A 238,996-nucleotide genomic window follows, 5' to 3' on the forward strand; every position below is an offset into this window, starting at 1 on the left:
ATATTTTATCGATGTAGTAAAATACATTTTATGCAGTAAATTGCTGGTTCTAACATGACTATTCCTTCGTTGTAACAACACTTGTCATATTATTCAACAGCTTACAGTTTACAGATGACTGCCATCTCAGTCGAATTTGTGAGGATCCAATTATATTTATAAGCTAAAAATATTGACATTTCATCGAATATTCTTTTGAATCATTCTTTTTGATCCACTGCTTAAAAATAATAAACAATTTGTTCTGGAATGTTCTTGCTTTTTCCTAGAATTAGATCTGTATATACTGTCATTTTTTGAGCCCAGAAAACTGATGCCAATAACGTTTGACTTAATTTCAGAAGAGATTTTTATCTAAGGGCAGGACAATCATTCAAAAAGTCGAAGTAAATAGCTGAATATGAAACGTATACAAATTACGGCACAACAGCATCATTTGATCTCATAAATATAGATTTTATATTTTTTGACATATTACAACCAAAGGTATAATATACATTATACGCAGGTTTTCGCTTAGGACCATTACATCTTGCTTTGAAGTTCTTTATAAGAAATAAATGGAAATTTAAAACAATTTCATTTACAAGTACAAAACTGCAAGTATTAATTATTACATTAATAAATTGCAAAACGGTAAAGAGAAGGTGTAACATATATAAATAACTTTCTATTTCAATATGTTACATAAATATTACTACCATATAAAGTATTTTACTAAAGTATACATATATGTATAAATTATACCTACATTTTCAAGACTTTATATTGTGATATTTCTATCCATTTCTATCCATTCTATCCATTCACTTGTTTTAGCATCCAAAATGTGTTAATACCACATTTAATTCAAAAACACTTACTTGTGCTTTAAATTCAACACTTTTATTTTTTTCCTTCTTAATCTACTATTTACGGAGGAAATTGGGGAAATCGGAAATTCAGAAAATTATGAAACTGTATACAAGCAGAGTAAATCATTTATTTTGTGTTTAAAGTCACCTCTTGAAAAAAATCTAAAATTTTCTCTTGCGTCAAAAATGTAGAGAAGAAGTTTAGACGAAGTTGTACCGTACTTTTGTTTATAAAAATATGTAAAAATAATTTGCGAAAATCCATATTTCTTAACTAACCCCACCTTTAATTCTGAACAAAAAAATTAGACATTTATATTATGTATGTCGGAGATAAAAGGAAAGCCGAAGCCTTTCCTTGGAAATTTTGGGAACATCCTCTAGTACTCTAGCCTAGATTTTATCATAGCTGTAATTGTTCAAGATTTGTGATAGCGAGATTGAGTTCGAGGTGATAATTGGTCGCCGAACGTAGCCACGGTCACGGGATGGACGTTTTGCCTAACTGAGGTTTGGAGTGGTTGTATGGGTTTTCCGAGAAATGTGGTTATGGCGGCATGCGGCCTCGGGAGCAGGCCTAGCCACGTGTGAGGTTGCCTCGGAGGTGCCGATACAATGGGACATACATTGTATTAATAATCCAACTCCAGGCAGAAATTCAGTTCGCTGTGGAGTGCCGAAGCGTGCAGACGTGTCTCTAGTGCCCAGTGTAGTCCGAAAACAACACGTGTCGCCCAATCGTCGAAAGTGAACACAGCCAAGTGTTTCCTACCCTTTAGGGAGAAGAAAATCCCACGCACCTAACTCCAACCCGAATACTAGCCTCATAGCTTCACGACTAGTTATTCACTTTGAATTAACTAGCTCAATGATGGCCCAGCAATCGCGACCAGGCTCTCCGAAGCAGACTCGCAACTACCCCGCGCTACCTCCTCCATGGCAGAACTGTAGCAGAACTCTCCGCACCAACGACGCTAATATTACAAAGAAACGGAAAATAGAAACATCAAAACCAGACACGATCGACACCCGGAACGAACAATCAACGATACAAATAAGCACCCACAATAGGTTCGCCGTATTGCAATCCACCAATGACGCCATGGAAATCGCAGACCCGCCGCCAAACCAACAATCACGGAGAATCCCCCCTCCCCCACCTTTGTGGATGACGTCATCGACATACAAACAATGATCAAGTCCTTAGAGAGAGATATCTCCAAGGACGACTACAACCTGAAGATTAACAACAACAAAGTAAAAATTCTGCCGACAACCCCCGACGCATACAGAAAAATCACCAAACTGCTTAAGACATTGAACTCCAACTTTCACACGTACCAACTCAAGCAAGAAAGACCTTTCCGAGTGGTTCTACGCAACATCCACCACTCAGCAGACATAGACGAACTCAAATACGAACTCTCAAAACTCGGCCACGAAGTCATCAACGTAAGTAATATAAGGCATAGAGTCTGGAGAGACCCGTTATCCTTATTTTTCATAGACATAAAACAAAAGCCTAACAATAAGGAAATTTACAATATCAGTCGCCTAATGAACGCAATAATAAAATTCGAACCACCGCTTGTGAAAAAAGAAATAGTGCAATGCAAAAGGTGCCAAAGGTACGGTCACACGCAGAAATACTGCAACCATACCTTCCGCTGCGTTAAATGTGCAGGCACTCATTTCACTGACCAGTGCGCTAAATCACCGGAAACCCCAGCGAAATGCATCCACTGTCAAGGTGACCATCCTGCCAACTATAAAGGCTGCTCAGCCTATAAAACCCTATACACAAACAGGTACCCTAAACTCAGAGCAAAAGAGGTAACCAACCAAACACCCAACCCGCCGAAATTCACGACTACCCCAATCCCCTCAACCAACCAAACACCCAGTCCTACCAAATTCATCACCACCTCAACCTCCTATGCCCAAACAGTACAAGGCATCCAAAATAACCCGAATAGTCAAAGGGATCTTTCCCAAAATAGTGTCCCCAACTCACCTAACACAGACAACTTCTCTAGGCTTGAAAAGCTAATACAGAAACAATCAGAGCAAATAAATAATTTGCTATCGCTACTAACACTCATCATGGATAAATTAATACGCCCCGACGCAAAATAAAACCAAGGCGCATAACTCTCTGGAACGCCAACGGTCTAGCGCAACACAAACTTGAACTAGAACTCTTCTTAAAACACCAGTAAATCGACGTAATGCTCGTATCGGAAACCCACTTCGCCGACAAAAACTACCTGAAAATAAATGGTTACAAATTCTACCATACCCAACACCCCAGAAACAACATTCAACAGTAGAGCAAATCCATCGCATAACCCATACGATCAGCCAAACCCTCGAAAAGAAAAAATATTGCTGAGCGGTTTTCCTAGACATCCAACAGGCATTCGACAAAGTATGGCATGAAGGGCTACTTTACAAGCTTAAAAAGATCCTACCTCACCCCTACTACTCCATCCTAAAATCCTACCTAACCAATAGACAATTCATGGTTAAATGCCTAGACGCCACTTCCGCAACATTCCCAATAGAATCCGGCATACCCCAAGGTTGTGTCCTCGGACCCCTACTGTACTCCATCTACACTGCCGACTTACTTATATCAAACGAGATAACAATAGCGACATTTGCAGACGACACAGCTCTATTAGCTACCCACGCAGACCCGGTAATTGCCTCATCCACTCTCCAGCGATGTCTCGACTCCATGAAAAAGTTGTTTCATAAATGGGGCTTCAAAATCAACGAAAAAAAATCCACACATGTAACCGTCACGCTCCGAAAACAAACCTGGCCCCAGGTCACCATTAACAACACAATAATTCCTAGCAAGGACTCAGTCAAATACCTGGGCATGACCCTGGACAGGAGGCTAACATGGAAAAACCACATCATAGACAAAACAAAGCAACTCAAGGACAAACTCAAGAAACTCTATTGGCTCACTGGCCGACGCTCCAACCTAAGCACACAGAACAAAATTAGCCTCCACAAGACCGTAATAATACCTGTCTGGACCTACGGAATCCAACTATGAGCAACAGCAAGTAACTCCAACATTGAAATACTCCAATGCTTCCAATCGAAAACGCTAAGATCCCTAATTGATGCACCCTGGTATGTAACCAATGAAACAATACACCGCGACCTCAAATTACCCACAGTCAAAGAGGAAATAGCAAAATATAGCGACAGATATAGCAAAAGAGTCAACAAACACCGAAACCCCCTAATCACTGGTCTACTTGATACGACGGACCAGATTCACAGGCTGAAGAGGCACTATCCGCTAGACCTAAACGCTAGATTCAATTAGTTATCTAAATCAAATAATATTCACTTATTTATAACACTTACTTATAAATTATACTTATCTATAATAAGTATTAACTTATTATAAATAATCAGCCATGTCACTGCGCCATGCCAGAAAAATTACTGAAAATTCTCAACGCGAGAGTTGATTGTAATTTTAATAAATAAATAAAAAAAAGAGAGAAGAACAAGTAGAAGAGACTTCCAGAGGCAAGATAGACGAGGAGATGTTACAAAAATTAATAGAACTCATAATGGAGAAAAGATAGAAAACAGAATAAAGGAGCATGTAGGAGATCGAATAATGAGACTACCAATATGTGTAATCGTTAATGTATTTAAAACAGATCTTGTTGCGAAACGGTATGTATACAGTCGTTTAGTCACAGTTTATACTGAATCGTTTGCGATCACGTTCGTTTATTCATAATCGTCAGGAGAAGGTCAAAAGATTCAAATTCGTCTTGTTTTACGGTTACATGTAGCGGCGGCATTGTTTTGCTCGGAGTTCATAACTCCTTACAATACCTGTGACCTAACGGTCTTGATACTCCGAAGCACAACAACATGATTTGAATCAAATTCTAACTCTTGTGCCGCTGCAAGCATATTAAAAAAAGAAAGGAACAGGGAAGAAATACCTCCTACCAAGCCTGGATGAGGGCTGGAATGTCGTACACAACAACGAATTTGAAATATTCATTACGGACAAAGTTAAATCAAAAGTGGCGAGGGAAAGAAAAGAAGAAATAAAAGGAATAAAAAAAAACATAAAGTCAGACAGTTGAAAGAGCGTTCAAAAACCCTGGCATTCGAATCAGAACTTAAGGACTTCGAGAACAAATAGGAGGAAACAAAGAACCAGACGAAAGATTTGGATAATATATCAACATCTAAAAATGAGAATGTTGAAGAAGTTGTAGAACTTATCGAAGAAGAATTATAAATTAACGAAAACAGAAAATGCAGAAACAGACCAGACATCCTAAGGTACAAAGACAACTAATTTAATTTAACTAATAAAAAGCAACAATTCAAACTGTTTCTTCGACCATTCGCGGAGAGACGCAATCGCGAGAAAGCACGTCAATGGGAGTCATAAATTCCCGTTACGATTAGATAATCGACGCCACGAACTGATCGATCCCCTGATTTATGTTATGATAATAGGGGTTCAATTGAGGTTACACTGAATTAACAGGTATAAATTAATGTTTATTCCAACAACTTTGTAAAGAAGATAATTACACTGATACATATGTATAAGTTAAATAAGTGATTGATTTAAGGATAGAAACCCGATAATGACATGTTGACTATTCTAACGATGAAGAATAAGTAAGGTAAAGTGACGATGCTGTGTCGGAGGGAAGCTAGTGATGGACGTGTCTAACGCAAGGGACCATCGGATTTGTTGATGACAATTTTGGTTAGGAAAGTGAAGGCAGTAGACATTGCTCATGATTGGATAAACGAAGGTTGGTGGACTAGGAAGGGTCTTAGCCGCCCTCGATGGAAAGTTGCTAGTGTGAAGTATCATACGTGAGAAAAACTAACTTTTCCGTGTCTTCCCGTAGTAAACAATAAGCTTTAGAAACGATTCAGTAAAAAGAGATGTTTGTTCAGTCTGAAGGACCTTAGCTAGCAAATTCCTGAGATTTATGATGGTTCCTTAAGACTATTGAGGGTACGCAGTAAGGATGAGCGGACATCCGGTTCCCATCTTGCCCGCGGTATGTGGCCTGGTCTAGGTAGAGTGTCGCCCGGTCTAGGTAGAGTGTCGCCCGACGTAACACAAACAATATGGTATGTCACTAACCTACCATTACGAAACAAAACATAACCTCAAATTACAAACATAACCAATGAACTCATTCGATAAAACAGCGGAATTTAATTTAATTGAATTTAATTTACTAAAGTAAAATAACGGAATTTAAGAACTACATAAATAATATTGATATATTGCGAGTTACTGAAACTTGACTCAGGGAAACGGATAGAATAAACTTTAACAATCACATAAAAGTAAGGAAAGATAAGTCTACCTCTAAGATCCGCAGAGGAAGAGACCTATGATTTATAATAAGGAATAGGAAAGTCAGGCTCACTGAAAACATATAAGGGAAACATATAATCGGAAAGAAAATAGTAACTAAGAATAGCAAAACAAGGTACAACACACGATACCTGAAAAAATACAACAGATATATAAGACAAAAAAATATGCAAATTAATATCAAAAAGATGTACACGCACTCATGTAGAAACATACGTAAATTAGAATGCGAGAATAAGTGAAAATAAATAAACCAAATAAATAATAGCATACAAAAAATAATACGAATACAATCAACATAAGACGACATGATATTGAACCAAACATAATAGATATATATGATTAAGCAATTTGATAAGAGTGAGTGCTCTAACAAAGAGAGTAAGAAATGTGAATAGGAAAGAAGATTATTAGTAGTGGTACAAGTACCCAATGTGATAAATGTTATCTGTAGAAATAAAAGTTCATAGCTTTTGTATTTTATATATAAGTTAAGGAAAATCTATATATATACATGTTCTATATATACATGTTCTATATATACATGTTCTACATACATTTTTATATTTCGGTACATTTATGATTATATATTCTTAAAAAGTTATTTAATAAGAGAAAAGCTGGACATGAAAAGTATGAAATTATAGAATTAGTTATTTCTATAACTGTTATTGGCAATTGATAGTTTATGATAATGTAAATAGCTAAAATAGATATAATAATAGGAATAGAAAGCATGAGAAGGAAATGTGATACAATTTGTCCTTAAATAAAATGTAGAATAAGAGACAGAGGTATTTCATAAAAGCAACAATAATACTATAAATTTGAACCGAAAAACAAAATAATAAAAATGAATACAAAAATAGAGAAAAGAAAGAATGAAACTGCTGAAAGGTCAACTACTCCGACTTCGATGACTTTTGGATATATTGTAAAACTCAACATTCTGAATACCTTTTTCTATAACATTTTCTTTTTTTCTATACAAATAAGGACTAGTCTCGCTTAGTTTACAAGTTCGCGAAAAGCTGCTGGTACCATTACAGTGAATTCTGTCTCTAGATGGCGTTTGTGGCGACGTACGTATGCTTCATTAGTGGTAGCGAGCTGTCGATCGCTTATCTTCTGTTTATAAATGTGATTGTGCGAGTTTAGAGCTCTCATGGACGATGTGTATATGCGAAGCTGCCAGAGATATCTTATAATTCACCTAAAAATGACTATTGTCAATGTATTAGGTTTACGTTTTAGTTAGTTTTTTGAATCCGACCGCCGCAAGGTGACCGGAAACATTTGCTTAAAATAATATTATCCTTTCCACAAAATATTATCAATTATTTATTCTCCTACTATTTTTACGATTAATTTTTTACTGTTTCATGCAAACGTTGCTAGCTGCCATGCGACAGCCGAATTGAGATATCTAACCCAATACATTGATGATATTCACTCTTACTTGAATTATAAGTTATAATAGATATTTCTTGCATCCTTGCATATGCACATTGCGCACGAGGTCTTTAAGCTCGCTCGATCTTGTTTATAAACAGAAGATAAGCGGCCGGCAATCAATACTGACGCATATGTTACTACAGTCATGCAACTACAAGCAGAATTTGCTGCAATGGTAATGATAGTTCTTAGCAAATATCTTGAAAAGTAAGCGAGCTCACCCTCGTGTATAGGAAGAAGTTATCCAAAATATTAATTTCTATAATATATTCAAAAATTATCGAAGTTGCAAAATAGTCAGCCTTTCTACAGTTTCAGCAAAGAAAGTTCGTGAACAGGAAATGGCTAATGCAGCGAATGTTTTACATTGGACAAAATATAAACAGATAATCTCTGAAAACACCATTTTTTGAACATAAGTTCGTAATCCAAGAGAAAAAGTAAACTCGAACTCGAACTATCAAATAAATTCTGTCTGCAAAACACCCGCTAAACGCGATGGCAGATGACTATGATTTTATTGTCAAATTCTGTCAACTCTGCTACCAATCTGCAGACATGTGATTTTGCAAAATGTACTTTCTTGTATGATGTAAAAGTAAATTGTAATAGAAATATTGTACTAGTACAGCTTCTCGAAAATTATAAGTTAGTTAATAGTTAAAAATAAGTTATAATAAATATAGTTATAATAATAACAACTAAGCAGTACCTGTAAATCTAATGAAGACATTTTAGATATCTTATTCATTTATAACATTGGAAAATTTATGACATTCTAACATACATATTATAATATTGGATGTATCTTTTTGATACATTTATAATTTTGTTGCATGTTTTTAAAACATCCTTAATTTAATGTTTTACAATTAGACAAGTAATCTACATAATATAGAATTTAATATTTGATTAAATACTTATCTTATTTCATTTATTGCATTGTTCTTATAAGAAAATATTTATAAACAAATACAAACCAACTTTTGGTATATAAATAATTTATTTTATTTGATTTTATTAACATTTTTATATAATTAACTTATTTTAACTTATTTTGAAATTAAACAAAATAAATAATTTTGCAAAATTCATATATCTAGTTACAGAGATTTGTCAAAATAATAATTACATTAATTTAATTTAATTCGAGGAATATAAAGTAACTTTCTGCGATCAACAATGTCATCCAAAGAATTTAAGTCTGGTAAAACTGCTGGAAGTTCAAGATGAGTAGTTGACCGCACTGTTTGAGTAGACCATTCTTTTAGGTTTTGCGTAGAAGTATAATAAGGTTGTGTTGTTGTTGAGAATTTTGGATAATATGGATCATATTCTAGTTCGCTTGGTATTAAAGGTTTTAAAGACAATGTTAAAGCATACACAGGTATTTCTGTAGTAGATAGTGTCATACTTGCTGTTGTACTATGAACTGTAGTAGAAATCATTTTTGTATTCTTTTGTATAGATTTCAAAGTTTCTAAATATGGATAATTCCTATAATTTATAGATGATAATTTTAAAAAGTCAATAGGATTCTTTGTCGATTGATAGTTTTTTACATTATTCTCCTGAGTTTGATTACTTCCAGAAAATGTATTTGAAGGTAATTTTAGAAAATTGTATAAAGCATCACTTACTTTTTGATATAAATAACCTTTTTGATTCATTCTTATTAGTTTTTCATTAAGTTTATCCTTCTCATGGAAGCTTTGACTGGGAGTAGAAAAATTTTCATTTTGTCTTAATCCATTTTCATTATATTGACTAATTATACGCATAGATTGTGTATTTATAGAATGATCAATAGGAATATTTGTAGTATAATTAATATAACTTAATGGATAAAATGAGCTTATTATATCCCTTCCAGTTGTTTCTGCCTCATTAAAATTCTTAAAAATTTGTCTTGAATTAAATACAAATCCGTGTCTTTCTTTATTACTTGTGTTTGTTGGTTGTGTTGTGTAAAAAGAATGAGAAAGGGATTGATCGTTATGTATTGAGTGTTTTGTATCAGAACTATTGTCCTTTTCTTCTTTAATATATTCTTTTGTACTAGAAATAATACTTCCTTGGCATTGCACAAGATGAGCATGATCACATATCAGAGCATCTTGTCGAAAAGCAGTTTCCTCAGGACAATGATAAGTGAATTTATTTCCATATTCATCACAAGTGTGATATATCTTACAACCAGCATTAATATCTGCGTAAAAACCAGCAGTTCGGTTTAAACATGAAAATATTGTTTTCATAGACCTCTCCGTATTCTGAAAAACATAAAAATCAGATTTTTCATCAAATTTTAATTAATATCTGTTACTGAAATACTTAACAAATATTACTATAATGCTTAAAACTACTATTCTTTTTTATCATATGTTTTATTTTTTTATAAAATTTATTTATTTCTTAATAATGAACCAAACTTTGCAAATAAATTAGGTATATATAAACAATCATATTAAAAATCTTAATATTTTATTTTTTACGATTTTATAAGTACCTATATTGAATTTCAATAGATTCTTATTTTAAAGATAATGAAAATTGTTTTGTATCCATTTACTGTAATTGGTATTTTTATTTCAAATTAATGTTATAAATATAATTCATCTCCTTAGTGTAGTGATTAACAATAAGCATAGTACATACATATATGTATGTATATGAAAACTTAATAACCTATTTTATTTTTAAAAGCAATATATAACATGTACAAATAATAGACCAGGTGTGTATGTGTATGTGTATGTGCGCGCATGGGCATACATTTGATACATACATATACATATACATATTTACGTATGTATAAAATCAAGTGATAATTCTTATAATCACTTAATCTTTATTTATCTTATTTCAAATATCGAGTTATATTGATTTACCTACATATGTTTAAAATAAGATTCAATTTTTCAATGACCTAATATTAATGCTTGTTAATATCTTTATCTTTAATACGTCATAATACCATGAATCTTGGGAAAAAATTATCATTATATCTATCCTTTTATCTATCCTTTTATTTATCAAGAGGTTTATCTTATTTTATTATTGTTATATTTCCTTATTGTCTTTCTATTGTACACTTACTTATTATTATTAGATTAGATTAGATTACTAATTAATCTATTTATACCAATTATTTTGAATCAACATTTTGGTTTAAATATTGTATCAAATATTTAAATACTGTAAAATATTGTTCATAATCAATTCAACTGTGTCAGACTAAAATAATTTTCATTAATGCATTTGAAACATATTAATTAGTGTATGTATTTCAACAATTTCATTCATCGAAATATTTGTCGTTTCTTACGAATCTCAAAAAATCTTTTTTGAATACACAAGCTTAGTTTAATTTCATTTAATTTTAACAATTTAAATACATATCTTTATTTGAATACAAAAAGTTACGGTTTCATTAATATTTTTTAAACAACACCAAATAAAATATTTACGTATGTAAAAAAGAATAACTTCAACTTTTATAGATCTAACAAAACTTATGTTACACAACCTAACATTTAATTACTTACAACTATCTCAGGCTGAGTGTGCAGAATAAGCATCATATACTGGATAATAATTTTCCAAATCCAGTTAAACTGGATCATTGTCATAATTTCAAAATGAAATTAAAAATACTTTTTTACGAAAATTATAAACTCACTGATATAATGCTACTATTGCTGGTACCTCTGGTTCACAACAATACTGGTAATGTGAAAGTGAAAACGTCACGTTTAGAATGTAGGATTGACCTATGGTATTCTTCTTACAATCTCTCTCTCCTTCGTGTGTATCCCTAACAGGACCTCTTTTCCTTTACGAAATATACACAGTGTAACTATAAAATTCAAGAATTGATTAAATTAAAATCGCATAATAAACATTACAAAGTTTATTATATATTTTCATTAAAAATAGTGTCTTTTCGAATTGCATTAATTGCAAATTTTGTTTGAAACTAATAACAGAAGTTATGTTTATTAAAATTACAATCTAAATATTCTTTTCAAAAACTGTATATTCATCCTTACAATTAATGAAGTTTACGAAACATATAAATTTATATGGTAAACTTATAGAAATGTTACATTCTTTCCGATTTCGATGATTTTAAAATATGTTATAGAAAGTAACATTTTGAATAATTTTTTCATATAACCGATAATAAACCTTAGTTTCCGAGATATTTGCAAAGAACTATTAGTACGAAGGATTCTATGTAGAATCGAGTGACCACATAAAATCACTTGTTCGAAATTATTCGTTTATATATACAAACGAAGATGGGACGAGCTTGGATATCCGAAATGAAGGTTCGTACACAACGTGCATATGCGCGGCTATAAGAGATCTCTGTTATAACTCAATAAAAAATGAATATCATCATGTATTAAGTTTATATTGTTCAAATTAATATTTTCAATCATGCCACCGCCAGGCGGTCGGCAACGCTTACATAAACTGATAAGAATTATTATTCTTTTGGTAAAATAATGTAGTATCGTGGACGAAAGGCCTAAGAAATATCGGGCGAACTATGAACAATGTCGCGAGAGCCGAGGCGCCGTCGGGCCCATCAATGTGTCATCGGTCTTTTCAAGTGCATAGTTTCGTGGAAAAGACCTACGTGACCCTGGCCACGAGCGCTTGCAGAACACGTGTGCGGTGGGCCTAGGAAAAAGACAACGGAATGCGGCAACGGCCAGAGCGTTAGTCGAAAAGCAGAGTGCGAGTCGAGCGGAGACAGAGGTTGCGAGTGGCGTTGCCGAGAGAGTGTGGATTGCGCTGTTTTCTGTGCGTTTGGCGTGAATAGTTCAGGTTGAACAACAATCGTCTTTTTCTGTCTGATTAACATCTCTATTGTCCACTCTTTGTAAACACATTATATCACGATATTACAATAATGTCAATTATTTACTCGCCTCCTATAGTTATAATTAATTTTCTATTATTTTATGCAAGCGTAACCAGCCGCCTCGCGGCAACCGGATTGAAAAATCTAACCCAATGCATTGGATTATATCCTCTTCTAATCCTCTAAATCTCGTTATATATTATAACAGACATTTCTTACAGCCTCGCATATGCACTTCAGTTCACACAACCCTCGTCTATAAACGGAAGATAAGCGGCCGGGAGCAGGCAGCCAATATTGACGCATACGTTGCCACACACGCACAACTATGGGAAGAAGTACACTATAGTGGCATTGGTAGTCTTTTGTGAATATCTCAAAGCTAAGCCCAACCGTCGATTATATACAAGGTGTTCGGCTACAGGTATACACAAACTTAAGGGGTTATTCTTGAAGCCGAAATGGGGTAACAATAAGGAATACAAAATTTGCGTTTTCGGCTGTGTTTTTTAGTAGTTATTGACAATTAAAAATCAACCAAAATATTCCTGCACGCCTTACATGAGCGAAAGTAGGTCAGCCTAAGGTGCGGGGTGCATAGGGATCGTCAAATCGAACGATACATGGCAGCAGCTTGACTTAGATATCTAAAGAAGAAGATTATGACATTTAAAGACGTAAACCATTCTGCACAACGTTTTATAAGAAAAATCATAGATTTAAACATTATAGCTGCCTACTCATTAAAATCCATAACAGCATATCGACAATCGCGACATGGAATATTTGAGTAGACGGAGTTACTGCTTATAGCGAATTTAGATATAAACTTGCAAAAATAGCTTGCAAAGCCCATGAATTGTCGTATCTGTTTCACGTTGCAGAGGACGGCGCCTTCCCTGTTCCAGGTCTAATACTCTCAGTCGATATCCCCCTTCCCAAATATTCGATTTAGTTTTTAAAAAAAACATATTTTTTAACATTTGGTAAGAACCCCACTATATCGAGTGCATGCAAAACCTGCTTTAAATACTCGTATTTTTTCTCTATTGTTTCTGGCGGGATTAGCATATCGTCTAAATATACTAAAGCTATCTTACTTTTTAGATTTCCTAAGGCGGTGTTGATCGCTCGTTGAAATACAGCCAGTATGTTAGTAAGACCGTAGGTCATGCACAAGAATTCATAGACGTTACAAATACGATCTCTGTTCGGAGAATCTAACTAGTATCGGGGAAGAATCGACATAAATTCCTTTTATGTCGTCGACTTATCTGTTTATTCTATTTTCAGCGGGCTTTCGCGTTTTTGTTACTTACTGTCGGTCGGCGAACTCGTGCCTAAGCAGTTTTTGCACTACCTCAGTTTTGCACGGTTTAGGCTTGAACATACAAACGCACTCATACAGATGTATATGATAACATCTGTTTTCGCCAACCGGCCAAATATCATCAAACAATTTTAGAGCTATAAGTGCAAGTAGGAACACCTTTCGTTGCAGGCGCCGAATGTTACCTTTGAGGACTAGGTTTCTGTGGATTGCGACCTCGATCATCGCGTCGCCTTTTCGAGCATGGCTCATTGTATGCGCCGTCATCGCATATGTAACATTGCTTCCATTCTTGTTGCAGTCGTGCCTTTTCCGTCTGGCGATTGTCTTCGTTCTGCATACTAACTTTCTTCAATTCGACGATTCTGATTAAGAGCTCTGCCGTCAACTTTTAATATTTTTAATTATCACTAATTCTGTTATTTTTGCTTCTGTAAAGGTGACTTTGGTCTGCTTCAAATATTCGGGTTTCATACGGATACAATTAACGTAGCTCCTCGCAGTATCATTAGTACACTGTAGTGCATGCATCATTCGATGGTGCAACTTCTTTTCCGACTGTTTTCTTTTATCGTGCAAAGGTCCTCCCGAAATTTCTCCCAAGTACAAAGACGGTCTTGCCACCCGCGATATCACTTTTTACGGAGCCTGAAAGCACATGGGTACGTGCGCATTCCAAGCATTGATGCGGTACGCTTCCCGTTAATTTCTGGATCGAATCGCATCACGTATTCGAGATATCGCCAATATCCTCCTCGTTGAATTCTGGCAACGCAACCACAGGTGACAAAGCCGCGATGGTTAATACAGCCCTCGAGTACTCTGCTGCTGCGCTATTCCCAATGCAATCCAGGATACGACACACCAGATCCTCGACTTGGATACGTAATTTTCCATTTCGATTTGTTTAACACAAGTACACGATAAATGAATCCACGGAATGAATTAAATCACAGCACACAATCTGAAGCATTAGTGTACTGTCACGAGTATCGCAAGTTTGCACGTTAGGCTCACTAATCCCGTGTTTGATGTTATAAAGATAGTCATATTTTTAGAATACACGAGATCTATAATTCGCCAAGGTACTAGGGTAAGTGTCGTGCAGTCTTTCACAGTTCGCTTATCAAAGGACATCACTGCCTTTCCTGTTCCGCGGCTAGCCTATTTTCGAATAATGTCTCTATCCTTTAGCAATGCAAAGTCGGGTCGTTTGTCATGGGTAAGCTATCTCACGCATCCTCTAAACAGTCACATGATCGATATCTCATAACTCGGCGACTTTGAGCCGTCGGCTATTAACTTACCAAATATTCACTCTAGCAGCCTGCTGAGGTTCATACAGAGCTCTCAGTTCAGTCATAATTTATGGTGAGGCTAAACTACCTGTCATTATATCTTCTCGAAAATTGCCACTAACATATGTATACGATAATCTGAAAAATAATAATAAAAATTTTAATGACGCGTTATATTTAATGTGTATTTTTTATTGATTATTTGGCCAAATGTATTTATTGTAGAGGTAGAAACGACGTGAAACATAAATTTAACATTCAATTTTCCTAATTGAAATGAATTTGTGTTCATTATAATTTCAACAATTATTACTTATTGTTACAGACGAGACAATTAAGTTGGATAGCTGGAACTATCCTGACGAGAAAAAGACAAGGAAAGTTTCTTTATTAACAATTTTTGACACTCTATCAAACGCTCCGGACATAATAATAATCGCGATAAGCACGGAAGCTATAATAGCTGAATCTGGGAGGTGGTGTAGCGGTAAAACGATTATAATTAGCGAGGGACAAAGACGATAAGCGTGTCACGACCGGCATACTTCAAATCCGACGGACTGACGATAGAGATAAAGATGTGGCGGCACTCGGCGACAATGTATATCGCTGAAGTGCCTAATGAACCATCAACATCCCAACGGTCCTTCCACCGAAGGTTCTAGAAGAAAGAGCACGTGGCAACGATCGCGGACGCCTAGCAAATGCATGGACGGTGGGGATGTTGAGGGATGACAAAAGAAAGTAATCGGATCCGATCGAAAGTAAAATCATAAGAGTCAGTCTTAGAAAGTCACGCCTAGAGTTCGGAAGTAGATTGTAAAGTGTATTGATGTTAGAAAAAAAATAAAGTTTTCTTTTTTTATTTTTTACCTCAAATTCCTTTTTTTATTTTGTTATTTTACGTGACATTTTGGCGATCCTGCCAGGATAGTGAAAAGTGTTTGTTCGGAAACCAAAAGACATTCATCATCTACGGAAGATCGAATTATTTGGGACTACGGTCATCCGCAACAACAAAGTAACTATCACGAACCAAGTGAAGTAACAATAAAAGGTAAACTGAATTCCTTTGTACGTTACCGTGAAAGAAAATTTAGCTTCAGTAGCCAAGACTCGTCTTCGTCTGAAAATTATAAATCAGCGCAATAATGTCTAAGGCAAACGAATCTCAAACTTCAACCTCAACTGACCCAATGTTGCGAGCAATATGGGACAGTATTCAAAAACAGAACGAGAACATTACCCTTTTACGAGAGGAAATGTTACGTTTGTCTATGCAAAATGACGAAGAGAACAGACACAGGGCAGCAGAAATCGAGAATCTCGGGAAAACCGTCGCAGCGCTACGGACTGGGTTCGGATCCCCTGCGACCGATGAATTTGCTTCCATTATCACCGAAGACAATGAAAGTGCGTCGACAGCAATCAATCGCACCGTGAATATGGCAAAAGCACGCAAACTGTCAGGGTTAGCAGCTCCAGACACCTCACCTGTCCACCTCGACATCGAACAACCCGAGGTGGAAGAAAGAGGTTATTTTCCGCCCGCTCCTCCCACTCTACGAGCTAAGGATGCAATACGCTACATCCCAACGCTCAACGGAGATGATGATGTAGGAGTTGAAGACTTCATCAAGGAAGTGAGAAGTATAAAGGATCGCTGTATGGAGCAAGATCTATTGCTAAAAGCAATAAAAGTGGAAAAAATCGTGGGGAAAGCAGCCCAAAGTGTTCGCAACATTCCTATTGAGTGTTACGGTGATCTGTACGACGCACTGAGAAATAACTTAGCAGCACAAGTGACTTCGGATGAGTACCAAGAACAATTACGAGAGTTGAGACAGGGACGCGAAGAATCAGTGCAAAGTTTTAATATTCGGTTTAGAAGAATACTCAACCGTTTGCTGTACGCAGTAACCAATGAGTACCCACAACCACTAACACGTAAAATTATGACTGAAGAAATCACGAAGAAGACTGTTCGTGTGTACCTAAAGGGACTCAGACGCGACATAGGGCGAATACTATTAAGCAGTGAACCCTTGAATCTTCCGGAAGCTGAAAAAAGGCAGCCGATGTAGAACGCTACTTGCGAGAAGAACGACAACCTAATTGGTCATGTAATCGCTTACCTTCGGTTAGTAATCGCCCCGACAACCAGCATATGCAGGTAAGACGATCTAATGTACCATCAAGATCGCCTAACACGCCAGTAGCTCAGAAACCTGCTACATTTAACCAAGTAGAAAATAGATCACCTGCTGAACGCGCGCAGATGAAGTGCTTCAAGTGCGGAAAGTTGGAACACATTGCCAACAAGTGTCAAAATTTTCTACCACCGAGCCAGCGCGATCGACCACCCGCAAGGATTCAGGCAGTCCAGGAATGGGACGAAATACAAGAAACAACATCGAACCAGGAGATGGACGAACCGTACGAGACATACGAGTCAACATCGCCACGGGAAGATTACTCGCAATACCTTTGTCAACCCGAACCGAAGAGCGAGTATTTCTGGTCGACACAGGAGCAGGGATAAACCTGGTGAAACGTAACAAAACTGTCAACGCGATACAAATAGGGCCTAAACAAAAATTTTCTATGGGACGAGACAAATACGAAACTAACGAATACGTAACGAAACGAATTTTTGGACAAAATCACATTTTTCACATAGTACCGAACAATTTCCCTATTATCGAAGACGGAATCATTGGGCTACCATGTTTAGAGAAGTATAACTATTCAATATCCAATGACAAAATCCGATTAAACGACAAAACCATTTTATTTCAGAACATTTGACTCCTGGAGAAAGCAGAGTTCAAACAATCTATTTGGAAGGCAAACCAACTAAAGTATGTTTTATCAACACTGGTGAGTAAAACGTTGAAATTTCTAGCAATATTCAAAATTCTCATGACTTTTCCAACGTATCAAAACTAAAAAGCCTAGTGAGAACAGATCACATTGAAAAACCAATCCGTGAATCCATCGAAAAGATTATCCTTCATTATATTGACATCTTTAATTTAGAAACCGACCTTTTACCCTGTACTAATTTAACTCAGCACACAATTTCGTTAACCAAAGACAAAATTATTAACACACGATCGTATAGACCACCGGAATGTCGCCGTGACGAGATTTCGCGACAAATAGGAGACATGTTGAAGAAAAATATTATAGAAGAATCCGAATCTCCTTATAACTCTCCGGTATGGATAGTTCGAAAAAATTAAACGCCTCAGGAAAACAGAAATGGAGGATAGTTATCGATTTCAGGAAACTAAATGAACTCACAGAACAAGACGCTTACCCTTTACCTGATATAGACGACATTTTAACACAACTAGGAAACGCAAAATTCTTTTCGGCGCTTGATTTATCCTCAGGATTCCATCAAATTCCAATGAACGAGAAATCTAAAAAATATACCGCTTTTTCGACACCGCAAGGGCATTTTCATTTCAATCGAATGCCATTCGGACTTAAAAACGCACCCGCTACCTTTCAAAGATTAATGGACAGAGCCTTAGCTGGACTTGTAGGAAAATACTGCTTTGTTTATTTGGATGACATAGTGATATTCGGAAAAACGATTCAAGAACATAACGAAAACCTCGCGATAGTATTTCAGAGACTCAGAGAATTAGGACTTAAATTGCAACCGGACAAATGTGAATTCGTAAAACCGGAATTAGAATACTTAGGCCATGTAGTTTCATCCGAAGGAGTCAAACCAAACCCCAAGAAATTAGACGCTGTAAAAAACTTTCGATTACCCCGCAATGCCACGGACGTGAAATCATTCTTAGGTTTAGCAGGTTATTACCGCAAATTTATTCGAAACTTTTCCAAAATCGCGAAAAGCCTTACAGACTTAACAAAAAAGGACACACCATTCCATTAGACTGACAAACACCAGATTAGCTTTGATACTTTAAAAGACAAACTCTGTAATTTCCCAATATTAGCTTATCCAGACTTTAACAAAACCTTTACCTTAACTACCGACGCAAGTAACGAAGGACTAGGAGCAATACTGTCGCAAGACGGTCATCCTTGTTGTTACATTTCAAGAACACTGAATCCACCCGAACGAAACTATACCACGACAGAAAAGGAACTCTTAGCCATCGTATGGGCCGTGAAAAGATTAAGACAATATTTGTTAGGACGACGCTTCATTATTCGAACCGACCACCAAGCTCTTAAGTGGCTACACAATTGCAAAGACCCTTCTAGCAGACTGATTCGTTGGAGACTTAGACTCGAAGAATATGACTATGAAATCGAATATACAAAGGGTAAAGATAACACAGCTGCAGACGCTTTATCTAGAGTTCACGCAGTAACTCGCGACGAAGTAGTTAACCTCGACCTAGTAATTGATCACACTAATTCATTCAACGCATGGAAAGACAACAACGAGAATCCGAAACTCTTAGAAATTAAACCAAATGACCAAACATTTTACCAATTAACTCGAAACGACTTAGGAGAATACGACGAGACACTTTGGATCAGAAGACTTTACAAAATTCTTAAAGATACAACAAAAATCGGCATAGGAAATAGCGATTTCACTGAATTAGAGAAAACACAGATTAAACTCATGCTAATATATTTTAACGACACGTACAAGAAAATTACTTATGCACCTAATCCCATCTTAAAACTAGACGAAAACGAAATAATATAAGCAATAAAGGAAAACCATAACGACACCGTAGGACATTTAGGGATACAGAAAACGTATCAACGGATCAAGGATAAATTCAAAATTTCCGGACTTTTAGAAAGAGTAGAAAACTTTGTGAAAACATGCGACACATGTCAAAAGGAGAAACTAACACGTATCAGACCCAAAGAATCCCCACAAATCTCAGACACGCCACTTAACCCTAACGACAAAATCGCTATGGACATCATAGGACCGATGACGAAAACCAAACGCGGAAACCAATACATACTTTCAATACACGATGAACTTACGAAATATCTGATACTAGTTCCCCTTAAAACGCAACGAACTGAATCCATAATTAACGCGCTCATTGAACACTGTATTTACATATTTTCGGCACCAAAAACGATCCTAACAGATCAGGGACAAAATTTTGTTAGTGATTTAATGACGAAATTTGAAGAAGCTTTTAAAATCAAACACATCAAAACAACTTCATTTCACCCACAAAGTAACGGATCCCTCGAAAGAACGCATGCCTCAGTTAAAGATTTAATTCGTACTGCATTACACGACAATGACAAAGAATGGGATGAAGTACTTAATTTCATTTGTTTAGGGTACAACACCGCGAAACATGAAGGAACAGGATTCTCTCCCTTTGAATTGACCTTTGGGCGAAAAGCTAACTTACCTTCCGCAATATCCAAATTTCCCACACTTACCTATGATGATATGTACTCACTTTGGCAAAAACAGTTGAATAAATATTGGGAAACAGCTCACAAAACACTTATTCAGAATAAGCAACGATACAAGCGAGACCAAGAAAGAAAGATTGTTAAAACTCAGACTGTGTTTAGGAAAGGAGACTTTGTTTTAATTCACAACGACCATAAAAGAGATAAGTTGGACATTGAATGGTTAGGACCCTACAGGATTAACAATGTGAAAACTCCTTATTACATTATTTCTATCGACAATGCTAAGAAAAAGATACATGGTAACCGATTGAAACCGTACTTTTTTCAGGATAATGCTGACCCTAGCACTAGTAACAATACCCTTAATTAGTTGCCTTAAATTCACGGGATAGGAATTACGCTTTGTAAACAAACCCAACCACTTCACGATCGAAAACTACAACATGATTACGCCTCTGAAATTATTAGCTTCTCGAACACTAACAAATATTGTAAAATTGCTATATTTAAGATTAACGAAATAACTTTTGTACCATCACATGCAGAAAATCAATTCATAGCGATCCCTGAAAAAAAAAAGCGTAAACATATCCTTTGATCTACATTTAAATAATTCCATTCTACTACGATCTTAGAGGACCAAGATCAATCTAACCAGGGGGGTATGTCACGACCGGCATACTTCAAATCCGACGGACTGACGATAGAGATAAAGATGTGGCGGCACTCGGCGACAATGTATATCGCTGAAGTGCCTAATGAACCATCAACATCCCAACGGTCCTTCCACCGAAGGTTCTAGAAGAAAGAGCACGTGGCAACGATCGCGGACGCCTAGCAAATGCATGGACGGTGGGGATGTTGAGGGATGACAAAAGAAAGTAATCGGATCCGATCGAAAGTAAAATCATAAGAGTCAGTCTTAGAAAGTCACGCCTAGAGTTCGGAAGTAGATTGTAAAGTGTATTGATGTTAGAAAAAAATAAAGTTTTCTTTTTTTATTTTTTACCTCAAATTCCTTTTTTTATTTTGTTATTTTACGTGACAAGCGCGTGTTGCTTGCTCGACGACTCGAAAGAAAAGAAGGAAAAGAAAGAGAAAAAACAAAAGAAGATCGAAGGAAGGATCGCCTAACAATCGCAATGATCAACAGCGGCTACGTTGTTACGCACTCGAGACCACAATCCGTGCGATTCGAGCACAAGTCGGATTTTGTTTCAATTCCTTAACGCTTATGAATCTTAATAAATATATTAGCTAACAAAAGGCATCAATGAAAAGGCAATCAATATTATCCCCATCTAGAAAAAATAGTACTTGTTTTTAAATAGCACAAGAGATATAATAAAAAAATGTCTTAATTGACAGTTATAAGACGCATGAGAAACATGACTCAATACGAACGAGGAAGTAGAAAATATCCGATGACTGAACAAAAATTTCATTTGAATATATCTTTGCGAAAATACAATACGTAATCTTAAATAATAATTACTGTAATCTTACTTTATTTATATAACTCATCAAGCTGTGAAATATGATGTGCTGTGACTATCGAGACGAATAACTGAAGTATTATATGTATCACTTAGTGACAAATAATAGTAACAATATCGGAAATATTTCTGCAATTTTGTTTAAAGGTTATGATCTCGTAATAGAAAAGAAATTAAAAATATAATAACTTTCAATTGAAAAACAGTTACATAAAATATAAAAAACACTACTATTAACATCTTTTTCCAAACATTTATAAGTTTTTAATAACTTGTAATTTTTTACTTTTTGTAGCAATTGCAAACTTGTTTTCGATCTTAATACAATTATTATGTTACGGCAAGTTCGTAGCATGGATTTTCTTGATTAAACCAGTCAGGATACTTTCTCACAAGTGTACGCTTCTACAATTTCACCTAAATACATAGGATGGAACTTCCCTCGCCCTCCTTCCCACGAACTTTGAAATGATTATGTTCCACAGAATGCTGATTGCAAAGACCTGTTATTAATTCAAAATGAGGGAATTTATCATATAATTGAACTAAACTTTTGCAGTTAAATAAATTCCGAGAAAACAAGGGAGCTGTTTGGTATGACCTCTTATATGCGGAACCCACTTACAGGTCTCACAAATATGTAAGTAAAAATATAATTTTAAAAAGTCAAAAATAAAAAGTTTCACTTTTAAATTAGTACCTAGATACATTGTCTCAACGATATCTGACACTGAATTATGTTACAGCACTCAATCGCGGCGGTCCGTTGAGCTTCTCAGTGCGTCAGCAGAAATTTTTTTTTTATATTTTACGTGGAGGAAATCCGCACGGACGCCAGGCGGCTTCTGGGGAAAGCGGCGTAGTAGTGTCGGACTCCAACAGACTAAAACCTCCATGATAACCGTCCCGGCTGCGATCGAGAGAGGCCCGGGAACCGCTGTGAGCGTCGCAACGGGGCCTCCCCCGCGCGCCTAATATCACCGCTGATGGAGCGGTGTGTGACCATTGTCACACCGCGCCTCGTCGCCGGAGCCGCCGTGCCAGGCAGCCCGGTTCCCCTACTGGACTGCTTGACGGCCCCGAGGCGCTGAGCCGTCAAGCGCCCAAGCTCGAAACCCACGGGGGGCGCGGCGGGCCCAGCACGCTTCGTCAACGCCACACGGAGTCCCAGGCGATCACCCATGCGTTAGGGGAACCTAATCCCTTCGTAATAGTGACGACTGCACGAGTGTGCAATTATGCAAAGAATCTTTTCAAACAATTATATAATGTTTCCTGAATTTGATAAATGGAAGCAAGATTTTGCGTCTGGGAATTACGGTTTGAAATCCAGGAATCCATTGCATTGATTTAAAAATTGTGCATTGTTAAAGTTTGGTATTTTTTATTAAATTCGTCGACTTATTCCGCATTATTCTTTTTGTTTTATATGTTGTTCATCTTTGTTAATACTAGGAAAGTAACTGGATATCGTCTTATAAAGATAGAAAAGTATAACTAATATTGGTTGAACAACGTATATAATCTTTATTCAAAATGTTATTTGACAAATCCAATCATATATCGATAATAAAGCGAGATTCCATAAACCAGCGTACTGAGGAAAAACAATATGAATTTCATGCGACAGTGAGAAAATATTCATGTCAGTACAATTGACATGCCAATTACCAAGAATTAGTTTTAGATCTAAATGAAAAAATATTAAAATTATTGCATCATTCCACTAAGCCATAATCGTTTGAAAGGGAATCTTCCCTTTTTCTCTCTAAAAAAAATATATTAAGCAATTAATTTCTCTATCTTAGATAACTTATAATTAGTTTCATTATTGTGCGATTTTGTCATTCTCACACTTGTCTATATCGAATAGAAAAATAGATATGAACTTTTCCGTAGAACCGTACAATTAAATAGATTCTTGTAGCGTAGAACTCAATACGTTCTTATCTATGTGTAACCAAATAGGGCAGATCCCTAACTTTAAGCTTAAATACGTATATGCTAAACTCCCACCAAACAGGGCAGATCCTTAATTTTATAAGTTCTTATATATGCCAATGTTAGTTAAACTCAGCATTTTGTTAGTTAAACTGAAAACTATGGGCGTGAACACTCATTTCTTCTCCGGTAATATCGAGTCACCTAGCCCCTGCAAACGCCATCTCTTGACAACAAGAGAGAACATAGACATAAACAGAACATAAATCACTACGTACGCATAAGATTTAAACTGCTGGATTCCTAAAACCAAAACTTGCATTTTTAGATCTAACGCATTGAAAATCATTAAATTCCAATAGAGAACGGCAATAATTTTATGTCCACTAAACCGAAGTTCTGCCAAAAATTCCGTTACTTACTTAACTGTTTAGGTTCTGAATACTTCTATTGGACACAATTTATTTAAAAATTTAAAAAATCACGTATTGTAACAAAATCCTTTCGATAATCATTTCTATCAATATCATAGATATATTAAAATAAGATTGTCGTATTGCCAAAGGAAGTATCGATAATTCAGCAAGAATGTGAACTATATTCAATAAACTAGTTTTATTTAACGTTTGAAGAAATTTTGTTATGAAAATTATTGATAATGCATTCTACTCTTACTATGCAGAAGATATTAACAATTGCACAATTTACTAAAAAATGAATTGAATGAAAATGAAATGAAAAAATTAACATTTTACGATAAAATTTTTCATACCCATAGATTTCATAAACCATTTATAATTACAAACAAATTAAAGTGAGATATGAATTTTGAATTTCTTAAAATTTTACGCATTTATGTTCGAACCAATAACTAATACGACCCCAAATTACCACATGACCATCTTCCCCGCTTCCTGGAGGTGATCCCCCCCCCCCCCTTCCTTCGCCAAAAGTAAAGGTTTATGCTCGGCTTTATCACGGTTATACATCGTGATCGTGGGTTAGACTGTGCAAAATTGTATACATAGATTTTTAAAAGAGAAATGAATAACTAACTATAAGATGTTATATAATTTATGCAAGTTTCTATAAAAAATATTTTTACTTAGCAAAATATTCGATGCTTGGCTTTTTTTATAAAAAGATATACAAGTGTATTGTACACCATTTAACTTGCCATTTTTAGTATTTAAATATAAAACGTTAAGGAACATCTATAGCATTCAACATTCTTTTTGACATTAAATATTTAGGTATAGATATAAACAGTATTTGAATTCTTCTGTCTTATTCTGTTGTTCGTTACATGTAATGTGATCTGCTTTGATGCCTTATATTGTACTTTAAATTTTTATTCTAAATGTATGATTAAAGCCGTTAACACAAACAATTAACAATTATGGCTACAAATAAAAACGTCATAGTACTTGTGCCAAATGGTCGTCGACAAAATGTTGGAGTAACTCCAAATACAACAATACTACAAGTAAGCAGTAAAAATATTAAAAAATTATTTTGATAAATATTTTGTTATGTTAATGTTAAGTAAAATATTTTTCTCATAGATTCTGGAAGAGGTGTGTCAAAAGCATGGATACAATGTAGATTCTTATGACCTTAAGTAGGTATTATCATAAAAAGAAGTCATTGTATGTTATAAAAATATATACTCTAATTGAATGTATTTCATTTTTACAGACATTTTAATCATGTATTAGACCCTAATGCTATATTACGATTTACCGGATTAGCAAATAATGCACAATTAGAAATGGTACCTTGTACAAAAATACGTTCCGTTTCCAATGTCACAATAGGTATACAGTTAGAAAATGGGGAAAGATTAATGAGCGAATTTACATCTAATGTAACATTAGCTGAAATTTTAAAGCATGTAAATTTTAATGAAGATTTGGAAAAAATTATTTTAATTTACATGCATCGTGAGGTATGAGTATATTATTTTATTGTTAATATTATTATTTTAATAATAAATTTTATGTTAAACAGTAATTAGAAATGTTTCTACATATATATAAATATATTATTTATCTAAATTTATTTTTATGTTACAATGATCTTTACATATTAAGAAGCACATTGATTTTAATGTTAGTGAACTTTGTTATTGTATTTACAATTATTTAAATAAGCAATTCATGTACATATATCAACTTTTCTGAAATAGTTTGTTGTTCTGTAAGGACTCAGATTTAGATTTAGAATTTATTGAATTCGTTGCTTAAAATGGGAGTTCTACATAAAATTAGCATTTTTTCTATTACTTAATAAAAAATCTAATCTACTACTAAATATATATTTTATCAAAACCTGTGTGGATTTATTCATTATTTGTATACATTATGGAAAACAAAATTAAATAAATTGTACATTTATATAAATTTTTTAATATGTAATCCATAGCATTTTACTTTATTGTTTATGCTCTATAATATTAAATGTGTAATAATATTACAGAAAATATTGTAGAATATCAGAGTCTATTAAGAAGTTCTATGCAATTATGAAATTGAGATAAAATTTAAGATGTATAAAATCCGTTTTATATTATGCTATGATTTTTACAGATTTCTGGAGTAGAAGCTTTAAAAAATACTACTCTGAAGTCATTAGGACTCGTCAATGGTAAAGCTGTATTACGATTAATACAAAAACGACCTCAAAGCATAGGTAATATTTCTTTGACAACATCAAAAACAGTTAAGATTGCTGAAAACTTCAATATACATAAAAGAGATTCTGGAAATGAATATTCATTAATTGCAGATACTAATGAAACATCAGAATGTATGACTTCTACAGGAAAGCAAACACAGAAACTAGGAGAATTAAAAACATGTTCTCAGAACGAAGAGAGAAAAATAATGAAAAGAGAATATGAAAATAATATAATACCATCCACTAGTACAGATAACTATACTGGAAACCAAATTTTATTGCAGCCATGCAACAAACATGAAACAGATGATTTAAATAATATAGAATTCGTAAGATTTATGTATACTAAAATTTAAGTACTTGTGTAAAACATACAACCTCTCTCTCTCTCTTTTCTTATTGCAGTTAGGTGAAAGAAATGCTTTGGTATTCGATCAAACTACAATTCAACGAAAATTTAGAGATGAATTACCAGATGATTTTTATGATCTAACAGTTGATGATGCAAAAATATTATTAAGAGATGCTAAACGTTATAGAAAAGAATTAGAAGAAGCACCTCTCCTAACAAATATTCAACGACAATCCAATCAAGAAAAGCGAATATTAAATCAATTAAATAAATATCATTATACAATTATCCGTATACAATTTCCAGATCAATTTGTTCTGCAGGGTTTATTTCAACCAATGGAAACTGTTCAAGCAATCAAAGATTTTATAAAATGCTATTTGATTGATGCAAATAGTGACTTCATAATTTGTAAGTAAAAGCAATTTCAAAAGCATATAAATTTATCTTTTTATTACATATTTTTATATATCTTTTGTTTTATAAAAATTAAAAAAGAAAAAATTTTTAGAAAAGCCCTAGACTTAACGTAATATTTTACAAAAAAATTTTGTTTATGAATTCAGAAGAACTTAGTTCACAGTAATTTTTAAATTCATCTTATTATAAGTACAATAATCTTATTATAGATTTACATTATGTAACATATTATACATCCCGAAAGTATATGTTTATTATAGATAGTAATACATATTTTTCTTATTGAATAGTTACTACGCCACCGAAACGTAGTTTGAACCCTAATTCTCGCTTAGTTAATGAAAATTTAGTTCCTTGTGCTATCGTTTATTATTCTGGGTCATCAGCTCTTAAATTGGATGTAAAGGAAAAGTTTACAGATCCTAAGAAAGTTGAACTGCAAGTAGCTAATGTTAGGTAAGTGACGTTTATAAGTACTGACTCCTTGTCATAATTCTACATGTATAAATACTGTTTAATATACTATATTATTGTTTTAGGAAATCAATGCTAAATAAAAATGAGAATATAAATAATGATACAAATACTAGATCGACATTTAATACACCAACAAATAATGAATCCGTAACTGAAAAAGGAAGTAAAATTCCAAAGTGGTTAAATCCATCATTTAAATAATTAATGACCTTTGTTATAGTCTGGCAGACTTTGGAATATTTTAGAGTAAAGTATAATGATATTTTAATATGTACATACATGACACACATAGATATATACATTCATGTATTTCATTTAATATTGTAATTAAACATACTTTTGTATAATAAAGACTGAAAAAAAACGAAAAGTCATGTATAAAATATACATATTTTATAACAGTTGAAAAAATATTTAAAAAATTGTGAGTTTGTAATACTACATCTATGTATAAAGTTACTTTCTTGTTGTCAACGATAAACGTGCTATTGATCTTAAATTTCATCTGCTTTCAAAATAATAAATACATATTTTGCATAAAATGGCTAGCAGGAATTTCAATCTATTAACAATCATTAACATGTTTAACTAAATATTAATATTTAGATAAAATTATTAACTTTGTAAATCAGGAGGTACTGTAGTGGGTGATTGTAATTGTAAGTGCAGAAGTTGTCGAGCAGGTCTACCTATTATATTTCCAGTTGGACCTGAACCACCTGCTTCTTCTGTAATACTTTTTAATAAATTATCTTCTATAACATCAGAGCTTTTATTTGTCTCAGAGTCTTCATCTTTTTCTATTTGAGACTGTATTTCTGAATTTAACAATCGCATATATTTGTCCATTTCATTTCTTTTATCTTCATCATCTTCACCCAAGGATCCCTCTGAACTTCCTTCAAATTCTCCTTCATTTCCTGGAACAGCTAAATCTAATATTCCTCGTAATGTACTATCAAATATGTCTGCATCGAATTCAACTTTTCCATTGTCCTCTGGATCATACATTCCATCAACTTCTGTTGAAAGATCTCTGAAAACAAAGAAATATATAGATTACACATACACACTTTGTAATATTATTAAAATTTTAACAAGTGTAACATACTCTAAAAATTGTACACCATCAATATCACTATTTTGATTTAAGAACATCTGTACTTTTTCTTTAAGACTTAATGATTCTTGTTTATGTTTCTTGCTTTTAGTATTTCCCCACTTTTCGTTCAAAAATGTTTCTAACTGTATTGGATCTACATTTAACCAACTATCACTATCTGCAGGACTTAATGCAGCTTCATCTTGTGCTATGTATTAAGTATAATATGAAGTAATAATTAAATACTGAGTAATAAATGAAATATTAATTTCAAAAAATTACCATGTAATTCAACATCATTGGACTGTATGTTTTCCCATGCTTCTAAAACCTTTTCAGCATCACTTTTATTAATGTCGGTAATAGAATTATATAGATTAAAGTATTTGAAGTAATAATCTTTTGCTGCATTCAAGAGCTTTTCATATTCTTCGCTACCTTTTAAAAGATTTTTAAAATAGCCATTAACTTCTAAACGGCTTAAATATGTATTTAAAACATCTTCATTTGCTTTTAATTTCTCAGAATTATTAACTGATCTTTTTTCTCTTCTTCTAAGTTCTTCATTTGCACGAGCAATTAACATTTCTAAACCACATGCTATTTTAATTCCAAGTATGTGTGCATTATACTTTGAATAAGTTATTGGGGGTATATTCCAGCCTGTCCTTGGGTCTCCAGTATATCGACAATGATTTGCCATTGCATACAAACATTTAGTCATTTTTACATTAACCATAATACGTTGTTCAGGAGGAAAATATTTCATAGCACGACAAACCTACAATACATAAAAATTTATGAAATAAACCAAATTATAGTTGTACACAAGTTTATATAATATTAAACTTTTACTTTTCTTTCAAGTGGATCAGAGTGGCAAATTGTTCGAATAATTAATGCAATTAGTCTTGGTTCTTGTCGAAGTATTGAAACTGCTTTCTCAGGTAAAAAGACTCGAGCCTTGTGATGTCTTTTTTCAATCTCACTAGGATAAATATTAATTCGTCTTTTTAAGACATCTTGTACTTTCTCCGAAGCTCTGTAAAAATATGGCTTCTCCCAAAGATTATTTAACAAATCCAACCATGTTTTATGTTTTTCGCGAATAATGTGCAATTCACCATTATATACAAATACATGGTTTTCACATGTTTCAGGATTAGCCCATGGGGGCAAAACATTTGCAGCTTCAATTAAAAGAAATTCACCGTCAGAATCTATAACTTTAGCAATTAATCCATTAAAAGCCTGGGTAAGTTTAAATATCAGAAAGACCACAAACCATTCATCACTTATATCTTCATCAAAACGTAAGCGTATATAAATGTGAGGCAATATATTACATTCTGCAAGAATGAAAAATGAACGATATACATTTATTATAATCATGAACATTTATTATAATAATCATATATTTTAAATGAGTTATTAAAACGTTTTACCTCCTACAGTTGTAGAATTTTCAATAAGCTTTTCCAATAATAATGCTTCTTTTGTTCTAGGATGAAAAATTAAATTATCATTATGCCAAATATAACCTTCAATATACGGTGCAATTACTTCATTGAACTTTGTAATTTCTTGTAAGAGAATTTCCTCTGTTATAGTTATTGAAGGTTTTGTATAACAAATTTTTGGATAAAGGAAACATTCAAGCACATCATCTTCTTTAACTTTAGATATTTTTGTATAAGCCATGGTTATGGTTTCATCTGTTACGTTACCGCGTGAACTCGTTGTTAGTATAATTGTATAAAGTTGGTTTCAACGATTTTATTCATAAAGATACATATAAAGATAAAGTACACGAGTCATATGTTATGAAGTAAGTAAATGCGATATAAGAATAGAAACAGTACGCTGCATAGAAGCTCCTTCAGTTCTTGTCTAATTAGGCATGCACACTGTCGCCATTCATTGATCGGTGTTTCATTTTGTACTTTACTTCCTACTTGTCCACCAGAGGACCATCGGTATGACTTCATGCAAGAGCTTCTCGCAAGTGGCCCGTCTTGGAACACTTCTTATAAATACATATATACGTATATATACATATATATATATATAGATATGTATGATGTATGTATGTATGTAAGTTTAAACGTTCTATTTTACCCTAATGTCTAAGGCGGATCTGCTATGTGTTAGGTTAATTGTTAAATCTTATTTCAAGAAAATATTCGAAGATGATTCGTCTCAGGTTCAGTACTCTGAGAAATTGCCAAAAAATGTATTTTCAGAATTATAAGTTCATAAGAGAGTATAAGTCTGACTTTGCGTCACTAAATCAGAGTTTACTATTATTTTAGTAAATGTGGCTTATAACTATATCGAGAACATCTTTTATGAAATTTCCCCTATTTAATACTAAACAATCATAAATTGTCGGTTCTCGAAATTGACTCATACCTAGAAGAAATCAATAAACACATCCGTGTTGTTATTGAAATTTCTACCCTAAAGATTATTAATGAAACATATAATTCTATAGATAAATATGTAATTTCTAAAATAAAAACATATTCGTAAGGATCATATATCAGAGGATCAGAATCATTCTAATCACCTTTTACAGATCTGTAATCATTGTCTACATATCCTCCCAAAAATAGTCAAAAAATTTAACAAATCAATCAACTCCTACTGGTACAACAGAATAATAGATATAAGTACTAGTAACCCCCGAGAAGATATTCCAAGAGATACACTCGTCACCTTTGACAAATGAACATAATCTTCTTATTAAGTGCAGCAACCGTGATTTACAAATTAGTTCAGACCACATGATTCTAAATTCAGTTGTAAGATTCCCATATTCATGACTGGCATAGTAACTGCCCCACTCCAATCGATTAATTCCCAGGTATACCAGTTGCCTGATAAACCATATGTATAAAAGCACCATGGAAATCAATAAAGAGTTTTAATTGTCATTCAATATTCGATCAAGTGTGTAATTATTACCTCCTTGCTCCTTATTATCCTGTAAATAAACTTATTACAAAGTTATAAATTTTAATGTCTTCGTTTACTGTTTTAAACACTTTGTGACATACTTTAATCCTGGCTATTTATAAAGATAACAGAATTGTAGTGGAAGAAAATTTAAGAGAAATCAAAGTATTATGGAAAAAATTGACTCATGAGTTTGAGATGAATATTGAAAAACCAACCAGCTTTCTGAGGATGGAGATCCAGAAAACAGGGAAAAGAAATAAGACTTACAAAAGAACTACGCGAAGAAGGTATTGAAACTTACGGAATGCAAAATGCAAAACTAACGACTACGCCGATGCAGGTGAATGAATCATTATATCTGACAATAAGATAGGACTTTTCAATTTTCTGGAAGCAATAGAGAGTCTTCTATGTTTGGCCAACAAAATACGATACGATATGAATTATGCCATAGATTTAATAGTAGGTGTACGGAGAAATCACTGAATGGAGACAACGAATGTTAAAAAAACGTTTAGGTGTTCGCAGGGTACAAAGAAAAAATATATATTACTTATATATTTATGGCTTCCTGTGCTGCAAATTATACAGGGGATCCGGTGACGGAGAAAGGTACGTCCGAATATGTAATAAAATTCTGTGGGGGCACCATAAGTCGATACTTGAGGAAGCAGTCGGTAGCAGCGTTGTCTAGTACGGAAGCCAAGTTAATAGCTTGTACTAGTAATTAGTAAGTACTAGTAGTTGTAGCTAGTACTACATATAAAATATATAATTGAGGAAGCCAAACTGGTGATAAAGTTACATGTTGATAATCAAAATGCATGATATTTTGACCAGTTTTCGGATAGCTCTGTAGTTTCGGACCGATTCGAGGGATTCTCTCTCTTTCTCTCCTTCTCCCCCACTCCCCCCTCTTCCTCTCATTAGCTCAATCGTATTAGTTTCCAAAACACTCACAATCGGGGAAGTTGTAAGTGGTAATTTTTTTCACAGAATAGTTCAGAAGGTCATTAGAAATGAAATATGCTTTTATTATTTTTATTTTGCCTACCTTCTGATTTAGATGATTTTTGGATATGTGTAGAAGTTCATATTTTGGGCAACTTTTTCACATACATAGAATGAGTGGACTCGCTTGGTTTTCGAGATATTCGTGAAAAAACTGCCGGTACCGTTATAGTGGGTTCTGGCTATAGTTGTGTGTTGTAATAGCGCATATGTTAGTATTGGTTACCAGTCGCCGGCAGCTTATCTTCTGCATACTAACGACGGTTGGGCGAACTTAAAGGTCCCCTGCACAATTATATATGTGAGGTTGCAAGAAATGTCCGTTATAATTCAATTAAAAGTAAATATCATCAATATGTTGGATTTAAAATTGGGTTAGGTTTATCTTGCGTGTTGTGAATTATTTTTTGTTGAATTAAAAAGTGTACCAGTCGATCGTAATTATTACATAAATTTAGAATTCATATATTTCATTATGGTTACATTTCTTAACTGTTTGTAAGTTTGAAGTATAATATTCTTACAGCCTCGCGTATGCAGTTGTGAATAAAGTTTTCGTAGCTATTTATTGAGATTCGCAAACTATGGTATAAAAATAAGCAGATCGATGGTTGATGGGTGTAAACAAATCACCGAGTGGCAGGCAAAGTAGTGATCGTGTCGGCTATATTTGCGACTGTGTCACACATCAGCACATAGATACACATGTATGTGCGGGATTCAATGTCTAATAAGGACAGCTCTTTTTTACGAATATGTAGAAATATCTAGGACCGAGCGGCGTTTATACGCATCTAAAGGAAAAAATTATTGTTTTGAAAAATTGTCCTTGATGACATATTCAGAAATCATCGAAATTGGAGATGAAGACTAGCTAATTACCAAAAACTAATCACGTCAAATTATGTTCTCCTTGAAACCATTCAATTTTTATCAGGAATATTTTTCATTAAATTCGTTATTTATGCAGTAATCTAAGTAGTTCTAATTACGTGTTCCACACCACATATTTGAACTTCTTCTTTTCATCAAATCTTCATAATATTATTGATGCTTTATGGTTTATATTACATACACAACTATTATGGTTATATGGATAAATAAAGATCGTTTTGGCCAGATTGTGTTTAAATAAAGTATAAAAAAGATTTCAGAAATTGATAAAATTTTCGTTGTTATGTTGCAGCAGAAAATATAAGTTGATAAATTCATTTTTAATTGATGGATAATTGAGCTTATGTTATGCTAAAACGCAATGTACTACATGCGTATTACATATATCATTTCTAGTTTAACGTGTAACCATGTATATATATGTATATATAATGTTTATTGCCCAAGAAAAATATAAATTACATATGTGTATTCACAATAAACAATGAATTTCTGTTTGAAAGTGGTTTTGGCAAAAGTACCGTTACGCGACGGTACGATGTAGCCATACCATATTTTGTGTTGGGTTTATTTTTTTAACATTACAGTTTGTAATTTAATTCAAAAGCGGTACTTTTATACGATATTGTCTTCTCTTCTTTTTTCTGTCCCGAAAACTTGGTCGCAAAACAGGACAGATTGGTAGCCTACTTTTGGTTCCTTTGGGGCTAAGGGGCTGAGGGAACGGTGGGGGTAGGGGATGGGGAGGGTAAGGGGGATATCATTTAGATTTATTTACAATGTTTACAATACTTACACTTATTTTACAAGGAGAGAAATTGAACGCTACTGACGTTTTGCGGTTCTCTCTCTGTTTCTTTTTTTTTTATTTCGATATCCAGCAATACTTTTTTATGTTTTTTCTGTGTTTGCTTTTTGTGTCTTTCTACGGGAGAGCCATATTGTATCTCCACCTAGTATCTATGTCTGTCCATTTTAATTTTCTTAGTAAAGTATTATTTTAATTCCTATTTCTCTTTTTATGTGGTAAATTATGGGTATATTGTTTTGATCTTGGAGGTAATTTCTTTTCATCTAGGTATAAGAACGCTTCTGGGGGGGGGGGGGGGGGCCTGCTTTGAGTGTATTATTATGGTATAGTTCGTTTGGAAGTAGACAACTGAAAATTAAGCTATTTTCTTTTATCTTTGCAGCTTGAGTGAAGTGATTTCTTCTTAGTTTTAGGATATGACAATCGATGCGGTGTATGGTGGCTAAATCGTAGATTTTTAGTTTTTAACGTATTTTTTGAAGTCACTATGTTTGGAGCTGTATTTACTCAGACAAGCCCTGATGCATTTTCTTTCAAATACCCGGATTTTTTTTTCATTAATGACGCTGATATGTTATACCAGAGTGGACAACCATAGGTTATGATCGGTCTAATTAGTATTTGATAACAGAGGATTTTTACACTGCTGTTCAGATGTTTGGAGCAGAATAATCTTTTTGCTTTCCACAACGCTTTGCTTGCTTTGGCAAGTTGAATTTCGATGTGCTGTTTGAAGATTAATTTGTCATCTATATTTGCGCCTAAGCATTTTTCACAATTTTTGTGGGGTATGTGTTCCCCTTCATTTGTTTTTTCTCTTAATTGAAATTTTTTATAATGTTCTCTTTCAGTAGAGTCGAGTTCACTTAATTTGGGTCTAAACAGTATGGTTTTACATTTTCTTATTATTTTGGTTTTGCGACCTGTTGCGTAGATAATTAAATCATCGGCGAAAGCTATAGAGCGTTTATGGGTGGATGTATTGAGATTAAAGAGATTTAGTAAGTCGCTATTTTAAATATTGAAAAATGGCGGAGAGTTTACATTCCTTGTTGTAAGCCGTTTTCTATAAAAAATTATTTGCTTGATGTGTGCGAACCATCGGTCATTACAAAGGATTTATTAGTTATCATGTTCCAGACTATTTTGATTAGGTATTTCGGAAAGTTGTTCTTAATTATTTTGTATATAAGACCTAAGATCCATATTATGTCGAATGCTTTTACGCGGTCTATTAAGCAGGTGACTACTCATTGCTTTGCGTTGAGAGCCCAATAGATGTTGGACGTTAATTATTTATTTATTGCGTAGAGTGTGGAATGTTTGTGTCGGAAGCCGAATTGATTTTCTGGAATTACGTGACTTTTTGTGCGAAAGGAGACTAGGGGATTGTTTATGACTATTTCGAATACTTTGCTTATGTTGAGTAAAAGACTTATAGGTCGTAGGTTTGAGGATGAGGAGCCGTCTTTATCTTTTTTTATGATGGCTATTAATTTACTTTTTTCCATTTTCTGGGAAAGTACGTGTTATTTAGTGCATTATTAAAGCGTGTAACCATGTGTAATCTATCAGATATGATGACTTTAGGACACTTGTCCGCAACTTTACCAATTTTATTAGTTGAATTGAATATAATTTCTACACACACCGCTGTAAATCCTAGGGGGCGTAAGAAACACTAATTTTTTATAGGATCAATGTTTCAGAAAATGGGGCATGAAGTCTATAAGATGCAAGATCTATGCTGTATACTCATCTATTCTATACATTGTCTGTGATTACGTCTATTCTATATACCGTCTGTGGCGCCACTACGATACCAAATCGATAACATCGCATGCGATACGAAAATAGTATGGGCAGATCAGATGACTCTCAAAACGTTGAACTCGTAAAAGCATTGAATGTCATATATTACGTCTATTCTGTACGTTGTCGATGGCATAAGTAACTCTTCAACGTCAGTTTAGGAGTTGGAAATATAACAGTATAACAATTGGACGTAACCTGAACAATAGAAACAGATTGTATTTGTGATATTTTAATTGTTATATTATACTCTATTTTAATTATTATTATACTACTCTACATTATACCATATCACATTATATTTTATTGTATTATACTGTATTATAATTCATTATATCATAAGGTAGTATTTAAGATAAACACGAGTAATACGATACACAACACACACCACAGAAACAATTAGAGATTAACTATCCAGTGCCACGCTACATATTCGGTAATCATTATAATTTGAGGCAAAAAACTTTACCATAATCTATCTGCGTAACAACAAGTGTAATAAATATAAAAAATTTACAGCCAGTCTCATTAATATTCCGACACTCCTTAAAACAGAACAACTTTTTTTTTAATTCGACCATGCGACGTTTTTTTTTTTTTTTGGAAGTTAGAAGAGTTAGTTTACTAGATCATGTATGAAAAAAAGCTTTTTAAAGATGCAATTGATCAGTATTATGAAAAAATAGTGAAAGTCACTTCTTACATATTCTTATGTGACTCTGTAATGAAAATTTAAAATATTAAAATATTAAAATTAAATATCAGGCGTATCGACGTTTTGTAGATTTATGTCGGTGAAAAGGTACCAATCCTAGTAAACTAATTCTTCCAACTTCTGAAAAAAGTTCGTCGTTTGCTCCAATTTGAAAAAAGATTGTAAAGAGTATCCGAATTAATGAGAATAATTGTACAGTGTACAGTATATTGACATCGTCAAAACTACCCGCGTTTTGGATTAGAGCCATTAGTCTAGTTGTTAGAACTGTATTTCGTGTTAAACTTTTGATCGTTTTTAGTTTATTATATTCTTCTGCAAATATTATACTGTTTTTATTATGGTACAGTAAACGATTGTTACAAAAAATAAAGAATGAAGCGGTCAAAGCATTCGACTGCAGAATCTCTGTGAATCATCTTGTTGTAAGTTCACGCGCTACTTTCTTTAATATTTTTAACTACATGGCAATAAACGATCATCATTAAAAATATTATAAAGTATCTTAGAAATATTTTGTCATAAAATATACAAGTCGACACGAATGACTATAAAATTCGCAGAAATAATGTAAAGATACTCGGCGAAAATAAATAAAAACTAAGTAAATAACAAAATAAAATAAGAGACAATTGAGAAGTAGTAAAATGGATAACGAAATAAATGAATGAATAAACATAAATAAATAAATGAAAATCGTAAGTTAAAGACATAAAATTAATGGAACGAAAAAATTAAAACATCGTGCCCAGACCATTGCAAAGTTATAATTAATGTAGGTTTGGGTTAGGATCGCTTTGTTTCATATTACGTGTACCTAATGTTATTTCCCGCGTTATGAAAAAGATGGGAAGCGGAGATTTGTTAATACCTATTAATAATAATATAATATTAAATCCTCATTTCCTATCGCAACCGACCCTTCGTTTACTGTTTGCTATTGCGCGGAACAAATTCAAACATATTATGACGCAATGCGCGGTTATCATGCGCGTTAATGATCTACTCTAGGCAACGGTTGTGAGGTGGTGTCCTCTCGAGGTCGAAACGGTCCGATGACAGCTAGCATCGGCGTTCGTTTCGAACGAGTAGCTATGGTGTATACGATTCGAATTGTTGCGCTGCGCTGAGTTGTCGTTGCCGCGTCGTGAATATCAGGAGCTTTACCGAGTCTTCAATAGATAACCTTGATTGTATAAACGTTTCACCAATTTTGTACAGTAATATAATTTCACTTTAATACTTCATCAATAGGTAAACGAAGTGAAATAATTGTTAACCAGCCGTGAAATTCATTTGTTCGACTGTAATACCTCGGTTGTGTTGCATTGCTGAATATTAAATAGTACGTATGTACAAATATGCAAGTATGTGCGCGTATATACGGTGAAAGTACGAGTTACAACGAGAACTATGGCGGTGGTGCGTTGTATCGTTTAGAAGTGCGCCCACGTTCGCCGTCCAAGATCGATAAACGGTCGAGTGTTACCTGAAACGAGCATTCGCTTGCGCACAACGAATGAAATACTGAACGTTCGGAAAAGAAAACGGTGCCAATGACGAAAGCAACGACGCAACGCTAACTAGGATCGTGACGAAAACATCGACAGTGACGACGACAGTACGGTTAACACGACCATCGTCGTCGTCGACGAGTGTCAATACCGGTGTTTAGTGTAACATATAATAATGAAATAATAATACTTATATATATGTAATATAAATATATATATATATAACATAATAATGACCGGTGATAATGCTTGAACTAATCGTTCCCACGAACGAGTGAAATACCAAGGCATGAAAACTCCGAGCTGCACGCAGAAAGGTTTTTGCTGCTTGTCGCTGCTATGGAATAAAGGAGATATCGAATGATTCTAATTACACGCGCTCGTTCGCATGTTTGTTCATTCGTTCGTTCACTTTTTCATTGCTACCGATTCAGCTTTTCCTATTACATAATTCGTAGTACGTCGAATAATTTTCGATTGATGAGACAAAACACCAGGAAAACAACGGTTTAAACGGATAGAGTGCATCGATTTCAATTTTACGAATAATTTTCACTTCTCATTCTTCTTTTTATTTCCTTTCCGTTTACAATGTTGAATAAAATTCAATCAATATTCGCTTGCATCACAATTACAAATCGTGATGAGTCGGTTATGTGCGATTGACCGACTGATTTTGTTTATCGCCTAACGTGTCGTCGAATTAACAAATTTACAGAAACGGAACAATAGTCGTCTCTAGAAAAGTATGGCGTGGCTGCTCGATGATACTTAATTAATTAAGAGGATCGGGTTATCAATCGTATCGGGTAATCGATTATGCATAGTATTATATCGAAATACATCAGGAGTCTGGAGCTGAAACTGCAATTGGAATTTAACTTGAGAAGACAAAAGTAATACTGTTGCGTCCAGGACGCGCAACATGGTAATTATTGATGGAAAAAGTCGAAATATAACGTTGTAACGCACACCTGTGGACGACAGATAGAGAAAGGAATACTGCGCGGGTATAGACATTGAAAAGAGATATATAGTGAGCATATAGGGGGGGAAGAAAGAAGCCCCAATAATGAAGGAGCACGGAAGCAAACTTCCGGCAGAGCAGCCTGCGAAAATTCTCAAGTCCTTGTTAAAAAAACCTGGTCAATCTAAAACACGATCGCAGAAAAATCGGGTTGTAATCAACGAAAAATTGAACGAGTTTTTTGCAGCTGATTATATAATATTGATAAAAGAAGAATGTTGTGCCGATTATGAAGAAGACTGTGATTGTTGTTGCCAGGAACATGAATTGATGCGTTTGGGAAACTGTAAAGAATGTCGAGCCGAGTTGAATCTCCATTTCGGTGTTTCGGATAACAATCGATACCATGATATAGAAAGAGATGGAGAAATGATACACGAAAACACGTTCAGAGAAGAAAATTGTACTCGCGAAGGATTCGAATGTGTTGAGTTACATGTAGAAGATGAAGATGATGAAGAATATGAAATAGAAGTGGAAGGAGATGAAGAAGAAATCGAAGAAGGCGAGGAAGAGGAAGAGGAGGAATTAATGGTAGAGGAGGCAATTAAAGATGACATAATAAGAAGAAAGGAGCATGTAGTACAAAAAGGAATCCAAGTGCCAAAGACCATAGCGGAAACGGAGGAGAGAAGATCGAATGTAGGGGAAGAAGTAGTGAGAGAAGTAAGAAACTCAGCAGATCTACGAGACAAAAGCAAAAGTCGCGAAAAAGTTAATGGAGCAAAGAATGTCGAGAGTTACAGACGAATTCTGACTGAATTTGTTTCGCCGCCATTGACGATCACATCGTCTACGTTGTCTTCACCGTCACCACCTCCACCGCCGCCACTACCACCGCCGCCACCACCACCACCTCCACCACCACCACCGCCAGCACCATCGCAACCATTGATAGAAAGATCATCGCCACCGTTACTTGCAAGTCAAGATCATCAACAAGAAACATTAAGTCCACCCGAAGGTTACAAAGATGTTTATTCTAATGGAGAACTGTCTAACGTAGCAGAATGTTGCTTACGATCATCATTAAATTATCTTCACTGTCAACGAACGGCAGGTGAGTTTCATTCTAATGTGAGAGGTAAAGGGAAAACAACGAGAAACGTCCATTTCTCGTGATTTTCCATTTTATAACATATTTTCTCTTTTTTTTTTTTTTTTGTAACTGAGACTGTAAAAGTATCAAATAGCAATGATTATAACGATCAAAATGTCTCCATAAGATAGCGTTGAAGATTTGATAGTTTGATTAATAACAGGGAATGCCCACATGTACTGAAACAAAACACGAAATTTCCCTATCCGTTTTATGACATGTTGCGTCATACACAACAAATACGTGAGAAGAAAGTGACTATTTGTGAAATAGGTGTTTTCTTTTATTTTTAGTGATAGTAGAAGTAGAAATGTCTTAATTTGTTTCATTATTAAATGCTCAAATTAGAACAAAATTGCAATTACTGTAAAATACTTAATATTTCATTAGTCATTCTTTTTTATGATGTCTTAATAAGATATAAGCTTCATTTTCTTAGTAATATGGTTAAACTTAATGAATGTTCTTCTTGTTTTTTTTTTGATAGATTTGAATATTAAAGTTTAATTTTCTTAACAAAGCTATTTTGTGACATTCCTTGTTTTTTTTTTTTTGCTATACTCTTTATGAATATATGTGTGTATATATATAATATATGTATATAATATACGTGTATATATATATATTAAGAACCGAACTTTCTTCTCTTACTTCCCAATAATATCCAACCAAGCTTGAATCAAAGGGGAGTATTAATACAAACCAACATAAAGAAGCTAGGTATTATATTTTTGTACAATATTCACAGGCGTTCTCACACCATTTCTCTCCATAATGTGAAATGTATTGTCATGAATAATACATACCTCCTAATTCGAGCAAGGAATAAGTTTCTTTATTTTTTCCTATATAGATTATTTTATTTCTGCGATAGACCCACTATGTGAAATTTCACAGTTTCGTGTAATGCAAATTTTGTTCTTAACGTTTCTTACTTTTCTATTCAATGACAAAACCGTATCGAATAAATTCCATACATATAATAGCAAAGTTCTTTCCAATGAAAAGGGGAACAGAGGAGGAAAAAAAGAAAGGAAAGAGGAGAAAATCGTTTACGGAACGAATACGTAAATAATAATTGCGCACTTATTCATGTTCGTGAACGTTGATTGTACGGGTTGTCAGCAGCCGCCGGAAGTACAGTGTACCGTGACTCCGGCATTTTCGTGCTATGCGGGGAAAAAAGAATGTGTACATTCTTAACTAAAACTGCTCGTCGACGTACTATAAAATCTGTCACGTACTTGTTGATATTCGCGTCAATTCTACACTTGGCTACGTTCCGACGGTCATTGAACATCGAAGTAACCAATAAGATGGCGTATCGTATTTTTACAGGTGCAGAGGTCGAAGGAGAATCCAGATGCAACCACGAGGTAATGGATAGTAATAACGGGCATGTACAGAAAATGGACGAGAATCTACCAAAAGCAACTACTAGTGGTATATTTATACGTTTCTTAATTTTTCAATGCAAATATGCATTATGATTAACGTTTTCTGATGGCAAACATTCGCAAAAGCATTTTTCGTTTCTAGAATCTCGCCATCGGTATCTCGTGGAAACCATAACTATGACAACTGTCACCGAAAGACGTATTGTACGCGAAATTAGCGAGGAAGAAGATATCGACTTGCAACATGGAAAGAAAACCAGCCAAAAGAACGTTTCTGAAAAGAATGTTGCTTCCCATGACACAGAAATAGCAGTTAATCGGACGACGAATAATCATACTACAACCGATGAGAACGATTCGATCGAATGTATCGTACGTAACGAAGAAATTTGTTGTCGCAATGCTAACGATGATCATGATACGCAGCCAAATTTGCCTAACAAAATAAGCGATACGGAAGAACAGGACAACGAAAATCGACTTGCCGTAAACCAAACACCATCGGATATAAAAGAGCTCTCCCTTATATTTAAACTGGGTAGTTCTTCTTTAACGGGCAACAGTCTTAAACCAAATTCTGCGGTTAGACAGTTATTTCCTAACCCGAGATTCGTTTCGCCGCCTCCGGCTCCTCTTGGTAAATTGATTTCTTCGGCGCATACTCTTGACGAGTCACAGGATAGCCCGACATTTCTCGTTACCGCGGAGAACTTACGTTTTCTCGATGTCGCAAAGAGGTCAAAAATTGGCGAAAATCAGACCAGTTCTCTTAATAACGACTCAATGAACCCAATTAAGAGAACGATCGAGAGGAATACTCTTCGAAGAAGTCTTCTCGATAAATATCGCACGAGTTCTCGAAAGAAAGTTCTTCCTTCGAAAAACTTGTCGCTAGAGGAACGAATACGTCAACTTACTTGCGTGGACCAAGAGGAAGACAATGTTTGTGAAAATTCAACCAAGGGTGTTACAGATTTGTTCACAAGTACGGAAATCGATACCGAATTACCAATACATGATCCGTCATTGAGACACGATGCCGACATGTCGTCGATGGCAGCAAAGTTACCAACAACACTACATGTCGCTACAAAACTCACCGCATTCTCCGATGCAGCACTCACGACGACCATCGCCACCAACACTGCCGCTACGATAACAACTACGGCAATGGCAACGACGATACTTACGTCGTCGAGCTTGTCGTCAGTGATAACCACGGCAATGGCAACCACAACTATGACCACAATGGTTACAGGCTCCAATTATTATAAGCAAAATCCTTCCACTACCAGTACTGCAACTGCCGATGGCATACATCAGTCGACATATAAGAAATTGACCGATTTGTTTGTACACAAAAAAAGCATTCATTCTAACTTGCCAGATCTTGGTCTTGGAAGCAACGGAAAAAACAATAACGTCAAAGACTGTCAGCAATCGAAAAACTCCTTAAAAACGAATAATTCCGATGGCCGTAGACAATTCCTAGCTAGTCTGGCACCATTGTCCTGTGTAACTGTTAATAATACGGATACTCAAGAAGATTATTATCGGTATAATTCTAGAATAATGGTGAACGAAAATCGTGCTTCGACTGTAGGCTACAACGCGTTTTCGCCTTACAGTTTAGAAGATATCGAAGCGGCGCTGTGCGAAGATGGTCGAAATTACGTAGGTCCACCGGACGTTACCAAAGGCACACCGACGAGTATCAACAACAGACCCGATATAGGAGATAGTACAACCGATGAATTGCTAGCATTTGTAGAACAAGACAAATTCAGAACCGAAAGAATAAAGCGACGTTACAACGAAGTCGAAAATCAATATCAGCCGGTAATGAATGTTACTAACACTAACAATAGTTACAACGTTGAGGATAAAATTGATAGAATCGTTGATGGAAAGAACGAGGGTAATGATAATCGACACCAACTTTGTTTTCCATCCAATGAGAATGTCAATCATGAACGTGGTGGTGGTGTTGGTGGTAATGGTGGTAGTGATGGTAGTGCTGGTGGTAATAGTGGTAGCAGCGGTGGTGGTGGTGGTGGTAGTGGTGGTGGTGGTGGCGGTAGCAGTAGTGAGATAGAACGCATAGTTAGTCGCTGTTACAATAACAACAATAATAACAGCAACAACAACAGCGGTAACGGCAGTAATGACGGTGGAAATAAAGACATTGGTAATATTGACAACGACGATGACGAATTAAACGATTACGGATTTAATCGTAGACCATCTGTAACCGGTATTAAACGACAACAGCAAGATAACATGGATGAAAATGTTTCGTTTCATCAACGGACAATTCTGGAAAATGATAACACAAATGTTCTCAAAACGAATTTTCATTCCTCGTTACCGACGTATTACGAGAACAATTGCGTTAAAGTTGATAGTCGGATTGCCTTGTATGATGAAATGATCGACGTTTCTACACCGAACTCGTTCGTTAGTACTTTGATTGCTGACGAACAAGACGCGAACACGATTAACAGAATAAATACGATGCAGAAGCAAATTGACGATATCTATCAGACTATTGTAGAGAATACCAACGTGACTGGCCAAAATTCGTTAGAACGTGAGCCCTACACGGACGACCTGTTCACGCGACAACATTCTCGATTACCGGCAAACGATAGTACCTTTCGTTTTTACCAAGATCCAAGGAGTAACGATCAACAGTATTTTCAAGAACAATTAAATGTTGCGAATATGCACAGTACGCGAGGTATCGCAATCGGAGCCGAACAGACTGATATAAACAACATCGCTCCCGTTGGTATTGGTAGAAGTTGTACGAGCGGCGGTCCTTCCATAAAAACTCGACGAAGGGAATCTATTGCAACGACTCCTACCAATTATCGATGCAACATAGTGCCTACCACCGTATATGCCGGACTTCCTGCTAATGGCAAGTGTTACCGTACCATGTATTTCGTTCCGTACAACGGATTATCCGATCCAACTTACCAGAATATCCAACGAATCTTGCCATCGCATCCTTCTCCTAGTTACGCGAATCACATCGAGAGGTATCCGTATCCTCGAACTAATAAGAACGATCATCGATTGCAAACGCAAATACAAACGCAACCACAACCGCAACCACCACCAGCGCCACAACAATTTAGATATTTCCATTTAGGGAATCGTTCGGTATCGCCGATATCGAATCTTACTCAAAACCTTGATCAAGCTTCGCCACTTTCCTCCGGTTCGGTCAGTCATCCTATACCTCCTGGTTCCTCTCCTCTTTTTGATTCTCGGTTCACATCAATCTCGTCCACTAATCCAATCGCGTTACAGCCTACCCAACAAACCTTGCACCTTCATTTGCATCATCATCAGCAACCAGATGACTTTCGAATTTCCGGTGTCACTTTTTCCTCAGTTCCTCATACCGCGAATCATTCGTTACAAATTCATCATCACGCACAACATCAGCATCATCCCTATCATCGACACAATCATCAACCTACTTTTTATTGTTTACCATCCACTATATCCGCCTCATCCGCAGCATCTTCCTCCTCGTCCTCTTATACTGTAATAGCGCCATCGAGATGCGCTGCGTTCAATGGTAGCGGAATAGCAACCACCGAAGGATCTTATCGATTCTACCAATTGCATTTGGGACATACAGTTCTCACACCTTCGTCCGATCTTCAATCGGCTCAAACAATTTTGTCCTCATCCGCTTCTATCTCGATACCTTCTAATTCTACCTCGTTCTCTCCTTCATTGCCACAACCGTCTTCGTGCTCGTCATCCTCTTCTCTACCAACTGTTACACCCGTAACACCTCTACAGACCTCGAATTTTACTCTTCCGAATCACATTTCCGATACTCTAAATTGCAGCAGTGCCAACTTCGACGCCGTATGTCGCGCAGGAACCATTCAGTCCATTTCTAACAATGTTGTAACTTCAACACCGTCCACAGTTACCGTTTTCTCATCCTCGACTTCCTGCGCCTTGTCCTCCTCGTTGTTGTCGTCGTCATCGTCCTCATCGTCCCCGGCCTCGTCTTCTTCTGCTTCGTCCTCCTCTTCCTCCTCCTCCTCCTCTTCATCTTGTTCCTTCTCTTCCTCTTCATCCTCCTCTTCGTCGTCTTGTTCTTCGTCATCATCCTTACAAATCCCTTGTTCGCCTTCAAAATTACACCAACAGCAGATAATTGGCAACTACACAACAATGGAACGCGGAGTTCCCGAAGGAGCAGCCAGCGCGCCATCCCACGACGTTACGCAATCTGGAATTCTACTTACAACAAATTCTTATGTTGCGCATAATTCAAATGGTGTCCAGGCTCTACCAACACATGCGCAAAATTCAATATACTATGCCATGAATGTTTAAACCTATCTACTGTGAAAAGTTTGCACGTGTCTGAATATCCTACACGCACACGCAGCAGCAGGACATAAACCAATCGTTATATTTAATACACAGCCACATCTTTGTGAATATTTGCGCGAGATTTTCCCAAAATGATGAACGAATTTTCAAATTCGTGTTTGAAATACGCGTTTCAATACCAAAACATAGGTGTTCATCTTCCTTGAATAATTTTTGATCGACTTATTATGCATCTATTATCAAAAATATTCACGTAGGACGATAAGGTACGCAAGTGAAGACGAACTGCCCTTTCTCGCCACATTTGCAACTGAATCGAAATCGAATCTAATGCGACCTATAGCAGGAACAAGAAATAAAAAGATCAACTCAGGGCCTCTGTAATTTCGAAAGATAAATTATGTTTTATCGCTTCTCACGAGGCAAAATTGTACGTACGTTGTAATCGATTCTAGTCACGGCGAAATACTTACAGGGATATCGATAAACATAAACCAAAGGGAAGGACGTTTACGGCGTCTATGATGTATACTACATGTAAGTATAGCTGACGCTAATTATTTTCAACAAATTGAATTCAATTTTTGCGGTGGAATTGATAAATTAATTAGAAATTTTACAATAAAGAAGAAAAGGTGCGAAACATGCAAATAGAAACGCCACAGTTAGTACACTTGAGCTAACTTAATATTTAACGTGCTACGTTGTTTCATCATTATTTCTTTTAAATACATATCGGTATTTTAGACCGATAAAAATAAAATCATAACAGTAAAAACGATGATGAAATTTATAAATGATCGAATGCATTTGACTTTCTATTGTTAAACATCGGTTTTCATAAATTACGTTCGTATCGTATTCGTTACTCCGTTTCTTTCGACCTAGTGTTTTGATCCGTTTTATATTTACGAAAGAAAGACTAAATCCACGAGAAGAACTTATCACTGTCAAAAGTGATACAACGAAAATAACTTTGAAATCATAGATTACACTTTACTAGTAAAGATTTCTGTACTTTGTATTGTTTGTACCATAATAAAAAATACTAGTGTTCAAAAAAATGACCAAAAGTAAGTAATGATCATATGAACACGTTCTGCGTAAAATATTACTTTTCTGTCTTTCTTTCTTTTTCTGAAACTCAAGCCAACCATAAGTACGTTACACGACTACACATAACAGGCATGCCGCACCTTTTGTGATATCCTTTCCGTGAGCGTAATGCATTGATTTTTTAAATGGCAAACGGTAACAGAGACAAAGAAATGAATCTTATTTCATAAAACGTATGATAAACCTTTTGTCGACAAATGTTAGTGTGCGTATATCAAAATACACGTATGATGACAGCATAACGCAGTCAACATCATAGCGACCTAATAGAGATTAAGTAATCATGATAGAATAGAAAATAAGATAACATTCGAATTCGAATGTAATCAATTTTAACCCAAAGTTAGATACCAAACTTTTATGGTAAATGGCCAAGCTTAGAAACAGGTTTTACATGTAATATAGTTTACTTAATTATTCTTACTTACTACTTAATTATTCCATGATATATTATCGTGAAAAAATGTATGTAAATAAAGCTTTAACCACAGGTCAAAGGTTTTATCATTTTGAAAGTATCGAAAACTGAGATAAAAGGAGGCACCCCGAGCACTATTGTTAAGAGAAAATAGTTAAATCATTAAAGAACGTAAAAGTGACGTAAAGGTAAACAAAAAATTATGAAAGTTGTACTCGTATGTTTCAATCATAATCTTTTTTTAAACTGATTTATTAAAAAATTCACACTACTAAGTTATCAATAAAAACGTCTTACATATTAAATAGAAGAATGTTTTACAAGTATTTTTTATACGAAATTCGTGTAGATGTTCACAGTTGTCAATAATTACATTGTTCCTTCCACGCGATTGCCAAGAAGCATCGATGTTCGCTCGCTGCTTCGAATTGGTTGAAGCAAAAAACCAACCGTAGATTATCTTTTTTCGATGAACCAGTCGACGAAAGGATAAATATTGGTATGGGTGTGTCTGCCTCTGTGTGTGTGTGTGGGGGGGGTCTGTGCACGCGCGTTCAGTGCATATGTATGCATGAATACGTGTGTGTGTGTGTGTGTGTGTGTGTGTGTGTGTACACGCGCGCGCGTGCACATGTACGCACATAATATACATGTATATGTGTGGATATTTCTTATACATAAAATGCTTGTCTTCACCTTTTTTGGATCGAATTTTTTCTTCGAATCGAGCGTACGTCGAATGATTTGAAAACGAAAGATAGATCGCACAGATAATCAGACGAACTATCATTAGTCGAAAGTATTCTCGTATGCACTGTATGACAAACTCATACAGCAGTCATCGCCCGAACAGTGCTAATAGGTTTTAAAAACGATATTAGTTGCTCTCTACAAAACGATACATCGTCTTCTCCTAACTGGTTCCGGAGGCTCTAATGCTGCTAGAATAGCTTCGTCGAACACGTTTTTCAAACCTTTCTAAACATTCGAGGAAACGATATGTTAAGAATCGAGGAAACGTCATCAACTATAAGGGTAAATATACTATAAACAATATCATACCTGTGTAAGAGCACTGCATTCCACATACTTTACTGCTTTCAGTTCTTTGGCAAGTTTCTCACCTTGTTCCGCAGATATAGGCTTTTGTTTATTTTTTGCAAGTTTTTCTATAGTCGCTGCATCGTCTCGTAAATCGATCTGAGTACCCACCAGTAAGAATGGAGTTTTTTGACAATGATGAGTAATTTCTGGAACCCACTGATACAAGAATTCTAACTAAGCTGGGAAATCGCTTTTCTAAATACAATTAACGATATTATAAATATGAAATCCACATATATACCTTCTCTTTAACGTTTTCAAATGACGATGGTGACACAACCGAAAAACAAACAAGAAACACATCAGTTTGAGGATAACTTAAGGGACGTAGCCGGTCATTTAAATCAAAGATTAAGAATCAATAAATTATTTCACATATAGTTAACAAAACAGATGAAAGAAAAACAAATATATTTTAATATATATGTAGAGCAAACTAATAATTACCTGCTGTATCGAACAATCCTAAGGTATACGGTTCACCGCCAATCATAACAGTCACAGCATAATTATCAAACACTGTTGGGACATATTCGGATGGAAACTTATTCGTGGTGTATGAAATCAACAGACAAGTTTTACCTACTGCACCATCCCCAACTACAACGCATTTAATTGTCTGCATTTTTCCTCTTTCCCTGGGAAATCTCTATGTACAAAAGAAACGTGTAAACGTTATTAGTGGTAATGTATACGTTTACATATACCGAGTTCTCTTACACGAGGTTATCGTCGAAAGTAACATAAAGTTTCGTCTCGTTCGGTTTTGCAATGTCTGGTCTAGTCCAGTCCTACTCAATTCTGTCGGTTTTCGTCACGTTTCATTACATCCCGTCACGTCCAATTATGTCCCCTAACGTTCTATTGTATACTTTACTAGGTAAAAGGAAATATATGTTGAACGTTCCAAACGTTACTTCAAAGATATTCGTTTCCGTCAAGCGAATAGAAAGAAATATTATGCAGAAATGACGGAAAGGTGCACGTTTGCCAATTCTCAACGAGTCGATCCAATTATACGTAGATGTTGTATGAAATAATTGTTTTTTCAGATCGCCATTTTTGGTATTTTGTCAAATCTATCGACTTCTACTTTAAAAAATTATCATTCGAATATATGCTCAAATATATGCAGTGACATTTTTCACTATTTAACCCATAGCAAAATGCAAATCGCATTAAGAAAAGAAATACACAAAATTTAGCCGAAACACTCACGAGTAACTGGGCGTCGACAACACACTTTACTGTCACAAATTTTTCGAACGAATATAGAAAGCCAACGATACAGTAATTCAAGAATACAGTATGCAACCGCCATCTATAGTAACGTTTTACCCGTCTATAACACCCTTGTCTGCTTTCGCAGCATGATTTGTTATAATAATGAATTAATAATATCGAACAAGTTATTAGAGAGAATTGTAATGCTAAAAATTGTATCACACATTGATAACAGATTGTTTTATCGAAATTATAACGAATATAAAGGATGTGCGTTTATATTTACCAAATGGCCCATATTATAATATATACATATAGAAGATAAGTATACAATAGTATGCATAAAAAACGAATGATCTCAATTATGATCATATATAATATATGTATATATATTATTCGTAATATCAGATAATATCTATTAAAACATAAAACGATTTAAATAAACAAATATGTAAAACAATTAGCTTGCAAACCTCCGGGAGGCAGCGAAGTTTTTACATACATAAGTTACTCTTTTATTATTGGAATAAAAAATATTTATCCTCTCCAAATTTATAAATTCTTGATGACTAATTGATGAATGTTTTAAATATACATGTTTAAGGCACGTTCTAGACTTGAATTTTAAATTAGGTTTTGAGGGTTTGCGACAACAAAAAATTATATATTTAAAGGAGATCTGTGGTAAGCAAAAGATTAAGAACCGCTGATGTATAGAATATATCTACATATCATAAATATAACTGATTTATGTTTAGGCTGGTCACATCTGGTACAGTGTGACAATGAAGATGTCGTGTCGATCATACTTTAATCATATATATTTCTAAGCGAAAGAAACTAACCTAGTTATTTTTGCTAAACGATTTTGTTTGATTCAGTTATTTCTTAAATAAATTAAAGTAGCATAAGTTGAATTACAAAATAACGTATACTTAATTATTGTTGCTCATTATATGTCACCTGCGTTGTGAAAAAGTAAAGTACGTTTTGCAAATATCGTTATGGTTTTGCCACGAGTATATTTTGATGTAGCCGCTGATGATAAACCATTGGGTCGTATCGTGATGGAATTACGAACAGATGTAGTCCCAAAGACAGCAGAAAATTTTCGCGCTCTTTGTACAGGAGAGAAAGGTTTCGGATATAAAGGAAGTACCTTCCACCGAATAATTCCTAAATTTATGTGCCAAGGTGGTGATTTCACTAATCACAATGGTACAGGAGGAAAATCTATTTATGGGGAAAAGTTTGAAGATGAAAATTTTGAATTGAAACACACTGGACCAGGCATATTGTCTATGGCAAATTCTGGGTCTAACACCAACGGTTCACAATTTTTTCTAACTACTATAAAGACTACTTGGTTGGATAATAAGCACGTAGTTTTTGGTTCTGTAGTTGATGGTATGGGTGTAGTAAAAAAAATTGAAAGTTATGGCTCACAAAGTGGGAAAACACACCAGAAAGTTGTAATTACCAATTGCGGTCAACTTTAAAGCATTGTATTTTACACCTTTATAATATGTCATACATATGTATTTTCTTTTTCTTGATAGGCAAATTCTTGTAAAATGAATAATGTAGTGTAAAAATATACAAATATCAAATGAAATAATGCGTCTGTTTGGATGACATAAATAATTGTGTTCTTTTTCTTTCTCTGACATATTCGTACAGCTATACATTTCCATCGAAACTTACTTTGTAATGAGATACATTATATGTTACGTATATCAGAGGACTATAAAAATCTCTGTAATTTTCTTTCGTATCTTGGCTAAACTACAAGTACAGTACTTCAGAAATTTATTTGAAAAACACTTATGCTAAATATAAATGGTTTGTAAATCGTTGAAATAGCTATATAAATATCATATATACATACATACATAGGCATTCATATATTACACTCATTAAATTTATATGTGCACAAATTCATAAGTACATATGCGTCACAAAATAATACACTAGAATGCACACAAACATTCAGGAAAATATAATGAACTGATTAAAAGTTGAATTATTTGCGACAAGCACGATACATTCATTGTGAAACCAATGTTCAATTGATGTTTCAACGATTCGTGGTGCGTATCAAAATATCGAAAGGAGATAAAAGGAGAGCCTGATTCAAAGTTCCGAATCCTTTTGTAAAACTTAGTAAGTAAAGATAGATTGTCAGTGGATTAACAAACATATGTATAAAGTATCAGTGAATACATATTGGTAAATTAACCACAAAGAACAAATTGAGTTCGAGGATGGAAGCAAATACCAAGAAAATTACATACATAATGAGGCAAACTATTCCAATGGATCGAGTCAATTTAAATTTGCCAATTAGAAGAGACAAATAAAGTACGGTGAGAGTAGAAAATAACGATATGGAATTGTAAACCAGACCTTGTGAATTAATCGTTACATAATGATCGCCAGGTGTTTTCGGAAAAAGTGCTGCTTTCAGGAACCAAGGTAATCCGAGACAAAGTAACACGTCGAATACGTTTGAACCGATCGAATTACTTATGCCCATGGCTCCGTGCCCTAAAATCATATTTTGAATCAACAATACCAAATAAGAAAGAAAGATTAGGAAAAAACAAAGGAAAAGAAATCGTGAAATATCGGTACTTTATGAATGCTAGTCGTGAAGAAAAAGTAAAAATATTTATAATACTGTAAATACATAATGAAACGACGTGGTTTGTAACTGATTATAAAGCGATTCTAAGATGAGGCAGATTTGATAATAACGTCGTGATAATATCACGCGGTGCGTTATCGTAACCTAACCGTCTCACGATAACTATGTTATCGTGATATTTCACGATAGCTACGTTATCGTGACCGCTATTCGCTAGCTACATATATATTATTTCTTGATCGATGTACCGATTACCACAAGAAAATCACTCCAAAGGTTAATCGGTTACTTTGGAGGTGCGTTTAAATGAAAATTCGTTTTAACCGGTTGATTCTTCTATTAGCAAAGTATCGGCGAGTGAAAGCGCAAAATGAAGAAAATTACCTTGATTCGCAACGATAACACTAGAAACAGCCTCCGGTACACTCATTCCTGCCGCAAGAAACGTCAATCCCATTATGGAATCAGGAATCCTAAATGTATCACCTGAAATAAGGATCATTTTAAATCGATATCGAGAATAAAACGAGTGCATTTATATATCTGGGAACGATAACAACAATTGTTGCAAGGATACGTACCAATTACAGTGATGACCCATCCAACTATGTACGAAGTAGTTGCTATCCATATTATACACATGATAAAAGTAAGGGGGTACCAAGATTTCAATGTGTTTCTTCTACAGTCAGGAATCGTAATGAGAAGCACAAAATTTATAGGCCAAGTAATCAACCACCAAATCCGTTCGCACGTCGAATTTGGCCAATTCTTCATATTCACGATATCAACTAAAATAATATATGTATATATACACATAAGCAGATATTTATTGGGATTAAGGCTTCTCAAAGGATTCTTGTACATATTTTCATGCAATCTATGTTACTTACGCGATTCATCTTCACCGCTCGATTCCAACAAAATAATATCCGTGCTTTTAACCAGGTCTGACAGAACAAACGGATGACGTGTGTTTTTAAATGAAACTCAACGATGTATAATTCAGAGAATTGAATTGAATAAAAAATTAATCGATATAAACAATACCATTAGAAAGTAGGGGAGTTGATTCGGAAAGATTCTTATACTTCTTTCTTGTATTTGTTATCGATTGAACAAACTGATGTATCTTCCGATCGAAACACATTGCTAGAACGATAAACATTTCCGTTTCATTTAATTAGAGATACAAGCAGTCTGTGTGGAAATTATAAAGTAGCAATGAAGATTAGTAAAAATGGAACGAAATATTTATTTAGTTTCTCAACTTAAAAGGTTTTATCACTTATCGATGGAAAGAATCAAGCAACGATGGGGAATTACCTGAATAAACTTACCTAAAATGTACAAAACATACAAGAGAACGAGAATCAATCCCTCGTACCATTCGATACGACCGTCTCGTAAAGTTAAAATAAGTAAGAGAACTGTGAATGCGTATGCGATAGTATCTCGCGTGACAGGCCACCCTTCCAGATTCAATACCTGAACAAAGATTTGCTTTATTCGTGTTTATTTCTTGGTTTCCTTTTTCATGTACTTGATTTTATTTTCGATTCATACATAATCGATAGTGTGTTCCGTCTGTGTAAGACGCAAGGATAAGATCTCACCTGATTTGCAAATAAACCACAACAAGCAGGCACAGCTAATATATTGAAAACAGCAGAACCAACAATCGTGCCGACGCCCAAATCTCCTTCCGTGACAAAAGTACCCACGATATTGATAAACAGCTCTGGGCTAGAGCTAGCTGCTGCCATAATTGTTGCTCCTGCGACATCTTCTGTTACGTTAATCTCTGAAAATCAAATCCATGTAATAGTTCCAACGTTTTAACTGTATTAGCTATATGAAAAATTATCTTAGATCTTGACGATAGCCTTTCTTGAAATAAAAATAAGGTGGAAATGAATTAAAGCTGCTATACTGAACTTACTGTGGCAAATTTTTTTAATCGACGGCACAAAAAAGTCATCACAAACGATAGCGAGTAACAGAAACATGTAAATGGCTATCACGAAATGTATAGCTATAAAACCCGATTGTCTTTGCTGTCGAGTAAGGCCATCCGATGGAAATTCTTTTATCGCCGGAGGAGTGCAGTTTACTTCATTTTCTCCAGCTTCGATAGCGCTTGGTCCAATTTGCAATAACTTGCGAAGTCCTTAAAGAGATAGAATATGTACGTACTCGTAATGATATATAATAGTAACTATACGCGTAAATTCCAATGATAACGAAGGAACTATGTTACATTATAAATGGAAAGTAAGGAGAACAAGCGTAGAGGTAAAAGGTGAAAGTTTTATATGTATATATAAAATATACTATATATAGATCGTATTTATAATGCGAACATATTACGTAATGATTCATTCTAAATTTTAGTATCTCGATATCTCCACCATCTTTTTCGTTCAACGTAGCGGCATGCGTCCGTGTATACGCATTCGTTAGTCGTCGAATGCTTCATCATAATTGCCCTTTATTACTTATCGCTTGTTATTAGTTGTTCCTTTACTCTTTGAGAGAACGCAACTAATCGTGCATGTCGCAATAAGGGACAAATGTATGTTTAAGAAAACAAAAGTCATGGACTTTTGTTTACTTATGACAATAATATGATACGATATGAATTACTTGATATGTATAAGACACATATAACGTAAGAGGAAGGAAGAGGAAGAATTGAGAATACGGAGAATTCAGAAAACGAGACTTACGCGTATCCGTAGGGTTATTCGCACTTGCTGCATTGTTTGGAAGAAATATTGCTAACGTATTAACGAAGATCAAATACATCGTTGGAACGACGATCATACAGAATATTTTGTAGCCTATCATTTGTCTATGTTTCCGCGTCATTTTGTAGTTGCTGTTTCAATTAATCAGCGATAAGTTTCAGTGATCGAGCTAACGGTGCGAGTTGCCGTTCCGTATGATACTAATTTTGATTCGCCAAGTCGAGCTGACCGCATCGATGTTTTTCGTTTACGAGCATTATCGGTTTTAACTTTACACAGATAAGATACTATACAAAACGAATAAAGACATCCCTTTACTGATAATCCAACAACAGGAGTATCCCTGCTACTGGAGCATTTAAATTGTCAATTACATATCTATCGATAACGGGTGAATGCTCTGAAATGTTGTATACCATAAACTTATATGTTTATGGTTACGTTTACTGGTATTTATCCTTATATATGTGATTATCTATTGTGAGACATTAAATTCATATTTACGTGTGTACAGTGTACAAATGTACATACGCATTTCTTGAAACGCATTTTTTGAAACAGCATCTCAGTTAAAGATTTAAAAGAAGGGGCATGAATCAATTTGTTTCTTCATTCATTTCCATTTTTCTAGTTCTACTTACTTGTCCGTTGCATTTTTTCGAATGAAACCGTACACACTGAATCGTAGTTACAGTTGACTGACAGTCAACTTATTTACAATTGACAGTGCTAATTGTTCTCTTTGCGCGCATCATACAGAGAGAACGACATTACATTTTTACTGCTGCAAGTTGCTTCTACTGTAACCCATCGCATCGTATCCCGTCACACAGTTTACCGTGTTTAAAAGCTTTTCTATCAATCCGTTTGTTAGTTAGTTTATTTCCCAGAATATCGTAATGCTGCTTTTAAAATAATCAATGAGAAAAGAATCGACGCGTGCGAGTGTGTGTATGCGACGTGTGCGACTGGAGGAATAAATTTGAAGGGAATAAGTAATGCAAAATGCTTGATTGTGTCGGAATAGAATATATACGGTACGACGTTCAATTTTCAAGGAAGCCATAACGACGATTAGTGCGATGACGATTTCGCATTTTGACCGCGGCACGATTCAGCGGGCGCGATGCGCGAGAGATGAGAAGAGAAGAGTTAGAGGGAGGGGCGATTCCAACAAACGCTGCCGGACTTCGGAGTAGTTGTTAATGTAGTATATGTGTGACAACGGGATTGACAACATGGATACGTCTGACTTAGGAGGAGGTTCGTTCAAATATATTTTGAATATTATCGGGAACGGATGCTTTTTTATGGTATATGTTCGATCGATACAAGAATGGTTAGGGGGGTGTGCTTTGATAGCGGTGAAAGATAGAACGGAATGATATTAAAAAATCGGAATTAAAGTATCGAACAAGGTGGAGGAGACGTAGGAAGAGAAGGAACAGGAGGAGGTGGAGGAAGACGAGGAGAAGGAGGAGGAAGAGAAGGAAGTGGAGGGACAGCAGGATGGCTAACATCAGCATTAGCAGCAGCAATAACAACAGAGGGAAGAGTAGAAGAATAGTATACATCATAAGGAAAAGGAAGATGAAGGAGAATGAGTATGGGGTAGAAAATGAGGCAGACAAATGGAAGAAGGAAGAAGACTGAGAAAAGAGGAAAGGGACAACGATGCAAGATCAACTAAAAATAGAAGCCAAAAATAGAAAATCGTTCCAAACATTTGGTGCATTTTCAACTGAATTCAATTAAACGTACAGGTGTGTCGTGCGGTGCTGCGTATCGCGCATCAATACTTGTGATTTAGTTTCCGATGATCGATTGGTCTAAAAGACTACGAATAAGACAAGATATTCGAAACTAATCTTGCGCAGAAGGGCGCTTGTCAAAGCACAACGTACGCGTAAAGTAAAATGTTTGTTCATATGAGACGTATGAATTATTCATTATCTCTTTCTCTTTATAAATCGCAAGAGTTCTGTGATTTTTATTTCTACAAGAGATCGTGTGCAGGCTAGAGACATGTTTATTCCAAAATTTATAGAATGAATTGAATCTCGTTGCTCTCTTTTCTCTGTTCGATCACCTTCGCTCTCCTTTCTCTCCTCCTCTCTCTCACTCTCTTTTCTCTCCTCCTCTCTCTCTCTCCTCTCTCTCTCTCTCCTCTCTCTCTCTCTCCTCTCTCTCTCTCTTTTTTCTCCTCCTCACTCTTTCTCTCTCACACACACTCTCTCTTGCTCTCTCGCTCTTTGCTCTCTACCTCTCGACCGTTTTTCTTCCTTTCTACTCCCTTTACTTATTTTTATTTCATCCCAGTTTCACATCGCATGTCGTTCTTCTGTATGCAGGTTAATTGAAACCTTGTTTAAACAACTTGATAAGTTATTGGGTATAACGATCCGTGTCAAAAGATTTAGTTTGTGTTACGGTTAGTGATAATGAAACTTGTTCAAACTCATGGACATATATTATTATGTACCTATGTATTCACACGATTCGTTACTCGTAACGAATGCTACGTTTAACAGATGCTTAAACATGTTAATTAACATTCGTTGTTATTTGTGGTCTTTGTGTTGATAAATTATTGCTATTTTTTTATTTAAGATTAATACGATGCCCGTTAACGTACGTACAATCATGAGACACGTTGGTATTTTAATTTTTATAAAGGAATCATAAAATGAATCGGCGCAACTGTATGTATGTATATATATATATATATATATATATATATATGCATATATATATACATATATATATATATATATATATATATATATCAATTTCAATAGATAGTCGTGTAATGGAGCAAAGTGAGACGAAGAGGTGAACAGCACTAGTAATATAGTACTGCTTATGATTTAGGATTGAGATTCTGAGAAATGTTCCGTCTGGATGTATTTGAACTGCAAAAGTTTATATGATGATAAAAATATTGCCTCCGCTCTCGCACATTGTTCTTTTTGAATAAATATCGAAATGCGAAGAAACGCAAAAATATAAATGAAAAATCCTGTGCATCGTACACGATAGATCTTATCGGCGGTCGAAACACAGAAGAAATAATAAAGTTTTGAGTTCTTTCAAAATTGCGACGATGTGATGAAAGAAAAATCAACAGATTGCTAATTGAGAATCAACGTTTAATGATCGGCGATCAAGCCGATGGTCATCGTTTGTTTCCAACGAGACGAAACCGTTCGACACCGAATGGTCAAGCCACGTTATATCTAGTTTATACGACGTACATTAGACATGAATGGCATCTCCTCTGCCAACTTGAATGAGAGCAATTTAACTTCTTTAGGTTGCTTAATCGGTAGGAAGTCACATCAACTATACAGCTGTGTAACCTGTACAAGACACCAATACGTGCATCGTTTGCTTCATTACGTCGATTGTAACAGGTTATAGGAGAAGAATTATCAAGATCTAAGAACGGAGGTGAAGAAACAAAGTTGTTAATTTGAACCTAGACAGGACTTTTCTTTCACACATGTACACCAACAATGGGATATCACTTTCAAATTGATCTTTATTTCCAACGATCGTCATTAATGTATATACAATATACATGTACCATATGTGTGTGTGTGTGTGTGTGTGTGTATATATATATACACATGCAGATATGTATACGATGTAGAGAAACGTTTAACGATGGAAACTTTAAAATGGGATGAGAGAAAATCACATGGAAAATGTGAGTGACGTTGAATAGCTCCGCAAACGAAGGTAGGAATGTGCGCAAAGAGTCCTCGTAAGAAAAACAATATATAATGGAAAAATGGGCGACTTCGCCGATTTCAAAGTCCTTGAAATATATTAACCAGATCAATATTCTAAACCACTATTTCCTACACATACATATAATCATCGCTTGGCGTTACTTTTCAAGATATTCGCAAAAAACTTGAATCAAATTTAGATTATGATTACACTCCATACTGGAATAAGCGACCGTATTTTTATATAGCCCAACCTAAACTTAACGCATTGATGAAAGGAAACCATTTGTAATATTATATAAATAGAAAAGGAAAATCAATGTGTTATAGGTTGGGTCAGAGTAGTATCCGGCCGCCATTAGACGTGAAATAATCCTCGATGAATTGATTGATATACAGAATGTTGCACTTATTTCAGAATTTTCGATTGGTTAAAAATGTAGTAAATATTTCAATATAACATACGTATCTAAAATAAGTTGTTAAATAATGCATATAGTATTAAAAATAAATTGCTTTATACATAACCTGAAAACTAAAGCCGAACAGCGCAACGGTTATATGTGTAGGAAAAAGTTCTCCAGAATGTTCACCTTGACAACATATTTGAAGGTCATTGAAATTCGTAAACTCGCTCTTATTTCCAATATTTATTGAAAAAGAACATTTTTTCCTTTCGTTATACAACCATTGTTATGAAATACCGTTGTCGCATGCATCGCATATTTTAATGAAATTTACGAGAAAAGATCGATGAAAGGGAATATAAAACTTTCAATTTGCCTGCCATTTCATTTATTCGGAATGTGTTGGGATATGATAAGGAACAATGATATACAAGTGCAACTTTGTTATAGAGAGATTATTATGCTGTAAAAATATTGTTAGGTACACTTAAGGTTAAATGAGTTTTGTATCGAAACTTGAGAAATGAATGTGCGAAATGAATCAAACAGAATAGGCAAATCAACATCGAATTATCGGGAAAATCAAAGTTTAACAAACTACGGCCAATAACTATAACATGTTGAAAAGACGCTAGATGAAAACCGAGAAATGCGATAAAATTTAGTGAAGCATCAGACATTTCTCACGATTTACTTATATAACGAAAAATTTTGTAGCGAGAAACATTTATTAGCCCTTGTACATAATATCCGTCAAAACTAATGCTCATCGATATTTCATTTACTTATAGTTATTGATAAACTGGAGCATTAAACGAATCTATCGTTGAAAGTAGAAATAGTTTTCCACAATTTTCTTATTTCTGCTACTTTCGTCCACTCATCCGTAATGAAAAATGTGCATATGCATGTGTTTGTTTCCGTCTATTTACGTACATGTGTACCTGCATAAATGTCGTAGTAAAAGTTGAAAAGAAGACACCAAATAAATGACAAAGATACGATTCGATGATAAAGCTAAAGAGTCGCGAGTGAACAATTGTAGCGATCATTTCTGATCTGTCATATCCAAGAGAGTTATTTGTCTTTGAGTGCGCGTGGGAATGGTTTTCATCGAGTAACTTATGAAACCGAGCAAGCAAATGCCACGTAAACTATGATACGAACGGTTATTTGAAATTTGTGTACTATTCTTTGTTCCAGCTTACTTTTAAATATATATAGATTAATACGTGTCTACGATAAAATGTTGCATCGTATCATTCGTCACAATTATTTACGTGTTTATATATTACATATGTATGTTTTGCCTTCGAACTTATTTGCCAGTTTAGAATATAAGTTATGAAAATGAATTCGAATGTTGCAATTAGTACGTATGTATCCAAAATCGGCAGGCGTGTCGCTTATTTATTTTCGAATAGTATATTGGAAACCGCGTCGTTACGATGATGATTGTCGCCACTAGGTCATGGTTAGATGATTATGAATGAAATTGAATTTTTAAGTAAGACATCTTTCCGGGAAAAGAGATTCAACGGGTGAACATCGAAGGTCAATGAACCGATTATATTTGTGATCATCGTGGCTAGAACGAATGCAAACCAATTATCTGGGTTCGTAATCACATTTGTGGAGCGTGTATTTGACGTTTCTATCCAAGTATGCAAGGTCGTCGCTACTTATGTAATAGATTAACCAAAATCGAATGCCAATAGAATGTAAGCAAACACGATCGTTTTACTGTATACACATACATCCGGTATCTTTAAACAATGAAGATTTATTAAGAGATCGAAAAGATCGACGAGAAACATAATGGACGTGAAATAAATATAATGGGATTAAGAGCAAGAAATGGCAAGCAAGAATTCTATGATAACGCCACGTCGCTCTTCTTTCTTATGATGCGGCTATTTCCTCCTTCAATATGATACAACAAATATAGGTGAAAATAGGATAAACATCAATGAAAAAGAAAAAATAGAAAAGAAAAAATTGACAATTCGTTCGAATTAGATGCGTTTTTTCGCTTGACCATCGTTCCATCGCCAAATATCAAACTGTTACATTAACTACCTGTTACTATGAAATAAATCGTCCGTATCGGTATCCGGGAACAAATCTTTTCTTTGACGCGTTGGACATAGAATTAAACACATGAAAATAAAAAGATATTATGTTCTAGGTATAAATTGTACACCTCCAGCGATAGAAGACTTTCCACACGACCTTTTCGACGAGAAACAGAGGCAGGGCGGAGCTGTCGTCGTGCACGTAATCGTTTCGCTTTACCTGTTTATCGCGTTAGCGGTAGTGTGTGATAAATTCTTCGTTCCCGCAGTAGAAAAGATATGTCACGGTAAGGAACATTTCGCAGTTATTTCTAAATATATTATTTTCTAGGAGGCTACGATTGGTGTCGACTTATAGATATAGATATTTTCGTTTGTGTTCGTCTACCTGATGAATAAATTTATTGAATGATTCGCGGGTGAAACAGCTGGTTTGTACATAGAAGGAAGTAGAAGAAGAACGAAGTCAAGTGTGAAATGAACCAAAGCGATACGAATTTCTTGATTTGTTTTTGAATGTTTTTAAATTTCAATTTCAGCACTTTCAATGTCCAAGGACGTGGCAGGTGCTACCTTTATGGCCGCAGCAACGTCGGCGCCGGAACTGTTCGTAAACGCAATCGGCACGTTCATCACCGAAGGTGACATCGGTGTCGGAACAATAGTAGGCTCGGCTGTATTCAATATTCTCGCGGTACCGGCTTGCTGCGGTATAGGTGCTGGGATGGTAAGTTTTTGTGATCTACATAACTTGGTGCACATAGAGTATTGGACAAGTTTTTATTATCGTTTTATTAGTTGACTGCGTGCAATTAAGAAACCTATCGATATTTCCTGTATGTATATTATGTATTATGCAACTCAAACGGTCTACGTACGTTAATCGAATACGTACAGGTAGTTCCTCTTGACTGGTGGCCAGTTAGCAGAGACTGCCTCGCCTACGGCGTTACGGTTGCCATTCTGATATGTATCATACACGACGAACGAGTAGAATGGTACGAAGCGTTAACGCTAGTGTTATTGTACATCGTATACATCGCCGTCATGTATTGGGACAAATCGTTTCAGCGATGCACGCGATTCCGTACGCATAATGCTGATCGATCGTCAACGGATGATCACCGACACGCGACAGGTAAGAGAACAAGCACTAAACACTTTACTCTGCTCAGATAGACTCGAATAACGATAACGATCTGGATATCGTAGTCTTTTTCTTTGACATCGTAGATATGATCATCTTATATACATACGCATGTGCGAATACATATCCATGTTCTTACTTACGTTTGTGTACGAATGAATAGTACATTCAATATCGTTGCAAATATAGTTGTGTACCGATTTATTTACAACGTTTCTTACAATATACAGGGTGGTTGGTAACTGGTGGTACAAGCGGAAAGGGGGTGATTCTACGCGAAAAAAGAAGTCGAAAATATAGAATACAAATTTTTCGTTTGAGGCTTTGTTTTCGAGAAAATCGACTTTGAATTTTTGCTCGGTACGCGTGCGGTACGATATAACGGATCTCACTGTAGATCGTTGTCTCGATGGAAAAATTAAAAAAAAAAAATTTTTTTTTAAATTATTATTCTATATTTTCGACTTCTTTTTTCGCGTAGAATCATTCCCTTTCCGCTTGTACCACCAGTTACCAACCACCCTGTATATACTTACCCCGAACATTTGTATATTTGTCCATTTAAAAAAAGTTAAACACAAAGTGTCGTTTCTTTAGAAGGCAGCACGGAAATTCACATGGCAAGATCCGACAAAGTACAATCGGCCGTTGAACAAACTGAACATATAGATCTACCATTGCAAAATGGAGGAACGAAACCTCAAGAAGAGAATCCCGACCCTAGTAAGTAGTATAGAAATTTCGCTGGGCAAAATTTAGTATTATCCATTTCGGAAACAGGTAAAAAGAAAAATCACTTCCTTCCGAACGTTTCTTCAAATTTTAAACTAATAATGGTGAGGGTGCAAGGAGCAGGGAGAGAAAGAGAGAAAGAGAGAGAGAGAGAGAGATAGAGAGAGTGATGCGTGTTGGCGGAAAGCGTAGAAAGGGAAGGAGGGGTGGGGGGAGGAGGAGGAGAAAAAGAGGGAAAATAAAAGCGTTGCATACTTTTACGTTGAACAGATTATGAATACGAATTATTGGTTTGGCCGACACGAGCTGGGTGGATAAGAAAAACAGCATGGATTATGACTTGGCCGATTCATTTAGTTTTCATGTGTACTATTCCGGATTGTGAAAAGCCACGATTCAAGAATTGGTTTCCAATAACGTTCCTTATGTGCATCATTTGGATTGGATCGTTGAGCTATGTGGTCGCATGGATGATCACTATAATTGGTAATGAAAGTGATAGCAAGTAAAAAAAAAAGCGAAAGAACAGATAGAACTGAAATCGTATAAGAAAAAAGAACAAAAAACAGGATGAGGCAAACGTGATTACTTTCTTTTCAGGAGACACTCTGAAAATACCGGATTCCGTGATGGGCATTACTTTCCTGGCTGCTGGTACCAGCGTACCAGAGGCTGTATCAAGCGTAATAGTAGCAAAGCAAGGTAAGCTGATATGCGAATATAACGTATGAAAAATTAGATGAATAATGAATTAATTGGGTACTAGTGAGGAACAATTATTAATTTGTGAATAATATTTGAAATGGACGGCGCGATAGTTTCTATGTTAAATCTTTCGATCGATTTATTTTGTACCAGGACACGGCTCGATGGGTATTAGCAACTCGATCGGATCAAACACTTTCGACATATTGTTGTGTTTGGGTCTACCGTGGCTAATTAAATCTTCGTTTTCACCGACACAACCAGGAAAACATTACATCAGTATAAATTCTGGTGGGCTCGAGTACAGTGCCATATCGCTGTTATCGACACTAATGTTACTCTACATTGCTTTTGCTTCGAATAAGTTTCAGCTTGATAGAAAAGTTGGTCGAGCCTGTTTATGTATGTATGCGGTATTTTTGATATTAGCCTCGTTGATAGAACTCAATGTATTCTTCAGGGTAAACTTGCCCACGTGCCAGAGGACGGTCAAGTGATCCGAAATCGAAAGTAGAGTTGCTTAATGATATTTCATACGGTGTTTACTCTGATCCTCGTACGTTCTCCCGAACTTACGAAAAACATTGTGAACCGAAGAACGCTGTTTTACATTATACGAAACTATTTCTTCTCCCGTCTCGTTTTTCGACGAGATCGTCCTTCACCCCGAGGCTCCGTTACTCCATGGCATTCTTTCCTTCGTAATCCATCCACAATGCCTTCTCCCCCATTTCTCTCTCTTTCCCATCCCTCTCTCTTTTTCTCTCTTTTTCTTTTTCGCCCTTTTTCTGTCCTTTTTTTCACATCAAATCATTACATACTCGATCACCCTTTGTCTTCTCTATTGCGATCAAATTTTATCGTTTCCATCTCTCCAACTCTTTCTCTCGCGCTATCGTCTAATTATTCCGCTTACTACGAACAACATGTAATTTCTAACGTGATTTAGGGATATAAACAGTAAACGGAAAAAAGAAGAAAACAAGGAAATTTCGTCCTCTGGTAAAAGAATAAGAAAGAGTTTGTCATTTATGCGAGTGCAGGATCTGAACGTTGAAGCGTACTCACGTATTCGTAATGATAGAAAATGTTGGTAACAATGATTAAACGAGTAAATGGAATTAGGAAACAAAATATTGTTAAAATAATAAATAATAATAAGGTCGTAATAAGATGTCGGTGAAAAGAATTGGATTACAAAGAAAAGCGAAAGAAGCTAGAGACAAACGAAGATTAAGAAATCAACAAAAGTACGAAGTATACATAACGAACACGTATGTAACATCGTATATATGTATATTCATATATATACACACATATATACATATATATATATGAATGAAGTATGCATATGTTCGTGCATGCGTGCGTGCGTGCGCGCGTGTGTGTGTGTGTGAGTGTGTAATGTATGTATGTATGTATGTATATAATATATGTATATACAGTAGACCGATAGCGTAGAAAAGACTGCCGCTTTTATAAATGTTTCATTTCGAGAAATACAGCACATACATCAAACGAATATGAATACGTATATTGGGTAGCTAGTACGTCCGATTAAATAAAGTTTCGATAATCGGTTATCATTGCGGAACACCATGACAATCGGTTATCGGAACGGGGGAATTACGAAAGTTTCGATAATTGCGCGCCAAGATTGACATCACGTTTATTTGATAAAATACATTGACATGTACTGAAATTCGCCGCAGGGTGTATATTTAAGTAATCTAAGAACTTAACGAGATTAATAAAGTACTGTAATAAGTTATTAAAAAGAGATTGTTGGTAATTTCGTTTTAATCCTATCGCGAAACACACTGAACAACTGCTCGGTTCCTTCTTACCGATTTTTCGATTGACAATGGTTCGGCTAGCGAATGCATCGTATCGATAATTGAAAAGTTACACGTTGCGTTACGATTCTCTCTGCGACTATAACGTATCCGTGTGTCGGCGATTGTAATCAATGTCTCCGAGACCTTTGGCACGATTTCAACGAAAGAGTCGATCTGCGAATCCGAGAAGAGCAGACAGCCGTCACGCGGCGCAGATTCGCTTCAGCAAGGAGCAGAAACGCGTCGGAACACGTTGCAGAATTTTAACAGGTAAGTAGAACAATAAAGATCGCTTTGTGCTTTTTGAAAGATCGGACTACTCTCATTGCTTGGAATGAGATTCGAACAAAGTTTAGGCGATACGCAACGTTTACATGTTTCTAGCATTTCGAGTTTAGCGTGTTGATCACCCTTTCTCGAATACATAATCTACGTATACAAAAACTAATTGAGAACTGTACTATGAGGTTCAGTGAATCATGTAGAGAGCAATACGATATTCCATTTATACGATGTGTATTTATGCAAGCGCACGCATGCAATCGCAGCGCGACGTGTGTACCAAACACGTGAAACAGTAGGTAAAACGCATTCAAGTAAGTAAGTATGTATGTACTAAGCAGTGGATCCATGCTGTATTGGATGGCAGTAGGTCGAGCGCGTATTAGGTCGGTAGGTCGAACAACGTGGGCGACCATAAACGGTTCAGGAAGGGGTCAGCTGCACGTCACCACGCCGGATCTGCAATGCGGCGTTGTCGCAGAGACAGTTATCGCTACATTTTATACCGGTGAATTCTTGTACCCTTAATAATTGACCGAACAATTAATGCTACCGATCATTTGAGCATTTCATGCACAGTTTCGATTTACCTATTTATATTCGCATACGATATTTGTACATGTGTACATATCTATGTACCCATATACGTTTCGTGTTGTATCGATAAAAACGAAAACGTAAAACGAGATCATAGTCAGTGCGTCTGACAAGGATTTAGTGATAACGAATTCAACTTATTCGAAAGAGAGAAAGAAAGGGAGATAGAGAGAGTGAGAAAGGGAAGGAGAAGGAAAGGATAAATCGATTGATTTGCGAATGAACTCAAGAAGAGAAAAAAGAAAGACGGAAGGATGAAACTAGGAAAAGAAGATGACTTAAAGAAGAAGAATAGAGCAAGCGATTAGATGATCCTAGTTCGGAGCATGAGACAAAGGGTGGACGGGCGAGAAATACAATTTCAGGAGAGGCTCGATGCGGCAAATGCGGCGAATGCGCTGAATGCGTTGAATGCGACGACGGTAACGTCATGCGCTCTGAAAACAACCGCAACCCCCTGTGAGAAGAGACGAGGAAGAACGGTAGGGATTAGGTGTACGCGGCGTGGTAGGAAACACGGTGCGCGAGCGCGGGCACGCGCGCACACGCGCATTAAACCACCAAGATACCCGTAGTGGAAGAGAGACGGGACAGCACGCACGCTCGTAGGTTCTGCTGTAAAGGAGGGAGCACAGTGCATCGAAGTTATGCAGTGTTGCTTACCACGTAGAAGGCATAACACTCGCCGTTTCTACAATAGGATCCTAACATTTTCATAAATTTTTTGTTCTACGTTTCGGTGTTTTCAGTTTTCCAACGTTCTCCTCTTTATTGCTCTTCTTAACAAATGTTTCGTCAGTCTCACCGTAAATCGCAACGCAAAATCGATTATCCAGAGACGGGTATTTCGACAGAAACATCGCGGAAAGCAAGTCCTATTTGAAAGAGAAATCGGAACGAGGATCATAAGGATAGTTAGCGCCGAATGTTTTTACCTACACGCGACTGACAACGAAGATTAATCTGGAATTGGCGCACAACTTTTAAATGAGAGGAAGAAAGAGAGAGAGAGAGTTGAGATCAAAAATTGGATCGAGAGTAAAATCAAGATCAAGACTCGAATTTGACAACAAACGTCACGGAAGTTCAAGTCTGAATTGGAAAAGAAAGCAGAGTCCGAAGCAATATAGCACAGAATTACATTATGATAGAGAATGAGTTTGGAATCGCTGAATGAGATTTCGTCGTATTAACCTTGTATCAGCTTGATATATTACAAAGTTACCAGTTGGACCAGTGGATAATCCGCAAAAAGTGGATTTTTAGTGTCCGGCGTTGTTAGTGTCCGGTCTGGAGTTTAATAATCATCGCGCCCTACCTCTCTCACCGCGCCACGCCAGCAATCGTACCACATATCGATACTCATATCGACCACCGTTCGTTTTTACGTAATTACGTGTAGTTTTTAAAATAAATATTCCGTGTCATAGTGTTTGAACAATATTCTGATCGAACCAGGTAAAACCAAAAAAGGATTTTGCAGAACATTTCGATATCACGTGACTAGTTGCGAACAGTACTTCCTTATGTTCTTTACTGTGGTGCCTAAATAACTTAAGTAAAGAAAAACTAGTGCCTATATAACGTATATGCGCAATAAATACATATATCAAATGCTGTGACTTGAAAATATAGAACGATTCGTCAAATCGATTGGGATCGTTTGATGAACCAAATCATGGATCAGTGATACAGTGATACTCGAGATATTCGCGACTTATCTCGATTTCATTCTGTTAGAATTTCAATCGAATCTGTCACATTTACAATAAGAATATTATTCTTTATTTCCGAAGCGAAATTTGCAATCATCGCACTAGAACTAGGATTAGGAACAGAAAATAATGTGAATGAAAATCGTCGAAAGAAAATTAATATCGAATTTGAAATGCGAATGAAATTATTATGAAGTTACTCACATTTTTCTCGGGGCTCAAATGAACAAGCACACTCGTATTTGTCTGATCTAGATTTAATCTTACCGCCTTCTCTTTGCATCTCTTCGCAATTTCCGTTCTCTTGAAACATCTTTCGCTTCTATCATACATACATATATACATATATATCGAAGATATACAACAATGTCTCGTTTAATGTTGTGTAATCTCGGCAATACATCCACGGCGGGAAATGATACAAATAACAATGCAAATACGAATAGTAGTATGGAGGATGATGACTACTATCCACTGCCAACTATTTATCGGTGAGTGAATTCTTGATCGATGATGTACCATTCCTTCTCGTCCTTTTCTCCTGTTTCCATCCGCGTCACGTTCGATTCTTCTTCGTATTCTCCTGCTATTTTCACCACGCCGCGTCGAATCTGTATGCGTACCTGCACATGCAAATTTCATATTACCAAATTCAACAAGATTAAGATAAACGAATAGTATAACAAACTAACAACGACTGCTATAACAAAACATCTCGACAAACATTATCTTGCTTCTATCATATTTGTTGTTGTATACTTGTTTCTATATCATATTTTCCGCGTTTCTACACACGTTCATATAAGGACACACGCGATAATGATCGAATGTTTTCAAAGTATTTCTTTTGCTCTTCGGTACCAGAAACATGTTACCAAGAGAAAGATACATCGCAACATGTGCGACGAAAAATTTCTTACATAATCGAAGTGGCAAAATCAGTTACATAGCTAATATGTAATCGACTCGTGGCAATGATATAGCTGCTTAACAACACAGTGAAACGTGATATATACACTATCTGGAATGTTTTTCCAATTTTCCGCAGTCCGCTAATTTTGAATTTTAAGTAAATAACAAGCGAGTAATGTTTCACATAGACTGGCATGTTACGAATTCCTAGTTGTAAATGTTTATGTGGTTGTATCGAACATTCGATCGATCGTGTCCTATTAATACTTACTCTGTACCTATACTTTATACGCGCAGCTGCCGTGCACCTATAGCGAGTTTGGATTGCATGGAAGAGTTCAACGGCGGCGGTGGCGGCGGTGGCGGCGGTGGCAATGCTGTGGACTCTGGTGTACATTGCAGTAATACCACTGGAACGAAGGAACAGCTACTGACTAACTGCATTGCCGCACAAGCGCAGCGCTTACAGCATCCTTCGCCAGGTATTCGCTACCGCAACTTGGGCAAAAGCGGTCTACGTGTTTCCAATGTTGGATTAGGTACGCTGAATGTTTTCCCAACTTTCGTAGAAACGAACAGAATCGCGGTTACCCACCCGTTTTATTCCATCTCAATGTATGCTTTACTATACTCCTTTTTCAGATAGCTTGTCAGTAGTATTATGTTGGCTATATTTTTTTAGACTATAGGTATTGTACAGTAAACGATGAAAACTATATCTTTTCTCAATCCATAGACAGTGCCACTCGCCGTTCCTTTTGTCTATTCCACACATTTGTAGTTATTATTCTTGTTTCTTTTGCTTCGCCTAGTAAATCTTGTCGATGCAATCTTTATATCCACCAACGTGAGCATGCACGCTTTTCACGTACGTTTTTCTAGTAAGATGCAATGTAAATAATTAGTGAACAAAGTAATATAGGAAGACGCGTAATATAACAATAATATCCATATCCAGATAACTTCTTATATTTATTGCTGTTTTTGTTGTGACAATTGTGCTTGTCGTGTTCATTGTCATCGTGATCGTCATTGTGGTCGTCGTGGTTGGAGTCGTCGTCGTTGTAATTGGAAATATTTCCCAAAATTATAAATGTTTTTGGAGAGATTTGATCGAAGATATTTCTATAAATTATTATATTCAGACTGCGTAAGTGTTTCTGAGGTTATGAGCTATCAAAATCTCAGGCGGATGAACAAAGAAAAAAGGGAATGAAAAAGAATGAAGAGAAAAGGAAAAATTGCCGCGTGTGAGAGCCAATGATTCGGAACGATGATGATGATAATGATGTCGGTGGTGGTAGGAGGGAAAAAGATAAATAGGTATACGTGATGCGTAATAAAGGTTTAGGGATCGATTGTCGGACCATATATTGCGGTTCTTAAATAAAAATAACGATAGATGTAAAGGTGGAAATGTTGCAGCATTTGTCCATTGAAAACGGTGAAAAAATTAAATTAATATGCACCTAATCGAGACAAGTGAGTTAACAAAATTGCTTTATACACGTAGGTACATGGACAACTTTCGGAATAGGAGGTTGCAGTAATGAGGAAACAGCTGAAGCTGTAGTTGCCCTCGCCTATGACAGTGGAATAAATGTGTTCGATCTGAGCGAAGCTCATAGCGGTCATAGAGCAGAAATTCAATTTGGACGAATTTTATTACGACGTGCTTGGAATCGTTCAAGTTACGTCGTTACCACTAAAATATATTGGAACACGAAGTGAGTATCGATCGAATTGATCTAACTTCTAAGTGCATAATAAAAATGATAAATACTGGTTCGGGAGAATTGCTACGTTTCAAAAAATGGTGATCAAAATTGATAAATTAGAAATAGAAAAATTGGCAAACAGTACGACGTAGATATGTAAATCGGATGTATGACGTTATGAAATTTGATCATCGCAGGGCAGAGGGACGTGGATTGTCACGAAAACACATAATCGAATCGGTGCAAGCATCTTTAGTCAGGTTACAATTATCGTACATCGATATTGTAATGATTCACAAAGTAGATCCTATGTGTCCTATGGAAGGTTCGTTTCTTGCTTCTCTGGTACAATTAAAATACGCTATTAAAAATAACTGAAACGATCGACACTTACGATCACGTTCTTATTCGCTTCTTATTTTCTTCTTTCAGAAATAGTACGTGCAATGAACTACGTGATAAGTAAAGGATGGGTAATGTATTGGGGAACGTCTCGTTGGACCCCTGTCGAAATTATGGAAGCTTACACGAATTGCCGTCAATTTAATTGTGTCACACCAATCGTGGAACAAGCCGAATATCATCTATTTTATAGAGAAAAACCAGAACTTTATATGCCAGAGTTATACAATAAAATCGGTATTTAATCGCGAAACGTCCAATTTACTCGACATAGTATACTGTATGCATATTCCTTAACAACATTCAAAAAAGTCGTTTGTAAATCGTAGGTGTTGGTCTGATGGCGTGGTCCACGGTTACGATCGGCATGGTTTCTTCGAAACCAGACGACTGTGGTGTATCTTTTTTATCGAGATCTTCGTATAAGGTAATATTATGCGGAAAGAAAATTTTCGTTATATTTCATAGAATATATAGAATTATTGATAAAATAATTGAGGAAGCTGGTAGCTGTCGGCCTCAAAATATCTGTAGCGCTAGCAAAATAATAATGCTTGCAATGTTTACCTTTTCATTTCAGAATAAATATTCGTCATTCAGTTGGACCGAAGACGAAACGCAATCTTTGTATAAAGAAGTACGTAGTCGAATTCGCATATCGTGATAGGCTATGCCGTATTTCCACGCACATAAGCATACGTAAAAGTTAAGGGAATAAACGAACGTTATGTGTGAATGTACGTTACGTTATCGTGTTCTTTTCTGCCTTTGTTTCAGCAGGAATATGGCTGGAAGGAAAAGTCAGCCGATGACGAAACGCGAAAATATTCGGATAAACTGCGAGATGTGTGTGCACTCGCCGAACGACTCGGTTGCTCTTTCGGACAGTTGGCCATCGCGTGGTCTTTAAAGAATGAAAGTGTTCAGTGCCTTCTACTCGGTGCATCAAACATAGATCAACTGTACGAGAGTCTTCAAAGTTTACAGGTAATTATTTCTTATTGGTGAAATTAAACATTCGTTTCGATAGTCGCGAACGAAACGAGCGGGTGATTATTATAAACGATGCGTGATTTCAGCTAATTCCAAAATTGAACGCCAATATAATGAACGAAATTGAAAGAATTCTTGATAACAAACCGTCGCGACCTCCGATGATTTCGACATTGGCGCTCAGATGACAATCAATTTGCCCCCACGGAAATGGTGGGGGCTCCTTAGAAGATGGAGGCAGCCCAAAAAGCGAAGGTGCTAATAGCCAAGATCAAGAGCAGACGAAAGAGTTAACCGGCAAGCTACCATTCTGCGAAATACAATGAAGTCACATTAGTACGTGTACGTAAATTTATGCACAGCCTGATCTTGGCCGGGTAAAATTGGATCGATTAAAACCGAATTCTAAGATGAACTAAAATGAATGAAATGATGCCAAGCGAGATCACACAAGATTAAACGAGAAAGAAACATTCGAATAGGGCATCTGCTGCACGTTCTAGGTGTCCGGCACGAATATATTCACGTGAAAATGAATCGACGACAATACTATTACGGTTACGGTTACGGTTACGGTTACGGTTACGGTTACGGTTACGGTTACGGTTACGGTTACGGTTACGGTTACAGTCACAGTCACGGTTACAAATACCATTACGATTGCGATTGCGATTACGATCGCGGTTACGTTCGATATTTCACGATAAATGTTCACGAATAAATTACAGACACGGTTTTCACACATCTTTGATGCAGTTGTACGATTACCCTCTTTGCAATCTTCTTGGAATAGAGACATTTAAATGCGGAAAAGAGAGGTTGAAGATAACTGGAAAACTTTTTTGCGTACACTTCTTTCGTTTCGAAAAAAAGCGGTCGAATACAAGTTTTCTATAAATGTACGACTTGAATCTCTACCCATGATTCACTATGCCAGGTGTTCATTCGTAAATTAGATAGAATATCATAATGTCTTTATTACAGCTGTGTAAGATGACAAGATGGATGCTTGTGGTTACTTTTTTCAGCTTCAAAGAATTTCTTTTCTTCGTTTGCCATATTTTTCCTACAATTTATCTGAGAATATTTAATAAAGCATTGTAGCCGTTGGGATTGACAGTAAGCGAATAGTCATCTCTATTGAAATCGCAAACTGTCAATATTGAATCGTTTCTCATCCTTCCACGGCTTTATTCCTTTATCCGTGTATACAAGGCAAACCAATATAAGAAAATACAATGTGAAACTGGTCGGAATTCACACGCATATACATATACAGCTACGCACGTACGTTCTCATGCTATAATATCTACGTTCGTGCGAGATAATTTTCGTGTGGTTGATTATACGATTGATTTAATTCTCGAACGTGCGTATACCATTCGTAATCACAGGTGGACAGCTAGCTCCGGTCAGCTAACTAGTCATTCTGCTAGTTAACTACCCCAAACCATAGCCAAGTAGCTATGTAGGATAGGTAAATGACATAGACGGGTAGTCTATAAGTAAGTAGTCGTAGATAGTTAAGGTAAATAGTTAGATAAGTATGTATATACTTAGATAGATAGGGGTATGAAAGGACGAAAGCGGGCAAGCGCGATAAGTGAAATTATGTGATATAGAACGAAAAAAGAGAATGCGTGTGACGCGAGGAAAAAGGTTTCAATGGGTTTATAGATACGCGCAGAAAAATCACGGTACAAGAATATTTCCGCTATACGCTTATTTCGTTGGATTCGTTCGACTATCTGCTATCTCCTGCAAGAATGTTAGAGCAATATTCTTTTCTTGCATTTAGTTTTCCGAATAAAAACCGTCCTAATGGCGCGACAGGCGCAAAGCCTCGTAGAACTAGTAAGATCATTTGCAAATAATATCGGTCACGCACCGACCAATGTTGAATATTCCTGAAGACGAACGATCCATGTGTATTTACCTTACCATTCCGCATATACCATTTCGTGTATATGGGCAGAAAATAACTGTGAGAATATCATTAAATAAACAGCGGAAGCGAAACATGACATGACAAGGAGAGAGAGGAGAGAAGATTAGATACAGTTCAATGAAATTCCAATGAAATTCGAATAAGTGATCAAACTTCGGGACAAATATAGGGACGGTGATATTACAGAAATTATCAACCGTTGCCGATTGTATATATGTAAATCATAATTAACTGTTACGACTACGTTGCTATTTAGTGACTCTTTGATCCCTGGTGTGCATTCGAATATATAATAAGTAGGTATATAAGTATATTCGAATATAAGTACTTATATTATACATTCGGATAACAGGGAATAAGACAGCAAACTCGTTGATGGGGTCGGTTAGGTAGCTGCGCGATTAGCTATCGGTAATTAAAATGATAATGATCGAACACCGATCGCAGTGCTGGCTACGCTTTTGCCGATTACGCTAATTATTTAGCGATTTTTCATCCAGGTTACGATCTATATTTTCCACGAAAGTTTTTATCGAAGCGTAATATATTGTTATATAATATATATATATATATATATATATATATATATATATAATAACTCGATAATACGAACAAATGTGTACAGAAGCGTGCAAGTATGTACATATATTTGATTCGCCGTGATCTCGAAGACACGGCATCTAGGCAAACTAAAACGCGGTTACGCGACTTTTTGGGACAATTCAAAAAGTTGGAAAAACTTGAGTCGATAGGAAGATATCAAACTGCCAAAACGTCGAGCGTTTTGTCGTGAATCAAATGACGAGCCATGATACGAATGATCGTTAAAATATATGAAATGCCTCAACTGTGTTCCGCGCGAACAAAACAATCCTCCGTATAATCGATGATAGTCGATATGATTTGAAGAGAGAGCAGGTCGATTAGCAATGAGAGAACGATTAGGTATGGACAGGGCTGGGAGGCAAAGAAAGTAGGGGAAGAGAAGAAAAAGGAAGGATAGGTAAAGAAAGAGGTCGGAGAGTAGAAGCGATACAGAAACGGCGATGATACGATTAATTACGAGTCAAATGGAAAATGTTCAATGAATAGACAATCTTGATCCTTTGCGGATGTTTTTCATCGCTTGATCGCGTTACGTTCGAATCAAGATTGTTCGTTCGTTACTTCGTTCGTTCATTGAACGAATTAAGAGAGATTGTGTCCGAGATTGTTACTCGTTTAAAATGTAAGATTTTAAAAATTTTATTCGCGCGCCTTGTAGATAGATAGGTAGGAAATGTGTACGAGAAATCGGTAGGACAATTACGATACCGTCATTATCATTGACCCGTTATCGACGATCAAAGATGCGAATATTCGAAACGAATTTCATGCGCATGATTGTCATATATATACTTGCATGTATACACTATATAGTGTACATAGTCGGTCATTGGTTATCTTATCCAGTCAAATAGTATACACGTTATCGAATTATCTTCGTTTACGCGGCTAATTGTTATTGTTTAATCAGAAATCGCGAAAGCATAAAGAATTGTATTAATCCCAACGAAAAATCGATCGGACTGTGATTAAATCGATTGGTCTTCCATTTACTATTATGGATGGAGTTCGTAAGTTGATTTAATCGACGATCAGTAAGAATGGCCACGAATACATAATCGAATCGAATCGCATCAAATTGAATCGAACCCGACTACGTACATAGAATCGCGACAGTCGATTAAACAATCGAAGCTGAATAGGACACGTGTATATGTAGGCAATATTCGTATAACTGTGTCATGTGCGTGTTGCATAATTCTAAGTACTGACACGAAAAAAGAATAACCGCTCTTGCGAAGCTGTAGCATCTTTTTAAATTGTCGATAATACGAGTACGCATCTACCTATCTATATTTCTATATTAATTTATGATACAACCGTCGAAATACAATGAGATCGAATTCGAATAAAAGTGTTCAATACGAACGTACTTTTTGGTCAACTATTTTGTCAATAAAGAAATAATATGCACGAAAATTTCATCTAGATGGCATTACCAGTCACATATAATGTATATAACTTGTCCTCCGCGGGTATACATATTTTCTCAACGTATTTCTCAACGACGAAAACCCTAAAATTATAGGGGCCAAAAGGGGTTTGATCATTACTCCGATCACTATCTTGTGATCTTCGATCTACCTTCTATCTTCTTCTACCGACTTCCTTCTTCTTTTCCCGAAACCACGATCGTAAATTTGTGAAATGGAAAAAAACAGCGCGGCGTTTCATTCAATAAATAATTTAATGCTCCAAAAAATGTAAAATACACACACACACACATTTTCATAAGACGGAACATTTTCTCAAAGTCTTTCGAAATCTTATACGAACGTTCTAAGCAATGTATCAAGTATTTAGGGGACTATTTTGAAAGAATTATAAATAAAAGAAACACGTTACCCTATGCATTATTTCATTGCATCCTCCTTTGTCTCGTTACCTTCTTCATCTGCCATGCTACGTTATAATATTCATATAATACAGTAAAGAATAAGAAAACTTGTTAAGTACTTTGTAAAGTAAGTTGGATAAAAAAAAGAGCTGGTCTTGAAAGCGGATAAATCGGATATCGTAGTCTTTAGAAAGAGAGATTAAGCAGTTTAAATACTTAGGATATGTACTTAAAGTCAATGAACGTGTTAGAAATTTCGCAAGGAAGGCTAACATAATCATGAGGCAATTTTGAGGAAAATTGAAGAGAGGCTTTTTAGGGATGATCACAAGAGGAGAATGAAGATATTTAACAGTCTCGTAGTAGGGGTTCTGGCGTATAGGACGGAAGAAACAGAACTTGAAACGATTGGAAAGGAAGGTTTGGACGAAAAGACAGAAAAATACAGGAGAATGTAGCAAAAAGTCTTCCTAAAAAAAAGAAACATCCTTCCTGAAAAAAGGAGGAAGAAAGGAGGTAGTAAAAGACTCAAAGAAAGGTTAGGGCACTTCGAAGAATGCGGGTACAGCGAAGAAGAAGTAGAACAATTATAGAAGAAAGGAATGGACGTAGGAGAGATCCTAAGGAAGAGGAAAAAGGTGTAAAAAGACAAAAACAATGGAACAGAATATAACGATTTACCTAGATACAGTAGGAAATACAGAAGAATAACGACAGGAAGTTTACGAAAATATCTAACGTAGAAAAAGAAGAGGAAACAAAAGATATTGGCAAGAGTAAAGCGCGGCAGCTTGGAGAACTCATGTAGATTTTGATTGAGTTGAAGAAGAAAACAGGTGTTTATTTTGTGAAACCAGCAAATGAGACATTTAAACACTGGAAGATGTACGAAGAAATTCGTAGAACAAACTTGAGAGTGGAAGAAATACTAATTAAATGGCTAAAAAAGGTACAGAGGAGAAAAAAGGAGAAAGAGACGGAGGAGAGATGAGCAAAGGAGGCAGTGCAAAGTGTAAATTGCAAATAGTAGCCAATGAAATAGTTTATGATACCTTTAAGAAACAGAAATACTTTGAGCAAATGAAAGACGGTTTTAGAATAGAAACCAAAGAAATGATTATGTAAGGCAGATTCGATTAAATTAATCCATTGCTTGATTCATTGCATAATTATTTTTTATCATGAAATTAATTTACATACCTCGAGTACAAAAATAAATTATTCTTTATTAAATATATGGTAATTATTTACCTTAAGAAACACCATGCCGATGATCTTGATTTTCATACACGTTGTTAAGGACATGATTCCGAATAACTTTTCTTAATAACTTAATAACTTAATTTCTTAATATTTCTAATTTCTTAATAACTTAAAAACTAACATATTTGCAAAAAGCTGTTGTTACTATTATATTGAATCTTGCCTATACTACATCACGGTGGCCTGCAAACAATCTTTATAACGGGCGAATTTTTTCAAACAACTGATGCTGAGGTTCTCTCAGCTGTAAACAGTAAGTGGAATAGGTTGTTCGAAACGAAAAACAAGCAATGCAAAAAGATCTTTTGAACGCACAAATATCATATGCATTGGCAGCCGCTATTAAAATCTACATCAACCCTTATGCCAGGAAAATGAAGATACATACTGATCAATCCAGCCGTTGTGAAGAAGCTGGTTATTACCCATGTTGTCAGTATAGCATGCATGATGTCAATATATCACATTTGATATACTGACGCATACACTGCTACGGACGTGTAACCAAGATTCAATGAAGTAGTAGTAATAGTTTTTTGTAAATATCTTGGAAACTGTGCGAGGCAGCCGATTAAATTATTAAAAAAAAAGTTACTCAGAATAATTTCTTTAACATATGTGAAGATCAAGATCATAGGCGTGGTATCCATTGAGGTAAACAATTACCAAAAATATTGTACAAAATATAAGTTCCACAATATTCTACATATATATATGTCGAAGATGAAAGGAAAAACCGGAGCCTTCCCTTTGCAATTTTAGGAAAAATCATCTAATGCTTTAGCTTAGATTTTATCATAGCTGTAATTAAGCAATTGTTGTCATTCGATCTGATTGTAATTGTTCGAGATTTGTGATAGCAAAATTGGGTTCGTGGTGACAACTGGTCGCCGAACGTAGCCACGGTCACGGGATAAATGTTTTGCCTGACGAAGGTGTGGAGCGGTTGTATAGTTCTCCCTAGAAATGTGGTTGTGACGGCATACGGCCTCAAGAACGAGCCTGGCCACATAGGATTGTACTTTGGAGATATCGATATAATGGGACACACGTTGTATTAAGAATCAAACTCCAGACGGAAACTGCCTAGCAACGGCGTTTGGAACTTTCTCGATGCTTCCAAAGAGTATACAACAAACTTTTGGCAGAAACCGCCTAGCAACGGCGATTGGAACCTTCTCGATGCTTCCAGCGAGCATATAACAAACAAATGCAGTCGTACAGCGAGAAAGATTTTCATCAGATCATTCATTCGTGTGATCGCCTTGGAAAGTGATACATCGAGCAGTTTACCGAGCGTCTCAGCAATCGTATTTTTGTGTCTAAAATTATTCTACGAATAGTAAAGAATTATCCCGTTGACCGTGGATTCGTTTGAACCCAAGAACATTGTTAATAGCGTTTATTAAATTCATTATTCGTTAAACTTATTATTCGTAAAACCTATTATTCGTTAATCTCATTATTCGTTAAACTTATTATTCGTTAAACTTATTATTCGTTAATCTAACCATTAGTTAAACTTATTGTTTGTTAATCTTATTATTCATTAAACTCAACATTCATAATATTTTGTAAAATTTTGTATATACGCGTAAATATAATCTCTGTTTTGTAAAACGATGGCTAATTCAAACGAAGAATCGCTACGCGCCTTAAATTCTAATGTTAATCCGACATATATATATTTCATAATTATACAATTCAAACTGCGCTACACTGTCGTTAATTCAAGACGCCTGATTACTCTTACGCTAAGATTACACGGGCGTTTTACACGCCGTATGTTGCACATCGCATTTTCTCCATCGAAGTGGGATCTTGGCTTTATGAGTGTTTTACGTATATTTGACACGTTGCACGATACACACTGATACTAAATATTGTGTCGCAATGCCAGCTTGTTTCGTTTTCCGCATGCGACACGCAACAGACAGCGTTTGGCGAGCATGTCAGAACATGTTCCACGTCTGAATAGTCAGTTGCATTTAAACACACAATTCAATCTATGTTGTCCGTTCGCCGTTACGCAGAAGACAACACTTTGTTGCTACCTAATTAGACAACCACCCTTCGTCGTTCTTTGTCCATTATCTTATGATTTTATATTCCACTGGGCGATAGATCCCTCCAGTGAACCAGAAAATGTCCTAAATCTGGAGATTCGAAAAGTTTGGAATAGTTTCTTAAATTCTGTTTTATGCTCTGAATCGATGAAGGCGACAACTCTCCATGATGTAGCTAAACCTTGCTTTAGGGAACAAAAAAAATGGCTTTGACGCTATATTGACTTCTAACCATGATTCGTCCAATGAACAGAGTCGCTGGCTATAGATAGAAGCACGTAGTTGGCGACCATTTTGGAGCTGTGAATCAAATGCTCCTAACCGCATATGTTTTGTATATGTTTAATTTTTCGTCTCAACAATGCTTCAAGTTGCCTGCAGGTAATAGTTATTCCAGTGCATTCGAAGAATTTAGTTACGTTTTTAGAAGCCAGGTTCTTTCTTCAAATTCTTTTTCGTTTCGTTTCGTTTCGTTTCTTCTATCTTGTTTTTCTTTTTTCGCGTTTTTTATTTTGTTTTGCTCTGTTTTTTGTTTCTTCGTGTTTTAACTTTTATTTTATTATGTTTTCTTTAAAAATAATGGCTATAACAAAATAGAATTTATATAGCTTAACCGCCTCAAAAGAAGCAGCTGTCATTTATTTGGTTGCGAGAGAATAGTCCTTTACGTAGCAATAAACAGTGGCGCAAACTTCGAAAGCTGATGATTATTGCTGACATAAATTTATGACTCAGAACCGCAGGGACCGAATAATTTCGATGTCCCATTAACGGCGTCAAATGTAGACAATGTGTAAATATAATACGATTAACCCATTTCTTGATCAAATCTGCTTGCCTTTGGATAAGGCGATCAAGTAAGCGTTGAGTTGGACTTATATATTTTTTGCTTTGGGTAGTTCTTATATACTTCAATTAATACATATAGAAGGAAGCTAAATAGATGGCAGAGAAAGAACTGGATTCGAAGAGAAGGCCGCATTGACAACGATGACTTTGCTATGCCGTCTATGCGAACTTCTGTGGTGGCGATATTACAAAGTGCATCAAATCGATGTCATACAAACATTAATGGAAGCAATTCGCAGGCAATGTGTTTTTCAATAAGGGAAGTAGAAATGGAACACGTTTCGATGCTCACCAGTATCGACCAATCAGAATATGGCTAGAAGCCCGTATGACTTCAAAGTAACCTGTCAAATACGCTAAAAATGCTTGACTTGATATACGTATAACTTTTGAACCAGAGTATTCCACATCTTAAGACTTGATTTTAGGTCAAAATACCTCGAAAACAACAAGATTACAAAAAAGATATCAATAATTTTTGCATCCTATTAGATGTTTAATTTAACAATTTATTTAAGTTTATCCAATTATCACCTTTTTGTGTGTCACTTCATAGTTTTTGGCGTACAGAATCCAAAACTTTAATAGTTTGTGAGGCCGGTTTATTAAAAAATAAACAAGCCTTAATTTTAGAAATTCAGCGGTTCAAAAATTATACGTGCAGAAATTTGACAGTACAATCGTGTATTTCACAGATTACTTTAACTGCATATTGGCTTCTGTCCATGATTCGTCCAGTGAATAGAGTCACTGGTTGTAGACAGAAACACGTGGGTCGCGACCACTTTGCGGCCGAATTTTGAATCGTGGATATTGGATTAGGTTTGAGTTAATCTTTATTCTCAGGACGCCGTAAAGCAACCGGTTACGGTAGTCTGTGCGGTCGTCTGTGCGGATCAATCAGATGATGAATAGTCGTCGACATGGCGTCATACTAATCTGTAAAATACGCTAAAAACGCTCAACTTTGTACACACATAGCTTTTGAACCAGGGTATTCCTAAAGGTAAGACTTGTATTTTTAAATTCTACGCATCAAAGACTATTAGGTCATGATGTTTATGCTTTAAAAACATACAAACGTCTTCTTGCATTGCCTTTTCCACCTCCCCCTCCCCCCGACACCCTCACTTTTCCATTCCAAGCCACGAGTCTAGCTTCCAGTAGTCCCGATCGCAATAGTAATAAGTTCAAAATCCTTTCCAGCGAGAACATTGCCTGCGTCCCAAGCACTTCTTAAATTCCTCCTATAAATCCTATACAATCAAATCCAATTATTGGTACATTTGTAAGCGAACTTCAAGGAAATATAATCTGTAGTTTATATAAATACGCTCCGATTTTTCCAAAGTGCCACGGTTTACTCAGGTTTACGTTTAGAATACGTATAGGGAAATCTTATTCGTTCGTCCGCGTTGACAATTCAACAAAAAATTGCTGGAATATCCTAGACGCCGCAACCGCAAAACCGTTGGGGCCTGCTAATCTACAACACAGTAAGAGAGATTAATTTATAGAACCCTCAATTGTCCTCCGACGAATGACGAAAACCAGGCGAGTGCTCTGTACATTTGAAGCTTTACATCTTTTGCACATCTGCTATGGACGAAGAGGTTTCCGCCAATTCATTTGCTCCTAGCGCGAGCTTCCATGTCTTCCGCCACTGTCGCTAGCGGCTCTTCATTGTCCCCAAACTCTGTTACTTCTGTCAATCTCCACATCTCAAACTTCTTATTTAACATCGTCCAGTTCGAAAAAGGCTCCGACAAGACATTCGTTATCCAATTTCTTGTAAAGGAATTTACACGCCGGGCAGTGTTCCAGCGTGTGCTGCGCTGAATCCACGCTCGCATCGCAGTGGTGGCAGCGCGCGGTCGCCTCCTTCTCGATTCGGTGCAGATACTCACCGAAGCAACCGTGTCCGGTGAGCACCTGCGTCACCCTATAGGTCAGGGGAGGCCCGCCGCCGTCCAACCAAACGTCCCAGTTTGGAAGGACGGCCCCGAGGACCCTTATCCCCGGCGCACCCGCTCTCGTGTCGAGGTTGGCGCGCCATCTGTCAAGCAAAGCCCGCCGAGGCCGAACCCTGACGTCGGCGCCCACCGGGCCCATCCCGCCCGACTGGCCCCGAGTGTGGAGATAAATCTCGTGACACCTCAGGGTCTGCAATTCGAACGGGGGAAACCCGGCCAGCACCGCAGCTGCTGCCGCCGAAATGGTGCGGAAGCCCCTCACTACCTTGATGGCGATCGTCCTGTGCAGCCTCCTGACCGCTAGGAGACTGCAACGGTTGGTCATCAGATCCTCCGCCCAGATCGGAGCTCCGTAGAGGAGCCTCGATCGCACCACGCCGGCGTACATCCGGCGCACTCCGACGTCGGGCTCGGCCAGCCGAGGCAGCAAACGTCCTAAGGCGTTCGCCGCCGCCTCAACAGACGGTGCCAGGCGCTCGAAGTGAGCGCCGAAGGTCCAGTGGCTGTTGAGGGTCAGGCCCAGATATTTCATGCTGGTTCCGACCCTGATCTCAGCCCCCTCCAACCTCAGGCGATAACCCGCTGGAGGCGTCGCGTGATCGGCCTTGCGGCAAAACCACATTGCCTCAGACTTCTCAGGGGACACCCTCAGTCCCAATCCCTTGATCTCGGTGACCACGCAGGCCACCGCCAGCTCCGCCAGGCGGACGATTCTACCCCATGCCGTGCCCCAGACCAGCACCAACGTGTCGTCGGCGTAGCACGCCAGTACCGAGTTCGGAGGCACCGGCGTCCGAAGCATTGCGTTGTACGCGATGTTCCACAGTAACGGACCCAACACCGAACCCTGCGGGACCCCGCAATGTACAGCCCTCTCGGTCACCCCTCCGCCCCGGACGGTGTAGACGATACTCCGGTCCCGGAGGAACGCCCGGATCACACCCCGCAGGTACGCGGGCACCCGATGAAATTCGAGGGCCCGGCATATCCTGTCCCAGTTGACCACGTCCAGCGACACGGCCAGCGCCACGTAACCATGCCGCTCGGCTCCCTCGACAAGGGAGCGCACACGGGCGACAGTGTCGGTCATAGACCGCCCTCTCCGGAAACCGAACTGGCCGTCGTGCAGTCCGGGCACATTCTGGGACAAATGCGACTCCAGGCGGGCAGCCACTACTCTCTCCAGCAGCTTGCCCACCTCGTCTAAAAGGCACACAGGCCGGAAGGCGGAAGGCGAGTCCGAGGAGCACCCCGGCTTCGGCAGCAGGACCATACGCCCCTCCTTCCACGAAGCGGGGAATTCATCTCGAGACTGGCATCCGTCGAACAGACGCATTAGTCTCGGACCCAAGACCCCGGCGACGTCCTTCGGAACCCGGAGCTTTCCGCGCTCCGATCACCCCGACGGCCCCGGCCAGTTCTTCCTCGGTGACCCTCGATTCCGGGCTCCAACTTCCCGCGGTGACACGTGGTTCTTCTTCCGGCGGTTGAGGCTCCTGCTCCTCCTCTTCGGTAAGGCTGCCATCTCCCTCGTTCGCTGCTCCCGGGAACAGGGTGCCGACTACCTCCTCCAGGAACCGAGGGTCCATGCTCTCCGTTAAGGGAGGCGCCCATGGACGGAGTTTGTTCAATACCATCTTATAAGGGCGCCCAAATCCTTCCCTAGGCACACTTCAACTATGTATCTCCGCGCACATCATAAACGGAGGAAACAATTGCATCTACAACGATACTTTCTTCGTGCCAACTAAGTTGCTTGTATCATGATTCTATAAACTTAAAGTCATTCCAATCATCTTATTAACTTCAATAATTACCATGCCACTCCTCATCTTCCCCTTATTATTCACATTCTTTGTTTAAGGTCCATTGATTTTTTGGAATTTTTCCGCTTAAACAATTAATGTATATCGGAGATGGAAGGACATCGGATCCTTCCCTTTGGAACTTCGGGAAAATCCCTTAACACCGTAATCTAGATTCTATCATAGGCGTGATTAAACAATTGTCGTCATTCGATCCGATTTTATTTGTTCGAGATTTGTGATTTGTGATTTGGGCTCGAGGCGACAGCCAGTCGCCGAACATAGCCGCGGTCACGGGATGAACGCTTTGTCTAACAAAGGTACGGAATAATTTTATAGCTCTCCTTAAAAGAAACATTTGTAGAGGCACGCGACCAGTAAACATTCCAACGGTTTCTGTCCCGTGGCTCGCCACACGCAGATCCTATTCTTCGGGTATGATGGTTACCAGATGCCGACGCGTCTCCACAGTACGTGATCAGCTAGCCCGAGGGCTGTTATAAACACTAAGATCTAGTTATCTAAAGTCCTTCAAACAGACAAACAGTCTTTGTCCCAACTACAGGAAAATAGGGGAGATCTATTTTTCATCGAACGACGTCTCCCACTAGCAACTTTCCCTCGAGGGCAGCTAGCATCTTTTTCTAACCACCGATATGGAGATTGGCCAATTATCAGCAACGTTAATTTCCTTTACTTTCCGAACGAAGGTTATCCTCGACGAATCCGATGATCTCGTGTCCTTAGACACACCCCATCATAGTTTTCCTCTGTGGCATCATCGGGACGGAAAGTCATTCTCTCGTGAGGTCGTATTAGCGAGTTATTTAGTGTCTGTACGCTCGGTGGATATTCCACGTTTTAACAAAGAGTCCGACTTAGATATTGTGAGCATGTTCATCTATCATCCCGTTGACCGCGGATTCGTTATTGAACCTAGGATCATTGTCATTAGTTTCTCGAGTATCTAATTACCACGGTTACTTGTCGAATTCTATAATAATCGTATATGCACTAGTCAATGTCTTCTCTATTGCATAACGACAACGTGTAATCCGAACGAAGATTCGTTTCACGCCCCTAACTCTAATTCTAATGCAAACCCGACATATATATAACGTATATATTGTGTATAACTTACATATTGTAACGTCATCTACTTTCGTTGAACGGTAAGCGAGTAGTGGCTCATAAAAACGGCCTGAAGGTGGAGCAGTAGTATTTGTTACGTCGCGTGAGATGGACAGTGCGACGTCCTTCATTGTCTGATCCTCAAGGCCCAAGCACCATTACATAGACCCTCAATAAACCTAAGGCCCCACCATAAACTGACTCTTATTAGTTAGCAGGAACCTTTATTCCTGCAAGTATTTTCGGTTCATGACTGGTACTTGGAACAGTCCTTAGGTTTATTGCACGTTCTTACAAATTACGGAGAAAGCGGATATTTGTCTAACGAAAAAACAGGCTTTTCCCATTAACAATGTCGCCCATGAGCCACGTTGGTAGGAGGCTCTCCTATCTTCATCCCTAACGTTGGTCATAACCAATGGGCATCGCGGATCGTTACCCTCACTTTCCTAACGAAAAGTGTGAGCAACGAATCCGCTTTCTTCATACAACAAAGACACCCACTCCGAGCTTTCTTCAGTAATTACACAAGGACGAACTTCACTTGTTCTCATAACTACAGAGCAGTCACTTCATCTCTATACTTGTTCTCACGACTACAGAACAGTCAACTTGTGCTCTGAACCTCATCTCTATACTTGATCTCTAGACTTGTTCCACAGTAGCATTCAAGTAACAGTTGAAGCTCATCAGTAACAGCTAAAACTAGCTCGAGTTAAAACACAGTTCAAGGAACAGCAAGAGTCAGAAATCAAGTCAAGAGAATCGATAACTCGAAGACAGCCAATCGACAGAAGATACATCATCACAGTCATCAACACGAAACGAGTCTCAGGTCGTACTCATTCGTAGTTTGTCATTCCACATACGTAGCCTTGTATCGCTTGAAGTTATTGGATCGTTGAAAATATACATTAACCTGTTAATATCAGCGTTATATTCATTCAACCACCCTTATTATCTGAACCGAAATAAGGGATCGAACGATTCGTGGCGTCGATTAGTCAAATCGTAACGGGAATTTACGACTCCCGTTTGCGCGCTTCTTCGAGATCGCGTCTCCCCGCGAACGGTCGAAAGTTCAGTATTCGCAACGCTGTTATACAGATTATGTTCGCTGCTCTCCATTTTGCGCTCATCGTAATTTGACGAAAAAAACAAAAACAGAGTCATTCGTTGATTCTCGAAAATATTTTTATCATCACATATAATTGTTATTAATCATTTCCAATTCGTTCGTACAGACCTTCTCTTGTTTTATTCTTTACTGATATTCGTAGCTGCCTGTCGCATCTTCGATTTTTAAGCATCACCACTGACAAATTTCGATCATCTACGTGAATATTGAGAAACATAGAAGGTCATTGATAACCGTGAAAGAAGCCGCACTAGATAATATACAGAAGATACTTCCGGTTTCAGAAAATTATTTGCGTTTCTACATCAACAAGATTAAGGAGATTATCGGGATTGTCGAAATTGTCAAGATTGCTCAAATTAACGAGGTGAATAAGATGATGAACAAATTTAACGATTATAATTTGATAGGACAGAGAATGGGCAAACAAATTATACGAACTGTGCAGAATATGCGAAATCAATCAATATAATTCATCGATATGAGGACACATTGGTAAATTTACAAAAAAGAAAACGTTCAATTCTACGAGAATGGCAAATATTAAAAATATTGTGTATAACACCAGACATATGATTCCTACTTTTTTGTTTAATTTAAAATTGAAACATGCTATAACTGTATAAAGAACTACTATGCAAACAACTGTTGTAAGTACACTGTAGGATATAGCTCCTGATACGATCTCCACGTCTTTTCCTTTCATTAGACAACTTATTGTCCACGGTAAGCCCAAGCAAAGTAAAATGTCGAGAATATTTGCCCCCAACGTATTGCTCATCGCCATATTTCCGTCCCCTAGATGTATATGAAACATTCAATATTTCATATCGCCAATCAGTGATTTGATTCATCAAAGTGTAACAAATGTAACAACAAAATAAACAAGAAATTTTGATACAAAAGAAATAAAAAAAAAATTAATCTTACCTTGTCTGGCTAAAATCACGATGGACGCAAGCTCCGGCATATTTCCACCAGCGGCTAGAAATGTAAGACCCATAATGGAATCCGGGATATCTATTGTATCACCGACAACCGTCGTCATCCAAGAAACCAAATAAGAAGATATTCCGATCCAAATCACGCACATAATGAATGTCAATGGATACCAGCGTTTCAATCGTTCGATCCTGACATCTGGTATCGTTACATATAGCAAAAATTTCAATGGCCAACCAAACATAAACCAACATTTTGCAATCATAGTTCGTTCCCTTGGCCAAGTAAATAAATATTCTGCAAATAAATATACAGAAACGATACATACATACAATATGCTTATGCTTCTCATCCGCTTCGCATATACATATACACAGATACTTATGTACATGCATACCAGAAACAGAACGTTCCAACGATTTGTCCAAATTTTCTAGAACATTTTCGAGATCACGCTGTTGGCTTTCCAATTTTTTAATATCTACGTTCTTGTTAGGATTGACTGCAACAACATCATCTGGAGAGCGCAGTTTGTAGGAGCCATTACGAGGCAACTTCTCTCCAACGTTAGACACTATAATTAATCGCAACGAATTGTTACTTCATATCTCTCTTATTCGACTCGCAATATTTTCTCAAAACGGACAAACAAACAAAGGAAATTAGTTGAGAAAGAGAATGTTACTTACACTTTGCCGCGGATTTAGAATTAAAAGGAGCGATTTTACCGCAACACCGCCAAATACCTTTGCCACAAAAGAGCAAGATTAGGTAAATGCACAACAACATTATCAAAATCATGGCTTCGTACCAATGAATCCGACGATCCCACATTATTGCTACCAATGCTCCAATAGATACCACATACATTGCACAGTCTCGTGACAATATTCGCCATTCTAACGGTATCGCCTGAGTCGAAAAGAATAAAAGACGAATTAGAAATTGCGTTTTTTGAAACAACCGTTTCCTTTCAATCTTCAAACTTCAAGGATAGAGATACACGTGAATAGGAAACAAAAAAGATAATCAGGAAAAAACTAATCGTGTAACGTTAACAAGGTCAATGGAAGATAAGTAAAAGAGATAGGTATTCGATACGATCGATCTAAATATACATACTTAAAGAGAATGCTTATCATCTTTTATCTAAAAGTCTGTATCGTTATAAGAAGATTGAATGGGTGAGATAATTTATTTGCCAATACATTCGCCAAAAATTATTTTCGTATATGTATACGCATATTATATGTATGTATATATATAAGATATAGATATGAGTATAATCGCGTGTAAATTGTGCGATAGATGTTAACATCATATTGGCATCCATATAGCGGATCACTTTACTTTTAATTATCGTTCATTCTCGCAATCATCTAACAACAATTTTCAACTATATGTATATTTTTAAATATGTGCGTGTACTTACGCAAAGAGTCGTTAACGCTCCGCAGGCCGGAGTTGCAAACGTGTCGAATACGGCGCTACCGACAACAGTACCAACACCAAGATCCGACTCGGTTAGGAACGTTCCAATTATATTCACGAATAATTCGGGGAAGGAACTGCTCATAGCAAGAAACGTCGCTCCAGCAACATCGGTGCTTATGTTCATACTGACGCATATGCAGTCGATAGCTGGTAATAGATAATCATGGCAAACGAATGCTGTCAATAGAAAACAATATAATCCGAGAAAGGTATGCAACACTACGGCCCCGTGACGACGTTCTTTGTATGTGAACAAATCCTCGGGAAAATCAAATATAGAACGATCCGTGCAGTTAAATTCTTTCTCTTCTTCCTTTTCTTCGATCCTAAGAGATACGAATGATTCTTGTCCATCGCTTCTTGTTGCTTGCTTCGCAACCACCTTATTTTTAATGGTTAGCATCGGTTGATTTATGTCACGTGCTTCGGCGATTCCATTCGGCAAGTAAGTCGAGAACGTTTCTAAAAGTGAAAAATTTCTTTCTCTTCCTCCAGGTAAAGGATATATTTTAAATGGAAATAACAAACAATATAGTCGTGTAAAATTCTCTGAAAACCTTAATCTAGAATTGATACGCGCATGCCTCTTTGAATATTTGAGCGCGCCAACTTGTGCGTACATCGAGACAATTGATATTTTCAGAAAATTCCTCTCTTCTATCGTTCCCCCTTTGAATTACGCGCTATCCAGTTCCACTGATGATTCGATGTTCGTAAAGAAGGCAAACAGACGAATGTTGCAAAGAAGGCTATTTAAACGTATACTATTATACGCGTATATCGATCAAATTGACAACTATATGTATGCATCAAATTAACTACTCTAATTGTAAATTTACCACTTACCGTTTCCAAGTAGCGCGTAAGAGGCTGGCGACCATATCGATAGCACAGTGATACACGCGTAACTTTTTAACAACCATATATTCATCTCGTCTTTCATGTACTCTTCGAATGTTCTCTTACGATCTATGTATATTGTTTCTCAATACTACTTTTTGAAAAGTAGTCTGCGCATTTATGTTACATTACGTTCAACTGATTACACTCCCTTCCTAAAGCTCATTCAAACGCCGTTATTATCTATTTAGCCATCGTCGACGTTGTCGTCAGTATCGATAACAGTAACGAAATCCGATTTTAAAACCACTTTATACGCTCAGCTATGCGCGAAGTAGTTAGCTTCTTTAATTAAACTAAACATTTTTTAACTAAGATATACTTACCTCGCCATATCGACTTACATATACATATGTAAAGATATGCATATTGCTCTCTATATAAATTGGCAAAAATATTTCAGTCAGAAATGACAGTAAAATGATTAATTATACATACGACTAGGAAGAATAAATATGCTAAATCGTATACCAAATGATTGTATTTGTCCTTTATTTCATAATCGATTTCTTTTTTATCACGTACACTAATAATTACGATACTGATCGTATTTTTCCCCGTAAATGACGTTTACGAATGATATGATTAGTAAAAAGAATTTGTAAAAATTACAAGTAATCGAATGAGATTGATGTAAGGAGATAAAACGAAAGAAATACATACGTGAAACGCTATGCGTGCAAATGCATGCTATTTCGATCGACATAACGCATATGTTCATACGAACCCTAAACATACTGCGCGCATCAAACATACATGTATAATATACATGTCCATAGAAACGAATATATGTGTACATATTCGTAAAGGTATAGTATATCAAAATCTATCGAACGTTCGTTTGAAATATTTCATTCATAAGTACAAAACCGTACAATGAGCGAAACCAGGAAGCCATGATACACACATATTTGTCTACGGTGTAATGTTCCTAAACTCGTATTTCATCATAACATGACGAATATATAAGTCTCAGAATTCGAAATCATTTTCTATTCAAAGAGTCAGGATCTCTCAGATAACGTGCTCGCGTTCGTTTGCTACTTTGTTACATCTTTTCTAGTAGACTTGTCTTTACCATACATAGCATCTAGAAACAATCCCGCAAATACTATAAACGTGCCCAACCATTGCCTAAAGATCAAACTATTACCAAAGATAAGTATTGAACCTAAGACTGTAAAGAATTTTCTAGTTGTAGTTATAATGGAGCATGGCAATGGACCGAATTCCGCAACAGTAAGAAATATAAAGTATTGTCCAAATGCTCCTGCTACAGAAAAGGTAGCAATATGCCATATAATAAAAGGGTATCTATGTAGAAACTGAATAAATTCGACAAGTTCTCCAGAGGCTATGATGACAATGCCGCTAAAGATCGCAGACCAGCCATTCATATTCAACATCATATGACCAGACTTGGAATTGTGTTCAGCTCTCATTCTTTCCTGCACAGCGCTAGTTAGACCATCCATCGTTAATGAAAGTAATAACAGTAATTCTCCAAATGCAGTTTGTCCCTCGGAATGCTTTTTCAATGGATTGACATCCTTGTACATAAACAAAGCTACACCAATGACTACTAAGAACACAAACAAGTACTTTCTAACTGGATATACCTGCAAGATAATGTATTTGATTGTTAGAAATCATGTATAAGATATGTAAATATATGATTGTTAATTGTGAAAAACAAAGTATCACAAAAAACGACAAACAAAAAATCATACATATATATACAATAATACAAGTTCCACAAATCTTTTCCTGAAATAATAATACAAGGTAGACGATTATATATCTATAAACGATACATCAATAAAAAAAAGAAACAAAATACCTTGTTCCCCAGCAGTACACCGAGTATCATTACCGGAATTGGTTTACCAGCTTTTCCAATCACTTGTGTTGGATAACTAACAAATTGTAATGCCATATTACTGCATACCATAGCAAGCAAATACGTGAGGGCAGAGACTGCGTAATAAGTTTTCGGAGTAGTGTCCTCGCCCTGTTTCATGATCGTTAATAAACTAGTCTTAGCAAATAAATAATTAATTAGACACTGGAAGAAAACTAAAGTAAACATATACGTAAATTTTTCACTGTTTTTTTCATCTCCATATTGTCCTCGTGTGATCTTCTCTTGCAACATGCCAAAATGAAAATAACATACAAAAATACCGATAGCGCAAAACAAGAGTTTGAAACGTTTTGAAGAAGCCATTATAGCTATATTAGTATAGCGTCGATATATTGGAATAACTAATTTTGCTATATTGTTACTCTTTCGGTCATTAGCCGATGTCACGATGAACAGAAAAATCTTCGAGACATTCTATACATACATAAATGACAGATAAATAATACGTGGCATTTAACGATAGGTTATGTTCCACGTAAATTACACATATGTAAGCAGAAGGGGAATGGCTATAAAAGTATGAGAGAGATGAGTGCGTATATGAGAACTGCGAGCAGCAACATAGAAATCGGGCGTTCGTTAGACAAAGATAGGGAATCCTCTTCTCAAAGCACCATCTTTTAGAATGGGCTATAAACCTAATAAGCTAGGTTAACTATAATGTGTGCATACCAAAAAAAAATAAATAAATATGTGCCTATCTACGCATTCGCACGTCAATATCGACGTATCGATATCAATTCATCTATGAACAACATTCTAAATCCATTTCTGTATACTAAGCCACGATCATATAAACAAGTCTTGACACTCACTAGGGAAAACCGAAAATTGAATCGTGCCTAATTGTGAAAAATCAACATGGAAATTTAACAAAGACCACGATCTTTCAAGACAAACGAAGATGAGTAAAGTAATCTGTCATTGTCTGAGAGATTTAAAGAATTTCTCGCATGCGCGGAACGTAACTTTTTTGTCTTCCACGTTAATTTTTTACAACTAATCACGACTCAATCTTCAGATGGTTTTCTCCAGGCTTCGGTATATAGAGACATCTATTTATACATAAGATCGTATACTAAACTATTAAAGTTAAACAAAAACTGACCCAGGCCAGCTAGGGATTTTCTGCTGCTTATTGCAGTGTACCTATTTCACGACGACAGAAACTACGATTGCCACATCCTATCATGGACTTATACACACAGTATATATCTTTTATGTTTATTTCTTTACGTTTATTATAGTGGAAATATTTCGTGAAAGATGATGACTTTTGGTCGCAATATTTGTCGAATCTCGAATTTATAGGCATTTGTGTTTTTTACAGTCACAATTAACCAATTTATCGATTTTGCATGCATCAATACCCTAAAGTCATAAAATGAGAAGTTCGATAAGGACAACTTGGCAAAAATCAACGGTGTTGTTTGTTTTCGCAAGCATAATTATTACATTATGTTCTATAGCGGCATGCTTCAAAACAGATAATTCAAATAAAGAATCTCTTCAATGTGGTGGTTGTAGTTTTAGCAGACAAACCATCATAAAAACACAATATAAGAAAGAAACAGAAGATTACTGTCCAGCAACCAATGATCTTCATATTTATGAAAAGACTACTGTCAATCGTATAGATCGTTTAAAAAACATGGCTAAGATAGAGGCGGGCACCTTCACGATTGGTACAAACGAACCTGTGTTTGTCGCAGATGGCGAAGGTCCGAAACAACAAATATATCTACATAGTTTTTATATAGACAAGATGGAAGTGAGTAATCGTGATTTTGCAAAATTTGTCAGCGTAACCAATTATCGGACAGAAGCTGAAAAATTTGGAGATTCGTTCGTATTTGAAGGTCTGTTAGATGAAAAAGTTCGAGCAAACGTAACGCTCGTTGTTGCTCGAGCTCCTTGGTGGTTACAAGTAAAAGATGCAAATTGGCAACAGCCAGAGGGTCCAACCTCTGATATTAAGAGTACGTTTATCTGTTTTTTCGATTGCTCGAAATTATAAGTTGGAGGTAAAAAGAAATAAAATTAAATAATCCAGATAGAATGGATCATCCCGTTGTTCATGTATCATGGAACGACGCTATTGCCTATTGCGAATGGTTAGGAAAAAGATTGCCGACCGAAGCCGAATGGGAAGTTGCTTGTCGGGGCGGACTGTCAGATAAGCTGTACCCATGGGGTAATAACTTGATTCCAAATGGTCGATACAGGTGAATAAAGTGGTATAAAGAATTATTTAAAATTAAAATAATCCATCAAATTAAAATAATCTGCAGAGCAAATACGTGGCAAGGTGATTTTCCAAGTAATAATACTAAAGAAGATAAATACGAAAGCACATCACCTGTTACAGAATTCCCGCCAAATAAGTATGGATTACGTAATATGATAGGAAATGTATGGGAATGGACATTTGATTGGTGGACGACCGAAACCAGAACACGAGGCGGGCCTAATAATCCTGTATATATGAATTATTTACGCCTATCTTTTTTATTTGTTTTTTCTTTATTTTTAAGTATAACCGGCAATTATTTTTATAACGTGAAACATATTTCCAGAGTGGCCCATCTCGTGGCACGGACAAAGTGAAAAAAGGCGGTTCTTATCTCTGTCACAAGAGCTATTGTTTTCGATATAGATGCGCTGCTCGGAGCCAAAATACTCCAGATACAACGGCTGGAAATCTTGGTTTTAGATGTGCATTATCAGCTTAATTTTAATCGAAAAAAGAATTAATCGGTTTTTTTAATAAATGTTATTTAATCATCTCATATTATATCATGTTTTTTCTTTTTTAACTTAATAGAATGTCGTTTAAAAACAGAAGGTAGCTTTTGTAAAAATGGCAAGAAATTATAATACACGTACTATATTTCCAATGCGTGTACAGATAAAATCATTGGAAGACAGTTTGAGAAGGAAGATGTTCCCAGCCGTTTTCGTTATTGCGATTTGCGTACGGTCGTTAAAAGTATCATACGTGTATAGAGATTGTAAATATTTGCAATTTCTTTGTTATATATTATGTCAGAGAAGAATTTCCTCTCTGGTTATAGCAAAAGTCAGTCAATTTGTTTATTCGTATATCCATGATTTGCTTCCTTTTCTATAGAGAAACATGAAAGTTTCTAACCAGTAAAAGTTAAAATAATTGCTCACTCTTCCTGTTTTTCAGTTCTTTCCACAACGTTATAACATAACTCTATTTACTCCGGATCGTTTCGACTATCATCGGCATTCATCGGTTTGTTTCGGTTAAGTTCATTTAAAATTTCGGGCGTCGGCTTGTGATGGACGACGATTATTAAAACTGTGTTGCCTTGTGTTCACTTTTATAACTGAATCGATTGAAACTTTTAACAATTATAATAGTAAGTTATCATCGGAAGAAATTCATATGTATCGAAATAATATTGCAACGAGAAATTGATGATATCATGGAAAACAGTGAAACAAATATTTATAAACTAACCTTCCCTGTTACAGTGTAAAACACGGGGTGTAATTTCAAAACATCGTTTTAAGCATTTATTAGAAATTGTAAGGAAAAGAAACTATCGTATTCACTGTAAAATGAATTACGGAAAAAAATCTCCTAGCATGGGTACACCATCGGTATACTCGCACGTTACTACACGTAGCAGCGCAAATTTAAAATCTTCACGATCAATGCGTAGTGTTAAAACACGTTGGTATCAAAAACCAATTTTAACGCATTCGCATTTACTTAATATTCAAAGAGGCGCCGTGTTTACAGCTATATTTGCATTGGTAGGTATGTAATTCATTGATAATGTTTAAAATTTATATTCTATCATTCATGTAAATGGTGATTTTTTTTTTTAGTGTTTAGCCATTTTTACCATTTGTACGTCTATATTTGATCTTTATTGTCTTTACGAAGCTGCGCCAGGTTCAACCCATTATGGCTACTATGTAATATCCTATGAATTTGTTTATGTGGGCAATCGGCATGGTTAGTAAGATATAGGACATTGAAATTTGATTGTATATATAAGTTCGATAGAAAGGAAAAATATTTATTTATATATATCATTACAGCTTTTTTAAATTTTACCTTGATATTCCATTTCAGTACGTAACGCTCTTGTTGTTTTTGCTTTGTTCTCTATGCTTGGTGGAGTAGTAGTGTTTGCAACATCTGTGATGTTGATAACTGCTTTAAGAAAAGAATATGAAAAGAAGATGGTACCATGGCTCTACAGTTTTGCAGCTTTCACTGTTTTCAGATTTCTTGCTTTTATCTTCTTCAGTATAGTAAATGACATGATATTTGCTTATAATATTACAATGTGTATTTTGTGGATGACATTCATTTGTTTTTCCATTTACGGATGGTTAATAGTATATTCTTTATATGTGGAATTATGCGATCTTACAAGACTAGAAGATTTAGCTCACTTAAGAGTAAGTTTCTTTATTTAAACAGCTGAGAAAGACCTTTTTAATTCCTCTTTCCTGTTACTGTTGATTTGTTATCTTATTGTCATTTATCTAAATTATTTGTTTTTTTTCCGTATGATATCGCCGATTGACAATTTTTATTTTATTTTAGATTGGGACCATGCAATCATTGAATGCATCAACTACGCAGTCCATCGCTGGTTCTCGTCCAACAACACCACATAGCGCGGTATCAGCACTGCCTGTGAATTAAGGCAGGAAAATTTGAATGATCTCTACATTCCATCAAGTTGTGACAGTGTCATTATTTTCGTTTCATCAATATGAATAAACACCTTACATGAAAATGGAAAGGATACGAGATGAGGAAGCTGGATATATGTACACATACATATATGGTGTTAAGATACTTGTTTAGCGCAAAGCGTAATATATATATATATATAAGCGTATATATATACATTAATTCGTCCGATAACATTGGGATTCCGTCCAAAACTATAATAAAGCACGAGTTCTTAAGAGTAGAAACTCGCACGCTTGTATAAATATTAACTTAGTAACTATTTGTAACCATATTTAATTTTTGTTATAATTAACACTTTTTTGCTAATAAAATTTGGATAAACTTTTAAACCCAAATTCATTATTAATCTGTCGTTAGTATATGTTCAATTATTTATTATTATCCATTTATATCGTCAATAATTTATTATCCTTACATAAATCGTTATTTGAGCTTCACTTAAAGGATAAACTAGTTTTTAATCGATTTTATATGTGTATCATATCACAGTTGCTACAGTTTCATGTGTTAATTATATTATTTTTATTATATTACGTCAACAAATAGAGTAAAATGAATTAAAATACGTAGTTACACAAAGAAACGAAAAATTTTTCCCGAATTTTGATCGTCCTTCATTAAAAGTGCAATCGTGATTCCATTGTAATTAATTGTCAGCGGGTGATCGAGCCAATTCAGTTTCAGTATACATACGTAACAACGTATGAAAAAGTGAATATGCAAAGTAAATAGTTCTTCCAAGAAGGTTTAAGAGAAATATACCGATTGCTGTGATTAGCTTCAGAAGTACCCCAAATGTAGCCGTCAATATATACATGGCAATTGCAAGGCACATTTTTTATAAAAGCCATTAATTACTACTACACATATATGTGTGTGTGTGTATATAAATATATATACACATACATGTTATATGTGTTTCTAAAGAATAAAGGAAAAACGGGAAAACCAATATGTATCGAATATAATTAAAAACGAGATTTCGATAATCAATTGTTAACATAGTAATATATATATACATTTCCTGTACAAATTATCAGGTGTATCATATTTAGTATGTTTCTTATCAACATAAAATTTATTTTATTTTAGACTGTGTGTGCACGCGAACATGCATGCGCATGTTGTTTAAATTGGCGTGTACTTTAGCCTGTTACGTGCTATCTGCACTGAAGATTATTGACATTATGTATAGTGCTAAAATATAATGCCAGTTACCCAGATTCAATGTAAAGAATGTAGTCGTCATTTGCGTTTAATAATTTTGATACAGCAATATAATTGGGTAAAAAGAAAATGTTTCATACTAATACCAAAGAGAAAATTTCTCTGCTAATACGTGTAATATATACATACATATGTTTATACTTATTTATGTAGGTGGAAGGAAATTTGTTATTTGATAACAATGTTTCATGAAACTTGCGTTACCAATTCATTTATAATAGAACAAAAATGAACTTAAATGATGATTTGCGAAGATCTAAAACATAACCGTTATACGAAATTATAATTATACAAGTAAGTATGAATTCAAATATGTCGACGTGTGCATGTCTTGATCTTCATGTACTTCATATTTTACATCGATATTTTCCTAGCGAAACTTGAATCTTCCTTTCGAGATGGTAAAGCACCTGATGGTAAAGATGGTAACACAATGTCAAAATACTGTAGTTGATATATGTCAATCGGTTTGTTCTCGATTCTGATTTTTAGTAAATATTGATATTTAAAATATTTATTTAAGCTACTGTTGATATATGTACCCACCTGTGTCTTGATGCGTCAACATAATGTAAACATATTTGTTAATATTATTGTCGTAGTTAATATTTGTATATCATTCTGATGTATCTTTCGATTAGTTTTTCCAGGAATCCTGTATTTTCTATAAATATATCATGTTAATACTGATTTTCCCAATTTTTTATCGGGGATAGGAAGTGGTGAGACAGAGAAAAGAGAAAGGGGAGGCGGGAGAGAAAAAAGATAAGTAAGTGAGGGAGAAGTAAGAAATATGATTGTATGCTCATATGCATGATTGATTCGGTATAACTCGTTTGTAAAAATGATGCGTGTTTTATTATGCATAGATATTTCACTGTCAAATCGTCTATCTTCGTTTGGCTTTTTTCTTACATAGTATTAAAGGTAGATATTAAATTGTGTCAAATAGCGAGACATACATACTTATAGTAGAATACAGACTGTTGGATGGACGTGAAATACATAATATTAACAAGAATGGTCTAGAATTTTTCGGCATGACATTCGGAGCGACGACTCAGGAGAGATAGGTAACTGAAGAGGAGTTAATGATGCAAGAGAAAGAAAGTGGATAAAACAGGTGATTTAGGAAGAAAACATTTCAGAAGTAAATGGTGGAAATAATGGTAAGCAGGAACCAGTTGAGTGATTTAAAGTGAAAAAAACAAAAGTTCCATTTAAGTTCGGATATGTGTATGTACTTATGTATGGTTAAAGGTTGGATATACATTTGTGTGTGTGAGGGGAGGGGCGTGTGTCTGCGGTAGAACTGAAGCGCAATAGTGTTTGGAAATAAAGGAAGAATAAGTGTGAAGTACGAGCTGGAGAATCCTATGCGCGAATTGCATATTTATCGAGTAACGTAAAACGCGATGCGTTTCAAACCGATTACGATTGACTAGTCGTCGCAAGAGGCAAGAGAATAAGTAAATCGAGTCAATTATGATTTTTGATGGAGAGAAAATTGTTGTTTTTATTACAATTGGAAGTTTAAAGTATAGCAACATGTTTTATATATGTATAAAACACGTTTGAAATAGGACGGTGTTTGCCCCAACAAAAAATATATCCTATAAGAACATTCGTGGAAAAAGGAAAAAGAAAAAGAAAAGGAGGGAAAAAGATTGAGAAATGGAAGGAATTATATTGTATTTCATCATTTCCTTACAAACTTCTCGAACGCGGTTCATACATATTAAGTTGGAGTTACTAAGTGGTGGTTTTATGATCATCTCGAATCGAATAAACGCGAATACGCGGCGATAGAACTATATAGTACTTTGGTCAGTTTTCCACTGTGTTCTTCCTTCTTCTCTGCTTCCTTCTCTATTCTTCCGAGCTGTTCAGAAAATCAGCAAGGTAACCTCACTTTCGATCACAAACACGAGACCAAGATCATCTCAATGAACTTGATTCAAGAACGACACTTAATTCTGAACCAACTTCGAACTTCGAACGAAGTCATATTTATGTGTATCTGACGCGCATTACCGCGTGCATTACCGCGCGTTTATTTCCTCTCATCACACACGTAAAGCATATTTGTTACGCAAATTGAGGTATACAATTTCGAAAAAGAAGAGATAAAGTTAACCAACATATTCGCAATAGAGCATAACCGAGGATTAGTTTTACCACTTGATGAGTCCAGTATAATCTGTAAAGCAAACATTCAACAATGATATAATATACATCATCATTAGGATTCAGCAGGAAAAAAGAAGGAACGCGACTGATACATTTGGCTCACCTTTGCCACTTGATACGTGCTTTTGGAAGAGTGTCTAGCGGATCTTTTATCAGATACATACGAATTCCACGTATATATGTCCGAAAATATTGGTCCCAGTCAATATCGGTGATATCGCATGCAAAATTTTCACGGTCTTCCTCTGTCATCTTATTTAGTAACTCCTTAATATTATCATTCGAAAACTTCCATTCGTGGATAGAAAAGTAGTTAAGTACATCCATAAATTTGTGTATCTTTTTATAGATTTTTAACATCCTTTGAGAAAATATTTCAAGATATATATAAATATTAAGTTCATAATAGAAAGAAGAAGAGGATGAATTAGAGTCATAGAATTGAAACAGAAGAGAATAAAAAATCATATGAAAAAAAAGTATAGAAAGAAAGAGAGGGAGGGGGAAGAGAGAGAAATTACCTCGGTTGTTTTCCCAAACAGAGCGTGACGGTGTCGATCAAGAGTGCCGGTAATAAGTGTAACAAGTAAACATACATAAGATGAATTATCCTATGTTTGTTATTTCGGAAACTATAGTACCATATTGCTCTGCTAGTGGGAAACTCAAGCCCGTATTTTTCGGATAAAAGTTTCAATTGATCGTATGTTATAGGATTATCTTTTGAAACATAATTGTAAACGGGTATGTCATTTTCCCTTTCTTTGGTAGTTGCAGATCTGTGCATAAAAAATGTGCGTGAAAAATAAAATAAAAATAAGGCAAAGGTAAAGCATGCGTGAAAAGAAATAGAAATAAGAGAGAAAAGAAACAGGAAAAGATAAAAGTTAAGAGTAAGGATCAAAAAGTGTTGAAAGAGTGGAGAAAGATGCAAGTTTTGACCGGTGAATCTTACTTTCGACGATTCGCGACATCCCACGCGCAAGCTATTAAGGCATTTACTGTTAAATCTCCAGGAACAACATTGGCTTCTATGGATCCATCGCAATGAATCGATCGTAAGACCCCGGTACCAGCCCCAGCTGCAACACCTGTTGGTCCGTACAAGTTGTCGATCCATCCTCGCACCGGTTCTTGGTATGTTGATATCACTGAAAATTCCATCAAATGTCCAATCAAATTAATTTTTATGTACATTTGACCGACATATACCCCTGCCCCAACCCTCTTTCCTTTTTTGCTCTCACACTTTCTCGCTTTCTCTTTTATTTATCATTTTCCAATATGTTTTTATATAGTACGTTGTTGTTTTTGCTTTGTTGCCGTTCTCAAATCAAATTTTTTCACCTGTCCGGTTAATCTCGTGAAACGGGAAATGAGTTGAAAGTCAAATGAGTCAACGAGAAAAGGTTTGATATCGTTAGAATAGATAAGCTATAGAGATAAAATTAGGTAAAGCTATAGAGATTCCTAAGACTTCTACTAACCAATACCGGGACGAAATATTCCAACAGGCAAATCACCGGCCTGTTTCACAATGATACCTTCTGCTACTGCTTTTGTGTATGTGTACGTGTTCGGCCATGCACCTAATAATCTGCAGCAACATAATATAGTCGAGTTATTGGGACAAGAGTAAGCAGAATAGAAATAATTAGACGGAATGTAATTTTGATTGACTTAAATTCGAATTAATTTTGCTGGAAAAAAATTGCTTACCGTGGAGTTATTTCCTCGATCAATTTCTCATCCATATATTCAACGATAGTTGCCAACTTGTCTCCGTCAATCGGTGCTTCGTACACCTTTTCTTCGATATGAGTTCGCGTACAATTGGCATATGCTGTCGATACGTGGATGCACGCCTGAAAGTTCCGTTTATTATTACGGAATAGCTTACTATTAGCGAATTTAAGCAATTATAATTATAATTATAATTATAAGATGCATTTAAGCAATTATAATTATAATTATAATTATAATTACTTAAATTCGTACAATATACGTAAAAGTATACATGTGCATGTACCTTTAAATATGAAATTTCCTTACAAAGATCCATTACATCTTTTGGACTACGAACATTAATGGGTACGGCAAGTTTCATCTTCTCGTCAAATCTGACCGTTGCCGCAACATGAAAGACGATTGAGACTTCTCTCGTAATCGTTTGCCTGTCCGCGGGAGATATCCCAAGACCTGGCTGACCGCAATCTCCGGCTATAGCAACGATTTGATGCCGAAATTTTGGTCGCTTCTCTTTTACTTTGCCAAAGAGCTAAACAAAAAGTAAATTAGTAATCGGATGTGATCAATTGTCATACTAGTTTTAACGTAGAGATTCATTTAGCGGTTGATTTGTAGAGGTTCGCTTCGGTAGCGAGAGGATAATATGGTAGAGGAGATGGAGTAAGTAGGGTAAGGCAGCAAGAAAAAAAAGAAGAGAGTTGCGAGATATCGGTGGTCGACCGAGTGACTCGAGAGCGGCATGTCGAGGGAAAGCGAGTTCGTGTTATGATCGATCCGTAGTGCCGGAAGCAAAAGTAGAGCTAGAGAAAATCGTAGGATCGGAATTTGTTTGCTCGAAAAGAAAAGAGAAAGAAAGAAGAACTTCGACAGAACTCGGAAAAGATTGAAAAAAAGCTGGAGAAAAAATAAGAATTCTTACCGGATCGTCAAAGATTTCCTCGATACGTTGATGCATATCTTTCCCTTTCTTCGGACGTACCAACAAATAGATGAACGAGATCCCAGGACATTCTCGGAGAAGCTTCTCTATTAAAAGTTTGCCGACGAATCCAGTACCGCCAGTGATGAAGATGCTTTGCCCATTGTAGAACTGTTGAATCGGGCTGAGATTCGACTGTTCCAAAATCAAATCGCAACGATCACTTTGAACCAAATGTTCCGTCGGATTGTCGTTCAATTTGCAACCATTATCCAATACTCTCGCTTCTTGGCCACATGGTTCCACCAGAACTTCCACCATCGCGTTGTTCGTGTTCGCTGCGTTTGCTGCGTGACGTTTCCAAGTTAATAGTACAGCAACAACTGAAGAAAACGAAGCAAACAAAGGAGCAAATAAAGTACGGTATACCGCATCAACTACATGCCAATCTGAAATGAATACCGTTCCTCTTTCACACAACTGTTCGTACTTTTGCGATAGTTAGTCAGAGAGAAACTGCGTACATCACCGCGTCATAGAGTGAAAGTTGATCGTGAACTTGGTCGCGGCGTCTTTTACTATGTTCCAAATTCAAATCGAAAGGCTACTATCGACGGTCTGTGCTCGTTGTTCGACTATGAAAGATGCTTTGCTATATATTATATTTACCCTGCTGTTCTACACGTCAGGGAGGAATAGCCAAAAATTTCGTTACAACGACATTTATTTTGTTTGCTTTTTCACTCGATTTTTCGAATCGCTAACGAGTTGGCTTCCAGGATGGATTCCAAAAGAGCCGAAATGGTGATAAAACTTATGAAATTGTCAATATGTTAATATGTTAGCAAATTACCACGCAGAAAGCATAATAGTACGGAAGAACGCGACTACATAGATTCGATATTTGCATAACGGCGGCAAAGTCCTTTTCCTTGTACTTCGAATCTCAGACACACAACCCCCCCCCCTCCCCCCTACCATTTCTACATTTTACGTCTAACCTAACCCCACTCCTAGCTTATCTTCAGCCGGCCAACTCCATCTTACAGGTTAAACGGTGGAAGTCGTCTTTTCGCGAACTACCAAAATTTTGTGTTTGCAAAGATCGCGGCGATCTTCAAATTTCACAAATTTCTCCCGTTCTAATACAAAAAGTGCTACACCCGATGTTTTGCAAATTGTCAACATTATTCGAACGTTGTGTCCAATGTATTACGTAAGTACTAGCGGCACGGATGCTGCGAGAGTAACCTTTATAAAACAGCAGAATCTTCCGTTAAATACACTGTTCGATACAAAGAATTCAAAAAACCACGATTCTTCGTTGCTGTAAAAAGGCGAACTAGTCTGCGTTATTATGGATTCACCGAATTCTTATACGATATTTTCATATGATTAATCGTTACGTCGGACTGTCACAACAACTATGCTACTTGTATAATTTTTTATGCGATATATACATTTGAACGAACGAACAGACACGAGTGACAGAACGCTCGACACGAATTTTAACTGGTGACGAACTCACGGTGAATGTCTGACGAAGAAAGTTGTGGACTGACATAGATCGAAGCCGATTCATTAATTCAAGAAAATTATTTGCTATATTAATACATCGTACACATCTTACACATATCGTGCACACGCGAGTTTCACCCTTTCGCTGTACCCTATTCGCAACTCACCTCTACCTTAACTTCTGTCTCTCTCTTTTAATATTCGAATGGAAATTTACATTAGAAATATATGAAAGTTTGTTCAACGACCGTGTAAAATAAAAATTACATTAATTATATGCATATACACTAATGAAGAATCATTAAAAAGAAAGGAAAAGCCGATTGCAATTTCTACTCGACACACGCGTTTATCGCTACCGCCTATCTGAATGGAATGTAACGATGAATTCGACGAATCTCGTTCGAAAATTCCGTCAACGATACAAATCAAACAATACGAAACATTTTTCAATGAATCAACGATCTGAATAATGTAAATTAATTCTACATTTGTAGTCTACATCATATCGAATTATTCAGATAACTTTTGCACAATTTCACTGACCTTATCTGATGTTCCGTGAGAGAGTAACGTCCACGCAACACTTTTAAGGTATGAAAGAAATCATTAGCCATCAAACGAATATCGTTAATCGTGCAAGGAATAGCCACAAGCGAAGAAAAGAACGAACGAATGTACGAACGAGCGGAAGAACAAACAAACACTAGATATACCTTGGAAACTTTCTCCTAGTCCGAATCTACCGATCCTTCTCCTCTTATGCCACCTCAAGCCTTTTGCAAGCGATACACCTCAGAATTGTCACTCGTGCCGTCGTCAGTCTTACTTTTCCTTTCTTCTCCTTCTACTCTGCTTCGTTCAGTGCCCCTCCTCTTTACCCTTTGGCTCTCTTTCCCCTTCCTTGATCGCTCAATCATACTCGACCCCCCATCAACCACCTCATTTCTATCACATTATTTCGTCCCTCATTTTTCTTAGTTTTCCTTTGGTTCTTTTCTCCTATTAAGTTATTTCTTCGATCTGTGATTTTCTGATTGGTTGTCCTATATTCTCGTCATATGTGCTCTATAATTTAACGAGTTTAATAAAATTCTATTTATGAAATCGGTGGTAAGTAATTTGTCGGTTGTTCTAAATAGCTAAAATCGAAATTGGATAGAACGAGAACTTCAAGCGATGCGAGCAACCTATGTTTCTTGTTAAAAAATCGACGGTAGGAAAAGAGAAAGGCGAGAAAGCAAGAAGATAGATAGATAGAAGAAGAGAATTTCGGTCGTTTCAAGTATTTAAAGCATCTGAAGAAGTATTGGAATCGCGTATCTTGACTTGTTTTAAAATAATTTGGCCGATAATCGAACGGACGTTCGCAAAACTAGACGTTTCGATTACGACACATTCGTCAGCAAACAATCTTTGCAAGTATGGCAAAATTCGTCTGTTCGAATTCTGTGCTTGAACAAATAATATCCCGTTTAAACGTATGCTACCGTTATAAGGTCATGAATCTGCTTTTGAATATATTCGTATACCATTGGCATATTTTTAAACGTATCATTCTCTATTTATGTATATGACTATTTCACGTGAAATAGATGGCGAAAAGCAAACACGTCACAATTTCTTTACGCTTATTGATTTATTGTAATTGTCAGCATGTTTTCTCACATACGACGTATGTTATGGCAACCGGATTTATATGTACGTTTCTGGGAAAAATTAATAACCTCCTATTAGAAGTACTGTTTTTAATGCTAATAATTAATAATTAATAATTAATAATTTATGATTATACAACCTTTATCTGCATATATACGTATGCATATTTATAATCTATTTCTATTTCTGTACAAAAATATATAAGAACGGAAGTACAATTAAAATGTATACATATAAGTATAGAAAAGACGTGAGTTATATAAAAACGATTTGCTTATAACGAACCGCGGAAAGATAAAATTCGTTGTTGCTTGCGGCGAATTGTAGTAGAAGCACGAATCTTTGCGTTACCGTAAGTTTTAAACGAACTTTGTTTCTCAATAAATAAACAAATTAACAATGATGTAAACATTTTTTCAAGTATATCATTTATCATGCTAATTCGAATATACTTATGAAAAAACGCCACTTTTTCTAACACTTATGAGATTGATTTACTAAAATCGCGTATCTTTCCACGCAAGGATGTATGTATAATGCATATAGTTTAAACGTCACATGAACATCAGAAGTAACTTGTTTGCAGCTAGATACGTCAGTGATTAGCACATTTATTATTAATTCTAGGATTTGTATCGATAAAAAGTTGCAGATCATGTAACGTTACCAATGCATGTTGTATTTATATTGAATTCTAATAAATGTCATGAGTTCGTGCAGCACCTTTTTCTTCTCTCCTTTTCTTATAGCAACGTTTATATCAATCACATATAATAACGGAATATTTTAAATATTAATTACTAAAATGTATATAATCTTTTTCAGAATTATATTATTATATGGACGGAATATTGCTTGGGTTTTAATATTAATATTAATGATTTATTATTATTAATATTAATATTAATTTAATATTAATGATTTTTCATAGAAGACATTCGCAAGGTCACTTAAAGCAAGGCACACAAACGTCCATTATGTAAGATTATTCCTATAGGTTTAAAATTTCAGATACGTAGGTACTTACTTTGTGGTTAATGAGTGTGTATGTGCGTGAATGCGCACATCGGATGGAGGGAAAGAAGTATGAGTAAGTAAGCGAGCAAGTGAGAGAGATGGAATCCGAAGGAGATGGTACGCGTGGGTGTAAATGTACGCTCGTGTATGTCTTTAAAAAAATAACAGCAGAGATGGAACAACATAAAAGAGAATGAAAGAGGAATGTGTTTGTGTATGTAATGTACACGGAACAAACAAAACGTCAGCTCGAAGTCGATATTTGCTGAGTATGGATAATCGTAAGAATGTGCTTCGTAAAAAAAAAAAAAGAAAAAAAAGATAAGGAAAAAAGAATGAGTTTAATTTTGTCAATGACAAGGGACAAAACATTTAAGAAATTCGTCTCCAAGACTTCGTATTAAGCAGCAAGAAATGATTTTCATTGTCTTCGTTGGAAACGTTGATCAAATCGTTGATATTGTCACGCTAATATGTAACGTGATGATCGTAGGTAGTAGTCTTCGATGGTATTTGTCGATCGTTTCACAAATGGTATACTTTCGTTTAAAGCATAAGAATATTCAGAATACCAATCACGATGAAAAATATTTTCCAATTGCTGCCTAAGATTTTCCGAAGTCTGATCGCCGATAGTCTCGAATACCGTACCTATACCTAACAAACCAATCGTTAATCACAAATGTATAAAAAGAAAGAAAAAAAGAAAGGAGGAAAAATAAGAGAAACAATTGCCTGCTGTATTTATAAAATAATCGCCAGACCAGTTGCTTGTTCCTATATACGCTGTTACATCGGTCACCATATATTTATTGTGATTTACCCTTGAAAACGGTATTCTGTCGAAATCAGGATTCGTAGGAACTATAAATTTTCTCTAGAAAAACATGTTAGCGTAAATGCGATGTCATGTATGAAAATATAATGAAACTATACAGGACGCAAGCGTGCTTCTTTAAGTCTTTACTGACCACTTCAATTTTCACACCCGCATAACTATCTGTTAGTTCCATGAGCGATTTCAAAAAGAAAACCTCTGATTTCTTCATATGCTTCCACGACGATATCAATAGTCGTATGTGTACTTTACGTTCGATAGCTGCCGTTCTCAGTGCATCGTCTATTATCGGCCAATATCTAAATCATACGAATTATACAAAGTTAAATGTAGAATGAGCAATCCGAACGGGACTACAGAAACACGTAGTAAATATACGCATGCGTGTGAATATAGATAGATTAATGAACGTATTAAGAACACCTAAGTAGATTAATCGATACGTACTTGATTTTAGCTGTATATATAGTCAGTGGAAAATAATCCATCACTGAGATATAAATAAATTTCTCAGCTTTTTCGATACAATAAAGAATAGCATCCACGTCATTCGTCCTACCCTTTGGCGAAAATGGCGGAGGTGAACTCTGAAATATACGATATTATAATACAAATTCTGCTATTTCTTCCTCTCAGCTGGACTTGATATTTTAGATTCGCACAAAACCTGTTTCATATTAAATTTGTATACGCTGGAATGATGTCCTCAAAAAAATATCACACTTACCGCAACAAATGTTTTATACTTATTGTTCATAAATGTAAAGTTTATCGGATTCTTTAAATTAATTCTCGTGTTAAGATACTCCGGCCAAACAGAAGGTATTTTACCATCGTTGCCTATTATCCAATAAACCTACCAAATATATCAAAAAATAGCTTTAGCTTTTAGTTAGCTATTACGTAGTGTCCGTATATGGATTACCAGAAACAATCGACTTACGTCGAATATCTTGGCAAAATCGTTTGCCAAACAACTGCAATTTAAAGCCATTAAACCAAGTTCCTTCACCTGCGAGAGCGACCGCCAATCCATATTCGCAGAACCAATATATAAATGCGTTCTGTCAACGAGCCATAATTTCGAATGAAGTACTCCTCCTCCGAGCAATCCAGCAAAATTTAAACTTTTGACCTACTCACAGTAAATATGACACACGTTCTTCCCTGCGGAATCGTTCAAATTATTGAATTACTTTAAAACAGCATTAAATTACCTTAGCGTTTGCCTTTTTCGTCAACACTTCCGTATCGATGTTCGGTCTTATTTGCGACGGTATATTTTGCGTTATCTTCAGTAAAATATTCCGATCTCTGCCCGCTTGGAGAAGCAAATGGAAAACTTCTTCACCCTGAAACAATCGTTTCGAACTTTCCTGGAACACATAAATTCAGTTACTTACTTACCTGTTTAGCACTATCGTCTGGATAAACATCTTCCCTCCTCATAGTCCAATAAAACGATGCTATTTCTATCTTTTCCCGCGCCAATGAAATCAATTTTATCCAAGAGTCGTAAGTGTTGTCAAGAAAAACGGTGTTATTCGTGTAATTCATGCCGATTGGCAGAGTTTCCACGAAAGATAAATTACAGCTATTCATGCAACTCGTATCGAAATCGAAATTCGTGCCATTCGACGCGTATTTATCCGCTGCATGATCTAATAACGGCAATAAAACAACCAGCACTATCAAAATTAATATGACTGTAATTGGAATGCAGCTTGGTCTGCACCATCCTTGTGTACCTCCCCATCTGTTTCGGTAACATAATATTAACACGACTGATTAATTATCTTATTTTTTGAAGGATAGTCGATCGTATTTCGTTTTTCTGGCCAAAAGAAACACTAACTTCCCATTCGTAATTGGATCGTCAGTATCATTTCTCAACATAAAACCGGAATAATCCCACAATTCGAAATCATCGTCAGGAGCGGTGGTATTACCGTTAGCTGCACTGGTACCAGATCCACCGCCAGAACCACTATTTCTACCACCACTGCCGACATACTTTGATGGGTTCAATTCCAATCTGGCATTCTCAGAAACTGTCTGTGACAAGTAAGGTAAATTTTTGTTTGATGGATAGGACAAAGGCATTCGAAATGGGATAATAAGAAGGAATCCTTACGTAATTGTACATACGGATAATTTGTGCTTAAGAAGAGGCGTTCTGCTCTTACGATGTGGCAATAAAACGACTACATCCTGATCCTTGCTTTGTTCTTTCATGTACTTCGTATAAGACTTAACCGTGGAAGTAGTGGCTTTACTCGTGGAAGAAGCTGTATGACGTATCGAATCTTCGTCATTGCCGGAACATTTCGAATATGCGATATTCCTTACATTATTGTTTCCACCGTACGAAACGTTGTGCGTGTTGTTCACCTTTCGGATCGAATTTCATACGATCAGTAAAATTACTCGCGCACTCGTATCGCAACTCGTATATGTAAAAGTAAAAATGTAAAATCATGGAAATCTTTTCACCTCTTTCCCGTTCTTTCATATTGATTTCAACTTAAAGACTGATTGCTAAAGAAATTAAAAATTTAAAAGAAGCGGAGAAAGAGAAATGCGTACAATTTAAAGGGATATAAGACAGAAATAAAAGTAGAAGTAAATAAACCGCATTTATTCGAGTGTGCAAAACTCGTGAAAGTGACTTAATTCTAGTAAACTTACTTGTACTAATATGTGACAAGCTTGAGATGCAATTTGAAAAAGACCATCTTGTAAATTGCGTCCACCATGTTCGGTATTTTCAGAACGATTGCTCCCTTTCCAAGCGAAAAAAGACATCCTGATGCATTTACTATAATTTAAACAGGGTATTTTTGTAAGAGGAACACTTAGGAAACTATGGAACACCATGCACGTGAAATATAATTAAAACCCTTTGCGGAATGTAAATGAAAAGAAAACACAATAATACGAGTAGTTTAATAACGAAATCCTTTTAAGCATAACTTTAATTATGACAATAATATATTTTGTTGCAATTTGAACAATTCCTTCTCAAAATTATTATTCTCCAAGCGATCAAAACGTGACTGGTCGTAGCGTAGCCAAAGATCTATGCACTATTTCGTAACTTTCTTTGTTAAAAGCGCTGAACCGCTACATATTTTCTTCTGGATCAAAATGAACAAAGAAATAAAAAAGGATGCGGAGAATAAAATATAGGGAGTAAGTGGGAGGTTCGGGATTGAGGAAAAATTGACGAACGTGCGTGTGCATCTACGTGTATATACGTAAAAACAGTTGAATGGAAATGTATCAAGTTCAAGTTGGATAAAAACATACCCTGACGAAAGAAATCTTCGGTAACATTTACACACGTGCGCCGTTCTAAACGTTGCGTCCGTCGACCTACCACCGACGTATTTTACGAAACGAACAATGTCGATCGAAAAGTTGCGTTTGCTTCGCGACGGACTTGCGCTCAAGAGCTTTCTGTGACCTACATATTTCGTCTTCAAAACTTTCAAAACGGTACTTTTCCATATTATTTATGATTATTTCTTTATCTCCGTTAAATTCGTTACAATCTTATTTGGACGACCGATAAATCGCACATACATATGTACGCGTGTGTACATGTATGTTATGTTGTGTCTTTATAGGCGGATATAGAACAATATCGGTATCAAGGAAGGTTCAGAAATGCTATAGATAAAAGAAAACAAAAATGCGCATGCATATGTATCGACTATCCTTGATGCATTTTATGAATGCATGGTATCATACAAAATATCATTGTTTAAGAAGAAATTCATTTCATAGAACGTACTGTAGATGTATCAATATGACTCTTAATTACTTAATCCTTTCGAGCGTCTTTCGAGTTCAGGTCGAGACCAATTAATTAATGCATCTGTTAATGTCAAGTATATTTGAAAATGCATTTAATATCGTTTGTACGTTTTGTGGCAAATTCTAAATTTTAATTTGTTTTCGGAATTATTATTAATTATAAAAGATTTCCTTGAAGTTACGTAAGATATAAATTATATTTTCTGTTCATCAAAAACAATATATGTATAACGATTAAAGTATTCACAAAACCATTGTAAGTGGAATATATCGAACAAAGACCGTTTTAGTGTACATTTCTAAATGACGAAATGTAAATTTTAATTCCTTTTCTTTCTTTAAAGCCATAAACTTCTTATCTTTTATTAAGATGTTTAAGAAAGAGCAGACACACATCTCTTGGAAATGTTGAAAAAATTATTTTATTAGAAACAATCAAAAAATGCTATAGCGTTATCATTCTAGGGTTGAAATTGAAAATATACAAGTATGTACATATGTATGTATATGTGAATATGTAATTAATATAGTAGTATAAGCGGTCAGATTTTCACGCACTCTAGGGTTCATCGTAAACCTCACCAATTTTTGAAATTGGAAATAATATGTATGCATATAAGTTACGCTTGTGTGGGTATCGACATATCACTCACACCTGTTGTTCCTTTTTCGTTCACTTCAATTTCCGAAACAATTTTCTTAATAAGATATCGGACTACGATATTAAACATCAGAGAAAAAAGCTGAATAACAAACGTACTATTTTACTTTTCATAAAAATACTACATAGTCACAAACTCCGTTTCCCTCTGAAATTCGTTGGAACGATTGTTATTTACACAAGATTTTTGTGACTCAAATTAACCGAATGTTTTTCATCACTTATGACAGACTTATTTATCGAGTACATATGACCAATGTTAAACGGAATAGACTATATCGACTATAGTTTGCCCAACGGGACAATGCAGTAGACATAAACAAAACGTGATTGCTGTGACTGCAACTATTGGCTGCAACTATTGGCTGCAACTATTGGCTGCAACTATTGGCTGCAACTATTGGCTGCAGTTATTGGCTGCCTACTAGTGACAATATTGTCACTACGATTTGTTTCGCTTATTTGTTATACACCAAATAATTGTTTTCCCTATAATTCCATATAGAACTTGTAGAACCGATAGAAGTTAATTGTTTCGTCCGCAATCGTATAAACAAGTCTTGACACTCATATACTACAAGACAATGTAGATGTATGCGTTGCGCATGCGCAAAACGTGGCTTTGTTGATCTGTCATGTTGATTTTTCACGACTAGATTGGGGTTGATTCAATTTTCGGACGGCTTTCCCTAGCGAATGCCAAGACTTGTTCTTATTTTAGGTCGATACAGGTGCCTCCACAAAAGTCCCTAGGTTACTAAACTGTGATACGACTTGACAAACCCACAGACGACTGTCCATGTACAAACCATAATCATACATATAAACAGAACAAGAAAAGGTTCTGTTTGAGACATTCATTGTATGGATATGTATATGTGTGTCGCACGTGCACAGACCTAGGCCGTTCTTGTATTCTCATGTTGTTTCTTTATGGTTCAATTTTTGAATACGTTTCTTTTTTATGCTTTTAGTATAAACGTGTCCAAACTTGTTTATATAACTTATATATGTGTCCTGTATCAAAAGTATTGGCAAAACCACAATATACAATAATATAAAGATTTTCGGACGCTCCTCGGGTGATTTGTGATTATTTCCTGGTAGTTCTCTGGCAGCCGGTAGATTGTTATTCTAAATTTTGCTAATAATACTACCACTAAATCTATATTACTACAATCTCATTAACGCGTACATAAATATGGTACGTTGCTGGAAAGAAAACTAGCGAAACAGCAAAGGAGCAAGGGAAATACTGCTTGATATCGTTCATCGTCACACGTTGCTATATTGTTTTGTTTAATATGTGATACTCTCGACCAGCATGCATGCTTATCTTTATGACTGTATTGTGCCTATATGAAATAATCAATCAGACCTGCATTTCTTACGCTAGTCTTTTTTTCAGTAACCACAGATATGCCTTTCTACCAAACTGACAACGATGTCTCTAAACTGTAGCGTCGGTCAGTGGAACTATTCAATAATCATCACAAAACACCGATGGGAGATAGATAGATAGATAGATAGATAGATAGATAGATAGATAGATAGAGAGAGAGAGAAACGCTTATTTTGAGTCGGAAAATATCAAAATGGAGATTAATGGAGAAAAATATCAAAATATGACACGGATGACGAAGAACGTAGGACGGATCCTTTTCTTACTCTCCATCTTGATCTTTTTTTTGCTCAAAAGATGATTGATTTTCCCTAGCGAGTTTCCGGCCAGCTTACATAATCGTAATACAAGTACGATCGTATTCTCTATCTAATATATATCATAAGCATAAATGTGCGTTAGAAATTTTTAGATTTCTATCTAGCATTGAAAAGCATAGTTTTATGTTTTATTTGTTCGTACGGATTTTCATCAATTGAAATTACTGTTTCAGTAACAGAGAACATTTACTATAATATAGAGTTAGTGATTGAACAATCGATGTTCTTCATTCACTTCATCTCCCTAATTTATTCCAAGAAGAAAGATTATGATGAAAGACTCAACAAATAATATACCGTTTCGTAACAATTATTAACATGAGAAAGAAATGGAGATGAAAACAAAGAGGAACAAGGCAAGGGGAAAAAAAGAAAAAGGAAAGGATAAAGACTACGGTTCAAGAAAGCACTAAAATTTTAGTAACATACCATAACACCGATTTTGATTCATAGGCGAGCAGTCTATATATTCAGTGATGCATGCTGGGATGCTGGGGTTCTGCTGGTTCTACAGTGTAGTATCCTAGTGTTGTACTGTACCGTAGAAATAGTTGCAACAGCGCGGCGTTCTGCTCGCTGTTCATAGGCTACCGCCATTGTTTCTAGAAGTGAGCAAATTAACAAACAGACTTTTAAAATTTTAGGGTCGAACATAGTAGTGAATACTGAATTCCATTGCCAATACAAACTATTTGAGGATTAAGAATAATAAAAAGTAGCATATTCCATGTGTTACATTTTCATTTAGTTTCTCGTGTATTCGTATGAAACCAAAAAATTTCAGTGAAAAAATTTCGGAAAAGAGTTTGTGTGATGCATTTACAGGAAGAAAAATCAGTGTTTAATGTAGTTGTTTTCATTGGTGATGCTTTTGTATCAAAGTGGTACCTACGATGATAGTGCTAGTGCTAGTAAAAAGAGTGGTGTGTTGTTCTTCCATGGTAAAATTGACGAAAAACATTCCGTTAATAAAGGAACTGATCGTGTATAACGCGTCTCTTTGATGCAGATTAATTGAATTAATTATTGCGGAAGAAACAGCTAACATTAACAATCAGGAAAAATCGAGTTCCGCGTCCTACAGTAATCCCTCGTCTTCATTTTGCTCTTCTAAAAATAGTTTACATGCTGACAGAGTTCTGTAATTGTAAATTATTTAACAATATTATACTATCTTCCGCTCGAAATATTCTGAAATTTGAAGGAATTGCTTCATGTTCAACAAGATCACTTTATACTTAAATATTGAATTTCGATCATGGAATATCATTAGGTGATTTTTTTTAAACTATTAGTTCTGTCTTCTTCGAATCAGCTTTGCATTTGCGATGCCAGAGATACAAAAAAGGTTAGTGTTCCTTATGACAACCCCAATTCCCAGTAACAATGAATCATGATTATCATCAGATAATCAGTCAATGAATTGTGTATTTCCGTGTGTATTCGATGAGAACGGGTTTCATCTCTCACATCGTGAAATGAATGTCGCGAGTAACGATTAAACTCATGTTGATCGGTGTGAATCGATGTTATAAACGAACAAGTTATGCAATTTGAAGATTCATATCGAAACTAAGTATAGAAAGAAAAGCAGAAATTAGAAGAAATATAAAATACGCTTGTTAATTTCGAGAGACAACAAATATAGGATATGTAATAAACAGGAGAAAAATTGGACGTTTAAGGGTTGTTGCGATGCGCAGATCCGCGCCTATCCGCGCATCCCTCGAATGATAGGGTACGAAGAGGTGCACGCTAGGTTCGCGGTAAAGGGAGAAAACACGTTGAACGAAACCGATCGGGACACGTGTACTTTGCTAAATAATGCATCTTCCTCGGGGGTTTCCTTCGTAGACGCTTTTCGCAATTCCGTCAAACTCTGTACATACGTCCTTTCGTTACCGTCGTACCTCCGTAATCGTAATGAATATTTTCTTCTGTATATTCCATCATTATGGTTTCTCGCATTTTAGAAAACGGACGATACGCTCGAATTGGTACGTGATACATAGAGCTAATTTTACGAAAATGATAAGAATAGTAGATGGCAACAACTTGAAATCGATATTCACTATCAACACTCTATGGTATTCTAATCTCAGACAATGAAATTTCGAATTGAAGTTCTATTTAGAATAGCTTAGAATTTAGATAATGGCATGAGAGAGAAAGAAAAATCGGAAATAATTCGACTATTTTGTGCGACAGCAATAGTTAATTGATAACATAAAGGATTGATAAGAATAGTTTAGATGTAAAAAATCAATTACATCTAATTATTTTTTATATTTCAGGATGCGAGAATTTTCCTTTTCATATGAGGAAAGACATCTTCACTGCTCAGCAACAATGTTAATACTGCTGATGTTATCCCTGGGTGATGTACACATTGTAAATGGTGAATATACATATGTACTCATATAATATACATATGTCATGCAATTGTTAAGTCATGTAGGGGGTCGAATGTAAAATGCACTTTACTGATTCTATTTCGTGTATAATGTATGTGACCCATTGGAGGAATGTAGAGTGATTTCCATCTTTTCCTTTTTCATCGACATTGAAAACATATATGTATTCCTTTTCATTAAGGTAACGTGTAATAATGTTGGAATACTCAGCATTAAATGGTAAATTGTAGAAATCTATAATCAAACTTGTCATTGTAAAATGACGATAATTAAGAACAAGTAAGAAACAAAAACGGATAAACTATTTATCTAGTAATATTATAAAATTGTCACAGGTTCTTGCGAGTTTCCAGTTGCATGGACTGGAGAATGGTATCAATATGGGAAAATCGCACCCATTATCCTAAATACAACGGTTATAGGCGAAAGGACATGCATCGAGCGATCCGAGGACTCGTACATCGTGTAGTAAGTATTTGAAGATGGTTCTTTCCAGAATGCATAATAAAAGAACAACGACTAACCTAGAGCTTGAAGACATAGTAATTCTTGCAATGACATTTCAGTGGTGACAAATGCTATTATTGTATAATTATTAACGATCGGCATGAGAATGTGATTCAATTTCGTGAAGGTTAGTCAAGGAATTTTATCTTTGTTTTGTTGCTTCCTCGCAACTTTTGTGTTTTCAAATACGTAAAACTCGTTTTGTTTCTCTTGCCAGGATGGTGCTATACGGAACAAACCACTTTGGACGAAATGTGTTCGAACATTAAGTCCGATGATACTTTGTATTCCATGTTTCGCATAAATTCCAAGCCGATACCCTGTCCTTTTAGTGGACCATCATTTACGTTTACCTATGATAAGGGTTTTGGTGAATGCGCAATGCCTATTAGCCTTGGGGAGAAATGTACTGACGAAAGTAAATTACTTCTGAAATATCAGGCTTGTCCGGATATCAAACGAAGCGAGAGTAACAGTAAGCTTAAGCAAACAATATTGTTGTCATCTATTCATTTCACGGATAAATGTTGTTTTCATACATATATGCACATATTCTAAAACAATCAATATTGTTACAAATCTCTTGTTTTTCCATTTCAGCGGAAGAGTTACAATGTCTCGCTGTATGGAACGATGGTCGTAACAAATACCTCGTTGGAACATTAAAAGGAAGAAGTATCTCGAGTGCCGAAAAAATGTATAGGTATGCATGATTCGATAGGCTACACATTGAATTTAAAATTTAAACGTTAAACTTGTCTTTGTTTTTATCCTTTCCATGAGCAGATGTTTCCTGTACGAAGAGAAAACACATCATCAGGGAAAGGTGGCCTACTTACTCGCTCAATCAGGTGAACCAACTTGTAACGGCCTAACTACAGTTTCGGAGGGATCACCAACTATAAAGCTTACGAAAGGTATACAAAATTCCTCGATCAATTTCATTTGTCCCAATATTCATTACCTTTGAGACAGTGAGTTTACAAAGACATTGGGCTTTGGATTTGCAGTTGATAAAGAACATAATAGATGCAAATATCCTTCATGGATTACCGAACATCATGACTGGCGTTCTTTAGACGGTACTAAAGTTTATCATTTTACGAATAAAAATGCAACACTCAAAGTTAAAGTACAAAACACCGATGGGGATACGTTTCACGAAGAAAAGATTGTTTGTCATAATCTTGAAAAATTACATCCTACGGAAAATACACAAGGATATAAAGTAAAGTTGATTGCTCACGTTACTAGCGGTTGGTAAGTAACAGTAGTACGTTATATGAGTATATATTACAAATATAGAAGTAATTGTAACATATTATACATATACTACTCTTGTAGTGACATTGGCTACGTTTGCATGATATTTCATAAAAGAGATCACCACATTATAGAGTTACAGCAATCGGGTAAGTATAACTCGACGTTTTATTTCTCGAGTGTTTCGATTATCTTTTTTCATAATTTGGAACATGTAACATGTATAGATGAAAAAGCTATAATGCCAGACGAGGCGTGTTCCCTTGCAGACACATCTACAATGGCATATACCACTCTAATAAGTAAGTGATACTCCGAGTTGATCATTTTAATCGTATAATTCGTGAAACGTATTATGTATGTATATTACCATGTGATTCGTTTCGTAATTGTATAGGCTCTTCATTACGTCAGAGAAGGTGTCCTAATCCTGGACGATATGTTATCTTGGGATTTACTCCATTCAGTGTATCTAATACTTCGTTTCGTCGACAACGTCGTAGCGAGAGACACTCTTCTAGAATTACTAGAAAAAGGACTTGGCACGAGGATATTTCTGAGAAAGAATTGTACGAACAGCAACGACAACACCAACAGCAGCATCACCATCATCATCATCATCAATATGGAGGAGAACAACATCAGCAACAACAAGAACTGCAAAGAGAGGATTGTAAAAGAACCAATGTCGAAATAGGCTGTGCCTCGTCGGATCAGAATGAAATTCTTATTGGAAAAACATGCGATACGGAAGAAATAAGTAAGCATCAAATTTGTTTGTAGTACATTTCATAGTCACGCATCTTCTATGCCCTCTATTTATTTATTATTTATTATATTTATTGTTGTTGCTGTTGCAGCGTATTATTGTCATGGTAGTTGGGAAGAAAAAAATATTTGGTATACGATAGTGTCGTTAAAAACTAATCAACCTTCCCCAAGTTTTGGACAAACTTTTTGTTTTTCTATGCAATTTGACGGTAGTACAGAGAAGACGTCCGTAACCGGAAAAGCAATTAAAACTCAAGTCTCGGAACAGGAACTTTGGTTAACTAAATTGGATCGTGTCTGTAGTAGAGGCCAGATCGAAGAAGAGCGATCCTACACGCTTGTCAGTCAAGGTATTTTAACGAACAAACGTGCATCTATCGTTTTTTACTTTTACCGCTTTATCTCTTCCCTTTACGTTATTACATTATGTTATTACATTACTCTGTATAGCGTTTTATTAAGTATTTATTAAGATTAGATCAAAATCAAATAATACCCACTACTAATGCAATGTTTATGCCGTTATCATACAGCTTATAATCGTTGTAATTATTTTATTTTTATTATTGCAGGAGTTTGCGAAGACATGGAAAAGGCGTATTCTAGCTTGGCACCACTTTTTTCCAAATCTATAATTTTATTTGTCGCAATCATGGGAAATTGTGCCGTAATATTTTTGTTAAGATGATATGCCACTTCCATGTGAAGAATTGTACTCGATGCTTTTAGAGGGATTATTTTTTTTTTCCTCTTCTCGTTCTCTTTTTTTTCTTGTGAACGTCGAGGAAAGTCGACAGGCAGAGAGCAACGGCGAATAAACTCCTCCGATTTTATATTCGCTTTTGTAAGGATCGAGGCCAAGAACGAACAGTTTAATTTAATCGACTTGATTGGACAGCGCTGGCCAACTACCATCTGTTTCTTCGTATTTCTTTCAGACTTTCATCACGTTCGATCTGCGGTCGATGACTCAGATACAATACTCTTTACTCAGAGACTCTTTACTCAGATACGATAGCTTATACTACTATGTAAGTTTCTTTTGTGTTTCTTTTCTTTTTTATTGTGCATTAGACAACATCGCACGATCTTTACTTACATTTTGTTATCCATTCTGACATAGATAAGGATGTACTTAGATTCTAGATTTTAAGTCTTATGCCCGTCCGTTTCATACAATGGTCGAGATTTCTACCCGATTACATCTATTTACATCCTGTAAATCTGTATATTTGCACTTGTATTTTTTATATAAGCATATGTTGAAGAACGAGCAAAAAGTTGGCTCATGTACTGAAAAACCGCGCATTTATTTTCGATTTAAGAGTACGAAAACAACGATACCTCGATCGTTTTTACGTAATTGAGATTTGTAAGGCACGCAGTATATTGTCAATCGACCGACTACTGTGCACCCGCAGCTTTCTTGTAAATATAAGCAGGGTATAACGAGTCAAGACCATGTTCGATTAATCGCGAACGAAATCGATGTAATCCTATAACTGCGAATTTGATTAATTTAACGCGTAACAATTACTTACGATAAGGAAATACTTTTTACCTCTTAATCTGCTACATTTTGTATATAATAATTTAAGCACTGTATAAAGACTGTTTTTAAAGGGTATAGAGTTTTCCACTTATACAATCGCGTTTAATTATCGAGCGCTAGCTTGAAAGTGATTAACTATCGTGTTCCTTTCGTTTTCGTCCATTGTGAGATCTGTATTATCGACGAAAGGGAAAAGATCACAGTGGAAGAGTGGCGTTCGATTAACATATTTCGAAATATGTACGCAAAATAGTGTCCGGTAACGAGGATTAATAACGCATCGTGAACGCCGATGCAATTGCGATCAGAATTCGTTAGAAAAATAAACTGAAATCGCATTTCTTTTTTCTTGATAACATGGTCGCATTGTGCCTAATCAAAACATTATTTCTCCTCGATTTATGACAGATTTTCTTACGACAAAATTATATATGGCTATCTATTACTCTCGTTGTATCCACGATTATTTGTTATAGTTCACATAGAAACGGAATACAATTATACTGAATTCGAGAGTAAACACACGCGCGTATGTAAGTATATACATACATGTGTGTATGTTGTGTGTTTTTATATATATGTATATACACACGTGCGCGCGCGCGCGTACATATTGCACGTACATGTACGTACGTGTGTGTATAGATGTATACATATACGCGTATAAATAATTGAGACTGTTCCGAAATTCGTATAATTAAAATATTCGAGTACGACGATGCGCTGGTTCTAATCCGTAAGATAGACAAATTTTTAATATCAAGATAAATTCTTATTTTTATACGCATAAATCTATCGTTCCCAGCCCGATCCTCGTTCACTCCAGCATTTTTCTATTTATTTCTCCATTGAAAGATTTGTTATCCTGTTTATTTCCTCCCGAAATGGACCCATAGTTTGTTTATACTTGACCAAGTTCCTGATACGTTCCGTACTAGTTTAATAGGCGTAACCACTTTGCGGCGCGCCTTGTCCAACATTAAAATTTATTCGAACCATTTTACGATCGCATCTCAACGTGTCTCAATGATAGTTATTGACTCGATCGTACCCTTTATTACTAATGCATCTAGATAATAACAGACGAAAGAGAGTTATTGTTGTTATTGTTGTTGTTGTGGGATGAGTACTGATATCTTGTGCGAAAGTTTCATCAATCAATATTGATCAAATCGAAATCCAGATATAATTTTTATGTACACCGCAATTTAATCGTAATACTTTTACTGCCTTCTACGTGAAAAATTTAACGTGAACACATAAATGCTAGTATTCAAGATATGAAAACAAAAAGGAGAAAAAAACAAAAATACGAATGATTCAAACGATGAGAGATAACAATTCTTTACAAGGGATTTATTAACGTATGTTGTATGTATGCGCGTGCGATTTTTTACATCGTGTATGTTGATTGAATGTATGTACAAGTTGTAATGTATGTAAAAAACGAGTAAAAGAAGGTTAACGATAAGTATGTATGCTTAAGGTAGCATCGTAATATTTTATCTACCGATGTAATGTCACCGCAACAACGACGATGACGATGACCAGGACGAGGACCAGAACGACGACGACAATGACGATGACTATGACAATGACGACAAAATGACAAGGACGAGGATAATGACAAAAGACGAACATATACGAGATAGAAATACGTTAATTTTAGGATGACTTAAGCATTGCTCGTGTTACGAGCACCGAGGTTATAAAGCGAGCGTGTTTTATTGAAAATGAAACGATTGTATGATGAATGTTGTATAAACAAGATAAACGCAATTGTGACAGTATTTCAAGGCGATATCGTTCGAGATGGTCGTATGTTTGATTGTTTCTTCTCAAGCTAGAAAATCAACGAAGAGACAAAGCAAAGTTAAGATCGAGAAACAATACAATGACGATTCGAAACTGTCGATTTTTCGGGCGAAAGAATGAGTAAAAAAAGATGAAGATTCAAAATTACAATGGTATTTTGTAATCCAAAATGAAGTATCGACGCTTTCGTTTCGCAAGGATTGCTGATCAAAGCCCTGATCTACAACTATTACAAGCTACACTATGTGTAATGTTTACTATTATATTTTGAATATGAGGAAATACACGTACATGTACAGAAGTTATCGTATAGAAAGATGAATGCATATTTCACCGCACATATGATGAGTACATACAAACCTGTATAAATGTACAAACGATCGTAAGTGCGTTGTTGCTGCTGTTGTAAGAAAAGTATCGTTTCGAAGAAACGGATAGAACGAACGATTGTACGTGTATGCAGTACCGTATGTGCCTTCTATATTTTATAATACTTGAAAAAATACATAATCGGCAACAGGATCCTTCAGGCTGCTTATTAAGAACAAATAAAATATGAGAAAAAAAGAAAATCACAAAATGCAGGTATTTAAAAAAGTTTGTCAAAGATCGAACGTTTTCTTCGTAGCTGTAGGAATATTTTCAATGTCGTCGATAATGTACGGCGATAGAAACGAAGAAAGATTTTCCTCTCTGTATTGGATCGTTACTCTTGGTTCACTTTCTACTTTGATTTTTTCTATTTGTTTTTACATGCGAAAAGTAACGCACGAATAAAATGTACGCGAATATACGCGGAAGCCTTGGATCGATAGATGCGGTTGGTGTTTTGACAAAGCGGTCGATCAACTCGCGTGCGCTTCGGGTAAACTTGAGGGCGTGTGTGTAAATCGCGTTAAATCGTTCAGCTACAAAGACCACGCGAGTATCATCGATTTGCAGATTGCTAACGCGTACGTTTTCCTTCCCTCTCTTCCTCTCTCTAATTCTTTTCTTTTTTGTTGCTATCTCACGAAAAGAAGCATATTTCGTTTAGTGTTGTCGACTGTTGTTCTTTTCCAATACTTGCAAGCACGTATCCCGTGCGAAAGAAATACGAAAGATGCAAAGTGGAAAAGTAGAACGGTGGAAGATAAAATGTGGGGCAAAGGTGACTGAGGTGAACGGCACTAGCTCGTAACACGCAGAAAATGGTCGCGCATCTGCGCAGATGTACAGATTTATGAGGTTCAATAATTTGTCAGGAATATGGCAATACTTTGTTCGATAGAAGTTGCTCGATATAGCGTGCATATCTCATTAAGGTTACGAGATCGGATTGACATTAATGAATAGAACCTTTAAATTTACCTTGCTCTCTTTCCGATACTTTCATTCATAGAATTTTCATGTACGATATAGTTAAAACGAAATGATTCAATCGTTTACTATTATTCGTTCGTTTTATTATTTCCTCCGCTTTCTTCAGAAATGAGCTGCGTAAGTATGTTCGATCGATTCATCGAAAAGGCTTTCTAGTCGACTCGAACCGACGATCTTTTCTCATCTCTGGTCTCCCATCGCGTAACGATATTAATATCGATATTTGTAAAAGCTGTACATCCTTTGATCTCCCTGTTTCAAGAGTGATTTGTTCCACGCGTTTGCTTGAAATGGGACGATCGTCGTTGTGTTGGACCTGTTGGGTTAATATCTTTAAAAGTATAGATTTTTGGCCATCTGGAAATATAGATTCTTTCGATTGATTTGAATTGGTGCATTTAATATTGTTACTAGAGGAAAATATGAAGCAAAAATATAAACTGTACAGACAAGAATAGAGGTGAAATAAAGAATGAGAGAATGTAAAATGCAAATTGTTGAAAAGGTCGAATGAAAATGCACAACAAATGCGATTAAAGAAAAAAGGGATAGATTAATACATGTTGCAATGGTAGGAAAAGATAGTATAGGAAGGGAAGAAGAGAAAGAAAAGAGCGAGTGGGGAGTTGGTGCAGATCGGGTGCGACGGTGCTGCTAGTTTAGCAGTTTTCACCCTCTGGAGTAAAAGCGCAAGCGCTAATGTCCTTTCCCGAAGCTCGGTACTACACGCCAGTAATCCGTGGAATGCCAAGGTAGAAGGAGCTATTTTTTCGAAGAGACGCAGCAGGTATTACTGTAAACTTTTCTTGCTATTTTTGATTAGGCGAATTATAGACATATATATGTAATAAATAGACAACGTTATTATCGTATTTTGCTCGATCCATTAGCTGCAGGTTACCTCCTGCACACTCGATCCGCATCTCTTGCTTTCTTTGCACATTTTCTTTTGCACGCAGTATGTTGTTGTTGATCGTTTTCACGGTTAATTATTGGCCTGTTTGCTGTTGAAATTTTGTCCCAGTTACTATATCACTGGCTCCCTTTCCTCGTTCATACACGTACAATCGTGTATTGGTTGTGGCAAATGAGAAGTTGGTTTTCAATCCAATGTGTCTGGATTTTAGTTAAATTTCGTCAAGATCCAAATTTCATAGATCTACGATGTGCGTAAGTTTGCATCCCGTATCGAGAGATACAATTCTGCGTGATCACATAAAACAGAGTGAACTATTCCAGTGATCGAACGAACAAACGGACAAATTAAAGATAGGGATGCAAACGAACTCTGGATCGTGAATAAACTGTTCTATCGTTGTCCAGAAATTGCGAATATATGTATAGAGCATAGAATGCAAGAACGATGGCGTTATAATAGGTATGCATATCTCGCTGGAAATCTAACAATTAAATTGCAACCGACGATACATATTTCCTCTCTCGGTTGTCTCAAATCATCGATAATCGTTGACCCATGTAATTTTCTTGGTCTTTATCGCTGACAAACACTCTCAGACCCTCCCTCTCCCTCTCCCCCCCCTCTCTCTCTCTCTCTCTCTCTCTCTCATTGTCTCCCTTCCCTTCCTTGATTATAAAATGAGTAAGAGTCAACGATCATTCTAGCAGCTCGATATCGATTTGGTCAATGATCGATAAAACAACAAACAGATTTAGTTTCGTTATCGATCCGAAAACATTATCTATCTGGTTGGATATGTAGACCTAAGCTAGCTAGGTTGTGAAAGAGAAGTAAAGCCGTTGAATCAGATGACAATTGGCGTCCAATCGAAAAGGATGTTTTCATTCACAAAACGATTCGTTTCGCGCCATTTCTACGTGCACTTTTCTCATACGCTCGATGAATTTGACATCGCGTTGATCGATCACGTGGCAGGATTTTCAAATACCGATGCTATTACGAGCGGGATTCGAATGATCATATCGTTTCGCGTTACAGAGACGCAGCTCCGAATAGCTTAAGAATCGATGGTCGATCGAAGAAAGGAGATTGCCGTTGAAAGCAAGAACAGAGACGAAGATCGAACAGGATGAAGACGTGGCGCGTCCAAGTATCGACTTCGTATGGACCAACCAGTTACATGGAACGATCGAAGCAAAACTCGCTTAGATCGGTTTAATGTTTTTGCAGATAATACAAATGTCGATTTCCGTATCGCATTCTTTTGAGGATCTGGGCTAGGAGAGAAAGCGAAATAAGATTTTGTGTCATAACGGTCATAAACGTATTGTGATCCGTTTGACTTTCCTCCTCACCGATACTCGACTCGGTTTGTTGGATGAATAGAATAGAAGAGAGAAGTAGGGAATAAAGGAAAAGGAAGCGCCGGGAAATAAGTATCGAAATAAGGCGAACGGGCGGAAAGACGGACGTATAATAGGACAGAAGAAGTGATTAAGAGAAAGTACTGAAGGAGTGAAGAAGAAAACCGTTGGCGGAGAGGTGAGAAAAGTGGGCGGCATTACCAAGATCAAATAAAAGAGCCTCGTGACGGAGGGGCTTCGTACGGCCCTGGCGCGACTGCGGCACTGCACCCCCACAGGGGGTTCTCTGCCAAATACACCGAATCCGCCTTCCACCCCGGAACATAGAAATCACGTGAGTATTGAAAATTGGCAAAATAACGTAAAGAAAGAGAAAAAGAAAATGTGATTGATGTGTTTGATACGATAGGAGGATAGGAGTGTATGGATGGAATGAACGTGCGCGCGCGCGTGTGTGAGGAAGAGAGAGTGGAGACGGAAAAGAAAGAGAAACTGTGAGAGCGATCATCAGTTGGCGTGGTGAATGTTTGATGAAAACAGGGATGTCTGGTGGATGGTCGCGGGTCGAACCGTAAAAACGGTGGCAGCTCAAGGGGTAGCGATGGGACCGATTCGGCAACAGCCGAGTCACAGCAGCAGTCGCAGTCGCAGTCGCAGTCGCAGCCGCAGTCGCAGTCACAATCACAATCACAGTCGCAGTCGCAGTCGCAAACATCGCGTGTTTCTAATGCCAGCGCACATCGTCACAATGGAACGGATAATTCGCGCGAAACCGATTTGTTGTCTCACGCTGCCTCCGCGTTACGAAGACTGCACTTTAAATCCGCAGGCGGAAGTCGCAGTTGTCGCACCGTTCCAAAAGTGGTCGTTATGGGTTCGAGCACCGCTTCCGAGACAACAATCAACACTAGCACCGACAGCGCCAACACGATGCTCACCATGGTAAGGTTATCGAGGGTGTACGGGTTAACCGTGTTAACGCGTATGCGAATGTGCGCGTGAAAGAGGATGAGAAGTTCGAGCGAAAAATGAGTATTTAATCGTAGGTGACGACAACGGACGGAGAGCAACCGGACGACAGTTTCGATTTGATGGATATTCCATCGGAGATGTCACCACCGGCTACTACATCGTTGACCGGTGGTCAGTCACCGGAGCCGATTCTATCGGCTGTAGCTGTAATCTCCTCACCGCTGCCAGTCCACGCTTCGACCTCTTGTCCGATCGAATATTCGACCCCGGACGAGAAGGGACTTAAAACTGGCGCGACTTTGAGATCAGAACTTCCAATCGATTGTTTGGATATTCGAACATCTAGTGTTTCGAATCTTCTCGATGAGACGGAGATTCCTTCGGTCGATGCAACGCCTATTATCATCCACGGTACCGTCAACGAGGTCGGTAAGGTTTCCGTCTCCGGAAGAACCCCGCCTCTTCCAGATCTCCGAGCGACCGATTTTTTCAGGTTTCTATACCATTTTTATCCATTCTCGTTTTCCTCGTACCAATTACGTCACTCGACTTTATTCTTATTTTGCTTGTCCTTCCACACATATACACACGCGCTCGCACACACACACACACACACACACACACATATACAGCACACCAGTAAGGGGTTCGATGGATGCTGGTCAACCAGACCCGGATGGTCTAAATCCGTTGCTAACCTTGCTTGTTGGAAGATCCCGTGGCGAAGATGGGAATCGAGAGAATCGAATAGTAAACAACATCGGTGAGAAGAAATACGGGGAGGGAAAACCGAATGTGAATGTTACGACGAACCCTCTGGACATATCGTTGATAGGAACTTGCACCGATCAAAGTAACAACGATCAGTCGTCCGATGGTCCTGGTAGAACAACCAGTGCCACGAGCAAACCTCGAGGAAAACCCGCCGGTAAGTCGAAATGATGAATTCGACGTTAATATTTAATTAGTATTTAACCGTTTCCCATATTTCTAATTAATCTCGTGTTTCGTTGATGTATTTAACGATAAATAGGTGGATAATTTATGCCGATTCGTTTATGTCGATCGTTGTAAAATGCGGAAAACATAAGAAACTGCTCGCGAGCAAACAAGTAGAAATAGAAAATAATCGAAAGACGAAAGAGCGAACGAAACATCTAGAGACAGGTTTTAAAGCTGTTCTCGTTAAGAATATCAATTGTGTTGTTTTCTTTCAGAATCGCATCCCCTCGTTTCAACCATTCATTCATGGGTCAGGCTCTTTTTCCCGTTTTGCGCAATAGGTATAAAGTTGATTATGACCGAGTTGTGCTTCGAGACTCTTTATTTTCGAAACTGAGAAATCACCGAACCGACTTTACGCATATACCATGTGTAAACTCGTTAAAAAACCGAGTACATAATTGATTTGTTCAAGTCGAAGTCGAGAGCGGCTTGAGCAGGACGATCATGGCACGATAGTCGCCGATCGTCAACGGTTGGTGGTGCCTCGGGTTCGCGCTGATCTTGTCCACCAAACGAATTTCACGGTTCCTTCGATTCCGCCTCTTTTCCTATACCGTTATAGGATCCAAATATGAGCAGTACTAGTATTCTCATGTTTTGATTTAATTATATTTTATTCGCCACATCTCCTTGACATTTCGATTCTATGTTTGCTTCCTAACTCTCATTTTCTGTTTTTCTCTCTTTTTGCTCCTTCTTCGTCTCCTCCTTTCCCCCCTCCTCTCTCCTCGATCAAAAATGATTGAAACGAGCATACATGTATGTATAATGTACATATTTCGTTCGTGTTCGACAAAAGTATTTGCGTGTATCCGACATTTCGTTTAGTAACGGTTGGTATTGCTTGGTCGCGGCACGCTTTTCACGACTAGATTTCATAAAGGAACAACTTAATTTCACGAGAATCAACGTTGATCGACGATAATTGATGTAAAAAGCGGAACGGAGTACTACGATGGCGAACGTTCGAGGGAATGTTTCGAGGAGAGAAGAATCGTCGCTCATTAACATCACACACAGTTTCATTGCATTGCTCTGTATTTTTCGAAGCTTGAAAAGATGTAGTATGCTACGATATCCAAAAGCGCATGTATTGTCGACTTTGCCGGTTAGCTACTATAACTATAAATAGGTAATAACGCCTCGATCGCCATACTGCAAGTGTCGTCGAATTGCCGCCCTGTATCGCGAAAATCTCCATTCGCATTTTCTTTTTAGTGCTCGATCTCTTTTCTTTTTACCTCTGCCGAAATATTGTCTTCCTTCCGTTATCGTACTCTCCACTTTGATCTCGCGTTACTTTAACGTCGTCATTTCTTTCTTTTCTTTTCTGTTCACGTTTTCTCTCGTTTTCGTGAATCGATATCTTCAACGCGCGCGCGCGCGCGCGCGTGTGTGTGTGTGTGTGTAGTATTTCCGCCTATCAATCTGTCTATTCGTTCCTCCGTCTGTCTGTCTCTGTGTAGCAGTCAATTCATAACGTCGGTGTCTAAAGATACAACGAGTTTCCGAAATATCGACGACGAAACGAAGAGAAAAATGAACGCAGACAAAGAGAAAAGAAATCGAGGAACAAATATTGTATATATGCGCAGAATACGGCAGCATAGTCGTCGATGATTGGAAAGACATTCCTTGGTGTAGTTTTAAAAATCATGTTACTATGTGTATGTGTAGATACACGCGATATTCAATGTTCCATCGCGAATTGTGGGCGACAATTCTGCTTGAAAGACGCACGCGTATGTGTTTCACGCGTAAGCTTAACACCTTGAAAAAAGACTCTCCCGGCATCGCACGTTTCTTGGTCGCGAATAATCTGTTTACGCGAAACCACCGTAAAGATGTAGCGGTGAAAATCGAAGTAGACGAGAAAGTACTTAGATCCGATATCGAGGACCGACGAACGGAAACGGAAACAGAAAGAAAGGAAAGTAAAACAGGTGACGATGGTGATGGTGAAAATGAAGGTGAAAGTGAAAGAGGAGATGGAGGTGGAAGAAGAATATATATAGAGGAGAAGGAGGAGGAGGAGATGGAAGAAAAGGCAGGAAGCGTGGAACGTTGAAAAAGGGCAAGATGAATTCCGTGTTCGTTCGTACGATCGGCTCCTCTCGGCCGGTGAATCGCGTATGAAAATGCAAAAACGAGAAAAGGGAAAGACGAGGACGAAGATGGGGGGCGCGGACAGAGTTGGGATGGGAATATGTATACAGCGTTGTGAATCAACTGCGAAAAGGCGATAAGAAAGAAAGGAAAGACAGGTGATGCAAAATGAAATGTAACAGACGAGGAAATGCTCGATATTCGGTGCTCGGAGATCTTTTTATAAGTACCAATGTAAACTGCAGTCAGGATCGAGGAACGAGGATAACGGATGTTTACTTTCTAATGCCGAAAAGGAGGCAACGCGAGTGGAAATAAGAGATCGACGCAAGCGGCAACAATCGTGGTGCAACAACCGTCGCTGTCATTGGATGGATCAGCCGGAGCTGCAACAATATTGCTGCACCCAGAGTTGGACGTTAGACGTCGAGAGGAAAATATGAGACAATTGTTGGATGTGGCCAATACCTTGACCTTGCAAGAAATACACGACTTTGAGATGAGGTTCGCTTATTATTCTTATTGGACGCTGTTACACGCGTGCATTATCATTTTACTCTATTATTCGTTAGACGTAAAACACAACAATGGTTAGGTATTTTCGACAAGTATGAAACAACCGATCTTTCTCTTCGTGGAATGTTTCAGGTACGGTAGTCCGCACCACAGTCGGTCTCAGTCGGTTAAGACTCCCGGAAGTCGTTCATCGGGCAGACCAAACTATCTGTGTCTTCCACAGCAGAGATCAAGAGTCGCGAGCATGCCAAATACCGGCGTTGAAGAAGAGTATTATAGACTTCGACATTTCAGTATAACTGGTAAAGGAGTTGTAAATCGAGGAGACTCGTTGAAAAGTCGGAGATCTCGATCAAACAATAGCGTCGCTTCGAGTAACTCGAGGTGAGATTCCCCTATTTCCAATCCCTTTGTTTTTTCGTTTCTCGACAGGAATAAGCCGGTTATTGCATTAAGCAACAAACTCAAGCGAAATGAGAAAAAATGAGAAAACGAGTGAACGGACCGACGACAATCGGAAGACAGAAGGAGAAGCAGTAGTAGTAGTAATAGTAGTAGTAGAAGTAGTAGTAGTTGTTGTTGCTGTTGTTGTTGTTGTTGTAGGAGGAGGGGAGAAACAAGAAGGAGAAGAAGAAGGTGAAAAAGGAAGAGGAGAAGAAGAAGAAGAAGCAAAAGAAGAGGGCGAAGAGAAAGTGAAAAACGACGACTTTATAGTATAAAGTTCCACACGGCGATTCTACTCTAAATCGAACGCGTGAGTTTACGTGTAGCATTGAGCGTTTGAGCGACGTAGACGCACGTGTTGGACCTTAGAGTAGAATTTCAATGCTGCGCGCAAAGTGTATCACACAAAGACAAACACTTGCATCGCTTCCGATTGTCATCGATTTTTCTAAAATAGACTATTCCGAGCAAAAACGAAGTTGTCGTTAAACAAATACCGGACAGATGACATAATCGATATAAATTACAAGTTACGAATTTCTTTCTTTCCCTATATCACGTGTATGTAAATATCGATTATATACTTGTTTTTTCTCTGTTTTTTTCGCCCTTTTATCGGTTTCTACCATGGCGTGACTACCAACGTGATTTGGCGATGCAGCACGGAACATTTAACAGCTTCGTATCCTGGATCGGCAAGAAATTCTGCAGCGGGATCGTTGGCGAGTTCCCGCGAAAGCAGCGCGTCTCAGGGACCAACGCCGTATCGCGTTCTAATGCTGGGAGCTCCAGCCGTAGGAAAAAGTTCGCTGGTTTCTCAGTTTATGACGTCGGAATATCTTCATGCGTACGATACATCGATTGGTAAGTACTAAATATTAATTAATATTATTATATATTATATATAATATTATATTATAATATATATTAATTATCAGTATTACTTTTACACTGTCCGGTTTGCCTCGAAGCTATTGCACGATATCAAGCCCGATTTGTTTCTTCTTTTTCTTCCTACCTTTTTTCCGTTCCTCTCTTTCCAATCTATCGTCTCTGACTTTTTGTTCCTTCTGCCCTCACGATGCCGTGATAAAACACTATGCTCCCGTCGTTTCTTTACAGACGATGAATCGGGAGAGAAAACCGTCAGCGTTCTTCTAGCTGGAGAAGAATCCGAACTGACTTTTATCGATCACTCTAGCACTGAGATGACGGTACGTTGCGAATTATACGTGTATGCATGCCCATTGTATTGCTGTGTTAACGTACGTAATCGAAAGTGAGGAAAATTTTTTATAGAATTTACCCACGTTTGCTTATTATTAGATGAATTATCGGTTTACCAAGCGTGAACGATATGTCGCCACCGAGCTATGAAATGTACGACATACGCAGATCGGGAATCAGAATCTGAATCGAGAATCTCGAGAATAGATGGAATGGATTAATAAAGGGAGAGAGAAAAGGAAAGAATGTGCGAGCAAACGGGAACGTGAGAAGGAATAGGGTGCGCGGTCGAACGCGCACATGTGGTTAGCAGTAAGCATGTTAGTGTAAAACTCGGTGTGCCATCCTGAAGAGCGATTGACGATCATCGAGCCGTAACTATCGGTCAACCGTAAAACGGTCCAGCGATCGATCGAACCGTCTAACCGCGATATCTTATATATATATAATATATATAATATATATATATAATATATATATGATTCATATATATATTCATATATATATATATATATATATAAGATTCAACAATATATATTTGTGTATATATATATGTACACATATGGCGAGTTGAAAATCATAATGGTGTACGTAAGTCGGTTATTTTTCATAAAACGTTATTTGCGTCCATTACCGTGAAAGATTCGGTAAAAAATCTTATTAATGTTATGATAACGTAAGATCGGTCGAAACGAAAGAGTGGGGAATAATACTTTGAAAAATTGACAAAGCAGCGAAAGTACTGGAGTTAAGAACATATTCGACTTAGCGATACCACAAATCGGTTCGACTCGCCGACCGATACTATTTGATACGACATATTCGTTCTTGTCGACAACGAGTGATTTCTTTTTGCAGCCGGAAACCTGCATCACTACGTACGAACCACATGCTTATTGCGTCGTCTATTCAACGACCGATCGGGCTTCGGTACGCGTGGCGGAAGAAGTTTTGCAAACACTTTGGCGCAGCGACTACGTGTCGGCTCGAGCGGTGATCCTTGTTGGAAACAAAGTCGACCTCGTTCGCAGTCGATTAGTCTCGACCGAAGGTAAGAAGGCGTGTAACTTACCCGACCGTTTCGCGATAGGTCCTTTCATTGTTTCGTATCATTTAGCTAGCTCGTTGATACCTAAGCTATCATTAGATCCCTCCGAAAATTCAAGTATGGGAGATCACTGGAAGATATACAGTATACAATACATACATACAGCATCGATTATCGTTGCCGAACACACAGACGCGGAATCGCCATACCAATATACCTCCATTCCTCCCTTGATTTTTCTTTCTATTCTATTCTATTCTATCCTATTCTATTCTATCCTATCCTATCCTATCCTATTCTATTCTATTCTATTCTATTCTATTCTATTCTATCCATTTTATATATTCTATTCTATTCTATTTTATTCTATTTTCATCTTTTTGATGGATACAATTCTATTTCTATGTTGTAGAGGGGAAATCTATGGCTACATCTTACGACTGTAAATTTATCGAAACATCGGTCGGAATCAATCATAATGTCGACGAACTTCTCGTTGGCTTGCTTACGCAAATTCGACTGAAGCTCGAGAACCCTGAAAGAACAAGGGACCTATTTCGGAAGAGATCGCGAAAGAATCGTAGCAAATCACCTTTAGGATCTTGTTCTGAAAATAATTCACCGAAAAAATATCGCGGTAGTCGTACAAGTACCAGTTTAAAGGTACGAAATTTATTAGGTAAGGTATGGGCAAGAGATAGCAAGTCCAAGAGTTGTGAAAATTTACATGTTCTTTAATCGTTTGGACGAAGAAATGCGACACGACATTCTATTCCTACTCGATCAGAACGTCACTAAAGTTGCTTTCAATCTGCAATTTCTTCGTTTTTTACCTTGGTTTCTTCTCTTCTCATTTCTCTATCGTTCTCTTCTTCCTGGTAGTTGTTTTTATCCCTTTTGCCTTCATTCATTACTTTTCGATCTTTATTTCATTTTTCTACATAACTTCTCGAGCTTCGATTGCTTTGGATTTCGCATCGCGGGGACCAGCATTCATCAGACCACTAGTCAATTCTCTCGTTGTTTCCTATTTTACTCTAATCGTATTGGTGTTGTAAGTTTTAATGGAATCGGTTTATTGAATAAAATACGGTCCATCTAAATACATACACGATCGAATAGCTTGAAAAGCGTTTATAAAGACGTTTTTGCGAAACTTTAACTACGTTTCGACAGTGGAGTGCGTGTCAAGGAGTCACGAATAGATCGAAACCTCGAGTATAAAATAATTCGAACGAGTTTTCTCGGTTTTTCTCTAATTCCTCTCTGAAACCAACTGTTTCAATCTCGAAATTATAAAAAGCCGAAAGCATTGTGTGTCACTTACATATTTCGAGCTCTTTATTTTAGCTTGTTCACCTCTTCTCTCTCAAACTCTTCCTCTTACATCAGTCCTTTTTTGTTGTGGTGCAATCAGTTTTATCGATCTCTTTACTCTTCGCATGTTTGATATACATATGTATATATTACTCCCGTTCTACGATCCAAACGCGAAAAAGTGAACCAATGTTCTTATGTTTTTCAAGCTCGCACGATCGATGCACAGCCATAATCACATTAGGATTATTTTCTTCAAATTTCACTACATACCAGGAGTAAAAACACCATTTACATTATATATCTCTACATTAATATTAAATCGACAATATACATATATATGTATGTAAGCAGTTACTTCGTCTTTCGCAATTCCACAACTTTCCTACATTGGGTTTCGTCGTTACGTTAGTTGTCACGCAAATGTTGATTGAATGGTTGATTGGTTGAACGCAATCGTGAACAAACAGTACAAAAGTTTGTCGCCTTACTTCGTTCGTCACTTAAATGATACAGAGAATAAGATAGAGAAGGAGCGAGGGAAAAAATAAGAGCCGGAAGAAAAATGATAAAACTAAAAAATGGAAAAATAAAAGGTACACGTGCCGATTTTTTATCTCGCAAACCAACGTTGAATTATGTTTCTTATTAATCTGTTACGATATATTATGAAAATTTATAGAATAACAAACGCGTTTTTTCTTGTTTGTTAATCGCGAAGCGAAAAAATTGTAACGAATCGAGTTGTATCGCTCGAGCAAACAGATTAGTTTGCGTTTAAGTACATACGAAGAGAAAGAGGGATTTACTTAATAGAAAAGAGACAGGGAAACATAAAAAGGGGAAAAAAGACAAAATCACACATTTAGAGTACGATAAGTGCATAAATACAAGTTCACATGTGAGATTTTGTTCGTTTACGAGATTTTGCAGATATGACGGATTTTTGGAAGACTGTCCGGTAAATTGTATTACTCTTTAAGTATACAACCAATTTTACCTTAGTCTGTATTGTTACCTTATAATAACCTCCCGTCCATCGACTAGAAAGAAATTTCTACGAGCCATGGCAATCGTTTAAATCGCCATTACTGCATGGAATCGTAACGAACGTATCGGACATTTCGAGTACACGAATGACCATAAATTAGTCGTTAAGAACCGCGCTACTTGTTTCCGCGAAAAGTTTCCATTACTTTTCGTGCCGAAACGAACTGTAATTGTACCGTGCTGTACCGCGCCGTACCATGCCGTGCATCGTACCAAATTTTAACTTTTAACCTTTCAAAGCGCATGTGCGAGACTGATTTTCATTCGATTTCGAATATCGAACGATACCGCTGACGAACGGGCGTTTCGTTTCCTTGAGAAAATTGTTTGCGAAATAAACTACATGTTCCGATAAGAACAAACGTCGTCGATGCGCGCATGCTCTTTTACTTGTACTTTTTTCTCTTTTTCGAGAAAAGATCGTCCTCTGCTCTTCGCTAGGCCGTATTAACGACGAGAGCAGCGACGTTAAACGACAAGGACATGCAAAAGGAAATTGAGAATGAGAGGGCAAACTGTAATCGAAAGGACCAATTTGATAAGAAATAAGATGTGCAAAGAAAAATAAAAAGAAAATATTATGACTTTCATGAGTAGACTACGATGGGATGAGAATGGGGATGATGGGGAGCGTGCGAGCGAGAGAGAGAGAGAGAGAAAGAGAGAGAGAGCGAGCGAGAGAGAGAGAGAAGGGGTAGAAAATGAGGGATTTAGAGAGGGAAGAGTACGATGTTCGCTGATGATTATCCGTCCATCAATGTACACCTTGAAAAAGATATCCTTCGCAAACGACCATGCCGATTTTAATCAAGAGCTGATCGATGTTGACGAGCTTTGTTTGAAGGACCCACACGAACACCGTCTCTTGGAATGTGAGGTGGTGAATCGGTCGCACTGCCCTCTCGATGTGGAGAAAATCTCGAGAAAGACGCAAGCGGACAAATGATATATGTACAATGTACATATAATACGTCTCGATTTTGACGGACACAACACGTGTCGCTTGTTGAATATGTACGTATGTATGTATGTATGTATGTATGTATGTATGCATGCATGCATGCATGTATGTATGTATGTATGTATGTATGTATGTATGTATGTATGTATGTATGTATGTATGTATGTATGTATGTATGTATGTATGCATGCATGATGTGTGTTTGTTGTGCGTGTGTGCGCGCGCACGAGCGCGTGTTGTGTGTATGCATTTATGTATTTATGTATGCACGTATGTGTGTTTGTTGTGCGTGTGTGCGCGCGCACGAGCGCGTGTTGTGTGCATACATTTATGTATATTTATGTATGCACGTATGTATGTATGTACGTATGTATATATGTATCTGTGTATGTATGTACGTATGCATATATGTATGTGTATATGTATGAATATACATATGTACGTATGTACATATTTATGTGCGTATGTATGTATATACGTATGTGCGCATTTATGTATGTATGTATGTACGTATGTATATACGAATGTAATATGTATGTATATGCGATCGAATGCACCGACGAATACCCACATTTTGCGGACCAGAGCCTACCGATTAGGCAATTTCTTCGATCGATGTTATATTATATCCTTGTACCTGTATGCGTAGTAAAGCCGCGCTGATTTTATTGTCTTTTCTTGTTATTAGCGTATCAAACAACGTTGTTAGTATATTGACCGTTGCTATCGAGAATACGATTTTCTAGTGTATGGAAGATCGGGATACAACGAGAAATAGATTCAGATCGAATTTGCGATTCGACGCTAATCTTTACGCTACATGATGTCATGCCGGTGATAGCGATGACAATGACTATGACAACAGAGACGCTGACGACGATCGTTTCGATAATATATTACAAACATTTTTATTTCTATTTATATTTCTATGTCTGTACGTACGTCCAATATATCTGAAATAAGTTATCGTTTCATCCTTGTGTATGTATTTTAAAATCATAGAAATTGATTGTTCAGCGAATTATTATGCTGATGCGTTGATAATAATTCTCGTTTTTTCTTCATACATATGCATGTATATATAGGAACTACAAAATCTCTTGAAAGAAAATACTTCCTGAAGCATCGTGTGATCGCCAATTTAAGCACCCGATAAAAACCAAAGCCATTGTTTTCCAAAATTCCATTTCATCGTATACTAGTGATGAAATATTAATAATGTCCGAGAAAAAAATGCGACACGTAGATAATACGGAATGCATGTAAATCGATAAAATAAAGATATAGCATTTTCTCATTCATCTAATTCGTTTACTACGAGTTGCACATGTTTCTTTTCATAAAAATTTATCTTTTCGTATATTTTTCATGCGCATCCACTAGCATCGCGTGAATACACGTTGGAGTATATACGCATGTATTTCATTTTATACAATGTTACATATAAGCCTCCTTACATAAATTCACAATGAAATTTCATTTCTTAAAAGGAAACTGTTTTTAAGTTGTTTGCTTTTTTATACATGTAATGTACATATAAGCACGACATAATGGGAAGACGAAAAAAAGAGGAAGAAAAGGAAAGGAATCGGAATTTAAAAGACTGTTACATTTTATTCTATCTCTTCTTATACGAAAGAACTAGTTCTTAGAACTAATTTCAATGCATACGTATGCATTTATATACATGTGTACGTACACTTGATAACCTTGTAAGTGGGGACTGAGGACGAGCAATCGCAAGAAACGCATGAAACAGAATATGCGCCACTGTTATGTATGGATTTACTTGTGTATATGTGCATTGGGTATTAATAGCTTGCTGAGATGTCACAGAGCTACAGGCATCTAAAAGAAAGACTAACCTCTTCGTTTCTTATACGATAAATGGTTATATTCAACGCAACCTTGAATAATTTTAGATACTTTTCACACGACAATTCGACAAATATTTATCGAACGTAATCGAACTCAATCACATGCGGAATCACGTGCAAGGAATATCCCGCGATATTGTAAACCAAGGTAAAACGTATGATTAACAGTGAAATGTCATTTGGCGTTTAAGGACAGCAGTATGAAACGTAACTTTCCGTGAGTTGAACAATATCCAAGTGGATATATTTAACGAATATGTTATATAAATTCTTCAACGTTGTATCGTTTAAAATTTTTTAGTGCAAGTAAACTTGGGTTGATGGATAAGAAATTGAAGGAAGACTAGAAAAGTTTCTCTATGCAATGGAGCTATTCCATTAGACTTTTCATGTTTCTCTTTTATATTCTATTTTAGATTCACTTTAAAATACTTATTTTTCTCTCTTTTTTATATTTATATCAAGACCATGTCAAAGCCTGAGACACCAAAATTTGTAACTGCTCTTTTTTCCTTCAAAGGAAAAAACAATGACGAGGTATGTTTCATTTTCTATTTTATTCTCTATTTCTATAGATCGGTTTTGCAATTTCAACACTGCTGCATTTGTGTTTTAGCTGTGTTTTAAAAAGGGAGATGTAATTACGATAACACAGATAGATGAAGGAGGTTGGTGGGAGGGAACATTACATGATAAAACAGGATGGTTTCCATCTAATTACGTCAAAGAGTGCAGGGTTCCAGGTATTGTGCATGTAATGAAACAATCTGTATTTAATCATTTTGATAATTTCTAGATTCTTATGTGCTTACCTTTTATACTGTTACTACATTTACAATATTTTTATTTTGTTTATAGAGAATAGTGTCTCGACTATGAAAGCAACTGAAAAAGTTCTGCAAGAATCTCCCGTGCATCAAAAACTAAATCGTGATATTGTATTGAAAGATTTGGTAGACTCTGAAAGAGTGAATGTAGCAGAATTGCAGGGTTTGATAAATAGTTTTTTACATCCTCTAGAATCTGCTAACATGTAAGTATATGTGATAAATTATTTATTAATTTTGTTGGAATGCATACATTCACATACACCTTTGCAATACTACAAATGAGATGTATTATAAATCTTCAATGTATAGATTGAACAAAGAAGAATACAAGCAACTTCTAGGTAATGTACATGAAGTTTTGGAAGTACATCAACGATTGCTATCCAATTTGGAAGCAGCTATGACACAAGATTCTAGAGTTGGAAATCTCTTTCTAACGCTTGCACCAAAATTAAAGTCCATTCATACAATGTATTGCAGAAATCATCCGAAGGCAGTATGTATTTTAGATCAGTACAGGTATGTATGAAATAAAAAAATTATTTTTATGTTACTTAAGTTTAACTGTAGGAAAAGGATATGAAACTTGAAAGTTATTTTCTTTACAAAATTAAATTCATTTCTTCCTCTAGAGATGAACTGAATGATTTTATGGAACGTAGTGGAGCGATATCACCAGGGATATTAGTATTAACAACTGGTCTAAGTAAACCTTTCCGTAGATTGGATAAATATTCTGCTATGCTTCAAGAATTGGAGAGGTATACGGAAAGAAATCATCCTGATAGAGGTGACACACAACGCAGTATAGCAGTATACAGAGAGATAGCGGTAAGTTGTTTGATTGTATCCTTACGTTGTTCTTTAGTTTAAGCTCCATAAAGATGTTTGGCATTTTTAGCAAAATATGTTACAATTTTTGTTGCATTCTCTTGTAGGATCGATGTGCATCCATACGAAAGCAACGTGAGTTGGCGCTTCAAGTGTTAACCAGTGGTATTAAAGGATGGGAGGGAGAAGAGTTAAGCTCACTCGGGGAAATCCTTTATGTCGGATCTGTCACTTTGGCAAGCGGAACTACTGGTCTAGATCGTCGAGATAGATACTTTGTTCTTTTTCCAACGACTCTTTTAGTCCTCAGTGCTAGTCCAAGGATGAGCTCTTTCGTTTACGAAGTATATTCGACATTTTTTTCTCTATATTTTATATCTTGTTGTATATCTCTCATCTTTACAGAAATGCCTAAATAAATGCTTACATGTTTTCTCCATTCACAGGGAAAACTTCCATTAACAGGTATTACTATTACTCAAGTGGAAGATACAGATGAAATAAGAAATGCTTTTGAAATTACAGGCAAGGAATCCGAATCATTTATTCGTTATGAAATAATATTAATTACCACGCAAATTTACTTGACAAACTTTACTTGACCTATTATCAACAAAATTTCCATTTGATCTTAGGACCAATGATCGAGAGTATACTAGTACTTTGTGGTTCTAAAGAAGATCAGCAGCGATGGATCGAACTTTTAATACAGGAACAAACAACGAATAACAGTCTCGTGAAATCATCAACGACGTCACGCGTGAGTTACAGTTTACCTCCATATGCTCGTCTTTCAAGATATTTTGCAAAATTAGTCAGACAAAAAATTATACGTCCTGAACTTTTGAAAAAGTTGCTTTATTTACAATACGTTCTGCGACCGGATATGAGTAATGTAAAAATGCGAAGGACTAATATAACGACATATGTCCTTCATCCGATGCAAACAAATAGTCAGGATAGTTGTTCATACAACTACTCGACAAGTTTCGAGTCGAATAAGATCGCAACGGGACAACCATTCGTTGGAACGACAATGTTGCGTAAATCTACTTTGACTCTCAATGTAAAATATGCATTACCAGATATTGATCTTAGTACTGTAGGAGTAACAAAGGGCTCATCTTTGACGGAAGTAATATCAACTGAGAATACACGAGGTGATATTAGTAAAAGTTTGCCACTTGTTAGTGTTGGAAGTTCTATTACTGCTGGTTTCGCCAATAATAATAATAATGTAAATACCGTAAGCGTTGTTGACGAACAACTCGCTTGTCGATCACGTTTCACGAATCTTGCTCGTTCGTTTCCAATTGGCTGTAACTTCCATCAAGATACATTTGGTGAAACGAAGAAGCACATAGATGTTGCGGCCGCGATAAAGTGTTGGAAGAGTAAAGAATTCACTGACGAACAATCTATTATGATAAATTCTGTACATCATCCATCCGTTCCTGTGTGTAATTCAAATATTATTGAGAATTGCTGTCAAGCGAATGTAATTAGTGTTGGATCATCAGATTCAGGAATGGCTGAAAGTTATCGATTAAATTCTTCTGAAATAAATTCTTCTTGTAAATCGTGTACGTGCGTTGAAAACAAGTACAGCATAGAACATCCTATAAGGATCTATTCTGATGAAAGTGAGAACGATGAGAATAATTTTGAATATCAGTGCGTTTGTACATCACCTTTTGGTTCAACCCCCAGGGATAGTGCTCACTTATCTGATTCATCGAAACACAATGATAATACATTAGATCCTCCGAACTGCGAAACTGCTAGTACGATAGTTTACAATTCTGACCACGCCTTTGCAACGAATAAAATACAAACAAAAGAAAATGTGCTTTCAAATAAATATGAGCATACAATGCAAAGAAGGTTTACACAACCTATACCGTACACACATCAAAGTATTGTACGAAAAGTTGGAAGGAAAGCAATTCAGCCAACTCGACCTGTCGAAAACGATTATAATGGAGCACATCAAATATACACGTCAGGACTGTATGCCCATTGGTGGTTGAAGAAGTCTATACCATTTTCTGGATGCTCGGATCAAGGCAAGCTTCCATGGCATGGCTGTCTTTTTCTTCCTACTGTTTAATTAGCGTTTTTGCTTGTGTTACTACTAATTGTATCTTCTTACACACGCGCGCGCACGGCACATGCACGCACGCACACACATACAGAGAGAAATGAAACGCGTACACGAGCACACAAGCGTATGCTTTCATTTCACAGCCATGTTGTGTGAAGTAAGCTTTCGCTTTACTAACGTCAGTATGCATTTTAAGAATCTAATTGGAAAAAGAAAATCTGCGTTCACTTGCATATATAGTTGGTTTATTTATGATTTTTCTTTCGTTCATTTAGAACATGGACATGTATAGAGCATGTTTCAAAATTATATATAATTTTTAGTTTAGTTATAATTAGTATAAATAATAAATTGATTTGCACTCTTTACGACTTATTAGATTTGCAGTCAACAAAGCGGGAAACAGCAACAACAACAAACGCAGCAACAGCAACGACAGTCACAACAACACAGATCAATCACGGAACATTGTGTCTCCCTAGGAATTAGAACACCTTGGAGTATCGCTTCGTTACGACCAGCACCTCCTTTCTATAGCTTCAAAGTATTTGGTAAAATTGACATTTGGATTTATCACGCATACAGCCGCCATACGGCATAAATATAAAATTTGAAAAATATATCGTAACATGTATATGCATAACAAGAAACATGTTATCGCTTACAGATGAAAGACAATTTGAAGAGGATGCAATCATATTGAAGGTGATAGAGGCGTACTGCCTTTCTGTTAATGCTAGATTCACCGTGCATTCTGGAGAATCAACTTGTAGGTTGTGGATTACATTTTCGGTTTCTAAGATGTATAGTAGTGAATTTTTGTATAGTAACATTTACATGTCGCATATCATGTTTACATTTTAGCAATGCTGGAATATGATTCGCATAAAATGCGAGACAGAACATCTTTGATGCATAATCGTGGAAATTGGGATTTTTGTAGTAATCGGTAATCATCGTCTAGTTGTTACAATATTTCCCATAATTGTATACAGTATACACAAAGAAAACGCTTCTAACATATCGTTCATTTTGAATAGGACATTATCAGAAACAGTTAGAACATTGAAAAATCAAATGACAGATTTACAATCGCAAATGTCATTATTGACGAAACAATTGGACGAAGAGAGAAGATCGAGACTTTCTTTAGCCGCAACGGTAAAACGTAGCATTGGTGTTGTGGACGGATCGGTACCTTAAATGTTCTTGAGAAAAGATATAATTTCTTGATATAATGATCTGTGTTTTATCATATTTGCGTCTTTTAACCCGATTCAATTTAAGTTTGACATTGGGAATGTTCTCTTTGTAAAATTTTCACACAGTGCCATTGTAATAAAAATAAAAGAATGAGTAACTGAACAACGCGTATAAATTATTTCAACTTTCATTCGTCTTAGATGTGAAATTTATTACTTATTTCGTTTGCATGGAAATCTTTGGCAATGTATATACATCATGAAGTGTGTTAAACGAACATATGTGTATGAATTTGTTACATCGAAAATGATGATTCAGAAAAAGAGCATTCAATGAGTTTATCTTGGTTTATTTTTAATACGCTCTAATTCGTTTACTCTGCTTCGTGCGTGTTCTAACCTGTGCCATGCCATTTGAAGTACTTTTTGACTAGCATACCCAGAGCCTTCATGTGGTTGCCCTAAAAAGGAATAAATTTAATAAGAGAGTAAAGTAAATTAGATATTCGTATAAAAAGACAAGCTGACTTTCAGGTGGTCAAATGATTGTTTACCTGTAGAAACTTGAGTTAGATAATTAATTTGTTCGCTCAATTTTGATTCCACGTGTCCTAGTGTTTTTAGAAATTGCTGAGTTTGCGCTTCAGCTTGTTTCATACTACTTTTCTCTTTACTGAGTTCCACAAAAGCTTGCCCTACATAAAGTAATAAGAATTGTCTTCTAGTTACACGAGAATTATGGTGTTACATGGTGTTTATAAATAAGCGTTTGTTGATTACCTGCACTTTGCAAACACACAATAATATCCTTCTCAATCGTTTCAAGGATTTGTATTCTCTCCATCGGTGGCGTCATTGCGAATTAGTTGTTAGAAGCTACGATTTATACGAAACTGTTGAAAAAATGATTAGAGGAAAAAAAAATGAGAAACATAAAGTATCACGTAGTATGTTCAACGTCGCACTAATGAACGTATCGTAATATGACCGAAGATTACCGAAAATAGTCGGAAATGGTCGAAACGCGACGCTGTCTGGTATATCAATCGGTATTCCCAGAGAGGAAGTTTCCTATCTGACATTCCTTTCTATATATCATCCTTTCTATGTTTCCTTTCTGGTTATACTTACAATTGGAATAAGTACATATTTTGGAGTAAGTACATATTTTAATCAATAGTAGTAACACAGAGGAAGTTTCATGTGTGGTAGTAAATATATTTGTTTATTTAGATTATACTCTTTTGCATTATATATTTATGTTACATTTTATGTTTCATGCGTTTAAAATGTAAGAAATAGGCAATGCGACGAAGGATTTATAAAAGTATGTAAATTTATTTTCGCATAACTAAACAATAAAGAAGATTCTTAATGAAGAAAGCTGACGTGATTAAAAAAACAGTAGTATTACGCATGTAATAAGATATAGTTACTATTAGAAATATTAGTCGAGTAAATCATTTATTAAGGACAATAAAATCAACCAACTAGAATGGTATCGTCATTGAGGAATTGATATTCTGGTATTTCCAAATTAGTAGGTGCTGGTCCTTTACGTATGCGCCCAGACGCATCGAAGTGAGATCCGTGACACGGACAGTAAAATCCACCGCGTATGATACCGGAGTTAGGAATTGGTATGCAACCGAGATGCGTACAAATTCCAATGACGATCAACCATTCCGCTCGTTTGACTCTTTGATCATCTGTCTCAGGATCCCTTAATGTCGCCACATTTATTACTTTCTCTTGTTCTATAATGGATTGGGAGCTGTAATGTATTTGAAAATGTTTGAGCGTTAAAAATAAGATTTGGATAAAGATAAAGTGCAGAGAGTGTAACCATCGGGAATGGATGATATTGGCTGAATAGCTCACCGATGGTAAATGAAGATCGGTTTTCCTCGCCATTTAAATACTGATACCTTTCCCACCGGTATATCTTGCAAATTAATCTCAATTTGCGCTTCTGCTAAAATGTTACGTGCTGGAGCCATACTTTCTATGTAATGTAACAAGTGAGACTTGAACCCATAAAGTCCTGCAACACCGCCCACTAATCGAAAACAAAGAATCACGTTATCTTCATTGTCTTATCGTCTTCGGTCGCGCAAGTCCTTCTATCTCTTCTTTTACTGTATTTGTTTTTATTTTTCATAAACCTCGTACTCGTGGGAACGTACCAAAAGACATTATGTAACTTGATGTTTTTCGCTCATCGATGCTCCGTTTAGTCGACACATTCGAATTCTGAAGAGATTTTCGACGATATTCTTGAAAGCTAGCATTGGGTAAGTCAGTGTGTGCATATCGATTTTTTAAAGAGAATGTTAGTGTGCTCGCGTTCAACCAATTCTCGAAAGGAAATCGAGAATAAATCGATGCGAAAGACGATGACATTTCCTCTCGAAGCTTGTACTGATTACTACCCATTAATATAACATGAAATTCGTTCGAACGTCGCGTTTTTATCTTGGTTGCGATTCGCGATTGTTTTTTGAAATAATTGAAAACGTGAATGCATCTCACAAAAGGAAGAAACGGAACAGAAGGAATAAAGAAACAAATATCGAAAAGTTGTTACTACCATGTTATTGTCAGTAGATTGATACATGTCCATAGTATTGTGATCTTTTATTGGAAAATTTGATCGAGTCGAAAAAAGTTATGCAAGAATAATGTAGTAAATATAGATATCGAAATTAATTCCATTTGTCTTTCTCAAAGTCTCTAGCATATATACCAAAGGTAATAAGATTGTTGATCGGTTCGTCCAAAACCATAGTTAGATTCATTTCGTTTCCACGTACATGTTCAACGTATGACCACTGTCCAAAGGGAATGAGTGAAACGTCAAGTACGCTAGGCATTATCAAAATTTTTGTGTAATCGTTGAATCTTGCTGTGACACTTAAAGCGGAAAATATAGTATCGGATCGGGAAACGAAACCGCAAGAATGGATAGATTCATTAAGACATTGAATCAAGCCACATACACGGACACCGGCTTCTACTTGAGTGCCGTACAAGCGAACACCGTTGTAAACTATCGCGCGGTAATAAATCGAAGACGAATTGGTGATGGTTTCCACATCAGCCTTAAAGTCGCAGCAAAAGTTATGATGACAAACGGTTTCGGTCATCGAATCGTTGTTGAACAGAATAGATTCGAATGATGTAACATTATCGCGTAATAATTTTATCCACTCGGGCGTGACTTCTTCCTTTATTGATTTATCACAAAGCGTTTCATGGCGTGCAATGTTTTTCGCCGTTTCTTGATTTTTCTTTTCTTTGTTCATCGACTTCTGTTTCACTTCTGCTCTTCTGGATTTTATTGTTTTTGGGACTCGGGAGATCAAAAGTTTAGGATAGTCAGCCATGGTTACGTTGGCTATACCGTTACGACCTAACGAAATTGAATCGGAAATTAATTGAGAAATAGAACAAATATCTCAACAAGTATGAAATTGTGAATCTGTATGAACGTGCGATACCTAAATAAATTCCGCTTCCCGAACTTCCGATAGCAGGTTGGTGATATCCAGCTACTAAAAGATTCACATTCTCGGCAAAGGACCATCCAAATTGCGTTTGAATGGCTGGAAGAAAAGTTATAAATGAAAAATGTTGATTGATTGATTGCAAGCTGATACAGAAAATATATAGTATGTTGTAAATAAATGGTACTAATGACATAAGATACCAGTTAAAAATGGCGTTTCCGAGAACCAGGCGGTGGTGTATACGATATTTGAAACTCCTTCTATTCTAGTCAAGGATAAAGGCGGTACCGAAAATAGTATATCAAAGCATATAAAGGTACCAAATCTCACACCGAAATCGGTGTCGAATGTTACAATTTCCGGTATCTCGATCTTATCGAATTCGGCTTCCATATAGAGATTCACTTTGCGATACCTGATTACAAAGAGAAGGAAGAAGAAAGGAATCGTTATAAATCGATCATGAAGATATGATTACGTACCTGGCAATTATCTTTCCTGTTCGGTCGAACACGACATTAGTGTTGTGATAGTGCCATGTTTCGTTCGAGGGGCATGCATCGGTGTAATTGGCCAATCGTTTTTCAGCGATATTTACCACCACGTAGATGCGATTTTCCCTTGCAGCGCATGATAGTCTTCTCAACGTCTACAAGAAATAACAGAAGAAGAGATCTATGGTGTATCGAGTGTGGATACAGAGTACTTACTTCACTGACGTTAACGTCGGTTCCCGTGCAAGGGATATATTCATCGACAGCGGAAGGAATCACTGTTGTCCAGGAATTCATTTGTGATTTGTCAGGCAAATGGATCGATGTCAGTCCATCTTCCGGGAAAACGATAATGTCAGCACCCTGTGTGGCAAATTCTCACATCAGGATTAACATGTTGCGAAAAACAATCAGACCATGAAACTCGATCGAGCTTACCTGTTTACTCGCTTTTTCTATGTACTCGATGTACGCATTCGTGTTTTTTCTTAAAGTTAACACGGCATCATGCCAATGATAAGCCGGTGCAAATTCTACCACAGCTGCGGTATAATAATCCGATGAATTTTGTTCTGTCATCTGTTTTATAGAAATGGATGATAGGAATTAGCGAACGATCATTTGTTAGATTACTCTTATCCTTATTAAACGATGACAAGTTTGGAATCGTGTTTTAGATTTTGGTCTGTTTCGTCTTTGCAAAAATCATCCGATTCTTACCAAATTTATATACACTGTACAGGTTATTATATACAAGGTATTCGGCTACAGGCGTAAAAAGATTTAAGGGGTGATTTTTAAAGCTAAAATAATTGTTTATAATATACAGGGTGGTTGGTAACTGGTGGTATAAGCGGAAAGGGGGTGATTCTACGCGAAAAAAGAAGTCGAAAATATAAAATAAAAATTTTTCGTTTGAGGTTTTGTTTTCGAGAAAATCGACTTTGAATTTTCGCTCGGTACGCGTGCGGTACGTTATAACGGATCTCACTGTAGATCGTTGTCTCGATGGAAAAATTAAAAAAAAAATTTTTTTTTTAATTTGTATTCTATATTTTCGACTTCTTTTTTCGCGTAGAATCACCCCCTTTCCGCTTGTACCACCAGTTACCAACCACCCTGTATATGTTCCGCCCGCAGGTGTCGTATACCTGTTCGTACTATTGAAATTTTAACCTTACCTGATATGAAAGTCGTATGAGGATCAATAAAAATCCAATTTCGTTCAAATTTCCGCGCATGACGATTGCTTAACTCGTCGGTCCTTTAATTTAGTTGCTTTAGAAGAAAAAAAATTAACAACCTGAAAAATGAAATATGTTTACCGTTTTTATAACACCTGATTCGATAGATTTGTACGTTTTTTTTCCCGTTTCGTGTTTTAATGTCTTCGTGTAGTCTTTTTTGTCCTATACATTTCATGAATATGTAATATGCATATATAAAATAGGAGATTCGATTCTGTCACAGGATCAAATACAGGCGCGCATATACGTATACATATAATATACATGTGATGCATGTTATGTACATATATCACATAGAAGATAATCAGTAGACGATTATACATAGTGTAAAAGCAAGGTTTTGCAAACCTAAGCGCGATCTGTCAACAGCTGTTTAATGATAATATAAATTGCAATAATTTGATTTTACCGTTGTCGCGATGACAAGAAATCCGTAATGTAAGATAAATACTAGTCTAGTACTTCTTTGGCATTCCGTATTTATACTCACAATGATGATATTCGCGGTGGGAGGTTTATCTTGTCAGTATGTACGTAGTAAGTACGCGAACGTGTCGTGCAACTTCGATTGTGGGAGAAATTTCAGAACGGCTTCCTCCAATACTATTCTTTGCTTTATCGTTAACGTTCTTATGTACATAATAACAATACATAGTAAGTATGTTCTGATATATATAATGCGTTGCTAGCAAATTGGAAGATAGAAGAAATGTGAGAGGGGTTAATTATTTCTGACAGACTTAATATAAGCTCAACATAACAACAAAGATAAGCACGTGTATAGGCCGAAAATATCATATATGTAAATAAAACAATACAAAAGGTGGTAACTCATGACGATGAGAATCGTTAGTCTTTGACGATGAGTGACAGAGTACAGTATTTTCCTTGCCCATGTGTTGTCCTGAAGTCTTGCGTCTTGACTATTCTTGAGTCCTGATTACCAACTTACCAACAATGCATTACTAGAGGATTTAAAGGCATGGTATTATATACACGATACATATATGTATATGCACATATATACGTCAGGTATACGTCAGGACATACAGAGTGTGAAATTTGTTGCAAAAAACGTGAGGTGTGCAAAGTGACAATTATTATACATAAATAAAAACTATACAAGTTCTTATTATATATATTCAAAACCATATAAATTCAACTCTCTCTGGTTCAATTTACGAGTAGATCTTTATTTTCGCTGTTGCTATCGCTCTTTCTTTAACTTTTATTACTGCTGTTGCCATTGTTGCCTTCATAGTGTCATTATCGACGGCTCTGATAACATCGTGCTACTATCGATTCTATTATCGTGTATAAATTACATATGACTGCATTATTTCGTTACGATACCCAATTAGGTTATATTAGGTTAAGTTGCATTATTTATAATACTTGTAAACTGTTAATTTAACGTTTTGATAGAAACTTGATTTTTACTTTCCTATCCTGTTTACGGAGTATTCGAAAACGTCAAATCGAAAACGATAATTACGTATAAAATTTATGAGCTAATGGGAATTAACGGATCCTACAATTACATAGTACCAGAATTTATTTGCACGTGTATCGTATGTATTTCGCAATACCATATCTACAAATAAAATTTGCAGCGATGATAACTTGTTCCACGATAAGAACATCTCGACAAATGGATCACCAATACGAATGTAGTAATTAACGAAGATACAATATCACAGCTATGATCGTCCTTAAAAAGCAAGCTATCGCACCTTGATCTTTTCCCACTAGATACATTATGTAAAGACGATCTCCTAGTTTCTTTCTAATTAATAAATAATTAAATAAAAATGGCATTCCCTATTAACGTATGAGGCCGAAGGCAGATTTTTGTACTGTAAAATACTTTTAATTAATAATTTTATAATTTATACCAACCTACAGAAATGCACGATAATGTTTACTTTCTAGACTAGTTTATATTAAACTCATATATGTATATAAATTGTCACGTCCCGCGCCCCGCACGATCCGTAGCGCGAAATTAAAATTGGTCATTCCTTTCAAATCAAGGTAATTTAAAACGTTTATTTGAAACCGTGTTTACAGTATTTGAAGTGAAAGGCTGTTAAAACCGCTAAAAGCTATATCTTGCGAAAACTTATCTAACCATGTTTTTATATTTACTTAATTATGTTTTTATAACGATATTAAGAAATTTAAATTATAAACAAAGTCGGAAGTTAAACAAACGTTGGGGATCTTCCCAAACATTTTCAAAAGAAAGACCCCGACGTTTTTTCATCTCCGACAGATATAAATAAATGTAGCGACTCAGAGAAGTCAGTATATTAATTACCGTTCGTCAACCGAATAATTGCCATTCGAAGAGTTAGTTACCATTTTGTCAACCGAAAAATCATCATTTTGTCAAGCGAAGAATTTTATATCCGTCAATCTGTCAGTCAATTGTCAATATCGAAATCGAGTAAGATTTGAATAAATCATGACATATTGTTAATTTATTTTCGAACAATTTTAATCCTCTGCCATGCCAGTATTCCCGCACATAGCAGGTTAGCCGAAAGTGGAACTTATTGCCAGCTGCATTAAACGTCAGTTAACGCTACCTACCTCCTTGTCGGCAACTAAATAGAACGTAACAACATACATAATAACTGTACAATTACATACATTATATGCGGTATGCTCATTGTTGAAGATATTTTATAGGAGATTCTGCTGTTATTTAAAACTTTCACTAAGTAAAATCTCGATACCGTTATCTATGAGAGATTTCTCTGGTTATCGATAACTGTTGCATATACTATATAAGAAAATTGTTCTTTGGTTGCCGATGGGCATCTATGAAGTAATTGTTTTTGTCATCAATAACCATTATTTATAACGAAATTTTTTTGCGTTTCCGATAACCACTATCGATGCAGAATCTTTTTTCTTTATTACTTTCAACCATGCAGGTTTTGTTAACATTACTGATAATGATTAGTATCTAGATAAAAGACATAAAAAAACGGATCTTATATTCGTTTTTTATATACATATACGTTTCAGGTTTGTCGGGTTGGCGCGTTGTGTTTCTTCGTTGGGACAAGCCATTGTAGTTGTACAAAGAGGTTTATATTTACAGTGATATGTACAGGAGTTGTTCAAACAAGGTTTAACTGTATAACGTAATAAGTCACTCTTAAATAAACAATGTTCTTAGGTTCAAACGAATCCACGGTCAACGGGATAACTCTTTGTACAATTGGATATATGTTAAACTCGAAATGACGTTTGCTATGACGTACGGTATCTTTCAGACTGACTGTCTGACGTTGTGAATAAACTCTCCAAGGTGACCATAAGAATAAAAGACTGACACGTTCACATTTGTCAATTGTGTATTGATCAGGGTTATCAACAAAATTCCAGGCGCCGTTACTAGGCAGACTCGCGTAGAGCCGTCATTGCTCCCACCTCGGGACTCGTTTGTTAATACAACGTGTGCTCCTCAACATTAGTATTTCTACTGTGAAGTAAAACGTTTATCCCGTGACCGTGGCTACGTTCGGTGACCAGTTGTGACACTTTCACCCCAAGCCCACTGTTATAATACTATAATGAACAGCTAAAACAAACAGTTTAGCCCAAAGTATTGGGAATCTTCCCAAAATTCTAAAAGAAAGGCCCGTTATCCCTACATCACCGACATATGTAACTGTTTCAACCCCTTAAGTGGTAAGAGTCGGTAAATATATCCGCTCGGTGGGTTGGTTATCGACAACCAAAAGAGAATGCCCTCATCGATATCACTGTTTAACAAATTTTGACCTTTTTCCGATTTTGCAATTTTCAGTGGGTGATTGTTGTACACTTTCGTAAGCCAAACACGAATCTGTAAACCGCTTTTTCTTAGAATTTATAATTAATGTTTTGGGCCCTTAGGTTGAGACGGAATTATTCTATGGATTCTCCCGAATAAAATGATATGTATTGTTATTGAATTATAAGCATTTAAACATGTTTGAATAACGAGCAAGTGAGAGAAGGACATCTAAAGCGCAACATCTTTTACTTACATTTTCCAATTTATTTAAAAAACTAGAGGTGAAATCTTTGATAAAACACGTGTCGGCGACGGCGACAGTGTAGCGTAAAATTAAGATAAAAACAAGGAACTTGTCAATTTCCGAACAGGAGATCGAGTTCTTTTTATTTTTACTCGGTTCGCGATGATACTGTGGCGGCACGGGCCACGGAACTTTCCAACGGCTCTGGATACAAAGGGCGACGCTGTCAAACCGCAACATCGACATGGCCAATGTACCATCGATATCTTCACGCTCTTTCCGCCGAATTCTCGAAAGAGCATACGTGCCAGCCGCGGCGGCACATCTAATGAATGCACGCTAGTGGGGGATATGGATGGGCAACGAAGGGAAGAATCCGTTCGAGCCGGAACAAAAGGGCAGTCAGTCTGTCTTACGCCGTTAAATGTATAACTCCTCAGTATCATTACATAGCAACGCGTCGAATGAACTCTTGGTGTCTATTGTTACTTGTTAATCGTTACCAGTTATTTGTTAATCCTATCTGTTAATTGTTAATTGACTTGACTCTGACTGTTAATTCGTTCTTAATAAACAATTGTTCGTTAAAACATCTGAGTATTCCTTACGCACCTATCGCGACACGCCATCTCAATACACTTTTGATACTTGGGCTGGTTAAAAATTTTTCAGACTGACTGGATGATTTTGAAGGAACATTTATATTCTTTTATTCGTTGGAGTGGGAGAAGGTTTTGCTCGTACTTATTATATACTTCGGTTAACGGCTGGAGTGACCGAATGCTACCCAGGCGTCTGAGAACGGGTGCTGACTGGACTCGGAATTTTGGTTTATCATATGGCTGCTCGAATTTCACCTGTGACAGCAGCATTGGTATTCAATATTGGCGGATGCCTTGCCTGCCGGTATAATCAGAGAGGAAATTTTTCTATTCATCGGAATTGAGAATTATTGCCGCTGTCGAATGTTTTGCCAAACCTTTTCACTTTTCACTTTTACATTGGAATAAAAATATGACTTTTTAGTTTTTCTTGATGCTTTCCTTAACATCCTTAGCAAATGTCTGCTCTATCGCATGCTAGAGTTTGACTTTCTTCTAGACTCTTAATGTTTAAAATATATAAAAAGGTGTGCATTTCAGAAGTCATTTTCAAGGTGATCATTATTTAGACATGTTTAAATGCTTATAATGCCACTATCAATGCATATCATTTGCGGGAATGTTCATAGAATATTTTCATTTCAATAGCAACTCGATAGTTGCAAAAGCACAAAACACCTGTAAAGTTGAAAGTTTGTAATTTTTTTCAAAATTGATTTTTTTGGAAAATGTAGGTTTTATGAAAAAACGGTTTACAGATTGGAGTTCAGCTTACAAAAGTCTACAAGGATCGCCTATTGTAGATTGTAAAATTAGATACGTGTTGGACAGTGTAATGGTTATCGGTAAACAAAAACATGTTGATCGCTTATAGCGGTTGTATATAGCGGGGATTTGGCATTAGCTCTTCCATCACTTGTTTTGCTGTTTCCCGCTTTTACCATTTACTGCTTTCTTTATTGTATATTCACGGCCTTATGCTGCAATTTTTTTTATACTGATTATAACTGTTATGGTCCTTGATTGAATTTAAATATCATGTCAGCCAACTTTAGGCATGTTTATTGAATGTATGTTATTTATATTGCTATCTTATTGCTACATTATATTACTGCTACCTTGCAATTGTTTATACACTGTCACGAGTGCCATTTAACTGATACGCATTTATTTAATCATTTATGAAACATCGTTTTATAATCAAATCAAATAATCTTTTGATGATTCTTGCTCTTTCTCCGTTGGTTACGTAACTTAATTATTATTAGAATTCGCTATCGATAACTTGTATCACGAGGTTTTTAAGTGGAATTTCAATTCGGTTATACCCGTTTTAATATACATAATTGGTTTCACTTACGTGAAATTGCCGATCGTTCTTTATGCAGATTGTCGGTAACCTCGTGGATGACTGCATAGAAATAGTTGATTTGAAATGTGAGTGTCATTAACAATTCAATTCATTCTTTTAAAATCAATAACCGTGATCGCTAGTTATTGGACTTAAAAAATTGCCTTCATAATATCAGTTTCCTCGTGCATAATACTTTCAATTTTCTAACGGTGAACTAATTTTTCATATGTTTAAGACTTGACAGATTCATTACAAATATTTAATAGTGCATACGTTTATTGCAAATACATTCAAATCTTATGAGTGAAATAATACGGTTAAAATGAAACGAGTTGGAAGTGTAACGAAAAATATAACGAAATGGTGATTGAGTTACACTTATCGAAAATTAATTACTCGTTATAATATTTCACAGAACATCATTTGACATTATGCTCGCTTTAAATTTGTTTCAGGAACCATTCTGAGACGAACACGGAAGAAGATACAATATTCTATTCTTTTCCCTTTATTAGATTCAGATTCCTAAATAGATAGAATTTCTCTGTGAGACATGTCTTTAGATTCTTATATAGGTAGAATACCTATATAAAAAATGGGATTTGTGAAATTAAAATTTGTTTTAAAAATCTTTTTAGGACCGGCGAATAAAGACACACGATAGACAAGATAGACACAACAAATTAGATTTACTTTTAAGCAGAATATATATTAATTATTTAATATGTGGTTTAATACACAATTGAGTATTTTTAAATTTATGAATAGATGAAATATTCTTAAATCATCATCTTAACGCTTAAGTAGGCATTTGGTAGGAGAACACCGATTAATACTACTAACTGTAAACGTTAATATGTGCCATTTCTTATATGTGTAAGTAGGTGTACTTAGATAACATATACTGTTAATTGAGTACGTCTATAGTTAAGAATAATATGTATAGTGATAAAGTATACAAAGTAATATAAAGAAAATGCATATGTAAGAAGCTAAGTAAGTAATTAAGGAGGTTTATTATCCCGAAATAGGATACATATGTATATGTAGGAATGTTATATTATGAGTTTATAGAAAACAGTATGATAAATACAATATCGTTGCACTCACGCGAAATCGAATATAAAAACCGCGTTTCGCGTATTCGTTTCTTACTAATTTTACGACACAACAACGCAACGAACTTTACACGACCACGATAAATTCAACTCTGGCAGCATTTTCCATGCACATTTTTCCCCTAACATACCTTGGTAACGCTCACAACTCTCCTTGACAACATTAACATATCTTGACAACGCTAATAAACAATTACCCCTCACGCCACGTCCTTCCTTGACGTCACACTATCTCACATATATATGTATGTATTGTTATATACTACAGAAATACACATATCAATTTGTGACGAAAAGCTTAGAAGCGGTGAGAACACGACGAATAGGCTCCTATATAGTGTCGTAAAGTAATATAAAAAATTGAATTTATAGATTGGCGAAATGAGAGTGCAAAGTACGATGCGTGTCCTGCCGTATTTGATAAAAGCTGATTCAATAAAACTTTTCATTGATTCTCGAAGATTGTTACGTTTTCTAATGTCTAGTGGTAACGTCTCTAACGTGTATTCGATCGAACTTGAAACAAAGGATTGGGTTAGTAACAGACAGAACGCATAATAATCGTTGCGACGATATTCAGTGGCGAAAGGAGATAAGGAGGATGACAGAAGGAAAGGAAGAAAGCTGAAGTGCACATGGTTGTGGTTAGTAGGAATTTGAGAAAGTAACAAAAAAAAGGGAAAAGCGAGTAGACGAGAGGCGTTAAGAAAAGGAAAATACATGTATCAGAAAAGGATGCGAGTCCGCGTATCAGTCGGATAGGGTGCGCGGTTGAGATGTGCCATAGGGAGAATCGAGTTTCGCAAGGTGTGCCGTAGTCGAAAAGGTGGGGTTGATGTGGCGAGCGAGGACGAGATCGAGGGCGCGAGCCCGCGTATGGGTGGAAATTTGCGGCGGGGTCGTGCCGCGGCGGTGAGGTGGGAAGTAGCAGCCGCGGAGCAGCAGTGCGTCGCGACGCTGCCTGTCACGCGGTTGCTGCTTTCCTCCTATCTTAATCTTCTCCTCGCTTTTTAAACACTTCTCTAATCGGTAAATTCTTTCGTTTCGTTCTCATCGTTTCTCCGTTATCCTAATCAGCTTAGTCCACTGCGCATTTTCTTTCGCCTTCCTTTTTTTCCTCCATTTATCTTTTCCTTTTTATTTCGATACTTCCCTCCTTCCCAGCCTCTCCATTCCTTCCTCCCTTTCTTTCTTTCCCTACTTTTCCTTTCATTTTCCCGATTCGATTTAATCTGGCTTGATCTACAAGGTCTCCCTTCTTTCCGAGGAGCTACCTTCCATCGTTATTCGAGCGCTCCTTTCCCTTCGTCGAACTCTTGTTCGTAATTCCATGTCTCCCTTTTCTTTTTCCAATGGATATTGTACCGCCCATTTTTGCATCCTTTGCTTGGTTTGTTAATCTCGTTTGCCGGTTCCACGTGAACTGTTTCCTTACACTTTTGATTCTTTTTATTCTCTTTTGATCTTGTCTGAGAATTCGATTTGCGAAGATCTCCGTGATTCCTATTAGTTTATCATTTTGTCAGTCTCGGTTTCGTGGACGGCGATTTTTCATTATACGCGTATGTAAAGTATACACGTAGGAGCTCTGTTTGGCGATGATTGTCGAGGGAGAAGAACAACGACACTATCGTTATCGTTGACCAACGCAAAAAATTTGAAACACGGATGGTGTCCATTAGTGAACGTAAACGCGTAAAATGAATATCAACGGATATCAATTTCGTTCGTCTAAACAATCGTTTGTTAAGTAGCGTGCCTTTCCGATACCAACGAGACAGGGGATAGCTTCCTCCTCTGTTTTGGTGAGTATTTTATAATTCCATCTCTTCCTCTCTCCTATTTTCTCCCTATTTCATCCTTTCCGTTCTGTTCCATTCATTTTTTACATTCTTTTTTCGTATCTTTCGCATCTTTCGTGACGTAACGAGTATTCAAATATATATTTGTACCTATATACATGTATATGTATATATATGTACGTTTCAGTTAAAATATATATGTACATTTCAATTAAACACACGTCAAAAACAAAGAAAAATTGTTAGATCTTGTCCACAAAATGAAAGGTAGCGAAAGGAAAACGGAAGATTCGCATCGTACAGGATTATTAATACATATATCGCGATGCGCATCCTTGGTCAATACGCTTGATCTTGTAATAGAAAAGTGATTTGAAAAATTCAATACGCGAGTGCAATCGATGTCGCAATATTATTCGTGTTAATTTTAGAATAAAACGAAACGAAACGAAAGGAAATGAAATGAGATGAAATGAAATGAAATGAAATGAAATAAAATAAAATAGAATGAAATGAAATGAAATAAAATAAAACGAAATAAAATGAAATGAAATGAAATGAAATAAATGAAATAAAGTGAAATGAAATGAAATGAACTGAAATCTCTGATTTAGCGATGTTTGTGCGATGGGCCATTAGATTAATTCGCTATTGGGATACCCGAGTATTTTGTAAGGCGAACAAAACGAGACGCGTGCGAGCGTGTTGATCGAAACTTTCTAGCGATATCACATATAGAGCAAACAGCAAACATCAGAAATTCATAATTTAATAGTCTTGTTACGTTCGTGAATTGTATTATCGAATATGGTTGGCGATGAAGAGGAACATAGCTTTCGAGAACGAAATCGGATGACAACGTGATATTGTTTTGCAAAAGTATTAAGACAGGAGTATTCTGATTGGTGACATCTATAGAGCGATAATCTTGATACGGATATGGATCCGTAGTTGCAACGTCTTACTTATATCTGTTATATCTAGCATCGGTCAAGGTTACTACATATTCACCCTGTCGCGTCGTCGCGACGCGTCGCGTCACGGCGTTGGCAACGGGAATGGAAACGAGTCGGCTCCCAGGTCATCTCCGCGAATAACGCACCGAACGTTTCTTTCTTTATTAATGTCTATCGTTCATCTCTAACTGAACTTCTGTCAAGTTAATTACATTCGGAAAATAAATTACACGGTATGATTACGATTGAGCATTTACGATATAACAACACGTGGTGGTCATATGGACATGGACTGATATCGTAAATGCAAGCCACAATAGGATTCCTAATACGTGTTTATCTTTCCGATAAAGTATTTCATTGTAGCGTATCAATTACGACGTTTGCACCGCGGTAGGCGCATAAAACGGATTAAGTCGACGGTTCTTATCGAATAGGGGTAACATAGAAAACTGTTATAACAAGTTTTGATATTTCAAACAGGATACATCTGTTAACCCTTAACCTTAGAAGAAGCATATATATATATATATATATATTACATACAAAAAGCGTAGAATGCTTTCACAAAGAAGAGACGAACGCGATTTGCTATGAAATTCGATACTAATGATAGATTGTCGTGCACGCGCAATCTTGCCCCTTTTTGAACGCACGGAAGAAAAGAAAAGTTTTGCACGACCTAATTTTAAAGCTTTTGAAAGTTCGGTAGAGGGTCAATTATAAATACCGCCTTGCTTAGTGCTTTAGTCGGTTGAATGTTAAAGTTGTCCGGTCTTTCACGCTTTTCACGCTTTTCGAGCATCGTTTGCTCCGTTTCAAGCAAAAAAGCTCGACCAGAGTCTATTATGCATAGAAGAATCTTGGGATCGAGCAGGAGAGTAGTAGAGGTTATCGAAATTACCGTGCGTTAAAGAGACACGCGGTACAACGGTATCGACACACAGTGAAAAGAAAAACAATTACTCAACGATCTACGCGGTAACGTAACTGGAAACGATGGGAACTACCCGTCTGATATTTTCTGCGATTAAACATCCATAAATAGCAATTAGTTTATTGGCGAGTTTGAGACTTTGTAAACTTTGAATGATTCGGTAATGCGTTTATCTTGTCTCGTTCAACCTACTCGCTATATTATTATTATTCATAGCTATAATAATCGATCATTAACCGGATCGGTGAGTTTATACGCGCTTGGTTAAACGTTGATCACGGAGTAAAAAGGTGAACAACTGCGAACCAACATCCGTTACCGTGATCGAGGGGAAAATCTTTTGTTTAGCGAACGTGATTTTAATCACAAGGTTAATAATTAATTAGGTTGTCTGAAATGTTTCGATGAAAGGACCACTTGAAAGCTCGATTATGTGACGCATCATTTAATTTAACATAGACTGATAATGAATCATAAAGAGAAGTGAAACGGTCGAGCGGTATCCGCATTTAGAGTTCTACGAATACGAGGAAAGCCGGGGATTCATTGAAAGGTTAATATGCTATGCTGTACTATGGTTTAACGGGTTGTTTACATGTCAAAGCACGTAACGCCTACGCGCTCGTCCAGTCTCTTATCATGGGAAAAACCAATCTGCTTATGTACGTAACAATTGAGCATTCATGCACTGCACCTCTTTCGCTATGAAAACGGATTATGCATAGCAGAAACAGGGGGGAAGAAGAGAGGCGAAGAGGACAGACTATAAAGAAATTAAATACATAGGATAAAATATGATGGCTATAAATGACCAAAGAAACGAGAAGGAGGTGAAAAATATCATTGGTATTGATTAGTTGGAGAAATATAATCGACAGAGAGCTGGGTAATATGCAATATCGTTGCGGTGTCACCGTGTTATTTATTCTTGGCATGTCCTCGGCAAACACCAACTCCCCTCCTGTGTAGAGCGTAGATAATGGGAAATTTGTGGAAACGAGAGGAGCAAAGGGTAGTTGTATTTTTAATATCGATATCGCACACGATACGCTCTTTCTCGCCTCGTCAATGTATTAATATGATCTCTGTATTCGATTGACAATTTAATATAATTACGAGACTCCTTGATGAATACGAGTGTGATGTGAGAGGTCAAACAGGCAAAAATTGATAAAACGTTTCTCTATTTGAATAAACATCTTTCTTTCAAAGGTAACTTAGCATGGAGCGAAAGGACGTAATTCTAACAGCAGTTTTTGGAACAGTGGGAGGTCTAGCGATATTGGTGGTTTTTGGTATGGCAGCGTGGCTTTATCTTCGAACGAAAAGATCGAAACGGCGGGACAATGATCTCGAACCACAGAGCGAACACGGGGATAGTTTCAACGATAACCGACATGGAAAACCAGCTAAGAGAAATGGTCTTTTAAATCTCAGGACACCTTTAATCAGTACAAAATCTTTCGGGTAAGCTCAAACGTCAATTTGGTTTTACACTCTGTTTGTCCGATCAAATATAACCGTACCTTTCTCGAACGAAAACTGTAAAGATGTATGTAATAATTTGGCAAACGAATAACCGATAATATAATACCGCAGTTATATTCCTAATAAAACTGTGTAAATGGGAAGAGAAACATTAGGAGAAGTGATGGGAGGAGAGAGTAGGAAAGAGAGTACATACATATGTACAAACATATGTACGTATATATTAGTCAATTGAAACATACGAATGAAAATGGATAAACGTTGAAAGTACCGGTTGGTAAAGCAGTATCCAGTTACTTGTTACCGACTGAGAAATAATTTGATTATAGAGACCGACTAGGGACAGGTCATTGTGACCGACGAGACGTCTATGCACAATGTATACTCCTCTGTGACTTGACCATTTGACCGATCAATTGGCCATTGTCGAAAAATGCCGATTTTACCGACAATAGAGAAATTCGCGTTTCGAATATCGTTTTATTACGCGGCTCGGGCACTGGCAAGGTACAGGTATCTTTCGACAGTGGTTCGAGGTCGAGCGATCGATTAATTTTCGTTAACGTACAAAACTAATGCATAAATATATAACAATAATAATAATAATAAAAATAATAATAATCATAATAACAATGATAAAAATAACAACAACGATAATGATAATGATAATAATGTACAAACTTACTTTTTCTTTCCGTGTCTCTGTAATCGATTCTCGGATGTTCCAATATTTTACACAATTATAAGAAGAAGAGCATCTTTGCACGCACACTTATAATGTAATGTCTGTTCGTTCTAGATGATTTTTTTCGTTTTGTATCTTCATTTCCACTATTATAGATGTACATCAAAGGGCATATTGCTCGCTTAAATAAATAAGTAAATAAATAAATAAATAAATAGAACTAAATTATTTCGGTCGCGGCCGAACGTAGATGCGCGTACGTTTCGGCGAATCACTGTATCCACAAAAGCATTATTTCCAACATAAAAATTGCATAAACAATTTGTAAATAAATTTAGTTCACGAACTTGAATTGCATACTACGTCGTGGATATCTTTTCATTTCTGTCAATTGTCTACGAAAAAAGAAAAATGAAAGGGAAAACACTGGATATAAAGTAATGTGTATAAACATGTATCAAGTCGCGATCGAAACTGTTCGTCGAATCGATCGCTTAAATCTCATATTGGTTTGCCATTGTCGCTTGCAGGAACGGTCAAGTGTTTACCTCGAAATCGAGTATCGAAACTCGTGAACTTGATCGGCCGAGGAACTACGAAAAAGTTGCAAACGATGATAAAGTGAAGGAGATAGAGCGCTATAAATTCCGTAATTCCCAACAAGGTGCCAATTGGAAACCTGCCAGGTAGTCTGGTGTTTCGCAGCACTTAAATCGGCGGAATGCAACAGATATGCCACTTGTTACGTTGCATACTTCATACATACATACATAGCTACTGTCTTCTATCGAGATTCGTATAACAATTACAGTTCGTTACGATCTTTACTTATTTGTGCCGATACGTAAGAAAGTTAATCGAACCGCGATACACGTACTTCCGAAATCGTTTGATTCTTATTAAAACATTCCGTTGCACAAAAATCCACGTTACTCGTCGCAATTCCTCGTGATATAAAGCGGATAAAGGAAAATGGAGACCTTGTGCTAGTATTGTTAGTAGTTAAATATTCGGTAACAACATACGACATAGATAAATTAAGATAAGATAAAACTAATTTATGTTGTAACGTTAGAAAACAATTCTATCTTTCGTATCACCTGTTTCAAATCATACTACATAAATACATATATGTACTGGTAAATCTCCGTATTAGTTTAAACGTTTCGAAAGAGATGGCGATTGCTCGTAATCATTGTGTCGAACGGATATATCAATTGCAAACTTTTATCGAAAGAAATGAAATTTTGAAAAGAGGAAAAAGGAGAAACGAAAAATATAAATCGCGACTACTGAATGGCGTAATTGAATCATCGATCGTCGATCGTAGATCGTTAATCATCGATGTAGGAAGTAGGAAAAATAGGATAATGGAGAGGTTATTAGATTTACGAGGGTTTAAGAGAGAAAAGTAAAAGTAAGGTAAAAAATGTAAATCGTAGACGGCATGGAGAGTAGAAGGTAGATGATGAACAAAAGCTATCCGTAGGATGAGATGAGACGAAACGAAAGAAGAACGGCTAACGTGCTTGAAAGGATGATACGAGAAAAGAAGCGCGCGCGACAGTTGGCATGTGGTAGGGACATGGAGAAATAAGCGACGAAGCAAGGACATACGTCGAGTGATGTACATACTGTATGTATATAGCATAGTTTACATAGTATAGCACCGGTCGGTAAAGAATAGTCGGTAGGAGAAGCGGCAGGCAGGGCAGAACAGGATAGGATGGGAGATGCGCCGTGGAAGGAAGCAGTACGATGGAGAGAGGGACAGATAGTAATAGTGATAGTAATGTATATGCACGTAAGTATGTATGTATGTATAAGCGATCCTGGGAAAAGAGTCGGAGGGGAAGCAAAGGTCCAGGAAGAGTCGAGTCTAGGGAGTGTGGATCGTGGTGCGGAAAGGAGGCGGGAAAGATCGGAGTGGGACTTGGGGTGGTAGAAACGAAACGGGTGGAACGAGGGCAGTGGTAGGAATGGGGAAAGGAGGTGAGGGGAGGGGAAGGCATGAAGGACCTAGTGGGGGTTGGTCATAGGGGTAACGGTAGGATTCCGGGGGTTGAAAGCAGCTGAGAGCAGTGTACGAGTAGGTCATACCACAGCGGAGAAAGGTAGTTCGCGTTTAGCAAACGGCTCGTCCGTTTCAGTTGGACGAAACGTATACTAGTCGTTGGACCGGTTCTCTACATTTTTCGTATTCGTATCATCCTTCGAGAATTTCTCGCCTCTGATATCGATTATCATTTATCCTTGTTGGTGTTACTATCGTCGCTATCGACGTTGTCGTGAATATCATCATCGTCGTTGTCGTCGTCGTCGTCGTCGTCGTCCTTGTCCTTGTTATCGTCGTCCTTGTCCTTGTTTCCTGGAGGACGTAATCGAGGATCGAAGGAAATGGATGCTCATATTGAAGAGCAATGGCTGAACATCTTTACAGTATGACGAAAAATCGAGAGTGACTTAATTAAAAGTACGAGTCACAGTGCGTCGATTTTCGCTGGTTTTCAAAACGATCTGGTATTTCGTTAAAAAGGGCGTTAAATCGATTCTTCGTTTTCAAAACAAGAAGTTGCTTGTCGCTCAAATTTTCGAAGAATTTTCTTTCCGTAATTGGCTAATTACGCGAACAATCTTTTTTTCTTTCTACTACCATCCTCTATCCACACCCCCTCCTCTCCTCTTTCTCTTTATTCTTCTCCTCTTTCTCCACCTCCGCCACCTTCTCCTCTTTCCCATATCATCCTGTTGGGTTCGTCGAAAACTAGACGGGTGTATATCGTGCTTTCACCACGCAACCCTTGCATTCGATCGGCCGACTTTCGGTCTAAGTGATCGAATTTATTTAACTCTTTAGATCGGATTGGATCGGATCGGATCGGGTCGTAGTGAAATCAAAGTGGTTGTCACGTCGGACGGCGAACGAATCGACGAACGGAAACATTCGATCGGTGTATTTGCGGATTTTTTTTGAAAACCAGTGAATAAATAGTTTTACGTTCAAACCTTCTTTAATTCGAAAGACAGCGCGAGAAAGAAGAGGAAACGAGCAGCGAAAAGAAGAGAAAGGGAGGAGGATAGAAACAAAAGGGAAAAGCGAAGGAGAAGCAGAGACGAGCATAGAGAAGAAAAGCGGGTGGAGAGAAAAATTAAAAAAAAGAAAATGAGAAAAGTTTGAAAAATTACAAAGTTGTGTTGGCAGAAAGAAAAAGTTTTCTTTTTCGTCTCTTTACGGGCAAACTGATCATATTCCTTGGGCACTTGTAACGCGTTGACTATAACTACAACGTTGTTGAATCGCAAAAGTGACGATCATTAGTCGTTGTATGTATTTATTAATCTATTCGTCGAGCGTTGCCGTTGGACGACACAAAGCGTTTTTCGAATCAGTTCCTAAACTCACGCGAAAAAGGATATCAAGAATATCGAAGAGTTAAAGGTGAATTCTTTGACTACTTCGAATGTGACGCGACGGTTAGTCTTAATCCTACATATCGTGGGTGAATCGGTCGTTGGAAGGGCACGTAGCGCGTCTCGATCAAGTATTCATTTCTATCCGGAACGAACAACGTTTGTACGCGATTTACTCGTAAATTACTAAGAAATTGATTTTCAATTTTCCTGTTTCTTTTTGGGAAAGAACACAAACGATCGTGCTAAAAGATAAAATCGAAAAGAAAAGGAAATAAAAGAGAAGAATCTCGAAAGTTAGTCATTGTTGTCATCGTCGAGAAGTAGAAGACTTTAACTATCGTGACCGTAACGCGTAAAAGGACCGGACACGGCAGTTTTTGACGACTGTCTGACGACGACCGACGACCGACAAACCACGAACGACGACAAATCATCAACGTCTTTTCAGGAAAAGAACCAAAGAAGAAGGGGGACAGGACGAGAGAAAGCGCGGCGGGAGGGGGGTAAACAGAAAGTTGACGAGAAGCGTGTAAGAGAAAGATAAAACGATAAGGAGGAAGAGAAAGAATAAATAGAGGAAGAGAGAGAGAGAGAGAGAGAGAAAGAGAAAGAGAGAGAGAGAGAGCGGTTGGTAAAGGGAGGAGAAGAAAGCGAAAACTGTTTCCATTATACATGAAACTGTTTCGTCGACGAGATTGGTGACGATCGTGTTGGAAAGAAGGGAGATTGAGATACGAGATCGTTGATGAAGAAAAAATTAGGCTCGAATCATGCGACGCTGCGATTCGACGAGAAATACGTTGAAAATTGGATTAATTGGCATCGAGGTAAAAGAGAGGGGTAAAGTAAATAATCAGCGTTCAGTCAGCAAGGAGGACTTGTAACGCTGTTTGCATTTTCTCGCCTCGCCTCGCCTCGTCTTTCGACGATTTGTATGTGTGCTTGGAACAAGATTGACGAAATAGCCTAGTTGTTATTTCGATAGTTCGTATAGCAAACACGACCAGCTTCGAAACACAGAGAATTATAGTGATCGATACGATACGGTGAACGTACAATACGATATCGTGATATTATTATATCAGTCAGCCTCTGAATTGGGATCGAGGGATTTTCGTTGGACGCGTTTCGATTCGACGAATAGGAGGAACACGTTGGTTGGTTGGGACGTCGAAGGAGCTCGTTACTCGATAAATTGGAATCAGTCAAGAACGAACACGGGAAATTGTTTCGCTTCTAGTTTGGTTAAGCGAACGATCGAATATGGAAATCGCAGCCTCTGCAATGTTGGATGGCCTGAAAAACAATCGAATCAGCAAGTTGGCACTGTCGCGGTTCTTGTCGCAGAGTCTGTGAGTAAATTAACTCGGCCGTTCGTCGAGCACGTAATCGATTCGACGTGGTACGAGTAACCAGGATGCTAGAAAGCATCGGCACGTAGCGCGCGCACTAATTAATTGCTTGGCTTTTTTATGCTTCTGTCGCGTTTCATCGCCATCTAGGCAATTAGTATCACACAAACCTACGCATTCAAGTCCGTTTTGGTAGTTTATCGCGCGCGCACTTGCTTGTCGCTGCTTCCATCCGAGATTGTCCGTCCGATTCCTCATTGTCCGATACTGATTATCCACGCTACGCGGTTGAGTCGTTGCCGTTTTCGCGATGGACGCGCGCGGTTATGGCCGATTATGGCCGATTATGGCCGATTATGGCCGATTATGGCCGATTATGGCCGCTTGCACTCACTATCTTCTACTCTTTTCGTCCTTTTCCTTTTTTACCCCTTCTGCTTTCGCAGTCGCGCAAAGTTCGCGCGGTTTTCAAACCGTGTATCCATTTCTCTTTTCATCAACAATTTCTCGAAGCATGCGAATCGTTTCAACGAAACGTACCCCTATAAATATCTATAACTGTGTATATATACTTATAAAGGAACGAATTTCCAACTTCGCTTATCCACGTCAACTTAATAATTCCCTGGGTCTCGAGATCCATGGCCCATACGCGTTTTTCATTCTCGTTCTTTGTACTTTTATCGTTCTTCGTCGGTCTTCGTTTGTCTCATTTACGGGACGTTCCTGTATGCGCGTGTCGCGTACTTGAAATTACGACTACATTGAAAAGTAAGACGCCGATAGGCGCAAGATCCACGGTAAGAGAATCGAGAAGAAGAAACGTTGATCAACGAAGAAAAATTGATAGAAAAAGGGCGAAATATTGGACAGAGGTAGCGAGAGGAAAAACAATAGAAAGAGAAAATGGGAGGGAAGGGACGAAGGAGTAAGAAAGAGAGAGAAAGAGGAGAAATTTATGTAGAGAAGTAATCGATAACGATAGTCGATGTGTAATAATATTTTTCCTATCAAACAAAAGAAAACATCATCAATGTGAAATGCCGGAGAAGAGGAGCTCTCGAGTAAAACTAAAGAGACATTTGAATGTTGTTGTTTCGATTTACAGCTGCTATTGAACGATTTTCAGATTTATCGTAAATTACTTATATGTGTCGATATACAGAGTCGCGTGTCCACGCGTTTTTGTAGATTTTGCCGAGAGACCACTGTACCCACATGTAATACGTATTCGAATCGCTCGAGGCGATGAATCTTGTAAACGGAACAGCCGCGTCTATCATCCGGTAGTAGAGTTCGGTCAGTTAAATGACACGAGAACGCGCCTGCGCACGTGTCTGCAACCCATTTTCGTTTCCTTTATTTCTCATCCGAGTTTTTCCCGACCACCAAGATATATACAAATAATTGAAAGGACACCAGAACTGGCCCACTTTATTTAACGATGCCTCAGGCTTTTTCTAGACAAAGGAGAAACAGGAGCAACTCCCGATCGAACTCGTCGTTTCGACGATTCGTGGGTTTTTCTCGTTCGTATATGAAAAATCGGACAAAATTTCCAGCTATAATTTCTTTCTTTCTCGTCCGATTTTTGCCGATTTAATCGACTTTGGATAAATGGAAAAACAACTTGCATGCAACTGCGAATCAGGGGATTGGACGCGACGCGACGGTTTTAAGATTCATGAGATACGTTGGATAGACAATCTGGAAAGTTCGATATAGATCGTTTGGCGAACAAAATACCAGCGTTCAACGTAATTTTCTGATGCTAACTATCGGATCAAATCAAATTCCAAGGAAATTCGCGACAAAGCAAAGATTTTGAGAGAAGTGATAACGGATCGAAGATGAAGAGAGAAAGGTGGTACGCTTGTATAAGGGTAGAGTGACAGCGGTGATGGTGTGATGGTGGTGTGGTGGTAGTGGTAGGGGAGTGGGGATGGTGGACGGAGGTGGACGGAGGTGGACGGAAGTGGAGGTGTGGTGGTAGTGGTGGTAGTGGTGGTGATGGTAGTGATGGTGGCGGCGGTAGAGATAGAGGTAGTGGTGGCAGCGATAGCGGGGTGTCGGCTGTGGAGGGGATGGGATGATATGGTGGGAGCGATAGCGGTACGGTGGAGATGGTAACAGGTACAGGCGTAGAGGGTAAGGATACGACACGATGGTAGAGCGGCATAACCAGTGTGGAGAGGGTAGGTCTGGGTTAAAAGAGCAGGAAGGGGAGAGCAAACGGATGATAGAAGGGCAAAAAGGGGTGCGCGCGTTTGATCCCTGGTGCGTAGGAGAAGTTTTCTATGGCGTCCGGAACGGTCCTTGGGTGAGCAGCGAGGTGGCGCCAATGTATCGAAGGCTTGAAAGCATCGATGCGAATGCAACCAGGGCTTTTCCACCCAGGAGGAAAGTTTAGTCTGTGATGCGACGCGGTTGCGGGTAGAAGTGGCGATACACGCGCGTTTTTTCGCGCGAAAGCGATCGCGGTACGTTGCCACTTTCTCTTTCGATCGACGTAAAGCGATATTCTCGCGAGGTGTCCTTCTTTACTATTTACGATTTACGATTTACGGCTCACGACTCACAGTTCACGATTCACGACTCACTACTTATGGCTTACGGCTTTCAGCCTACGACTTACAATTTTTTCAATTGATCCTACCAGCTTTTGTTTATTCGTCCCGGCTACGAAGCCATTCGATTCGGATTTTCTATATATCACCTCGCGCATTATTCTACGACACACGTTTTTATTGTTATCGTCCATTCGTCTGACTTTACCGGGGAATGTAAAAGATTCTAGTAAATGCTTGTTATAGACGAGAAAGCCCAGAAAAGAAGGTCTACATAAAAGGTGTGCGATTTTTTCTCGAGGTCAGTGGGAGTAACGTGGGTGAGAAGGAGCCGCGATAAAATTGGAAAAGCGATAAGCGTATATAATATGTCGCGTGCTCGCTTGGCGATCGTTAATGTTCTATCTTGCATTGTTTCGATCTGTGTTCTTCAAATGCGTCAACTACGTAACAGGTGGCTAACGAGTTTCAAGATTGCACACTAGATGAAATCTTTTATTTTCGTCCAAGTAGGACGATGGCGGCGAAAACGAAAGTAGTAATCATCGATCGATTGTAAATTGTTCGTAATTTGATCTTTTAACGATAATCGATTCCTCGAATTAGATTTGTATACTAAAATCGTTTCAAGTTGATGACGAAATTTTTTCGGAAATTGTTTTCTCGAAACTACGTCGAATCCCGCGGACCGTACAAAATACACATATGTAAATATTTGAAAATTCTGAAATAAAATGATGTTTCAGTAACATCGTATGGTTGATATTATAATTTTGTCCGTTGTTCGTGCAAGCAATTTAAAGTAATTCGATAAATGTATGTAGTAGTTGAAGGGACACTACGTGCATCTAAATTTGAACGTAGTAGGTACCTACATAATTCGTCCAAAGTTATGTCGGAAGAGAGTCGTAAATTCTTCGTAAAATTTCGAAAGGATCGGAGTTTGTCAATTTGTTTGTAAAATTCATAGTCCGCGTGTAGTACAACGACTAGAAACCTGTTGCTTGGATATTCTTCGGCATTGACCGAACCGCATCACGGCCAGGAACTCTTACCTTTGTCGTGCGCGTGCGTTTCGATCGATCGTCTCGTTCGTAATTTTCCTTCGTGCTGAAAGCTCGGAGGACTTTTTCCTACCGACATCTACGACCAGAACAAATCTCTCAGAGAAAGGGAAAAATCAACGATATATGATTTGTTCGCTGTGCTAGAACGAAATTATCGTTATTGTAACGATCCTCATTGTTCGGCGCACGGACGTTCCGAACATTATCTGGAGTCTTGAGTTTGACAGAGAACGAGGGCAAGAGATGAGATGGAGAGGAGACGGGAGGTGAAGGGGATGAGATCGATAGGGCTTGCAGATCGATGGATACGTGTAAATTGTAGTACATACAATTGAAAGCCAGTCTTATCAATAGAATTTGGTGATTGGTGTACAAAAATGGTTTAATCGCGTATGGATGTAAGCGTATGCGTGCCCAGCGAGATGCGCGCGCCGTATCTATCGACCTTCGCAGACATCGTTGCCACGTGCACGATATAATATATCCTTGATTGAGTTCGGAATTTGTCGTCCGGTTCTCGAATATCGATAACGTCGGAGGACTTGGCCCCTGGAACAGTGCGCGAATCGATAACGCGTGACTAATTTCGTGAACGCGTCGCATAATCGTCGCATAATCGTGGCGGCACGGCGGTGTCGTGGTGCTGCTGCAACGTCGTGGTAACCACGATTATGGGGTGATAGCGTTGATTGGCAGTAGACACGATACGTAATAAAAGTAGCGGTAGAGAAGATAACAGTGGTGGCGGTGGCGGTGGCGGTGGCGGTGGCGGTGACTGTGGTGGCGGCAGTGACGTCGGCGATGGCGTGAACAGCGTGGCAGCGGTACCGGCGAATGTAGCTAAGATCGATCGTATCCCCTTCTTTCGACCGTCGCGTCCGTTCTACCGACCAACAGACTGACCGACCGACGCGATGGAATATTGGAATATAACCGAACCAATTTCCCAGATTTTTTTCGCGTATACGATCGCCTACTATTATTATCTTTGATCGCCTTTCGGAAATACGGAACTAGGGCTTTCTGCGTCGTTTGACTATCGTTCGTTATTTGTGATACATTTCTGATACATTTGCGAAAACGTTGAATATTCGCGATATAGGTACACGACAGCCGCCATTCTCTTTGAAACATTGTTGTTCGAGAAAACTCAGATTCACGCACCACCGCTAAGCAGTTTCTGAAATGACGTCGTGTAGCGATACGAATTGTTTTATGAATGCGAAATATTCGCTATTAAGAACTACAAATATTCTTACATGCATCGAATTCGATACTTAAACGTATCGAAATGTTACAATTCTGAAATTAAACGTTTTCGTGTGCTGCTTATTGTGTATTTAGACAAAATTTGTCCAAAGTATTGAAGATCGGATCGGATCGGACCGCGCCAGGTTTTGTGATTCGAAGAGAATAATTCGCTCGAGGAAGTGTATTATCGAGTAAAGAGAAAGAAGAAAGAGATTGCAAAGTTTAGAGGCGGCTAGAGGTTGCACACGCGTATAAATAGGAAAGTACGTTCTTCGTTTTTCGTTTTCTTTCAATGGAATAGATCATAAACTCGATAACAGGAATGTGAACTCTGGTTCTCGCAATAATCGTGGTTAAAGACTCTCTCGGAACGATAAAATCATGTGGGCTGCAGTCACGAGGTCGTTGGAAATACTGGTTGCCTTCTTCGAGTATTACACCACCAGGTAAGGAATGTGTATTAAATCGGCAACGTAAATTAGGAATAAAATTAGCATGATAGCGTGTCCCCCTGAGGCGATTAGCGTAAAGCGTCATCGAATAAGCTTGTCTGAACAATGACTCACAACGTGGGACATTATACCTCTCTCTCTCTCTCTTTCTCTCTCTCTCTTTCTTTCTTTCTCTCTTTCTGTATCTCGCACCTTATATTTTTCGATTGGCTAGCCTCTCTTCTCAAGTTTCTTCTTCTTCGGATTCGTTGCTATTGCGAGTGGCACTGATTGCGCCGCGGTTTCAAACGAAACGTGGAACGTTTGGAACACGACAGCGAAGAAAATATTGTGACGAGAAAGTTCCGAGAGTCCATCGAACCAAAACGAATTCCTTGTGATCGTTTGTTTCGTCGTTCTCTCTTCGAATTTGAGATCGAGATTCAAGAATCAAGACACAAGACTCACCAATTCCTGTTTTCGCTTCTTTTGTTTCATGCGTCCTTTCGGGGTTACTATTGGGATCCAGAGCGCAATTGGAGTAAGTATACCACGAGTTGGTAAATAGCAAAAACTTTTAATCTATCTTCTCTCGTACTGCTTCACTTGACTCTTCTATCTTCTCTTTCAATTCTCCTTCCTAATGGAACGAAATGTCTCATTCGCGGATGGGTGCTGCTTTATCTGCGTAAGTAGTTGAATTGAATTCAATTCTTCGATTCTACATTTCCATTTCTCCCGTTTCAAGTTTCGTTCTAAACGTTAGCTTATTTCTCCTTTTTCCCTGATCTTAACATGCGCGATCTCCCAACAATTTTTGCACCGAATTCAACTGCAACAAACTCTGTTACTTTTCTATTCGTAGTATCCTTTCTCAACGCTCGACTCTCCCTGATTTTCCTTTTGAACGAATTTCAAGTGAAACTACCGATTCGGCGTTGTGCAGAGGAAAAGAAAAGAGGGGGAAAGAGAGAAAGAGAGAGAGAGGGAGAGAGAGAGAGAGAGAGAGATTTATAAAACAAGAAAATCAGGGCAAATTTGGCATTGCGCATCCCAATTAATCGAATCGCACGTGCTTTTATGCGTTTTCACGACTGTCGATCAAACTTGAATGTCTAGAGTTTAAAAGACTAGGTCTAGATTCTAGATGGTAGCCCGAATAGCTCGATACATCGAAGGACGAGCATAGACAGCCGTTGCACCATAGCTACGTATACATATACATACGTATGTGTAGGATAATACGTTAGATAGGTAGATAGAACATAGAACCCCTGACTATGAGTCGTCGTTCACCGTAGTTTGTAGTGTGATGATGGTCGCTTTTGACGACGCACAATCTAATCGCGACTGCTTTAGCTACGCCAAAATATGTAGTTGAAACTGTATGCGCTTTAGTTTTGATCCTTGTTAATAAATGCACGTGAAAGGAAATCGGGATGACGCGAGATTTTTGGCGGATGATGAAAGATGAACGAGATCGAAACGTGAACCACGGTAATGATAAGACAATTACGATGACGCAACGAGGACGAGAACGATAAAAATGAGCCAGGCGGGGTACGCGATCGGATGAAATGGTGCGATAGAGATTTGAAAAGAGGGTCGATTGCCGTAGGACAACCGATAGCCCGGCGAACAAACCAACAACATCGACAAGTGGAAGCGGAGCGGCGGGAACTAGCGGTTCGAGCGGTTTGACGACGAGCGGGGCAACCGCGGGAGCTAGCGGATCGGGGTCTGGCGTAGGAGCCGCGTCTGGTATCGGAAATGCGAACGCAGGAACGAGCGGCGCCGGGGCGAACGCGGTTTCCCTCGGCGGCACTAGTAGCGGGTCGGCCGCTGGAACGGCCGAACCTCGCACTCCCACCGCCGGAGTGCAAAACAAACAGCTGCAAAACGTCAAAGGAGATCATCCGTCGGTAGGTCGGATTTCTTCGTCGAATCTCTTTCTTCCGCCGATTTCGCGAGTCCAATCCGTATGTGTAGCTTTGAACACGTTTTCATTTCAGAAAGCGTTTCTGCAGAGCAGATCGATGTCTTTGGTGGACATGTACATCGATAATTCAGAACCCAGCGAGAATGTTGGTCAAATACACTTCAGCTTGGAATATGATTTTCAAAACACTACGCTTATCTTACGTATTATACAGGTCAGTGCTACGATACGCGAATCGTCGATATTCGGTCTACCTCCATCTACCTACCTATCGCGGCCAAAGCTATAAATGACAAATGTTACTCGGTACTTTGACTTTTAGGGTAAAGATTTGCCGGCAAAGGACTTATCCGGGACGTCCGATCCTTACGTCCGCGTAACCCTTCTGCCGGACAAGAAACACCGACTAGAGACGAAGATAAAGAGACGCACGCTAAATCCTCGATGGAACGAAACGTTTTATTTCGAAGGTAAGCATCGATCCGAGATGCGTTCCAGGCAAACTGCACCGCATGCACAGATGCACACTACGATTACACGTTTCAAAAAGGATTACGTCGCGTTATATTACGTTCTTTGCGTAGGTTTCCCGATTCAAAAATTACAAAGCAGAGTGTTGCATTTACACGTGTTCGACTATGATCGATTTTCCAGGGACGATTCTATCGGAGAAATGTTTCTTCCGCTATGTCAGGTAATTTTCATGATCAATCCGTGGTCTTCAGCGATGGTTCGATGGTTTGAGTGGTATCGAGTCGCGATTTAACGATGAACGATTCTCGGTAGGTTGACTTTTCGGACAAACCGTCATTTTGGAAAGCCCTGAAACCACCGGCGAAGGATAAGTGCGGCGAATTATTGTGTTCTTTGTGTTATCATCCGAGCAATTCCGTACTCACTTTGACGCTTTTGAAAGCGAGAAACTTGAAAGCAAAAGATATTAACGGAAAATCAGGTGAGCGATTCGATATTTTGAGATCGCGGTCAGGCTACGACGCTTAATTTTTTCTTTTCCCTTTTCTCCACTCTGCTCTTGCGTTTAGATCCATATGTAAAAGTATGGTTGCAATTCGGCGACAAGAGGATCGAAAAACGGAAGACACCCATATTTAAATGTACTCTGAATCCAGTATTCAACGAAGCATTTTCTTTTAATGTACCATGGGAAAAGATTCGAGAATGTTCGTTGGACGTAATGGTGATGGACTTCGATAACATCGGTCGAAACGAGTTGATCGGACGGATTCAACTTGCAGGTACAGTATTTTTCGATAATTCGCTCAATGCAAGCGCCACTATGTCACTGTCACTGTTACGGTCACAATCGTATCATCACCAGCGTTGCCGGTCTCTTTATGCATCTATGCGCGCGTAGAACTATCGGATAACGTTGTTGTTCGTTGGTAAAATTTCAGGAAAAAACGGCAGTGGAGCGAGCGAAACGAAACACTGGCAAGATATGATTACGAAGCCGCGGCAAACGATCGTACAATGGCATCGACTAAAGCCAGAGTAAAGGTTTGAACGTATCTGGTGCTACTTGTATACGTTACGAGCACATTGGAAATCGTCGATCAAACCTAGACCTGTAACATCGAGAGTATCTTCCGAATTCTCGAGCCCCTTTAACTTTGCCACTATTTCTTTTCTTTACCTTTCTCTTTTTTTCATTTTCCGCTGTCTCTTTGTTTCCTTCTTCTCTTATATATCCCCTTCCCGTTTTTTATTTTCCACTTCGCATAAAATCGATCAAAATCTACCGAGATCTTTGGTGCGATTTCGAGGTGCCTGTTGATTTCGATTCACGCACTTTTTGCAGTTGAGTATCGTGTCGAATCGAAAGTGACAGACATTCTGTCGGCTTACCCATACAAATATAGTTCACTACGTGGCGTTCCGTTTGGTTTCATGCGACGACGTTCTTCTGCATAGAAAAGTACGGAGGAGATCAACGGTGTACTAGCTTCTTTATTTTCCCTCGATTGCTCTATCGGTTGGCTGGAAATGGGAAAGAGAACGGAGGAAAGGTCGAGCGTCCATATCGAGCGAAAGATTCCCCTTTCCCCCAGGATACTTATGAGCAGAAACTGTTTCTGTACGTTGCGTTACGATCGAACCATTTTCTCCGGCGCAACGTCGATATTTCCTGTCGGTTAGTTCTTTGTCCTCCTTTTTCTTCATGCACGACAACGATTCACGACGAATATATATCCGTATTCAACTCCCTCGCGCGAACGATAACGAGCTCGTTCTCACGCGAGATCGTGTGCCGCGATGTTTGAACATACCGATATACGTTTCGAGCGAACGACGAGACGCCCGAAACAGCGACCGATCGATATTACTTTTGCGACTCTATTGACATTTAACATCGAACATTATTTTTATGAGTGTTTTGCACGAGTAAGTACGTACCGAGTACGTAATACCGTTGCTTCGAAATACGTTGATGCGATTCAGCGTCAACCTCGTCCCTGTTTCCCGTATATTCAACCCCGGTGTCTTTCGATTCTACCATCAGATATCAAAGCGTTACGACAAAGAAAAGAAATGTTTGCTCGTCTACCAATCTTCAAAAAATTTCCCTTTATTGCGCGATTTCTGTTTCATCCCTTTGCCTCGATTTCGTGATTTCTCATTTTCGCGTCGGCCGTTAAACTCAATAGATTAGCATCTTGTCCATCGTTGACCGAAGGTAGAACCAAACTCGGTCATCTTCTTTCTCCCTCTTAGGCGCGTTCCCACGATATCCTACGTTTCGACCGTTCCGATTATTTCGAAACCTCTATGTGTCAAAAACAAGGTCGCGCTCTTTTTCTTCCAATCTTTTCTTCTCCCTTCTCATTTCTGTTTCTTTTCCCTTCGTTATATCCGTTGGTTATTTGGTAGCGTGCAATTGCTCATCGCGTACGTGTACGAATGATCGAAACGGGGGAACACCGGAATATAATATTGAATTCTTATAAGTAGAAACCATAAAGCAGCGATATTTTTGACGGAATTTTTGTATCGACCTAGTCGGAAATCTTTTGAAAGCGATAAAAATTGTGATCGGTGTTACACCTTGAATTAATCTTAAGCGTTACATTCGATAGTTTGCTGTTGTTGACGATAACACGTAGAGATATCCCCGAGATAAAATTGGGACGACGATTTGCAGGTTTTGCATACATTATACATACATACATACGTATATTCGCATTCGAAAAGTGTGCGTGTACATGTGCGTTTGCATATACGTGGCGTATCTGTGTGCGCAACTGCGTTCATCTCGGTATATGTGTAGAGTCGAATGTGCAGTGCGTCGTAAAACGAAAGCAAAACACCGACAGTGGTAGTGAATATGTAGTTGTTGGCAAAGCGAGGGGCGTCGCGTAGCGTGTTTAGCGTAGTGCTTTTACGTTACAAGCGTAGATGCGATTTGCGGCTCGAAAACGTCGTACTCGATGTCGCGGCAAACACATGCTCCGAGCAGCGTGGTCGACGAATATTTTTACATTCAGTGGTTTTACAATCTAACGAATAGCTAGATAGTCGAGTGTGAATAAATACCGAGCTGCTTCTTAAACGAGCTACGTACCACGCCAGCGAGATCGAGCGACGATTTTGCACGCGACGCGGGTACATCCGATTCCTCTCTCGCCTACGTGTCAATCTCGTCTAATTTTACATCGATCTTGTTCGATCGCACGCACGCACGAACGTACGTAAGTATGTACGTACTTACGCATGCATGCACGTATACACGCGCGCACGCACTCATGCACGCAGGACCGCATACATATACACGAACGCATACACCTGCATATGAAGTAGGTCGAACATTTGCACGCATACGCATCGCACATGTGTGTACACCTAATTATCGAGTAGCACAAAAACCAGTTAGACTAACGTTTGTATATCGTAGCCTGTGTATTATACCGTTACGCAACCGTTGAAATGCAAAATGCAAAATGCAACACGAAACATTACGATTTCGCATAAACCTGTTAGAAAAAAGAAAAAAGAAAAAAAAAGGAAAGAGAGAAAAGGAAAAAAGTAAGAAAAGAGAGAAATGCGCTAAAACGACTCGTTCGACTCCTGTTCGACTCTTTCGAGTCGGAGTCCGAGCTAACGTTTGCACCAGAGGAGTGTCACATGCACCAGATCCATAGCGTTTAGTCGTTAAGCGAACGCGTTCGCAGCGCGTTTATAAATATTATACGTTCGTATGTCGCTCGATCGCGTTTGGTCGATCGTGATGGAACGCCTGTTGGCGCGATTACGCGCGCTCAGATAGAAAATTAGCCCCATAATCGGAGAAAAAGTGCCAAAAGTAAACGCGAACGACGGATCGAAGGTGTCTCCCAGCCCTCGAGCGTTTCTTCTCCCTATTTTATTTTCCGATTTTCTCGTTTGCTCCAACGCGCCGCGATCGTTCGGAATTTCGAGCGATCCCGGTCGATGGAGCTTTCGCGAAACTCGCGCGACAGCAACAACGATCGGCGGCCGGTGTCAGTGGAAACCGAGTTAGCCGAAGCAACGGACGGATTATCTCTACCGTATACTCTTCTCGCGTGGATGAAGATCATTCACGTGTGGCGCCAGAGATTCGTTGTTCGAGCGATCGATCGTTCATGTTTGGTATTTAATCTGTGTTTTCTCACGCAGATGGAACGCGCGCTAATTCTAAAACCTATTTTAGAGAGTCAAACGAATCGTCGACATACATTGCGTAGTGTATACAAACTAAGTACGCGTTAATTCGAACTGGATGCGAATTGGGCCTTATACCATGGATTACCTCAATCGTAAGCAGCTTGCGAGTCAAGTTCCAGTTTGCGATAACGATAGAACGAGCGTTAATAGGATTTTAGAGCGATCCCGCGCGAGAATGGCTCGCTACTCGATGTCGATCAGCGTAATCCAGTCGATACTTATTCAGGTTCGATCATAGTCGGTATTTTATCGCCTATCCGTATTACCTCTCTGTTCTCGACACGATTCACCCTGCTGTAACTCGCGCGAAGTGGCGAGTCGAGAAGTGCAAGTTGTTGGCCTCTGCGTCGGATCGAGAGCGAGCCGACACGCGGGACTCATTTGACACGGCGTACGACGCACCGCGTCAAACGATATTACTGTCTCGTTTTCTTCTTGGTCTTTCGTTCGATCGGTAACATCGTGAAAAGGGAAGGCAGGTCGCCTCCTCTAGTTGTTTTCTGATTCGCAAATTTATCGAAAGTTGAACTTTACGCATCGACCATTTCATCATCGACTACTACAAGTCTTTAATCTTGAGATTGATAAACGCTCATCGCGTAGTTCAGGCATAACTTGACGAAGAAACAACGTAGTCGGGTGGTCATAATGCAAGTACACCTACTTAAGGGAGAAGCATCGTCGAGCTTGTAAACAAAAAGTTTCGAACGAAGGTAAAAGAAGAAAAGAGGTAATGGAAAAAGTTATGCTGGAATAGCTGGCGAGCCGGATGCTGATGTGTTTGAGAATATAGAAAGGTTAATAAGCAAGTAGGGAACGTCGCAGACGCTAGATTCGCGATCGTCCGAATCGGAATGGAAAAGAAAAGTGGCAAAAAGAGATTATCGTGACAGCGTTATCGTTTGACATATTGCGCGCGACTATGAGTATACATATCGTACGCGTGCAAACGATACATAGGACGAACAGGGTTCCGTCGATCGGTGGAGGAAGAAGTAAGCGCAAACGAACTCAACGGAAGCAAAAGAGGAAAGAGAAGATAAGATGGGTGCGAAAGAGGACGACCGAACGAACAAACGGAGAAACGAACGGACGAAGGAAAGAACGAACGAACGAAGGAACAAAGGAACGAATGGATGAATGAACGGACGAATGAATGGACGAACGACTGAATGAACAGACGAACGAAGGGACGAACGAACGGACAAAGGAATGAATGAACGGACGAACACATGAATACATGAGCGGGCGAATGAACGAAGGGGCGAAAGAAATTTCTGCGATCGATCGTGTTCGGTTGTGTACCGAAGTGAAGACTGCTCGCCACGCGTGTCCGGCCCTCGCAGCGCGCAACACTATACATATATTTTTTAGCTTCCTATTGCGTATGCACGTAATGTTTGTTCTAAAAATCAAGAGAAGAATTAAACTGCAAGTTGGGAAGGTGTATCCATCTGTACAGGTGGGTGGGGTGGAAGGAAACATCGATTCGAAGAAATAAGTTGTATTTTTCGACAAAGACTAGAAAAAGACGGACGAAGGGAAAACGGAACGAACGAGCCCCGTTCGAAAAGTAATAGCGTTTTCGATTGACGATATCGATAGACAAACAAACAAACAAACAAACAAATAAACAAGCAAGCAAGCAAGCACATATACATACACACAAATACACAAACCGTTCGTTGTCGGAAACCTCGACTGACTAGGCCCACGTAGTCAGATCCGCAGTAAAGGACTCTGTCAGTCGTACAGATTTAACGCTTCCTTGTCATATCATTTCCTCGTCGTTGTGTATCGCCTGTTATACACTTTATCGATCTGATCCGTGCGCGCACGCACACTCAACCACCCACCCACCCACACACGCACACGCACACACATTTTGCTCCACATCTTGCCCTTCGTCCCGAGCATTCCAGCAACCGACTCGGTCGCACAATCTCTACCTTACATCATTCTGCTACCTCATTCTCTTTCATTCGACCCTCGACCCAACGACGAAGCGCATCGATTAACTCTTTATCGCTTAACTATAAGCTCGATATCGCTGTGTGTTTCCTTCGAGTCGAAATATCGTTTTACAAACTGATATATCGTTGACAAACTGATCGAACGGAGGCGTTTATTATTTCCTGAATATCGCTTGATGCTCGACATAACGTTGTATATCCGAATAAAGAGAATTTCGTTTGGGAAACGAACTCTCGTCATCCAATCTTATTGCCCTTCTTCCATTTTCGATGCACCGATAGCCAAGTGTCCTTATTTGCAGCTCGATCGAGTTAAGAGGACATGCTGATAACGTTGGTACGTTCGAGAAGTTGAGTAACCGTCGACGCTAATTTATACGACATCTGTTCCGTCAGTAGTCGAGTCTTGATCCCAGCGGTGTTTAACGCCAATTGATAAAGGTCGGCGTAAAACTAAAAAACAAAAGAAAAGAAAGAAGAAAAAGGAGAAGAAAAAGGATCGTTTTTCTTTACCTTGATGTCTTCGACGTCATCGAGTGGTAAGTCGGAGAATTCGGAACTGACCTCGGTACACCGTATGCGCATTGTCCGCGAAGATGTTACCAAGACCGTCAGGTTCGTACGCTAAATGGTAAAGTTCAGTAAAATAAGATTAAGTATATATTTTGAAAATAATTAACCGAAGGCTATTTGTTGGCGCGTTACCTGTTTTGCCACGCAACCGTGTACCTCTTTAAATTGCAAAACTATTTCTCGAAAGCTGCGAGACGCGTTCCATCGTGACCAAGAAAAAATATAGGAGGTAGACAATAGAGCCATGCACTCTCTCAAGTGTTTCTCAGCGATCGGGTGTTTGATCGAGAGTCCTTTTAAATAGCTGGCAGCGTCCCGTTCCGGAAAGAGGTCGCAACCAACTTGTTGCAATCGCTGCAAGTTGCGCTAGTTTACGCTTTACCGCTAGTACTCTTTGTAAACGACTCGAGCATCGCGAAATATGTACAATTTACACGACCGGACAAAAGCAGAGGAACAAAAGGGTAAAAAGTTGAAAGACGAATTACACGTAGTTACCTCGATCAAACATTCCAATTCGAAATATTCACCGATAATTTCCTTAATCGGTGTAGACGCGGCACCGGTAAGTGAGTTCAAACAAACTCGATCTTCCTACGAATGAAAAGGAAACCTAATTATTCGTCAAGAAATAAAAAATCTTTTTTGAATTCTGTATGAATACAGGATCCCAGGTTAAGAAAATGCTATAATACTCGCCCTGACAACGAACTCGGCTTGAATCGTGGCAGCTGTAATGCTGAGAACCACCCCGGCATGTTCTCGTCCGCTTTTTCCCATTTCCGGTTTCAATTCCCAACTTTGAAACGGAAGATTCGCGTATTTGTAGCCAGCTAATCCATGAATTCCTAATCTTCCGGTACGAAACGTGATCGTTTGTTTCTCTTCGTTGAATTTAACATCGTGTACGTGTTTCGTTGACCACATTTCTTTCTCTGGTAACCAATGGGCGACCACCGGTGGTTCGAACCAGAACACCGAATCGGGCAGCCTGTACAGGTGCAACAGCGATGCGAGCAGCAATCAACAGGAAATGAAGAGGGAAATTCAAATCAACAAAAAGGAAAGTAAAATTCGTAAAGAATAAGATTGACGTATTGATGTAAACCGACTTGAGTGTAAGCAAGACGAGCGCATCCATCGCTAGTTCCAGAGCTTTCATTTCAGCTTCGATGACTTCCGGCGTTCTCTCGGACTCCAGTGGTGCCTTAGGTGTCTCGTATGATCTAAGAAACGGTACGAATTTCGGCTCCTTCGGTAATTCAACTGTAACGAAAGTGCTTAATTGATAACTGGACCGGTTTCGGTGGTCGTTTCAATGACGCGATTCGTAATCGAGGTGTTTGCGAACGATAAACACATAATCAATAATGCGAATTATGGCCATCTGGAAGGTAACCCAAATGGTACTCACGAGTAGTTAAATAAGTCTCTTTTCCGAGATCTTTTGGTTGTGGCGGTTGGTAGAGGAGATCTACGCGAAATACTCCACCGAGGATCCTATATTTTCGCAAATTCACTTCTGTATTTTCGCATCGAGTAAAGAGTAACTTTCTGCTTTCCGACATTGCTTCCTCTGTGAAAAAAACATTTCCCGTGCGACACGATATGACATCGACCATTGGAAAATCGGACGACGATTTTACCTTCTCTCTGACCAAGTATCTCGTTCGGGGTCGGCAAATAGGGTAATAGCTCCGTTTTCGAAGGCAACACCGAGGCCAACGTGGATTCGAATTCCGACTGGTAATCTTTCGCCGAATGTGCTTTTTTCTCCTTTTTACCTCGTTTCCTTTTCTTATCCAGCCGCGGTGAAACCGGAGGATATTCCATTCTTTCCAGTATCGCTTTCTTTTCCTCTAGACGTAAACGTCGTCCTTCCGCTTGCTCCTCGCGTAATCGAACCTTTTCTTCGTACTCTCTTGTCGAGTATTCCAGAAGATCTATAAAATAAAACACAATGTAGATGTAGATGTAGAGGATGATGGAATTTGTTGAGGTAGTTGCGCCAAATTCCCGCTCACGAGCGAACGCATCGAAAACTGTGTAGAGAAGCATAACGTACCTAACGATGGATTCCACAGATCGAACAAATTTTCTGGTAGTTGGGGCATGCGATAGGAATGAGCTTCGATCGAGTAATGATCGTAAGCAAGCCAAAGACCTCTAATCGCCATACGATGGCAGTCCAAATCGCTCGGCATCTTAATCGTCAGTTTCATTTCTTCGAATTCTATTTCGATCGACTTTCTGCAATTTGAAACGCGTAACGATCAAACTCGATCAGTATATTATGTTAACGGTACTAGAAGAATGTAATAAAACATATCGGTAGATTGGCGCAGCAAGATCGAAAGGGTACCCGTGTGTGATTAACGACGATCGTTCTATATCCCCTCCTTGTCGTTTCAGTCCTATCGGCAACGGAATAGGAGCCCAAACGCAACACACTGCTTTGTTCGTCGCACGAACGTATCTGGTAGTTTTCATGTCTTCTCTGATCATGTTAGACTCGATGTTACGTAGCAATCGGTAGCACGCGAGATCTATCCACCGTTGAAGTTCCATTCGAAGCTTAGTAGCGATCTGTGGCGTTCGAAAATAAAAGTGACAATCGTTGGAAAAGAAGAGAGATTTCTTCGAGATCCACTCACCGATTCGCATTCGATCACGTATTCCTTCGAGTCGATCGTCGAGAAGCGAATAATCCGATCGATCTTGCTCAACAGCTGAAAGATAAAAGTTAATCATGAAAGTTATCGACCGATTGACCAAATTATTCTCTTTACTTACGTGTGTGATCACTCGACACTTATCCTCTATGGTATTCATACTCGGCTCTTTATCTGTCAACGGCCAGAGAAACAAAAATGTATTCATGTCGGACAACGAACCAGGATCTGGTAGACCATCGCAAGTCATGTACCGTGCCCACTAAAATACATCGATAGAAACGGGAAGAGAGAGAGAGAGAGAGACATCATGAAATGGTGGAAATGAGTGATTTTCAACCAAGTACCAACGTTCTCTTCTTGTTTCAGGTTCAATATGTTATTCGCGTACGCTGTCCAATGTCGAGAAAGTATGACGCGTGTCTGCTTCAGCTGTCTCTGCCGGATCGTCGCTTCTTCCGCTTCCATTTCTGTTCTTCGTTTCGTGTCGTATTGTTCCAAACGAATCTCCTCTTGCATGTCTTTTATCATAAGATCCCTGCGTGATATAGCAAAGGAAAAAAGAAGAGGAGGAAGAAGAAGGGAGAGACGATGACGATGAAGTAAAAAAGTACATATTTACGTACTTCGGTTCCTTCGTCCACGTTACCTGATATCCTCCATCCGACTAATTTTATCTACATCGAAGATTCCTGCTTTCACAGCGGACTCATCTGCTTTTTCTTCCGGCGAAGCTTGGTCTTCTTTCCTTTTTTTCTGATTTTTCAGGGACGTGTCTTTGGATCGCGCTATAATTGCGGCCGCTGCCATTTTCTAAATTAATCGAGATTGAATAGAATCGAGATTGTTCGGTTTCTTTCGGGAAACGGCCACGGCGTTTGCGGCTCAACGCGTTTACTAGATCGGCTGATTTGGAATTCGAAAGTTGGTCGAACCGCGTTACGTCGCTACACCGCAGACATCAACGCGAATCAAATGATCGTCGCTTATCTCGATTTACTTTACAGCGAAATAACCTGCCATTCGCGCCATCTTTCCACCTAGAACATCGAACGTTCAACAGTACCGAATTAGATTATCGCTAACTGAAATACTATGTTTCTTCCTTACCAAGGATAAGACGTGACGTGGTGCGTCGATGGATTTCGCTCGTTGTCTTCGCGCGATGCTTTCTCTTTCTACTTCATCCTCTTCATACTCCACGTACAACTTGGAGTCCGAGTCTGAATCGCGGTCATTTTCTTCGTCGAAGAAATCTTGTATGCTTTTCGTCGTTTGTCGGTTATTATTCGACGATGCTTTGCCCTTCGATCCCCTGCAAAATTCACCATTTCTCTTTTACTTCTTATCTTACTCTATTTCTCCCTCTCCTTTGCGTGTATCATACACAAGCTCGACATAGAGTCGAAATGGGTACTTTTTTGCCGAATCGATACCTGTCCGAGACGATCACCTGGTCCAAGTCGAAGCTCGAACGAGTCAACAACGACGTCGTTTCGCTTTGTCGGGGAAATGACGACATCGATGTATTCAAATGGATTAGCGAGAAACCTCCGTTTCTTGTCAAACGCCGTCATGAATGTCACGATCGACAGTAACACGTCTGACAACTGCCGACTGCCGTAACCAACTACCAACGATATATGTATATGCATATATATACATGTATATACATGTGTAGGGCGCATCCTATACTTTGCTCTACATATAGCAAAAGAAAAGTAAAACGTATAGAAAAGAGACATTGAATAAGCTGCTTTCGTATTAAGCGATTATTCGTGGGAAATAGACAGCAAACGTTTTGTATTCATGATTGAATTATCGGATATTTATAAACATTGGTATGGAAGCTCGTAAGAAAATGGATATGCAGCTGTCCTCACCGCATTAATTTCTGTAATAACGTTTAAGAATTTATCGTGCGAATACTTCTATCTTCGAACGTCGCGGGTATGTAGGGTGTTTTCTGTATTTCAACAAATCAAAATATCTCATAAAGGATTAGTTCCAATAAAAAAAAAAGTTTGAATAGAAGTTGTTTTGTTTGAAAAGGAGCATCATACTGCGCAAATTATTTTTTTGCAGGTCGAATAGTGGAAGAGATTTTGAAGTTCTTTATAATAAATATTAACTCATTTATGTCGAAAAACTATTAGTTTAGCAGATATTTTAACGTAATTTAACGTATGGAAGACAAAGTCAACGTAACCACAAGAATACCACTTTGCATCTTTCCTTGTTTTTCATACGTTAAAATTTCACTGAAATATAACAAACAAGAAACAAAAAAACGTTTACAACTAAAACTAAACTAAATGTATATTAAGAAAACGGATCTTTAATTCCTTAATACACGTTTCATGTGCTATCTTTATTTTAATAGCTACACACTCAAAACCACGGTCTCTAACTTCAATATTCAATTTATTTGAGTCATGACAATTCATCGTTGTTCGGTGTTTTCCGAATGCCGAACTTATAAATACAATTTAACAATGGACATATGCATATGCAAGGATTTGCCCTTTCAACCCGTATAAATTACAATGAAATCACTGTGAGGTCAATTTCAATGTCACCACTTCCTAAGGTTCCTGAGGTTTCACAATAGAATCGGTCAGTCAGTTGATCAGTCGATTGGTTCGCTGGTCAACTGATCGATTTGTAGAATCAAAATAAATGAGAAAGAAATAGAAACGAAGAAGAAGAAGAAGAAGAAGAAGGTGGTGCCGGTAAAAAAGCAAACTGAAGAGAAACTTGGGCAGAAATTTCAACGAGGAAGAAGCAAAGGGAACCGATTCAAGTAGCAGAGCGGAGGAAAATCACTGACACTATGCCTGTAAGTCTTTTTATCGAATAATCCCCCTTGTTTCAAGTGTCTAAATAAGTAAATAAATAACTATAATAAATAAATAAGAAGGAAAGGGTCATACGTTTCGGGGAAAACGATCGGTTTCAGACAGACGTCAATGCTAAGACCAGGTCGAAGGAACGTGCCTCGATTGCCGCGTTTTACGCTGGCCGGAATATTTTCGTGACTGGCGGCACTGGGTTTCTGGGAAAGGTGTTGATCGAGAAGCTGCTGAGATCCTGTCCCGATGTTGGAGAGATATTCATATTGATGCGACCAAAAGCCGGACTGTCGATCGACGATAGATTGAAGAAAATGCTCGAGTTGCCGGTTAGTAAGAAAACGAAACGAGTTGATGTTCGTATTTGATGCGTGCAGTAGTAAGTAATTATATACATATAATGAATATACATGCGTTCGTTGTCTCGACGAGTCTTTTTCGTGTTCGTAGCTGTTCGACAGACTGAGAAAAGAGAGGCCATCCAACTTGAAGAAGTTGATTCCGGTTCGCGGTGACACAAGCGTCGAGGGCTTGGGTTTAGGACCGGTGGAAAGACGAACGATCACCGAACGAGTTTCCGTGATTTTTCACGTAGCCGCGAACGTTCGATTCATCGAAGATCTAAGAAAGGATATATTCTCGAACGTTCGCTCGACCAGAGACGTTTGCATCCTTGCGGGAGCTATGAAAAACTTGGTGGCAAGTAGAAAACATTCTCTTTTTTATCTTAATTTAGGAAATTGTAAGAGCAACCAGCATTCTTAAAATCACTTTCGGTTGCATCAGGCATTAGTGCACGTTAGCACCGCATACGCGCATGTTGACAAGCCGGTAATCGACGAAGTTGTATATCCCGCTTTAACAGACTGGAGAAGCGCTATACGAATGATAGAATCCCTAGATGAACAGACGGTGCAAATATTTACTTCCAAGTGAGTATTTTTCTTCCGTCTTTCTATCGGGATTACATCAACAAGTGAAAATCGTTGGAGCGCAGGTACTTGGGTTCGATGCCAAACACGTACACGTTCACCAAGCGACTGGCAGAACAGGTGATAAGCGATTACTCGAAAGATTTGCCTAGTGTAATTTTTCGACCGTCGATAGGTACGTAGCGAGGTTCGTCTCATAATAAATAATAAATAATAAGTGGTAAATAATAATGCGCTCGGAAATAAAAACAGTGATATCGACGATCGAGGATCCTGTGCCTGGCTGGCTGGACAACTTCAACGGACCCGTGGGTATGATGGTCGGTGGTGGAAAGGGAATATTGCGAGTAGTTCGTTTAGAACCGAACGTAGCCGCCGATTTTCTTCCTATTGATTTAGCCATTAAAGTTATGTTGACAGCCGCGTGGAAACGAGGATTAGAAACGTATGAGAGCTAAATCGTAATTCGATCGATCGCAGTTGCGCTAACGTACACCCTTATATATATACATAAGTCTAAGCTGTCGCGTTAAATTTTGGTAGTAACATTTAGTACTTAGTACAGCTGGTAGTACCAAGTACTAACATTTACTTGAAAACGCTCACGTGCATCCAGGATAACCAAGGATCCGAGCGTTTACGTCTATAACGGCAGCTCCCATCAGATCCATCGCATCACTAGCAAAGAATTGGTCACAATGGGATTGAGGCTAAACGAAGAAACGCCGCTCGAAGGAATCATCTGGTACCCCCGAACCATTTTAACGTCGAATCGTCTTCTTCATTACGTTCTGACATTGTTGACCCACGTGCTGCCAGCCTTGATCATCGACGAAACTCTTAATGCGATGGGTCGTCGACGGATGTAAGCACGTCTATATACTTGCTCTGTTCAGTTTTTCCTTTTTTCCATTTGATCTTATCAATCTTTTCGACGTCTTTTTCACTTCGATTAGGCTAATGAAAATTCACAAGACGATTTACTCCAGCATCACGCAATTGAGTATCTTTTTACACAACGAGTGGTGTTTTCACAACTCCAACATGTTGAATATTTTAACGACACAAGTGCCACCGGCAGAGCGAGAAATCTTCGGCTACGATTATCATCATTTCAACGTGGAACAATACTTTAAGTAAGCGTTAACGCTTTAAGTAACGAGTGGTACGCAAAAATAGTTTTCAATCAATATCGAATAGTTTTGCTTATCTGTGTTGTTGAGCACTATCAGGTATTCTTTTCTAATACATCTCTAATTTACTAATTTACGTTTCATTTTATTAGGAATTGTTTGATCGGAGCGAAACGTTATCTCTTAAAGGAGGATTTGACACGATTAAAACAGGCGAAACGATATTACGACAGGTAACGTTTATGATCGAGAAGACGCGTTAGGTGACTGCCCCGTTTGCCATCGTCTCACCAGCTATCGTATTACTGACGTCTTCCTCTACCTACATACGTATCTACACGTTCCTAAGGTTCGTTTGATCAATCGCGTGTCGATTTCACGTTTCCATCGATACTTACTACTACAAGCAGACGCGATGGTGGCGCCACAACGCGCAACTTTTGATCGCTTTCGTGAAACGAGAAATGGAAAACGGAAAGCAGGTTGCGGATTGCAGGTTGCGGATTGCAGATTGCGGGAAACGGAAAACCCCGTTCAGATAACGTAACCATATCGTCGCGTCAGATTAAATCCCCTCCCCTGCCCTCGCGTGTTCATACATTATGCTAATTTTGCTATTTGCTTGACTAATCTTCGACACTATTCTCTACAGGAAGTTATTTTGAACAATCGGATATTTTTTAGGATGAAGTGGTTCGATAGAATATTCAGCGCTTGGTTAATCGTGATGGCAATATGGATATTTTGCAAAGTCGGAATATTTTCGTACTTCCTTGAATCGATTCACTCTATCGTCTAACCAAGTGTCTGTGGCGAACATGTAATTGTTTCCTCGTAAATTGCAACGAACCTCGTACGATGATGCGATTGACGAAAAGGTGGGATGGAATAAGAAGAAGGAAAAAAGATGTATCGCGATATCGCCGCTTGTATCAACGAAATCAACGACAACGTTCTTGCATGAAATAAAGTAGATTTAGAAAAATATTCCTCTACGATGTTTCTTTCTTTTATAAATAATATATTTCGTTTGACTGACAATGAGTTTCGAACGAGCAGGACGCTGCGATTCTCGCTAAAAGGCGATAAACTTCGGACGTAGGAAATCCGATTACGCGCAAAGCCCGTAAAAAGGCCAATCGCATGCATAATGTAACGAGAATCTCCCCAGTTGTTTTAATTGTCTGGAAACCGCAGTCGTCTCAGGTCCCGCTGCCATAACTAACCACGATTTCGTTCCCCCTCTCCTTAACCGAGATGATTTCGACCGTTTCACGAGTAAATTCCTCCTTTCGTTTCTTTACCGCTTCCACTGCCACTTTCCGTTGTCCTTGTTTACTTCGCGTTCAGTCGCGATCAGTGCACATAGAATACATACGCTTCGAAAAGGAAGAATTGCACGACGCAACGGCTAGAAATTATTTCAAATTTCGGAACAAAGTGATCTATCTTCTATGACGTTTTCTGCAACGATCGTAACGTGAATCGCAATGCAATAACGTAAGTGTCTTGATAACTCTGAGTAAAATTTTGTCTTTGTCTCTTCCTTCGTTCGTTTATTCTTTGGCGACATGCATACTGTCATCTTTGTCTTTTTCGATTAGAATTCGTACGACTATGCCAACTGGATAGTTCCCGTGTGAACCAACATGTATACGCGTCCATATGCAAATGGAGTTGAAACATCGTCATCGTCGTCGATAGTTGCGCATGCGCGTCCGCTATCGCGAAACGGACAGAAGCGTGATCAGTCGGCGGGTCGGCCAACTGGTTTAGCGCGTGTCGGTTTCTCGACGGTCAGGATCGATCGTTACGATTATTATTTCACGAGAGAAGATCGTATGTGAGGAGCGATCGGACGAAAATAGACAGGTGGGCCGACGCGAGACAATCTTTAAATAGGTGGGTAAAGTTGTGTGATTATCCGTAGATCGTGGAGTGACGAAAAGACACGATGATATCTTTCGTGGACACAACAGAGCAGTAACGGCTAAACTTCGCTTCAAGTTACCGCCGAGTGTGCTCTAACGCCCCATGTTATTTATTGAACGCTCGCAGATTTCGTGTAGCTATTTAATCGTTTTGTAATTCAATAACGAACGCAGTGTATGCGGTGAACGCGTGAATCTCTTTTTGCCATGTTAGCCATAAACAGTTGTCATCGTTCTCATTTTTTTACGGGTGACATATTCGCGTTCCGATTCAACGAGGCGACTACACTGAATCGTCGAACCGGTTGCAGAACGATCGATCGATAGTGCACAATCGTGTTCGCGATCCTAGTTTATCTAGCATTTAGCATGAATAATTAGCTTTCTAAGCGATACGTTCAAAACAAATGGTAAATACGATATATTCTACGAACAGCTTTTATTTATTATATCATGAAAAGAGCTCTCTATCTATCGTGATAATAGAAACGCAACAGTGAATATTGCCGTTTTCAGGACTCCCTTGTCAATTTTGTACCCCTTGTTATTGTTTATGCGACTTACCGTATATCGTTTATTCCTTATTTCGCGACTTTATCATATTTTCTTAACTCGTTGGACTTCCAAATAAACTAATTATTCGCGTACACAGATATTATACATTTTTGCTTTTTGCAAGCGAAACAAATACGTAGAATTTTACAAATTATAATATTGCGTTACAAACATTATTTCTCTTTAGGTATAGGAGTAAATTCGCGATTATGATACGTACTGTATATCGAATTTGTTCGCAGGTAAAAGATCATAAGGATATCTTTTCATTGAAAAGGCAAGGATCATCGAACATGACGAATATCAACGCAGTGCCTGTACCTCGGAACCAAAATACCGCATTAAATTCCACTAGTTTTCACTTGTCGAATGGGATCGAAAATGTAATCGACAAGATCGAGAATCTTCGGCTTACTCACGACACGGTCGATCAATCGAATGAAATACGCGATTTCGACGCGTATCGGACGAAACACAGCGTACGAAGAGTCCCCGGCTGTCAAACGTCGAACAATAACGACATCTACGACTGCGATCATAACCATGATAGGGAGAACGATCGAAACGATCTGATTGAACGGGGACCGATTAAATCGCAATTTTGTTCGCTGACTCGCAGTCAACCTTACTGGACGAGCGTTGAACAGCCACGGAATTTTCAAGCAAACGAAACATTTCCAATCGATTACGATAAAACCGCGGAACAAATTCTACGTGATAAAGAATGTAGTGAAAAATTGAACGCTTGTCTCGATCAATTACAAGATTTGGAGAGAACGAGCTGCACTTACGATAGTAACGCTAGAGATGAAGATAAATCGCAAGTCTATAGTTTAAGGAAGGATGTACGTACTTACGTTTGTTTTTTTAATCGGACAGGCTGTTCCTTTTTTCGAATGAAAGTTTTATCAGTTAGGTTTTTCTTTAAAAACGTTTCACATTTCATTTTCAGTTTTCTTCGACTCCATCGACGATCGTCGGGAACGCTTTAAGCGACGACTTGTTATTATTGGAGAATGTGCTATGCGGAGCTTTTCAAGCCGCCCAACACGTAACAAAGAAGAGTTTCCTTCGTTCGCAGGAAACGGTGGAAGCTTTCTTCGATACTTGTTTGACCGATGGTAATACGATCGTTTCCAGTTCTGAGAGCTGTGAATCGAATCGTACTCACTCGCCGACTTTGCCCATTTCTACACAATCTTCGGGAAGATCGCAACCAAAGACGAATCACAGCCCAATCGGCTCTCCTCGGGTAATCGATATAGTATACGTATAAGCGTTTCTTATATGCTTAGAAAATTTCATCTGTGATCAATATTGCGATATATGCATAATCTGTTCGATGCCAATCCTTAGATCACCGTCACATCAACGTGCAGACCGGCGCAGATTTTCTCCTGTTCTTCAAGCTGTTCGCCTTCTTCTTCGAATCAGTCGTACGGTGACACATCAAGTCCGAACAGTTCGTTTACGTATCAGACAACAGCCGGTTCGCGAATCGAGGAACGATTCAAACAGGATTTCGAAAATTTCCAGTTTTGCAGGCTCGATGGCGATACTGTCGTCTCCAACACCGTAGTAAATAATATCGACGATAATGAACTGTGGTCACAAGTGATGGATGAACTAGTGAATAATTTAAACGGAGAAAAAGACAAAGTGGGAGAAACATATTTGCAGGACCCTTCGAAAGTGGAAAACGCCACGAATACGATTATCTTCCAAACCAATAACTTGCAGCAAGTCCGACACTCTTCGAATCGCGATGATATCCCCAACGAAGGTGTAACGGTTGCGAAACCTGTGTCTTGGTCCGACGTATCGTATCCTCTGGTATCACGAGCTAACATTCCTCAGAAAGATACCCAGAAGATCGAAACGACGGACGATGCTATAAATGCGCCTTTGCTTTCAAGTTACACAAAATATGATAAAAGTTACGGTACTCTAGTTAAACAACGTCCGGCAGAAACAATCAGTACGAAGGACGATATCCATCATGAGCGTAATTTCTCCCCGTTGTTTAACTCGTTTGGTGACTCCTCGCCAACCGCGGGCGCGATCATCGCTACCAATTTCAGCTTTGATGATTTTACTACGAAAAGCTTACCAACGAGTCCTAAAGACGATTATCAAATCCCAAAGATGGTTGCTTCGTTCGAAGATCATTCTCAGCAACGCTGGTGAGTCTCGTTGAAGCTTGATAAACCGTTGCATGAGATACGGTGTACCAAGAACGATGCGATGCGAAATTCAATTGTATGTGAAATTGATACTGATGTTCTTTTGTTATGCAGTTTTAGCAATTCCGATCGAAATACGATACCCTGGTCATCGTTAAATTTGCCATCTGTAAAAGCAAGCGAAAAATTGAAAGAAAAATTGGATCCGCAAGAAGTGAAGAAGGCTATGATTAGTCTGCTTAAACGGTCGGCAAAAGAACTAGCCAAACAGGACAAAGATGGAGATACGTAAGTGATTTCAAATCGATCGATTATATACTCGTGAGCTGCTTGATGTAATTGCTTTTCTTCCCACAGAAAACTGATGTGCTTGGTTGGCAACCCGAACGAACTTGTTCAAAAGATGGCCTATTTGGTACCACTCGTAGAACGTATGAGTACAATCACAGGAGCTTTAACGATTATGAACAATCGCGGCGATGATGCGCTTTACTTGGCTGCTCTGAATTGTCCACAATTTCCGTTCGTTGCTGGTTATTTAGCTGCGACTATGTTGGAAAAAGGAATCAACTTCACTCAACGATTGTATCATACTCGAGTATATTACTCTCTCTTCTTTTCTTCCCATCATTCTTATTTCTCTCCGTCATTTTTTTAATATGCAAAATGTTTTTATATAATGCCTTCCTGATTTCTCCGTTTCTTAAAATTGTTGCATCCTTGTTACAGGGGGATACACTGATACATTCGATCGCTTCACAAGGGGATTCTCATGAAGAAACTCTAGCTGAATTGTTGGCTTTGAGAACCATCCAAGGGAACCGGCTATTTGACCTATCGAAACGTAACTATGATGGTTAGTTTGGATTATAGTGTTTCTCTCTCCTTGTGAAAGAAAACAATCAGTCTTACGTTTGTTCGTGTTTCCTCGTACGTAGGTAGAACAGCGCTCCATATTGCGATCGAATCGCATATACCATTTACAAAAGGAATCACGTCATTGGGAACGATAAAACTACTGTTAAAATATGGAGCAGATCCTAGAATCAAAGAAACAAAATATGGAAACAATGCATTACATATGGCGGTTTCTTTGGATTGCGATCCTGTTCTTGTAAAGGTATTGTTTTATTCATTGAGAGTCGGTTTGTTCTACTTTTACCATAGCTATTTCTCATCTTCCCTAATCGATTTGATTTATGCGCAAACGCGCTACCAATAGTTATTACTGGATACTTGGGCTTCTGATTTGGTGAACGCCGTCAATTACAATCACGACACAGCGTTGCACGCGGTAGCAGCTATGTCGACCAACGTTTCCTTCGACAGGCAGAAGGAAGTGTGTTGGCTATTGGTTCAGGCCGGAGGCCACACGAATTTACTGAATCATGAAGGAAAAACACCGTTAGATCTTGTTTCCACGGACAGGAAGGGAGCTATCAGAGAGATTTTTCACAAGAGGTCTTAAGGACGAACGTAGCATCGCAATATTTTAATATTGCAATGTTGCTACACCGCACTCTCTCGTATCGTTTTACATATACGTATATTATCGTTCACGCATCTTATCATTCGAACTGTTTCTCTGCTACAGACCGTCTTTTATACAGTCTCCCAAATATGGATAAGAAAACAAATCAATTTCGATAACAGCAATTAGGTTGTAGAAATATCGTTATACAGATCCATGATACAAATACACAGTTGAGATGTAAGTGCTGTTTTTCTTTCAAAATTTCATAACCATCGGCTATATATATATATATATATATATATATATATATATATATATATATATATATATATATATATATATATATATATATATATATATATATACAGTTTGTATATATACATATGTACATAGTATGGCAAGTTTATCATAAAAATAACGTCGCAATAATGGAAAATATCGCAACCGACATTTTTTTGTACAACCGCATTGCAGAACTAAAGAAAAATGAGAAAAAGAACGAAAGTTATCGAATACGTTGAAACTTTATCGAACTTTTGACGGACTTGTATACACTATATCCTTTCCGGTACAAAATTGAATAGTCGAGTACCATATGTTTCGAGCGAACTGATTCACGCACATTACCCTATCCCAAATTTATTGGATGGGACGTGTTGCCACCGAATTACCCGTATGTCATTCAATATGAAAGCGGCATGAAACAAGTGTCCATCTTAATCCTAACGATCAGCCTCTCGCAAGAGTTTATTCGATGTTCGACCTTTGTAGCGATACCGTGTTATTTTTTTCTACGTTTCTATCATGTAAATTTGCTTTAAGTGCATTATAATTTTCGTTCTTCTGCTAAACTCGTGAATTTTAAGCAATTCAATCCCAGTGAATGTTTTATAAAGAAGGAAAAGAGGAAGGAAGGAAGAATATACATATACATGTACATATATAACGGAATAGAGTCGATCGGAAATACGAGATAAAGTTCAGCCTACAAACGAAATTTACGGAGATAAATCTCTGGAAAATTGTAGGAAATGAAGACAATATCGACAGTGATGAGTAGTTGCGCGCTATTACTGATAACAGCTGCAAGTAATATTAGCGAACAATGCAAAATTCATGAAATGACGACAGTTGATTGCCACTGCATTGGAAATGAGGTATGAGTAATGTGAGTAATTCAAAAAGGATTTCGTTGCAAAATTTCTTTTCCTTTACAGGAATTTTTCCTGCCAGAAGGATACAACTATGAAAATGTGACGACTATACAAATTGCGTCCTGCAACATTGCGAATCTTCATTTTTCCAGTTTAACGGAAGCGAGTCAAATTACGGAAATTATCGTGCAAAATATTAGTGAACGTTTGATCTTTGAATTATTTTTAACATCAAAAAGATTAAAACGACTCAAGTTGTCGAGAATTGGCCGAATACCATTAATTAGTCGTGACACGTTCGTTAGGCTTAAAAGCATTGAAACACTTCGTATCGAAGATACGCGGATTAATAATTTCGCGGAACGATTCACCGACATAGCGATAACCAACTTTTCGATGATCAATGTTACGATCGAACGTATCGATCAGCTTGGTTTCTCGGCAAAGGGTGAAATTCTACACATTAAAAATAGTGAATTTCAAAATGTTACAGGTTCGTTGAATTTCGCTTACTTCTCAACCATAGAGATTCTTCATTCCAAGTTTCAATTGAATAAACCGGGTTATATATTGATCGAAGGTAATATTGTCTATATCGAGGACTGTGTTTTTTCCAATTCGAGCGCAAACGTAGTTGCGGCGGGAAGCATTAAGATAAATGATACTTGCGCAGATGGGAAAAGCTCTATGAGACTCTCATCGAATAATATTAAAAGTGTAAACAATCGATTGCCTACCGAAATCATTTATACCAAGAATAAAAACGAATCAGAGCATTTTTTCAGTCGAAATAATACAGTGTGTATTGCTGGAAATTGCAAATGTCCGAAAAGCAGTGGTCAGAGTCCACAGTTAGTAAGCCTGTTTCTGGCATATACTTTCCAATTTTTCTTACCAATCGTTATTCTGCTATCGATACTACCTTAATTTCGTTTTGGAACAAGAAACGCCTTATCTTTTTCTTTGTTTCTAAACTATTCAAATCATGGAATCCTGTTATTCGATGAAATTATTCTCTATCGTTCTGCATCTTATGACACATGTTTTCTTTTAAATAAAGTACAACTCCATCCCTGAATTATGTATGCAATTAATGCATGACCTGGTTGTTCTTTGTTAAATGATTTTCAAATTTTTGTGAATTTCCAATTTTAATGCTTTCATTCAATTCTAATACTTTTATTTAATGATTGATGTTAACACGTACGTAGATTCTTCTTTCATTGTAAATTTTCTATAGTTTGATGGCCTGAAAACATACAATTTATAAATATAATAGTGGAGTATACTCCTGCTTATGATTGTTTTTTTATGTACATAATATGTGATTACTTTTACCAAAGAAAAAAGTTATAGTATAAAAAAAGATATACGTTGGATGCAGAATACTTGATAATTGTATTGTATTAATACATTGCATTTAACATGATTAATATTATCAAACTTATCTGGTATCTTAGTATTTGCAGTCTGTAATATCGTAGAGTAAGCCAAATTCATTCAAATGTGACAATTTATTCCATAGCTCCATGATCCGTTCCTACAAAATAAAAACATATGTTATATATGCAAATTTGAAGAATTTTTGGGAATATTATACACAAGCTAAATTATACAAAACAAAGCATAATTTAAAATTATAATTCTATATCATGTAAAATTGTTCTAACTGTATTGTTTTCAATCTAGTATCAACTTGAAATGTTTTTCACGTTTTATCTTCAATCACGGTCGTGAACTACAAAAATGAATAAACAGAAAGTGCAAATATATGTATCTTACTCTATTGTTGAAAGATTTCATTAGAGAAAATGCATTTTTTGTAGTATGTGTAGAACACAGTGTAACATCATGCCACATAACCTAAAATATGAACCTTGAAAGAAGGAAGTGATATGTTTGCTGTACCCCCCACAATATAAAACAAGTTTCGAAATACATAATGAATATTCAGTTTTATCAGAGAACTCGATAGTGGACATAAATTTATGAATAAGAATCCTCTTTCATTACATTTACGAAAAAATATGTCAAATCTAGTGGGACGGATTGTCTAGTAACAATTACTATGTAAAATTTCTATATTTTTTCTGATTAATAAACGCAATAAATTTGTAAAAATGTAAAGAAAATAATACAATTTAATCTTATATCAAATTAATCAAGATACCTAATTCTCGGACGCAAATAGGTTGTACCACGATCTATACAGATTTGGAATACAATCTCATTGTAGGAGTAAGGCTCTAGATGTTCAGGCGATGTTAGTCAACTCGTCCGTAGTTGGACGCTTCAATCGAGAAGTTAGGATTCGTTGTGTAAAGCAATCTGTGTAACGCAAATAAAAGAATAGCGCGGTCTCGATTATTTCCGTCACCTTTTCTCTCTCCAATGCATTCACGTACTTGACTCCTGGTGGACCGAATATCAGGGGGATATAAGAAAAAAAAAACAGCATGACAATAATGATAATAGAGACCAAGTTTTGTCTGACATATACGATTACTATGATTATAATATTATTAGTTCGTATCTAACTAATGTCTAACAAATGTTATACAATACAAATATATGTTTCATTATTAGAAACCTCTGTAAACTAAAATTATACTATAATTTTGCTTTTTTAGTAGAAAATTATGGATTATGATTGTTTATTTATAGATATTTATAGATAATGTCAATAGTTACACAATTTTTTAACGTAATAAAAAAAATTAAATAGATGTTTACTTTCCAATATTGGCGTCAAATATTTAAATATATGTGTACATATTTTATTTGGAAGTTGTAATTTCAAGCATTTTTATTGGAGATAATACATATTTAACACTAGGTTTACGGGCGTTTCTTATATACCCATCTCTAAGAGCACCCGTCAAATTGACGGGTAAACGAAAACACGCCTTTTCTTTAAAAAATCGGTTTATTCAAACTAAGTCTGAATTAAACAATATTAGGCTTCACGTTTAAATAAATTATTAATAAGTAAAGTCTCTTTTTAAAAAATGGTTTCTGGAACACGTTTATAATTGTCTTATACCTGTACACCTTATAACAAGCCTGGCTATTACTTATAAATCTGTTCCATATTTCGGATATCAGCGCAAATTTATCTGTTTGTAATCTTTCGGAAGCTTTCAATTATCTTGCTTCATATGCGCCTAGGGCATATAGAATTCTTAGAAAACTACGTAACTCAGCAATTGTGATTGATCAGTCTTTTTTCAAAACTCGATGTGCCTCGGTTTCAATGCAATCTTTTATGTGTCCCATTATGTGTCTGTCAATTGTCAATTCGAAAGCACTAGTTACACAACCCTAGATAATATTTCTCTTAGCATAGCCAGTAGGTCCTGCGATATCCTTGAATATCATAGGAACGGGCGTCCCACCCCTAGATCCGCCTGCTTTCAGTTTTATCCACTGTGTCCCGTCAATTGCAATTTCAATTTCACCCATTACATTTTGGGACGTGTTTGGAATGCTCGTCCTCTCATCCTCGGAGTCAGAACTAGAAAAAATACGCATCCTTTTCTTGTTACGACACACTTTCAAGAAGTTTTCCTTTTCACTATCCGAAGATCCTTTATCCCTCCACTTTCAATGTATTCAGAATTTTCACTGTCAGCTTAGAGTCAACAAACACCGAAACCCCCTAATCACTGAACTACTTGATACGACGGACCAGATTCGCAGGCTGAAGAGACACTACCCGCTAGACCTAAACGCTAGATTCAATTAGTTATCTAAATTAAGTAATATTTACTTATTTATAATACTTACTTATAAATTATACTTATCTATAATAAGTATTAACTTATTATAAATAATCAGCTATGTCACTGCGCCACGCCAGAAAAATTACTGAAAATTCTCAACGCGAGAATTGATTGTAATTTTAATAAATAATAATAAAAACAAAAAAGAAAAACTGTCAGCTTCGCTTTGGCCTAATTCACTCCGATCTTCTTCGGAAGTATCCTCAGAACAATCTTCACTGATGTTAACAATTTTGTTCAATATCTTATTATATCTCCTGGATTTACTTATGATTGCTAGAAAAGGGGGATTGGTTAAAATAAAAAAATACTGTGCCCAAATTCAATTACCTTATTGTAAATACTTACAATAAGCGGGCATTGTCTACAATAACTGAGACTTTTGCATACTGTCTTTGAAAAACGTTCTTACACTGTCACTGCAGCAATCATATTCAAGATCGTTATTATAGTAAAGACTTTTCTTTCATTCTTATATTTATTATTGGAGGAATGGTTTTACGAACGAAGCAAACATATAAGGATTATTCATGAAATCAGCTAGCCCGTCAATTTAACGGGTGTTCAAATTTCAAAAATTAAAAAGCTTAGGAAAAAATAATTGTGTTTATAAATTCTTTGGATGAAATGATTAATATACGATACAAAATGATTAAAATTAATGCTATGGTTTTTGGGGTATTTCATTTCGAAGTTTGAAATTCTTCAAATTGGCGGATCCCGTAAACCTAGTTTTAATAATGATTCATAATTAATATTCATTTAAACAACGTTTTTCTCTATTAAATGAAATACTTATTTTGAATAAATGGAGAAAAGTTATGGGAAGTACATAGTTTAGTCACAGAGAAGATATAAAAATAGACAAATCACCTTATGGACATTTCGCAGCTCAGTGTGATTACCGTACCGACTTAGGGATTCGATTTTAATTTTAACGTCCTTTACTCATGAACAACGGTCACTTAAGAAAGTATTTATTGTAGAAGTGTTAGTGACAGCTAACACACGACTGGAGACGTTTGATAAGCAATTGCAGGCTCAATGTAACGATGGTTTGTATCCTGCGAATTTATAATATACAGGGTGGTTGGTAACTGGTGGTACAAGCGGGAAGGGGGTGATTCTACGCGAAAAAGGAAGTCGAAAATATAGAATAAAAATTTTTTATATATATATAGAAAATATAGAATAAAAATAAAAAAAAATTTTTTTTTAATTCTTCCATCGAGACAACGATCTATAGTGAGATCCGTTATAACGAGATGTGATAAAGTGCACGCGTACCGAGCGAAAATTCAAAGTCGATTTTCTCAAAAACAAAGCCTCAAACGAAAAATTTTTATTCTATATTTTCGACTTTTTTTCGGGTAGAATCACCCCCTTTCCGCTTGTACCGCCAGTTACCAACCACCCTGTATATACGCACATATTTATATGTACGTATGAAGTGATAACGAACAAAACAACGCGTCGCAGCTTTGCGGCGGTTTTTATGATATTATTAAATTAAATACTTTCAAAATGATAAAACATCTTTAAAACTTTCTTCATATATATTTATAAAACTTTTTTTCATATATATGTCGGAGATGGAAGACAGCGGGACTTTCCGTCGGGAATGCTGGGAAAACCTCCCATCACCATAGTCAATATTTTAATGTTTAAGCAATAAAAATAAGGGAAACAATTTTTAATGTTCCAACCTGGCGTTACGACGATGGGTTCAGGTTTAAGGTGACATAACGGGTCACCAGACGTAGCCACGGTCACGGGAGGGCCGCGTACCTGACAGAGTGACGGAATGATTTTATGACTCTTCTTAAAAACAAGGATTGACCCGAGAAGCGGGGACAGGAGTATATAAGGGTAGGTTCATCTGGATTGAGAGAGTTTTTAGTTAGTGAGTCGTTGAGCGAATTGCCGAGTAAGTCACGCTGATACTGGTCATCTCGTGGACCGTGTATTCATTATCGAACCTGGATTCGTTGTCACCATCATCTCGGACATCCTATTGCTGTTACTCATAGCCTCTTGTAGTGCCCATATTCGCACTGATAAATACTAACCACATCCGCGACGGTAAAGTAAGTAAAGGTTCATAGAACGCCCCAAAGTGCCAACCTGACTCCGACATATATATGTCGGAGTTACACTGGGAGTAAGGTTGTGGGCGTCAGATGTATCTTCACGGGAATTAGCCATTAATGCGGTACAACACAGGTGTAGTTTATTACAATAATGGGATTGTTACAGTCTTGACAATTAATCATGGCGATTAGGCACTCGCGACGTTAGTGACAATGGCTTCAGGTTCGTCAACGAATTCACGGTCAACGGGATGACGAATGCGATCTGATTCACGTATGACTCCACGTACAAGTAACTTATCTGCAAGAACTCCAAGCCAAAGAAAGAAGAAGAGCGAAAGAAAAAAATCCAAGTGGGACTGTTCTTATATATTCCTCTCCCCACCTCTCGGGTCCATCTTTGTTTTTAAGGAGAGCCATATAATCATTCTATCCCTTTGTCAGGTACACGTCCCTCCCGTGACCGTGGTTACGTCTAGTGACCCGCTATGTCACCTTGAACCTGAACCCATCGTCATAAAGCCAGGTTGGAACATTAAAACTATTTCTTATTTTTTATTGCTTAAATGTAGCTATAGTAAAAGTCTGGACTAGGGTATTGGGGGTTTTCCCAACATTCCAGACGGAAAGTCCCGCTGTCCTTCCATCTCCGACATATATATGTCGGAGATGAAAGAACACCGGAGTCTTTGGAATTTTGGATAATCCCGCAACATTGTAATCTAGAGTCTACTGTAGCTGTAATTAAACAATTGTAGTTATTCAATCCGATTGTAATTGTTCGCGAGTTGTGATGATGAGCTTGGGCTCGAGGCGACAGCCAGTCGCCGAACGTAGCCGCGGTCACGGGATGAACGCTTTGTCTAACAAAGGTATGGAGTAATTCTATAGCTCTTCTTAAAAGAAATATTTGTGGCGGCACGCGACAGTAAACATTCCAACAGTTTCTGTCCCGTGGCTCGCCACACACAGACCCTATTCTTCGAGCAAGATGATTGCCAGATGTCGATACGTCTCCGGAGTACATGTTCAGCTAGCCTGAGGGCCCGTCATAAATCTTAGAATTTAGTTGACTAAAGTCCTTCAAACAGTCTTTGTCCCAGCTACGGGAAGATAGGAGAGACCTATAGAGAGAACGGCGTCTCCCACTAGCAACTTTCCCTCGAGGGCGGCTAGCATTTTTTTCTAACCACCGATATGGAGATTGACCAATTAGCAGCAACGCCAAATTCCCTCACCTTCTGAACGAAGGCTATCCTCGACGAATCACACCCCATCATAGCTTTCCTCTGCAGCATCATCGCGACGGAGAGTCATTCTCTCGTGAGGTCGTATTAGCGAGTTACTTAGAGTCTGTACGCTCGGTGGATATTCCACGTTTTCGCAAAGAGTCCGACTTAGATTTTTGTGAGCACGTACATCTATCATCCCGTTGACCGCGGATTCGTTATCGAAGCTAAGACCAACATTACTAGTATCGCGAGTGTCCAACCGCCGCGGTTGATTGTCGTGTCGGTAGCATCCATACTCGTATTAACAGACCGTACCTTCGTTATAAAACGACGATGGCCGATTCCAATGAAGATTCATCAAACGCCCACAACCTTATTCCTGACTCTTTTTCGACATATATGTACTTACATGGGTAGGTATATACATATGTATTTATGTATTTGTAATATGTATTATGTAAAATAAAATTCAATGTAGTAAGCCCTGAAAAGATCAAAAATTAAAAAAAAAACGCAAATATGTAAGTACAAATGTATTATAAATATGTATAGCCTAACTCACATTATTAGAAGCTATGTTTAGGTTGGTAGCAGGCATAAAAAATAGATTGTGGATTTTTATGTGGTTATGATAAATACAAATATATGTTGGACAAGCGTCAGGAATAGGGTTGTGGGTGTGGCGGATCGGTATCAACAGGACGCCGACAGGTTGAGGCATCAACGCAACGCAACACCTCCCGGGCGATCCGCGGGTACCAACCGTCAACACCAGAGGGCTACTACGACGACAACGAATCTGTCTATCTTGCTAGCGGTCGAATATACGGGCACACGATACAAATACCGTACCTAGCGAGACTCCTTCTACGTCTAAGGCAGGGACTACCGGGCATAGCCTTACTGATGAGTCCACCGGTAGTCCCCGGACGAAACGCTCCTTATTCCCTTTTCACCTAGCTGCAACTACACCTCCTACATGGGCGTTTGATAAATCTTCATTGGACTTAGCCATCGTCATGGTACAACCAAGGTACGGGTTATTAACACGAGTATGGATACTACAGACTTGACAATCAATCGCGGCGATTAGGCACTCGCGACACTAGTGATAATGGTCTTAGGTTCGATAACGAATCCGCGGTCAACGGGATGATAGATATCCTTGCTCACAAAATCCAACTCCAACGTGTAATACTCACAGATCGTACGGCGCTACTCTCTTCGTCGATGAGATCGCAAGAAAGAATGACTTTTCGTCCCAATGATGCCACAGAGGAAAGCTATGATGGGGTATGTCTAAGGACACGAGATCATCGGATTCGTCGAGTATAGCCCTCGTTCCGAAAGTAAGGGAAATTAACGTCGCTGTTAATTGGTCAATTTGGGACAAAGATTGCCTGTCCGTTTGAAGAACCTTAATTACCAAAAAAACCCAGGTTTCATAGCGGGTCCTCGGGCTAACTGGAACTTGTGCTGTGTAAGTGCCTCAACATCTGGTATTCATTGTGTCCGAAGGAACCGTTGGAATTTTTTACTGTCAAGTACCTCTATGGGTATATCTTTTAATGAGCGTCATACTATCACTCCACACCTTTGTTAGACGAAGCGCCCGTCCCGTTGACCGCGGCTACGTTCGGTAACTGATAGTCGCCTTGAGCCCAAGTTTATTATCACTAATCGCAAACAAGTACGATTGGGTAGAATGACAGCAAATTGTTTAATTACAGCTGTAAACTTTAATTGCAATTTTACGGATTTTCCCGAAGTTCCAGAGGGAAGGCTCCAGTGTCCTTTCATCTCCGACATATGCATAAACGTGCAAAGTGTTACGTCCGGCGACACTTTACCTAGACCAGGCCACACACCGTGGGCAGGATGGCAACCAGATGTCCACACGTCCTTACTGCGTCCCTCAATATTTTTAAGCACTTACCATAAATCTTAGGAATTTCCTAGCTAAGGTCCTTCAGACCTAACAAACATTTCTTCACTAAATCGCTAAATCATCAGTTCGCTGTGGAGTGCCGAAGCGTGCAGACGTGTCTCTAGTGCCCAGCGTAGTTCGAAAACAACACGTGTCGCCCAAACGTCGAAAGAGAACACAGCTAAGTGCCCCTTACCCCCTAGGGAGAAGAAAATCCCACGCACCTAACCCCAACACGAATACTAGCCTCACAGCCTCACGACTAGTTGTTCATTCCGAATTAATTAGCTCGATGATGGCCCAGCAACCGCGACCAGGCTCTCCGGAGCAGACTCGCAGCTACCCCGAGCTACCCCCCCCGTGGCAGAAGTGTAGCAGAACTTTCCGCACTAACGACGCTAACACTACAAAGAAGAGGAAAATAGAACCAGCAACGCAAATAAACACACACAACAGGTTCGCCGTATTGGAATCCTCAAACGACGCCATGGAAATCGTAGAACCGCCATCAAACCAACACTCACAGAGAATCCCCCCTCCCCCACCAATTTTTGTGGACGACGTCATTGACATACAGACAATGACCAAGTCCCTAGAGAGAGATACCAGCAAGGAGGAATATAACCTCAAGATAAGCAACAACAAGGTGAAAATACTACCGACGAACCCAGAAGCTTACAGAAAACTCACCAAGACACTCAGGACCCTGAACGCCAACTTCCACACCTACCAACTTAAACAGGAAAGGCCTTTCCGGGTGGTCCTACGAAACATACACCACTCAGCAGATATCGACGAACTAAAACACGAACTCTCAAAACTCGGCCACGAAGTCGTCAACGTAAGTAATATAAGGCATAGAGTCTCGAAAGACCCGTTATCCTTATTCTTCCTAGACATTAAACAAAAACCGAACAATAAGGAAATATATAACATCAGTCGCCTAATGAACGCGATAGTAAAGATCGAACCACCGCTCGTGAAAAAAGAAATAGTGCAGTGCAAAAGGTGCCAAAGGTACGGTCATACGCAGAAATACTGCAACCATACTTTCCGCTGCGTTAAATGCGCAGGCTCTCATTCCACTGACCAGTGCGCCAAATCACCGGAAACCCCAGCGAAATGCATCCACTGCCAAGGGGACCACCCTGCCAACTACAAAGGCTGCCCAGCATATAAAACGCTATACACGAACAGGTACCCTAAGCCCAGAGCAAAAGAGGTATCCAACCAAACACCCAGCCCGCCGAAATTCACGACTACCCCAACCCCCTCAAGCAACCAAACGCACAGTCCTACCAAATTCATCTCCACCTCAACCTCCTTTGCCCAAGCAGTACAAGGCATCCAAAATAACCCGAACAGCCAAAGGAACCTTCCCCAAAACAGTGACCCCAACCCACCAAACACAGACAACTCCTCAAGGCTTGAAAAGCTAATAGAGAAACAATCTGAGCAAATAAATCACTTGCTATCGCTACTAACACTCATCGTGGAAAAATTAGCACGCCCCGACTCAAAATAAAATCAAGGCGCATAGCACTCTGGAACGCCAACGGTCTAGCGCAACACAAACTTGAACTAGAACTCTTCTTAAAACACCAGCAAATCGACGTAATGCTCGTGTCGGAAACCCACTTCACCGACAAGAGCTACCTGAAAATAAATGGTTACAAATTCTACCATACCCAACACCCCAGCGGAAAGGCCCACGGTGGCACCGGAATAATAATCAAAGCAAGTATTAAGCACTACGAACTCCCATCATTCCAGAAAGACTACCTCCAAGCAACAAACGTGGCAATAGAAGACTGTCATGGCTCAATCACCACCTCAGCAGTATACTGCCCTCCCAGACACTCCATCGCCAAAGAAGACTTTGATAACTTCCTGGACACCCTGGGCAACAGATTCATAGTTGGAGGAGACTATAACGCCAAGCACATCCAATGGGGCAGCAGACTGGTTACAGCAAGAGGCAAAAACCTCTTAAACAGCATAACAAACAACAACCTCAACTACCTCACCACATACGAACCCACATACTGGCCCACTGACACCAACAAAATACCCGACCTTCTCGACTTCTTCATAACTAAAAATATCCCATCAAGACACGTCCAGATCAACTCCTCGGCTGATCTCTCCTCTGATCATTCTCCCGTGATAGCAACAGTCAGTTCAACAATCATCGAGAATACACCTAATGGCACCATTCACAACCAACACACCAACTGGTAGCTCTTTAGAGAAGTCTTTACACACTCAACCTCAGCCTTCACCCCACTAAAAACAAAGGAAGATATCGAAGCAGCCACGGAATACTTAAACACGAGCATAATAAACGCAATCCGCCTCTCCACACCGACAAAGCCATCTAACAGCAAACAAGAATATCCCCATTACATACTAAAAAAAATAGCAGAAAAACGAAGACTAAGAAGAGTATGGCAGACCCATAGAACACCGGAGGACAAACGCAAACTTAACAACGCAACTAGAAAGCTATCCAGAACCCTAAGAAACTATAAAAACGACTGTTTCCATAAATACCTCGCCAGCTTATCCCCCACAGCCGACGCCAACTACTCACTATGGAAGGCCTCCAGGAAACTCACACGCCCCCCACAAATAATCCCACCTATCCGCCGTCCGCAAGGTGGATGGGCGCGAAGCCCCATAGAAAAAGCCGACCTGTTTGCAAATCACTTGTCAAAAGTATTCAAACCCCATTCCCCCAAACCGCCGCGGACGTTACTGAATACCTGCACACCCCCTTCCAAATGTCCCCTCCTATCGAACCCTTCTCCTCTGCTGAGACTCTAGAAACAATCAGTCGCCTAAACCCCAAGAAAGCAGCAGGACACGACCTAATAGGCAATAGAGCAATCAAGGAACTTCCCACAAAAGGGATAGCACTCATCACATCGATTTTTAATGCTATCCTTCGCCTGGAACACTATCCTAAGGCTTGGAAAATCTCATTGATTACCCTCATCCCTAAACCCGGTAAACCGATATACGAAACCTGCTCCTATCGCCCAATCAGTCTTTTACCTACCCTGTCCAAACTATTCGAGAAGATGCTCACGAACCGACTCCTTCCAATCCTGGAGAACTTGAAAACACTCCCAGATCACCAATTCGGCTTCCGAAAACATCATTCTACAGTAGAGCAAATCCACCGCCTAACTCATACGATCAGCCAAACACTCGAAAAGAAAAAATATTGCTCAGCGGTCTTCCTAGACATCCAACAGGCATTCGATAAAGTATGGCATGAAGGGCTACTATACAAACTTAAAAAGATCCTACCCCACCCCTACTACTCCATCCTAAAATCTTACCTAACCAATAGGCAATTCATGGTTAAATACCTAGACGCCACTTCCGCAACATTCCCAATAGAAGCCGGCATACCCCAAGGTAGTGTCCTCGGACCCCTACTGTACTCCATCTACACTGCCGACCTACCTATATCAAATGATATAACAATAGCGACATTTGCAGACGACACAGCGCTATTAGCTTCCCACGCTGACCCGGTAATAGCCTCATCCACTCTCCAGCGAAGTCTCGACTCCATGGAAAAGTGGTTTCACAAATGGGGCTTCAAAGTCAACGAAAAGAAATCCACACATGTAACCTTCACGCTCCGAAAACAAACCTGCCCCCAGGTCACCATCAACAATGCAACAGTTCCTAGCAGGGACACAGTCCGATACCTGGGCATGACCCTGGACAGGAGACTAACGTGGAAGACACACATCTCAGATAAAAGGAAGCAACTAAAGGACAAACTAAAAAAACTCTATTGGCTCACGGGCCGACGCTCCAAACTAAATATACAGAATAAAATTACCCTCTACAAGACCGTAATAAAACCTGTCTGGACCTACGGAATCCAACTATGGGGAACAGCAAGCAACTCCAACATTGAAATACTCCAACGCTTTCAATCGAAAACGCTAAGATCCCTAATTGACGCACCTTGGTATGTAACCAATGAAACAATACACCGCGACCTCAAGATACCCACCGTCAAAGAGGAAATAGCAAAATATAGCAACAGATACAGCAAAAGAATCAACAAACACCAAAACCCCCTAATCACTGGACTACTCCATACGACGGACCAGACTCGCAGGCTGAAGAGGCACTACCCGCTAGATCTAAACGTCAGATTCACTTAATTATCCAAATTAAGCATATGCACTTACTTATAATACTTATAAATTATACCTAGCTATAATAGTATTAACTTATTGTAAATAAATAGCCATGTCACTGCGCCACGCCAGAAAAATTACTGAAAATTCTCAACGCGAGAATTGATTGTAATTTCAACAAATAAATAAAAAAAAAAAAAAAAAAACTAAATCGCTTTCTAAAGGATTATTGTTACTACAGGAAAGTCAGTTTTCTCACATATGATGCTTCCCACTAGCAACTCTCTCTCGGGGGCGGTTAGCACCCTTCCTCGCCAACCAAAGAAATAACCAATTGACAGCGAAGTCCTTCCCTCACTCTCCCAATGAAACCTTGTCCTTGACAAATCAGCTCTTTCTTGTAGATTAGATCCACCCACAACAAGCTTCCTCCGCAGCATCATCTTCACAGAAAGTTATTCTTTACGCAGTTTTTGAACCATCATCGTCTGAGCGTACGTCGCACACTACACATTGTAACTTTAGCTATCAATCGAAACTCAAGTATATCTCTCCAGTCCAGAAGTTGTTGGAATAAACATTAATTTATACCTGTTAACTCGGTGTAACCTCAATTGAACCACCCCTATTATCCTAACCGAAATAGGGGATCGATCATTTCGTGGCGTCGATCATCTAATCGTAACGGGAATTTACGACTCCCGTTGACGTGCTTTCTCGCGATCGCGTCTCTCCGCGAGTGGTCAAAACACAAAGTATGCAAAATATTTAAAGATGTACCAAATATAGAAACAAAGAATTTTATAAAAGTATGATTTTGTAAAAATATCACTGATTTAAAATTCTTCGTTATAATGCGCCATATTACTTCTTCGCCTTCTTCTATTATATTTCGCCATAATACATAAGAGAAACACACACATGTATACATAGAAAAATAATTACAAAATTTCGTAAATTTTATAATCTAGAACTACTATAATGCCTATAAGTAGAGCATCTCAGCTGTTGAGACTTAACCACACTGTGGTTCTTATTTTTTATTTAAGTCCTTACGAATCACGCTGAAATTCCTTACATTTATCAACAAAATAATTAAAATACCCATCACGTTTAGATCTTTCTGTGCTTTTTTTACCGATGTATCCGGCGAGATATTCTATAGCGCATATTACTAAAAAGCGCACTAATGTTGACAATGCTGCTAATTTATTGTCAATTTCTAATTGTATATTTTCACTTTCGGCGTTAATGTTCTTCTTTTTATTTCCTTTAATTGGAACATCGTCTGACATAGAGGTAGTGAATTGGGACAATATTATATTCTCTAACAAAGTTGGATCACAGTCAGGTTGACTGTATCAGAATTACTGTTATAAGAATTACTATTCATATTATATATATGTACATATGAGGTGGATAGGTCGTGATAGGTGCTGAAGAAACACTCGAGTATAATTAACAGTATCTTTATCAACAATAGTCGCTATATACACTTTACGTAGAGCTCGCAATTACACTTAGCGATTCGCACTTCGGGTTATAACTCGACTTCTAGACGATGTGTTACGATAGTATCACGCTCAAGAAGGTCACACGCTCAGAAGCAGTAATAGGATAAACTAAATACCCTGCATGCTACAGCTATCGAAACAATAACCAGATAGTAACGGAATAGCCGCCTCTGATATACACGATATACTACGATAATCCCTCCAGAGGGACTAAAACCTCAGTATAAAAACTCTCCCAAATTAGCGCTCGATGCCTTTTTGTTGTAACACTTTGAACCGTCACTCTGTTGCATTCGCATAATAAATTCTATTATAAAGTTCAATTTCTTCATCTTATTTGTGAAACGTTCGAACTGCGACGCGAGGGGATCACCGGTGGTCTATCATTTTCGTGATTTCTTGTGTCTCCTACGTGACAATAGCGATTGAGCAGAGTGCGCGATACAAGTTAGGATGATGATTGACCGGTGCCATTTCGGCTGCCATTGCGTTCAGGTCCTCCTTGATAGCGGTTCGTATACGCACAAAAACAATTGGCAAAATTTCTACCCAGTTGTTCACATAGTGACATTTGATTGCTGCTTTTAGTTGTCGATGCAAACGCTCTACCATCCCGTTAGACGCTAGGTCATAGACTGTCGTACGTAAATGCTTGATGCCGAGCAACCGGCATAATTTCTCGAATAATTTTGATTAGAATTGATGTCCTTGATCAGATGTTATTTTAAATGGCACGCCGAAACGAAATATTCATGTAGAAAGGAGGTCAACGCGAGAAACGGTCGATACACGTTAAACAATATCGGTAGCCTTGTGAATATTGCATCACGATAATGTCTATGTGTATGTTCGAACCGGTTTGCTAACGCTCCGAATGTTCTGACGGGTGTGAGTACGTGCCTGGTGACCTTACATCGCTGACACGGGATACATTGCCGCGTCCAGTTTCGACAATCCTTGTTTATCGACAGCCATATGAAACGCGTCATCACCAGGTTTTGCGTAGCGCGTATCCCTGGATGGGAAAGTTCGTGTAGCGAATTAAATATGCTGCGTCGCAAAGATTTCGGAATATACGGTCGCACGGTTTCGCTGGATATATCGCAATATATCTCCACGTCTTGGTTGCGAAATCGTATCTGTTTCAGCTGTAACGCGTATGTGCCGGAGTTGACGATTTCGCGTAATTCCGTTCCGTATCGTTCTCTTGCGCGGCTGCTGAAGTTCAGTGATCGATCGATTTCCCTATCGCTTCGATCCGGGATAAAGTGTCGGCTACATTGTTATCTAGCCCCTTTATATACCGGGTATCGGTCGTAAATTGACCAATATAGTCTAGGTGTCGGAATTGTCGTGGTGAACACTTGTCGAGATTTTGATCGAACGCGTATGTAAGGGGTCTATGATCCGTATAAATCGTAAAATCTCCCCCTTCCACGGCGTGTCTAAAGCGTTTAATCGCGGTGTACATCGCGAGTAGTTCGCGATCATAAGCGCTATACTTTCGCTGCGCGGGGGTCAAGGATTTCGTAAGGAATCCTAACGGCTGCCAAATATCGTTGACGCGTTGTTGCAAGACCGCTCCTATCGCGTAATCGGATGCGTCTACCGCGAGGCTGCGCCGGGAGTCGGATGCGCTAGCATCGTGGAGTCAGCGAGGGCGCGTTTCGACTCGCGGAAGCTATCTTCGGTTTATTCCGACCACTTAATGGGCGCGTTGCCCTTTTTTGCATCTTTTAACCAAGTTGAGTGGTTGAAAAACTTTTGCGGCCCCCGGCATGAAACGTTGGTAGAAGTTAGTCATACCGAGGTACCTTCGCAGGTGCTTTCCGGTCGCGGATTGCGGTACTTCGACGATGGCGTCTACGCGTTCGGCTAACGGTTTTATCCAGTCGGCGGTAACGGTGTATCCTAAAAATGTGATTTCGCTCGCGCCGAATTCACATTTCGCGAGGTTTATTACTACGCCGTACTCGTCTAAGCGTTTAAATAAGTTTCGGAAGTGTTCGCGATGTTGTTCTTCGTCTTCCGAAGCTATGAGAAACAAACCAAACAGGGTTGTGACCGCAGATTTTTCGACGTCCTCGGGTGCTATCGTAATTTGATGATACGCGCGGACGAGATCGATTTTCGAGAAGATTCGCTTACCATGTAGTTGTTGCTTCTCAACGCGAGAATTGATTGTAATTTCAACAAATAAATAAAAAAAAAATGTAGTTGCTGCGCGAAATCTTCAATATGGGGCGGCGAATATCTGCCGGGTATGGTACCGGGTTGTAGGCCTCCGTCTTGTTTGGGAACAACGTGCAAGGATGATGCCCATCTCCTCGATGATCTAATCACTCCTTGCTCAATCATCATCTCGAATTCCGCCTTCACCTGTTTAAGCCGATCGGGGGCGAGGGTCGAAGGTTGCTGTAGACGGGGGATCCTGGCGTCGTCTTGATGTGGTGTTCCGCACCGTGCAGAGCTGTACCTCTTCCGAAAACGGGCGGCCTTAAAACCTTTAATATGTTTCTTTGGGTGGAAACTAAAACATTTTTTATTGACATTTACTCAAATAGGAGAACACAATTCCTATGAAAATCATTTAAACTCGCTATCTTAATTCGCAATGCGCCAAATTTTATCATATGCCTGACCAAATCTCAATTACATCAAATCAGCGAACGATTGTGCTACGACTTGGAAGATTAAACCTGGGAGTACCACGCATTTTACAATACATAGAGGACGAAGTGCGATATAGCATTAAACATAATCGTTATTTATCTGTTAAACAACTATTTCGTCCGTCACAAGGAAATAATTATGTCAATATAAACGTCAAAACGAAATTGTGAACTCTATGCACGATTCCATTTTACAGACATACATCACTAATGTTACCTAAAAAGAGTTCTTGACTTACTCTTTTCAGTGCCCCGCATTCACCCGTAATTGCGAATAAAAAACATTAGACTTCTCTTACTATAATTCATTTTCTAGTTTTTAATATTCTCGTATTCTTTAATTTTTGGAATGATTTTGAAATGATTTTCAAATACATCGTTATCATTACTTGAATACAAACAAGGAGTAGCATCTTTCCTTAATTTCAGGGAAGCATAAACATTATTTTTCAGGAAATGTCTATTCCTAAAAAATATATTTATTTTTTAACTCAATGTTTCACATTTCAACCCAGTCATCTAGCTCGCAATTTACTATCTGCATCACAAATCTATTAATACGAATCAAGTAAAAACAATAAGCATACATATTGCGATTAGAAAAATCCCGATTATAATATGGTCACGTCCCGCGCTGCGCACGCGCCGTAACGTAGACTAAAACTACCAATAGCGCGAGTGAGCGTTCCAATTTGAAATTCAAATAAATTTTAACAATTTGTATAGAAACCAAATTCGAGCCTCACAACCCCCACGGAATAACCCGTTACATGACGACCCCTCCACGGTAGACCTAAATATAAATAAGCGTAGCGACAAAGAAGAGAGAGAGATAATTCCTTAGTTCAGAGTAGTTAATTCCTCAGTTCCGTGTGATTAGTTCCCAGTTCTTGTTAGTCTTGTTAATCGACGTGTTTGCATTTGTCAATTTGTAAATTATTGAAAATCTATCAAATTAAAATCTTGTAATTAATAAGAGTGAAAACTTACTAAGAACTAACTAAAACTTAATAAGAGTGATTGTAACTTCGAGTATTTGAAATTTCAACGACAATCCTGTCAATATCCAATTAGAATACGAATAAACATTTTTTGTGAAGAATATTTGTCTAATAACATAATAGGATTAAGCGAACATTTATTTTCACCAACTTTAATCCTCTCCTGTGCCAGTACCCCTGCGCGTAGCAGGTTAGCCGAAACGTGGAGTTTAATTGCCAATCGCATTAAATAACAGACAACACTACAACTTAATCTGAATTCAAAAATTAACGGCAACACAACCAAAACGAGCCAAACAAAACGTAACAACGAACATTTCTTATAACGTTTCCATTTATCTCTTTGATGATCCAGTGTATCTAAAACTAGGTTATATTAACTAACAATTACTGTGAAATAAAACGAAAACAGAAAAAGGAATTAATTAATTAATTATAAGAGAAATAATTAACTAATTATGAGGAAACTAATTGAAAACTATCATAAAATTATTTTTAAGGAGAGAAGATTATTTTAGCAGACTTGATCTGCTTATTTCTATATTTGTGTCTCGCTGTTATCCTGTCATATTATCTTAGATTGCCAATTATTTCATAGATTTTGATCACTTTAAAATTGCTGTCATTCATGTGACCCGATTGGGAATTTATAATTCTTGATCATAATTTGTTTTCATATATCTGTAATGGGGCTCTAGAGTCGCAGGAATTCAGGCTAAAAAATACATTATATGATTGGGCTATTCTTATATCTCGTTTGTGCTAAAGTTCCATTACCATTTTCGCGTCACTCATAACGTTATCAACAAAATGCATAAACATATTGCAACGCTTACTATGGGAAGAATTATAAATTCTATAGCTGGTCACATGAACGACACTCATTTCAAAATGATAAAAATATGTGAAATGATTGGGGTTAGGATCTAAGAATATTTGGCGGGACGACAGCAAGATATATAGGCAAACAGGTAATGAGGTTAGGTCTCGCAAAATTTATATTATTATAAAACTAATTTACTGGCTTCGCAATTAGTTTTCTTATAATTAGTTCATTAATTTGTTTATAACAAATCAGATTATTCTTTCCTATTTGTTCGTTTTATTTTATAGTAGTTGTTAGTTAATTGAATCTAGTGTTAGATATAATGGAACTGAAATCAAAAAGATAAAAGGGAACATTATAAGAAATATTCTTATTATAACAATTACTGAATCTTTTTTCTTAACCAATGGGTCTCACGTAAATTATTAAGCGCTTTGATTTTTCTTTAGACTGCGAGATACAATGTAAATTATAAACATGTGATCAATAAACTTTATTTATTAAAATGCATACATGTATGGCGTATCTGTCAAAGGAACTCTTAAAGATGTTCTGTAAGAAAATGCGAAGTTCGAACACTTGGGACGGCCGTGTTTGCGAGTATTCTTTGTAAAATCGTCGACGTGGGCGAACGTCGAAGTAAAACCACGCCAGTGCGGCATTTCCGAATCAACAGTACGTGGTACTCTATTCAATACATAATCAATTTTTGTCTATTTCTTTATACGAATATGTCTGTAATTCAAGTGTACTATTCAAGTGTTCATACTATTAAAGCATTCAAGAAATAGTATTCGTGCGAAATATATCGTCGCTACATCGAGCCTGAAATTGCCTATCAAGATCAAATGTCTCTACTCTCTATAAGCACACGCATTCATATATGATGCTGTTTGGCTTTCACTGATACTTCTTTAATAAGTATTTTATCAATGACTGTTGTTTATGAGTAGAGCACGCTGAAGTTACTATGGAATTTCTCAGTCGGTATGGCAGTTACGTTGGGCCATGAAGGGTGATTTGTTTATTCGTATATCTCGTTTGTATCCTTACCTCCTCGACTGGAGTTTCTAGACCTGTGTATATACCGTGTGTTGTACGATAGGAGAGATAAAATGAGAATGGTTGGTAAATTGTTTACTATGTTCAATCGATAACGTCGTACGTAACATTATTCCTAGATATCATCCACAGCAAATAGAGATTCCTACTATAAATTTATCAGCAGTTGATTACTGTTTCAGCGCAGAAATTGGAATACCCTTTAAGTACAGACACTTCGAGTTATTTTCAGGAAATCAAAGTAGTATCGATGTATTAATTTTTAACAATCACGTACTCGAGTTAGTAACTTTACATTGTAATTACGAAACTGTTGCTGAATAATTTTCTTTATTACATATTATGTTACTTCTAATGGGTGATCTCGTGTAGATTTGGAAAGTTTAGAACGAATCACGAATATCATCACGAATATCAATAAGACGTAGATTGAAACAGATTAAGCTAGACTATACATAAAACGAGACTTCGTTTGTGAAAGATCATCGTCGATATAAGAAATTCTCATTTTTTTAGTTTGAAACAATTATTAGCTTGAATAATTTTTTAGTTTATATACAAAGTGAAACGAATGTATTGACAGAGGCCGGATCTTCATATAAAATTCTTTGTAAATTTTCTAAAGAATGTGATTCTTCATTTATTCTTTTATAAAATGTAACCCTTGACTTCGAAGTTTAACCATATCATGAATCATAAACTTTAAAAATAATTATAATAAAAAAAAATAAAATATGCATATAAAAATCCGTTTTCAGTGGAACAAAAGTATTGGTGCATATACGATTTTGCAATATAAATTTATTACAACATTTGGTTTAATATCTAGTAAACAATCCTTTTTTTATAATAGCTCTCAGGCGATTAGAAATTGAATGTATTAATATTTTTGTGACTTTTTGATCTACTTGGTGTCATTCCTCCAGCAGTACTTTATTTAGGTCTTGCTTAGACGTAATATAAGATAAAGATACTCAATAAGATTTAGGTTTAAAGATTGTGCTGGAGTCGTTAACGTATGCGATGTATTAAAATGTAATGTCTAACAATGTAGGCTGTATGTTTGATATCATTAACCTGCCGAAAATAATAATCTTGCCCTAAATTCAATTTTAGAATATTGAAATATTTAAATAATCATATTTGTGCTTGGCGTTTTCAACAAAAACAAGTTCTCCTACACTAGAGATGTTCATGCACGCTGATACCATTACTCCACCACTCTCGTGTTTGAAGGTTTGGACAAATTTTTTCATCTGATTCAGTATTCGGTTTTCATCAAATTAAAAACCGTCCATTCCATTGAAAAATATTAAATTTGCTTTTGCCTAAAAACAATACTTTGTCGCAGAAAGTTGTATTTTCGTGTACATAATTAATAGCGAACATCAATAATTTTTTTTATTAATTTTACTAATGTATGTTTTTCTTCTTGCAACTCTTTATTCGTATCCATCAGTTCTGGGTGTTGTTCGAACTGTATTTTCGTGTTAAATTCGTGTTTTACTATTCCAGCTATTTCCAATGATATAGTTTTACGTTCTTTTTTTATTATATCGACTATATTTCTTTCTCGGCTTGTAAGCTCCCAAGGACGGTGTCTTCGTGTGGTATTTCTTAGATCTCATTCTCAAGAAATCATTTAATCACACTTCTCATGGCAAAACGACTTTTGTTAATAACTTTGCTTATTTCCGAATAAGATTTTCCTTGCGCATATAAATTTAATACAATCTTTCTTTCAACCCTTGTTGTCTCTTTTGTTTTATTTTTCATTATCCACGTAATTTATCTTTCTGGAAAATATTCTTACTAACTCTAAAGAATGATCATCAGCTTGAATGGAGGAGCTTCCCGTGATATAACAGATATGCTAACATTGGAAATATTTAGGTATACTACGCGTAATAACAAATTTCTCAAGTATGCTAATACTTTTGTTCCTCTGAAAACAGACTTTTGCGTGCATTTTACCTTTTTTGTTTATTAAAATCATTTTTAAAATGTATGTTTCATGGTATACTTAAACTTTAGAATCGACAGTTATGTTTTACAAAAAGATTAAATAGAGAATCACATTCTTTACAGATTTACAAAGAATTTTATACGAAGACCCGGCCTATGCCGATACTTTTGTTTGGCACCGTACAATAAACAAATTTGGCAATAAACAAATATCAGAGTAGGCTGTATAATTTCGAATTTTGAAAGTGTACTAGTAATTTAAAAATATTACGGCGTATCATATAGACTGCAAAATTGAAATAAAGTTACATACATATAAAAATATAATAGGATTCTGGATCTTCCATTTTCGAAACAAATATATTCTATATCAGAATTTAATTTCATTTGTCTATAATATCAATACTCCCAATCGAACAAGAAATACAATCCCGTTTTTAGATACAAACACGCAATAAAATCTTCTTGTCGGCCAATGCTACGAAGGGGTGGCAAAAACATTTACGACCACGAAAACGTATCGGTATTCAGAGATACTTCAGGGTAATTTGTTTCAAAGTTTCGTGGCAGTTTAGAAAACTGTATTTTCGGACATTTGTAATGTTCTGCGATCGCGATAAGGAACTTTGAAGAATTAATAATTCGCGAATTAATTGAAACTCACATTCCTTCATAGTTTCGCGAACAATGAGAGAACTCAGGGCACTATAAAAATATTTAAACACGGTATTTGATGGCATGCTTGGAATTTCATAGTCCGTCCAGCCGTCGGATTTTGCGGGGCCGAACTTTACGATACGCGAACTTTTTCTTGCGACTTGAAGCTCATTCGTTTCGTAATCTTCTCGACTTTGCGTTCTCGTTAAAAGGGAGGATGAGCAGGCACGTACGATGAAAGGTCGTGTTCTCAGAGGAAAAAGGAACAAAAAAAAAAAGACAGAAGGGAAAAGCAAACGTTTAGGAAAAGTAAGCGAAATGCGAAGACGTGAAAATCGCTCGTCAAGTGTAAGGATAAAGCTTCTGCCTTATCGACTTGATATCTGGTAAGATGTGCTTGCTGATCGAACCTTTCAAACAACAGTATAATATTATTTCTGGAATCGTCGGTATATCATTCTCGTGCGACTATCATCAACCATCGCGATAGATATTCGGCATCGTAAAGTTTGGACGTTAAATTGGCCCTCATAAAACGTTCCACTTCCAAGAATATTCGGAATCGATCAAACTTGCCCGCGTTAGATGTGTCTTTTCTATTCTTGGAATATTCTTTTACGTTTACTACCGAGACTGGGATTTCTATAGCAAACATTTCACGTACGGTGTAAGTGGATAGTGAACGACACTTGTACTTTTTTCCTATGAATACAACTCTTCTATGCGGTATAGAAGGTTTTTCATAGGTAGACTGCTGATATTTATGCAAACTAATATTTCGATGAATACAACTATTAATCAATTGACTGCGGAATTTAGTTTTAGAATCTCTCTTATGGAGTTAGGTCATGGAGTGCGTAAATAAATACAAGCGCATCGAAATAAAGTCTTTGTTTGACGTGTACACTCGTCAAAGATAACACAGTTAACTGGTTAAAATGGAATCTACATAAATATTTGTTTCATCCATTACATGTTATAGCGAGTACTATACTTTGAATATGATTATAAAACCATTCAAAAATTTCCAATTTGTATACATATGTTCATAGTTCGTAGGCATTTTGGACATTTTTCTAATTGTGAATTTCCCATGGATTTATAACTAAAAAGATATTACATAAAGTATAAAGTATCACATCAAGAATACTACGTAAAGTATTTTCACTATTGCAAATAACTTGCACTTTGATTGAACTCTGTAGGCTTGAAACACAACCAGAAGTAGTAAATTGAAGTTTTTAAAATATCTATACAATATGTATTTTCGTAATTATTTGGAAATTTTCAAAGGCACAAAGGGAAATCTGTTTTGAAGTTTCAGTTACGAAGCTAGATACAGTGGCTCACGAAAGTATTCGAACGCTTACACTTACAAATTTCAATTAATAAAATGAGGTGTACTAAACTAATTTGTTAAAATAATTTGGTATTTATAGTAGCGGGAAAGTGTTAAGATTACATCAGTAAAATTTGAAAACGATTCAATAATATAGACAGGAGTTGTGATACATTTATTAGAAACATTCATGTTAAGTGTCTCACAAAAGTATTCGAACGATGTAATAAAATGATAGTTTATTTATTTATTATTGCTTAGTCCGTGCCTTTCGGTTTTGGACGAACTGTCGGTTTTACATCTCATGTTTATTTCTCTTCTTATATGTCTACCTCTCCTCTTTTTCACTCTATTCTATTGCACTATCTTAATTATTCTATTTCTAAAAACTAAAACTAGAAACTACAAATTAGCAACTAATGACTAAAAACCATTGCAACTTTGGTCTTTAGGCCTTCTCTTCTCTATTATTGCTTTCAGTTCTGTTAAATTTTCTCCAATCTTATTTAGCATTTTTCCTATGTCCTTTGGTCCTCCTGTTATTTCACATTCTTCTATTACATGTCTCAGGTCTTCTTCTTTCCTTCTACACAGTCTGCATCTTTTTTCTCCCTCTTCTTTCCAGTATTCCCTTGCTTTGGTCTCGTTTCCACATCTGAATTTTGCCAGTATTCTTCTGTCCCTCCACTTCATCCTCCCTTCTAAGTACTTTGGTAATTTTTCTTTGACTATATTTCTGTAGTATATATTATATTTGGATTCCCTTATCCTTTTCCCCCTCTCTTCTGCTTCTCCCTTTCTTCTTTCTTCTATAATTTGGTCTGCTGTCGTCCTTTCTTGCTCCTCTCCTGCTTTTATCTGCGTCCCTCCCTTTCTCACCTCTTCTAGTGATAAAATGATAGTGTTTCATCTTCCTTCGCACCGAATGTAAACATCATTGCTAAATGAAAATATTCGTACGTTCACTTAATGTTAGAATATCGCTTCAATAACGGTAACGTAAAAGTGTGCACAATAGTATTTAAAATGAATACCAAAAAGTCTTTACTCTTTGAGATTTCTGCTACTACCTTTTGCTGTCGTTGTTCCGACCTCCTTTTCTCTCGATTTGGGAATGGAAGATGCAATGGTGAAACGTCGCTGAAAACGGCTACCAAACGAGCGCTATCTTGATTTGTAGCCCGCTTATTCTGGCTGATCGGCGATTTATTTCTATGTGCTGTGCTCTGCGACTAGTTTAAGTCGGTTTGCTGTTAAAGCGTGCAGAAAAAGGAAGCGATAGTGTTAGGTATATAAATATATGTTTCAAGCATTGTATTTATGTAAGATCTACTTTCCATTTCGATATTTTTAATAGTATTTTGCATTTATTATTCTTTATTGCGCAGAATGGTCCGATAAGAGAATTGGCACTTGAATATTTCCGTTGTTTATAGAGATCTGGGAAAATTTTATTAACAAATGTTGTTCAGTATAAAAGAAGCTATAATATGGCAGTAACAAATTTTTGCAGCTGGAGGAGTTTCGAAGATTTCAAAGTCACCTCTACTTTTTTAAATGGAGTTATATAATTTTGTATACATTAGTTGATTCATACGACATTTTCTATAAAATATGTATTAATCTATCATGTTTTAATAATTACACTCTTGCTTTTCATAACATTTGGCCAACTTATCTGATATTTTAAATACATCTTTAGACCTAAGATTGTTTTCATTTTCAACTATTTTGAAGATGGTATCCCACTGGGGGTAGCCATCCACATGCTATATTGCTATATCACTAAGCTATAATATTTTACCAAATGTCCTACTGGACAAATTGTAAAATGTAAATAAATAAATAATAATAAAAAAAAAATTTTCAACTATGTCATATTAAAATCCTTCTATTTAATCATAAAGTGATATTAAAATTAGAAAATCAACGAGAATGTACTTACCATATCGTGCTCCTGTGGTTTATAGATATACATAAATTTGTATTATTTTTTCTTTTGCTATTTGCCAGTTTTCCTTTACGAATTTCTTTCATCTATTATTCTTCTTTTTCTCATGGCCTAAAACACGCTCGTAAAACTCGTTCCACTTATTCCCTCTATTTTCAACATCCCTCCTCATCGTTAAACAATATACTTATCCATAACATGCCAATCTTCATCCGCGGTGTATCTCCATAACATTCCCATCTTCGATATTCTATACCATTTCGTACGATTTTCTGAAACAAAAGAACAAAAAAAGCTGACAAACAGCTTCCCTTCTGCGCGTACTATTCTTCCACTTTCGTTGATTGCCGTCAAACCGTTCATCTTCCACGCAAGGAATCTCTCTGTCGAATAATCGTTGTTGGATTTCATCTGTTCGTTAAAAAAGATCCCACGCAGAATAAACACACAAGATCCGTTCAGTATCTTCATTTTAGCTTGGAAAAAACTTCAAGGAGAATCGTAAAACGTTAATGAAAGAGAAAATCTTTAAACCACGAGATTTAGACGTAGCTCGTTTGTAAAAACGGAGAATGCTTCACGCGTCTAACAGGCACGGAGACTCGAGCGTTTAGCTTTGCCTCTTTTGTTCGTTCTTCGTGTCTCTTTATTTTGCTAGGATGACGGACAATCGACGAGACTGCGCGGGGATAGGGACGAAAGATAATCTTTCGTTTTCATTTTCGCGCTTTAAAAAGCCTTTGTCGGATTTTTGATATCGAAATGAATCGTTGCGTGACTCACGATAAAAAAGTCGAGGGGATACGACGGAAAAATTCACAAGGGAGAAACGAGTCTCTTTATACATCGATGATCGAATATGAAGCGATAGAGAGGAAGATAATCTGAAATGAAATAGGCTGGATTTCTCGTCCTTCGTTTTCGGCTCGCGTTCTCATTCAATTAACCAAGGGAGATGCAGTTAACGATTGTTCGATTATTAACCATCGATTATTAACTCTTCTTTTTCTCTCTTCTTTTATTCTTTTCTTTCCTTATGATCCTCTTGCAACGTTACGTTTGAGATAACGCGCGTGGTTTATTGTATGTAAATTTACAAAAGCTTAGGTAACCGCTTTGTGGAAAATCGGCGGCGGTAACACGCGGCAGGGATGATTTAATCGCTATTACCATAATAGTGAATAATTTTCTGGCCAGCCACTAATTATTAATTACGCACCAACGATCCGCATGCTATCACCGGGATCGATCTTTGACGTTAACTTGATCCCGCGAAATTTATTGCCGATGAATCGAGATTACCTTTGACATTTTTGTTTCCCGAGTTTATTCGATATTTCCTTTTTTATTACACGGCGAAGTTTTAAGATGAATAAGTTCGCTGGTCGAATGGAAACTTTCCTACTACTGCTTCGTGTTCTGTCCTACGGACTTGCGTCTTTTTCTTAGCAAAGAATGGAAGATAAACCGTCTAAGTAGTCAATTTTGGCTTTTCTTTCAAAATTTTCTCAAGAAGGTCTGTTTCTTCTGATAAAGCACACGAAGAAGTATCCGGAGAATGCGGAGAATTCCAATTAAACGAATACAAAGAGAATGTAAACACATGGTGTCGTAACGTAAACAAGCAAGAGGAGAATCATAAAAGTAAATCAACGAGTCATAAAAGAAAAGAAAGTTGTGTCTTTTTAGTTTCAAGCAATTTTATTTATTTATTTATTTACGACAATAAACGAGCAAAGCTCTTTCAGAACGTACATCGCACGTACAGAAAAACATCGCACGTATAGAACAAAACAAAATCTTTCGCTCAATGAAAATCACAGGTAGATCAAAAAATCACAAGTAGATGATGTGAGTTGTAATTAGTCTAGAACAGGAATAATGTCGTGAAGAAAACACTATATAGAATGTTCAACTTTATCGGTGATGTCAGAGACAAGGTAAAAATGATTATGAAATCCGTTGCAGATTCTATCAATGGTATCAATGTGATCGTATTTAGATATATAAAAGGGCTAATAAAATAGATTTGGATGTGTGACAGTGTGAGGTGTTACATGTAATTTCGCTGGATTAAGAAAAGCGGGACAGTCAATTCTATTATTAACAATGTTGTGCAGAAGCATGATCTCCGCAACAGTACGCCTGTTATACAGAGGATATAAATTAAATCTAAATATTATGCCATAGCATTTGTGGTTATTCCGTTTCATAAGAGTATATCTTAAAAGATAGGAAACAGTTGCAGATAGCAAGAAGTTGTGTTGAATTTTTCAAAGCCGGTCTCGGTGTTTTGCTAAGTGCGGTATCCCATATGGCAAAAGCATATTGCAGATATGGAAGAACCAGGAACAAGGAACTAGAGCTCTGTTGTGTTTTTGTAAAATGAGTTTTATTATGTATGTACTTATATTTCGTGAATGTACAAATTGTTAAGCATATTTGCAATAAGTAAATATAAAGCAGATCCTAGCTACGAGTTTTGATTTTATTATACAGGGTGGTTGGTAACTGGTGGTACAAGCGGAAAGGGGGTGATTCTACGCGAAAAAAGAAGTCGAAAACATAGAATAAACATTTTTCGTTTGAGGCTTTGTTTTCGAGAAAATCGACTTTGAATTTTCGCTCGGTACGCGTGCGGTACGTTATAACGGATCTCACTGTAGATCGTTGTCTCGATGGAAAAATTAAAAAAAAAAAAATTAAAAAAAATTTTTATTCTATATTTTCGACTTCTTTTTTCGCGTAGGATCACCCCCTTTCCGCTTGTACCATCAGTTACCAACCACCCTGTATATAAGCGGCTAAACATACCGATAATATTTTTTTTTTTTATTTGTTTGTTGAAATTACAATCAATTCTCGCGTTGAGAATTTTCAGTAATTTTTCTGGCGTGGCGCAGTGACATGGCTATTTATTTACAATAAGTTAATACTATTATAGCTAGGTATAATTTATAAGTATTATAAGTAAGTGCATATGCTTAATTTGGATAATTAAGTGAATCTGACGTTTAGATCTAGCGGGTAGTGCCTCTTCAGCCTGCGAGTCTGGTCCGTCGTATGGAGTAGTCCAGTGATTAGGGGGTTTTGGTGTTTGTTGATTCTTTTGCTGTATCTGTTGCTATATTTTGCTATTTCCTCTTTGACGGTGGGTATCTTGAGGTCGCGGTGTATTGTTTCATTGGTTACATACCAAGGTGCGTCAATTAGGGATCTTAGCGTTTTCGATTGAAAGCGTTGGAGTATTTCAATGTTGGAGTTACTTGCTGTTCCCCATAGTTGGATTCCGTAGGTCCAGACAGGTTTTATTACGGTCTTGTAGAGGGTAATTTTATTCTGTATATTTAGTTTGGAGCGTCGGCCCGTGAGCCAATAGAGTTTTTTTAGTTTGTCCTTTAGTTGCTTCCTTTTATCTGAGATGTGTGTCTTCCACGTTAGTCTCCTGTCCAGGGTCATGCCCAGGTATCGGACTGTGTCCCTGCTAGGAACTGTTGCATTGTTGATGGTGACCTGGGGGCAGGTTTGTTTTCGGAGCGTGAAGGTTACATGTGTGGATTTCTTTTCGTTGACTTTGAAGCCCCATTTGTGAAACCACTTTTCCATGGAGTCGAGACTTCGCTGGAGAGTGGATGAGGCTATTACCGGGTCAGCGTGGGAAGCTAATAGCGCTGTGTCGTCTGCAAATGTCGCTATTGTTATGTCATTTGATATAGGTAGGTCGGCAGTGTAGATGGAGTACAGTAGGGGTCCGAGGACACTACCTTGGGGTATGCCGGCTTCTATTGGGAATGTTGCGGAAGTGGCGTCTAGGTATTTAACCATGAATTGCCTATTGGTTAGGTAAGATTTTAGGATGGAGTAGTAGGGGTGGGGTAGGATCTTTTTAAGTTTGTATAGTAGCCCTTCATGCCATACTTTATCGAATGCCTGTTGGATGTCTAGGAAGACCGCTGAGCAATATTTTTTCTTTTCGAGTGTTTGGCTGATCGTATGAGTTAGGCGGTGGATTTGCTCTACTGTAGAATGATGTTTTCGGAAGCCGAATTGGTGATCTGGGAGTGTTTTCAAGTTCTCCAGGATTGGAAGGAGTCGGTTCGTGAGCATCTTCTCGAATAGTTTGGACAGGGTAGGTAAAAGACTGATTGGGCGATAGGAGCAGGTTTCGTATATCGGTTTACCGGGTTTGGGGATGAGGGTAATCAATGAGATTTTCCAAGCCTTAGGATAGTGTTCCAGGCGAAGGATAGCATTAAAAATCGATGTGATGAGTGCTATCCCTTTTGTGGGAAGTTCCTTGATTGCTCTATTGCCTATTAGGTCGTGTCCTGCTGCTTTCTTGGGGTTTAGGCGACTGATTGTTTCTAGAGTCTCAGCAGAGGAGAAGGGTTCGATAGGAGGGGACATTTGGAAGGGGGTGTGCAGGTATTCAGTATACCGATAATATAAATAGGTAAAATCCAAATATAAACTAGCAACAGGAGATTATAAAGAAACAAACGATAGACGAATAAGAAAATGACGAAAGAACGAATCGCGTACCGAGAGTAACACTGATGAATAGTGGCGCAAAATTTTTAATGAAATCAGCGGGGGCGTTACAATTTGAGCTCTATATGGAATTACCCTTAATCACGATGAAAATATCCAGAAGAACGGCTGACTAAGCCCGTAATTAACATTGTGCCATCGTTGTCAGATCAATATAATAGGAGAATCGCGAACGATATAGACGTGCACCTTAATTATTGCGCCACAGGCGGGCCTGTGTAACGATGTGCGTTCAATAGCAAAATTTCATCGAGCAGCCGGGTGGAGATATGAAGAAGTGGCAGAGAGATGCAGGTTGAAAACAGCGTATTGGTATAATAAGCTGCTCTTTAAAACCAACCGAGCTTGTTTCGTTCAAAAGCCCGCCACGGAAGCACGCTTACAGGATTTTCGCTGCGATTCACCGTTCCTTATTTCGATCCTCAACGAGAACACGCCCGAGAAACAAATATTCTTGCTACCCGCTGGGCTGCTTTAAATTACACCACCAGCCCGGCTGGAAAAATCTCTCTCTTACTTCGTCTTTTTCACTTCACTTGCGCAACGTAATTATTTTCTTCGGCTAAAATGCTCCGTTTAAAATGTTTTTTGCGTTGTTGCGGAATTTGTTAATTGATTCCCTTTTTATTTGATCGCTTAATTTGCGTGAGATGGTTGCGTTACAATGGTGCAGATTTGATGAGAATGATGAAGGGAAAATTTAGAAAAAGACAGTACGAGTGATAAAAGGATCGAAAAGAAAGTAACAGAAAAAAAAGGCAGGGTACAAATAAAATCCAATGTTCATTTCGGTTCACGAAATTAATTTATGGCGATGCGTTTATTTGACAAGTTTCACATTTATGTCGAACAAATATCTTGGCGAAATTCGAAATGCGACGACATAAACGTTTAATTATCGTTTCGCAAAAGCGGCTGCTGAAATGAAACGCATCCTTCAAAACGATTCAATTTCCATTCCGTTGCGTTTAAATACGCGTAACAGAAGCACGCAGGTTTCTCAATCTTAAAAGGATATGTTCGTTCGAATGGAAGGCCTGGTTCTTCGCAGGCGTTTCAACATCTTTTGTCGACAACGCGTGAATCTTCTAATCGGATCTAATCTTGATAAAACGTGGCTACGTATGCTTCGAAAGGAGCGGAAGTTCAGCAGGGACTTACAGTCGTAAGCGTGGATTAAGGCAGTAAGCATATAACCGGGACGGTATTATTATCTAAAATCTGTTCAGCCCTAGGTCAAGTGATTACATAGACCACGCAGCGGCCGTCCTCTGAGAATTCTTGGTTAATTTCAAAGATGGCTCTTGCTGTATCGTGTCGTGGACGAAGGCGAAAACGTGCTTCACCGTGTTTACTGTTCTTGCTAGAAGCCGAGGACATATAGCGATGTTGAAACTGTCTTGTGTAAACTTGTTTACTTAAAAAGTTAGCCACAAGCAATGGGGCTTGTATTATAGTTCAAAATTTCGATATTAATAGCATACGTTTGAAAGGAAAAGAGACAGACGATGAAGGATAGTAGATGATATATGAATACTTGTTTCGGTCATTTTCGATCCAATTATATTTTTGTAATGTTAAAAAATATCTGTAGTTTGAACAAAATTGAAGCAAGTCTTACTAACACGAAAAATTTTTCTTTACAAAATTTTACGCTGAACTTTTTAAACAATTCGAAAAATTCATTTTGTTTACTAAAAGAGAGTAAGATCGTTAACGAAATATGTATTCTAAGAATATAAAAAATTAACGTATAAAGTACACAAATGACATGAGAATGAGAAATGACAAAAGAGATATAATGCAAAAAAAGAAATGTACAAGCAGTAAATATTTTGGAAGATTTTCCACGTGGCTGTGACTATTGATTCGATATGTGACATAAATATTCCCCAAATTTGAAGTTGAAATTTTTTAAAATTTTGAATCGTTTTTTTTTACATTCCTTACAATTAGCTATAATTTTCTAACTACTTTAATTATAAAATAAAGCGTAACAAAATGTGAGGGATTTGTTTTTCAACTAATTGCACGTCGTTGATTGATTGTATATATCGGAGAGTTATGGCTTTTAGCTTTTTTCATTTCGAATCGCGCGTTTCCGTTTAGACACTTTCCACCGGAGGCCGGAGGGACCGTAAAATAAATTTCTGGGAACGGTTACGAGGGGCGAAACCGCACCGCTGAAATAACCCTTTGAGTGTCGAACGGCGATATATCGTTTTGTTGTGTACCAGCCAAAAATACAGGGGTTACGAACGCGTCGCTGAAACATCGGGAGATTGATGCCTCGGGAAGCTAACTACTGTTCGAAACTAACACGAATAAAACTAAACGCGTATAAATCTGTCGTACGAATAATCATACATCTGTGGCATGCTGTAAATTCAATTTAGGATATGACGCATACAAAAATTTCTTTCCATATAAAATGTATAAAATTTCATAATATTATCAGTTTGCTAGGAGAATGATATAGATAGGAAACGCAAATTCTTCGGAGAATTGGTTTGAAATAGAAAATTATTAATGAATCGGCCATTTATCATCAATCACGATAAATCAATTAAAATATAAGAAGGAGACGTAAAATGAAGAATAACGTCTCGTAGACGGTATCGTGAAAGTAATAAAGCAAACGATTTATGCATTAACTGGCACCTCGAGAGTACATTTTCAATAAAAATCGCGACACGGTAAAGGCGGTACTCCGCGTCACGTGTTACGATTGCGCGCGTGATTTAAATTTTAAATTTTCCGCGCGCGCGCGCGACTCCGTGGACGCCGGATGCAAATTTTAATGCATGCAAACCGTGACGAAAGCGTTTCGCGCGAATTAATATATTTGCCAGTAAGTGGAAGCCATATATCGTCCCTCTTCTGCTTGTTTTTCTTACTTGCGCGTCGATACAATGCGCTCGTATTTCTAAGTTATGTTCCAAGAGACGTTTACGCATGCCGTGACGTAGATCAAAGGAATGTAAAAATGGATTTCAACGAAAGGACTGCGTATCGAGGGGGAAAAATAACTGACAAGCGCCGTACTTGTTATCAACTTTCTAATAAGCTACCACGGAATAATGACACGTGACAAACCTTAACAACACGCAGTTGCTAATAATACATTGCTTGTAAAAATAACGATATACGCCTTTCGCCTCTGTCTACACACTCTTTACTAAAGGTTTTCGATGAATAAGTAAAAAATAGCATTAAAAGAAATATATTTTGAGACACTTTCTTTTATACATACAAGACATTTGTTCAACAATGACAAGTTTGAATGGGGAAAATTGAGCAAAAGTCAACCCCTGACGTGTGATACAGATTTAATAAAATATCATCTAGAATCTATGAGAAATTTTTTGTCGAATTCGCGGGTCGTTGTTTGATACGTTCATGCGAAAACACAGAAAAATCCGTTCTCGGAACCAGCGTAACATCGTGTTCGATCAAACGGTTATATCTTTTTTCCTCTTTTTCTATCGCGATAAAACGGGGGCAAATTAAACTAATCGAGAACCACAAAATCCTAATAGCTGAGGTGATTTTGGTGTAGGATGCCAAAGGAATACTCGGCGGTGCTTAACAGTATATTTGTTAACAATTCTCGCCTTCGACTCTTTACGTACAACTCTCAATTCCAACTCACGATTCTCACTTCTCGGTTAAAACTCGACTGATAAGCAATAAGTTAAGATAGCGATCTAGCAGAGTACGCAATATAAGTTAAGATGGAGACTGGTCAAAAAAACGTAGAGCAACTGAACTTTCTATGACGATGACGAGATAAGCGGATTTGTTAAGGGCAAGTTTTCGTTAGGAAAGTGAGAAAAATGAACGTCGCTGTTAATTGGTTAATCTACCATGTTGATGGTGAGGAAGGATGCTAGCTGCCTCCGAGTGAAAGTTGCTAGCGAGAAGCATCATATGTGAGAAAAAGCAGATTTCCCGTTTCCTTCCGGAGTGGATAATAAATTTAAGGAATGCTACAACTAAAAGATATTTGTTCGGTTTGAAGGATCTTAAGACGTTGATCGTCACGTCACCCATACCTGTGTGACGGGTATGCTTCCGTGGGGACCCGTCGCCCAAATATGGGTGACGTACTTCTTGTTCGAGATAATTAAATATAGGATATTATGTATAGGATATACAACATAAAAATATTAAAAAGACATTATACCATACTTTTTATTAATTTATATTCTGGATAAAATATTGCATTATGCTATATCGCATGGTATTCGTTAAAACATTTCAAACACATTTGGAGTTTTTTTGGACACTTCGAACAATATGTTGTAGTTTATTCTCGCTTCTTGGCGTGCGACAGTTTGCCTCTTCTTCTTGTAACATAGGGCGCACATCCTTCTTATAGGTTTGCCCTGCTGATTCTTACGGATCTCCAAATGGTGGGACACCTTCGTTTTCTCCCGATGGTTGTCGGGCACAGTATTTTCTGAAGACACATCGAGCCATTCGGAAACGAGAATTTCCCGAAATTTTCTTATCGGTATTTTTTTGTTTGTGGCTGTTTGGTACACAATATGAGCATTTGTTATAGTTGTTCCTAAGATTAAATATAGTGCTAATTTCCAATACCACTTGATGCTTTTCCGTATCGTAGTGGCATGTGAGACCATCTGGTCGCTTCTGTCGATACCACTTTTTCCACTATTGTATGCAATTACCGCCAAAGGTTTCTGTTTCGGAGGACGTCCGCGATATGTAGAATTCGAGCTTGAAATCATAATGGGTGCATGTTTTGTTGATAATATTTCAACATCTTGAACATCTCTCCATTTAAGCATCACAATACCGTTCTTATCTTCTCGTGTTATCATTCCACCTGTCTTCAACCGGTACGATATTACGAAATTGGGCATATATTTTTTGTTGTGTCGTACAGTTCCAACGACATGGGTCCTAAAATTTAAAAATTTGACTGCTAACTGATAGCTGGCATAAAAGTTGTCGACGAACAAAGTTTGTCCTTCATTTAGCAATTTATCTGCAAGTTCAATGCAGAAGTTTTCAGCTATGCCAACTTGCTTACTTCCGGTGATATCTCGCTCAGAATATACTTTTGCAGACCATGTGTAACCTTCGATGGAACGCAGTTTGAATAGTTTTATACATACTTATGCGATTTCGTCGGCATGTATTGTCGGAATATTAGTTGTCCCCTCCAAGGAACCATTGTCTCGTCGACTACAATATCTTTACCTGGTGAACAAATTTTTTTGGTAATTGTCTATCAATATGTTCATGAGTGGTAAAACCTTTCCGAGCCCGCTACTCGGTTCTATAGTTTCGTTATTTGCAAAATGCAAGTTTCCTAATAGCAATTCAAAAACGATTACGGGACATTCTGCTGCGTGGAAATGAAAAATTGTAAAAAGGGTGCGTTGACCAATATTTAACAAGCGGTACCTGTACTAGACCCATCCAAACCACTAGTTCGATAAATTTTATAATTTCTTTGGAAGTGGTGGGTTTCCATTTCTGATGTAATTTTTTCTCTGCATATCTATTAGTCTCTGTGACTAAAAAGCTTATCATTTTTTCATCAATGAATAACGAAAACACTTCACTTGCGCTAATGTCAGATGGCAAATCCATCAGAAGTCCGCTTTTTCCCGTGAACGGAAATGTCAGTTCCCCGTTAGCGAATTCGTTCCACTGAATATTGTTCAATGAATCATCAATAGAGTCCAATTCCTCTTCTGCGTCTATAGAAAATTCTTCCAACATGTCTTCAAGATCTTCACTTGCATGTGCTTCCTCAATATCCGAGTCCGAACTCAATGAAATTCTATTTCTAATTTTTTTTCTAAAATTCACCATTTTGTCATCACTACTCTCCTCACTTTCAAATATATTTTCACGCTGTCTACTGAACATTTTGAGGATGAAAAGATCACTGTCGTGTGTCTCACAAGAAGTATGCTTCTCGACTGAATGAAAGATCTGGGATGTCCGCCAGAAGATCCCTCGGAATACTCTAGCCGAAAAGCTTATCGCTTTCTCCAATTTCGGAACTAAATAATTTCTTCTTTACAATGGATAGAAGGCGATACAGCAATGAATTCCCGCTATGGCTCTTTCTGTTTACGTTCTGCGTACGACGGTCGGATTTGGGCCTTGCGAGAAACTTAGTCGAATTACGCTGGGCGACCAACGTGTTAAATAGAGAAATCGTAAGACTCATGGCGGGTCCTTAAGCTTGTTAAATGTATGCAATGAAGATGTTTAGACATCTGGAAACCATCTTGTCCGTGGGATAGAATCCGCTTTGTGTAGCAGGCCACGGAACGAAACAGATATCGATAGTTCATTAGGCTTGTCGGCGCTAACATTTCGGTGATACTTGTACCGAGGAAACCGTTGAAAAGTTTTGTTGTCGAGTGCCACTAAATAGCTATGTGAATGGCGAGAACACGGTATTATGTCTATTCGCATAATTCTATATTCATGAAAAAAAACGACTTCAACCAGGCGGGTGAAGCTTCATTCAAAATATACGTGGCTTAATGGGTTGTTGACTTGGTAATTGCCATCAAAGTACTACGTACTTCAGTCGTCTGTAACGAGGCTGATTAGGAGAACGTGTTACTTCCTCCATTTAACCTTGGTGCTATTCTGGACTGATCTTGATGAGAAATGTGGTAAGAAATATAATACACTTTCCCGATAATGGCTATTTTGTTCCGAGACTCGTTAACAACCTATTAATCACTTGATCTTACGTGACCAGTTCCTTTGGCAACCTACAGGTTCCAAATAAAACTAATTAACCCAAAGTTGTACGAACTTTTGCTCTCTGAGGCCTAATTTTTTTTTTTTTCGAATACCGCCTAATGAAAACGGGCAGATCCGTTCAACCTTTTACTTTCTATAGAAGAAAACGGCCAGTAAAACCCTGGAAACAGGTTACACGTGTTAAATATTTATACGAACTTTTGTTACCTAGGTCGTCATTTTTGCTTTTTTATACTTTCTCCTACCACCCAACCATCCTCCTTCTTTTCTTTCTTTTTGGTTTCTTTTTTAGTATCGCGTCTTTTTTCTATTCGCTTAACGGCTTAACCATACACGACTGACGTAAACTTTATAACGAACGCGACGTAGGTATTTGTCGGTACCCGTCCGGGGCAGTATCCGGTCATTTGTTACAAAAAATGGCTACGCGTTAAAACGGAGGAGGGACGCGATGTATGTTCTTTGCCAGAATTTTTCTGTTGACGAGCTTTCGGGCCCAGCCAGCAATTTTCCCGAAACTTCAGAAAGTTGCAGCGCCGCTGCTTGTTCGATCCTGACCACGCATAGTGATACGTCCAGCACAGTGGTCCGTTCAACGTTTCATCTAGCATTTCGTCCCTCATCATACGATTTTCTGCTCGCTATCCGCCGTGCCGGAAGCCGTTACGGTTCGTGCGAACGTTTCAAAGTTTCGCGACGACAAACGATCGAATTATGTTCGTGCAACCCACTATATTGCTGTGTTCGTTCTTTTCCTTTTCTTTAGCGAAAAATGTTATCCTAGAATGAACGTGCATAGATTACGACAACAAGAAGAATTGATTTTCGATTGGATTCTCGATGAATAGCTCTTCAAAATTTCCAGGCACGTTCGTCTTGCAGGAGAACTAAAATAAATTCCTGTTTTTTAATTATTCGAAGCTTAAATTACATCGGCCCGATACTGTGGAATAATGATTCTTTTCAATACTTTATAGTAAGCGAAGTGCACAGAAATGGAAATAACCTCTTCGTTAACGTATAATGAAATCCTATCCCCCATCGCTTTTACCGTTCGTGTTACATTGAAAACATATAAATTGTCCGATAAAATATTCACGTGTTACAGGATCACTTCGAAGTAGTTCGTTGAATTTATATATTTATTTATAATGGACGAGTATAACACGCGAGAAGGGGGTGAAATTACGACCACAACGTCGAAACTTGGAACGCGTCTTTAAATCACCGCTTTGTTTCACGGGACAAAGTGAAACAAGCTGGTAATTTGTTCCAGCTTCCTTCTATTCATCGGCGTTACGTAACACTTTAATGGACTGCCGCAGATTCCATTGCTTTACTCCTGCACATGCTTCTGATGAATATCTTTGGAGAAATGGACACGACCAAGAATCACTTAAATTTCATTCTTATCTCACATATCCATTCGACATTCGTTCGACCATTATAGTCTGGAATATTCTCCGAAAACAATTAAACGAACAGGCAATCATTTTTAAATCGTTAAAAATACAAGCATATTAATATTGTAACGTGGAAAAAACTTTATACTTGCGCCACGTTTCGTTTTGCGAAGCTTCTGAAATATGTGCATTCTCCCGAGCAAATATTTTATATTTGCATCATTTGCGTTAACATCCACTCGAACCTGTTTTTTCTCACTCCTTTTTTGACTACATTGATTATTTGACGAATCGATCGCCGGAACGAATTCGCCTTTCAATTAGTTCGGTTAGCCAACGAGCGTTCGTTGCTCCTATCAACGAAACACCTCGCATCGTTAGCAATCATGTTCCATTATTCGTCAATTAAATACTTCGCGTCTTGTTGGATTTACGTCACGTCGTGTTTTTAACAGGACAACTTTGTTCATTCCATCGTCGCGTGAAAATTTAAGGAAGTTAATGTAAGTTAGCGCCGTACAGTAAATCGGCTTTTGATAAAAATTTCGTTTATGTTTGATGACGCGAAGCAATTATTTGCAAAATTATTTCACGACAAGCTATCAAACGCTATTATTATCACAGAAAACACTTATTTCACGAAATACTTTCCAGCAGGACGATTTATCATCGTTTCGATAAAATGCAGCAGAATAAAATAAAATAACGAAACTACCGCGTGAAAAAATAGGAATCGAAATATCTTTTCTCTGTAGAATTTGCAGAAAGAATAATACGTATAATATTCTTTTCTGGTATTTTCATTCATCTCGAATTTAACCCAATTCAACTATTTACACGTAGATATTTACAAAAGTTTGTTACAATCGTTATTATTATTTCTTTCTATATTTCATTATAAACTTTAATCACTTAACACATGTATGTATGATACATATATACGAGCATATATTGTTTTCAATTTACCCAATTATTTTATCCACTAAACTTTATGGATTCAAACTACTCTATTTTTTACGAAAATAAATATTTATAGAACGTGTTACAGACGTGTTATGGAACGTGTTACTTGTTTTTTATTTTTAAAAACACAGATACAAAAAATATTCAATTATTTTTATTAGTAAACCGAAAAGGAATTTATATATCAAGGGATAAAGGATTAGAATTCAAACTTAAATTTCCATGTTCTGATCTCGTAAGTACTTATCACTTCGTGAAAAACACCATATTTCCCTCGCATTCACGGTTTGACTTACCATCGGATCGTGGTAAATACATTTACCGGTTTGTTCCGCGGAGCGAAATATGCATGGAAATTACCGCTTCTCGTGGCCCAATGCTCCACTAAATCACATTGTCGGAAGAGTGAAAATTGTCTTGGGAAAGAAGGTAGATAAGTACAGCGTGTGGATATCTTGGGAGGGTGGCGTATCAGCTTTGCCAATCCCACGTCCTTCTGGCTCTGTACGTCTGTGTTGGTACCACGTATCACACTTACATATACGTTCGAAAAGAGTGCCAGAATACTTGGTAGGATGACCTCGGAGATTCACGATGGCAACTATTCGGCGACGAAGGTTTAGCCTCGCTCGTAAGGTTCTTGCAATAACAATTGATGCATTCATGAGAAAATAGTGCGCAATAACTCGAATTGAGTGTACTCGCGACTATTCAACCTGGCCAAGAAAATATTTACCCCCATCAAAATTGCACTTAAGCAAATATTTTTCCATATGTGGACTCACGAATTATAGTAGATCCACAGATAACGCAAGAGTTTGTTTTTTCGAAAACTTAAATGCGATAACCTATTGTTGGAAAACTTATTTCATGATATATATGTTATTATTGTGCTTTAAAATAAAATAAAGTAGAGAAAAGAAAATCTTATTGAAAAAATCAAAAAGGAGCAAGTATATCCTGTGATGAATACAAAAAGGCACTACATGTGAGACTAATGCGATAGATATTTATGGGAATTATATATTCATGGGAAATTTAAAGACGTATACATGTTTGAAATTGTTCATAATATACGAAATTATATAAAATATCCTTTATAATAGTATGAAATCTAATATTCGTTGTAATCTCTGGTAACTAAAACAAATTTCTATTCAGGTTCTATTTCTTTGATTACGTTCATAAAAATGTGAATTTCCATAAACATCTACTTATAATCTTCTGACCTAATGTTTAAAAAAAAACGTACGAATCAAGTTGTATTATCCAAACCCATGTTGTTTGAGAGCCAACTATATTTATAATTGCGCTCATCAAGTTTGCTATAATTAAATGAAGAATTTTATAATTTCGAATTTATTCGCATTGCTTTCGTAAATCTTAAGAATTTATAAGCGTTCTATGAATAGTCTATTTGCGCAGGCTGCTGACAATTCATTACCGTGTTCTCTACTGTAAACGAATATGTACTTTATATTGTAACTAAGTGTCGTGAATGGAGAGTAAAGAAATCTCGTCCAATCATTATTTGAATCGTCGTAACACGAGAGCGAGAACGAAATTTCTGAAACGGGATTCAATTCGCGGAGAAAGGAAAACACTTTCATCGGAAGTTGTCGAATTCGTTACGAAAAACTTTATGACTGAGCAATGAGCAGGAGCTCGTTCAAAGTTATCGAATGAAAGTAATCCGATACAATCGTTAACAGTAATCCTTCAAGAACCGAAATTAGGTCATAATTACGCTAATGATCCGATCGCTTTCGTCAAGAAGAGTATTTGATCAAAGAAAAAAGAAGAAAATAAAAAAGAAAAAACTTCAATGTAGCTCTTATTCAAACACACTATGAAGTTATGAAATCATTTGCCTTTATATTGACATCTACATCTCCCATATAGAAACCTTTATACATACCGCTGTCAGTGTCTGTCACAGAATTTTTGTATAAAATTATACACTTTCTGTTGAAATTATAGTATAGTATAGTATAGTATAGTATAGTATAGTATAGTATAGTATAGTATAGTATAGTATAGTATAGTATAGTATAGTATAGTATAGTATAGTATAGTATAGTATAGTATAGTATAGTATAGTATAGTATAGTATAGTATAGTATAGTATGG

At 37.5% G+C, this 238,996-nt stretch overlaps 25 protein-coding genes, 6 long non-coding RNA genes and 1 pseudogene across 93 annotated transcripts; 17 read left to right on the forward strand and 15 right to left on the reverse strand.

The window, feature by feature from the left end:
• Positions 1-8,746: 8,746 nt before the first annotated feature.
• Positions 8,747-15,462, reverse strand: LOC117238472. Of its 4 annotated transcripts, none has more exons than XM_033503382.1 (3): positions 15,241-15,462; positions 11,265-11,575; positions 8,747-9,989 (listed from the first exon to the last, which is right to left on the reverse strand). In XM_033503382.1, the coding sequence occupies exons 2-3, from the start codon at positions 11,346-11,348 to the stop codon at positions 8,850-8,852; spliced, it is 1,224 nt and encodes a 407-aa protein (XP_033359273.1). In that variant the 5' UTR covers positions 11,349-11,575; positions 15,241-15,462; the 3' UTR covers positions 8,747-8,849. The 4 variants fall into 4 exon arrangements, with proteins under 4 accessions (XP_033359273.1, XP_033359274.1, XP_033359276.1 ...); XM_033503383.1 differs by lacking the exon at positions 15,241-15,462 and adding an exon at positions 13,693-14,038; XM_033503385.1 differs by having other exon boundaries at positions 8,748-9,989; positions 11,399-11,575; positions 15,241-15,461.
• A 9,549-nt stretch (positions 15,463-25,011) lies between these two features.
• LOC117238470 (tether containing UBX domain for GLUT4) lies at positions 25,012-28,344 on the forward strand. 4 transcript variants are annotated; one of them, XM_033503375.1, is made up of 8 exons: positions 25,012-25,072; positions 25,429-25,540; positions 25,620-25,675; positions 25,753-26,002; positions 26,643-27,062; positions 27,139-27,496; positions 27,796-27,961; positions 28,045-28,344. In XM_033503375.1, exons 2-8 carry the CDS (start codon positions 25,454-25,456, stop codon positions 28,181-28,183), a joined length of 1,476 nt encoding a protein of 491 aa, XP_033359266.1. In that variant the 5' UTR covers positions 25,012-25,072; positions 25,429-25,453; the 3' UTR covers positions 28,184-28,344. The 4 variants fall into 4 exon arrangements, with proteins under 4 accessions (XP_033359266.1, XP_033359265.1, XP_033359264.1 ...); XM_033503374.1 differs by lacking the exon at positions 25,012-25,072 and adding an exon at positions 25,087-25,307; XM_033503376.1 differs by lacking the exon at positions 25,012-25,072 and having other exon boundaries at positions 25,317-25,540; positions 26,643-26,745; positions 26,842-27,062.
• Positions 28,345-28,519: 175 nt separating this feature from the next.
• LOC117238468 (protein ecdysoneless) lies at positions 28,520-31,081 on the reverse strand. Its single transcript, XM_033503368.1, has 5 exons — positions 30,530-31,081; positions 29,940-30,433; positions 29,367-29,865; positions 29,094-29,292; positions 28,520-29,018 (listed from the first exon to the last, which is right to left on the reverse strand). The coding sequence occupies exons 1-5, from the start codon at positions 30,783-30,785 to the stop codon at positions 28,598-28,600; spliced, it is 1,869 nt and encodes a 622-aa protein (XP_033359259.1). The 5' UTR covers positions 30,786-31,081; the 3' UTR covers positions 28,520-28,597.
• A 6,507-nt stretch (positions 31,082-37,588) lies between these two features.
• Positions 37,589-48,077, reverse strand: LOC117238477. The gene is made up of 3 exons (XR_004494212.1): positions 47,873-48,077; positions 42,124-42,131; positions 37,589-37,600 (listed from the first exon to the last, which is right to left on the reverse strand). It is a non-coding gene; the product is annotated as an uncharacterized LOC117238477 (long non-coding RNA).
• Positions 38,238-47,612, forward strand: LOC117238467 (probable serine/threonine-protein kinase DDB_G0282963). Its single transcript, XM_033503367.1, has 3 exons — positions 38,238-40,889; positions 42,267-42,371; positions 42,468-47,612. The coding sequence occupies exons 1-3, from the start codon at positions 39,875-39,877 to the stop codon at positions 46,694-46,696; spliced, it is 5,349 nt and encodes a 1,782-aa protein (XP_033359258.1). The 5' UTR covers positions 38,238-39,874; the 3' UTR covers positions 46,697-47,612.
• A 774-nt stretch (positions 48,078-48,851) lies between the features above and the next one.
• Positions 48,852-50,546, reverse strand: LOC117238474 (annotated as a pseudogene).
• A 775-nt stretch (positions 50,547-51,321) lies between these two features.
• Positions 51,322-52,190, forward strand: LOC117238473 (peptidyl-prolyl cis-trans isomerase). The gene has a single exon (XM_033503386.1). The coding sequence runs from the start codon at positions 51,563-51,565 to the stop codon at positions 52,055-52,057; it is 495 nt and encodes a 164-aa protein (XP_033359277.1). The 5' UTR covers positions 51,322-51,562; the 3' UTR covers positions 52,058-52,190.
• Positions 52,191-52,224: 34 nt separating this feature from the next.
• On the reverse strand, positions 52,225-62,247 carry LOC117238469 (sodium/potassium/calcium exchanger 4-like). Of its 3 annotated transcripts, none has more exons than XM_033503372.1 (9): positions 62,176-62,247; positions 55,148-55,375; positions 54,822-55,009; positions 54,546-54,693; positions 54,256-54,357; positions 54,099-54,155; positions 53,787-53,996; positions 53,590-53,691; positions 52,225-53,105 (listed from the first exon to the last, which is right to left on the reverse strand). In XM_033503372.1, exons 2-9 carry the CDS (start codon positions 55,212-55,214, stop codon positions 52,771-52,773), a joined length of 1,209 nt encoding a protein of 402 aa, XP_033359263.1. In that variant the 5' UTR covers positions 55,215-55,375; positions 62,176-62,247; the 3' UTR covers positions 52,225-52,770. The 3 variants fall into 3 exon arrangements, with proteins under 3 accessions (XP_033359263.1, XP_033359262.1, XP_033359261.1); XM_033503371.1 differs by lacking the exon at positions 62,176-62,247 and adding an exon at positions 56,597-56,933; XM_033503370.1 differs by lacking the exon at positions 62,176-62,247 and adding an exon at positions 55,935-56,465.
• Positions 57,076-65,386, forward strand: LOC117238471 (sodium/potassium/calcium exchanger 4). Of its 3 annotated transcripts, none has more exons than XM_033503377.1 (8): positions 57,076-57,218; positions 62,285-62,458; positions 62,711-62,898; positions 63,069-63,309; positions 63,916-64,041; positions 64,321-64,536; positions 64,651-64,752; positions 64,909-65,386. In XM_033503377.1, the coding sequence occupies exons 1-8, from the start codon at positions 57,170-57,172 to the stop codon at positions 65,250-65,252; spliced, it is 1,440 nt and encodes a 479-aa protein (XP_033359268.1). In that variant the 5' UTR covers positions 57,076-57,169; the 3' UTR covers positions 65,253-65,386. The 3 variants fall into 3 exon arrangements, with proteins under 3 accessions (XP_033359268.1, XP_033359272.1, XP_033359269.1); XM_033503381.1 differs by lacking the exon at positions 57,076-57,218 and adding an exon at positions 57,300-57,718; XM_033503378.1 differs by lacking the exon at positions 57,076-57,218 and adding an exon at positions 59,563-59,696.
• Positions 57,725-59,697, forward strand: LOC117238475. The gene is made up of 2 exons (XR_004494211.1): positions 57,725-57,873; positions 58,754-59,697. It is a non-coding gene; the product is annotated as an uncharacterized LOC117238475 (long non-coding RNA).
• Positions 65,387-67,817: 2,431 nt separating the features above from the next.
• On the forward strand, positions 67,818-75,726 carry LOC117238458 (voltage-gated potassium channel subunit beta-2). 3 transcript variants are annotated; one of them, XM_033503360.1, is made up of 9 exons: positions 67,818-69,678; positions 70,397-70,581; positions 71,613-71,826; positions 72,015-72,142; positions 72,250-72,456; positions 72,549-72,646; positions 72,800-72,856; positions 72,997-73,206; positions 73,299-75,726. In XM_033503360.1, exons 1-9 carry the CDS (start codon positions 69,554-69,556, stop codon positions 73,398-73,400), a joined length of 1,326 nt encoding a protein of 441 aa, XP_033359251.1. In that variant the 5' UTR covers positions 67,818-69,553; the 3' UTR covers positions 73,401-75,726. The 3 variants fall into 3 exon arrangements, with proteins under 3 accessions (XP_033359251.1, XP_033359249.1, XP_033359250.1); XM_033503358.1 differs by having other exon boundaries at positions 67,825-69,678; positions 70,397-70,638; XM_033503359.1 differs by having other exon boundaries at positions 67,829-69,678; positions 70,397-70,638; positions 73,000-73,206.
• A 12,552-nt stretch (positions 75,727-88,278) lies between these two features.
• LOC117238489 (sodium/potassium/calcium exchanger 3-like) lies at positions 88,279-91,227 on the reverse strand. 2 transcript variants are annotated; one of them, XM_033503425.1, is made up of 7 exons: positions 91,111-91,227; positions 90,885-90,960; positions 90,203-90,726; positions 89,460-89,682; positions 89,168-89,344; positions 88,759-89,067; positions 88,279-88,626 (listed from the first exon to the last, which is right to left on the reverse strand). In XM_033503425.1, exons 3-7 carry the CDS (start codon positions 90,665-90,667, stop codon positions 88,292-88,294), a joined length of 1,509 nt encoding a protein of 502 aa, XP_033359316.1. In that variant the 5' UTR covers positions 90,668-90,726; positions 90,885-90,960; positions 91,111-91,227; the 3' UTR covers positions 88,279-88,291. The 2 variants fall into 2 exon arrangements, with proteins under 2 accessions (XP_033359316.1, XP_033359315.1); XM_033503424.1 differs by lacking the exon at positions 90,885-90,960 and having other exon boundaries at positions 91,111-91,207.
• Positions 91,228-91,630: 403 nt separating this feature from the next.
• Positions 91,631-93,610, reverse strand: LOC117238492 (solute carrier family 35 member B1). The gene is made up of 2 exons (XM_033503433.1): positions 93,005-93,610; positions 91,631-92,783 (listed from the first exon to the last, which is right to left on the reverse strand). Exons 1-2 carry the CDS (start codon positions 93,389-93,391, stop codon positions 92,205-92,207), a joined length of 966 nt encoding a protein of 321 aa, XP_033359324.1. The 5' UTR covers positions 93,392-93,610; the 3' UTR covers positions 91,631-92,204.
• An 800-nt stretch (positions 93,611-94,410) lies between these two features.
• Positions 94,411-95,882, forward strand: LOC117238491 (formylglycine-generating enzyme). The gene is made up of 4 exons (XM_033503432.1): positions 94,411-95,067; positions 95,142-95,313; positions 95,380-95,566; positions 95,665-95,882. Exons 1-4 carry the CDS (start codon positions 94,473-94,475, stop codon positions 95,818-95,820), a joined length of 1,110 nt encoding a protein of 369 aa, XP_033359323.1. The 5' UTR covers positions 94,411-94,472; the 3' UTR covers positions 95,821-95,882.
• A 164-nt stretch (positions 95,883-96,046) lies between these two features.
• LOC117238493 lies at positions 96,047-99,318 on the forward strand. The gene is made up of 5 exons (XM_033503434.1): positions 96,047-96,877; positions 96,953-97,082; positions 97,203-97,534; positions 97,683-99,123; positions 99,219-99,318. The coding sequence occupies exons 1-4, from the start codon at positions 96,680-96,682 to the stop codon at positions 97,782-97,784; spliced, it is 762 nt and encodes a 253-aa protein (XP_033359325.1). The 5' UTR covers positions 96,047-96,679; the 3' UTR covers positions 97,785-99,123; positions 99,219-99,318.
• Positions 99,319-100,740: 1,422 nt separating this feature from the next.
• LOC117238490 (fatty acyl-CoA reductase wat) lies at positions 100,741-106,545 on the reverse strand. Of its 5 annotated transcripts, XM_033503428.1 has the most exons (10): positions 106,158-106,545; positions 105,988-106,027; positions 103,924-104,306; positions 103,285-103,533; positions 102,975-103,120; positions 102,743-102,852; positions 102,211-102,406; positions 101,777-102,034; positions 101,359-101,616; positions 100,741-101,265 (listed from the first exon to the last, which is right to left on the reverse strand). In XM_033503428.1, exons 3-10 carry the CDS (start codon positions 104,242-104,244, stop codon positions 101,154-101,156), a joined length of 1,650 nt encoding a protein of 549 aa, XP_033359319.1. In that variant the 5' UTR covers positions 104,245-104,306; positions 105,988-106,027; positions 106,158-106,545; the 3' UTR covers positions 100,741-101,153. The 5 variants fall into 5 exon arrangements, with proteins under 5 accessions (XP_033359319.1, XP_033359321.1, XP_033359317.1 ...); XM_033503430.1 differs by lacking the exon at positions 105,988-106,027 and having other exon boundaries at positions 103,924-104,270; XM_033503426.1 differs by lacking the exon at positions 105,988-106,027 and having other exon boundaries at positions 106,158-106,544.
• Positions 106,546-108,439: 1,894 nt separating this feature from the next.
• LOC117238488 (phospholipase D3-like) lies at positions 108,440-113,738 on the reverse strand. 5 transcript variants are annotated; one of them, XM_033503420.1, is made up of 12 exons: positions 113,535-113,738; positions 111,644-111,773; positions 111,104-111,346; positions 110,811-111,010; positions 110,363-110,711; positions 110,173-110,307; positions 109,899-110,090; positions 109,683-109,811; positions 109,403-109,542; positions 109,089-109,254; positions 108,853-108,994; positions 108,440-108,774 (listed from the first exon to the last, which is right to left on the reverse strand). In XM_033503420.1, the coding sequence occupies exons 2-12, from the start codon at positions 111,758-111,760 to the stop codon at positions 108,581-108,583; spliced, it is 2,007 nt and encodes a 668-aa protein (XP_033359311.1). In that variant the 5' UTR covers positions 111,761-111,773; positions 113,535-113,738; the 3' UTR covers positions 108,440-108,580. The 5 variants fall into 5 exon arrangements, with proteins under 5 accessions (XP_033359311.1, XP_033359312.1, XP_033359313.1 ...); XM_033503421.1 differs by lacking the exon at positions 113,535-113,738 and adding an exon at positions 113,430-113,450; XM_033503422.1 differs by lacking the exon at positions 113,535-113,738 and adding an exon at positions 112,265-112,419 and having other exon boundaries at positions 108,440-108,768.
• Positions 112,324-113,273, forward strand: LOC117238494. The gene is made up of 2 exons (XR_004494217.1): positions 112,324-112,453; positions 112,585-113,273. It is a non-coding gene; the product is annotated as an uncharacterized LOC117238494 (long non-coding RNA).
• A 1,893-nt stretch (positions 113,739-115,631) lies between the features above and the next one.
• Positions 115,632-123,784, forward strand: LOC117238457. Of its 3 annotated transcripts, none has more exons than XM_033503357.1 (13): positions 115,632-115,765; positions 117,452-117,555; positions 117,907-118,039; positions 118,138-118,205; positions 118,296-118,553; positions 118,679-118,781; positions 118,865-118,995; positions 119,089-119,338; positions 119,423-119,490; positions 119,569-119,643; positions 119,739-120,101; positions 120,202-120,462; positions 120,685-123,784. In XM_033503357.1, the coding sequence occupies exons 2-13, from the start codon at positions 117,453-117,455 to the stop codon at positions 120,798-120,800; spliced, it is 1,929 nt and encodes a 642-aa protein (XP_033359248.1). In that variant the 5' UTR covers positions 115,632-115,765; position 117,452; the 3' UTR covers positions 120,801-123,784. The 3 variants fall into 3 exon arrangements, with proteins under 3 accessions (XP_033359248.1, XP_033359246.1, XP_033359245.1); XM_033503355.1 differs by having other exon boundaries at positions 115,653-116,505; XM_033503354.1 differs by lacking the exon at positions 115,632-115,765 and adding an exon at positions 116,927-117,154.
• Positions 123,785-125,475: 1,691 nt separating this feature from the next.
• LOC117238455 lies at positions 125,476-137,567 on the forward strand. 8 transcript variants are annotated; one of them, XM_033503349.1, is made up of 13 exons: positions 125,476-125,628; positions 126,799-126,910; positions 126,970-127,458; positions 127,665-128,066; positions 128,171-128,589; positions 128,729-129,024; positions 129,314-129,379; positions 131,504-131,711; positions 131,856-132,107; positions 132,829-133,031; positions 133,290-133,381; positions 134,253-134,445; positions 134,855-137,567. In XM_033503349.1, the coding sequence occupies exons 4-13, from the start codon at positions 127,995-127,997 to the stop codon at positions 135,178-135,180; spliced, it is 2,127 nt and encodes a 708-aa protein (XP_033359240.1). In that variant the 5' UTR covers positions 125,476-125,628; positions 126,799-126,910; positions 126,970-127,458; positions 127,665-127,994; the 3' UTR covers positions 135,181-137,567. The 8 variants fall into 8 exon arrangements, with proteins under 8 accessions (XP_033359240.1, XP_033359238.1, XP_033359237.1 ...); XM_033503347.1 differs by having other exon boundaries at positions 126,991-127,458; XM_033503351.1 differs by having other exon boundaries at positions 125,482-125,636.
• Positions 137,568-139,468: 1,901 nt separating this feature from the next.
• Positions 139,469-144,777, forward strand: LOC117238459 (rho guanine nucleotide exchange factor 7). Of its 8 annotated transcripts, none has more exons than XR_004494204.1 (13): positions 139,469-139,864; positions 139,949-140,184; positions 140,264-140,390; positions 140,506-140,680; positions 140,787-140,996; positions 141,110-141,308; positions 141,416-141,652; positions 141,755-141,833; positions 141,944-143,374; positions 143,792-143,963; positions 144,080-144,185; positions 144,277-144,361; positions 144,453-144,472. XR_004494204.1 is itself a non-coding variant. In XM_033503361.1 (13 exons), exons 2-13 carry the CDS (start codon positions 140,116-140,118, stop codon positions 144,613-144,615), a joined length of 1,743 nt encoding a protein of 580 aa, XP_033359252.1. In that variant the 5' UTR covers positions 139,478-139,864; positions 139,949-140,115; the 3' UTR covers positions 144,616-144,777. The 8 variants fall into 8 exon arrangements, 1 of the variants encoding a protein (XP_033359252.1); XR_004494203.1 differs by having other exon boundaries at positions 144,080-144,181; XR_004494207.1 differs by having other exon boundaries at positions 139,477-139,864; positions 141,944-142,068; positions 144,453-144,777.
• A 166-nt stretch (positions 144,778-144,943) lies between these two features.
• Positions 144,944-145,597, reverse strand: LOC117238460 (mediator of RNA polymerase II transcription subunit 11). The gene is made up of 3 exons (XM_033503363.1): positions 145,395-145,597; positions 145,169-145,309; positions 144,944-145,075 (listed from the first exon to the last, which is right to left on the reverse strand). Exons 1-3 carry the CDS (start codon positions 145,468-145,470, stop codon positions 144,954-144,956), a joined length of 339 nt encoding a protein of 112 aa, XP_033359254.1. The 5' UTR covers positions 145,471-145,597; the 3' UTR covers positions 144,944-144,953.
• Positions 145,598-146,050: 453 nt separating this feature from the next.
• LOC117238485 (cytochrome b-c1 complex subunit Rieske, mitochondrial-like) lies at positions 146,051-147,114 on the reverse strand. The gene is made up of 3 exons (XM_033503417.1): positions 146,801-147,114; positions 146,496-146,673; positions 146,051-146,388 (listed from the first exon to the last, which is right to left on the reverse strand). The coding sequence occupies exons 1-3, from the start codon at positions 147,048-147,050 to the stop codon at positions 146,097-146,099; spliced, it is 720 nt and encodes a 239-aa protein (XP_033359308.1). The 5' UTR covers positions 147,051-147,114; the 3' UTR covers positions 146,051-146,096.
• A 75-nt stretch (positions 147,115-147,189) lies between these two features.
• Positions 147,190-167,892, reverse strand: LOC117238482 (vanin-like protein 1). 5 transcript variants are annotated; one of them, XM_033503403.1, is made up of 9 exons: positions 167,784-167,889; positions 162,844-163,024; positions 149,799-149,920; positions 149,056-149,196; positions 148,834-148,980; positions 148,606-148,772; positions 148,324-148,538; positions 148,115-148,219; positions 147,190-148,026 (listed from the first exon to the last, which is right to left on the reverse strand). In XM_033503403.1, exons 3-9 carry the CDS (start codon positions 149,856-149,858, stop codon positions 147,320-147,322), a joined length of 1,542 nt encoding a protein of 513 aa, XP_033359294.1. In that variant the 5' UTR covers positions 149,859-149,920; positions 162,844-163,024; positions 167,784-167,889; the 3' UTR covers positions 147,190-147,319. The 5 variants fall into 5 exon arrangements, with proteins under 5 accessions (XP_033359294.1, XP_033359292.1, XP_033359293.1 ...); XM_033503401.1 differs by having other exon boundaries at positions 167,780-167,847; XM_033503402.1 differs by lacking the exon at positions 162,844-163,024 and having other exon boundaries at positions 167,780-167,892.
• LOC117238483 (synaptotagmin-7) lies at positions 158,393-177,429 on the forward strand. 11 transcript variants are annotated; one of them, XM_033503406.1, is made up of 10 exons: positions 158,393-158,780; positions 161,883-162,137; positions 173,455-173,466; positions 174,544-174,847; positions 174,938-175,078; positions 175,187-175,334; positions 175,449-175,558; positions 175,651-175,819; positions 175,908-176,120; positions 176,280-177,429. In XM_033503406.1, the coding sequence occupies exons 2-10, from the start codon at positions 161,893-161,895 to the stop codon at positions 176,378-176,380; spliced, it is 1,443 nt and encodes a 480-aa protein (XP_033359297.1). In that variant the 5' UTR covers positions 158,393-158,780; positions 161,883-161,892; the 3' UTR covers positions 176,381-177,429. The 11 variants fall into 11 exon arrangements, with proteins under 11 accessions (XP_033359297.1, XP_033359299.1, XP_033359298.1 ...); XM_033503408.1 differs by having other exon boundaries at positions 174,556-174,847; XM_033503412.1 differs by lacking the exons at positions 158,393-158,780; positions 161,883-162,137 and adding exons at positions 167,259-167,609; positions 172,588-172,940.
• Positions 164,875-167,239, forward strand: LOC117238486. Of its 2 annotated transcripts, XR_004494215.1 has the most exons (3): positions 164,881-165,363; positions 165,701-166,032; positions 166,706-167,239. It is a non-coding gene; the product is annotated as an uncharacterized LOC117238486 (long non-coding RNA). The 2 variants fall into 2 exon arrangements; XR_004494214.1 differs by having other exon boundaries at positions 164,875-166,032.
• Positions 177,430-181,053: 3,624 nt separating the features above from the next.
• On the reverse strand, positions 181,054-186,589 carry LOC117238479 (axonemal 84 kDa protein-like). Of its 4 annotated transcripts, none has more exons than XM_033503394.1 (16): positions 186,237-186,589; positions 185,894-186,098; positions 185,433-185,823; positions 185,135-185,321; positions 184,905-185,045; positions 184,766-184,840; positions 184,474-184,697; positions 184,177-184,361; positions 183,758-184,054; positions 183,526-183,687; positions 183,224-183,377; positions 182,811-183,102; positions 182,610-182,705; positions 182,244-182,465; positions 182,052-182,162; positions 181,054-181,991 (listed from the first exon to the last, which is right to left on the reverse strand). In XM_033503394.1, the coding sequence occupies exons 3-16, from the start codon at positions 185,591-185,593 to the stop codon at positions 181,851-181,853; spliced, it is 2,448 nt and encodes an 815-aa protein (XP_033359285.1). In that variant the 5' UTR covers positions 185,594-185,823; positions 185,894-186,098; positions 186,237-186,589; the 3' UTR covers positions 181,054-181,850. The 4 variants fall into 4 exon arrangements, with proteins under 4 accessions (XP_033359285.1, XP_033359284.1, XP_033359286.1 ...); XM_033503393.1 differs by having other exon boundaries at positions 186,220-186,589; XM_033503395.1 differs by lacking the exons at positions 185,894-186,098; positions 186,237-186,589 and having other exon boundaries at positions 185,410-185,551.
• Positions 186,590-187,324: 735 nt separating this feature from the next.
• On the forward strand, positions 187,325-190,687 carry LOC117238480 (putative fatty acyl-CoA reductase CG5065). 4 transcript variants are annotated; one of them, XR_004494213.1, is made up of 10 exons: positions 187,325-187,622; positions 187,743-187,964; positions 188,086-188,334; positions 188,422-188,567; positions 188,633-188,742; positions 188,820-189,012; positions 189,184-189,432; positions 189,524-189,703; positions 189,853-190,030; positions 190,385-190,687. XR_004494213.1 is itself a non-coding variant. In XM_033503398.1 (10 exons), the coding sequence occupies exons 1-10, from the start codon at positions 187,617-187,619 to the stop codon at positions 190,363-190,365; spliced, it is 1,449 nt and encodes a 482-aa protein (XP_033359289.1). In that variant the 5' UTR covers positions 187,325-187,616; the 3' UTR covers positions 190,366-190,687. The 4 variants fall into 4 exon arrangements, 3 of the variants coding, with proteins under 3 accessions (XP_033359289.1, XP_033359288.1, XP_033359290.1); XM_033503398.1 differs by having other exon boundaries at positions 189,853-189,933; positions 190,353-190,687; XM_033503397.1 differs by having other exon boundaries at positions 189,853-189,933.
• Positions 190,688-190,930: 243 nt separating this feature from the next.
• On the forward strand, positions 190,931-196,084 carry LOC117238478. Of its 5 annotated transcripts, XM_033503390.1 has the most exons (11): positions 190,931-191,200; positions 191,305-191,572; positions 191,631-191,765; positions 192,429-193,031; positions 193,139-193,438; positions 193,543-194,369; positions 194,484-194,657; positions 194,727-194,967; positions 195,099-195,225; positions 195,308-195,489; positions 195,592-196,084. In XM_033503390.1, exons 4-11 carry the CDS (start codon positions 192,480-192,482, stop codon positions 195,835-195,837), a joined length of 2,649 nt encoding a protein of 882 aa, XP_033359281.1. In that variant the 5' UTR covers positions 190,931-191,200; positions 191,305-191,572; positions 191,631-191,765; positions 192,429-192,479; the 3' UTR covers positions 195,838-196,084. The 5 variants fall into 5 exon arrangements, with proteins under 5 accessions (XP_033359281.1, XP_033359279.1, XP_033359280.1 ...); XM_033503388.1 differs by lacking the exon at positions 191,631-191,765 and having other exon boundaries at positions 191,305-191,602; XM_033503389.1 differs by lacking the exon at positions 191,631-191,765 and having other exon boundaries at positions 191,305-191,602; positions 192,436-193,031.
• LOC117238487 lies at positions 195,034-195,418 on the reverse strand. Its single transcript, XR_004494216.1, has 2 exons — positions 195,282-195,418; positions 195,034-195,203 (listed from the first exon to the last, which is right to left on the reverse strand). It is a non-coding gene; the product is annotated as an uncharacterized LOC117238487 (long non-coding RNA).
• A 114-nt stretch (positions 196,085-196,198) lies between the features above and the next one.
• Positions 196,199-198,295, forward strand: LOC117238461. The gene is made up of 2 exons (XM_033503364.1): positions 196,199-197,000; positions 197,061-198,295. The coding sequence occupies exons 1-2, from the start codon at positions 196,875-196,877 to the stop codon at positions 197,922-197,924; spliced, it is 990 nt and encodes a 329-aa protein (XP_033359255.1). The 5' UTR covers positions 196,199-196,874; the 3' UTR covers positions 197,925-198,295.
• An 82-nt stretch (positions 198,296-198,377) lies between these two features.
• LOC117238462 lies at positions 198,378-199,608 on the reverse strand. Its single transcript, XR_004494210.1, has 3 exons — positions 199,168-199,608; positions 198,780-198,873; positions 198,378-198,537 (listed from the first exon to the last, which is right to left on the reverse strand). It is a non-coding gene; the product is annotated as an uncharacterized LOC117238462 (long non-coding RNA).
• Positions 199,609-238,996: the final 39,388 nt, after the last annotated feature.

The sequence above is a fragment of the Bombus vosnesenskii genome, unplaced genomic scaffold (genome assembly GCF_011952255.1).
Source record: "Bombus vosnesenskii isolate JDL3184/JDL3185 unplaced genomic scaffold, Bvos_JDL3184-5_v1.1 scf7180000013512, whole genome shotgun sequence".
NCBI classification, from domain to species: domain Eukaryota; kingdom Metazoa; phylum Arthropoda; class Insecta; order Hymenoptera; family Apidae; genus Bombus; species Bombus vosnesenskii.

What these genes read in the sequence shown, in the direction of transcription:
- LOC117238472 (XM_033503382.1), bottom strand. Translation starts at nt 11,348, where the DNA reads ATGACAATGATCCAGTTTAACTGGATTTGGAAAATTATTATCCAGTAT. An exon ending in ACACTCAGCCTGAGATAGTT is followed by an intron (nt 9,990 to 11,264) that starts GTAAGTAATTAA and finishes TATGTTTTTCAG; the next exon opens with AATACGGAGAGGTCTATGAA.
- LOC117238470 (XM_033503375.1), top strand. Translation starts at nt 25,454, where the DNA reads ATGGCTACAAATAAAAACGTCATAGTACTTGTGCCAAATGGTCGTCGA. An exon ending in GTAGATTCTTATGACCTTAA is followed by an intron (nt 25,676 to 25,752) that starts GTAGGTATTATC and finishes TCATTTTTACAG; the next exon opens with ACATTTTAATCATGTATTAG. An exon ending in AAATAGTGACTTCATAATTT is followed by an intron (nt 27,497 to 27,795) that starts GTAAGTAAAAGC and finishes CTTATTGAATAG; the next exon opens with TTACTACGCCACCGAAACGT.
- LOC117238468 (XM_033503368.1), bottom strand. Translation starts at nt 30,785, where the DNA reads ATGGCTTATACAAAAATATCTAAAGTTAAAGAAGATGATGTGCTTGAA. An exon ending in AAATTCTACAACTGTAGGAG is followed by an intron (nt 30,434 to 30,529) that starts GTAAAACGTTTT and finishes TCATTCTTGCAG; the next exon opens with AATGTAATATATTGCCTCAC. An exon ending in CTGATCCACTTGAAAGAAAA is followed by an intron (nt 29,866 to 29,939) that starts GTAAAAGTTTAA and finishes TATGTATTGTAG; the next exon opens with GTTTGTCGTGCTATGAAATA.
- LOC117238467 (XM_033503367.1), top strand. Translation starts at nt 39,875, where the DNA reads ATGAAGGAGCACGGAAGCAAACTTCCGGCAGAGCAGCCTGCGAAAATT. An exon ending in TCACTGTCAACGAACGGCAG is followed by an intron (nt 40,890 to 42,266) that starts GTGAGTTTCATT and finishes GTATTTTTACAG; the next exon opens with GTGCAGAGGTCGAAGGAGAA. An exon ending in ACCAAAAGCAACTACTAGTG is followed by an intron (nt 42,372 to 42,467) that starts GTATATTTATAC and finishes TTTCGTTTCTAG; the next exon opens with AATCTCGCCATCGGTATCTC.
- LOC117238473 (XM_033503386.1), top strand. Translation starts at nt 51,563, where the DNA reads ATGGTTTTGCCACGAGTATATTTTGATGTAGCCGCTGATGATAAACCA.
- LOC117238469 (XM_033503370.1), bottom strand. Translation starts at nt 56,076, where the DNA reads ATGACGCGGAAACATAGACAAATGATAGGCTACAAAATATTCTGTATG. An exon ending in GTGGTTTATTTGCAAATCAG is followed by an intron (nt 54,694 to 54,821) that starts GTGAGATCTTAT and finishes ATCTTTGTTCAG; the next exon opens with GTATTGAATCTGGAAGGGTG. An exon ending in TGTTATCGTTGCGAATCAAG is followed by an intron (nt 53,106 to 53,589) that starts GTAATTTTCTTC and finishes ATATGATTTTAG; the next exon opens with GGCACGGAGCCATGGGCATA.
- LOC117238471 (XM_033503377.1), top strand. Translation starts at nt 57,170, where the DNA reads ATGTGTGACAACGGGATTGACAACATGGATACGTCTGACTTAGGAGGA. An exon ending in TGATCACCGACACGCGACAG is followed by an intron (nt 63,310 to 63,915) that starts GTAAGAGAACAA and finishes TCGTTTCTTTAG; the next exon opens with AAGGCAGCACGGAAATTCAC. An exon ending in AGAAGAGAATCCCGACCCTA is followed by an intron (nt 64,042 to 64,320) that starts GTAAGTAGTATA and finishes TACGTTGAACAG; the next exon opens with ATTATGAATACGAATTATTG.
- LOC117238458 (XM_033503358.1), top strand. Translation starts at nt 69,554, where the DNA reads ATGTCTCGTTTAATGTTGTGTAATCTCGGCAATACATCCACGGCGGGA. An exon ending in AAAATATATTGGAACACGAA is followed by an intron (nt 71,827 to 72,014) that starts GTGAGTATCGAT and finishes TGATCATCGCAG; the next exon opens with GGCAGAGGGACGTGGATTGT. An exon ending in AGAGTTATACAATAAAATCG is followed by an intron (nt 72,457 to 72,548) that starts GTATTTAATCGC and finishes TGTAAATCGTAG; the next exon opens with GTGTTGGTCTGATGGCGTGG.
- LOC117238489 (XM_033503424.1), bottom strand. Translation starts at nt 91,207, where the DNA reads ATGAAAGACGAGATGAATATATGGTTGTTAAAAAGTTACGCGTGTATC. An exon ending in GAGCGTTAACGACTCTTTGC is followed by an intron (nt 89,683 to 90,202) that starts GTAAGTACACGC and finishes TTTTCGACTCAG; the next exon opens with GCGATACCGTTAGAATGGCG. An exon ending in CGTGATTTTAGCCAGACAAG is followed by an intron (nt 88,627 to 88,758) that starts GTAAGATTAATT and finishes ATATACATCTAG; the next exon opens with GGGACGGAAATATGGCGATG.
- LOC117238492 (XM_033503433.1), bottom strand. Translation starts at nt 93,391, where the DNA reads ATGGCTTCTTCAAAACGTTTCAAACTCTTGTTTTGCGCTATCGGTATT. An exon ending in GTGTACTGCTGGGGAACAAG is followed by an intron (nt 92,784 to 93,004) that starts GTATTTTGTTTC and finishes ATTATCTTGCAG; the next exon opens with GTATATCCAGTTAGAAAGTA.
- LOC117238491 (XM_033503432.1), top strand. Translation starts at nt 94,473, where the DNA reads ATGAGAAGTTCGATAAGGACAACTTGGCAAAAATCAACGGTGTTGTTT. An exon ending in TCCAACCTCTGATATTAAGA is followed by an intron (nt 95,068 to 95,141) that starts GTACGTTTATCT and finishes TAAATAATCCAG; the next exon opens with ATAGAATGGATCATCCCGTT. An exon ending in GAGGCGGGCCTAATAATCCT is followed by an intron (nt 95,567 to 95,664) that starts GTATATATGAAT and finishes ACATATTTCCAG; the next exon opens with AGTGGCCCATCTCGTGGCAC.
- LOC117238493 (XM_033503434.1), top strand. Translation starts at nt 96,680, where the DNA reads ATGAATTACGGAAAAAAATCTCCTAGCATGGGTACACCATCGGTATAC. An exon ending in TTATGTGGGCAATCGGCATG is followed by an intron (nt 97,083 to 97,202) that starts GTTAGTAAGATA and finishes ATTCCATTTCAG; the next exon opens with TACGTAACGCTCTTGTTGTT. An exon ending in AAGATTTAGCTCACTTAAGA is followed by an intron (nt 97,535 to 97,682) that starts GTAAGTTTCTTT and finishes ATTTTATTTTAG; the next exon opens with ATTGGGACCATGCAATCATT.
- LOC117238490 (XM_033503430.1), bottom strand. Translation starts at nt 104,244, where the DNA reads ATGGTGGAAGTTCTGGTGGAACCATGTGGCCAAGAAGCGAGAGTATTG. An exon ending in AGGAAATTTCATATTTAAAG is followed by an intron (nt 103,121 to 103,284) that starts GTACATGCACAT and finishes CGGAACTTTCAG; the next exon opens with GCGTGCATCCACGTATCGAC. An exon ending in ATCGAGGAAATAACTCCACG is followed by an intron (nt 102,853 to 102,974) that starts GTAAGCAATTTT and finishes ATGTTGCTGCAG; the next exon opens with ATTATTAGGTGCATGGCCGA.
- LOC117238488 (XM_033503420.1), bottom strand. Translation starts at nt 111,760, where the DNA reads ATGTCTTTTTTCGCTTGGAAAGGGAGCAATCGTTCTGAAAATACCGAA. An exon ending in CGAAAAAGGCAAACGCTAAG is followed by an intron (nt 110,091 to 110,172) that starts GTAATTTAATGC and finishes TACTGTGAGTAG; the next exon opens with GTCAAAAGTTTAAATTTTGC. An exon ending in AGTATAAAACATTTGTTGCG is followed by an intron (nt 109,543 to 109,682) that starts GTAAGTGTGATA and finishes CGTATATTTCAG; the next exon opens with AGTTCACCTCCGCCATTTTC.
- LOC117238457 (XM_033503354.1), top strand. Translation starts at nt 117,081, where the DNA reads ATGAATATTTTCTTCTGTATATTCCATCATTATGGTTTCTCGCATTTT. An exon ending in TGTGATTCAATTTCGTGAAG is followed by an intron (nt 118,206 to 118,295) that starts GTTAGTCAAGGA and finishes TTCTCTTGCCAG; the next exon opens with GATGGTGCTATACGGAACAA. An exon ending in GGCATATACCACTCTAATAA is followed by an intron (nt 119,644 to 119,738) that starts GTAAGTGATACT and finishes GTAATTGTATAG; the next exon opens with GCTCTTCATTACGTCAGAGA.
- LOC117238455 (XM_033503346.1), top strand. Translation starts at nt 127,995, where the DNA reads ATGGGTTCGAGCACCGCTTCCGAGACAACAATCAACACTAGCACCGAC. An exon ending in CCAACACGATGCTCACCATG is followed by an intron (nt 128,067 to 128,170) that starts GTAAGGTTATCG and finishes ATTTAATCGTAG; the next exon opens with GTGACGACAACGGACGGAGA. An exon ending in CGAGCGACCGATTTTTTCAG is followed by an intron (nt 128,590 to 128,728) that starts GTTTCTATACCA and finishes ACACATATACAG; the next exon opens with CACACCAGTAAGGGGTTCGA.
- LOC117238459 (XM_033503361.1), top strand. Translation starts at nt 140,116, where the DNA reads ATGTCAAAGCCTGAGACACCAAAATTTGTAACTGCTCTTTTTTCCTTC. An exon ending in AAGGAAAAAACAATGACGAG is followed by an intron (nt 140,185 to 140,263) that starts GTATGTTTCATT and finishes TTTGTGTTTTAG; the next exon opens with CTGTGTTTTAAAAAGGGAGA. An exon ending in AAATGCTTTTGAAATTACAG is followed by an intron (nt 141,834 to 141,943) that starts GCAAGGAATCCG and finishes ATTTGATCTTAG; the next exon opens with GACCAATGATCGAGAGTATA.
- LOC117238460 (XM_033503363.1), bottom strand. Translation starts at nt 145,470, where the DNA reads ATGACGCCACCGATGGAGAGAATACAAATCCTTGAAACGATTGAGAAG. An exon ending in TGTGTGTTTGCAAAGTGCAG is followed by an intron (nt 145,310 to 145,394) that starts GTAATCAACAAA and finishes TACTTTATGTAG; the next exon opens with GGCAAGCTTTTGTGGAACTC. An exon ending in TCTAACTCAAGTTTCTACAG is followed by an intron (nt 145,076 to 145,168) that starts GTAAACAATCAT and finishes ATTCCTTTTTAG; the next exon opens with GGCAACCACATGAAGGCTCT.
- LOC117238485 (XM_033503417.1), bottom strand. Translation starts at nt 147,050, where the DNA reads ATGGGTAGTAATCAGTACAAGCTTCGAGAGGAAATGTCATCGTCTTTC. An exon ending in AAGTTACATAATGTCTTTTG is followed by an intron (nt 146,674 to 146,800) that starts GTACGTTCCCAC and finishes GTTTTCGATTAG; the next exon opens with TGGGCGGTGTTGCAGGACTT. An exon ending in CCGATCTTCATTTACCATCG is followed by an intron (nt 146,389 to 146,495) that starts GTGAGCTATTCA and finishes AATACATTACAG; the next exon opens with CTCCCAATCCATTATAGAAC.
- LOC117238482 (XM_033503402.1), bottom strand. Translation starts at nt 149,858, where the DNA reads ATGCGCGGAAATTTGAACGAAATTGGATTTTTATTGATCCTCATACGA. An exon ending in TCATACGACTTTCATATCAG is followed by an intron (nt 149,197 to 149,798) that starts GTAAGGTTAAAA and finishes TCTATAAAACAG; the next exon opens with ATGACAGAACAAAATTCATC. An exon ending in CCGACGTTAACGTCAGTGAA is followed by an intron (nt 148,773 to 148,833) that starts GTAAGTACTCTG and finishes TATTTCTTGTAG; the next exon opens with ACGTTGAGAAGACTATCATG.
- LOC117238483 (XM_033503406.1), top strand. Translation starts at nt 161,893, where the DNA reads ATGGAGCGAAAGGACGTAATTCTAACAGCAGTTTTTGGAACAGTGGGA. An exon ending in TTATCTTACGTATTATACAG is followed by an intron (nt 175,079 to 175,186) that starts GTCAGTGCTACG and finishes TTTGACTTTTAG; the next exon opens with GGTAAAGATTTGCCGGCAAA. An exon ending in CGAAACGTTTTATTTCGAAG is followed by an intron (nt 175,335 to 175,448) that starts GTAAGCATCGAT and finishes TTCTTTGCGTAG; the next exon opens with GTTTCCCGATTCAAAAATTA.
- LOC117238479 (XM_033503394.1), bottom strand. Translation starts at nt 185,593, where the DNA reads ATGGCAGCGGCCGCAATTATAGCGCGATCCAAAGACACGTCCCTGAAA. An exon ending in AGTCGGATGGAGGATATCAG is followed by an intron (nt 185,322 to 185,432) that starts GTAACGTGGACG and finishes TATATCACGCAG; the next exon opens with GGATCTTATGATAAAAGACA. An exon ending in TCGTCGTTAATCACACACGG is followed by an intron (nt 184,362 to 184,473) that starts GTACCCTTTCGA and finishes TTCAAATTGCAG; the next exon opens with AAAGTCGATCGAAATAGAAT.
- LOC117238480 (XM_033503397.1), top strand. An exon ending in AGAAAATGCTCGAGTTGCCG is followed by an intron (nt 187,965 to 188,085) that starts GTTAGTAAGAAA and finishes TCGTGTTCGTAG; the next exon opens with CTGTTCGACAGACTGAGAAA. An exon ending in GAGCTATGAAAAACTTGGTG is followed by an intron (nt 188,335 to 188,421) that starts GCAAGTAGAAAA and finishes CGGTTGCATCAG; the next exon opens with GCATTAGTGCACGTTAGCAC.
- LOC117238478 (XM_033503387.1), top strand. An exon ending in TCTATAGTTTAAGGAAGGAT is followed by an intron (nt 193,032 to 193,138) that starts GTACGTACTTAC and finishes TTTCATTTTCAG; the next exon opens with TTTTCTTCGACTCCATCGAC. An exon ending in GATCATTCTCAGCAACGCTG is followed by an intron (nt 194,370 to 194,483) that starts GTGAGTCTCGTT and finishes TTTGTTATGCAG; the next exon opens with TTTTAGCAATTCCGATCGAA.
- LOC117238461 (XM_033503364.1), top strand. Translation starts at nt 196,875, where the DNA reads ATGAAGACAATATCGACAGTGATGAGTAGTTGCGCGCTATTACTGATA. An exon ending in GCCACTGCATTGGAAATGAG is followed by an intron (nt 197,001 to 197,060) that starts GTATGAGTAATG and finishes TTTCCTTTACAG; the next exon opens with GAATTTTTCCTGCCAGAAGG.